This window comes from Dunckerocampus dactyliophorus, chromosome 7 (assembly GCF_027744805.1).
Source record: "Dunckerocampus dactyliophorus isolate RoL2022-P2 chromosome 7, RoL_Ddac_1.1, whole genome shotgun sequence".
NCBI lineage: Eukaryota > Metazoa > Chordata > Actinopteri > Syngnathiformes > Syngnathidae > Dunckerocampus > Dunckerocampus dactyliophorus.
The window spans coordinates 24672056-24937776 of NC_072825.1; the positions used below are offsets into that span (position 1 = coordinate 24672056).

At 40.8% G+C, this 265721-nt stretch overlaps 5 protein-coding genes across 10 annotated transcripts; 1 reads left to right on the forward strand and 4 right to left on the reverse strand.

Moving 5' to 3' along the window:
* Positions 1-23614: 23614 nt before the first annotated feature.
* LOC129185613 (transcriptional repressor scratch 1-like) lies at positions 23615-38037 on the reverse strand. Of its 2 annotated transcripts, none has more exons than XM_054782895.1 (2): positions 37453-38037; positions 23615-29547 (listed from the first exon to the last, which is right to left on the reverse strand). In XM_054782895.1, exons 1-2 carry the CDS (start codon positions 37565-37567, stop codon positions 28823-28825), a joined length of 840 nt encoding a protein of 279 aa, XP_054638870.1. In that variant the 5' UTR covers positions 37568-38037; the 3' UTR covers positions 23615-28822. The 2 variants fall into 2 exon arrangements, with proteins under 2 accessions (XP_054638870.1, XP_054638868.1); XM_054782893.1 differs by having other exon boundaries at positions 23617-29550.
* A 64835-nt stretch (positions 38038-102872) lies between these two features.
* ino80c (INO80 complex subunit C) lies at positions 102873-127963 on the reverse strand. Its single transcript, XM_054782158.1, has 5 exons — positions 127645-127963; positions 127291-127422; positions 127097-127208; positions 125802-125869; positions 102873-125726 (listed from the first exon to the last, which is right to left on the reverse strand). Exons 1-5 carry the CDS (start codon positions 127816-127818, stop codon positions 125595-125597), a joined length of 618 nt encoding a protein of 205 aa, XP_054638133.1. The 5' UTR covers positions 127819-127963; the 3' UTR covers positions 102873-125594.
* Positions 127964-148046: 20083 nt separating this feature from the next.
* Positions 148047-220073, forward strand: galnt1 (UDP-N-acetyl-alpha-D-galactosamine:polypeptide N-acetylgalactosaminyltransferase 1). Of its 3 annotated transcripts, none has more exons than XM_054780680.1 (15): positions 148047-148502; positions 182034-182146; positions 182826-183147; positions 193844-193983; positions 194055-194223; positions 198131-198297; positions 201782-201909; positions 202005-202084; positions 202338-202508; positions 207305-207422; positions 208519-208699; positions 209794-209933; positions 214867-214965; positions 215088-215222; positions 218742-220073. In XM_054780680.1, exons 3-15 carry the CDS (start codon positions 183125-183127, stop codon positions 218886-218888), a joined length of 1698 nt encoding a protein of 565 aa, XP_054636655.1. In that variant the 5' UTR covers positions 148047-148502; positions 182034-182146; positions 182826-183124; the 3' UTR covers positions 218889-220073. The 3 variants fall into 3 exon arrangements, with proteins under 3 accessions (XP_054636655.1, XP_054636657.1, XP_054636656.1); XM_054780682.1 differs by lacking the exon at positions 182826-183147 and adding an exon at positions 149019-149099 and having other exon boundaries at positions 148049-148502; XM_054780681.1 differs by lacking the exon at positions 182826-183147 and having other exon boundaries at positions 148049-148502.
* Positions 220074-221414: 1341 nt separating this feature from the next.
* tmem245 (transmembrane protein 245) lies at positions 221415-235372 on the reverse strand. 3 transcript variants are annotated; one of them, XM_054780677.1, is made up of 18 exons: positions 234753-235372; positions 234109-234226; positions 233797-233892; positions 232651-232758; positions 232279-232482; positions 232023-232192; positions 230264-230287; positions 228627-228731; positions 228470-228552; positions 228295-228385; positions 227199-227297; positions 226992-227123; positions 226685-226807; positions 226463-226608; positions 225147-225247; positions 224885-225059; positions 223409-223603; positions 221415-223326 (listed from the first exon to the last, which is right to left on the reverse strand). In XM_054780677.1, the coding sequence occupies exons 1-18, from the start codon at positions 235350-235352 to the stop codon at positions 223278-223280; spliced, it is 2619 nt and encodes an 872-aa protein (XP_054636652.1). In that variant the 5' UTR covers positions 235353-235372; the 3' UTR covers positions 221415-223277. The 3 variants fall into 3 exon arrangements, with proteins under 3 accessions (XP_054636652.1, XP_054636653.1, XP_054636654.1); XM_054780678.1 differs by lacking the exon at positions 230264-230287 and having other exon boundaries at positions 221416-223326; XM_054780679.1 differs by lacking the exon at positions 221415-223326 and having other exon boundaries at positions 223459-223603; positions 224853-225059.
* Positions 235373-237731: 2359 nt separating this feature from the next.
* LOC129185066 (DOMON domain-containing protein FRRS1L) lies at positions 237732-247846 on the reverse strand. The gene is made up of 5 exons (XM_054781742.1): positions 247484-247846; positions 245368-245452; positions 245155-245293; positions 238624-238870; positions 237732-238553 (listed from the first exon to the last, which is right to left on the reverse strand). Exons 1-5 carry the CDS (start codon positions 247674-247676, stop codon positions 238381-238383), a joined length of 837 nt encoding a protein of 278 aa, XP_054637717.1. The 5' UTR covers positions 247677-247846; the 3' UTR covers positions 237732-238380.
* Between the last annotated feature and the right edge of the window lie 17875 nt (positions 247847-265721).

Consider the following 265721-nt stretch of genomic DNA (forward strand, 5'->3'; position numbering starts at 1 on the left):
GACATCTTCTTGTCAATTACTTCAAAAAACATTGAAAATGCAGAAAAGAGTGTCCGACTGATCTCTTCTCGGGATAAACAAACTCATACATTTCAGAAGCAAGGCACAGCAAATTGGCAACAGTAATCTCTCCTGCTACGTCTTCTTGTTCTCTGGCAGACTAAGCGCATATGAGGTGTGCTAAGAAACAGCACAACAATGCCATCTACTGTACGGAGTTGTAACAACAAGCACAGACAGTCCCATCATAATGTGTTGATGAGCGAGGCCGAACAGGGAGTGCTACAGCAGTCTAAATGCATTTGTGGTGGCCGCAATGCCTGCATGGGATATTATTATACAGTATATAATGGAAAGAAGCAAGTAAAACAACTCTTCGGAACATGGACACCATTTAGTACAATAAAAAAAAATGTTTAGGAAATTTAATTAGTCTCTTCCATGGTCAAACAACCGTCATAAAACCTGTATTAACCATACAGGCAATGTTTTATGTAATATTTTAACTCCCACAACTTTTATACAAGTATCTCTGCTAGGTCAGCACTTGCTTTGACTTGGCAATGACATCCACACAGCCTCTTGATGGGGTGGCGTTCCAGGACCGTGATGTTCTTCATGAAACACATCATCACTTGTGTACCCCGACCATTTATCACAACACACCCTCGCTGGCTGATCAGACCAGGGTGTGTGTCGTGTGGTGGGAAAAGGTCAATCAGCAGCCCATACAGCGACCTTCAGCCACAGCCAGTGTCTGCTTCTTTGAGCAGTAGTAGTGAGATCCTTGAGGACCTATCGCTCGGACAAACTAGAACCTTCCATCCTCGTCCCTCTGCGTCAACTGCTAGGGGTCCAAACATTTTTCCACCGAGGGCCACATATTGAAAAGTCAAAGGATGCGGGGAGCCACTTTGATATTTGTTTTTTTTTTAACTATATTTCGTAAAAAGGTTAAACAACACATACAATATACCATAATTTCCGGTGTATAAGCCACACCCACGAAATTTGGAGAGAAAAACAGATTTGCACATACATAAGTCACACCGTACAATAAGCCTCACAACGAGCTCGTCAACCCATCGCTAATCGCAGGAGGTCATTACTCAACATAACAGTCTGACTCACTGTGTCATTGTCACGAGCTGGTAGCGGTTGTCGAGTGCTTGACCCCCACTATGCAGAGAAGGGGCGGACAGGAACAAAACAAAAAGCGACAGAGGAAAAAAAGGCTCTGTGAAACAAGGTACTGGTAGTTAAGGTGGGTATGCTTCTCAGGTGACAGCCCCGGGACGGAAACGAGGAACAAGGGTAACAATAGCGACAATGAACCAGCACCGCACATTCGACGGCGCTCGCCTTTTATCCGCCCCTAATCTTAATTGACCGCAGCTGCGCGGCCACCAGGCGTGAAGCGGCTGCCTCTTCCTCCCTGGAGAAAGCGCAGCCCGCCAAAATAAGAGCGCAGGACAGGAGACGCTCACTCCTGTCCTGCAGAGCGTGACAGTCATCTTCCAAAGAATGCTAAAATCATCACACAGCAACTTAAAACTCAAAAGGTAAGTAGTAAATGTACAAGACAAGTTTAAAATACAAACAACAGCTATTTTAACTTCTACCCATAATGCATTCATCCCATCAGAGCAGTTCATTGGCCAACGGCTGCCATGGCTGCCGTGTTAAGTTACTGTCTGATGATTTTAGCGTCCTTTGAAAGATGACACCGTGAGTCAGACTGTTATATTAAGTAAGCTGTGATTTCCGATGGATTGACAAGCTCATGGTGTGTTCCCTTATAACTTGTGATTGGCTCCTTTTAAAGACAGCGCTTCTGACTCGCTCACTGCAAAGTTCAAAGTTCAAGAAAAAAGTAGCAGCTTATACATTACGGTAATTAAAGACAAAGCTTTGTGTTATTTAACAATCTCAACATTCAAGCTTTTTCTCTTTACATAGTGCCTTTATCTTTAACCCATTTTTGCTGGGGGGTTTTCGGTTTAAATGTATTTCTGCCACGTGCCGCGGCCCAAGAAAAAGTCAGCCACAGGCTGCCAGTGGCCCCCAGACCGCACTTGGGACACCCCTAGTCTAAATGAAGAATGAAACGCGTTCTACTAAAAACTTTTTTAGTGCGTTGGTTTGTAACTATTAAGCATTGATGAACTGACTGCTTATCAAAGTACGAGTTATTGAATGAGTTGCACTTTACATAAAAAGGGAACGTGTTGCTTTTTTTCCCCAAAGCAAGCAACTTGTCAATGTGTGTCTGCTACTACTACTACTACTACTACTACTACTACTACTACTGTTACTACAGCAACAACTATGGTGCAAAACGTTAGCTCAGCTAATTAGGTCCAAGCCAAGCCAACATCAGGCACAAGAACACAAAAAAGACAAACAAAAAGCAAAGCACATACTCTCCTATGTTTTAATATATATCATATTCGTTTCTATAGGTTGTCATCACGTTTTCCCACAAAAAAAATGTATTACTTTCTTCTGTGCTTTTTCAAATAGCAGATGTCTCTCTTTGTCTGAGATAAAAATGAATCCCAACATTTCCTCGGTTACAGGGTCAAAGAGGGGACATAAATGTCAAGAAGGCGGCTGGTTTTCAAAGAGTAGACAGCGCCCCCCGCGGTTACAGATGGTCACCGCCATGGTTCAAGCGGAGACGGCGTCAGTAGGTGGCGGTCACACAAAGAGAGACGTTTTGCTAATTGCGTTCTGCCCCTGCTGTGGCTGGAAATGAGATCCAGAAATAATGACTTCCTGGTTCTATTTTCAGCTGAGGTCAGCGGCGGAGGAGTACGCCACACTGGAAAGGTGCGACGTGGCTCGGTGGGTTTGACCCTCCACCTGCTGCGTATACTCTTCACTCAAGCGTCGGCGTGTGTGTGTGTGTGTGTGTGTGTGTGTGTGTGTGTGTGCGTGTCCAAATACAGATTGCTGCGAGAATGCATCCATCAGGTGTGTGTGTGTAATGTATGCCTGTTGGTGACCTTGAGTAGGCAAACAAATACACAGTTACTCCTTTCCAACATACACTATACTTAATTCAAACTATTTTAGATGTACTTTAATAGAGGTTATGCGTCTTCTCTACACATACATTACTATATCATTAAGTCATCAAACTGCTTGTGCACAGCACATCATCTCGTTTCTGCCCTTGCTGCTGTGTCTGTACTATAAGTGTAAGGTGACACACACAGGTGGACCTTATATGCAAATGCATAGAAATATATGCATGCAGAAACACACCTGTTCTTACCATACTGTATTCTGTATTATATGTATGTGACAATAAATCTTTTTGATTTTGCTTCATTTATCTGACTGACACCAAATCTTCCTGTGTGTGCGTGCGTGTGTGTGTGTGTGTGTGTGTGTGTGTGTGTGTGTGCGTGTGTTGCTCTAAGGGGCCTGCTTTCTCCCCTGCAGGCTGGTTTGAATCAATAGAGCTGGAAAGTGCTGAAATAGCAGCCACGCAGACAGACACACACACACACACACACACGCACACACACAGGAGTGACTCACTGGAGCTGAAAACATGAACAAGTGCTGACTTCTGAAATGAGGCAAACAGAAGTAAGGAGAATCTGAATCATCTTTAATGGCCGCCGATATGTTTTCGGCATTAGGTGTGTACCATATAGACAATATATACATTTAGGCATACACAAACAGTGTGTAGCTACTATTCCTCAGGACAATATATTCAAATTAAATATACAGTTTAAGCTCAAAGGTCGCACACAATACGTTCTGGGATGGTAGTCAACAAAAAATAGATATAATCAGTTCCAGGGTCAAGCTGGCCCCATCATATAACCTTTACTAAGTCTACAGGAACTTTTTAAGGTAACATTTTAATATCTTCATTAGCCAGAAAAGTTTAAAAATGCAACATACAGAATGAAAAAAGCAAAGGTGATTCATGTCACAAATGCTCCACAAGAATCTCATTTTTAACGTGCTTACTTATCGCACAAGTGTTAAAAAAAAGTTAACTGGTGTAAATTTTTATCTTAATTATGTGTACAGGCAATTTTCTAAAGTAACATTTTGGCATCCTTGCTATTCTCAACTGTCATACAAGAGTTAAAGTAAGTTAACCTTTAAAATCAGTAAAATTAAAAAAAAAAGCGGCATCACAGATAATCTTTTTCTAAAGGCCCTGTCACACCTTGACGATTTAGCCAGTGCATGCCTGACGTGATCGTTTTGATGGCATACGTTGAACTGTCAACGTTTTTTTTTTTCAATTTCGGGCGTATACATAGCGTATTCATAATGAGTTTGACATATACATGACATATTAGTAACTTATATAGAACGTTTCTATAACTTATAGACAACTTATACCACCGAATGCGTAGCGTGTTGCTGGCGTTCACAACTTATGGTATCGGAAGCTGCTTCCCCAGTGGCTTGCATCTCCTCTCAGCCAACCCTTGCCAAGAAGAGAGCCAAGAAGACACAGTTTTGTCTCAAGGTATGTTGATGTATTACGACTTGTGCATAACTTTTAAATAACGTATGTGAACGGGCGTCAACGATCACATAATATTGCCCGCGTATGCGGGACGTATGAATCATACGTTGATATACGTCAAAAAGTTTTGTGCATGCACAAAATTTTTGGACGACTTGGACGGACTACGACGTATGCCGGCATGCTTCAGCGTGTTCTTAACTTAAACAAAACTTACCCATAACTTATTCGACGTACGCCAGCGTATTGGCCAAATTTTTCATACGTTGTCAAAGTGTGACAGGGCCTTAAAACATTTTTTACCCTCGCAAAAGTGCAAAAAGAAGTTGAGCGCTGTAAAACATAAAAAACAAAATATATATAGTGTGTTATTGTTGTAAAATTGAGTCCACTTCTCACTTACATTCTTCTGTTCTCATCGCCCTTCCTTTCTTGGAATATGCGTTGTTAAGAAAAAGCCAAAGAAAAGAAAAGAAAACAAAAAAAAATCACATGTAATCCTTTGAACATATACAATAGACATGTAAAATGTTGACAGGTACAGTCAGGGATGGACTGGGACAAAAATTTGGCCCTAGACTTTTTGGTCCAGACTGGCCCACTACAATCCGCGTGCATATACTGTGCCAATTCACCCCATTGCCACACAATTCCTTAATAACACCACTATACTAACATATATATATATATATATATATATATATATACTGTACATATATATATGAATAGCTCTGAACAAGATTGCGCACAAAAAAAAGTCTGCATGCAATCAGAACTTTGACTAGTTGACTAAAGTATGGAAAACAATAATATAACCATCTGATTTTATTGTATTACTATAACAGTCGTGTTTTAGTCATTGTATCTATCAAGGACCATAAACACTGACTCTTGAATCTCTTGAATCTTGACAAAATATGGAAAGAATAGATATTGTTTAAATTGGTACGTCAATGTCTTTCATGATGCAAATTTGACTGTGGGCACTGAAATATGAGCGTGTTGACACTGGAACTCTGCAGGTGACATGATTGGGGGGATGTCATTACAGGTAGAAATGATTGCAAAGTGTAAAAATAACAGATGCACATGCTCAAAACACACCATATTGCAACATGTGACTTGTAAGCTTGGAGTTGTGCAATGTTGCATCCTTTGATGAAAGCATCACTTAAGTGCTTCATAAAAGCAACTCATCCATGAATCAGCAGCAGCAGGCTTATAGTTTTCCAATACTTTCGATAACTAGATTTAGCGATAACATACCACACCATGTTTGCTATGTATTATGTCAAGCAAAGTTATAAGCAAGCGTTAGAACCATTTACAGTGGTAGCTCGGTTTTATCCCACCAAACACACGGATGCACACAGATTCAAATATTAATGTAAATAAAATGTTTGATATTAAGATCAGTTTAGTTTACGTGACCCAGGCAACATGTTATTAACTCGATGAGCTTGTTGGCGGTCTTCGACTTGAGCGACCGTTTTCCGCTTGGTCTTAGTGCCTGGCCTATATAAATTTCCATTTCATATAGCGTAACAGTAAAGCGCAGCGGTAAATAAGTAACTAAACGGCCGTTCATTGGCCCATTTTTGGTCAGCCCACTGGCAAACCTCCCAGTACTCCCGATGGCCAATCCACCCCTGGGTGCAATATATTAGATTTGCCTACAGCAGGAAGATAAAATTGTCCATAAAATGCACTCATGCAGTAAAATTGACACAGAATACTACAGAAACAAATAGGACAATTGTCACTCGGATTGTATACATTATTTGTGGTCACTATGCTAAAGTGCATAAGTAATACTCAAGTAATATACTCAAAGTAATATTACTAGCACAATAGATCATATTGATCTTAATATACACTACAGCGCATCCCCACACATTCGCAATTCAGCAAAAAAAAATGTTACGTTTTATTTTTATTTTTCCTCAGTAACCGCATCTCAATCACAGTTATTTGTTGATACTTTGCCATTTTATTTAATAATTTTTTTTTACATTACAAAAAAAAACATTCTCGTCACTTTTTTGTTTTTTGTTTCGAAGTGGCCCTAATGCTCCATTGTAATGTTCTGTGAGACAACTTGCTTATGTTTTTTTTTTTACTTTTTATATTCCATTGGTTATTACACTGAAAAAAACTAGATGTGGGCTTCAGAGTTTGGACACCGCTGGTACAGACGGGTTTCCTTGGTGATATTAATAAATGTATCTATAGTGATATTAGTAAACACAGAGGATCCCCACACAGTTCATCATTCACGGCCACGCAGACTTGTGGATTTTTGGTTTATTAAGAATGAAGAATTATTTCTTTTTTCTCCAACAATAGGCCGTCGTTTCTGCAGAAAACATATATTATTCACCATAAATTTGTAATAATTCATAAATACATGATAATACATGGAAAAATGTACAGCATACATGTACATGCACTGATAATGTTTGTTTGTCAAGGTTTGAGATTGTGAACTTTGTTGGCCGGTCCTTGAACGCCCCATAGTTAGCATCTCACAGAAAGTGAAACTTCTACACCGTGACTTCGATTCTATCTGTTCATTGATCGTCTTACGTTACCATTCATTAGAGATGATTACCTATCCATTTTATACTTCAAATGCGTATAATAATTGTGTGAGGCGTATTGGTGAGAGGCGGGGAGGGTTCCGGAATCGAATCTAATAATGACATCAGTGACGGTACTCTTATTGCAAATGTTGATCCGAAATCTCAGGAGAACGTCAACAGCAAAAGTCTAGTATTAGTATTAGTTCATCTCTTTGCGAGGGGATTGAAAAGATAATTGAATTACATTAAAAGAATGCAAAATATGCCAACTTAATTTACAGTGCCTCTCCTTGTTTCAAGTGGATGGTGCTTTTCTGGCTGGAGATTTCAATTGCAAAAATGTCACACTTTCACTGGAAAAGTACACTAAAATATTAAAAAACAGCTACAGTATGCATCCCGTGAGAGCGTACATACATATGATATTGTGTAAATGATTAATATTTTAATAATATTGCATCTTATTATGGCCTAGTGGTTAGCATGTTGGCCACACAGTCAGGAGATTGTGGGTTGGTATCCCTGTGAGGAGTATGCATGTTCTCCCCATGCGTGCATGGCTTCCTCCCACATCCCATAAATATGAATGCTAATTTAATTGGAAACTCTAAATCAGAGGTGTCCAAACTACGGCCTGGGGGTCATTTGCGGCCCACAGCTGGTTTTCTGTTGGCCTGTGGCACATTCTGGGAATTTACCCAAAGGAAAAAAAACAAAAACCCACAACAACAGCAACAATGGAGAAAAGCAGAGCTTTGTCACCTGTAACAGAAAGCTAACACAAAGTTTTGTCTTTAAATACACATAAATGTCTTTTTTAAGCCTTTTTAAAAAATAAAAAAGTACCAAAATGGCCCCCAGCATCCTTTGACTTTTCCATATGCGGCCCTCGGACACCCCTGCTCAAAATTGTTTATAGGTGTGAATGTGAGTGTCAGTGGTTGTTTGTCTGTATGTGTTCTGTGATTGGCCGGTGACCAGGCCAGGGTGTACCCCGCCTCTCGCCCCAAGACAGCTGGGATAGGCTCCAGCATACTCGAGAGCCTAATGAGGACAAATGCTATAGAAAATGTATGGATGCATCTCATTATTGTGTCCATGAGTCCCCGCCATGTTATTTCAGTGGAATTAGAGCGACAATCAACATCACCATTACAGCAGTTCAACAGGTCTGAACTGAACTCCAGCAACAAGAGTCCCAATCAACAGTGTGTGTGTCAGCATGTGTGTGTCAGCATGTGCGTGTGTGTATGTGTGTGTGTGTCGGAGCTATTAAACATTCACCGGCTCACTCGGCTGCTGCTGCTGCTGTTAGGCTTCCAATCTGGGTCAAGTCTCCTTCCTCTCCCCCCCCGAGCTACCTCCATCCCTCCATCCCTGTCCTCCTCTCGCCCGTTTCTGTCGTTCTCTTTCTGCTCAACTCCCCGAGTGCTCTCTCGCTCTCTTTCTCTATCTTTCTCTGTCGTTTGCCTTTTAATCTCATTTCCTTTTCTCCTCCCACCTCCTCTCCTTTCTTCCCTTCTGTCTCTCTCTCTCTCGCTCGCTCTCTCTCGGAGGGAGTATTTGCTTAGCTACACAGCTCGGAGGCAGATCCATGCTCCAATCCATTCTCCAAGTCAAATAAAGAGGCCTATAAATTTTTGAGCAACACGATGAATAATTTCTGTTATTTTTAAGGGTGTGTATTTGTGTGCGTGCCTAACTATCTCTGCCATAGCCGCTAATTGTTCACATTATGTTGCTTTCGTCTCTCATGGAACAAAGACAAACTATTGGCATCATATTTCAGAATTACAGGTTCATGAATATATCTCTGTCGATTCACTTGAAACTGATGCTGGCCTTAATGCAACAATATGCAGTATGTAATTGGACTGATGGCGCATTGGAAGAATAGTACATATAGGGCCACGGGCATCCTGGAGCCTATCCCAGGTGACTTTGGGTTGTTGACATGCACACCCTGGGGCACATATAGACTCACACTCACATGATGGACAAGTCTCCAAGTAACCTAACAACATGCAAACTCCACACAGAGATGCCCAAACGGAGATTCAAACCCAAGTTTTCCCGCTCTCCTGGCTGTGTGGCCACCATGCTAACCACTAGGCCACCATCTTTCAACCATTTTAAATAAATCTAAGAGGTGCCATCATAGTGTATTGGAAGAGCGTTGGACAAAAGCCTTGATGCTGGAATTTAGACGTAGATTTTGATTAAAGAAGCTGATGCGATTGAGCACTTGATGCACTTTTTGCATATACTGTACATGTACACAGTGACGCTGTACTTGGCCTATGCAATAGATGCCATGTGTCACATGCAACAACATAACATTAAGGAGTGGGGCAGGACGACACAAACTAGCACAGCTATATGAGCTAAAGTGCCAACATTACAGTCACATTTTAACAGCAGCATCAAGCTAGGTTAGCATATAACATGATCAAACTTAAAGCTCCTACATCTGTAGCTGACCGACGGATAGTTGGCAGAGATACAAGCTTTATTTTAAGATGTGCGGCGAAGCCTGCTTTTTTACAAAGCTGTCCTCTGTGAAGTGGTGGCCGTACACACGGGGCGGGCTGATACAGCTAGGGGTGGGTTACAGGTGGTATCATGTCAGTGACGTGAAGTGAGGGGAGGCAGGTGATGAAAAATAAAAAAACAAATACTTATAAAATAAATATGATTTGTCCATTAAACCTTATTATAAATGTATCTTCTGTATGATTCCAATCGTTATTAACATTTTCTCAAGTTGAAATCGCTGAATTTGCACATTTCCTGATCATCTGGGCAGAGACCTAAGATGAGGCTTAGTGCACAAGTCCTGCCTACCGTCTGAGTGCATAAACAGAATTTAGCATAACTACAGCACATAACAATCATCATGACTGTAGTTATTCATCATTATCTTGAATTTTTTTCTTTTCCCCTTTTTTAAATGTTTTCCCCCCGGTATTGAATAATTGTTTTTGTCAGTATACAGCCCACTTTTCCATCCATCCATTTTCTATACAGCTTCTCCTCATTAGGGTCACGGGGGCATGCTGGAGCCTATCCCAGCTGACTTCGGGTGACAGGCGGTACCACCCTGGACTGGTCGCCAGCCAATCACAGGGCACATATAGACAAACAAGCATTCACCCTCACATTCATACCTATGAACAATTTAGAGTCACCAATTAACCTAACATGCATGTTTTTGGAAGGTTAGAGGAAACCGGAGTACCCGGAGAAAACCCACACGCACACGGGGAGAACATGCAAACTCCACACAGAAATGCTCAAGGGAGAATCAAACCCAGGTCTTCCCGATCTCCTGGCTGTTACTGTGTTGGCCAACATGCTAACCACTGGGCCACCGTCCAGCCCACTTTTCATTTAGTGAGATATGTAGTGAGCCCACAACGCACAACGCTCCCTTCCTTTTTGTTGTTTCGTTGTTCCTTGTCATTTGTTCTATATTCTATGTATTGTGTTCCATGACTTCCTCACTTCTGTAAATATGCACTTTGTATGTCCATCACTGCTGGAAATACACACTCAGTGTTTGCAAATAAAAAAAAACAACATTATTCTTACCAATCAAACAATAGAATACATAGAAATACCTTGTGGAGGCGCTTGCAGTATCCGCCTTATCCTGACATTCGACATTCGTTCAAGAGGGACGGAAACAGCCTAAGCCTAACCACCCAGCTACCAAACCAGAAACAGGACAGCTGGCCATGGCCCGGGATTGGAAGATGCTAGTTGATATTGGCAAGCAACTAATCTTTCCCCCAGAGATTGCAAACACCACCCTCAGGCCAGACTTGGTGCTATGGTCCCCTTCACTAAAGGTGGTCTACATCATAGACTCACAGTCCCATGGGAGGATTCCTCCGAAGAGGCCTACAAATGAAAGTAACTGCGCTACACGGATCTGGCAGCAGATACACAACAATGAGGATGGAAGGCCAAGGTCTATCCAGCTGAAGTAGGATGCAGAGGTTTTGTGGCTTTTTCTACCTTCAGCCTTATGAAAGACTGGTTCTACGACAGACAATAAGATGAGTCTCTGAAGCGGCCGAAAGAAGCAGCCAGTGGCTGTGGATCAAGCGCAAGGACCCTTGCCGGGCTCAAAGCAGAGAGGGGTACACCTGGGACGCCAGGTGTTGCCGATGAGCTCACTGGAGGTTTCATGGGCCTATGAAGGAGGGTACCCACCTGTTTGAAACCCACCCTCTTCCTTCCTGCCCTTACCCAAGGAGAGGGTGTGGGGGGAAGGGGGGAGGCTGAGCGACGACTCGGTGGGCGGGGCAGTTTTTCGTCCCAGGTGGGGATGTATTGATTTATTAGTTATTTTGATTTTGATTTCCAAACAAGACTACTGCAGATGAGCATTGTTTTGGACAGCAGTAAATCAGTATTTTACATCTTTTTTTCAACCAACAATGTTCTTTTTTTCTGGTACTTGGCTAAAATGAATGGACCATTGTGTCCCGTCTTTGCCGCTGCTGGTAAGAAGAAACCAGTTGAATTAAAGCAGTTCTGAAATGTATCAGGCCTGTTGCCACCCAAACTAGATGTGTCTGCTATTTTTAAAGTGTGGCATAGCTCTTCGCCAAAGAAGCGATGCTACTGGGCTTGTGTTCAGCAATTATACGTAACTCCTGAAAATATTCACCTGTAAAGCCTTTCATGAGGAAATCTGTGCGCCCTTCTGACGAGTAAGGCTGGAATTAGCACGTGGATCTCCAAGGTGAGGGATGTAGGAAGAGATGTTTGAGAAATACTTCTACGACAGTAAGATGATGAAATCATCAGGCTGGCTGTTGTTCCACACCTTCCCCTAGCAGAGCTGTGAACAGCGCCTGACTTCAGCCTGTTGATGTTTCTGATGGCAGCAGCCGTCGCTACAAATAGACTGGAATGTGGTGAAAATGTTCACACAGCCTTGTCCTTTATACCTCATTGCTCCCACATCCTGCACAGGAGTGGGAGCTGAAGATGGAGGAATAATGATAATGCAGTAATGCTGAATGCTCTCAACAACTCATAGTGGTGCACTTCGTGGGTTCATCATCTGCATCGTAGCAAGACAGCCCCTGATTGGTGGAAACAGGATGGTGCCGCAGGGGTGTTTTGTTATTTAATTTTGGTTTTTTTTGTTATATTTATTTATTTATGTTTAAACTTGTAAATTTAACTAAGCTATTTATTTATTGTGACACATTCTTTACTTGTTCGGAAATGATAACGCGAATATGCCAATCACAGGAAGTAAACAAGCTATCAGTAATTGCTGAGATCCAGAAACCTTGCTTTCTCGACCTTTCCGATCGTTGTGCAAGTGTCAACGTGATGTTCCTAAATCAAAACAAATCAAACCTTTACCATCCTTCACCATTGTATCAAACTGCCGTTAAACCGCATCTAAAATTAGCCTTCCGCGTTTTCCACCTTCTCAGGGGTGTCTTCCTCTTCGTCAGCTGCTTCCATGCCTGGTTCTGCATGTTTTGTTTGTCTCCAATCTGTTGCTCTCTCCTCACCCTCCTCGGATTGTCATCTGTTGTCGTGTTTCGCAGCCTACATTTTTCTCTCTTGCTACGCTTCAATTCTCGGCAGACACAACAAGCTTCCACCCCAACGTGTCATGTCAGTTCCATAGAGCTCTCATGCTAACTACTAATCTATTAATAGCTGAAGCAGTCGCAAACAAAATTCATGTAAAGAAAATTAAGTACTGTATTGGCCAACATAGACCCTGACAAATATAAGACAAAACAAATACATGCAACAAGTAAGGATATCTTATTTAGCAGCTTGACATTTGTTTCAGTGATCCCTATTGTCATAAAATTAGCATCAACAGTTCCTCTGTTTGCTAGCTTGGTAACAAATTTGGAGGCTCTTTTTTCCAGCTGCATTTCTCCAGGTCTTGCAGGTGTGAGACTCATGATGTAGAAATAACAGAGTGCCCCGTCTTCCATGTGCTATGTCGGACTTCCTCTAAGCAGTAAGAATCACGGAAGTCAAACAGTAAGGTAAGCGAGGATGTCGTGGAATGTTCGGCGTAAAGAAAGGACAGGAACTACGGCTGCTGGGTGCAAGTTTATTCGTGCTTATTCAATTTATTCGCGTCTCTTTTAGCAAAAGTCAAGAGACCCAAACAAAATAAGGTTGTCGTAAAAAATAGCTTACACCAACATTGAGGCAGCAAAGTATAATAGCGCTAACTCATAGCTCATAGACAAACCTTTTACAAATTGTTTGATGTTCTGCACCCAAGTTAGCGCAAGTGCCTGCAGCGCCACACACTCACTAACACATAAACAACAGCAAAAGTATGTGGAAAGGTTTTTTCATGAGCTTTTCAAAAGTAAACATCTTTTGTGAAAGTGTACTCCTATGAAAGCAGATCAGCAAATTTACAGTAAAGTTGAGGAAGAGTTCATATCATTAAAACATTCATTGAGTGGTTCAGACATTTCATCCCAAAAGGACTCTGGTTAGGGCCCTCATTTCAACCATGCAAACTTTTATGACCATGCCTCTTCGGAATCGTTAGGAACCGGAATCAAAACAAGGAATTGGAACCGGAAACTTTCAAATTCAAACGATGTCTAACCCTGCTCATGAGTTACAGTTCACGGAGGGAAACATGAATGCTAATATGTAGTGTGACATACTGAAGCAGAGCATGCCCCCCTCCCTTTGAAAAATGACCAACGACCCCAAACACACCCCCAACATGACCACTGAGGGTGATGGACCGGCCAAGTGTGTCTCCAGACCAAAACCCTCAAACGAAAGGAGAAGCGCAAAGTCTTGAACTTTTGAACTTTTTCACCAGCTCTGTGATGTCATCATTGCGGAGTGGAAGTGGACTGTGAAGGCAACCTGTGGAGCTCTAGTGAACTCCATGCCCAATAAGAATAAGAGTCTGAAAAATAAACATAACCACACAAAATATTGCCACTTTAGGTCCAATTTGCATATTTTCACTTTCGGGTGTACACTAATATCTTATTTATCGCGGTTAATTGTTCCTAGACCCCAGTGTGATAAGTGAATTTCCGCTAAGGATGATTCCTTTTAGATAAATAGAATATTTTTGTGGTTCGAGCATAGAAAACCAGTTTATGACCTTCTAAATACAGTTTTTAACATTATTAGAGCCCTCTAGACATAAACTTACACCCCTAAAATCACCTTTACACTCGTATTACCCAATATAGCAGACATAATCAGAGTAAATAAGCCATTTAAGACATAAATAAGACTCATGCTAGTGTGTGTTACAATTAATGTGTTCCCTAGGGGAGTGGAATGGCTGGTGGACAGGAAGTCACAGTGGGCGTTCAGAGTTTAGTTTTACTTTGGCAGGGGTTACTGCAGCAACAGTAGTCCTTTTTTTATTTAGGGATTATTGTGCCTGTTGTGTGATCATTCAAACCTGCAATAAAAGCCTGTTGTTATGGTGATCAAGTCTGGTGTGTATGTCTCACCAAACATTACAGTAAAGTCACTGACACCTAGTGACCAGTGTAAAATACTACATATCATTCACAGCATCTTTGAATGCATCTTCTGAATGCCTTGTTTTTGTATGCTAATTCCTTTAGACATTTTTATGCTTGAAAATGATTAATTTAGGCAAAAAATATGTACAACGTGCCTCAATATGCATATTTTTTTATACTAATAATAGGTTGTATTCAACTGCAAAACAACATGATTTGTATATATTGCATATATTTTTGGAAAATTTGAAACACAAAGTGGTGAGGCATGACTGTACTCATTTTTGTGAGGTATACTTGTCCTTTGTTTTTAGCGGTTCCAGACCCGACCGCGATAAGTGAATTTCAAAGTAGTATTCAATATTAATAAACAGAATATTTTCTTGTTAGAACATAGATAAACTGTTTATGACTGTTTACCATTATTAGAGCACTCTGGACATGAAATAACACCCCTATAGTCACATTTACACTCACATTACTCAATATAGCAGATATAATCAGAGAAAATAAGCCATTTAAGACAAACATAAGACTTGTGCTCGTGTGTGTTTCAATAAATGTCTTACGGATGTGTGGACAGGAAGTGACGTCGGAGACGTCGGAGTTGCGTTTTAGCTGGAGCACGGCCACAACAGTAGCTTGTGTTATTATTATGATGATGTTGACTATTATTATTATTATGTTGTTATTGTGCATGTTGTGAGATAAATAGTTATAAAATAATAAAAGCCTGTCGTTGACGAGCAAGTGTGGTGCGTCGTACTAGTGACACCTTGTGTCACCAGTGTCATACAGTTCATCACTGTCTTGTATCGCCTTAAACTCTATTTGTATTTTAGTTCATTTAGAACATTTTTATGCTTGAAAATGCTTAATTTAGGCCAAGAATACATAACATTTGCTTAAATATGCATTTTTTTGGGCTAATAATAGGAAAAACACGTGATAGAGAGCGATGTTCGAACCGCGATGTAGCGAGGGACGATGGTACTGTAGATCAGTGGACCATGTGTTCAAGGAAAAGTTGTCCTATGTATGGATCGCCACATTTCCAAGAAACATAAGCTGAGCTACGGCAGTCTGATTCCCCACCGTGAGTGCTCTGTTTATCACACACAAGTGAAAGATGGTCATGAAGTCCTTGAAAGTAACACTGTGTAAGTGTTTAAACTCGGAGTGTGTTGTTCTCTGTCACGGATGAAAAATGAAAAGTGGGGTTGAGTGGACACGGGCTGACACCAGAAAAAAGAGAAAACGGGAAAAAGGTCATGTAGTCATTATATTGCTGCTCCCTCATCCTGCACTGATCACATACAAGTGGGAGGTCATCGGCGTGACATCACATTATTACACGTCTTTGCCTTTTCACGCCCCAAGTGACCCTGTATTAAGATCATTTTCTTATTTCACTTGAGTGGCCGCTTTTGCCTCGTGTCCTCTAGTTCGTAAGTGATATTGCAGCATGCTTATTAGGGGGCTGAGGTGTTTTTGGAGGGTGTGAAGGGAGATTTTGACTGCTGATGAGTCAGAGAAACATAAATAAAATCACCATAATGACACACCTGTGGACTCTTTGTGCCAGGAGCTGTTAAATGATACAGGTGTCCTCACTATTGTTCCTCAAGCATTACTTGTTGGATTTTATTTTTGCACCCTTGACGCTCCCTCTATCCTTGCTAATCACACACTTACACACACACACAAGCACAGTGTTAATTTGACTTGCAGGAAGGAAATGGTGTGATTCGCTCGACTGGGTCCCTGGACAGGAATCTAAAGACAGTAGGGAGAGTGCAGAGCAATCAAGCGATAAAGCTTATTATCAGAGGGGAGCTATATTCTAAGACTTATTATCTACCAGGAGTTAAATTACTTGCAGGTCCTCAAAGGCCCGATGGCCTGGTTTGGCTTGGCAGGAGAGGAGAGGTTGGAGGCAGATGGGTAAAAAGGAAGGAAGAGGTGATGGAGAGGGATGAAAAGATGCTCGTGCTTGGTGGTGGGGGTTGCTGAAGGTGATTCATAGGTGCGCACGGGCGCTGCTGTGAAACCAATTTTCTACTTGGAGTCGTGAGATGTACTCCACTTGATAAAGCTTCATAAAGTGCTGCATTGTGTCTTTTTTGGAAGCGGCTCAGCTCCCGTGAGATAGCGGAGATTGTTTTTAGCGTCAGATGCTACAAGTGATGACAGCGCCAACAACAGAGCATACTGGCCATGTTGGATTGTTATGTCACAACAGCATAGAACAGCAGCTCCTCAGGTACATAAGAACACCAATGAACATTCCCAAAAAGCAACAAGATCATGTCATTTCCTCCGAGCAGCATCTTTAATGAGAAAGGCACTTAGTAGTCTGGCATAGAACGCTTTAAAACAACTGTGACATGTGTATTCAGTAAGAATGATAACACTATGACATTATGCAACCACAAAAGGAAAGCAAATGATGATGAACTGATATGATGGCTGTCTGCCAAGCCTCAACGGAGGTCATGAAATAAGCAAAGAAGCCAAAAGCAAAATACCTGAACCTACCCATGCCAAGTAGTACGTGAAACTGAGATTGACTTTGCTGCATGTCGTGCAGAGTTCCTCGCTAGGCGGCCCATAGGCCACATTTGACCTGGCAAAGCCAAACAATGAAACTGTTCAGTGTCATTATAGAAGTGCTCTTCCATGCAGTACTTCTCTGCAGCGGGCAACAGTGACGCACAATTAAGCAGGAGTAGAAGTAGACGGCTTGCAAATATGGCACCATCAACTCTAAAAATATAAAAGTTGACACAAAAAATCAGACTTTTTTTTCTTTCTTTCTTTTTAAGCATTTAAAAAAAATAAAAAAAATATATAAAAATCTATAAAAAATATTTTAAAAAATAATAATAAAAAAAAGTTAAAAAATCAAATAAAATCTGAGTTTTAACACCAATTGGACTAGAAAATATCAATTTACTGAAAATACAGTGGCAAAGCCTTTGTGTTTACTTTCTAATGAAGTACAGTAAATGCTGTTTCAAAGGAATATAACCTGCAGAGGCACTTGGACACATATAATGACAACAAAATAGCTCGTAATAGTTTAATTTAAAAGCTGATAACGAGCCATTTCCACGGTTTTCTTCATAATAACCAAAGTTCTTGCATCAATACATATGGCATTGTACTGCCAAACAAATGATTATTTATCTACAAATAAATATATACAGGCCAACAGTTTGGACACACCTTCTCGTTCAATGCGTTTTATTCATTTTCACGGAAGGCATCAAAACTATGAATGAACGCATGTGGAATGATGTACACTAAAAGGTGTGAAATAACTCTAAGGTCTTATATTTTAGATTCCTCAAAGTAGCTTTTTTGATTTGCACTGCAAACTCTTGGTGTTCTCTCAATGAGCTTCACGAGGCAGTCACCTGAAATGCCTTTCACTTCACAGGTGTGCCTTGTCAGGCTTACTTGGTGGAATATCTTGCCTTATTGGGTTGGGACCATTGGGCTGTGTTGTGTGAGTCCAAACCTTTGCCCTTTACTGTATATATATGTATATATATATGATATTTGTCCAAACATATGTACCTTAATTGTACCGGCCATTAAAATTAAAACAAGGAACTGAAGCAACAAGGGTGGTGTAATATTTTTTCCATGACTGCATGTATGAAATTCAGGTGCTACTGTACTTAATTGATGGTTTTGTTCCATCCATGTTAATGGAATTTCATTATAGCGCTTTCCTACCTTCAAGGTTGCCCTAATTACAGAGTGCAGTTATTTTGCTTTTTTTTCCCATACACTACTAAAGCTTTTGGGTTTTTTTTTTTGTTTTTTTTTTCCTTTTCTGGGCTGGGATAAATAGGACAAATGCTGAGATAATCAAGTATGAAGTGGTTGGGTTTTGATTGCAGCAACCGAAACTGAACCACAAGCTTGTTCTTTCATCATTTTGGATTAACGTTCACAGGACAAATGCTGAGGTGATTAAATATAAAGGTTTGTTTGTTTCACCAAACCACTTAGAACCAGAAGTTTGTTGTTCCGTCAGTTTGGGTTAAATTTAAAAGGAACTTTTTTTATTATGAGATAAAAAGTCAGAATTATAAATTAAAAAGTCGAAACTATGAGATACAAACATGTGCATGCGCCGAGTGCCATGCGACGAAGGCTCCAAGTGAAAAAGCTGGCACGTGCGCAGGTTGTACCTAATTTCAATCTCATAATTATGACGTTTTATGTTTCTGACTTACCTTTGGGATATTTATTATAAACAGGCTTCCATGTGTCACCCCTTAAAATGCCTCCAGAAAGTTCTAAAGCTACAAAGATGGCGCACCGGTGCGCACATTCTCACGGCAGGTTGTGTTTTTACAAGGGCTGTCAAAAATAGCTTCATGGGGGTAATTAATTTATTTCATTAATCACGTTAAAATGTTTCCCGCCATTAAGTGTGTGCATCAAGTGTAACCGTGTTACTGAGTTCCTACAAACCAGCGTGCAGATTGTCAAACAAGTACAGTGAATGGTATAACACTTCACGGGGTCTGGTCAACTTCCTGGCATGAACGTCAGGTCGTTTGTCTATGAAAAAGTACACAGCCTTACGTTAGCTGGATATTTGAGTTGTCCACCCTATTCGCAGTGTAGAGTATAATTTGTGTCAATGTTGGCATAAGATCGACGTAATCGGAAGAAGTCCGGCGTAGCGGGTCAAAAACAGGGCACTGCGTGAATCCGGAGGTGTTCGGTCATGTTAGCGGCGCACGCTCCTTTGCATGATATGATGGCATTGCAATTGTTGCACTGCGCTGATCGTTCATTTTTCTGGCAGAATTTCAGCCAAACTTTCGACTGGCCATGGTTGAAATGGATGAACACAAATGCTTCCGGCTGCTTCTTCTTCTTCATTGGTGTTCGCCGGCTTCTTCTTCGTTGGTCTTATGCGGCCATTTCTTCCAGTCAGTGGGCAAAATTTACAAAAAAATTAACAATCCCGGGAGAATCGGAATGTTAGTCCCAATTCCCATCGATGTTCGATGCTCGGTGCCCAACCCTATTCAGAGGTCAAATTAATCACTTTGTGACAAAAGCAGCTTTCAGTCAGTCACAGCCTGACAACATCCTAAATGGCGTCCACAACCAACTTTTCTCCCCTTTTACAAGATGAATCAGTGAAGGTCAAGTTTCCAACTGAAGTAACCAGAAGCAAAATAGACATGAAAGTGGAGGGGGACTCTGCGACGCTCACAGTTAAACACCGCTAAATGTCCACATATTGATTTAGGAAAATGCTGTGTTTCTTTAAGCAAAGCAAAGCAGCCCATTACTGGCAGGCAGCCTCCAGCCTAAAGAGTGCTAATGAGCCCACTGTGCCCTCTCTCTATCTCATCTGTATCTCTTTAAACATACAATATTGACTCTACTAATACATGCATGTGTGCATAATCATCTATGTAAACCCAAGCCAGCACTGTGCTGGCCTATGTGAGATAGTTTAGCTTGCTTATCCTCTTTCTGACACATAATGTTTGCTCATGCAGTTTCGAAGTACATAATCAATACATTTAGGGTAGTTGTTGAAAACACTAGTATACTGTAAAACCTAATCAGTAATAGATGAAACATACTTTATAAGTGATGCATGCATTTGTTAACACAGTACTGTATAAGTCATCTTTAGGCTTGTAATAAGTACAGTGGAACCTTGGTTAGTGTCATTAAACCGTTCCAGAAGGTTAGACTCTAACCACATACATTTTTCCCATAAGAAATAATGAATCCATTCCACAAAAAACATTATTATAGTTGTATGATTATAGTTTTACGTGATTGTAACAATTGTAAATGCACATAAGTGACGAATGAAAGGGATAAATGAACATTCAAGGTCGGCGTGCCGATAAACACCTGTCAAAGCAGATCACAAAAACCGGCGGCAAATCCTACATGTCTGCTGTGTCACGTAAGGTTGCCAAGTATTACCATATCTAACTTCCATCCATCCATTTTTTTATGCCGCTTCTCCTCATTAGGGTCGCGGGGGTATGCTGGAGCCTATCCCAGCTGACTCTGGGCGACAGGCGGGGTACACCCTGGACTGGACGCCAGCCAGCACATATAGACAAACAATCATTCACACTCACATTCATACCTATGGACAATTTAGAGTCTCCAATTAACCTAACATGCATGTTTTTGGAATGTGGGAGGAAACCGGAGTACCCAGGGAAAACCCACGCACGCACGGGTAGAACATGCAAACTCCACACAGAAATGCCCAACGGAGATTTGAATCCAAGTCTTCCCGATCTCCTGACTGTGACTGTGTGGCCAACATGCTAACCATGAGATTATTGTTTGGTTATTGTGTGGAAATATTGGCCAATAATTATAAAAGCAATCGTTACTCACTCAATGTACTGCAAAAAAGATCTGTAAGGATAATTCATAATGCCGCGCATAGAGAACATACAAACCCTTTATTTTTAAAACCACAGATATTAAAACAGTGCGCAGGAATAACGGCAGGAGACAAATCTAACGCCGAGAAATTTGTGATTTTTTTTTTTTTTCGAGGAGACATTTGTGTGATGCAAATGTATTACTGTTTTGAACGCATGTCGTTTTGAAAAGCAAAACTCTTCACTTCAGTGGCCCCAGCAACTAAGCGGAACTACGTTCCTTGTCACGGAAATTCGACTAGAACCGGACTCACGGGACCAAGTGAGGGGGTACGTCACCCTTGATGTACTACACTGCTGATGGGATGTCATACAACTTCATGTCAAAAGATCCAAACTATCCCCTTAATCTGTTGCAAAAGATCTAAACGTACAAAAACCAAAGCATTTTCTTTCCATCTGAAATAATTTAAATTCAATGAATCACATATTAATAACATATTTTAAAGAGAATAATTCTAGTTTTAAATGCAGAAACAATAATATAAATGAACATTTAACATCACTTTTACCTTTATTGTAGACTGTTGTTGGGGAATGTGGTGATGTGTCTCTCCAACTGCTACTGCTAATACAAAAAAAGGCAGGGTTTTCCTCTCTATGGCATGATTGCAATGACAAGCACCTTCCAAATCACGCATGCCCCCACCCCTTGAGGATGACACAAGTACTGCAAGTGCCTCCCGCATGACTTTGCTGTGTATTTTATTGTCCGATTAGTAAGAAAAATGATGTCACACTTACATTAAAGACATTTCACAGGCTGCAGCAAGTCATGGTACGCAATAAATGTTTCTGCAACATTATACAGTCAAACTTGTCTATAGCGGCCACTAGAGGGAGTCTGCAAAAGTGGCCGCTATAGACAGGTGGCCTCTATAGACAGGTTGGCGTCCAGTTTGAATGTTGACCAGTAGAGGAAAAAAAAGGGAAAAAAATAATAATAATGTTGACCAGTAGAGGGCACTGCGGACTGCTGATAAAAGTTGTACAGCACTACTAGGCTTGTTATTATCATGGTTCATGGTTTTAATCCTGAACATGCATGAGTCAAACTGTAGCACATCACATAGTACAATTCACAATTTTGCATGTCCAAAAAGGAGTAGGAAGAAGCAAAGCTTATTTAATCCTACCCGTCATCAGTTTCACATCAGTTTCAATACATTTATTCACCTCTTGTTCTTCCAAGTGTACTTTGTAGGTCTACATGACAATGTAGTGCAATCATAGCCAAGGTTTTTACTTACTAAAAGGAAGCTAGAGGCTTAATAATAACTGATAACTGATAAAATACTTCAGTTAAGTAAAACCGAACTCAGTTTTGCTCCCGCTGCCGCATGCATGCTAGCGTATGTTTTTTTTTTATTGTAGCGTTGCTGGGAGCACGTCCTGTTCCCAGCCTTATTTGCGGTAATGTTTTGGTGCAAATGCTCTTAAAGTTACATGTTTGACCAGGAAATAGCAAGCTCAAAAGAAGACGGCTTTTTTATGTGGAACAACTGACAGTTTGTGTGGATCTTGTGAATGATTGTGACTGAGCTAGCACTCAGTAATTAAAGTCTACACACGACGGCTTCATTGATTGAAAAACAAAACATTTTCGTGCATGAAGCTTCTACTTGAGTTGGTAATTTGGCTGCTATATGCAGTCAGATATTGACCAAGGGAGACAAAATGGTTGGCTGCTGGCCGCGTTGGACAGGTGACTGCTATACACAGGGTCTATAACATGTAAATTTGCTGGGGGGGATTTTTCAGTGGCGGCTATAGGCAGGTGGCCCTTCTATAAAGGTGGCCGCTAAGACAGGTTTGAATGTATTATATTATTGGCGACATGCTGACAAACACTTGCTGAGTGTCCAAATTCAGCAATTTTTATGTTAAAAATGTTACAAAATCATACAGAAATCATACCAAAAATGTATAATCCAGTTCAATGGACACATATTAACGTTTGTTTTATATTATCATTATTCCTTTTTTTAATTTTACATCATGACCTCACCTGCCTCCCCTGACTGCACATCACTGGTGGAGGGGGGAGGGGAGGTCAGGGGAAGAGCCACACAGACTATGTTTCATTCTAGTCTGTTACGAATTTTAAAGGGTGGACAATTACATCGTTCCCCCTGCAACCTCTGTTAACTAACAAACCTTTACAAGGCTGTTGTGACAGATGCTATTTTTGGACTTTGCTGCAAGCTTTTTTCTTAACTCAACAGTATTTCTCAACTTCATTAACCAAGTTGCGGAAATGTTCATTCTATGAACAAATAAACTGCCCATAAACATGTAATAAAGATGATTAAAAGATACCCTGAATGGAATCTGTCTTTTTTGTCCCAACTCTAAAAGAAGCACTATTCATTCTTCACAGTCACCCACGCATGGATGCATTGCTTGGAATATTGTTAGCCATAACAAACCAAGACATATGTTTGGCAAAAAAAGCAAAAAAAAAACCTAATCTTACGAAAACTAGGGGGTACAAACACCGAGGTTCCACTGTTTTAAGTTGTATTTTTCACTGTTATTCTTATTTAAAGGCTGCACGGTGGTCTAGTGGTTAACATGTAGGCCACACAGTCACAGTCTGGAGGTCGGGAAGATCTGGGTTTGATTCTCCCTTGGGCATTTCTGTGTGGAGTTTGCATGTACTCCGGTTTCCTCCCACATTCCAAAAACATGCATGTTAGGTTAATTGGTGACTCTAAATTGTCCATAGGTATGAATGTTTGTTGGTCTGTGATTGGCTGGCGACCATTCCAGGGTGTACCCCACCTGTCAGCTGGGATAGGCTCCAGCATGCCCCCACGACCCTAATGAGGAGAAGCGGCATAGAAAATGGATGGGCGGATTCTTATTTAGCTGTATGCATCACCATCTTTTTGTTAAATGAAAAACATCATCACAAACAAATTAGCACCACTCGTTCTAAAAAAAAAAATAAAATAAACAAAGCCAAAACAAGACAAGAAAGCATCCGTAGGTTAAGATAGTTCTTTATTATGAAGTGCCACAAAATGCTTTGTGTTCATTGTGCTTACATTGTCTAAATACTGGCTCAAAAGACCCAGGAGATCCTCCCGAGATCTCCTGAGATAAAGTGTGTCAGATATCACTGTACAGCGGTAAAAATGCCTCAATCCTTTTTTTTTTTTTTTTTTTTACAAACCCTCGTCCAATAAACGATTATTTAAGTCGCCCTTCAGCTCGAAATACAAAAAAAGGGGGGGGAGAAAGGAAAAGCGAGGTCAAGCTAGTACAAGTTTTCAATTTACTTCTCTACCTGAATTTCTAGTTAGTTTCTTTGTGCTACTTCTTTTTGAGGTGGCGATGATTAGAATGGAAGTGCTTGAAGAGCAAGAGATGTGGAGCTCGCCTGGAGAGACACAATACGGCCGTGGCGATCGGATGCTCATCGAACACACGTACAATTGTATTGCTCAGCAAAGAGGTTATGTTGTTATCCGACACTCAACTTACACTCGTGTAATTGCGCAATTAACAGGCAAATAATTCAGTTCAGCGTGTTCACAAATTAGTGTTCAGGCATTTGTCGGATTTTTTTGACCTCTTCCAAGCATGAATTGCACAAGGTGGAAGGTTGATGTGTTCATTGTGCTGATAATTAGCAGGATTACGCAAAAACGGCTTTATGTTTCTGCGAAACTTCCAAGAAAGGTGATGCATGGGCCATTTTGATGCAGATCTGGATAAAGGTGACATTTGAGCTGGAGTGAATTTCACAGTGCAGGTGGTCCTCTGTTTACGGTGATCTGTGTTCTGATGTTTCGTGGTTACAGGCGCACTCCCATAACTGGATTAAAAGCTCAGTTTTGGTCAGGAAACACAAGACTCACTGGAGAACTAGCTACACTACGCTGCGGAGGAAGAATATGCGCTATGCACGGCACAAGAATGCAGTGCGTGCCTGCACAGCCACACAGAAGAAGAATAACATTGCTTATTAGTTAATATTTCATTATGTTCTCCCAGGCGGGATTGCGCCAAAGAAAAGGAAAGCCGTCACCATGGAAGTGAAAATGATCATCATAAAAGGTTCGGAGAGAAGAGACACGCCCACCAATATTAGTCTGAACCCCTTGACTGTCATGACCGTCTTTAAAAAGAATGAATGCTGGAGGGGTCATGGATTCTGTGCGCTGTTACAAGGAGATGTGGGAGGAGCTTGTCCTTCCAGAGTAGCCTGAGACAATATTTAAGTAGAGTAGGTCGGACAACCACAGGCATACAAGTTAAGATTTTTTTAGTTTTTCATTGAATTCTTGTATTTCATCCATTTATTACTGTATTTTATATGCCCTTCATGTGTTCCGAGTACAGTGTGAGGGAGTTAAGAGTTCATTTAGGTATAATTTAGGTATAAGGTCTGACTTACACTCAAACTTACATCACAGTCTAGGAATGGAAGTCATTTGTAACCCGAGGACCACCTGTACATGTAGGAATTCAAAGTTTCTCTCAATACAGCGCCCCCGTGCCGGCAGCACTCATGCAGCCACAGACCATGATGCTACCACCACCATGCTAGACTGGAGGCATTACATAATCTTGCTACTCACTTGTGCTGCCAGCTATTTTGATGTGTTGGCTCATTCTCAGGAGATATTGAATCTATACAGTCTTCCCTCATTTATAGCGGTCAATTGATTCCAGACTCGACTGCAATAAATACATTTCCGCAATATATGATTCAGTGTTAATAAATTTAATATTTTTGTAGTTAGCACTGACCAGCATAGACCAGCATAATTTCCATGTTGGTCTATGCTGTTTTCTTTCAGCAGGGAGAGCATAGAAAACCTGTTTATGACGTTTTAAATACGTTTTTTAACATTATTAGAGCCCTGTAGACATGAAATAACACACCTATAGTCACCTTTACACTCCTATTATTAATTATTTACATCACACTGCACAACTCTTATGCTGCAGGGACTCGAGACGGCCGCCAGCTAGCAAATTAGCGAGCTAACAAGCTAGCCAGCTAGCGAGCTAACCAGTTTGCCGCGAATTTATGTCTTCTAAACTTAAGAAGCCAAAAACTTACCACTTCCACACGGAATGGGAGGAGAGGTTTTAGTCGCGCTATCATGCCAGACATGCCATGGCTGACTTCATGCAGTGTTAAGGTAATGTAATGTAAGGTAATGTCTCAAATTGTGTCATTACTGCCACCTAGTGACCAGAGTATGACATATCACTTGTATATCAAGATGCTTTGACTAATAATAGACCATAGTCACCACGGTCAGCTTTAGTTATTAGTTTCTGAAAAACAGCGACATAGCAAGGGAGCGATAATCGAACAGCGATATTGCGAGGGACGACTGCACTGCTATACAAGCTGTACACTGACAACTGTAAAGTAGATCCAAGTTTATAGTATTGTCCCATGAGAACATACACTGTACTGGAATAAAAATGGTTGCAGAAATGTAAGGTGTACACAGCACCCTTTGTGAGCGACTGCATTCCACTCTGTTATTTTAGCCATGAATTTTGCAGTTGACAAACATTTCAAACTCGGCGGAAGGTCTACGCTCTCTGATCGCGCTTTTTGTCTTGGTCTCCAATATATTTGTGCTTTTACTCTATTTGTGTTCTTGTGCTTTTCACTGCTTGCTACATAACTTTGACAAGGTTTGAACAATTCCCGGATAAAAACGCTCGTACTCCGTTTGAGGCTCATTTTTCAAAGGCTTCAAGATTAGATCGACACCCGCAACATAACACCTCAATACAAAACTGCCGCCTTCAGAACATTCTCAGATGTGTTTGTCTTGGTTTTACTTTATGTCTGAGATGAAGGTGAAAGTAGGCCATCAGTGCATGTTCAGTGCAAGCCTTCCTTTTGTCCTTAGCACCCTCAAAACGTACTGAGTCACTAATTGAATCATCTCCCTATTAAAGTCTGGATCTTCATCTTTGATTAAATAAAGGTTAAATACGCCTGAGGAAGTCTGCAATTATCACAAGTCCTTTGTAAGAGAATCTCTTGTTCATATTAAATCCATTATTTCCAATTGTTGGACGCTTGGCTGGGATGTGTGGCGTATAATCAGACAGATGTTCCCTCTCGGAGTGTGCGGCTACGCGAGCTTACATAACATCCAATCGTCATTACCGAGCTCAATTTTTTTGTGTGCAATTGTGTGTGTCCTCCGTGTGTCTCCAGGGAAGCTCCAGGAATCTGCAGTGGATGTTTTTTTGGGAGGGTTAGAGAGCTGGCTTCAGCCGCACTGCTATCATCCATGTGGATCACACCATCCATTGTTCCGTATGGGTTCATCTACTGGTTCACTAGGAATGTACGGCTTCCTATTGCAGAATAAGCGGGACTAATGTATAGGGAAGAGCGCTGTAACCGTGAAGGTGCAAGACCATCCAGCTATATAATTGCACGCTTTTTCTCCGCGGCCTAAGAATGCACACTTTATGGTTTAAAAGGATGCGTGGTTGAATAATGCATTACATTTCAAGCTGACCACAGGGCATCATCCAACTTGCTGAATAGTCTGCCTTCACTTCAGCTTCATGCACCTGCAGATCACCGCAGGGGTGTTTTTCAAAAACATTTTTTTACCTCGACTGCTGTCCTTTAGCTTAAATGTTAGGATTTTACCGTATCTGTATGCAGTTGCCCTACAACAGGCCTCAAAGCCAGCAAAGCGGCTGATCCCAGCTCCCTTCCCTAAAATCCTACATTAGTTCTATTCACTAAGAGGCAGGCAGTGCATAACAAGAGAGGAAATCTTTTCTTTTTTCTTTCTCTAACACTACATTGGCATGTTCCCTGATGTCTGTAATATTTGCCTTTTTCTGTTTATTGACTATAGGTGAAGTAAAACATACCTGATTTTGAAAACTGCTATACAGTAGTAGGTAATACTTCGTAAAATACCATGCATTAGTGTGATTATTGCTTTGAAAAAAGTCCTACAGAGGCTCCAAGAGAAAAATATTGCCCTCAGGTTCTATTTATAGAATTTTGGCAAAGAAAAAAAAAAAAAGCTTTTTATGACGTTGGCATAGTTTTTTTGTTTGTGTTTTTGCATGCAATTCATAAAAAAGAGAACATAATTAGAAAAAATTGCACTAAAAAGTGACATATGCTTTGGCCTGTTGTGATTTTTGAAAAAAAAGTAAACAAAAAATAAATATAAAATCAAGCAAAGTGCAACCTAAAATTAAAAACATATTAAATAAATGAATAATAAATACGAAATAAATACATAGATAATATTTTTTTTACCTCAAAATATGGTCACTTGGTGCAGAAGAACATTGTTATTATTATTATTATCATTACTATAATGATTACTATTAAAAAAAAAAAAAAAAAGTGGTTGTAAGCGTTGTAGTGCAGAGAGGAAGCCAGGAGCCATTAGCTCACTGCCGGCATCATCCTCGTCATCATCCATGTGTAGATCTGCAGGATAGAAGCCATATTCCTATCGTTATTATTACTATTGTCTCTGTCCAGAGCAGGAAGAAGAGGTGAACAGTTTGTTTTTCTCAGGAAGTGCATGCGTAAAACAGTTCAATCCTTAAAGTCAAGGAGTACAAATTGTGCTATCTTCATCAGCGTTAATTGGCTCCGGGGGAAAGCGAGGTGCACACTGTGAGCAAGGAAGAGAAAGCCAGGTCGGAAACAAAAATATATCGTCTGTAAGAATAATGGCGATTTTGTTCGTATTTGCAAGAGACGGAGGGAGCGGAGTGGGGTCATGCATCCAGTGGCCCGAGAGGAGAGAAGGGACCTTTGAAGCAGGCCGACTCGTAGTGCTTGTTCAGGTAACTCTTGAGCGCGAAGGTCTTGTTGCAGCGTTTGCATTTGAAGTGTTTGAAGGCCGAGTGTGTCTGCATGTGAGCGCGCAGGTTCGAGCGGTCTGCGAAGGCCTTCCCGCAGTGGGCGCACCCGAAGGGCTTCTCGCCCGTATGGGAGCGCATGTGACCCTGTAAGAGCCACGGCCGGCTGAACGCTTTGCCGCACACGTCGCACTTGTGTTTGAGGTCGTGCGTGAGCAGGTGCATGGCCATGGCGGGCATGGATACGTACACCTTGCCGCAGGTGGGGCATTTTTTGGCCAGCTTGCTGTCCAGAGAGCGGTGCGTCTGTTTGTGTCGGCTCAAGTTGGACGAAGTGGCGTAGGTCTTGCCGCACTCGTTGCACGTGTGCCTCTGGATGCTGCGAGGGCTGCCCATGGCTTTCCTCCTTGAGCGGCCATCTGTGATGAAGAAGGCGTCCACTGTGTAGCCTTCGCTCACCGCCGCGTCGCCGTTGATGTAGCCGTCGGTTAGTTCCGAGCCCGGGCTGTCAGGAGACTCCGAATCCGGGGCGCCGTAGTCACTGTGAATGCCATCATAGAGGGGGTCCGGGGAGGGCACCTTGATCCCGCCGTCGCTCTCACCATCGTACACAGATGGGCTGATGTAGTCACTGATATAGCCTGCTGTTAGGAAAGAAGAAAACATGCAGATTAGCCATTTTGTTCAGTTCAGTTAAGTCCGCTTTATGACAATATTGACTTTTTGATATAACATGGTTGTCCATCCAACAAAAACATAGTTTATGACATTATTCTAATGGTTATCTCGATTGACTCCCTTCGATCTGCTGACAAGTGACGAGACTGACCCTGAGAAGACGAGAAACAGTTGTTACTTTCACCTCTTTTCCATTGCAGAGTACAGTGGAACTCGTTTACATCGACGCCCCTCGGACTGGCTCATAAAGGAATGTCGACATAACCGAAATTTAAACCAAAACTAGCTATAGCACATTTACTTGGGACTTTAAGGAGACGATAATAGAGGATTTTTGTGGCTGAAAATCTTTTTGAAAAATGTACTTGGCATTTTATTAGTTGCTGTGACAGAATCCATGTTAATATTGTCATGCTTTTATATTGAAGCTTACTTTGCACTGAACAGGAAGTCATTGTGTGCATGTTCCAGTGCTGTGTAACTAAACAGGAGTTATGTTGCTGTTGTTTCACGCTCTTTAGCGATAATGATGAAGTTAACAATACTACAACGCATGTCGACATAAACTTGACTTTCTTTATAGAAAAGACTCCTTCGGGTGTGAAATTTTATGTCGACAAAAGCGATCGACGATGTATGTCGACTTAAGTGGGTACTTTTTTGGTAATAAGAAGAACATGGTGGACTGGGACTTGATGCGTTGGTCGACGGGGTTGTTTACATAAGCTGTACTTACTGTATTTGCCTTGCCATGGCTGTAATGACACTATTCCACTGGCACAGTCATGGTAGACCACCGCTGGTCACTCATGGGTTGAGCACATTCATCATTACTGCAGTATTAGACTCCACAGTCCCGTCCTTGCCCTCAGTCTACTCTTAAATAACATGTGGTTAACATGTCGAGAACTACATTTCTTGATGTTTGTAAGTGTGTCTCATTCCGAATGATGCGTGCGATGCGGCGACGTTTTCCGTTACTAACCGGTCTGAGGTGAGTAGAGTGGAACCAGGCCAGTGCTGTGCAGTGAAAATGCAGCATTAGCGCCGACATCCTTGAATATAATATTCTTGAGTATTGTTTTAAACATACAGTATGACTTTAACAGTATACAATCCTGATCAACATTTTAAGATCAGTTGAAAAATTTTAATAATTTACATTTTGCACTGTTGGATCTTAAGGAGGTTCTACTGTAGGTAGAGCCTCAGAATGCAAAAGACAGAAATGGGAGTGAGACAAAAAACATTTCAGTAAGCCATTTATTGCAAACAACCATTCAATCGGCTGTTTGTCAAGACATGGGATGATCTAATCAAATGAAGATGAATGAAGGTTGTTACTGGTGTTGAGTGCAGTCCAATAACCATCAGATGCTTTTTCAGAGAAGGGTTTTAAAAACAAAGACCTTGTCTCCTACAATGTCACAAAAATGCCGGTTTGGAATTTGCACGAGAGCACCAAACCTGGGACATTGAAAGGTGGAAAAAAGTTTTATTCTCTGATGAGAAAAAATGTAACCTTGACGGTCCAGATGGCTTCCAACTTTACTGGCATGACAAGGAGATCCCACCTGAGATGTTTTCTACCTGGCACAGTGGAGTGGGGGGGGGTCCATCATGATCTGGGCTGCTTTTTCTTTTAGTAGAACAATGGAGCTTCAGGTTTTGCAGGGGCGTCAAACGGCGAGTGGCTATGTGGAGATGACTGAAGGCCCTCATCTGTGTGGTAATGACTGACAAGGGACTTCTTCCAGAGGAATAACCTCACTCTATTGGGCCATCCTGCGTTTTCCCATGATCTAAATCCAACTGAGAACATTTGGGGATGGATGGCAAGGGACGTTTAAAAAAAATGTGCATCAGTTCAAGACAGTGGATGCCCTCCGTGAAGCCGTCTTCACCACCAGACGCCACTCTGGCATCAAGCATGCCCAAACCAGCTATGGTCTTAAAGTGTTGATTCGCTGGTGAACATCCTATTTCAGTTGAATGGTTGTTTGCAATAAATTGCTTACTTTTTGAATCTAAGATACAACAGTTGCAATTTTTCACACTGGTCTTAAAATTTTGATCAGGAGTGTATTTGAAATCAAAAGAATCTGGTTCACGCATGCAGGTCAAATTTGCTTGCTAAAACAGCCAATCCACTCTGATTTGTGTGATTTTAACGTATCACGTCATGATAACATAGTGGTCATTTTGCCTTTCTACACGTTGGTACGCGCTCAAAAGTTACATTCATCATTGGATGCCATTATCAGAACAACGCATATGTCCGCAAAGTCTGCATAAAACTCACAACAGTACACGTTCTCTGCATGGTACTCATTTTCAAATGTACTAGCAGACACCCACCACCAGCACTTGTAGCATTCTGTTTAATGTTTTAAGCTGACTTGCAGGAATTTGTTGGAGTTGGAGGAAGTAGATATGTGTGTGTGTGTGTGTGTGTGTGTGTATTTGAATTGACATGAGCATTGCTGCCTTTCTGCTTGACATGTTAAGTGGCATGGTAACAAACACGTTACTCACAGCATTAGCATTTGTTTTTTTTTACTTTGAAATCAGAATCACTAGTTTAATAGCCATGGAAGACCTCCAAATTTTGATATGCCAATTAGACTTAGTTCAGCAAAACTAGGCTGATTGTAAATCAATCAGCTTAAAAGATTTTGTTTTTATCCAAAGTTGTCTGCTGTTGGTATATAGAAAAAAATCATCTGATTTTTAATCCTTTTAATGGTTGTTTTTAGACACAGTATTTAAAGCACACAGAGGAGAGTATGCATGTGAGGCGCATGAAAGCCCTCCAAACCTCAGATCATGTCCTCAATCATTCATATAAAGCCTCCTCTGGGTCAAGTTGAAATAGTTTGCTGCCGGTTTAGTGAAGTGAAGTTCAGACCGCCTGCGTTAAAGACCTGCACACTTAACATTACCAGCAAAATACAAAAAAAGCCACGTTTGCTCACATATATGCTCTTTTGGTATTCGCTTGACTCTCTACAAGTATACTGTAAATATACTGTACAATTAAATGTATAGGAGACACAGGATGCTAGACTTGGATACAGTTATTTGCAAAACTATTGGATTGGTTGTTTTAGTCAAGTAATATGAGTATATATTTAATTACTTATGTGGATGTAAATGGCTAAAAATTAGGGCTGTTAAATGATTAACATATTTAATCAGATTAATCACAGTTTTCAAAATAATTTTGATTAATCGTCGTCTGCAATATGACAGTTTTTACTGTATTTTATTTTAGATATGATTATATATTTGTATGCACTGACAGCACCAAATGAACTGAAATTTTCAATCAAGCTAAAAAGATACCACCCATACAGTATGCGAATGTCTGTTTGTCTAACACTTCTAACACTCTCTTGAATAGTAGCACACATCTGACTCACTCTTTAGGCGTGTTATTATGAGCAATGATGCGTTGCATTCAAAGACACATAATTTAAGTCGAATTAACATGTTCTGAGTGTATTTTCTGGGATTTACAAAAATACTCACATGCAGCAAATTGTACTTCCACATTAAGATTACGAAGTGAGTGATAAGAATATCCATTTGTTGTTTGTATTTGTCTTTCTGTTCATCCAGACGACACATACACGCATAACAGAGACGTTGTGATGTTAGAAGTTTGAGTGTCCGTGAATGCACCTCGAGCAAGTGTCAGAATAGAGAGACGTGTGTTGCAGAGTTGGAGATGCATACTGCTGTTGACGTGTTCAGGTCAGAATAAAGTGCAAAAAGAGAATCTGACTCTATGTGGGGACGATACAGTGTGTCTCTGTTTGGCCTCATAGCAGAGAGGTGTGGCTTGCCGTGATGTACATACGTTAATTACTTAAAACATTTTAACGTAGTTAACAAAATACTTCAGTTAAAGCGATATTTTTGACAGCAATATCATAAAATGTCCTTTTATTTATTGTTTCCTATATCAGAATGGGTCAGAAAGGGTCATTAAGGCACTCATTGAAATAATTGTAATGTCTAAATCTATCACAGAATTGTATTATTTTTTTAGTTGGTAGATTTTCAAGATGGTTGTGCGCTGGGACCACCAGCAATTGGCGAAAATCCGCGAGTAACTGACACGCCCGTAACGACTTATGATAGTATATTAATTTGTGGTCACCTGGCGGCAAATTTTGAGGCCATATTGACTGTTGAATGCAGTGCTTTCCATAGCCAACAAACTTTTGCATGTCACAGCACACAAATATGGTGTGTTCAAGGACCAGTGAACACAGTGCAAAATCGCAGAGCTTGACAAAAAGCATTATCAGTTAAGTATAAAGACGTAAACATGTAAAAATAGTGACGAGGGTGGGGGAGTCATGTATGCTGTACATTTTACAAGTATTATCACATATTTATAAATGATTACAGACCCAGGGTGAATAACGTGTGTTATCTGTTGAAAAAGTGTCCCATTTTTGGTGAAAAAAATTAAAATTCTGTAAATCACAAATGTGTGGGCATCCAAAAACTAGCATTTTTTAAAATTATTATTATCATTATATTTGTACTTATTTTTTAAGAAATAAACCGATACCTTTATTTCACTGTATTTAATTATAACTTTTCCATCACTGTCATTATCTTTGTTCACTGATTGGCTGGGAGTAATCACATGGTTCTACTGCCTATGTTACTACTACTCCTTATTTTATAAACAAAGCTAGTGGTGATGTTTGGACTGTACTGTCTTTATACCAACATACAGGTTATAGCTCTGATGCATTTAATGCAAGTATTTTATTGTTTTCACACAGCATGAAGTAGTAGTAGGCTTTGTGTTGCTCTTATCCACTTGAGGCAACAAGCTCTGCATGACTAGTTTGTGTCCGCAGGGCGCCCCTCCTATCCGAACAGTCCCATTACACACAAAGCAAAACAAGTGGGATATAAATTATTCCCAAGTCTGCTTCATTCGACCAGAAAGTTGCTGCTAACATGCAGTGGCTCAGAGAGGCTAAATCCTGCACTGCAGTGAGTCTTCGGACCGAGTGAAGCTGTGCAGGATGAAGGGAGGAGAAATAAAAAGGGAGCGGAGGACAAGGCGGTTGCAGGTCGCGTGTGAAGCCACGCAGGGCTTGTTAGCCTCGACATGATGCATACACCACTGACAGCTTTTTTTTGGAAAAAAACCTTTGCCAGTGAGGGTCGCGCGCACGGGAAACACATGCTGATGCAACAACGTGTCAGTGGCGCCCGGGTGGAAGCAGTGAGAGGATGCATGGAGACGTCTGTTCAAGGGTGGAGTGAAGTTCACAGCACACAACAATGAGTCACTCTGCTTGCTGCTGCGGATGCACCATTTAGAGCAATAAAGAGTACAACCAGAGCCGGCTGGCCCATTAGGCAATATAGGCAGATGGTAAGAGTGCTGTGGCCTTCAGGTGCCACCAAAAAATTGGGAAAATTCACCTTCAATATTATTAGTTATTGCTATGAACTCTCAAATGAAAAAGTTTAAATTGTTTCAAAATTAAAGCAATGAATGCTCAATTAACATTACGGCAAATGATAACAAATAAGTTTCCCCACACCCATCATCTTTTCTGCATATAGTTGTATAAAGTAATCCCTCATTTATTGCCTGTAATTCCTTCCAGACCCGATCGTGATAAGTGAATTTTCACCGAGTAGGATTCCTTATTCATAAATTTAATATTTAGTATATAATATTTAATATTTAGCATAAAAAACATGTTTGCAACCTTCTAATTACAAGTTTTAACATTATTAGAGCCATCTAGACATCACTATAGTCCCCTTTGCACTTGTATTACCCATTATAGTAGACATAATGTGCTCGTGTGTGTTGCTATAAATGTGTTCCCTAGGGGAGCAGACACTGTGGGTTCTAAGTTGAGTTTCATCTTGTCGTGGCCCCTTTTTTTATTATGGATGATTGTGCCTGTTGTGAGATAATTCAAACCTGCAATAAAAGCCTGTTGTTCCAGCAATCAAGTCTGGTGATTGCATGTCTCACCAAACGAGTGTGGAATACTATGTCAACGTCTTTGAATGCGTCTTTTGAATGCCTTGTATTTGTAGTTTAGTTCATTTAGCCATTTTTATGCTTGAAAATGCTTAAAATTTATTCATATTATTATTTAGTCACTTATTTATGGGATTTTTATTTTGTGGTCAGATTTTTTTGCATTTATTTGTAGTTTGTTTAGCATATAATTTGGTGGACCCCTTATCTTACAAACTAAACACAACTGGCTCTGAGTACAACAACTTAACATATACATTATATATATTCTTTGCCTTCAAGTGTCAGTCCAACACTTTCATTACTCACAAATTTTTCACTCCAAAAGGTCAGCTTGTAAGCATAATGCATTTATCTTGGATTGCATGGGGAGAAAAGCATTGTTACAAAAGGAATCTCTTTGCAGCTATACAGTGTAACCTCTCAGGTCAAAAACAATGCATGTTTTGTTCGCTGGTTCAGATTTTGGCTCTGTCAAATAAAAAATGATGGAAATAGAAATAATTGATTCCTGGGTCAAACAGTTACCATCAAATTAACATTTGCATCCATGCATCCTTGCATGTTTATACATGGGCATGGGCAAGATGGAGCCTATCCCAGCTGACTTTGGGTGGGACGTGGGGGTACACCCAGTGTCCAATTAATGCGTATGCATATTTTTGGAATGTGTGGAGGAAACCCACGCATTTTTAACAGTTTCAAACATTGGTAATAGTGAAATGTGAAAGCAATGAAACGCTCTATCTTAACTTAAATGAATTGAGTCACGGTTGCAAAAATGTCATTTTCTAAATATCCATAACCGGTTTTGTGAGGTACGCTGATGTCTCACTGAAGTCATGCAAGCGACAGTTCGAGGTTAAGCAAACTTTGGTGGAATTCAATTTGAGATGTTCCACTGCTTTGTATTGTAGTGTTATTTTCTTCTAGAAACACACACAGCATCTCGCACTTGTTTGAGTTTTTCTTTGCCTTTGTTTGCCAAAGTGCTCGCTCATGTGGGGTTCAGTTGCTTTGAAAAGGCTTGGACTTGCTCCATATGTGAAGTGCCTTCCGATAACTTTTGTTAAAAACTGACTTAAAGTGGTAAATGGTCAATGGACTTGCGCTTTTCTACCTTCAAGGTAACTCAAAGCTCTTTAAATCTGTTAACACATTTACCGACTGACGACAGCATCAGGAGCAACTGCCCAAGGTTACTTCGGCATAGTCACAGGAGGATCCAACCAGCAACCTTTAGGTTTGGAAATAACCACTCAACCACATGAGTCACGCCACCCTTCTTGCACTGCAAGAAGCCTGTAGAGTGGCGTTTTGCCCACACAACTGAGCGGAAAGGCTTCTTTTCGTACCTGTCACCTCTTTATCGCCTTTAACCTTACTTGGTCTGTGTGGGAGGAGGTGGATTGGTGAGGGGCTTGTCGCTTGCTGACTCTGAGCTAAAAGTCAACGAAACGCGGACTGTATGGAGTTGACTTGTCATGTGACCTTATCGCGAAGATGTACTTTTTTGTAAGCAATCTTGCCTTAAGTGTTCAAGCCCAATGACTGCACAATAGGGGGGACCTGAAAGCATCCCACTGCTCTAATGTGTGACGAATGGTGTGTTTTCAGAGGTCAGATTCCATGTAATGCATGTAAAAATGTCATAGTGACAAATTTTGGTCATAATGTTTGAGTTGCTTTTAAAGAAGTTGAGAGAATGCGTCCTTGTTGGAGTCCCTAAACTAGTTCTTTCAGAGGAGCACATTGCAGCATGCATGCAGTGCACATGGGCTGTCCCTCCTTGTCGTGGACCACACACCTGTTAAAGCTGATCCAGACCTACCTTTTTCATGGAGCCGCAAACTGAGCTCTGTCCTGGGCCGGTATGTATTCTCCAAATCAGCCCCGGTGGAGAAATCATCCAGTTTCACCTTTTTTACCAGGAAAGACCTCGGCATGGTGGTGCAAAACACACACACACACACACACACACTCACACTCAGACACACAAGTCCACACACACGCAAACACAGCGGACTGGCCTGTCCAGCGTGACCTCTGCTTTTAAATTTGGAAGATTGTAGAGAAATAGAGAAATTCCTCTGCTGCCTCCTCCGGAAGCAAGTTCAGCACCGGACAGCTCCCAGTGCTCCCTGCGCACCCGGCAGATGGAAGTCCTCTTGCAAACAAAAAAATCATGAATATAAATCTGCCTCTGAAAGAATAGGAGAGGAGAAAGAGGGAGGGAAGTAAGAATGGGACTAGGAAGCTTTGCCGAGAAGACCCCCAGTCCTTTTGTATGTAGTCCTCAAGTCCGCCCGTGGACAGCGACTATAGTCGGGGGCTCATTGCATCCCCTCCACCTCCTCTTCTCTTTTGCTGCTTCCCTCTCTCTTCTCTCCTCTCCCACTTTGTGCAGCGAGCTGCTCGGTGCGTGTGGCGTCTGGCGATCAGCTGACTGCACTGCATTTATATGAGAGCGAGAGAGAGAGCGAGAGAGAGAGAGAGAGAGAGAGAAAGAGAGAGAGAGGGGAGAGAGAGAGAGAGTCCAAGGAGTGCTTAATTTAATCCATCCCACCTCTCCAGGGAGAGCTGACTGGCCCGAATGATTTATTGAAGCTTTCCATCCTTCTGTTTTCTATCTTTATTTCATCCTTCTCTTTATTTTCTTAAATTAAATATCGTACTATCATCAGGTTTTTCTTTGGAAAGTAAACAAGTTAAGAATGAATCCACAGCACCTCTGCTGGTTGCAGCCAAGTAATGCACACTATTTTGCCTCCATCAACATCTTTAATCAAGAATAAATTCCATATAGTCGACAGGATTCTTAACCTCTTGAGACCAACTAGACTCGACGTCACTAGGTTTTAAGTACAGAGGAGGCTTAGCTTCCACGAGACGCACAGGATGGAAGCAAACAAACAACAAACACACATCTTCGGAGTAACAGTATGTTTAAAGCAACAAGTGCAAGCAAGGTCACAAGTAAAACGCTTGGACTGGATTTTCAGTAATGTGGGTTTTCTCTATTCAAACAAATGGAATGGACTGGGTAAGGATGCACTGAAAGGGCTCTCTCTACCTTACACTGCACCCTACTGACAGATTTATGATCATATTTAAGTGAATAATGACTGGTGATACAATTATTTATTTAATCTCATATTTTCAACAATTTATATTGAATTTGTCTGCACTTTTTGTCATATATATATATATATATATGACAAAAAGTGCAGACAAATTCTATCTATAAAATGCCGCACGGTGGCCAAGTGGTTAGCCTGTTGGCCACACAGTCAAGAGATCGGGAAGACCCGGGTTTGAATCTCCGCATGGGCATCTCTGTGTGGAGTTTGCATGTTCTTCACGTGCGTGCATTCCAAAAACATGCATTTTAGGTTAATTGGTGACTCGAAATTGTCCACAGCTCTGAATGAGTGAGTGTGAATGGTTGTTTGTCTATATGTGCCCTGTATATATACAGTATATATTTGTTAAATCAATTTCAGTCATAATCAAAAATACTAATTGTTTTTTTTTATTATTATTTTCACCATTCTAATGCAAACTTTATTTAATGGATGTTTTTTATTTAGAAAAATACACATAAAGTGATGATGAGTTGTTTTCCATATAATAAATATTGAATGGCTGGGGATTTTTTTTAAGGCGTAAAGGTAGAAATTGAGTGGGACTTTTTTTGTTGTTTATGCAAAAGTTTGAGGTGGTTTTGGTAATTATTGTTAACATAATCAAACATAATATAACAAACACCAAATGCTCCCATGTACTCTGTGGTGGAAATGAGGAAAGTGCTTGTGAAGTAGGTTGATGCAACAAATGCATCAAGATGCAGGAATGGATGTGTGTAACCAAGAGGGAAAATTGCTTCTTGCAGTATCATTCATGAGATGTGTGGCGTGAGAAACAAGAAAAGTTCATTTTCAAGTACAGGTTTTCCTTTTTTTATATTGCCAATGTTAACATAACCGTAATAATTTAATATAAAAAATGACTGGCAATAAACAACTTTACATTGTACTTTTTTTTAAATGTCTTGTTCCTAAGATCATGGGTGAAAGAAAATTACTGTCCACTGCCCACTGCAAAAAAAATAAAAATTCTGGGAAAAAAAAAATGCATACTGTTGTCATCCAAGGCAATTTAATGCAAAAGAGTTTATTTTTCAAGGTCTCAGCAGGTTAACCATCAGTTCATTGATTATTATGCCATTTTCTAATTAATACAAACGTATACATTCTCTAAATTATGAATGATTTTTTTGTTATATATCTGATGAAACAAATGTAGCTTCGACTAGAAAGTAGTCCGTAGCTCATAATTGCGGGCGGGGTGAAGTTGGTGGTCATCTGTTAAGGCTTCGATTCATTTCGGTGCATGTCTTTCATCTGCAGGGAAACCACTTAAAGATGAAGAATTTGCAGTAATGTGAAAGTTGGTGCATGCTGGACCAACTTTGGGTGAAAAGTTTGAGGCAGGCGTCCCTCACCTTACTGAGACTGTCTGTCATGATTAAATATGACCTATTTTTGGGCCGGGTGGGGGTGGCAAAGTCAAGTTCATACTAATCTTTGGAGAGACACTTTTGAGGGACATATAAAATCTTGCATCAATGATTGTGTATAGATTCATCAATAAGACAATCCAACAGAAAAAAAGGGGGGACAGCAGTGTGAAGATGAGGACGTTTTCTTCTAGTCAGTTATAATCAAGATTATGAAACTAGAAGGGGGTCTTTTAGCTGCTTGTGTCTGTGTCTAGGGGACAAAAGGGCCACAGGGTAAGTGCACAAAGCGCATGTAAAAGTTAAAGTAGATGTTAACAGAACAGACCATTTTGTTGTTATCATTAATAACTGGCGGGAGTAGCAATCACATTCATTATATTACATATACAATGTGCATGTCTGTGTGTCAGTGAACATATGGTGGGCTTTGACCTTGTGGCCTATTTCGATGTATTTTGCTTATGAAAGGTGGCAGTTATCATTAATAACTGGAGCAATCGCATTCATTATGTTATACGTACAATCTGAATGAGCGAATGTCAGAGAGCGTCTTGTGGACTTTGACCTTGTGGCTTATTTCTATGTACAGAGTTCCCTCGTTTATCGCGGGGGGTAGGTTCCCAAAATAGCCCGCAATAAGTGAAATCCGCAAAGTAGCCAACTTTATTTGTTTGCAAAACCCCTCACCATACACTTTATGCACTTTTCTCAGATAGGCATGAACATTTTCTCACATTTCTCTCTTGTTTAAACACTCTCGAAGTTCAATTTTAATCAGAATTTTAAGGATCAATCTACTAGATTGGACACAGAAATGATCAAATGACTCACATGTACATTCACTCCTCTGACCGTGCCTCATCCTTGCGCCATTTGACTGCCGTGTTTTTGTATCTTTGTTAAAACATATTGCTCCTGCCGTTGTCCTCGTCCTCGTCCTACTCCTTGACCCAAAGATTCATTTAGCCGGTTAGCTTCTTCTTCTTCTTCTATTGTTAATTGCCGGTTAGCAAACAGGTCACACAGTTATCTACTTTGCTAGTGACTATTGACCACAACAGGAAACGGCACAAAGGAGATTTATTGACAATGGTCCACAGCCAATCACGTTTTTAAAACAAATGGTGGGAGGAGCGATCGCATTAATCATATTATACGTACATTCTGTGTGCCCATGTGTCAGAGAGTATATTGTGGCTTATTTCTACATATTCTGTTAATGAAAGGTGGCAGTTATTGAACTGAGCAGCCAGGACATAGATGTGTGTAACACTTTGCTACGGCACAGTAACTTCCATTTTTAGTTCGATGGTTGTCATTAGGGGTGAGCCGATCGATCGGCCACCGATCGGTATCGGACGATTTCCATGGAAAAGGCATGGTGTCGACATACAGTATGCCGATACTTGCTTTTCAACACCTCCACCGATCAGCTCCACCCTCGATGCAGCAGCCAGCCTATAGCTACCGTCTTCACAAAGCCAAAACAAACATGTCTGCCGTGTGTTCATGTTCTGGTAAAAAAAAAATCTTTTTTGCTTTGTTGGCTTGACATAAGCTATGAAAATAACTGTTACAAAAATGAGTAGTGGCTCTCGGCCATTTTCATTTTCTAAAAGTAGCTCCCAGAAGAAAAAAATGTTGGTGACCCCTGATATAGCCATTAGTGAATTAAAAAATGTACACTTAATCTACGTGATGATCGGTATCGGCGGCATAAAAACCTGATCGGACCATCCCTACTTGTCATTACATTTTACCACTTCCAAATTGACGTTTCCTTTGTTTCTGGTGTTTGACATCACAAAAAAAATCCCCCAAAAAAGCCAAAGCAAAAGCACTCGTGGAGTTTATCCTTTAGATGATCACGCACCTTAAAATGTTAGGAGATTTGACTTCAGAAGCATATTATTCAGGAAAATTGTGGTTAAAATAGGAAACACTGATATGCAAAATACATTTTAACTAAGTTCAAGGTTTACTGCGTTTAGTGTATGTGTGTCCAAGCAAGTGTGTGTGTGCGTGTGTGTTGCTACCAGTCCATCTGTTGTCCTTAATCAGAGGAAGAGCAGATGAGTTCCATCACCTGGAGGATAACTCAGGGAGGTCCAATTAAACACACACACACACACACACACACACACACACGCACACACCTCTACAACAACTGTCAGCTGACTAAAATAACCTACAACATTAGCAACATATTTCATCATCATTAAAGTCAACTGTATGTGAACACATGTAAACATCCATACACCCTTGTTTCATCAGTTTCTTGTTCATTTTAATGCATGATACAACTAAAGGTACCTTTGTTTGGACAAATATAACGATGACAACAAAAAGAGTTACATTTTTTAGCAGTACAATGCTATAGCAATTCATGTAAGAACTTAAGGGATTTTGGTTATTATCAAGAAAACCATGGAAGTTGCTAGATATCAGCTCTTAAATTCAACTCTTATCAGCTATATTTGTTATCATCATTATATTTATCCAAACAAATGTACCTTTAGTTGTACGAGGCATTAAAATGGATCAATAAACTGAAGAAACAAGGGTGGTCTAATCATTTTCTCCATGTTGTACACCATGTATGTAGCTCTTTGTAAGACAGTGAGACAGTGATATTCGGATTTTGATGTCGTAGACCTACGGTCATGACTGTAAATGACATTTGTGGCGCCTCCTATAGGTTGTGTGCATATGGTTTGGAAAACATGCTAGCACACATGTAATACAGATATTATCATTAGACAACTGGTCAATGACTTATGGACATCTAGTTGCTAAGTCCCGCCATTGACCCTGCAAAGATGTTTTGCTCGCGGCCATGCTTGTCAACCAATCGTGCTCAAATTATACGCACGTCCTCATCAGTCCCCTTAAGGTGTGTACCTAATTTCATGGTGATTCCGGTAAACACCCCAAAAGTTGCAGTAGTTGTTTTGCAGAGAGCATTGAGCCGTGTGAGAAATTTCATGTCAGTAGCAGCGCCACCGTGTGGTGTATTTGCCAGAGAAATACTGTAATACCACAGGCAACACAGCTGAGGTGCATGGTTTGACTGATTTTCATTGTTTTTATTGTGCATCAGTTCAGAACGAGAAGAATTAGTCTACACAAACATACACATAGTCGAACATCAGCTGCAACACACATGACCACATGACTCGGACATGGAATGAGTCCCTGTAAACACATACTATCAAAGGGTGTTTTTATCATTTCTATCAAATGAAACAAAATCCATCTATCCATCCATTTTCTATACCGCTTCTCCACTTTAGGGTCGCGGGGGCATGCTGGAGCCTATCCCAGCTGACTTCGGGCGACAGGTGGGGTATACCCTGGACTGGTCGCCAGCCAATGGCAGGGCACATATAGACAAACAACCAAACAAAATACAACAAAAAATGTATTGTATGGTTTGTTGTGCCCGTGTAGCTCTTTGTAGCCCCATGAACCATATTTATTTACTTGTCCAAGGGTTCTGTTATCAACCTATCTGTCTACAGTCTGTCCCTTCGTCCATCTGTCCTTCCGTCCAACCACCCATACATCTATCTACCTATCTACCCACCTACCTATCATAGTGCAGCAAAGGTTTCTAAATAGTGATACATTTAAATTCACGTTAATACATTTTGCCGTTTTCTCATTGCGCCTTTTGCTCTGTTTTTACCATTTGTTCACCGTCTGTGGGCATCCTTTGTCGAGGTCCGGCGCATGGCGTCATCTCTGTGAGCAAACCACAACTCTATTTGGCTTGATGGCTTCATGTCGCGGGCTGGTTGATGGGTTACAACAGTCCGCCTTAACGAGCCAGGTTGTGGGCCGAGCGTGTGGCATGAGCTAGGACCTCAGGGTTTCGGGGCTTATATTTGAACTGCATTTTTGTTTTGCCTTTTGTTCACACACTGAGGCTCCAGTAGTCAAGTCCACTTCTGATCGCTAACAGCAGTCGTCATACACATTTGGCTGCAGTCAGTCCTTACGGGTCAAAATGTGTGCCTGTTGGTCACTGTCTGGGAGGGAGGGTAATAGGGCTGGGCGATATGGACCAAAACTCGTATCCTGATATATTTAGATTAAATATCGATATACAATATATATATATATCCCAAAATTTTTAAAGCAAAGTCAGTTTAGACAAAATCAAAGCCAAATATGCGTGTCAAGTTTTTTATTAAAATGAATACTTAATATGATGAAGGTTTTTAAAATTTTAAAACTTCATGCAAGATGCACATAAAAAAATCGTATCTAAAAATAGCCTCTAAAATAAAGTAGGCCATTCTCTTTTTGAAATAAACATAGAAAAACTCAAATAGAATCTTTTTTTATAACAAACTTTTAGCTATGCTCAAATCCTCAGCTAATAACAAAAGAACAAAATATGAAGGAGTGCCCGGTTTAAGAGGACATTTTAAAATGTCAGCAATTAAAAAATACTTTCAATTGAACATTATTATTTTTTAGGTAAACATTTTTAGAAGACACAAGCATGTCCTTATTTTGTGCCAGGAACACCAACCTGTCAAATGCATCAGGCTTAGCAACTGTCTGTCAGTCTTCCTTGTACATTTGTGGTTGAGCTTGTCGTGCTAAATAATCGTGACTGCCAAGCTCGCTGGACATCGCAAGTCCATCATTTTCAGCAGGTTTTTAAAGCCGTTTTTTCCACTGTTGCAACGGGGACCATATCTTAGCAATGTGATGGGCCACCTTTATAATAGCACACCACTTTGCTTTTCCTTTCATGAGGACAGCACGCAGCTTCACACAGTCCACGTTTTGGAGTTTTGTGCCAAGTTTTAAGGTGATGAAAACGTTTTTTTATGCTCTGAATTCGAAGTAGCTCCACAGTACTGAGCTACCGCTTACTTCCTTGCTGACTAATTCTGCCACCGCAGATGCTGTGGCTTCGACTGGAGCCTGGTCTTCCGCTCCACCGCTCCTCCCTCCTTCTGCATGCAGGGATGAGGGAGATACATCGCAAATCCAGTCTATATCAATGTCAACGATATGGTTGGTTTTGATATCGTGCTTGAAGTAAGTATCGATATTTTTGACATAGCCCTAGCCCTAGAGGGCACTGATCTGATAATGCGTTTATCTTTCCTAATTTTTGTTAGATTGAACGGCGAAGTTCCAAAGATCGACTGGTCGATTGCGATCAACAGGTTGTCGACCACTGATCTGCAGTGTCTGTCCGTTGATCCACCCATTCATCCAATCATCCGTCCATATATCGACAAGATCTGTCTGTCCATCCATCCATCAACATTGTATATCCCAAGGTACTCCGGTGAGTGTCTCATTAAGACCTCATGCATTTTCAATCCCTTCTTTAAAAAAATAAGGCATAATGATGACGCCACTTGCTGGCGCCTTCATCATGTTTAATTTGCCACGAGAGGGTGAGAGAAATCGTTTGACGTTTTCCCGGATGTTTTATTTATCCCGCAAAGAGAGACAGCTGATAAATAGTTCATGCAGAGTTATATTAATGATTAGAAGACGTGTGGGAGGAGAATGTTCTTCTGTGCCCTTTAGAGGTTATCCATGATGGATGCCGCACGCCACGTCAAAGGCCCACACATGTTGTATGCTGCCCAGCTGGTACGTGTGTGTGCATGTGTGTGTGTGTAGGTTGGTAAGGGTTTAATATGGCGTATAGTGCATATGACAGCTGCTGCAGGCCAGGTTGGGCACATATTGCAATGAAACACATCGGAGGTGATGTTGTATTGTCATGCATCAGCGCAAACACACACATCCATTGGCATCGCACAAAGCACAACATCAGGTCATTGAATTAATAATTCAAATTTTTTTCCCTCTGGAATATCAAAACAGGTAGTTGTTTCATGTAGAAGCATCAAAATATATTAATTTCTCTGCAGCTGATTTCTCTTATGTTTGTGGTTCTGTGTTCTTTCCTGCTAGGTTCTGCAGCAAAGCTAAATATCGCTGAACAGCGCTTCTCATCAGGCAACAACAACGTACATAGACAGATGCACATGCACGCTTGCAGACACACACACACACACACACACACACATACACACACAAAAGTGCTGGTCTAGGGGAGAAATGTGGCCTGTTTCTTTGCAGTTTTGATGACTCGCGCTGTACCCGTGAACCAGAATGTAGCGTACGTTAGCACAGCATACTGATGATGACTTCATAAAAAAACCTTGAGACGAAATATTTGGGGTGTGCAGCTGCTGTGGCATTTCTAGCTGACTTGTTATGCTTACAAAATACGTTTATTTCATATGACAAAGTGGAAATCGCGAGACAAACAATGAGTGAACCACGCCTAAACGGCCTTTGAACAAATGAATATGTTCATTTTCCGCATGGTGGAGTTTGTAATGACTGCCACCGCCTGACCCAGTGGACACGCCGCATTATTCACCATGTGATGATGAATTATAAGATTTATTGGTAATTTGGAGATCCACTCCGGTTAAGAGTGGATAATCTGAATGCATAATGTGCAAAATAAATCCTTGTGCAGAGGGAATTCATTTGCACACTTTCCACTAAATAGAACTGGGTGGTTCAGTCTGGTGCATCATGCATTGTTTTTTGTGGCATCTTTCATAATTGAGTGTGTCACCACCGTTATGCAAAACGTGCTTTGTACAGATGTTAACATCATCTTCCTCAGTTGTTTGCGCTACGTTTGAGAGAAGAGGCACTCAAAGGTTCGCCTTTGATGTTGTTTGTTGTTTGTTTTTATGTCATCGTGAAAAAAGAGCCTTCCTCATGGACATGACACCACCTCTGATCCACCTGTAGCTAAATGATGGAGAAAAGCAGGCTTCACTACACATCTTAAAATATAGCCTGATGTTGGTGTTAAAATGTGAGTGTAATGTTAGCACGGAATCTCACCTAGCTATGCTAGTGTCACTAACGTTTTTGTCCTCCTGTCCCAATCCTTTATGTTACATTGCTGTATGTATGTGGCGTCTGTTAAGTTCGACAAGTGTGGACAAACACAACTCATAGCACAACGTCTTCAAGACGTATAAACACCACCCTCAAATTGACGCCTCCTTTTGTCCTTCAGGGGAAAAAAACAGCCAGTAACTGTAAATACCTCAGTTTGTAGCCGCTGTTGTTGACACACAAACATAAAAGAGTATTTGAACTCCATTGCTAACCAAAACAGCAGCACCTGCCGAGGCAGTCTCTCAGATGGATTTAAGATTGGAGTCTTGCTGCACATTTTAAGCAATTTTCCTGTGCAGTATTAAAGATGAGCTTTCATTATGTGGAGACAACGTTTTTAACAGTGTTTTTCTTGACCCGGCGGTGTCCAAAGTGCCGCATAGGGGCCATTTGCGGCCCGCAACTCATTTTTTATTGGCATATTTTAAAAAAAACATTAAAAATGGAAACTAAAGCAAAAAGATGAGAAAATGTTGAAATGTGAAAGAACTAAAACTAATAATAGTACATTTCGTCACCAATAACTCAAAACTATGATGCAGGCTGTAAAGTAGAGTAAACTTTCACAGTAAACTTTTATACTCGAATCTGTGCTGACCACATTTTTATTCTTGGATAAAGGTGTCCAAGGTGCTGCCTGGGGCAACTATAAAAGTAAAAAAAAACAAAACAAAACAAAAACAGCAACAATGGAAAAAAGACCAAACAGGCAAGGAAACTCTGAAATGAGGATGATAGATAAAAATGAGCTGAATGCTAAATCAGGCGCAACCATGGGTTTTATATGAATAATGTAAAGTGCACACCGTCCATAACCTCATTTTGAAAAATGTTAATACAAATAATACTCATAATAATCACAAGTTTTGTCAAAGGCTGTTTTTTGTCAAAGTGGCCCCACGTCATTAGATTCATTTAGTGTGTGTCTTTTGGTGGGAAAAGTTAGTTGCAGTTGACTGTCATGTGATGGTGAGAATGAAGCGAACTGCGCTGTACCGCTTGGTGGAAAGAGCGGCCTATTGTCTTTAACTCTTATTTTTCTTGTAACTACAACATCCGTTGACACAAACAAAGCTGCCTGCCTAACCTTTCAGCAATGCACCGAGGTGTCTTTGTGTATTTCCCTAAACTCTTAGTGACCCACGGTGAAAGGGTTATTCCTCTTCCTCTCGCCATCTTGGGGTAATTGTGTGAATCAGGGCAGATTGCATTTAGTCAGACAGCTGAGTGGTGAGCTGGCAGGGTAATAAATGGCCCGATAAGCAGCACGGCTAGGATCCCCCCTTCAACGCCGAAATAAGAACAAAAAAAATCATTACCTGGCCCGGACAGGCCTATCCCAGCAATGTCACATGCAATAAAGACGGACATATTTCGTGAAAAAACGCAGGGAGAGGGGCGTGGGTTGCAAGCGAGGGTAGAGAAGAAAAATGAAGGAAGGGATAAAAGAGTGATGGAGTAAGTAAGAGACTTGTGGAAACATTCCAGGTGACATTTTTATTAGTTTTATGGATTGATTCATTTATTTGGCTTTCCTGGAAGATGGAGTAGAAAGAAGGCAGATAGGGTTGTGTTAAACAATACAATAGAATTGACAATAGAATTCCATCGGGGGGAGTGAGAAGGTTCATTGCATCATACAGAGAGAGAGATGTGTGTCATGTTTTGTATGGTAATCGGATACTACGGTGCTAACGGTGCTAACAAATGTGTACACGTGTTACTTGCTCTGCTCACTTCGGAAGGTGGTAAGATTACAACTTTGTACGCACAATACTTCACGGACTGCCTACATAATATTACAAGCCTTTATCTCAAAAACCTGATTTCATATTATTACAACAACATTTTTCTACCAGTCACAACTTTTTAAATTAGAATTGAACCACTTTATGCCTCTGACATTTTTTATGGTTTTGCAGTAATATTACGACTTGTTTCTGACTTTACTCTTGCAGTAAGAAAGCATTTCATTTCAGAAAAGCATTTTATGGAATAAAGTTTTAATAATAATATTACAGTTAAAATCTACAGTAGTTCCTGAGCCACCACCTTATCATGGTGGAGGAGTTTGCATGTCCCAATGATCCTCGGAGCTAAGTTGTCGGGGGCTTTCATGCCCCTGGTAGGGTCACCCATGGCAAACAGGTCCTCGGGGAGGGAGCAGACAAAGAGTGGATCACCTCGACGCCCAGCAAGGGCTCTGGACTCCTTTTTTTGTGCATTCCTGTGTCCACCTCCCATGGTGAGTATTATGTTTGCCTATGCTTTCCTTCCTAACCGTCTGTATTTTAGCACTTAGACTGTCTGTGTGTCGTGCTACTCTGTCAGCTTATCTTTGCCTAATTAAAGACTTTATTGAAGCGAGCTGCCACCATGTCCTTGCATCCTGAGCTAACTCAGAATCAATACATAACATGAGAGTGATCATTACAATTTAGAACATCTTTCTCTCCCCAAATTCTGAATTTCTCTCTATAATAGTACGCCTCGAATTTCCCTTTTAGAAAATTGGAAAAGTGTAAACATTTAATGCACTTTAGTGTGACTTTGGTTAGCATGTTCCAAATAAATCGAAGCATGACCAATTGATCCTTCCGTACCACACATACCATTTTCTTATAAAAGCCCAACCTTTTTTTTCCATGATTAGCACATAACTACTACTCTGATGTCCTTCTTCATAAAATTTGTAATAATGTACGACTTTGTCATTGAAAAGGTTAGTAGGGATGTCTGATATTGGCGATAATCAATATGCCGATATTGTCCAACTCTCAATTTCCAGTACCGATATCAGCCGATATATATGTGTAATATCACATACCCTCCTGTCCTGTGAAGCTAGTGGATCATCAGCAATTACATAGATACAGATGTTACTATTATACAGATAGATATTAAAGTGGATTTATATCCTACATACCTTTTATCTTGTCCTGAAGCTCCAATCCACGAGTTTGAAAGTCTTAAAGTTGGACTTAACTTTCAAAGCATGACGTAGAGGTGGTCCAACACTCAGTATAAATCCGATGCAAAATTGAAGAAGAAACATAATCTACCTAACATCTCATCTAATCTAATCATCTCCTAATCGAGCGCACACACGTACTGTCAGATTTTACCTTCGTGTACTTCCGGGAATTGTTACATTTCTACTAGTGAGGATACGCGGCATATTTAGAAAATGGATGGATGGAAGGAGTAAGCTAACTTGCTATTAGCCACACTCGTTTGTTTACAGACTTGGGAGGTGGTTTGATGAGGTCATCATTTGTGCGCCGGCAAATAGGAAAGCCCATAGGCCTGCAGTATATACAGCCTTATGTTTATTATGGGCTTCATTGCAGGGAAAAATCCCAAAACCCATATTGACCGATATTACATTTTTATGCCAGTTTCGGGCCAATAATATCGGTGGGGCGATATTATTGGACATCCGTAGTTATCAGCATTGATGACTTTTTTCTACAATAATTAAAAATGTATTTTTGTAATGTTTCCACCTTTTACCCCCACAAAAATGAAACTTTCTTCTCATAATATCTATTCATCCATCCATTTTCTATGCCGCTTGTTCTCGCTATCGTATGTTGGAGCCTATCCCAGCTGACTTTGGGCGAGAGGCGGGGTACACCCTGGACTGGTCGCCAGCCATCAGTATTTTCATCATATTACAATTAAAATGTGTAAATTTAGGGCTTTGTTTTCTTATTTTTCCCAAGTGTGGTTTACTGACAATAGAAGCCAGTGAAGCACACATTGCTTGCCAAGGTGAAAGAAAAAAAGGTATATGACTCTTCCTCTTCACCATCCTCTTCCTCAGCTCCGAGTGTATCCAATATTATCTGAGATTTCATTCTTTGATTCCATCCGCGTGTATTGCTGTGTTTCATCTCACGCGCAAGCAATCTGTCTTACATGCTCTTCTCTCTTTCACACGCACACACACACACACACACACACACACACACACACACATAGCTTCTTCCATCACTTCAGAGGACACCGTATTTATTTACATTAATTTCCTCAAGCTTAACTCTTCCCTACTTTTGAAACAACAAAGTCTTCATCATGAAAATGAATAACTTGCGTTTATAGAACACCGTTTTTGTCTCTAAAAGTGGTACAAACCCACAAATGGATTTATGTCCCCACAGTATGAGACACACACACATACACACACACGGGCTGAATGTATGTAACCCTGAGGCGGCGCTTTAGCACCAGTAGCGATGTTCCATCAACGGGACGACACATAACTATTCCATGACACCGCTGAGGAAATGTTCTCATGTTTTGTCAATACTGCTAAATCAGCTTTATTAAGCCCCAGAGGACAAAGAGCTTCTAAACACACTTGTGTTATGAAGCCATGGCATGAACCTCCAACGAACCCATTACTTCATCCTATATGTTTTTATGTTCATCCAATGTGATGCTTTTCAAATGTTTTTATTTTTATATAGTCTGCACTGTATAGAACACTTGACCCCCTTGAGGCATCATGTGTTGTTCTGTTTATCTATCTGTAAGATAAAAACATGAAATATTGATATAGAAATGTGTTGTTATTGAATGAAACCATTTTAGTGGAGTACATACCAGGAAAACTCTTTCTTAGTGTCGGGTCCAATGGAGTTTTTATAAGGGACATTCAACTGCACTTAAGTGAGAAGTTTCCGAGTCGTCAGGACTAATGGGGTCAGACCTCTCTTTTTTTGTTTTCAAATCGGGATCTTAAACAACACCACCATGCTGGCTTGTAAGCTTTGAATTGCACAGATTAATTTATTGGAATGATCACTGATCAGTTAAGCGGACTTGGCCCACGCCTAGATTTTGGTTAGCATGGTTTTCAAACGTCTACGTCACTGCAATTAAACTGCACCAAATTTGGTAAGTACATTTTTTTTTTTAAGCAGAAAAATGAGTTTTTCTGCTGCAAATATGCAAATCAATCGGCCACTTCAATGGCTGAAATGTAAGTCTTGTACAGGGCATGCAATATACAGTATACCATCACTGAATGGTGAAATCCGTAAGCAATTGAGACACCATAATGATGACTAGTCTAATTTCCCCCTCTCCCTCCAAAGCCTCCTGCTAGCTTGACAATGACATTCTCCTTCGATTTTGGATTTGCAAAAAGGGTGACTGTTTTTCTTTGACCTGCGGCCTACACAGTTTGAGGAAACACAGCAGTGTGGCAGCCACAAGCGGGAACAAATATTGAGCAGAAATGGACAAAGAAAAGGGGATTTTGATTGGTAAAAGATTCCAAAAGCCCCGGCAGATGGTTCTCTCGACAAAACCAAAGTTATTTGTATCTACTGTCGCTGTGAGTTGAGTTGTCACGGGGTACGTTGCCTCTCAAATGCCAGGGAGAAGAGAGAAGGTACTGGTGCACTGCAGGTATTTTTTATTGTCATTTATACTGTGGTACCTTGGCATACAAGTCTCCCAGGTAACCAGTGTTTTTTAGATGCGAGCCGTCTCTCGGCTGATTTTTTTTGTCTTTCAACTGAGACGTAAAATTTGGGTTACGAGCTTCTAGTTACCGCAAGTATAGCCGAGGAACAGATGTAACCGTTGAATTGCATCGAATCGAATTGTATCATTTGTACACTGTATATAATAGTTCTGTTTTTAAAATATATATATTTTTTAATCATATCTTAACTGCCACGGTTTGGCATGGAGGTAATGCTGGCGATGACCACATGACGTAAAGACGAGGCCCAGTGCAAGTAAAGTACATTTTTAATATTGGTTGCAGTGCAGCAACAGGGATCCAGCAGCCAACAGACTTACAAGCACACCGACCAACAAAGAGGTACTCGGCTGAAATAAATAGAAGGGAAATTCAAATACCAGCGGGTGCGAGTGATTAGGGAAAAGTAAACAGACCGAACACAGAACGTGGCAAAACAGGACGCAATACAAAATAAGAGCTTGAAACCGGAACTAAAGCATAAAAAAGGGAAAATAAGCAACCTGTCACGCAGGTCAACACACAGGGCGTGATCTTAACCCATGTATCTCGTATCGAATCGTTTATCACAAATAGATTTGCATTTTCTTATAGATAAAAAATGATTTTTATCTGTGATTAAATATGAGTTAACTATTGACAAAATGTAATTAATCGCAATGAAATATTTGAATCAATAGACAGCCTTAATATATAAATGACGAATGAAAAGGATCAATGGACATTTAAGGTTACTTTTACCTACATTGAAGACGTGATGATTGTTCAAGTTTCTGTTTCGCCACGAGTTATTTCTGGATTTCATTAGTGTTTCTTACCTTAATAACCCAAAATGGAGCCAAAGAAAGTTTCAAGTGCCAGCATTTTGATAAAGAAGGAGAAGAATTGGTGGTGTCCATGTTGTGTCTCGCTGCTTGGGAACACTCACATCAATAACCACGTCTCCAATTAAGGTAAGTAACCTTTAAATGCATAATTTATATGCATTTAGAATTGTTTTATGCATGTAAAACTATAAGAACGTGTTTTGTGTTAACATTTTTGAAAGTCAGCTGCTGATGACATCATGGACGGGGTATGTAGCTGACTTCCAGTTCTGGTTGCCATTTTGTTAGCATGATAGCTTCTTTCTTTCTAAGGATGTTTTGTGATAAAAATACATTAAGAACACAGTTGGACACACACAATATATTGATAACACGACAAAGCGTGTGCCGTACTATACGCTAAGTGGAAAAAGTAAGTAAACCGAGGAAAAATGTTGGCGTAAATTTTTGACATTAACTGAAAAACACACTATCCAGGGCAGACGCTAAGCGAGGTTCCACTGTACACTACAAACAGGGCAGAATTGTTCAGATTATTTTATTCCTGATGGTCAAGTCATAGAAATGCTTCACTTGCCGTTGCTAGGCAGAAACATCTTTCCTTAAATGAGGTGGAGAAAGTGTTGATAAAGTTGAGTGCGCTTTCTCATAGAGAGGCACAGACAGCGAGGTTTGTCTCCAGGGTTTCCGCTCGTGTTTGTTGTGCGAAAATGTTGCCGCCGTATGTTTCACTTGGCCGTGACCTTTTACAGATGTCGGGGAAGCGGGAGCTGCGCGGCACAAGGGAATATGCCTGTTGCAAGTAAATCATATTTAGGTTTAAGCCACCAGAAATGGCATGCTAACCTATGCAAAGGTCATTGGCTGTGTTTGCTCTTGAAAACAGCAGTAAAAATGATGTTAGTACCACTGAATGTCACTTGCCGTATAAATAGAGATGATAAATAAATGAAACAGAATACAAATCACATTACTTCTTGGTACTTGGGACTATGTGTAAAGACCTCTTGTTAATACACATACCATCAGTGATAACATAACGTAACTGTTAATGAACATGAATGTGTCATATAGACCAATGTGTTCATTTGATTGGTTTAACACCAGAATGCTAAATTCATGTGGTACAGCAGGGGTGTCCAAAGTGCGGTCCAGGGGCCAATTTTGGCCCGCAGCTTGTTTTTTAGAAATGCATTTTTAGAAATGTTGTTCGGAACTGTTAGACAGGAGGCCTAGAGCAAGACCAAAGAGGAGGTTTATGGATGTAGTGAAAGAGGACATGAAGGTAGTTGGTGTGAGAGAAGAAGATGCAGAAGACGGGGTTAGATGGAGGCAATTGATTCGCTGTGGTGACCCCTGAAGGGAAAAGCCGAAAGGAAAAGAAGAAGATTTTTAGAAATGTTGTGTAGGAATAAAATGAAACCAAAACACAGAGCAAGAAGGCAAAATGTAAAGAGAAGAAGCTGAAATGATCAAAATAACGAAAATAATAAAATGAAGTTCTGTCTTTAAATATACACTACCGGTCAAAAGAACACCCCAATTTTTCCAGTTATGTAGTTGCAATTCAAGTTGTTCATGTCCAATGAATAGCTTGAAATGGTACAAAGGTAAGTGGTGAAGTGCCAGAGGTTAAAAAAAAAAGGTAAGGTTACCCAAAACTGAAAAATAATGTCAGAATTATACACTAAGGCCTGTTTCAGGGACCACAGAATGGGTCAACAATTTAAAGCTGTCCTGCAGAAATGGAGGTTGATCAAGCCTTGGCAGTTGGTGCAACTAATTCCTACAGGTGTTCCACGTTCTGGAGTACTTACTACCTCCTCTGTCTGCATAAAAACAGTGTTCAGAACACACTGTGGTACTATACCCTCGTGAACATCAGTTGAACAGCATTGTAATGGAGAAGGTAATTTGTTGCGATAAAAATGGAAAGAAAAAAGGGAATTAACAATGGAAGAGAGGCAGACCATCTTAACGCTTAAAAATGTAGGTTTTTCCTCCAGAGAAATTGGAGTGTTCTAAAACTTTTGACCGCTAGTGTATATTTTTAGCCTTTTTACTAAATTAAAAAATACCTAAAAATATTAATGTGGCCCAGGGCATCCTTTGAATTTCAAAAATCGGGGGAAAAAGTTTGGACACACGTGTGTTAGAACACTGCGACATACAGTACAGACCAAAAGTTTGGACACACACAACACAACCCCATGGTTCCAACCCCATTAATTAGGCAAGCGATTTACATACTGTAGAATGCCATCCATCCATCTTCTATGCCGCTTATCCTCACTAGAGTCACGGGTATGCTGGAGCCTATCCTAGCTGACTTTGGGCAAGAGGCGGGGTACACCCTGGACTGGTCGCCAGCCAATCGCAGGGCACATATAGACAAACAACCATTCACACTCACATTCATACCTATGGACAATTTAGAGTCACCAGTTAACCTAACATGCATGTTTTTGGAAGGTGGGAGGAAACCGGAGTACCCGGAGAAAACCCACACACGCTCTGTGTGGAGTTTGCATGTTTTCCCCGTGCGTGTGTGGGTTTTCTCCGCCTCTCGCCTGAAGTCAGCTGGGATAGGCTGGGATACCCGTGACCCTAATAAGGATAAGCAGCATAGAAGATGGATGGATGGCATCTACAGTATGTAGATTTCCCCGCTGTGGGATAAATAAAGTACATACAATACAATACAGTAAATCTCTTTAATATCTGCCTGAGTCAGACTATTTTCTTTGCAGCTTTAGTAACATGTAAAAAATAGATCATGTTGAGGTTCATGGCCGGTGAGGCACTGAATACAATTTTATACAGGTTGCTCATTAAGAGGATAAGAAGAAAAACAAGAGAATAATTCACTTTTGTTAAAAAAAAATGTTATTTTTAACATTCGTGGTCTTACCTTTTGTATATGAAATACTTGCACGCTATTGTTCTCCAGGAAAAGCTCTGATACGTTGTTGTAAGAGTCTGATGACTTCCTGGTGAGTCTGAGTACATACTGTAATCCTCCATCTTAGCAGTCAAATTCATTCATTCATTCAGTAGAGCATAAAAATAACTCTAAAGCATTTGACCTGCTGCTCTCCAGCTTGAGCTGCTGCTGTCAATTTCTTTTCCTCTTTATGGAAGGACGGTGGTGACAAGTACCTTCCAGTTCACGCACACCCCCACCCCTTCAGGGTGAAGCAAGTAGTGCAAGTGTCTTCCGTATGACATTTTTCTGAATTTTATTGTCCAATTAGCAACAATAATGATGTCACACTTACATTAAAGACAATGTGGCTGGTTAAGGTAGCCATAGTGCCCAGTATGACACAGCATTGCACTGAACATATTTATAAACACACTGACAAAGTATTGTTGTCTTTTGTCAAGTTGCTGCACCTCCCCGATAACTGCTGTATAGAAGAAGGTAGAGGGAACGCCAAGTATGACACATGACATACACAGTGGCAAAATTGAAGTGGCTCTAGGACTTAGCCCAGTGGGACGCCACTAAGGTTTCTTAGGAACTGATTACAGTGCATTCTGTCTTGATCAGAAATGTCTTTTCTGTGCTGTGCAACAGATTGTATTCAGAGGAGGAAACAAAATATTTAAAGCTTAGAAAAGTCATTTGCATATCATACATATGATTAAAAGCAATCTCCTGAAGGCACAAGATTGAATTATTGAAGTTAATCATTGTTTACCACAACACGAGCTGATTGCATCGACTCTCTTTCTTCACTTTTCTTGTTTATTAACATATTCTTTGATAAACAGACGAGAGGCAGAGAAGAATAAAACACGACCAAACAACAGGGATTGTAATTGGAGTCATACTGCATATTCTATAACGCGCACGCATAAAATGTGTTAATTACATTTTTATTGCTACCTAAACACAACAGCGGCTCTTCATCTCAGTGGAGTCGGAATTACTTTTATTTCTGCAAACATTAACACAACAGCAGGTACGCAAGTATGAGCCATGCAGTTCAAGTTGTTTGCATTGCGGTGAAATAATCATTTACTTAAAATGGCAAATGAACGTATAGACGGAAACAATTAGATTAGGGAGTAATTAGATACAAACTGAAAGCTGCATTGTGAGTCGTTAATTTGTTTTTGTTTTTATCAGTTAAGTGATTTGTGAATCAGCTAACATTTTTAGACATCTATTCTCTGGTTTTATGCAAGTGCTCTATTTGAAAATGGTGCTAATTATAACATTACCATATGATCATCCATATGGCGCATTATAATTGCTTCTCATCTGTCATTCCACACTTGATAACAAGCTGTTTTTAGCCTTTTTTTTATTTGTCTCCACAGTCCACTTTGCCTGCTCAAACATTAATGAATGGAGCACTCTGACAAACAAAATAAAACAAATAAAAATATCACCTGGACTTATTCCATCGTCACACATATCCCCCCTTTTATCGTGTTTGCCAACTTATTCAGCGTGTCTCCTTTTAAGCCTTTTTGTTGACTTATTTTCCAGAAGATGCTATAGATAATCTGCCAAAACAACCTCAATGTATTCCGTAAAATGAATGCCAGGAATCTGTAAGGATCAATTGTGTTTTTACCTACAAGTAGTCATGAATGTTGGCACTAACTGCGCTGTAAACTTTTAGATGGCAGCATGTGGCATGGAGAAGCTTAGCAGAAATGGAAACGGTTATTCTAGCTTTGACAAAAGGTGATAAAATGTATACTACGTCTTACATATTTGATGTTCATTTTTTTTTTTTTTAAATGGAGCTGCTAATAAAATTTAAAGAAATACCGTAAATTCTGGTGTATAAGCCGCTACCTTTTTCTTAAACTTTGAACCCTGCGGCCTCTACAGCGGCGCAGCTAATTTATGGCTAAATTCTAATCTCATGACATCTCCTTTACTTCTCCTTTACCCAATCACAGGCTATCAGTGCATTTGTCAACCCACTGGAAATCACAGGAGGTAATTATATATACCAGTTACCACATAACAGTCTGACTCACTGTCATCTTTCAAAGAACACTTTACTACCGAGACTAAATTCATGACACGGCAACTTAACACTCAAAAAGTGTACCTGACAAATATACAAAAATGTCCCAATATGTCTTTAAAATGGAAAAAAAAACATTTTAAACTTTGGGGTGCTTCAATGATGTCAGCCTCCCTCTGAGCTTTGGGCTCTGGGTCCTCTGGTGGACAGAGGCAGCATTGCAGCGCCAACCACTATTTTCTATGCTTTCGATGCTCCTCCAGTGAAATGGTTTTCTCAAATGAAATGCATTATGGAAAAATGTTAAAATATCTGTTGTTTTTTTCATTTTAAACTCGTATTGGTACATGTTTCTGAGGTATAATGTTTGCGTGTTAAGTTGCTGTGTGATGAGTTTAATGTTGTTTGTAAGATGAAACCGTGAGTCAGACTGTTATGACCTCCTGCAATTTCCAATGGGTTGACAAGCTCGTTGTGAGTTTTTTCATAGCTCATGATTGACTTTTAAATAAAGAGCTTATTGGTCCTCACAGACTTGTGCACGACACAATATGCCATTTTGTGATGTGGACACGTGCGGTTTGTACACTGCTGCAGCTTATATATGTACAAATCTGTTTTTTCCTCTAAATTTAGTGGGTGCGGCTTATGCACCGTAATGTATGGTACTCTAGCCAAGTATTCCAAATCACACTACCACTTTTTTGCAGGAATTACAAATGATAAAATGCTTTATTTTACATACAGTATGCTTACATTTACATGTTTGTAGAATTTTTACTTGCAGTAATTTCATGACTTTATCATAGGACAAAACAGTGCACCCAACACACCAGTGGAGTGCTCAAAGTCATTGGTGACTCAGTCTCTGTGAAGAATGGATAGTGGCTGTTTTGGACTTGGAACACTATAGACAGATTTTGGGCAGGAATCCTTTAATCATCTTAATTATGTGCGTTTGGGTGCTTTGTTTGTTTATAGAACACAGACATAAACGACGATAAACAACTCTATCTGTCTCCTTCCTTCCTCTTTTCAAGCACTGTGCCGTGCCCTGATGAGGCGTTCAAGTGCACTGCGTATAGTGTTACATGAATCTGTATCTTTTTTAATATTTAGGACGGCTGCAAAAAAATGTTGCAAGTGGCAGAACTGTGATAAAGAACGTGAGAAGCACTACTGATTTTAAAAAAAGATGTCGGTAACAATGGGATTGTAATATGAAGGTTCCGAGTTAACACAGGTTGCAGGGTGAAATGGTTTAAGGGAGGCACATAACAGATAGTGAGCCGTGTAATAATGATCGTACCTGCTGCTGAAGTTTACAATGAAGCTCAAGCGACAAAGTACACAGCTCTGCTCTTTAGTTTGTAACAGACTAGGATGAAACAGCCTCCACGTGGCTCTTTGGTCCATCCTTCCTCCACTCATCTCTGTGTTTGCTAGTCTTCAATAAAGGTAAAAGTCATGTTTAATGTTTATTTATCCATTTCAATCGTCATTTATATGTATTTTGCTCTGTTTTCCACATGCAAAACTGTAATTAGTCTCTCAAAAATATTTTTGAGTGTCTGGAACAGATTAATTGGATTTATATTGCGTTTTATGGGAAAAACTGATTTGGTTTTCGTACATTTGGGTTGTTGTCGGGGCCGCACCGTGGTCTAGTGGTTAGCATGCTGGCCACACAGTCACAGTCAGGAGAACGGGTTCGAATCTCCGTTGGGCATTTCTGTGTGCAGTTTGCATGTTCTACCCATGCGTGCGTGGGTTTTCTCCGACATTCTCCCATTCGCCCACATTCCAAAAACATGCATGTTATTTTAATTGGTGACTCTAAATTGTCCATAGGTATGAATGTGAGAGTGAATGGTTGTTTGTCTATATGTGCCCTGCAATTGGCTGGCGAGCAGTCCACAGTGTACCCCGCCTGTCGCCCAAAGTCAGCTGGATAGGCTCCGGCATACCCCCGCTACCCTAATGAGGAGAAGCGGCATAGAAAATGGATGGATGGGCATTTGGGTTTTTGTCTGACTTTTAGGAACGGATTAATAACAAAAAACGCGGTTCCACTGTAATAGAAACTGCTCTCGGTATGTTGCAGTACAGTTCTACACCACTAGAAACAACAATAATAAATACGATATACGTATCATTAAATTATAAGCATTGTCAATCGAAACTGAGCATTATTATCTTTTTAAAGCCGTTTTTTTAATCCGGTTCTTGTATTGTATCTCTCTTGCTTGTGCAGGTGTGCCTAATGTTATGTGTCTACATTGAAGCACATTTACAGATCGATATTTGTTTACGACATATTCCCATATGTCAACCTGCCGCAGTTAAGCAGTGTCCTATTTGCAGTGTGCCAATAAAACTAAGCATCTTATATATAGAATATTTACATAGGTGAAGCTTGAGGCCACATTGTAATGCATTCACATGGTGTGTTATGTGAAATGTAACTGCAAAAGCGTCATCCTCTTCACGCCTCTTTACATGCACTCTAACTTTGTCCCTGCGTGTTGCCCTTCCCCTCTCACACTGTGTGCATACATACCTCTCTCGCTCCCCATCTGTCGCTCCCTCTAAGATGGATGGCTGTGTGTCCGTCACTAGTAGTATCTCACAATGAGAATGCATCGTCTGCTGTCGCCCATAATAAATGCTTCTATCTGCGCTACTGTTCCCAGTCATAATAGATGGCCCGTATCTACAGAGCTTCTGTTTATGAGATTATCACATCCCTCCGTCGTCCCCTACACGCCCCCCCAAACACACACACACACTTCCACCCTCAAAGGAGAGATGGAGAAATTACTTTATCGCCAGGGGGGCCTGAAAGTTATCATTTGTGGGGCGTTTGTGGAGTGGGAGCTGTGTGAGCCTTGTGTGTGAGGAGAGGTTAAATTGTTCACTGATTGCTCTTTTATGCTCTTTGAATGTCTGATGTGTTATTGAGCGAGGCCACCTGAAGGAAGGAGAACACGATAAGCATCAAACACATCTCCCTCGTCCTCATTCCGCATCGCCATTTATCATTTGTTTTATCTCCTTCTGATTTATGTGAGCATGCACAAGTCGGCACTTGTAGGCTTGTTTCGCACTGTAGGACAGGGGTCACCAACACGGTGCCCGCGGGCACCAGGTGGCCCCCCACGACCGCATGAGGCGCCCGCAAGCCTGCTTTTCATCCAGGTTTTCAGTTAATAATGTGAGAGCACTAGAAAGAAATACATTCTGAAATACAAAATATGAGCTGTGGATACCAACTCTTTGTTAATCTGGTAAAACAGGCATATTTAGTTTGTTTGGGTTAAAATAAGCCAATAAATGCCGATAACACAAAAATGAGTAGTTCTCTGCCATTTTCATTTTGTAAAAGTAGCTCTCACAAGGAAAAACGTTGGAGACCACTGCTGTCGGACATGTTGGCATGAGGGAATCTGCAACAAAGTCCGTGTTTTGGGACTTGGGGGAGAGCTCTGTACTGTGCTGAAACATGGTACACTTTTCCGCAAAAGGAGGATTTGAGAATGGTATACTTGCTCATGCATGGGCAGGCAATGAAGTGATGGAAAATCCTGCACATTTTGGTTTTGATCAGACATTACACTTCGTGTTATTTTTCGTTATTTTCCACAATTTTGGGGAAATTTGTTGGCAGTGGCCAGCACGTAGAGGAAGCAGGGTATCACAGGGGTTGCAAGTGTGTTGTACCTAGGGAGCAAGTGATTCGTGACACCCACGTGCTTGCCTCTCACCCTCCGTTGGTAGCTTGTCGATCATGAGTGCAGCGTGCGACTCGTGCATGTCAGGCTGTCGTATGTTTCACTCACTGGGGACGTACTGTGTGTGGGCATCGTACGAGGCTCGTGAATCCCACTCACTTTGATTGCAAAATGGGCATACTGGCTTCCTACGGCACCTACGGCTATCGTGACAGGGAGAACCAGAGTGAGCAGCAAGAAGAGCCGCCCACCATGTCTGAAAAGGCGCATTAATGTCGGATACAGTATGTGAGCAGCCGCCGTGCGTCCACGGAGGTCAGGAGAACCAGAATGTACAGCTGGAGGAGTCGCCCACCGCAGGAGGAGCCTCTGCCATGGCCGGGCAATGTACACAATGTACTTTTAAACTTGCGACACATGCACTCCTCATTTACCTTGCTCTTGCGACCTGGCTGCATGCGAGGTTTTCCTGCGTGCATGCAGGAAATAATTTGCATCCCAATTTTCTTCCTACGAGATTTGCCTGCAGGTTTGAAAATTCGTGAGGCCAATGTGCGCGTCTCTTGCCATTTTCCCCATTTACGCACATAGCCAGCACATAGGAACACGTACGTCGAGATGTAACTCCCCCTTTAGATTTCTGCCCAGGGCCTTCAGAATCAGGATTGCTGGCCCATATCACTTAAACACTATTAGCAATGGGGCTGTTTCTTTAACCAACCAGGTTTGCCTCACAAGGCCAGGCATATAGTAGCGTCAGCATTTTTCTGTCCTCTGAATGGTTGATATTTGGTAGCCTATGCCTGACACTCAAAGTCACTAGTGCACTTTAAAGCATCATCACATGAACAGCACAATGCTTAATTGATCCTGTTCCGACATGCAGAAAGGAGACCAACACAGTGTTGTTCATTGCTGTGTGTTATATGAACAATTATGTCATGTCATGTCATGTCATTATGTTTAAAATATATTTTACATGTAAGTCAGCCTGTGAGAGGGTTTGTTCGTCCAAATTTATATTTTACATGTACATTTTTTAATTTACATTTAACAATAAAACAGGACTCAACATCTCAACATGAAACAAAATTGTTTTTTTTCAATTTTTGACACCGAAACACATTTCCTGTCAATGAGACGAAATGTTGATGTAATTCACCAACTTCACCACTAGGTAGAGCGGCTACACTCTTATTGTGAGTAAATCTAGGTACTTTGTGGTTGTCTACTGTTGGTGGGCAGATCAATCCAAATAACAATCTTATTGATGCCTAGGGTGGTATCAGTATTTGATTGATACGGATGAGATTGATATTTTTCAGGTCTTTTCTGTGTTTCTTTTCACAAATATGTGTGTTTTTGTTGTGTTGTTCATATTGAAGTTCATATTGGACACAGGAGGACTTTGGGGGCAAAAAGCCAAAGAATTGTAATGACAGCCAATTGTAATTTTTGCTTTTGTTTACTTATTTTGCACTATTAACTTTAATTTTGCTCAAACTATTGTACAATAGGTAATAAAAGGGAATAGTTGTATTATTTTGTTGATATTGGTACATTGTGTTACAATTTGGTTGTTTGAACCCCGGAAGCAGAGACTAAAGGCCACGGTGCAGTTCTGAATAAAATACTTATGAAAACAAAAGTACAACAAAAAACAGCAGTGATGGAGAAAAGGCTTTTGACAAAAACAGCAAAAAAAGGGGGTAAAAACAAACAAACATAGAAAACGTCAAACTAAAGGTGCTGCTGGAACAAAAGCCACGAACAGGAAAAAAAACTAGCAACAATATGCAACGGTAACACTATGCAAAAAGGGACGCTTACCGACTAGCATGTGGTCAGGAACATAAAAAGTAGCAAACAAATACGGAGCGCATGAGAGGTAAAGGCAAGCAGGAAAATATTCAGATAGCCAAGAGCTAGAGCAGGGAGATTAAAGAGTGCCAGGGCTAATTGGTGAGTGGCACCAGCTGCAGCTGCTCGTGGCTCCGCCCCGTGCCAAGCTCCCGGAAGTCTGAGGACAGCGAGCACAGGAAGTACCAAGCAACACAACAAGGGCATGCAGCCTGGACTGTGACATATTGTCTTACTTTGTTGTTGTTCACAAATAAATGTGATGATTAAAAATAATTATTTTTGGCTAAAAAAAATATATAATATATAATATAAAATATTGGTAATACTGGCCATATACTGTGTTTACTCACCCATGCCTATTGTCTACAACCAGGCGTTTTAAATTGTGTTACCATACATAATATAATTTCTGTATCAAATACAAATGAATATACTGTAAGTACAAGTACACACTACCAGTGATGCATTACTTAATACTTAAGAGTAAGATACGTAAGGGTTAGGTGCCTTTTTGTGACAAAATGAAGACATTCATATCCAATGATAGCAGTGCTTGTCATGTGATAAATGAAGGTCTGTTCCAGCGGAGAGAATCAGTCACAGTCACTGCTCACTGCTGGACCGCCTTGCCAGTCATTAGGGGGTGTACGTGAGTCGCTGACATTTATTACTTCTGGTGACTGAGGGAGTCTGTTGACATTTGACCTCAGGCATGACCACCTGACCTTAGCATGACCTCACTGTCTGGCTCAGGCGGCGGAGCAGAGGGTCTCATTGGCTCGCGTGGCTGACTGATGGGCTTCCTCTGCTCCCTTGGCGAAAAGCCTCGACCTGAGTTGCTCCGAACAGGATGAGCCAACACGAGAGGCCCAACATGAACATGATGGTAAACACAGCTCTGTAATGTATAGCTCATTTCAGGTTTTAGGTTATTCTGTATAATTAAAAATAAAAAAACATGCTGCAGACGCATGATGATATATAACACAATGATTTGTTTTTAGAGCAGAAGGCTAGCAGCTGACCAACCGTCCATGCTTTATCCCGCAGTTTTCTGGCAAAAAAGCGCTGACCAATATCTCATACTTGTCCAGCGTTCTGCCCAATGGCTCTAATTGGCCCAAAACCTGAACACGGGCTTAAATTGGCTGTTGGCCTCGGCTGCATGAGCAGAAGGGACACTTGGCTCGAGGCCATGCCGCCTGCGCTGCAGCGCTTGTCTATTAATGTGAACTACTGTGCAGGTTTGCAGGAAATTCACGCAGAGAATCCAATGTTGAATCGGACACAATACTTGTGGAAAATTAATAATATGATGTCTGGAAGGCAGCACTGTCCTTTAGTTAGATTCATTTCTTTGTGTTATGTAAAGACTGGTTTTGCATAAATTTGTGCAGTTATTGGATTGCACTGGGATACATGTGTTTATAATTGGAATACAGCTCACAATAAAATATACCTGACACCACGCCATTTCATAAGACGATAATAGTACACACTGTGATGTATTGCAAAGGAGAACGCCACTCATGTTGCGTTCATGAGTGACGTGCTGAATGAGCCCAGTTCATGATGTCACTCATATTAATCCACAGTTTCATTCTTTGCAGTTTACTTTGTTCTTATGTGGATGTTTGCGCCATTTTTAATGACCTTTGTTGAGACAAAATTTTTAAAAATAATATGGCACTTTTTCTCTAACTTGTTTTGCATATAGCAGTATTTGTCTTATTTTGCACAAACAGTGTGTTTATTTGTGAAATGCATTCACGAGCATCACAGTAATAGAAGCATTATGTGTTCCTTCATAACAAAAGATGTCATCTGACATTAGTTCGAGGGAAGAGCTGCTAATGAAGGTAACGAAGTGCTTGAAAATATCAGTACACTAGGTTCCCAACTTACGAACACAATTGGTTCCAGACGACCGTTCGCAAGTCGATTTGTTCGTAAGTCCAACAAAAGGTAATATTACCAATGATATAGGTACTACATGTACGTGGACACATATACAGTATATGTGTATGTATGTAAATATGAATTTGGATGCAGTAGTAATATTAAACAAGGATAATTAATGAAAAAACCAATAATAAAAATGATATAATAATACGTAATGATAAATGTTATTTACCTTTGAAGAGGAGTGGTCGAGCATACGTAGTTGGTGGTAATGGTGGAGGAGGAGGAGGAGTTATTGAAAAAAGGACAAATCATCGTCGTCGTTAGACTCTTCTAAAAGAGGTAGTTCAGGGGAAACTACTGAGGTGGAAGGAATTGGCGACGAAGGTGCAGACGGAGGTGTAGGCACTGGTGTCGAGTCACTTGGTGACGACAGTGCAAGAGTAGCAGATCTACGTTTGAAGAAGCTTTTGATGGAAGTTTGTATGGTCTTCCTTTTCTTCTCCTTGTAGATGATACGGTAGCACTGTAGAGCGCCATTTTCGAACAAATTCAAATAACAAAATATTGCAATTTTCGACAAAATACATGAAAATATAGACCAGTCAATTTGTGTTCGTATCTCCGAATGTTTGCAAGTCGGATGTTCGTAAGTAGAGAACCCAGTGTATATTGTAACAAAACCAATATCAATTACAGTAATCCCTCACCATTTTGTACTCCGAATTTTGCGGCTTCACTCTATCATAGTTTTTCAAAAATATATAAATTAATAAATCATTGTTGGAGACAAAATTCGCCACAACCTACAAGAGGTGAAAGGACCACTTGAGAAAATCAATGAAGCCAATTTCACCTTCCCCCTTACGTGTTCGTTAATCTCCAGTTATGAGAAAGAAAGAAGACTCACATACCAGATTTAAGTTTAAGAATTGTATTGCGAATAAATCAGTTCCGGAGCTGCGTGCCCCGTCTCACCCACTGGTCCCCTGGTCCTCCATGCCTGCTGAATGAGAGAGGGTCCCAAACTTTCTCCTCTTCCTCCTTTTTATAATTGTTATGCTCAGACAATGGGTGCCAGTCTCTCCAAAGATAACTTTCTCCCGGATTCTTTGACGAAGTTGTGTGACGCCAGCAGGTGATAGTTGTTGAGTTGTTGACATTTATGGAGCTTAAACATCACATACTTGCCAGTCTATCTCAAGACTTAATGACTTGTTTGTGCCCGTATGTGGCTGCTGGTCCTGGCTGGCCTTCACTATGTGTGAGCACTCACTATTTGTATAACCTTTGACACACTTAAACAGTTGTTCATCTACTCAGCTAATTGTTTAATAAAGCATTATTTCTATGAACTACTTTTAATCACTCATTCAATTTTTAGATTAATTGCTAAAAAACCTGTTTACCACCTTCTATATATAAGTTTTTAACATTATTAGAGCTCTCAAGACATGAAATAACACCTCTATAGTCACCTTTACACTCATATTACCCAATATCGTAGACATAATAAGAGTAAATATGTCACGATCTGGCGACGGACTGGTTGCTGTCGGAAGCTTGACCCCCAGCATGCAGAGATGAGGCCGTGGTGTGCAAATAAAAATCTTTAATAATGCAGGTGCAGGTACTCACAGTTGTGCAATGATTAACAAAAGGCGACAGAGGAAAAAGGCTCTGCGACACAATACTCGTAGTTGCAGCAGGTAAGTATTCTCTCAAGTGACAGCGCATGCGAGATGACTAGAGGCAATGAGCCAGCGCCGTACTCGAGGCGGTGCTGGGCTTTTAAACCCCACAGATGTTAATGGCACACAGCTGCGTAGCAGCCACCAGGTGAAAAGCGGCTGCAGTTTCCTCCCAGCCGGATTTAAGGGCACAGGACAGGAAGTGCTCGCTCCTGAGTTTTAGCTTGGCTTGGGTCGGCCGCAACAGTAGCCCGTAACAGAAGGGATTGTTGTGCCTGTTGTGAGATCATTCAAACTTACAATAAAGGTGGGTAAAATGTAAAAGTGTCTAAAAGACTGAAACCATTAGTTTTGGGCATGCATATGCCTTGGAGGATAAATTCTTTTTTAATACTAACAACCCCTCAGACTAGAGGTGCCGTATCTAGTCTTTAAGCTTGAATTGATGAGAGGTAAAAAGTCTTCAAAAACAACCTGAATGGTCTGATTCAATACCCTGAGAATGCTAACAAATAATAACAGTGGAGGAGAACGAGTCTTCTGTATTTACTTATCGGCATTTCTTTTATTCTACAGGAGACTAAGGGCAGCAGCAAAATGGAGACTGCGGTGTATAATATTGCAGCATCCAGAGCTAGGACACCGCAAAAGGGTATTGTGGCCTGATTTTTTATTTTGTGCTGTGTCGTGTGTAGTCCAAATTTACATTCTGCTCAACCGGTGAGTGACCAGCACTGTTTTACATTGCCCATACTTGGAGTCCCAGATACTAGAAATACTGTAGTACCTTCTAGCTAGGCTGTTGAACAATTCATCGATGCGACCGGATATCTGGTTTGACGAGCGAACGATTGGGCTGTGCTGGTAGAAGCCTCCTGTATCGATAGGAATCAGCCATAAATGTTTAGATTAATCGATTGTGGAGGCATGCACCGGGTATGGCGAGAGAAGCAATCGGTTGACAGAGTGTTTTATAAACGACGCGAGAGCCGGAGCTGCCGGCGAAAGGTTTATCGCGCATGCTTTGTAACTTGCCATGGAGACGAGGATGGATGTAAATAGTAGCAGGTGCCCAGTCACCCCCTACCTGCAAAGATTTTCAACACATCACCAAAAAACAACCAAAAAAAAATACAGTTAAACCTGTCTTAGCGGCCACCTTTATAGAAGGGCCACCTGCCTATAGCAGCCACTGAAAAATCCCCCCCCAGCAAATGTACATGTTATAGACCCTGTGTATAGCAGTCACCTGTCCAACGCAGCCAGCAGCCACCCATTTTGTCTCCCTTGGTCAATATCTGACTGCATATAGCAACCAAATTACCGACTCAAGTAGAAGCTTCATGCACGAAAAAGTTTCGTTTTTCAATCAATGAAGGCGTTGTGTGTAGACTCTAATTACTGAGTCCTAGCTCAGTCACAATCATTCACAAGATCCACATAAACTGTCAGTTGTTCCACATAAAAAAGCCGTCTTCTTTTGAGCTTGCTATTTCCTGGTCAAACATGTAACTTTAAGAGCATTTGCACCAAAACATTACCGCAAAGTAGGCTGGGAACAGGACGTGCTCCCAGCAACACTACAATAAAAAAAAAAAAAACATACGCTAGCATGCATGCGGCAGCGGGAGCAAAACTGAGTTCGGTTGTACTTAACTGAAGTATTTTATCAGTTATCAGTTATTATTAAGCCTCTAGCTTCCTTTTAGTAAGTAAAAACCTTGGCTATGATTGCACTACATTGTCATGTAGACCTACAAAGTACACTTGGAAGAACAAGAGGTGAATAAATGTATTGCAACTGATGTGAAACTGATGAGGGGTAGGATTAAATAAGCTTTGCTTCTTCCTACTCCTTTTTGGACACGCAAAATTGTGAATTGTACTATGTGATGTGCTACTGTTTGACTCATGCATGTTCAGGATTAAAACTATGAACCATGAACCGTGATAATAACAAGCCTAGTAGTGTTGTACAACTTTTATCCGCAGTCCGCAGTGCCCTCTACTGGTCAACATTATTTTTTTTTTCCCTTTTTTTTTCTTTTTTTGCCTCTACTGGTCAACATTCAAACTGGACGCCAACCTGTCTATAGAGGCCACCTGTCTATAGCGGCCACTTTTGCAGACTCCCTCTAGTGGCCGCTATAGACATGTTTGACTGTATTTTCCTAACTAAGAGCATTTCCTTTGCACCCATGTGACAAATAGTTCAATTTACTTATCTGTGCTTGGAAGAGATGTGTCATTATTTATTTGTGTTAATTGAACTGAAGGCTAAGACTTCTGGTTTTTTCATTGTGATATTTTATATGGATGGATGGATAAATGGATGGATGGATGGATGGATGGATGGATGGATGGATGGATGGATGGATGGATGGATGGATGGATGGATGGATGGATAGATAGATAGATAGATAGATAGATAGATAGATAGATAGATAGATAGATAGATAGATAGATAGATAGATAGATAGATAGATTGATTGATTGATTGATTGATTGATTGATTGATTGATTGATTGATTGATGTTTATTGTCATTGTACGCAGTATACAGCAAAACTTAGTTTGGTGGCTCCACTTCCATTTCTAGCAACATTAAGATGTGTTAAAAGTTAAATGTTCCAAATACAACAGGTATAAAAACATAGATATAAAATATAGAATGTAAAATATTGATCTCATCAAAGAAAAAGACGGTCATTCAGCAAGTCTTGTTTAGTCTGTGTCTACAATATATACATTTCACATGTTATTCCAGTGACTTTTTTGCCAGTGCCTTATAGCATGTTTGGAGATATGATGTGCTCTTTTGCGCATTAGAAAATGCTGTAAGAATGCCACCTTCATATACAGTAATTAGCATCTTTATTTTATAATGCAAGATTACATTAATATTACATAGAAAACATTAACTGCAAAATCAAATTGCATCGTGTCGTTTGTACACTGCATTGAATCGGGTCAAATTGTTTTGAGTTTAAAATATATCCTTTTTGAATTGTATCGTAACTTGTGTGTCTAGATTTGAATCGAATCGTCTATTCAAAGAGATTTACATCCCTACTTCCAGCATCTGGTTTTTGCCAAATAGGTACCGTGCATAGAAAAAAAGAGGCGTAGCTGTGCTTTAACCACGTCCTTATGAGCATGCTGTGTTCTTTGGGATACATTCAAAAACCAAACCTTGCTGGCTGTGTACCTTAAAGTGGTTTGTTCTGGTCAAAGGGAAAAATAAATCTAAAAAGCAGTACCCAGCAGTGACTCTGGGAAAAAATGTTTTTCAAGTAGTCGTTTATCTTAAAGCTTTCCTCTTTGACTAAATCTAACGCACAGCTAACAACAACGTCTAAACTAATCCTTAATCTTACATCATTTTGCTACATATTATCCCAGTTGGTCTTTGCTTGTCCTTGACCTTAATGTCCCATCGTTTCCACTTGCTGGAGTGAAGCTGCCAGCTCCCCTCATAAATCCTATAACATGTCACACTGTTCTTTTTCTGTCTCAAAGTCTTTGCTAGCCTCCAGCCAGACAAGCTAAACTAACATGGTAGGCAGGCAGCAAGGCTCTTCTATTTGACGTCCCACACCTCTGAAAAAAAAAACAACATACTACTTATAGAAGTACGTTGGCAATCCTTACGCTATTCTGATGTGTGTTAATGTGTTTACTTGTGCTCGTCCAAAAAAAGTATACCAAAAAGCTGTATCAAAATCTGTTTGAAAGCCCCATCAGCAGTGTAGTACATCAATGGTGACTTAACCCCCCACTTAGTCCCGTGAGTCCAGCTTTGGTCGGATTTCCGTGACGAAAAACGTACTTCTGCTTAGTTGCTGGGGCCACTTAAGTAAAGAGTTTGTCTTCTCAAAACAATATGTGTTCAAAAGAGTAATACATTTGCATGACAAAAATGCCTCCTCGAAAAAATCAGTCCTCATAAAGACGAAGACGTTTGCATCTTCCTCTGCGACGGAACGCTGTCCATAAAATGCACTGTTAGTCTCTTGCAGCAAAAATTGCCTTTAAGTAAAAACCAAAAACAATTAAAAAATAGACCCTGTCTCTGTTAAAACAATAAATAAAATGGAGTATCAAGTCTCTGTAAACAAAATTGCACTTCAATAAAGAATGAACATTGGGTATTGTTCCTTAACAGGAAGGCTTAACATGACACCATCTGTGAGCATGCACCATTTTGCGCATTCCTCGCTAAAATACTCTCTTTGTCATAAATGCAGCATTTGGCAAATAGAAATAATTTTAATTATTGTAACTGACCTAAAACGGGAAGCGTTTATTAACTGCACCAAGCACAGTGCAAGCGCAACGCGGAGGTTGTGTTTATCTCTTTGTTTGTTTGTGTTCATAATAACTTGAAAAGTTTCAAATGGATTTGAATGAAATTTTCAGGTATTGTCGGAAATGGGATATGGAAGAACTGATTTCATTTTGGGGCTGATCCAGATCACCGTCTGGACTTTTTTTAACATTGCGAGATAGGACCATTTTTTGCCATTTGTGTATATAACTCCACAGAAAATGGTCAGAGCACTTGGGAAAAAAAATACAGGACAAGTTTTCAACAGGTTCTACAAAATATCAAACACAAATGTAGGATTATTATTTTGGTGTGAATCACAATATGGGGGGAACTACGGCCTGCGCTCTCCGAGTCCTCTCGTTTTCATTGTTTGTTTTTTTTTTACATTTAGAAAGTCTAGACCCTATTATTGGACTAAGACTCTTGGATAATTCCAAGATTCTGATCTAGAACAAACATGGGAAAATACAATCCAGACGGCGGGCCATGTACAGTCCATTCATCTTTTTTAATCAGGCCACCGGATGTTTCCAAATCATTATTTTTCTAACCTTTAACATCGAAGGTGTAGCTGGCAATGGGGTTTTCAATGCTTTTTTTCTTAAAGTACTGTAACTCTATAGCTAAGGATACAAATCAGTTTGGACATGGTGAGTATGATTAAGGATTTGTTTATTAATATCACTCTTACAAACATTTTTTTTGCATCACTTTCAGCTAAAAGATACCCATTTCCAATGTACAAGTCATTTTAACTCAGAGTATGAATCATTTTGGGTTAAACTGAATGCATTTAAATGGGCACAACTGGTGGGAGGTTAGTTCTTCTGAAAACAGCCCAGCTGCAGCTATTTTCCCTTTTTAAGATGCCGGTGAACGAGCATAATGAAAATGAGGCAGAAAAGTGTTCTAGGGAAGCCCTGCGTCTCTCTCTATGTGTGCATTGCATCCTTGAGCTCCCGTCCTCTGAATGACGCGCTTTGTGGCAGAAATCACTCTACCAAGCAGCCGTGGATTCTTAAGAGTTCCCATGATCAAGGTTATTGTGCTCCAGTGTGAACGGCGCCTCACTTCCACGAGCCTCCAGACGTCACTAAATGGAAGGCATGCTGGCGTGTCTTTTCAAAGCAAAGCAAACTTTTAGTCTCTGTTAACTGCTCATATTGAGTGTTAATGCTTTTTTATGCTCTGCCAGACTGCCACTAGCGTCTCATCTCATGCAGAGGTAATGCTGCCAGGGGACTCTCCACTGCCAGATGAACTAAAAAAAACCCAAAAAAAACAGCTTATGTGATGTCTTTTGATCTGTGGGAACTGAATGACTTTGTAAAGGCAGGTCAGCTGTCATCACTGGCCAACAAAATGCAGAGTTATGCAAACACCAGCCACTGCATTAGGTACCACTACACAATATCATCTGATACAATACCATATTCTACATCCACACCAATTACAGCAGACTTGGGACATGTGAATCACCTGTTGTGAGGAACACTTGTGCCTTGCAAAAGTATTCATTTATGTTTACAGATGCTCGATATTTGCTATACCGATAGACCGATATTGCCCAGCACTTTGTTACCAAAACTGACAACCACTAACAATATCATGGTTATGGTTTAATTTATTTCGAACATGCACACAGTTTACATTGAATGCTTCATGTTCCGATGTTACAACAACAGTGTTACAAATTGTAATATTGGCAGTATCCCTTAATCTAATGTTGCGTAATAAACAGATTTATGTTTCTTTTGCTGTGACGCATTTAACAAATAAACACTTTACCATCATTGCAAATTGTATAGAGACAATCCGAAGGAGAAATTTGTAAATAATTCCAGACAGCGGACTTACTGAGCTAGCAAGCTTGTTGTTGTTGCGTGGAGTACGATGTCATCAGTACGCGCTGACAGCGTCAATATCATCAACAGAAAAACTCATACCAATATGTGATTTTTATGCCAATACGAGCCGATAATATTCAGATTTATGTTGCGTCCTGGATTCAGTGTTGATTTTAAAGATCATATACTCGTAAATGTGCATCTTAGAAATGGCCCGCGACTCGTCTTGGCTGTAGAAATAAAATGAAATACTAAAAAAACAAATACTGGAAAAATAGGGCAAAAATACACAATGTAAAGGGAAAAAGCTTTTTAACAAAAAATTTAAAGCCCCTTTGCAAAATTATCCAGCCATCCATTTTCTATGCCCCTTGTCCTCACTAGGGTCGTGGGTATGCTGGAGCCTATCCCAGCTGACTTTGGGCGAGAGGCGAGGCACCAGGTCACCAGCCAATGGCAGGGCACATATAGACAAACAATCACACTCACATTCATACCTATGTACAATTTAGAGTCTCCAATTAACCTAAAATGCATGTTTTTGGAATGTCGGAGGAAACCGGAGTACCCGGAGAAAACCCACACATGTGCAAACTCCACACAGAGATGCCCAAACATAGATTCGAACCCAGATCTTTCCAATCTCCTGACTGTGTGGCCAACATGCTCACCACTCGTCCACCGTGCGGCCTATAGTATTTTTCAACAATTTCAAATAAGTCTCAGCGGTGCCGCAATAGTGTATTGGAAGTATGTTGGCCAAAATCTTACCTTGATGTTGGAAAAGTGCTTCTACTAAACCCTACTGGGAACACGCTGTTTTGTGTGTCTGCAGCTTTCATGATAATGAACTGTGTTATGATAATGAACGCCTATCCCCAATACAGTGTGTGTCTCCAAAAAGTGCTATTGTGTACTTCACCCACTTTTTACATGTACACTGTACCTCTGCGCACTTCTCATACACCAACGTAACATTAAGGAGTGGGACAGGAGGACACAAACGCTTGCATAACTATGTGAGCTACGGTGCTAACATTCCACTCACATTTTAACAGCAGCATCATGCTAGATTCGCCTATTCACTGAAGAAAAACAAAATGATCAACCTTACACTTCCCACGTCTGTAGCTGGCTGATGAATAGTTGGCAGAGCACCAGGCCTTATTTTAAGATGTGTAGCAAAGCCTGCTTTTTTTCCAAAGCTGTTCTCCATGAAGTGGTGGGCTCATCTAGCTATGGGCGGGTCAGAGGCGGTCCAGGTCCATGAGGCTTTTTCTTCATGATGTCACAGATCTTCAAAAGCGAGCGGTGAGGGCGGCGATAGATTTTTCTCACATTTGGTGCTCTAGGGACATATACAACTGTAAGAACATCATTCACCTTAAAGAAACTGTTTGGAAAAATGATTTGACAGAATCATAACTAAACACAAGGAAATGTTGTGTTTTGAACAGGACTTTATCGTGTTTCATAAACAATAACTGTGCAGACAATTTTCATGATGTTTCCCTGTCATTCAAAAGGCAATTAACAGAGTCATTCCACCTGACCTTATCCTTGGAACCCTGTTTATTTTGCCAAAAACGTTGATAGTACATATGTGCAGTATCATGAGCAATCGTAAGATGTCCACAGGGCTACATTGTGGTCATTTCCGCCTGTGCATTTGAGTTGTGCATCATAAAAAGTGTCCATATAATAATAGTAATACTACACGTGTTTGTGCTTGCAGCCACTTTGTATTGATAGATTACCTTTCTCGTGTGCACACAAACGCACCTCCGAGCGTGAAACAGAGACACAGGTGTGAGATGTAGGCTGTGATTATGTTTGTAATGAACACATAAACCCATGTGTGTGCGTGTGTGTGTGTGTGTGTTGAAGCATGCGGGGGATGTTCTTGTCTGTATGTTTTTAGAGAACCCCCTTTGCGTCTCAACATGCTCCTGCTCTCTCTCTCCTCTATACCCCAGATGGTGTGGGTGACTTATTGACACACAAACAAACACACACACACACACACATACTTTCCAACTGCCAGACAGACACCTCGTAAGCAGCACGCTGCAGAGATGTAAATGATTACAGATTGGTGACAGCATTTGATTAATTACGCCTGATGAGGGGTGCACTTTTGCATTGATGTTCAACTAAATGCATTATGGCAGAGCTTGAATGGAGGTTATTTTTGAACTCGTTAAAACGAGGGCGAATGTGAAAATGATTACTACTGTACGCTACGAGAAATTAGATTACATTTGCTGTCAAACTAATATAGCATTCAACTTCAGTGTGGACCTCCTCCAAGGTCAAACTGTTTATTTTTAGAGTGAGGATCTGTGTGTTTGTATTTTTGTACTACACCAACCAGGCGCTTTCTGCAATCAGCAGCATGCGCCCTGACGAGAACGGGCTAGTAAATGCGTTTATTGTGAAGTCACATACAAAAATAGAAAATAAAATGCCTACAGACAGCCAATTAATAATAATAATGGATTCGATTTTATAACCCCTTTCAAGGCACCCAGAGCGCTTCACAATGAAGTGAGCCCATTATTCATTCGCTCTTCAGTCACACACTGGTGGTGGTAACTTACATCCGTAGTCACAGCTGCCCTCAGGTAGCTTGACAGAAACATGGCTGCCAAGTCACGCCTACGGCCTCTCCGACCACCACCAAACATTCATACACGTTCATACACCAGTGTGGGCAGCACTGGAGGCAAGGTGGGTGAAGTGTCCTGCCCAGGGACGCAACAACAGTGACTGGGTGGAGGGAGCGAGGCTCGAACCACCTACCTTCCGGTTACTTACTCTCTTAGTGTGACTTTCACTTGGAGATTAATAAAGTATCTATCTACCTCTTAGGCCACTGCCGTCCAACTCTTAAAATAACACAAGATAAACATGATGGCATGTACGGTACTCCATTTTGACTCAATAGGAGAAAATAACATTACTATTAAAGCATGCATAATAAAACTAAAATAACCTAAACGGACTCAGCATTTCAAGATGCCTGACAGACATACTGTATAATGAAGAGGGAATAGGAAGGTGTTTGCTGACCAATACTGCCCCCTAGTGCTGTTTTATAGGTATTGCTGGTATACAAATTAGACAAGAAATTAAATTCACGTTTTCATGGTTCATTTGCATCTGTAAAAGCTAAGAACACTTCACTTGCTGAGTTCCTCTTTTTGGTGCTCACTTGCAAACTCACAAGGTTTGCTGATGTCACGTTTTGATGATGAGGTAGCAATGTGGTGGAAAAGGCTAATCGCTCTAATTTAACATTCATTTGTGTGTTTGGCATCAAGTGAAATCATTTGTTCTAGTTTTGAAATAATCATTAGTCATTGAAATGCACATAGAATTAAGTTAGAGAAATGTATTTAATATAGAAATTGGTCACACTTTACAATAAGGTACACAAAAATACAGTAGTTACTGAGGAACTAATGAAGAACTAATGAGGAACTAATAACTAAGTCACATAAACTTAGACTAGTTACTGAGGAACTAATGAAGAACTAATGAGGAACGAATGAATAGAGTAGTTACTGAGGAACTAAGGAACATAAATTGAGAGTAGTTACTGAAGAACTAATGAGGAACTAATGAATAGAGTAGTTACTGAGGAACTAAGGAACATAAATTGAGAGTAGTTACTGAAGAACTAATGAGGAACTAATGAGTAGTGGCTAGTGTTAGGGTTAGGTAGGTTCGTTCCTCATTAACTACTGTAATTTTGTGTACCTTATTGTAAAGTGTTACCTAGAAATGTATAGAAAAAAACAACAACAAAAAACACATAGCAGGTGGAGTTAAAAATGTCCGAGGATGTAATGAAGGTTTGAACTCCATTTTCTTTGACGTTTTAGGCATATTTTCTTGACAATGTGGGTGAAACTCCAGATTGTACCACTTCTTGGCCATCTGACTATGACGATTTTTTTTTCTAAAACAACCATAATACAGTGAAGCCTCGGTTCACATTCGCCCTGGTTAGCGTGGTTTTCGGTTAATGTTGAAAATTTGCGCCACAATTTTGCGTGCATCCTCCGATTAGCGTACAATATGGCACGCGTCTTGTCGTGTTATTGAAACACTGCAGGAGTCCAACTGTGTTCTTAATGTATTTTCTATGACATAACGTCCTTCCTTGTTAGCATCCTATTAGCTAGCTAACAAAATGGCGACTGGAACTGGAAATCAGACACGTTACGCTCAAAAATGTTAACACAAAACACGTTTCCACACGCTGAGATGTGCTGGTAGATGGCGTATGCTGTTTTTTCCAGCAGGGCAGGCACTAAAATGAAAAAGAAAATGAAGAAACAAGGGTGGTCTAATCATTTTTTCCATGACTGCATATACTATAGATATAGTGTGTCCATATACAGTATGTGTATATAGATTTCACAGTAATAAATGTGCTAAAGTCCGATGGTTGTGAACCAGCAGCACATTATTTTAAGATTCTGCTCTTAACAAGCTTTGAAGTCATTTTGATGTGCTGCTTATTTTACAGCACAGAGAGTGTGTGTGTCTGAAAATAACCAACGGGTTAACAAAGGTATCCTTTTAACAAGGCAGAAAACACTTCCTGTTCAGCAGACCATACAAAAGAGATTTTGGGGTATTACAGAGAGCAGGGACTCTTAACGGTGTTTCTCCTATAAAAAAAAGTTCATTCCTAGAAGTCCCTGCAATGCATTTGGCTGAAAATCCAAGCAATGTGCTCACAGTAAGAATTACTGCGGCCTCTGTTTGTTGGGCTGAGTGAGTAAATGGCTCCCTTAAGGCCCAACGATGCCACCGTGGAGACAATGGAGAATTTTACAACTCCCTCCAGTCGCTCAGACGGCTATTTCTGAAGCAGTGGCAGCCACTTTAGCCCACCGGGTCCCACATGGCGCTGTGGGCGGATATGGATGGACAGGCCAATTACAGTGCCATTTTTCCCCCCTTCTCTACACACACTTGCTGACATGCATTGTGGATATTCAAACACACAAACACACTTTTTGCCGCATCTTAATGTGTGTCAGGCCATAAAAACATGAACTCAAATTTTTGGAAAAACTTATTTCTATTTTGTTTCTATTATTAGAAAATACATCATTAAAATTAGCAGCTTTAACGTTGAAGAATGTAAGCCTTTTGATTGGTCAGCCACCATTCTTAGCACAAAACACCTCCAGAGCAGTTTAATATAAAACGGCATCTGATTGTCACAGGAGGAAAAGCTTAGATTTAAAAATGGCAACGGAAGATGACATTGTGGCTGTCGGGAGCCTTTCTGGGTGTGTATCTGTGGGTGGTTTTCGATGATCCCTCGGCCCCCTGCTGTTAAGAGGCGAACAGACCCCAGCCTGATAATGATTCTGTTGAATAGCTGCATGATTATACCTCTTTTTGGGATATGTTGGCCCCCCTCGCCTCCCCTCTGCTTTTTTCCCTCTGTAAAAGTCTCCTTGTTGACTGTTTCTTTCAGCTTTGTGCTACTGCTTCTTCTCACCAGTCACCACTTTCAGGCTGCATTTACATTGCAGGTTCCAACTCTGATTTAGTGGCTTCAATTATTGGGCAAGGCAGTCAGGATTTAGGTATACTTTTATTTATGCACATCTCCCAAATCCAACAATATAATAATGAATCCTTTTTATATTCAATCATTCTCTGATGATATGCAATTCTGTCACAAGAATGTGACCTGAAGCGATTACTACCCCATATTAAGGTGTGTATGATTATTAAGCAGCACCTTCATTTCAGTAACACACAAAAAAGAGGAGGTTTAACTGAAACCAGATGTAAAAAATGTAAAAAAAAAAAAGTAAAAATGCATTTCAGATGGCTGCAATACTCCTGAAGTAGCTCATCAAATGAGACGTGACCAATGTTGGGCAAATTACTTTGAAAAAGTAATTAGTTATAGTCAGTCATGTGCGGTGAGGTTCATGGCTGGTGAGGCACCGACTCCTTTAGAGTTTTTTTGTATTTTAATACAGGTTGTTCATTAAGGGGATAAACAAAAAAAAAGGAGAATAATTCACTTTGGGTAAAAAAAAAATAAAATGTTTTCAGGTCCTTCTTAGTATCATTTTTTTTTTATGCATGAAAAAAACATTGTGTTATTACCGTTTATTTGCATTTGAATTACATGCAGCCTTTTCTTCTCCAGGAAAAGTTCTGATACTTTGCTGCAAATGTGTGATCACCTCCTGGTGAGCTCGGGTATATAATCCTCCGTCTTGGCAGTCAAATTCATTCATTCATTCATTCAGCAGAGCATACAAATGTATTGAATGCATTTGTTTTGCTGCAAGCTAGTGTAGTGCACAAAAAACTAAAATGCTGACTTTTTCTCTGTGGAAGGGCGTCCCACTTAGATTAAAGACATTACACAGGCCGTAGAAAGTCATGGTGTGTCATTGTATTGTATTGTATTGCATTTGTACTTTATTTATCCCACAGCGGGGAAATTCACTTGTTACAGCAGCAAGCAAGATACGCAAGTAAAGAATACATAGTGAAAACAGCATGGTTCAGGTGATGCAGGTGTTGTAGAGCCTGACAGCGGTCGGTATGAAGGACCTGCGGAACCTCTCCTTCTTACACCGTGGGTGTAACAGTCTGCTATATATTCATGAGTCATGAATGTTTCTGCAACATTATATTACTGGCGAAATTAATAATAGTTCTTGACTTTTACATGAGATGTACTTCCATGACAGTTTTAACTTGGCTTGCCCTTCTTGCAACAAGTTCTTGTGTGTCTTAGAGACGTGATGTTCGTCAACGAGTCGAGTCTTGAAAGGCAATGAAAACCGATTCCCAGTTGCACATAAGACAGCTTGTTCTCAACCTGTAATCCCTTGTTCATCGCGGTCAATTGGCTCTAGACAGAGCAGTGATAAGTTAAATCCCGCGAAGTAGGAGTCCTTATTTATAAATTAAATATTTTTGTAGCCGCACGGTGGTCTAGTGGTTAGCACGTTGGCCAACACAGTAACAGCCTGGAGATTGGGAAGACCTGGGTTCAATTCTCCCTTGTGCATTTCTGTGTGGAGTTTGCATGTTCTCCCCGTGTGCGTGTGCGTTTTCTCCGGGTACTCCGGCTTCCAAAAACATGCATGTTAGGTTAATTGGAGACTCTAAATTGTCCATGAGTGTGAATGGTTGTTTGTCTATATGTGCCCTGCCATTGGCTGGCGACCAGTCCAGGGTGTACCCCGCCTGTCGCCCGAAGTCAGCTGGGATAGGCTCCAGCATGCCCCCGCGACCCTAATGAGGAGAAGCGGTCTAGAAAATGGATGGATGGATGGATATTTTTGTAGTTAGCATAGAAAACCTGTTTTCGACTCTCTAAATATGTTTTTTAACATTATTTGAGCCCCTCTAGACATGAACTGACACCCAGTCACCTTTGCACTCGTATACACCAATATAGTAGATATAATCAGAGAAAATAAGAGATATAAGGCATAAATAAGACATAATATAGACTCACACATGTCAGCATTGGGAAAGTTCCTTGTTGTTGTTTTTTTTTACTTCTGGTTTCTGTACAGTACTTCCTATGGTGGCGATTGTCTCATCAATGTAACATTACTGACACCAAGTGACCAGTGTAGAATACTATATGCCATCACGTCTTTTTTTTGACTGAAGGCACTAGTGAACTGTGTCAAAGAACATTCACTAAATGCCACCTGTGAACGGACACCTGAGCAATGCGTCAAGCTTGGGCCAAGAAATATCAAATGAGGCTTTATGGACCTATGAAATGAGAGTTACTCTTGATGGACCAGATTGATGGATCGCTAATCTTACAGTATATAGCCCAGTCATGTATGGGTAACTTTTGAATGGACACCTGAGCAAGTTCACACGTGGAGGACACGGCTACCACGGAATGAGACTCTCAAGTTGAAGCTGCGGCGTAAAGATTGACCCAAGAAACACCTCAAGACTGTTTTTTCAAAGGTTTTATGGACAGATGAAATGGGAGTTACCGTGGATGATGTTATGTTTCACTAAGATTGTGTGTGGCATTACCTCAGGATGTGAAAACATGGTAACTTCTATCATCAATAAAGTCTTTTTATTCAACAAAAGATTACATCACACTGAACTGCATGATACAGAAAAAATCAGTGTAGCTAAATAATGATAAAAGTCTATGAGGCACAGCTAGTTTTGACATAAAACTCACCATGGAAGGTGGAAACATGAATGACACCAAACAGAGAATAAATACAAGGAATAGTGCTTACGGAGATGCAAACGGGATTCTAGTTTCCATCGAGCACGTAGGTTGCAAGAGCCCAAGGGAATACACAAGTTCAAACAAACGTCCAACATATCCATAATCTCGTTCTTTTGGTCACGACCCAAAGCTCATCACCACAGGTGAAGGTAGGAACATAGATTGACAGGTAAGACCGTCATGGTGAAGAGAGCACTTTGCATTCCGGCTCAGCTCTCTCTTCACCGCGACGGTGCGGTACAGCCTTCCCTCGCTTGTGAACAAGACCCAAGATTTTTTAACTCCTCCATCTGGACTAAGCTCACTCCCAACCCAAAGGGTGCCATCCATCCTCTTCTGGCTGAGAACAATGGCCTCAGATTTTGATGTGCTGAGTCTCATCCCAGAAGCTTCACACTAAGTTGCAAACCGTCCCAGTTAACGCCAAATGTCATAGCCTGATGAGACCATCACATCATCTGCAAATAGCAGAGATGAGTTTCTAAACCCCCTAAACTGGACACCCTCAATGCCTTGGCTACACCGACAAATTCTGTCCATAAAAATTATGAACGGAATCAGACCAAGAACAGCCTCAGCAGAGGCCTACATTCATTGGGAACAGGCTCGACTTACTGCTGGCAATGCGGACCGGGCTCCTGCTCCAGTTGTACAAGGACCGAATGACACATAGTAGCGTGCCACCAACCCCTACAGGACACATACTCCCCCCTACAGGACACTGTGAGGTACACAGTCAAATGCCTTTTCCACGTCCACAAAATACATGTGCAAACTCCCAGGTGCCCTCCAGTACCCTTGCAAAGATGTAGAGCTGATCCAGTGCTCCACAAACACGACAAAAACCACCTTGCAACTCCTGCAGCTGAGGTTTGACTAATGGTCATACCCTTCTCTCCAGCACTCTGGAATAGACTTTCCCAGGGATGCTGAGGACTGCCATCCCATTTGGAATACCTGCACGATCAAATGGCTGTCATAGTCATGGTCCGCGTACCGTCCGTTCATCAATCTTCAATTTCAATCTGTTGAGTTCCCTCTTTGTTTCCCTCAAGTTGACCTTCTTACAGGACAAAGACATATCCTTTCAGTTGATCTGTGCTCTAACAAAAGCACGTTGCTGCGCACTCTGCTAAAGCTCACACCTGATACGACCTTCCCTGTCCTTTGTCTAATGTCTCCTGTAACCTTGTAGTGTGGCTTTGTGTACATGATCTAACCTCTCTCGCAGTAGTGATCACAGGTTTAACACTATGTATACCTCTAGCTGCATTGTACTTGGCGTCCTGCATAATGCATGCTATTAAAATAAGGCAACACTAATCTCACAGCATCGCATTATTAGCTGTTAATGTATTCGGGGACACTATGAGCTGCTAACACTAATGCCCAGCCACTATTAATGCTTAATGCTAATGCAGTAACAGTGACAATCCTGAGCCAGCCCGCCCATCCAGGATTATGTGAAGCTTTATAATCCCTTGTTAGCAAGCGGCGGAGGCATACATCACACCTCCGAGATAATCTGTGTGACAGTTACACACCTCGACTTGTCCTCATCTACTCCTGTAATCTACTCCTTCAGGGGTAGATGCACAGTCAGCTACTTTGCAGGACGATCTATCTTAAATTTAAACTACCGCACGGGTCGTACTGCTGGATGCAGTATTGGAAGTTTTTGCTGGAAGGCAACATGGACTTGACGTTCGGGTGGTGATTACTGTGAATTCTTCTTCACAGTTTTAGTGTGCTTCAGATAAATGTAGCCTCCTATTACATGGCTCATTTATGTCGTTACACCATGTTCTTTCTTATTGTACCAGACAATAACAAAAAACATCTAGAATGTCACTCAGTAGAGTGCAGACTATTAACAAGAATCTATAGCACTGTATATGTGTTTACATTAGCTAACAGGCTACTGCGTGGCTCATGGAAGATAACAAGAGTGACAGGATTGTACCATTTGTTTTGACAGGGGATGTGTTCTACAATGACTGAAAGCGCAAAAAATGAAAAGAAATTCCTCTAACAAAAGTGAAATAAAACGTGTTTGTTTAGTCGCCCGTAGATTAGCAGCCAGGCTACTTAAAGAGATGGCGTAAGACACCAAGACTGTACCATGTTAATTAATATTGCCAGCCGGCCCATGGTGTACTACAGAAGAACAAGTCAAGCAGCAGTGTGGCACTTGTACTTTAACGTCTTTGGTTCACAGTACACAGAGATGACATGGCCATACCATTTTTGGCTCTGAGGCAGGGGATTCCACTGTGACTAGAACGGGAAAAAGTCAACATAAGTTTGTTGTGCAAAAGGGAAAATTATGGAACACCGTATTTGTTTGTATTTGTCTAACTGTGTATTAATCAGCAAGCTTGTTCCTGGACGATGACATACAGTGACAAGACTCTACCATTATTGATTTTAGTGCAGGGGAAATATTTCCATTGAGATTCAAATAGTAAAAAAAAGAAAATAAGTTCCTCTAATGAAACACATGAAACACCATATTTGTCCCTTTATTTCTTAGTTAACAGGCTGCTTTGACTGGTCCAAAGATGATGATGTAAGATGACAGGACTGTAGTATGTTTTGATTGTGGAGCAGATGGAGTGGCTGTCAGCGTTTTACTTGAAAAATTAAAAATTTAAAGTGAAAATGCTGCTACTTCTTGTGCTTCTACTTCCTGGGGTCAACCAATAGCATAGGCATTCAAATTGAGATCAAATTTGTGATAAAATTATTTACACCAAAATTGAACTGGCTCTCTTCTCTACCACAAAGTTTCATGAAAACCAAAATTGCCATTTTTGCCTTATCCTGCTTGCTAACACAACAACTCTAGCAATAATCATTAATCATTTCTTAGGCTAAGAAATAAATACATACTTTATTGATCCTTTGCAGGAAATGACTTGCCACTTTTACAGACAGTGTAGTCCAAACAAGGCCGCACGGTGGCCTAGTGGTTAGCATGTTGGTCACACAGTCAGAAGAGTTGAAAGATCTGTGTTTCTATCTCCATTTCTCCGAGCTTACATGTTCTCTGCTTGTGCGGGTTTTCTACGGGCACTCCGTCTTCCTCCCACGTTGCCCTTAGGTGTTAATGTAAGAGTGAATGGTTGTTTGTCTGTACGTGCCCAGCGATTAGCCGGCGACCAGTCCAGGCTGTACCCCACCTCCTGCTCGAACACAGCTGGGAAGGCTCCAGCATACCTCTGCAACCAACGTTCCCTCTAAGGTGCGCACGTGTGCAATCTCGCACTGATCTTGCAGCGCAACAAAATAAAATCCAACCTGAACTGTAAATAAAATAAACAGATCATTTATTCCGTACCATTTTGCAATGCAACACCGTGGGTGACAGGCGGTAACAACACAATGACGAACACTGTCCAGCCAATGATGAGATCCTGTTGGTACGTATTTACTTACGCCGTCAATCAATTTGTAGGTTAGCGTAAAGCTACTGGTGCAGCGGAGTTAAGGGAGCATGAAATGATAAAATCCAGATCAATCCAGATGAGATAGTTCCATGCCTTGTTTTGTCTGACGTGGACAGAAAAGAAAGCTACATTGTGAAATACGCCTTGTAGACATTTGAACCCACTCATACCACAGAATGGAAGTTGGACTACCTGAAGTTGTCAGGTTTTAGACAGGTGTGATACTACAGTGTGCACATCTGATGGCGCTCACAGAGGCCCAAGCAATACTCAGACACGTAGACACTCAGACACTTGAAAAATTAGAGGGGACATTGCCCGCACCCCGGTGAGGACAAGCGGTACAGAAAATGGATGGATGGGTAGTACAAACAACAATATAATAAGAATAAGAATACAATTTTAAAGTAAAGAAAAATGGAAAAAACAAAAATTTAAAAAAATATATTATTTACAGTAGTGTGAAAAAGTGTTTGTCTCCTTCATGTTTTTTTTTGCATGACTGTCACACTTAAATGTTTCAGATCATCAAACTAATTTAAATATTAGTCAATGACAACACGATTGAACACAAAATGCTGTTTTTACATGAAACTTTGTATTACTAAGAAAGAAAGAAAATCCAAACCTACATGGTCTTGTGTGGAAAAGTGATTTCCTCCCCCTTTTAAAACATAACTGAGATTAATTCAGATCTATGAAGCCATTTCTAAAGCTTTGGGACTCCAGCGAACCACAGCGAGAGCCATTATGCACAAATGGCAAAAACATGGAACAGTGGTGAACGTTCACAGGAGTGCCCGGCCAAATAAAATGATCCCAAGAGCGCGGCGACGACTCATCCAAGAGGATACGAAAGACCCCACAACAACATCCAAACAACTGCAGGCCTCACTTGCCTCAGTTAAGGTCAGTGTTCATGACTCCACCATAACAAAGACACCGGGCAACAACGGCCTGCATGGCAGAGTTACAAGACGAAAACCACTGCTGAACAAAAAGAACATTAAAGGTAAACTGCACTTTTTTGGGGGAATTTTGCCCATCATCCACAATCCTTATGTGAAACATGAACATATATTTTGTACCCTTTTCTGTGCGTTCTAACCAGAGAAAAGGAGTTAGTATGAGTCAGCTAACATTGCACATCACTGCAACTATTTTGACTATTAAGCCCTTTAAAAAAAATCTCTAACGTTTTATACAGTACAGTATACAGTACATACTGTGATCATGCATTAACAATACATTGATGATAACATGTAACACTGACAGTATCTTGCCGTATTTTGATGATTTAAAACATAACCGAAACTTCTTTCCTAGACGCATTGATTTGACATAGGAGCTAACACGACTTCTGTCAGCAACAGCAGCATAGAAACAGCAATGACACTTACAATGTCCGCTCTCATAGGGATGGCTGCAACTTCCAGTGCCAAGACTTGTGCTCCGATCCTCAGGTAAAAAATGCTGACAGCAAACAAGCATCTTGTTGAAATTGAGAGCCAGTAGTATCCACTCTTCCTTCTGTCCCGTTGCAGTGGCTTGAGGCGTTGAGAGTGACGATGAGACTAGCGGCTAGCGAGGCGTCGTGTTACTCTGCCAGATAATTACAGTGTTAGCGGCTACAATAACAATATTGCTGTAGCTTGGTTAATATACAGGTCAGTTATGGAAATGAAACACTATTGGCATTTTTGGGGGGTTTTTTGCAAGTGCTCGTACTAACTTGTTTTCTCTTGATAGAACGCACAGAAAAGGAAAAGAAATACGTGTTCAGTAAAAAAAATATGTATAAAAAAATAAAAAAAAATAATATTTTTTTTAATTAAAAAAAATGTAAAAAAATAAAATAATTTAAAAAAATAAAAAAATAAAATAAAAAAAGAAATACGTGTTCATGTTTCACATGAAAATAGTGAATTATTTTTCCCAAAACAATCAATCAGAAAATTCCCCAAAAAGTCCTGTTTTCCTTTTAAGGCTTATCTCAATTTTGCCAGAAAACATTAACCTCTGAAAGGCTGAAAGAAAAATAATGAAGACTTTGGAGTGGCCTAGTCAAAGTCCTGACCTGAATCCTATTGAGATGCTGTGGCATGACCTTAAAAAGGCGCTTCATGCTGGAAAACCCTCCAATGTGGCTGAATGACAACAATTCTGCAAAGATGAGTGGGCCAAAATTCCTCCACAGCGCTGTAAGAGACTCATTGCAAGTTATCACAAACTCTTGATTGCAGTTGTTGCTGCTAAGGGTGGCCCAACCACTTATTAGATTTAGGGGGCAATCACTTTTTCACACAGGGCCACGTAGGTTTGGATTTTTTTTCTCTCTTAATAATAAAAAGATTAATTCAAAAACTGCATTTTGTGCTAAGTTGTGTTGTGTTGTGTTGTGTTTGATGATCTGAAACATTTAAGTGTGACAAACATGCAAAAAAATAAGAAATCAGGAAGGAGGCAAACACTTTTTCACACCACTGTACATTGTTAAAGAGATGCAGTATACCATTTATCACAGGTATGTCTACATATAACACACGCTCACACATGTATACAATACTGTAAATACGTATTTTATAAGGCACTGCGCCGTTCCCCTTGGTTTATTTACGTGTTTGTACTGTTCACAGAACCCAATTAAATGTAAAATACATGATTGTACAAAGTCATTTCATTTGATGACTTCTTGGCTGACAATGTGCCGTAAAGAGCTGTAAACTCCTCTCTCTATTTTATAAACTGTGTAAAAACAGAAAAAGATGATTACTTTTTTTAGAGTCTCCTGGTTTATTATTATTGCAGGCTCAGATGACCTTGCCGCATTAAGCAGTTTTAACTAACAGTATGAGAATAGACGCATAAACGTGCAGGTTTTTCTTGTGGTTATCACCTGTGATAAGAAATCAGTGGTTGGAAAGCTGAGCAGGGTGATAGGAAGCGGAGGGGAGGTGAAAGAGAGGTGATGATGAGGATGCAGGAGGTAAAACGGAGGGAGGGGGTTCAGGAGAGAGGCGATAATGTACTGTAGGCTGATTAATGTCAAAGGCGCTGAGTCCTGAATACTTATGAAGCAGATGTCAATGGAGCTTTACCCCGCAAGGTTACACCAGGGGAGTCTTGTAAGGGAGGCATGGTGGGTCACAACTAGGGATGAGCGAGTACACCACTATCTGTATCTGCATCTGTATCTGTTCACCTAGCTAAATTATCTCTATCCGTAGCTGGACTACGAATGGGTGTGGCATAAACCTGGAAGTGGGCGTGGTCTAACCAAAAATGGGTGGATCTTAAATCAGTACATTATTTTAAGACTGAAATTGACATGGATTGATCAGAAGTTGCAATATTTGTTGTTTATTATTCAGCTATATGTGTGCTGAGTGGAAGTGATCTATAAGTCTTATTATTTTTTAGCAGGGCTGTCAAGAATAGCGCGTTAACGGCGGTCACTAATTTATTTCATTAATTACATTACATATTTTTACGTATTTAAAGCATAGGCATAATTTTTTTTACGCATACGCATCATGGCTCATCCCTAGTGATTCTTGACGTGACTGTCCCCAAAGACACGATGCGGCAGCAAGATCAACCACCACCACCTTCCTGTTTTGACATGAGTTGTTTCTTGAATTCAGTAGTGTTTCTCACCTCAATCCTATAACCCAAAATGGAGCCACGAAAGTTACAAGTGCTAGTATTTTGATAAAGGAGGTGAGAAACACGATTGAATTCAAGGAATAACTCATGACAAAACAGGAAGATGGTGTCCGTGTGGTGTCTTGACCGTCACATTGTGTCTTTGGCAACAGTAGTCTTCAGTGAAGGTAAAACTAACCTGAAATGTTCATTTATGCTTCTCATATGTTATTTCTATGCATTTAGAATTGTGTAATGCGTGTAAAACTATAATATATAACTAATATTTTTGTTACATACACTTGCCCATAAAAATCGGTTGCTCTATAAAATATTGCATTGCATCTGAAGTGGTCCAATAATATCGGGCCAACTACTATCACTGGCCAAGATTGGTTCACATCGGTATTGTTTTTTTCTACCAATGCTATCTCAGTATTTCTGCGGTCTGGAGTTACTTCTAAGTTTGGCCTTTGGATTGTAAATATGCAATTTGTGATGAAAGTACTGGTTATGTGAGGGGGGGGCAAGGCGTCTTCCTTCAATACTTCTATTCTAATATGTTTCCTTCATGCTTGACATGCTGAATGATATCAGTTTATAATTTCACAGTGATAGAAAAAAAAAAAAAACGTAACAATGTTCTATTTACATAACTGACCTGCATATAAACCAAGCTACGGCGACACCGTTATTGCAGCAGCTAGCATAAAGAACTATTTTTCTGGCGTAGTTGTGCAGCGCCTCACGCCACTGCCGAGCGCTGTTCAAAACAATGCGATAGGACACCAATCTGTACTGACTGGGAAACAAAAACAAGCATATGAACAACTACGAATAGACAACCAAAATATCTTTAAAGTATAAGACGACATTCCATGTTTTGTTTATACCCGCCTAGATGGACTGTGTTGTGATATCATGTGCTATGTGCTCCATGTATCACGATCAATATCATGGTGACTTACTTGATGGACAGTTGTCCGTCTGCTCCAGGTGGACTGAGGTGTCTTTTCCAGTTTATTTTGGGTTTCTATCACTGCAGGGTCTGTTAGTGCTAACAATTCTTAGTTTGTTCTGATGCAATCTCTTGGAGCAATGTCCACCTCGCCATACACACGAAGCGTTTCCATCGATGGTAACCACTCAGTGCAGCAGAAAAGTAGTCATCGGCAGCTGTCACAGAGTCTGCCATGGTTAGTAGTACCAAACAGACACACGCTTGACACGCTGCTGTTGTTGGCAGAAGTAGCACTGAATGTGAATCAATCAATGCCCCCAGAAAAGAAGTTCTGGTAATGTTTAAAATGATCAAAATACGGCAAAATACCGTAAATATTTCACGTTATCATGAATGTACCTGTCACAGTGCAGTGCATGGTCACAGCATGTATATAAAATGATAAAATGTTGTTAGAGGTTTAAATAGGTGTGTCCAATGATGTGCTTTGTTAGCTCCCTCATGCTAACTCTTTTTCTCTCTTTAAAAACACACAGAAAAGGGAACGATGTATGCTCATTTCATTTCTGTATTTGGAGCGTTTGGACATTGCTGTGCGTTTGCTCCCGTTGGCCACCGTAGAAAATAGTGCATTTCTTCTACAGTCATGGCCCAACGTTTTGAGAATGACACCATTGTTCATTTTCACAAAGTTTGCTGCCTCGGTTTTTATGATGGCAATTTGCATATACTCCCAAATGTTATGAAGAGTGTTAAGATGGATGGCAAGGAATTGCAAAGTCCTTCTTTGTCATGAAAATGAACTTAATCCCAAAAAAACATTTCTCCTGCATTTCAGCCCTGCCACAATAGGACCAGCTGACATCATGTTAGTGATTCTCTGCTTAACATATGTGAGACTGTTGAAAAGGACAAAGGCTGGAGATGACTCTGTCATCCTGATTGAGTGAGAATAACAGATTGGAAGCTTGAAAATGGAGGGTGGTGCTTGAAATCTTTGTTTTTCCTCTGTTAACCATGGTTAGCTGCAAGGAAACGTGCAGTCAACATTGCTTAGCACAAAAAGGGCTTCATAGACAAGGATATTCCTGCTAGTAAGATTGCACCTAAACCAGCCATTTATCAGAGAACACAGGTGCTGGATCCATAAAGACTGGAGTAAAACTGTTTTCTCTTTCTGATTGTCTGGGGCACCCAGAATAAAGCTTGTCAAGAGAAGAAAAGGTGAGCACTACCATTAGTCCGGTGTCATGCCATCAGTGAAGCATCCTGAAATGATTCATGTGTGGGGTTGCCTCTCAGCCAAGGGAGTGGGATCACTCACAATTTTGCCTAAGAACACAGCCATGAATAAAGGATGGTACCAAAACAACCTCCGAAAGCAACTTCTCCCAACCAGCCAAGAAAAGTTTGGTGACAACCAACGCCTTTTCCAAGTACATCGCTGACATGTTAGAGCAAAATAAACCATCTCCAGCTCCAAGAAGCTCAGGGAGTGGTCTCCTGCGGGTGCCCAGAGTCAGGACATGGTGAAGCTGCATTTCAGTTTTATGCTGCCAAAATCTGGAACACATGTTCAAATCCTGAAAACACTTCTATTCAACTGTGCATATGACAACTGAAAGTATTTTATCTGCACTCTTCATGTTTAATCTTTTTTTGGTTTGTTTTGTTTTATGGAATGATTTATGGTATTTGATAAAGTGATTTTACCCTTCTTTTCTGTAAAGCACTTTGAATTACCTTGCGTACGAATTGTGCTCTATAAATAAGCTTGCTTGCTTGCGTGTTACTGCTGCGCAATCTTGCGCAGTGGTGGACAATAGAACACACATATTTTCATTTTACGTACTTTATTCTTTCTATTTATAGTACTAAGGTTTCATATTATGCTGGACAGTGGTTCAACATATTTGCAAATACGGTACAGTACATATAATTAACAAGCATTAACAAACAACTAAATCAGAAATCGAACCTTGCATTATTTGATGCTGCCTGTGCTGCCTTTGGTTTGTTTTTTTATGCAAGTTTTACGTCTTCACAGCAACTCATGTGTCTTTTTTGGAGCACAGGCAGGACAGCATAGCCCAAGGCTGTACAACACTGTATGCAGCTTTGTGCTGCTTCTGAAGCTTTTGTGCTTTACACAGAGTGAGCAGGAATAGCAAACTGTGCCAGCTAGACGTTTTGGATGTTTGACTGAACCCTGGATCACCTGAGATCAAACGGTACCCATGTGTCAGCACTTTTAAAAAAGCTCTGTTGCTCCATCCAAATAAAGTGCATAAAAAAATAAAAACATAAAACCTGTGGACTGAGTCAGTGCATGGCTGAAAAAACAAACACAGCGGCGCACAAGGTGAACATTTATCATAAGTGAGTGCATTCAACACCGAAAGGGCATCGCATAGTGCAGCTGGCGTGCTTTGTGTCTTTTGAATTAAAAAAAAGTCCCATCACGTCAGGTTAAACAAAAGCAGGCCTTGCTGATTTACTCCACTGGGACCAGACTCCTCTGTCCGAGCCTATCACGACTTGTAGACAACAAAAGACCTTACACACGCTTTTTGTTATTGATGACAGAGCAGCGACCTTTCACCCCGGACCTCTAGGAGCAGCTATGACCTCTCATTTAATGACCCCACACCATTGATGGAAGGTCAAGAGCAGATGTTGCACAGACACACTGACCTCAGAAAAGAATCTTCTGATGAACTCACTGGAGAGTCCATTTGCAGAGGAGATATGATGAGATTGTTAATGCTGTGCTTCATCTTTCATTCAAGAGCAATGACTTGTCATTTGACAGCATAATTGGTTAATTTCACTTTCTGTCACAGATCCTCTATAGACTTCTTTATATATATATATATGTATACCACCATGGATGACCTCATCTTTGCAAACAGGCTGCCTTCATGAGCCACCCAAGCACACACATATTTATTTTACATGAAATGCTATGGAAGACATGCTAGCATACATGAAATACAGTTTTGGTATCATTAGACAAATGCTCAATGACCTTTGGACAATTAATTGATAAGTCCTGCCCGTGTCCCTGCAAGGATGTGTCTCATTTTGAGTATTATATATATTTCTATTGTACAGGGTCAGGCAAAATGATCTGGCACATTTGTAGGTTAAATAAAAGGCAAATAAAGTAAAGAAACAAGAAAGTGTTTACATTTTCAAAAAGTACATATAATGCCATTTTTTTCATATAGTGCCATTTTGCTTTGTTTCTTTATAATGCCATTGTTTTTCGTTTCTTTTTCAGTTGCTGCCATGAATTGGACTGGTGAGCATCGTGCTTTCATTGTGGAAACGTTTATCAAAACAAACAAATCTGTAACCGCAACACAACGAGCATTCCGTTTGCACTTCAATCTTGGTAGACATGATCCCGTACCACGAAACACCATCTTGTTATGGGTTACCAACTTCAGAGCTACTGGATCTGCATTGAGTGTGTGGACAGTAATGGATCCCATTTGAATGATTTAGTTTTTAAAACATAATGAAACAGAATGGCATTATATGTACTTTTGGAAAATAAAAACACTTTCTTGTTTCTTTACTTTATTTGCCTTTTATTTAACCTACAAATGTGACAGATCATTTTGCCTGACCCTGTATAAGGTGGCAGTTATCATTGTTAACCAGTGGGAGGAGTGATCACATTAATTATGACGTGACTATGTTGCATTTGCATGGGTCAGCTCATGAGCAAGTGTATAGCAGACATTGATATTATGGCTTATTTTGAGTCTATATATATTTCTGTTGTGTAAAGTGGCAGTTACCATTAATAACTGGTGGGAGGATAGGTATCACATTAATCAGGACTCCATTATGTTGTATTTGCGTATAGAAGGCTTTGATTTTGTAGCTTATTTAGAGTCTTTCTATACGTTTCTAACATCTAAGGTGGCAGTTATCATTAATAACTGATGGCAGGATAGGTATCACATTAATTATATGACTCGACTGTGTTGCATTTGCATGTGTCTGCACATGAGCAAGAGTATAGTAGGCTTTGATATTGTGTCTTATTTTGAGTCTTAGTAAATATTTCTATTCGGAACTGATGGGAGGAGCTATTTGCTATATGATTTGACTGCATTACGCACGCACATGTGCTCATGAATGACCTATCGTGCCGGTCCCGGGCCCATCTCTTAAGCAACCTAGTCCAGTACAATGTTTGGTGCACCCAGATGTGTCTTTGTGACGATGACATTCTATGATAAACCTTGGCTCGGGTGACATTACTAGTCATCTCGCATCTTCTCTTCGGAATCTCTCCTCTACTGTCCTCTTCTCCACTTCCTCTAATCTCTGGCTCTATTAGTAGTCTATTTACAGCGTATTCAGTCTGGAGCCTGTCAACACTTTACTCCTCTCCAGAGCTTTATCAAGCCACTGATAAACTACACACACACGCATATTTACATGCAGGCACACTCATATGAAGATGCTGTATTTTAAAGGAGTGTGTGTGTGTGTGTGTGTGTGTATTGGTTGGTAAATGTATATACTTGGATATATGTGTGTTTTTGTGCACACGGGTATATGTTATCAGCGGTGTCCCAGTGTGCTCGCCGAGGGCCAGTCTATTTAGTGTTCATAACAAAGCCTTTTACTCAGGCTCCAATCAGGATTAAACCCTTATCAGCGCTCACAGACCACAGGACACAGCCAGCCAGCGCACGTGTGTGCGCGTGTGTGTGTGTGTGTGTGTGTGTGTGTGGCCAAGAGGCACATCCTTGCGGGTGTATACAGGATTATTTTGCACATTTGGCTTGTATTGTTTTTTTGTGCACAGTTGTTTGTGATGTATTTCTTAATTTGCTGCATATGTGCACACATGCAGGTAGAGGTAGACAAAGGTGTGTGTTTGTGTGTGCGTGTACGTGCGTGCGTGTGTGTGTGTGTCATTGTAGCAGTATTAAATGCAGATCCAAAGCTGTAAACCCCCCTGTGGGTTAGATAATTATCATCACTGTATGTGAGATTGTTTGCTGGAGTGTGCTATGAATCATATCGTAGCCTAATTGAACCTTTACACTGGGGGGGGGAGAAGATGGGCAAAGATGTATGGTTGAAAGAAAGACTGGAAGATGAAAATTAACCCGAGATGGAAGACGGGGATGAAAACTGCAAGGTTGAGTTAAGTAAGCTATGAAAAGTAATAAACAAGAAAGGATGAATGTGGGGAAGAAAGGAAGTAAACATCACTTCATCGTTCTTCATTCTTTGTGTATTGAACATCTTCTATGTCTTTGTCCAGTTGATGTCTTTGACAGCAAGTACTTAACTTAATGTAGATTTTATAGTTGGCATTCCTTGGGCCATGAACTTTCCCCTGCTTGTCTCTGTAATAACAGCATTGCGATTTGTCGGATACTCTTTCATGTAGACCAGGGGTCTCAAAGTCGCAACCATATTTTATTGCCCCCGCCTTGAAATCAAACATTAGTGTAAATGCTGCCCATCGACCCTGGGTGACACGGAACTCTCAGTTATCTTGTCACACAATTAAAAGAATAGGCTGTTCACTACACAGAACACTATCTACAAGCACAGGGCCAACACAAAAATGACAGCACAACATGTAACAGGTAATAGGGGTGTTAACGACTCATCCACTACATCGATGCATCGATTTATAGTCCTACGATCCAACTACACAGATCTGTGTTCAGCAAGTTTCCATTCCGGACGACATACTGTATATCGATCTAACATTGTTTAAAAGGTAATCACTCAATTGAACGGATACTAGAAAATAAAGCATTGGATTTAAGCATGGCAGGGCTTATATGGATGTGTGTGTTTTTTTTAGCACTTGTAATGATGAAGATGTTAAATGTTACCCGATTCAGTATGCCCGTCTGTAATCGTCATCGTCTTCCAGGTATGTAGTGGTCATGGGAGTTGCAGTGGACCTGTCAAATACAGTTGAGTCGCTTCTTCTTTTGGTCAGTTGATTCACTTGATTCAGTATTCATATTTAACTCATCCTGTAATTAATCATGGCAAGCTATACCACCCTCTGTTCATCCTGATTTTGTATTGCATTTTTAACTCGTATTTTGCACTCATTGATAATTTATTCTTAAGTATGTCAGAATTATTAATAATTTATACCTGATTCCCTTACAAAAAACAATGGGAATCTAGGAAACTTCATCTGCACTGTCCAGTATCCAGGTATTTATTTCACAGTCACACTGGTTGAATTTTTGGCTAGAAAGTTCCTGAATCGATTTAAAGTTACTGAATTGTTTCGGACCATATCGTTGTAAATGAACCATAATGTCCTTGAATTGTGATACGTCGAATACGAATCAAATCGTTATTAAAACGAATCGTTACACCTCCAACAGGTAAGTAAACACACATAGGGCCACTACTACTATTATAGGGAATAATAAACAGCAATTATGTAAACTCGAAACATGTAACTTTTTACAAATCAAGTACCTCTAACCATGCTGGCATCATTGCCGGCTTCCTAGCATGCTTTACGTGTTTTGTGAATAAAATAAGAAAGATCTATCAACTACTTTCCCTACGCATGAGTGAAAGACAATATTCATAAAATTTCATTAGTAGTAGTAGTAGAAGTACAGTACTGCCATTGGCTGGCGACCAATCCAGAATGTATCCCGCCTCTTGCCCAAAGACAGCTGGGATAGGCCCCAGCATACCTGCAACCGTAGTGAGGACAAAAGGTATACAAAATGGATGGATAGTACAATATAACCTCATTTATTGCAGTTATTTGTTACAGACCTGACTGTGATAAGTGAGTATCTACAAAGTAGGATTCCTTATGTCAGGATTTGCTCTACAGTCAATGTGCTGGATCCCCAATAAGCAGAGTGGAGAAAAGGGTCTGTGCAAAAAAGTTTAATAACAAAAAGAGACTCACAAGGAGTGTAATACAAAAACACAAAAGGTCAAAAGTACAACAGAAAATCCTCCGGGCAAGCCACGGGAAAAATACACAAACGAAAAGCGCTGTTAGCACACATAGCAGGATACTGAGATACAATACAACAAAAAAACTACACGGCTGGAGGTAACCAAGCAGGAACACGAGACACAAGATGACCAGAAGGTTTGGCAAACACAGAGAGCAGGAGAAGCCGTTAGGAACATGAAACTAGCAAGTAGCATGAGACAATCTGGCGACCAAGAACAGGTGTGTGCTGCTTATGAAGCCGACAGGAATTAGCCGCAGGTGTGCGCGCATGCCGGTCTTGCACTGCAACCAAAACACAAGCAGGGGGCAGCAGAGCAGCACCACAGATCATGACAGTGATAGTACCCCCCCCCCCCCCCCCCCCCCCCCCCCATATGGCGCCCCCTGGCGTGGAGCGGGAGACTCATGACCGTTCCTCTGGTCCGTATCCCTCCCAGTCGACCAAAAACTGCACCCTCTCCCCCTTCTCCTGGAGTCCAATATGGCTCTCACCGTGTATGCTGGGGAACCATCGACCATGCATGTGGGGGGTGGAGCCTCGGCAGGAGGGCACAGCGGGCTGGAACATACTGGTTTCAGCTGTGAAACATGAAACACGGGGTGTACCTTGTGAGCGGGTGGTAGCTTGAGTTTGATGGCGGACGGGCTGATTATAGAGTCAATGGTGTAGGGTCACACGAATCTCAGTGCCAGTTTCCTATTGGTCCCCGCCAGGGGTAGGTCCTGGGAGGCAAGCCAGAACTTCTGGCCTGGCTGATAGGCGGGGGCAGGAGTCCGATGGCGATCAGCTAGCCAACAGTTGCTTGCAGCAGTCCTGGTCAAGGCTGTGCGGGCCTTGCGCCAAACTCTATGCCCTCGTCGCAGCTGGGTCTGAACCGCAGGCAATGCTATCTCGGACTCCTGCGATGGAAAGAGTGGAGGTTGGAACCCATAAGCAATCTTGAAAGGAGACAGACAGCGAGGAGTCGCCCATTAAGTGATTGTACCTCCTTAGCGCTAGGCAATTCAATACAAGCGAACCCGTGCTCCTCCACAAAACTAGAGTCTAGGAAGCTGTCGTCCGCACCTGAATCAATAAGAGCAACAATCTTTACATTTTTACCCCCCCAGAGAGAGTCCCAGTTACTTGTAGTCTCCTTATATCACCCCTTGTGGCGACTGCCTCTAATCCTTTGCGGGTGTACTCACAGTTAGAAGAAAAAGATCGATCCCCGGGACGAGGTCGATCCTCAGTGGATAGCGGCACGCTGGCCTTGATGATGTTGGGTGGTGATCTCGGCCGACAGACAGGACGGATACTGCATTTGGTGAAAAGGTGATCCGCTGAACCACAGTGGAGGGAAAGGTGGAGGCGAGGACGCCGGGCTCTCTTGACCAATGTCAGCCGTTGACCCCCCAGCTGCATCGGCGTCTCGTCCGACTGCTCCTTAGTAGTAGTACTCCTGAGGTCGTCCTCGCCATTGCGTGGGGGTGAGATCAAGCTCGACCTCGGGATCGGTCAATGGGAGTGGTCTCCCACCTTTTCCTCTGCATGCTCCCGGTCCCGCTCACAAAGCTGGTTATCCAGGCGAATGGCCAAGCTGATCAGCTCGTCCAGGGTACTGGTGTCATCCCAGGCCGCCAAATCGTATTTAATACGGCCATTAAGAGTTTTGGGGACGATATCTCTCAGTACCACCTCAGCATAGCCGCTCCCTGCCGCTAAAACCCGGAAGTCAATGGAAAAGTCCGCCGCCGAGCGTCCCCTCTGGAGAATATCAAGCAATCGGCTACTGGCTTCTCTGCCCCGAACGGGGTGATCAAAGACCTTCCTCATCTCGGTTAAAAAAAGAGGTAAGGATGAGCGTATGGTGGGCAAAGCCTTGCTTATGGCGATAGACCATGCCGCTGCTTTTTCGGTAAGTAAGCTCATTATAAATGCCACTTTCACTGAGTCAGATGTATACGAGCTAGGCTGTTGGTCAAACAGGAGCAAACATTTGTGGAGGAACTGTTCGCAAGAGGTGGTTTCCCCCGAGTAGCGTGGCGGGGAAGGGATACAAGGTTTGTTAGGGATAAGACTCGTGCCCGTGTGTGTTACAATAAATTCATTCTGGATGTGTGGACAGGAAGTGACATCGAGGGTCCAGAGGTTAGTTTTAACAGTTGTTATGGCCACAACACTAACCTGTGTTATTATTTTTGTTGTTGTTGTTATTACTACTACTGTGAGATCATTCATACCTGCAATAATAGTCTGTTGTTCCAAAAATCAAGTCTGGTACGTGTGTCTCACTGAACATTATAGTAACATTACTACTGACACCTAGTGACCAGGGTAGAATACTACATTTCATCAACATCTTTGTGCATGTTTTGAATTTTTTATATTTTAGTTGATTTAGCCATTTTTATGCTTGAAAATGCTTCATTTAGGCAAAAACTACATCAAATTTGCTGAAATATGTTTTTTCTGAATAGCACGAAAACAGCATGATTCATTAATTCATTGATTTTTGAAAAACAACGATAGAGTGAAGCCGTGAAATTTGAACCACGATGCGGCGAGGGACAACTGTAGTAGGAGGAGCAGCATGTGCTACATCGGCGTTAACGATGAATTTTAGTGTCTAATGATGGCCTCTGTGCATAGCCTCACAGACTGCACAGTGTCTTTGTTGTTGCATATTCAATGATGTGATTGGCCGTTGAGGATGCTTTAAGTGATACAATATACAGTAGGGTCTTTGTTGTTATGATAACAGAACATCTAATTATGCAAATCTGCCCTTCATTCATATTAATGAGGGAGGAGTCTGCGACAGACACAACAATGAGCTGGCAAAATGAGGCGACACGGACTCTATGAATAAAAAGCAAAGAGGCCACAGAGGATTATTTACACCCATCTGTCTATGGTACCCCAAAAAAGACACAAATTATTGCATTTTAGTCTCTTTCTTTGCATTGAAATAATGTCTGCTTATTAAATTTGCAGAAAATGGGCGACATTCTGTTCAGATTTTTCTGCAAGGGATATAAGTTTTGTCGTAATAATGCTTTAGGATACGTTTCTTAGGGTTTGGGTACCTTATTGTCATAACCTTCATTAGTTAAAATAGAATTCAGCAGATCACAGACCTCCTCCAAGGCCAAACAATCGTGATCAACCTTTTATGGTTACCCACCCTTGTTGTCAGCGAGATTGGTGTATTTAAAATATATCCAAGTTTCATTTCTATAGTGACTCAAGTCACGCAACTTGGACTCGAGTCACGATTGTGATGACTTGACAATATCATCAAAGACTTGCAACTTGACTTGGACTTTGACATCAATGGCAGGACTTGAATTGAACTTTTGTCTTAGTGAATGTGTTGAGTAAAATGTGTCTCCATTCAAAGTATTCAACTAACCTGATCGTTATTACGTCATTTCCAGCAAGACAGCATATTTTCCCTTTGTATGTGCTCCATTCAATGCATCTGTCAATGTCCAATCAGGTTTAAGAACAAACAAAAATGTGTGGATTACACTTCTGTGCACTGATTAAATTCTGAATGCTGTGTCAGCACTCTTGTTCTGTGACTGGTCACACTGGTCTTATTTAAAAAAAAAAAAATCTATTCAAAATGCATTCATTTTTAAAATTATATTTTATTTTAGAGACACTAAACATTGCTTATGACTTGTAAGGACTCGAAAATTTCAAGCCTATGACTTCAGACTTGGCTCGACCTGTCTTGTCATGACTTGGACTTGCCCATCTTTACTTGAGACATGACTCGAGACTTAGAATTAAAGACGTGAGACTTGCAAAACACCGACTTTCTCCCACCTCTGGGATTGTCCCTTGAGACGACATAATAGAATGGCTGCTGAAAACATGAGATATGCAGTCACTTTTTTCTGGCGAGCAACCTTGACTATCAAACGGCATCATTCACAAATCACAAGTGAGTCCTACTTAACTACGAGGCGCCTCTGCATCCATTTTAAAACACGTGAAAAAAACACTGGATCAGTGACGAACTACAAGTAAATCTACCAGCAGACAGACCAAAAAGGCAGGAGCCTCCTCGTGTGAAACGATGATGAAGATTTCACATGACACGTGTCTGCTCACGCTGCTTGACGTACAGTAAAGCTACATCAAAACTGAGCGGTGCCATCACGATACATTTGGATGGAGGGAAGAAATTAGGCTGAAGTGAATCCATGAATAAATATGTGAGTCCTTGGAGGATCATTAACACCTGTCTGCCTGCTTACAACCACTACTGTATGCTAATGCGGCCAGCAGTGGGGACCTGCTGCTAGCTATTATACCCACTATAAACTCACTAGAATGTATTGTCAAGATACACAGGATGGACCATAGTCAGAAAAAAATCATAACTTCGTAATTTACTCAAAACGTTTTGTCGTTGTTGTGTATCAATGTACTTGTTGTTCCTATCCAATGGAAAACATGTTCTCCACTACGTTTTGCATTAAACTATTCAATTGGTATTGTGAAAAAATGAAAAACATCCTGTATATGTGTGGTTTGTGGAAGCTAACTCTTCTACTCCTGAACCAAATTTGGCAAAACATGCACCCCTGCTGTGTTGACCTGTGCTGTTACATTTCTACCAAATACATCACATGGTGGCGCTATTGTTAAACAAAAAAAAAAATTATTGTTATTAAAGTTTGACCCCATAAGTCAAATCGAATGACTGGAATTTCGCACACAGCTCAATGCACTCCCCAAAACACCCACTGTAACTCGGGGGCATTTAGCCAAATCACGGCAAAACTTTGTACGCACCTTTAGCGGCCTGACAAGCACATGTGTTTATAGTTTGAGCAAGATTGCTTGAAAAACATGGCCGCCATCAAGAAAAAGAAGAAGTCCAGTTGCCTTTAATCATCTTTAGCGGTTTAAGCAAAACATCTTTGCAAGGGCATAGGTGAGACTCAGCAGCTAGTTGTCCATGAGTAATTGACCATTTGTCTAATGATTATACAACTTTGAGGATATCTACAGTATATGACACGTATGCTAGCATGTCTTCTGAAGCATTTTGAACACAACACATAGGGGGCGCCACAAATGTCACTTACAAATGAATGAAGGACTATAATGTTTATACATTGTACATCATAGGCATACTGTACATATCATGCAAGTGTGCCCCCTAGTAGCGGTAAGCAGTTTAGGGATTGGAAGTGCTATGATCTTCTGAGGTCATGACATCTTTACTTTCCTGTCTTTGATCTTTTTGATTATACCGTGGTGTGAAAATGGCTACGAGAACATGTGAAATTCTCTTTTCATTGTGTAAATGGTCATTTTGATGATGATGCCAACATGGCACACACATATAGGCAAATAACATCACAATGGAATGTTTGGAGAATTGAATAGAATTGCTTGAAAAATGAGAAAGCCACTATATTTCTATTATGATTGGAATATATTACCTGACATGGTTGTGGTAGGTTGGATTGATACCAACGCCGTTCTTCTTGTGCAGTGTGATAAGTGGCCATTAGTAATTGAATTGCATGAGACGCTATGCCAGTCATGTTATGTGACTGTATGTGTAGCTTAGTACACGTGTGTACAGGTTGTAGTACGCCAGGGTATTTACGATACATTCATATTTGTGGGCCGCAGAGATTTATCTTGGGTTCCACAAAGATGAAAAGAACACGAAATGCAAAGTGAGTATGAAAATTGTCATAACCACCCAAAGCACATTATGTAAATGGGGCGTTGTTGGCACTTTTTAGAGGTTTTTTCAGAAGGCTTTCTAGGCGGAATAGGTGTGTCGCATTACGTGCATTATGTTTAATTGAAAGTAATGTGTGCCAGTTGGTCAATAAATCAACAAAAAGCAGTACATTTGCATTTCCTGAAATTATTTTCAGGCGGCAAAGATACAGGTATATAGTGGTCGGGGATTTATCGAGCATATACTGTTATCATGGTAAAACTGCCCATTTTATCATGATAAACCTAATGGGTTTATGGGACGATCACAATGGGCCACCCTTAGCAGCAACAACTGCAATCAAGCGTTTGTGATAACTTGCAATGAGTCTCTTAAAGCGCTGTGGAGGAATTTTGGCCCACTCATCTTTGCAGAATTGTTGTAATTCAGCCACATTGGAGGGTTTTCCAGCATGAAGCGCCTTTTTAAGGTCATGCCACAGCATCTCAATAGGATTCAGGTCAGGACTTTGACTAGGCCACTCCAAAGTCTTCATTTTGTTTTTCTTCAGCCATTCAGAGGTGGACTTGCTGGTGTGTTTTGGATCATTGTCCTGCTGCAGAACCCAAGTTGGTTTCAGCTTGAGGTCACCAACAGATGGCCGGACATTCTCATTCAGGATTTTTTGGCAGAATTCATGGTTCCATTTATCACAGCAAGTCTTCCAGTTCCTGAAGCAGCAAAACAGCCCCAGGCCATCACACTACCACCACCATATTTTACTGTTGGTATGATGCTCTTTTTCTGAAATGCTGTGTTATTTTTACACCAGATGTTATTGGAAACACACCTTCCAAATAGTTAAACTTTTGATTGTCAGACCACCAGGTATTTTTCCAAAGGTTTGGGGATCATCGAGATGTTTTCTGGCAAAACTGGGATGAGCTAAAGGGTGGCCCAACCAGTTATTAGGTTTAGGGGGCAATCACTTTTTCACACAGGGCCATGTCAGTTTGGATTTTTTTTCTCCCTTAATAATAAAAAGTTAGTAAAAACTGCATTTTGTGTTCAGTTGTGTTGTCGCTAACTAATATTTACATATGTTTGATGATCTGAAACATTTAAGTGTGACAAACATGCAAGAAAGTAAGAAATCAGGAAGGGGGATAACACTTTTTCACACCACTATTTGTTTAAATTGAGAAAATTCTGTGCTGTGATTAAAAAAAGAAGAGACTAAAAATTCCCACCGCTATCAATTCTGGACCCACAGAGTTGCTATTTTTACACTCATTTGTTGGTGTTTTTTGTTGTAGTAAACTGAGTGTAAACATTTGATTTGATTAAACAAACAAACACATTTATTTTTGCATCCATTTATTTTTAAAACATAAGTGTCCACTTCATACTGTTAAAGAAGAGCACTGCACATTTCGCAGAGCCAACAGGATACGGAAATCTTTTATAGATCTAAGCGAAGCTGAACTTTTCCTCCGAGAAGAAGCTATTATCAGCCGTGAACGTGTGTGTTTGTGTGCCTGTTTGTTCTAATGAGCATCTGTCAGTACAGACCTGATAGCTGTGGTGTAACACCCTGGGCTTATTTTCAGCTGTAAGGCTGTTCAGCCAGGTCAACATCTGGACTTAAAGAACTACGCTCACACCCGGCAACACTTTCATCTCCTTGGTCATTAAAGTGTTAGATGTGTAGCGCCGGAACCAGCAACACACAATTTGCAGCTTTCTGATAAAAGGGTGGTCAATTGCACTGAGCAGTGAATGCGCTTTGGGAAAGTCAAGAGTTACTTTGGTTGTTTAGCACCAGCCTGTCAAAATGTGAATGGCAGACCTCCACTGAGGCCTAACAATAAGGCCAGGAAGCATCAGACTCCTCTTTCACTGCTTACCAAATACTGGAGTATGAAATACATGCAATATACACACACCAAATTTTGAGATGAGTTGAGCAATTGCCCATCATCCACAATCCTTATGTGAGACATGAGCATACATGTCTTTCTCTTTTCTGTGCGTTCTAAAGATATAAAAACAGCTAAAAAGAGGCAGCTTATAATGGGACACAACTATGCCGCATATAAAGCCTTCAGAAAAAAACCTCCACAAACACCCAAAGCTAAATTTACATATAATGTGACGTGCATATGAACCAAGTTACAGTGACGTTGTTATTATTATTACTTTGTTACGCCGATCGAATTAGGTTACTGGCATGGTGACACCTTGCCACGCCACACCAGCTAGCTACTAGCCGGCTAGCGACTAGCTTCACCACACACTCACACACTCACAGTGCAGTTTTCCTTTAAGGAGGTTCTAAGAAGAGCTTCAAATTGCAAAAAGAAGAAATAGAAGAGTGACTCTACCAAATTATTGAAGTACTCTAACCAAATAGTTTTTTCCCGTAAGAAATCATGCAAATCCAATTAATCCGTTCCAGACGCACACAGTTGGCGTCATGCAGTGTATTAACAAGCCTATAAGACGCACACCACATGATAACAGGAAAATGCACGAGGAGAGGGGCAAAATTTTTGTGAGAATTTTCAACCGAAAAATACGCTAACCAGGGCATACGCTAACCACAAGGTTCCACTATGCACTGTAACGCTGCACTTATCTCATGTAATAGATGCCAAGTGTCACATACAACAATGTAACATTCAGGAGTGGGACAGGAGAACACAAACGTTAGCAACACGAGCATAGCTATGTGAGCTAGAATGCTAAAAACTAAAAAACAGTTCCAATGTTTGTAGCTGACTGACTGATAGTTAGCGGTATCATGTCCGTGAGGAAGGAGGTTTTACAACACCGAAACTTCAAAAGCAACCCTTTGAGTGCCTCGTCTCTTAAAAGTGTCACAAACAAGTGAGGAAGATTATTTTTATCACGTTTGGTGCTCATAAACAGTCTCCGGGGACACATTACTGCTATAACATCTTTAAAAAGTCAAAAGTCCAAACCTGGTAATACATTTGCAACATTTGATCAACTTTACTTAAGATTTGCCAGATCAACCCACATAGTTGTTCGGTTCCGTTTCATAACACACCTCATACATAGACGAGATCCGTGTTGACAATTTAGCAACATGGTCGATATATTTAGGGAGCAAGGGTGCACATTTAAGTGTTTCTTGCGTCATGCATTTATTCGGGAATTAAATACAAGCCATCAACAAAGGTGAAGTATTAAGTACCCACCGAGTAGGCGCGCAGGAGTGAGCTTCACCTCCATACCGCTGTGCAATGCACGTCTGTTCTCCGTCGCCTCGCAGCACCTCGCCTTCCTGGTGAAAATCGCATGGGTGTCCAAAGTGTGGTGCCGAGGCCATCTGTGGAAAGAGGCTTACTGCAGAAATAAAATACGCAAAAACTAAAAAAAAAAAAAAGGCACAATATCTTCAATATCTTGGAGCGTCAATGTGTGGAACGACAAACATTTCAAAACACACTGCATTGTTTTGTGAATCAGTGAAATAAAAAAACATTCATATTTTTTCTTTGTAATTTTATTAAAATCTCGTTTTTATCTCATCTCGTTCTCATGGACCCAATCTCGTCTTGTGAGTTGGGGGTCTCGTGACACCGGTAATGTTCCACCGCAGTCCTATAGGTGGCAGAGAGGGTATCCTATCCCTTTAAGAACAGGCATGTTGTTGAAACTCACTTTCAGGACAGAAATAGGGTCCTGGTAATCTTCCTATAACCATTTTTAAGGTGGTGTCCTCTGAAGTGATGGCGATGCGGTGTGTATGTTTGTGGTAGCAGTTTTGCACAGGGTGTTCGTGTGTGTAACTGTGCTAGTTTACGGTTATAGTGGCACATTAAAGTGAACAACACGGGACATCTGTCAGTTGGAGACATCACAGGGGACACTGCATGTGTGTGTGGGTGTGTTATCCTGCAGCCCCAGAGGTACGTCATTTGGTATGTGTGTGTGTGTGTGTGTGTGCTTGTTCGTTCGGAGGCAGGGGAAGGTCACCTCACATGCACGGCTCAGTGTAACAGCAGCTAGCCAGCGTGCACAAGCAGCCAAGCACCAGCAGTCTCCCAAGGACAACAAAGTGCTTATCCATCAGAAAAAAAGGTGGCTTTTCAATTCTGTGAGCAGACACACACTCACACACCTCAGTGACACACTGACACATGGTCATAAAGAGTAAAACGAACCTTTTAGGTCTACCGCTTATGTTTGGATGGCATGGCTTTGTTTGGTGTCTCACTAGCTGGTATTTGTTACTATTTGTTGGGTTTGTTTGCAGGAACCAGCCGCCCAAGTCCCACTAAACCTTGTGAACCAACTGATCCGTATACATAGTTGCAGGTCAAGTTCCAGGATTCACTGTTTTTTTCACTATTTAAATGTCGTCAAGGCTCTCACAGCCCTCGGCAAACCTCATGTTTAGTGTGAATTTATACAAAGCACGTCATGGCAGAGGTGACACAACATGTCCTGAAGAACTGCTGTTAGTTTGGCTACTTTTTGGATTCATAAAGAAAGGAAGAAATTTGGACAAGACCAATATAGTGTGTGTATATAGTAGGGGTGTCACGAGACACTCACAAGATTGGATGTACGAGATGAGACAAAATATTTTTAAGAAAAGTACAATGAGAAAATATATGACAATATAGTGCAGTATACTAATTTTATTTGTACTACGTTACAACCTTCTGTGCTCTGTGTGTATGCCAGCGGCCCGCCTCCACCCCCAGGGACAAAGAGATATATGACTGACAAAAGGGTTCACAATTAATCATACAGTACTACAGTGAATCGTACCGCATTGTGTTTGGAATGAGCCATTTCGGATTGTATCACACCGTAGTCGTGTTATATCGCAACCTAACTGGGATTCATCGTATCGCAGCGTAAGTGTAGTGAATCGCATCACACTGCAATTGCATTGCTTTGTTGCTGGAATGAACCATTCTGTATCTTATTACAGTGTAATTGTCTTATATAACTGTCGCAAATCGCATCGCAACTGTAGTGAATCGGTATGCCTTGTAGCAGTAGTGAATCGCATCGCATTGTACCTGTCATGAATCGTTGCAATGAACCATTCTGTATTCTATCACACTGTAAGTGTGTTGTACAACTGTAATGAATCGTATCGCACTGTAACCATAATGAATCATGTCTTTATATGTATCGTACATGGAGTTACAAACCTCAGCGATGGAGGTGCACGGCCCACATACCCATCATCCAATGCACCTCACTCTGTGTCAGGGATGCATTAAACACGTCCATCTGTGAATTTTTTCATGCAGTATAAGTATCATATAACGACGTTGTATTTCAATGCGGTGCCTTGTTTGGTACAGTAAGTGGATCTCTCCATTGCCTGCAACCCTCCTCGTTCTCTCCGCCGCCATCGGTGCTTCAGCTGTTGTTTCTCATTAGAAAAACTGTGTGTTTCTTATTATCCCGAGATGCTCCAAGCAACTTGTGTGTGCACGCAGGTTTGTGTGTGTTTACAGTAGCTGCCAAATGCACCCTTTGTCTCTGCAGTTTCTCTGCTGTTTGTCTCTTCTGTCCCCTCATTATAAAAGACACCTTACCTTGCTCTTTCCTCCCCCATTCCCGCTATGCCTCCTCTCTCCCTTTTACCTTGCTGTCACTCATTATCCAACAGCTTGAAGCAACCAGTCAGCCATATGAGAATGAAACCTGACGCCTCACACACTGTTAGCTTGCATTATATCGGGCTGGTTCCCTGCGCCTTAAACTTTGCCCTAAACCTTTGGCTAGTTTGCTTCTTTGCGACAGTCAAACTAATTAAACCAGCAGCTTGCAGCCAGCCATATGTGAACACTATCGCACTTTTTTCTGGCTTTATATTTGGACTTTATATTGAAAGTTCCTCAAATCAACAAAGGAGTTCATCAGCTTACTCTTCTGCTCCTGAACCGCTGCGCACGACGGCATGAAAATCTGTCAAAACATGCACCCCTCCTGTGTTGCATGTGCTATTATTTTTCTGACAAATACGGCACATGGTGGCACTGTTATTATACCCCAAAGTTTGACCCCTCAAGACAGTGATGGGCCACAAGCGCCCCCTAGAGGGCCTCCAAAAATGATCTGTTTTGAACCTTTGTGCCGCGAGGGTCACGACAAGTTCACTTGCAGACATGCCAACATGTACATTTTTCATACTTGGCACGCGTTTTTACCCTTAATTACCGTTTTGTTGCTCTCTAGGTACACATTTGTTCAATGGAAATCTGCATGTAGGTGGCGTGACGAAGAGCGCCCTTTCATAATTGCCTCGTGCAGCTGCACTCCTAGCAAGCTACATGGAGCTCACTTCAATTCAGTCAATGCCACAAAACGTGCATTAGTGATGTGTGATACCACTGATTTCGTTTTCGATCCAATACTGTGTAAAATTATGGCTGGTATCAGCGGTACCGATCAGATACCGATACTCTGTGCTGCGCAAATACACCTAGCGTGTATGGTGGATTTTAAAAAGTAGTGTATTTCACAGCATAGCGTAAAGAATATAGGACATCAGAATTATTTATTTATTTTAAACGCTTAAGTACACAAGGGAGTGCAGAATTATTAGGCAAGTTGCATTTTTGAGGATTCATTTTATTATAGAGCAACAACCATGTTCTTAATGAACCCAAAAGACTCAATGTCAAAGCTGAATATTTTTGGAAGTTGGAGTGGGGCTTTTTTACTTTTAGCTATTTTAGAAGGATATCTGTGTGTGCAGGCGACTATTACTGTGCATACTGTAATTATTAGGCAACTTAACAAAAAACAAATATATACCCATTTCAGTTATTTATTTTCACCAGGGAAACCAATATACTGTAACAGCTCAACATTTCTGACATTCAAAAACAAAACAAAAACCAATCAGTGACCAATATAGCCACCTTTCTTTGCAAGGACACTCAAAAGCCTGCCATCCATGGATTCTGTCAGTGTTTTGATCTGTTCACGATCAACCTTGCGTGCGGCAGCAACCACAGCCTCCCAGACACTGTTCACAGAGGTGTACTGTTTTCCCTCCTTGTAAATCTCACATTTGATGAGGGACCCACAGGTTCTCTATGGGGTTCAGATCAGGTGAACAAGGAGGCCATGTCATTAGTTTTTCTTGTTTTAGACCCTTCCTTGCCAGCCACGCTGTGGAGTACTTGGATGCGTGTGATGGAGCATCGTCCTGCATGAAAATCATGTTTTTCGTGAAGGTTGCGGACTTCCTCCTGTACCACTGCTTGAAGAAGGTGTCTTCCAGAAACTGGCAGTCAGACTGGGAGTTGAGCTTGTCTCCATCCTCAACTTGAAAAGGCCCCACCAGCTCATCTTTGACGATACCAGCCCATACCAGTACCCCACCTCCACCTTGCTGGCGTTTGAGTCGGACTGGAGCTCTCTGCCCTTTACCGATCCAGCCACAGGCCCATCCATCTGGCCCATCAAGACTCACTCTCATTTGAGCAGTCCATAAAACCTTAGAAAAATCAGTCTAGAGATATTTCTTGGCCCAGTCTTGACGTTTCAGCTTGTGTGTCTTGTTCAGTGGTGGTCGTTTTTCAGCCTCTCTTACCTTGGCCATGTCTCTGAGTATTGCACACCTTGTGCTTTTGGGCACTCCAGTGATGTTGCAGCTCTGAAATATGGCAAAACTGGTGGCGAGTGGCATCTTGGCAGCTGCACGCTTGACTTTTCTCAGTTCATGGGCAGTTATTTTGCGCCTTTGCGGTTTTTCCACACGCTTCTTGCGAGCCTGTTGACTATTTTGAATGAAACGCTCGATTGTTCGATGATCACGCTTCAGAAGCTTGGCAATTTTAAGAGTGCTGCATCCCTCTGCATGATATCTCACTATTTGAATCTTGAATCTTGAATCTTGAATCTATTTTTGACTTTTCGAAGCCTGTCAAGTCCCTCTTCTCACCCATTTTGCCAAAGGAAAGGAAGTTGCCTAATAATTATGCACACCTGATATAGGGTGTTGATGTCATTAGACCACACCCCTTCTCATTACAGAGATGCACATCACCTGATATGCTTAATTGGCAGTAGGCTTTCGAGCCTATAGAGCTTGGAATAAGACAACATGCATAAAGAGGATGATGTGGTCAAAATACTCATTTTCCTAATAATCCTGCACTCCCTCGTATTGAGGTAGTGGCATGATTGACAATATAGCCAAGCTACAACAACAGAATAAAACAGAGGACAAAATCATGTAAAATGTGAAAATGGTATTTTGAACAATGAAAGAGAAAATAAGTAAAATAATAAAACCATTAAAATAAATGATCAATTACTAAGAACTACTATAAGAATCAAAACTTCATCACAATTCACACATGACTTTGTTTACAATCGGCCATCGTTTCAACAGACTGAGACTGACTGATGGATAGAGTCGGGTACCGTTTGAATTTGAACTTCCACATCAGCTAGCATCCTGAAACCCTGGGTTACACTGGCATGAAACAGGCGTCATTTATCGTTTGACTTCCCCGATTCTGAGTGCTTAGAGAAAGTCCCACGTAACGCATGAAAGACGAGGTACTGCGTTATTTGTACACCATGAATGTGTGAACATGAATCATGTTGCTCGTGAACCCTCCTTTGCATGATATCATTGTGTTGCAAATGTTGCACTGAGCCGACCGCTCTTTTTTATGAAGGTAAGCCAAACTTTTCCGACGCTTCTTCTTCGCTGGTGCTCACCGGGCGGCTTCTCCTTCGTTGGTGTTCGCGGCTATTTATTCCAGTCGGCGAAGTGAGCACCGGAACTAGGAATAGAAATAAAAACTTTTTAACGATCCTGGGAGAATCGGAATGTTAGTCCTGGTTCCCACCCATGCTCACGACGATGCCCAACCCCACTGATGGAGCAGTGTGCCGATGCGCTTACGCATTACACACTTACCCAGGCCGAAGAAAAAGTAGTTCCCACCAACCGCGTGTCATGTAGACAAGATATCAATAATGTATTTACTTTCCACTGTGTGACTGTTAATGGTGTTACCTTAAATGACTGAAGTATCAAAAGTATTGATATTTTGATTGGAGAATCGATTTTAGAGCATGAAGAGTTGGTATTGGAAGCATTGCTATTTCACTATCCCTTCGCCCATCACTAATTACTAGGGGTGGCACATACACTTAGCTCACGAGGCGAGACGATACACGATATTGGGTTCATAAGTTGATATTACTTTTAATAAAACTACACTGACAAGATATCACTGGACAAACACACTTTTTTATTTGAGTCAAAACAATGCAGGCACATTTTGAAATGTTTGTTAACTTTGCATGCATGACCTAAGCATGATACTTTTAACTTCAAACGTCTTTCCACAAATTGAAACAAAAAGTAAAAATTATAGAAGTTACAATTATGACGGAAATGATGCTGCTACTAATCATTTATGTCGATGTGTACTTGTGTAAAGACACATGTAAAATTGACCGCGGTAGATTAGCTTTTACGTGACATGAACTACAGTTCCCATGATGCTTAGAGTGCGGAAGCAGGAAGTGGGTCCTGATTAGACTCTACTTTCACGTGTTGATGGAAGTCGTATGCAGCAATCATGTTTTGATCTGACAAATCTTAAGTAGTTTTGATGAACTGTATTACTACAGTTTCGGTTTGGACATTAACACAGCGGCAGTTGTTCAACACCGACGAAAAAAACAGTCACTTAATCTGCCGTTCCAATCCTGTCCAAGCACTGTCATCTCCATATTACGTGTATTGTCACTCACAGTAGCGATGCCATAGCTCACAGTCTGATAGACTTCTGGCTACTTTCTTCCCGCAAGATAGCTTTTCTCTAAATGAGAAATATAGTCACGTTTTAATCTCGCGAGATCTCACCCCTACTGATTACCATCACCTCTGCTGCCGCATAACTTTGTTCATCACTGCAAGCATCATTTGAAAGGTAAAATTAAGATGTTGACTTCACCTGACAGATTTGTTAGCCTTTCATCAAAGTCCCATTTGATATTCTTGTTGTAAATACTGTAGGGTCTTAATAGTCACAGACAGACTGACGGCTGATGCGCTTTTTATGTTATATTACAGTTTTTCTCCGTTGGTTTGGTTCAATTCTTGAAACAGAAATTACATTCTCAAAACTCTGAGATCCTTTGACCAAACAGTCTTACAGTTGAGCACAACAGGAAGCAAGGACGGTGTCCAGGAGAGGGAGGGTGAGGGCAGTGACCAGTGAAGAAGTGTCAGTTGTGAAACTCCAGCTTTATTTACAGTACTTTAGTTTGTATACAATTTTACTAGATTTTTGTTTATGTGCTTATATTACAGTACTTTATGCTAAACACATTTTTTTTTACATTTTGACTTGCAGTGCTGACATAATGCCAAAGGGACGATGCAATGTGGGGCCACTGACAATTTATATGTGAAAGAAATTTTGTTTTCACACATGAGTAAAGTGTTTTGGGAAAGATATGATCTTTTGCAGGTGAACCATGGTGTTGTGCTGAACCATCCACCCATCCATCCATTTTCTATGCCGCTTCTCCTCATTAGGGTCGCAGGGGTATGCTGGAGCCTATCCCAGCTGACTTTGGGCAACAGGCGGGGTACACCCTGGACTGATCGCCAGGCAATCGCAGGGCAACCATTCACACTCACATTCATACCTATGGACAATTTAGAGTCACCAATTAACTTTGCATGCATATTTTTGGAGTGTGGGAGGAAACTGGAGTACCCGGAGAAAACCCACACACGCACACGGGGAGAACATGCAAACTCCACACAGAAATGCCCAACGGAGATTTGAACCCAGGTCTTCCTGATTTCCTGACTGTGACTGTGTGGCCAACATGCTAACCACTGGACCACCGTACGACCGTTGTGCTGAACCGTCCAAGTTTATTTTGTTAAAAGAGCCAACAGTGTTGAGAAAGTCCAGTCTTTTTCAGGAAATGAGCCAAAGCAATTGAGAAGGATCTTTGCATTTTGGTGGCACTGACTATTCAAACGTAAGGAATTAGCTTTGAAGCACCAATGAACAGTTTTGGGAGAGATATGTGCTTTTGCAAGTGAGCCAAACTAATGGAGAAAAACTGTAATAAAGTTGGAGTTTCACAACTGACACTTCTTCACTGGTCACTGTCCTCACCCTCCCTCTCCTGGACACCGTCCTTGCTTCCTGTGTGTCTACACGCTGCTATCTGTCTGGGCAAATATTCTCATCCACCATCATAGCGCAAGTTCTAGTTTCACCTGACTGTCAAATAATCAATTTAGCCAATGTTCCAAGAGATTCATATATGGTACTTGTGGTATGACAGTATATAATCTTGGCTGATTTTGACAAATAAACAGACTATTGTGCGTGTGATGACTTACACAATGAAATGATGCCGACATGTTTTGGAGAGAACATCCATTAGACCTGAGAATAGACAATCAGTTTAGATCAACAAGATCTATTCAACTGGAAATCGTGCTAAATGTAGCGACCTCTACTCAATCATTCGCAAAGATGGTCTTAGACGTTGAGACATGTACTAAGACGTTTGCAATTTGAACAAATCAATGTGAAATTCAATTCTGTTGTGAACAACTTCCAAGTTGTTTGGAGGTTTGTCCGTGTTATTTTGAGAATGTCATTTCTGTTTCAAGAAATGAGCCAAACCAATGGAGAAAAACTGTAACAGTACTTTAGACTGCATATAATTTTCCCATTTTTTTCCCCAAACTTTCTCCTTATCCACCAATAAGATTTACAGCAAGGTGCACTCATGTACAACACAATTCAGAACATCAATGTTACAACACCAACAGGTCGTTAACAGTACACGGTTACGTGTTTAATGCCATGGCAAGAAATGGTCTTGCCTCGTCGTTTCCAGGCTGCCGAATGATGCCTTCTGCATGTGTACATGATTTTTAAAATAAGCGCTGGCTTCAATGTAGCCCAGGAACTTCCGTGAATGTTTTTTTTTATCACTCGTCCATGTCTACTGCACAAAATGAAACCAACACCCTTCGGCAATAACTTAATGTCCTGCTGTTAAATAAAGTTAACAAACACGGGATAACGTCGCACATTTCATATGACACAAACCAACAAGCTCTGTTTGCGGCACATGGCTTGTTTTTTTGTTTTTTTTGTCCTACTTCACATTGTAGAAGTAAACTTAAAAATAGAGCAAAAGGCACACTGTGCAAAATTAGAAAAATGCTTACAAGCTCGAACAAGTGGAAGACGACAAGCGCAAGTCTAGAGCAGAAGTTCTTCGTACGTTTGTTAGCAGTGGAACATACAAAGGGAGTTCTAACAGGTAATAACACTGAGTTGTGCCTGCACTGGCTCTGATGTGCAAAAGTCAAAACTGCTTTTCAATTAATTTGCGGATTGTAAGGCTGTATTTTCATTTGCACTTTACTTACATTTTATTGACAGTTTATTTAGGGAAATATAGTATCAATTCATTTATTATTATTATTATTTTTATTTTATTGTATCACCCCATTCATCATTTTCTTGAATCCCTCCTTTTTGGTGCACTAAATTTGATTCATATTTTTATTTTCGTGTTAATCAGCCTGACTTGAGTCTTGTTCTTTTAGAAGCTTTATCAATTCCATGAATTGATGGTCTGTTCGGCATGATGTTGTACATATGTGCATTTTCAAGCTAATAAACTTTATACAGCCCCTTTGCTCTGTGACGTCATCCCAGGAAGACATCCTGCAAGGACGCCTCTCGGCATATTGACTACCACGTAATCGCCTGTAAACATTACGAGAGTTTTAAGCTAATTTTTTTAAGTTTATGGAGAGAATGCCAAGACTTTGTGTCGTGTAGGGTGCAGTCATGGCACGGCTCACGGTGTTTGTCTTTTTAATTGGAAAAAAGACGAAATAGTTGCGAGAGCGGGACAACATTCGTCACGAACACGCACGTATGGAAAGGGCCATCGAAGTGATCGTTATGCTCAGCTTATTTCAACGATGATTGCGTTGAGGAAGTTTGCAGTGTTGCCAGAGATTTGGGATAGTATCCATCTATGACTTGTTCGTCTGACAAGGGAAACCGGCCACGTCACCTTTCTCATCTTGAGAGAGCGAGTCCTACAGCCAGCACACCGGAACCTTTGACATAAACGCTAAACCAAACTGAGGCGGTTGTTGAAAAGCGAAACAGATCTAGAATGAGTAAAGCAGTGTCAATCTGGGTTTCAAATCTTACGCGTTGTTTTTGTAATTGGCAGTTGCATAGAAATGTAACTGTTTACATTTTTGACAAAATAGTTACTCAAGAACGTACCTGTACCTCGCATAAAAATCAATATTTTTAACATGCATCTTTCAAATGCTATGCCAGTGGCATTTAGGAGGAACTATAGTTGGTTAAATGTAAACAGTTACGGACACATAAGTGAACTGTTGGTTCTATAACATGTTCATTGGCAATATTATTGATTGGGAACAAATACAAATAATATTATTAACATTTTAACCGCACGGTGGTCTAGTGGTTAGCATGTTGGTCACACGGACAGAGTCAGGAGATCGGGAAGACGTGGATTCAAATCTGTCTTTCAAAACATTTTAAACACAACCCACAGGAGGCGCCACAAATATCATTTACCGTCACGTCATAGGTTGTCATAGTTTTTAACTGTGACTGTGACCGTACCGTTACCCGAACTGCCATACATATATTCATTTATCTTGTATTTACATGGAGTCATTTAACTAAGTGGCTGTCAAAAGCATATCCAAAGATGTTGCCATTAATTTAACCGCAAAGGGGCTCTCGTGCTGTCATCTGAGGTCCAAACGCCGGTTCTTCTTTAATTCAGTTTGTCCTCTGACAGAATCACTTGAGCAAAACAGTGATTCAATTTACTGCCGCGCGGGTTAACGAGATGATACGTTTTATTAAACAAGCAAGTCAGCATTCCTCTTAAACGTCCTTCCTACAACGATGACAAGGCAATAATTCACCTCCTCCGCTCCCAGAGGTCCCAGTTCAGAAAGCGTGCCAATTAGACGCCTCGACTGGCACTTAATTGCCACTCGGAAGAGGCTGATGGGCCATTCATTAGCAGGACATTAACGAGACTGATTATTCATTAACAGCAGAGCATATTAGAGCAGATAAGAGGCGATTGTAATGGACTCTGTTGGAGGAGAGAAAGGCAGCGGCTGTCTTCAATAGGATTAGGTGACCTGCTATGGCAATCAAGAGCAGGATAATAATGTTAGGAGTGGTCATTAAAGGGAAAAAAACACCTCCTTGTAGTGTTCCTTACTGTTCAGTCCATACTACTTCTCCAAACATGCACATTATCATCATTAGCGCTCTTTTAGTGTTGTAAAGTCTCCTAATTACACCACTTATAAAACAACTGACTGTAAAACCACAGGTAGGACCTGAAAGTGAAAGATGGATTTTATCTTCTGTGAATGAATAGTGAGCACCTTTGCTTTTATAAAATAAATTACTGGAAGCGGTAAAGACGCAGACATGGTGGTTTCCACTGATACACTTTTGATAAGTCCATCCATCCATCCTTTTTCTATGCCGTTTATCCTCATTTCGGTCACGGGGGTATGCTGGAGCTTATTCCAGCTGACTTCGGGCGAGAGGCGGGGTACACCCTGGACTGGTCGCCAGCCAATCGCAGGGCACATACAGACAAACAATCATTCACACTCACATTCATACCTATGGACAATTCAGAGTCGCCAATTGACCTAACCTTTGATAAGTTAAATATGTAAAGTTTGCATGGAACAGCCAGGACAGAGTGTGTGATGTGTGGTTGATGAAACAGGAGCCGAAGACTAGTTGATTTAACAGTTTACTCTCCACTTAACGAGAAAACATTATCAATGGCTGAATCGTCCGAGAAACAGGAACCCAGAAACAGAAACCCAGAACAGGAAGCCACTATTGTCCACCCAAAACCCGAAGTCTCTAGGTTCCTCTGCTCTCCACCCGGAACCAGAAGCCACAACTCCCTACTCGCACCCATAACCTGTCCGGAACCTAACCACTTGGAACCTCTTCACTCTGAACCAGAATCCACGACACTCCACTCGGACTTGGAAGTCACGACTCTCCACCCGGAACCGGAAGACTCTACTCTCCATCTGGAACCTCTCCACCCGGAACCGGAAGAATCTACTCTCCATCCTGAACCTCTCCACTCGGAACCAGAAGTCTCTAGGTTCCTCTACTCTCTACCCGGAACGAGAAGCCACGACTCTCCATCCGGAACCTCTCTACCGGAAGCGGAAGCCACAACTTTCCACCCACAACCAGAAGGCTCTACTCTCCATCCTGAACCTGTCCACCCGGAACTAGAAGCAACTACTCTCCATCCGGAACCGGAAGCCTCTAGGTTAATCTACTCTCCACCTGGAACCGGAAGCCTCTACTATCCACCCAGAACCTGAAGCCATTATTCTTCACCTCGAAATGGAAACCTCTACTCTCGATCCGGAACCTCTCCACCCAGAACCTCTAGGTTAATCAACTCTCCAAACAGAACCAGAAGCCACACCTCTCCACCCGCTACCAGAAGGCTCTACTATCCATCCACAACCTCTCCACCCAGAACCGGAAGCCACTACTCTCCACTTGGAATCGGAAGCCTCTACTTTCCACCCGGAACCGTAAGCCACTACTCTCCTCCGGGTACCGGAACTCAAGCCCTACTCGGTGAATGTCTCCCAATGCAAAATGCCACAAAAACTGCAGGATCTTGCATGCAGGATCTACTGCTAATAGCTCTGATTTGCAGGATATCTTTGTAAAAGAGGCTTGTGGTACACCACAAGGCACCTTTATCTGCCGCTTGCAGTTGTTAGAATGCTTGTCAGGAATGGAACAAATTGGGACCTCTCCTGTGTGTAAGGGTATTCCACAAAGCTGGGAACAGGTGTAATGTTTATCACCCACTTCTACCGCCGTATTGTGTTGAAAGCACCATCAAAATACAGCCAGGTGTCGACACTGATGTTGTCGTTGCAAGCTGTGTGTGAAAGCACACAGTGGCGGCAATATCCCACTTCACTGGGTTCTGTGTGAACGAAAGAGGCAAAACCACGGTTTGACCTCTGAGGCTTGTGACACACCACAGGGCAACCTTATCTATTCCTTGCAGTTTGTTTGTCAAAGATGGTACAAGTTGAGAAACCTTTTTTCCCCCACCAGGGGGCGCTCAATGTTGTGAGCGTTGTTACTGATTGTCCTGATCTATGTTGACCTGCATGGCCACTGTCAGTCTGCTGCGGAGGTTCCCTAGTGATGGTATGTTCTAACACCTCTGACTCTTCATTTCACGCTTCATTTAACATCACTCTCTCGCTAAACATTGTGTGTGTGTGCGCGCGTGTGCGCGCGTGCGTGTTTGAGGTTGTTCTTTTCCTCTCCACTCAGCGTTATTACTTGGCCAAAGCAAATCACCAACTCATGCTTATGTAATGTATCTTGTATCTGCTCAGTGTTGATCTGCAAGGACAATGATCATGGTGTCCCTGCCCAGGGAATACTGTCACACTGACAAACTCGCAAAGCCAATGCAATTATCTCTGCAATGCAATGAGCATTATACAATGTATTAGGATGGATAGTCATAGTTACTGGCAATACAGTAACTCATGAAGCCTCTGCAGTGTCAATATACTGTAAACATTCTCTACGACTGCATAATTGATTTTTACTGTAAGGCTTTTTTCGTATTTTCATAGTTCAAATCAACTTATTTCTGCAATACAGTCGTAAAAACTTGACTTTGGATGAAATGTTATGGTTTCTTCTCCTAATCCGGAACTGGAATTGACATTTATAGCTACATCAGATACCAAACTGGTTGAGTCGGTGGTGAAATATCAGGTGAGATACCAACACACACACATACACACATACACACACACACATCTGATAGCACATAAATCCACTTGTGACATGTAATAGCTTTTAAGCACAGAGAGGCATTGAGTTGCATCTGCAGCAGCAGCAGCTATCATTACACACACGCACGCACACGCACACACACATCATGGTGGTAGGTAAGTATGAATAGATGGTGTGTCTGGGATTGGCGAGATTGGTTCCATCTGTCGTGGAGAAGGTCGCTAGGTCACATCCTTCCTGCTACCTCACTCGCTGGCCAATGACACTTTATTATTCACCGCATACTATAGACTTTGATAGTTTGCTGAAATGAGTAAAAGCCCATAAATAACAGTTACCATTTATTTGTAACACAGGGTGCCCCTTAACTAACAATCACGTTAATAATGACCTGTATTTGTTCTGACATTATTTGTGAGTAATTAAATAACCGTACCCTAAAATAATATCTCTGAACGTTGCAATCAAAAATGAGCGTCATGCTTGTAAAGGATGATATAACATTTTTTTTGGACATTTCACGCTGCTGCCTTTGGTCCAGACAAGGATGGATTCGATTCCCGGCCAGGGCCCCAGCACTCGCCCATTGGAAATGTCCAGTGCTGGCCCCAAGCCCTGATTAATGGGAGGGTTGCTGTCACGTTTCACTATGAGCGTTACCCCAGGATGCAAGAACATGGTGGCTGGTCGTTTCGATAGTCTTTAATTGGCAAAAGATAGCTCACACTGAGGCAAAATACCAAAATGACAAAGAAGGCGAGGATGTACAGCAAAGGCAAACTCACCATGAAACAGGAGCACGCGAGAAAATGAGAACTGTATCAGGAAACAACAGGTAACCCTTGTCCAAGACAAAGTAATGAATTGCTGACAATAGCAGAAGCCTCAGCCGAGCTAAATAGAATCCTAATTACAAATTAAAGACAGGTGCGCCCCCCAGCTCCCTCTAACCAGAGTAAAGGTAATGCATTCAGTCCAAACAGGAAGCAAACGTAACAAAATAAAACAACTGAATCGGAAATAATGTCAGAAAAAGAGATTACCCAACCAAAAGTCCAAGCTATCATGTTGCGTCAGAAAGTAAAAAAATTAAAAGATGTTTATGATAATAATAATAATGTTTTATGTTGGCATTGAAGCGCAGCTCAAATGTCAAAGCATCTGTACATAAAATCTCCAATTTGTTAAGTAATTTTTAAATTGTATTTGTTTTTACAGAACATTTTCAAATGTTCCTGTTTTTATGACTGTATTATTTTATTATTTATGAATTTTATTTTAATTGTATTTTAGATTTTATGTGGTATTGATTTTGTTTTTGTTTTTGTACTAAGGACTCAGTGTGTCCCACGTAGCCTGTCCCAGCTGACAACTCGGTTTTATTTTTAACTTGATAGGGATTTTTTTAAGTTCATATTTTCCTAAGTCATTCAAGTGTAAAAAAAAATAGTAATAATTAATAGTAAAGCATAAAAACAATCCAAAACACATACAAGGAGGAAGACGGATGAACCTGAAGGGACAAATTGACAGTAGTGTTATCAATCAAAGCCCAAAGCAGAGTGCTAATCCTCAAGCCAGCAGAGATGGCAGGCAGTGGGGAGAGGACTCTTTCACAGGAGCGAGAGAGGACGACAAAGGAGAGGAGATAGGAGAGGACAGTGCGGGAAAATGAAGAGAAGGACAGAGAGGAGACGCCAAATGTGGTCATGTGGTTGAAGGACAGTCGGTGTCTATCAACATGAAGGATTACTTTTCTCGCCTGTCCATATGCCCACATGTGCACACACACACACACACACACACACACACACGTAAAGAGGAACAAGCTGACCTGTGTGAGAGGACACTTATTGGATCTTCAGCAGGATTAACGGGGATTTAGCCTCGCAAGTGTAATGATATGTGAACGAGTTGATTAGCTATCTGATGACACCTTGCTGTTTGACCTCTAAAGCCCAACAACGACGACGACTGGTCACTCGCCCCATCGACTCACAGCTTTATTAAATGTACATCACAGTCAGTCACTCGATGTAGAATACATTACTTGCACAATTGATGCCATTGCAAAGACAATAATGCTCATTTTTGTTCACTATTTATTTCATGATATTTTTATTTTGGGGGTGTTAGTTTGCAGCGGTGCACAGTTGCACCGCATCATACTGAGAACCTCAAAAAGCAAAGTTTTATCTTTATAGTACGTACATAACTATTCTATCATGTTGTTGTTATCACATTGTGCTAGTGTACATACAATAATATTCTGCCTGTTGAGTTGAGAATATTTTCCACACTTTAGCACCAGATGCATTATACTAAAAAAAGGTTTTTTTTTTAATTCAATAACATTTACTCGGTATTTAGGATGTACCTAAATTACCTTGGTACTCACTCACTTGAGGTGCACAATAAAAAGGTAATGGTTATTATAATTGACTTTAAGCAATTATAACCTTAAAATAAATCCAGTGTTTAATATTATTGTACATTTGTTTTTTTAAATGAGTTTTTAAGTATTGACTTTAAATTATTCATTGTATTATTTCATTTTATTTTACTTTGGTAGTATATTTAGTTAGTTTCACTGTCATGACCCACTTATTTAATGATGGGTTTATTCATTTTTATTTCATGATTGTATAAAATGTTTATTTCATTTTATTTCAGTTGTTTACTTAATTCCCCTTTACTGGATGAATTTCATGCGTCATTTTTTTTTGTTTTATACTTACTCAAAGAAGACTCCTTGTGCAATTTTATATTTTTAATACATATATTGAATCTTTATTTTATTAAATTCTTATTTAATTTTATTATTATATTACGCATAATTATATTATTGTAGTTAGGTAGTATCTTCACTTTTGTTTCATTGTCATGACTTATTTAATTATGGATTTATTCATTTCCATTTAGTAATAATTGAATATTTATTCAAAGAAGATTCCTTGTACAAATTTATGTTTGTAATTCTTTATTCTTATTTTGGTTTGTTTTTTTTGTGGTAGTGGTAGTTATAGACTTAGCAAGACGACAGATAAGTTATAAATTTCAATAAATTCTGTATTTAATACTTATTTTAAAAAGATTTGAGTTCTCATGTATTTGTTTTTAATTATTCATTTTATGATTATTTGATTTATTGATTTGTATTTTAGGTAGTAGCTTTATTTTAGTTTCATTGTCATGACTTATTTATGGATTTATTCATTGTAATTTCATAATTCTAAATAATAATTAATTGTAACATTTTTATTTTCTTTTTAGTTAGTGTCTTGTCAGCATCAGTACTCAATTTTGAAGTTTTAGGCTTATTCGAAGAACAAAGAACACACAACCTCATCAAGGACAGCACACATCCACAACACTCATTATTCACACTCCTGCCGTCAGGCAGACGCTACAGGAGTTTGAAGTCCAGGACCACAAGGCTGGCGAACAGCTTTTACCTGCAGGCCATCAGGCTTCTCAACGAAGCACTCACACACGCCGCACACAACACACACTCGTAGCACTTTATTATTTATTTATTTGTATTATTTATCTGTATTCAGTCTCTTCTGTTGTTGTTGCTTAATTTATTGGTATTTAGGTTTCTGATGTTCTTATTCTTTTTCTTGTGCTTTTCTTTCTTTTTTTTGGGAGAATGAACAGAACAAGACTTTCATTGCATAGCAGAACCACCTGTTTTACTGTGCATATGAAAATAAATCTCTTGAATCTTATTCAAACATTATTCCTTTTTTTACATTTAACATTTTTTATTCATTTTATTTGAGTTTTATTGTCGCGCCCTCAACAATTACTTACTTATTATCCTACAATAAGATTCATTTTATTGTTTTCTATTTATTCCGGGAAGATTCATTGTCAAACTTTAAAAAATTGTATTTGATTTGATTTCTTTTAATTTTTTCATTTTGTTTTTGTTAATTTGTTTTATTGTCATTGCTTGAAGGGTGAATTTATTTATTCGGATTCCTTTTTTCCCTTTTGATTCCTTGTGTATTCATTCTCACATGTAATTGTATGTTTTTGTGTTTTATTTTCATTAACATTAACACTAATTACAGGACTGACTGAAGCAGAGCGGGAATACTTGCAGTGCTAAAACAGACAATTCTAAGAATAACGTGTCGATATCATTTCACATAAAACTATCTTTGCACCAACTTGTTGTGTGCTGTCGTGTGTCGTTGAACCTAATGTCAGTAGTACAAGGAGATCAATTGCATCGCTAATACTTGCAGCTGTAATTAATAACAGTATGTCCAGCTACATATTACAGCAGTCTGCTGCATGCTGTACAAAGTGAGAAAAGCAGTCCAACACTTTGTCAGCATTAGACAGCGTCTTCTCCCTCATTAGGCAGTCTAACAGTGACAAAGAATAGAGGAAGACGAGCGCCCAAATGAGCACCACAATTGCCGTTTGCGTCCCGAGACACACGTTCTGTACAATACAATAAGCGTCAAAACCTCCAGGAAAAGATGATGGGACACAATTAGCTTCCTAATGATGCTAGTCCTACGAAATGACAGTATTTCATGCATGTCCTAAGTCAAGGTAGCACTGCTTGGTAATGGTGTTATGTGCCGTTACATACTATACGTACCTTTAACTGTACAATTAATATGGATGACGTCACTACCAGTGATGGATGACATAACTGACAGCTTTAACATATGCCTCCTGACCTTTGTGGGTGCAGAATAAGCAGGTCTCTAGCACACCCTGCTGGTGATGAAGTACGATTGCAAGTAATTTATGAACACTGCATGCACGCGCATTCTACATTAGCTACATCTGCTTGCTTTTTAAGATGATATTGCTAATAGGTGACCAAATTCATACATCCGCAATAATTTGCGAGATGGAAACCCAAGCATAGCACTCCTAAAATGTGCAAGCAGACAGCACACTATTGGGTGGCGTGCTGTGTTGGCACAAAGACCACCAACATCATTAATCACAACGTTGAGGTTCTGATGCCACAGCAGGAATGAAAGTGCTGCTCTAACGTGAACAGATGTACTAAAGAGCTGCCGCCATCAGCTTCACTCTCGGACACGGAGCACAGCGAGACAGCGGCCACTCTGCTGCTGACGCCCCACCTGGTCATTCATTAAGAATGTGCCAAGTAAGACGCTCAAATCTTATCAAATGTACGTATAAATCAATCGAGTGAGCTATTGCAAAAAACAAGTAGAATACAGAATCATGTGTTCAAGACATTTCAGACAACAAGGTTGGCTGAGCCATTTTCATGCAAAGAATCAACGTTAAATAAGCAAGCATCGTTTTTTTTCAGGCTGATATGCTATTATTTAGCAACTCAACAGGTTACGATTTCACCTCATTCAGCAAGATCATGAAATAAAGTGGGAAAATAATACTGCTAATTGTAACTAATGAGAGTCTCACTGAAGTATATGCGTACAACAGCATACATACAAATTAATACAGTCTTGCAATTAAAACCATGTGGAACTACTGACAAGAACATGTACTATAATTTAAAATGTCTCCTGGTTTATGGTAAGTGAGGCTTGTTTTGCATCACATGCCTGGATGTGAGCTACATGTTGTATTTTCATTGAAAACAGAGCCTGCACTTTAAAATGACTACCACGAGGGGGCACTGTCCATACCCTCAACGATGGTAACCCCCTGATTAGCTCTCATTTCCCAGAAAAATGAGCTCACTGTGCCTTAAACCAGTCTTCCAGCGCTCATGACGTCACACGCGCTGTGACCTGAGTAACCCATTGTCTCCTCGCCACTTTACAGACGAAAACTGCTACGAGTCTTACAAAAATGATGCTTTACAACGGCGGTTAGCTGTCAGGGTACGATGCAGGTTGCCTTCCGCAGGGCCAGGTAGCCCGTGACGACGTCAGTGGGGAGGAGGCGGATGTACGAGAACTCCTCTGTGGATGTGAAGCGTAGTTTGGTCTGTGGGTCTGTGTAACTGGCCTGAGGGAATATGAGAAATAATAATAGCTTATTTTGTTCACGTCATGAAATACAGTAAGCCCTGAAGTCACTCACAGGTAATCCGGAGATGTCGGAGTATTTTTTGGCTGGTTTCAGTGAGGGCGGCGCATCAATGTTGTAGTCTGTGAATGCACAAAATAAAGACATGGACAATAAAGACATTGCATGTGCATTGGAAGTATTCACGACGCAGCTGATAGTATTTTGTTTTTTTTAATCTGACAATCAGTGAAAACTCAAAATGTAATTTGATAAGTATCTATCTTTACTGTACTTTAAATAAGACATTGTTTTGGAAATGGACTTGGGAAATTGACCTCAGTGAGCGTCTAAAGTAGGGGTCCACAACCACCGGGCCGTGGGAAACATTCAAGCACAATGACTCATTCATTCATTCATTCATTCATGAATACATCAAATTTTATGTAAATGCATATACATTTTGGAAATATGGGTTATTACTTTCTTCAAAAAATAATATACTGTACAATCCTACAGTTTTTGCATGTTTATGTTGTTTTGTTTCGGCACAGACTTGTCTCCTTGCTGTATTTGTCCTCTTCCTTAGCCTTGCATCTTTATCTTATCGCACCCTTTGCTCACACTCGGTATCCACCGGCTAGAACCAGCTAGGACCACTGGGCCACACACAGAGAAATACAGCAGGAAGGCCCCCCCTCCTGCGCGGGAGGAGGCTCAGCTGGGTAAAAGGATATTGACCAGAAGTGCCTTGGACTTGCTCCTGCACCCATGTAGAACAAGAGTCCCTGCGGCTGTGTACCATTCTTCCTGGTACATTAAACTGTTCAAATTGAGCTTTCGTTTCCAAGACGAAGCATCAGATAATGAACCAACAGCGACAAAACTTTTCACTCTTATTTTGTGCTTTTAATTTCATGTTGTTCCTGTCTTAGTTTTACACAATATATCATCAATAAATACTGTAGCATTAGATGGTTACAATGTACGACCGCCCCCTAAAGTTACCTCAACCTAATTACCTACCAGCGATGGCACAGGGGGAAATTACGTTGACGTCTTGATCTATAAATGTAACACATTGCAACACAGAACCGTCTTTGTCCTGGCCGCTCGGTACGATATGGCTAGGCTGACGATAACTCACTAAGATGAATCCAGTGTCCCATGTGTTTAGCCTTTTTGTGAGAGACTAACCCCTCAGACCCACTCTTAGCGGTTAACTTCTTTTTACACTTTTTGGCAACGTTAAAACGCTACTTACTGTAGCTGTTAATAAAAGTTTTATATTGGGAATCATTAAAATTTTTCAAATTGTATTGAAGGTTGAACAAATAGGATGCTAATTGGCGCTTACGAGTGTAACTCACAATTAGGGTCGTTCAGCTTCCAAGGTAGAGTTCGTTCCAAAGACAGGATTTGCTTGAGGTTCTTCCAGGTTCTGTTCTTTTTGCCTGCTGCCGCTCCGCCAATGCCAGAATGCTGTGATGATGCAGAGTAAAGGTGTAAATTTGATGAAGACGCCACAGAATCACAGTAATGTCAATTATCCAGAGGCAGCCACCGTGAAGGAAGGGTCCTTGAACGGTGGGGGCTTGACTTGAATGGATTCTGTGGCGGTGGTGATGTTGGATGTTGGTGTGTTGTCCAGTGATCCAACTGTCTTCATATCACACACTGCTTCTACTGCTGCTATCTGAAAGGAACACAATGAATGTTTCACATGTCAACAAGAAATGGCGACTATAATTAAAGCAAGTAACCTGAAGCCCAAAGTCACATGTTGTCAACAAACAAAAATGGCGTCAACAGCAGTCTTTTCTTTACGGTTTTCAATACGAAAGAAGGAATAAAATGTATATACAAGATGACGTAAAGTGGTAGTGTACCCTTACAATGCGAGTCATTTGGTTTATACCTGATTCTGTGGTCCTGGTGTCGTCATTAGTTGAGTTTTCTTCTTCTTGTTGCCCCCACCGTGAGCAGCGGCAGCAGACACCGCCGGACTACCGGGACGTTTCTTCCCCCGTAAACCAGCAGGGTTGACGGCCACCTGCTGGCTCTTGATCGTTACAGGTAGTTGGGATGCCATATGTTGCTGTATTGTTCCACTGTGAAACGTCTATCTTAATGAAGCCTTTTCACGACCGATTAGCATTAGCATTAGCATTAGCATTAGCATTAGCGGCACTCCACAGCCCCCACAGGTCCCGTCAGACGGATGTTGATGTATTTCACTTCCTGTTTATTGTGACACGTGTCCCGGAAGCGCAGCAAACAGTATTAGAATGTATATCAATAACGCTATAGCCATACTATTGATGTTTTACAAAAATGTGAAAGAAAAAAAAAGAGTTCAGTATCTTGTAAAATGACACCATCATACAAAGTGAGTTATAGTTTCATTTATTTTTATTTTCATCTCAACATTAGATCATTAGAACAAAATGTAAAAACTTCATGGCCACACTATTGACAGTAACCTTTAACCGGCAGTGTCTGTTTAGTTTATTTTTGTCCCAAATGATTAATGTCCAGAACCCTCCCCTTCTCTCTTCAATATGCCTCACACACTCATTAAACACATTTAAAGTATAAAATTAATAGGTATACAACACTAATGAATGATGGAACTGGAGTTACGGTATAGAAGTTTCACCTTTGCATCTCACGGCAACTATGGTGTGTTCAAGAGCCGCCGAACAAAGTGGGAAATCTCAATGCTTCACGAAAAAACATTATCAGTGAAGCATAAAGACATAAACATGTCAAATTTAGCAGTTATGCATGTATGCTGCATATTTAACCTCTATTATCAGGTATATTATTACCAACTTCACTCATTGGTGAATGAGATGTGTTTTCTGCGGGCAAAACTTTTTCAGAAAAAAAATTTTTAAAAAACAAAATGTTTTTAACCAAAAATCCACAAATGTGTGGGGCCGTGATTTCTGAATCACAAATGTGTGGAGATCCTATAAATCCTGTAATGTTATTTTTATTTTTTAATCTGGCTGGTGGAGTAGGTTTTAGCAAGCTGGTGACATTCTCCTTGACCTGCTCTCTCTTAAAGCAAACTTTGCAGATACAATCAAAAAAGCCATACAGGACCTGTTAGTACAACTTTGCAGGATGAGACTCCCTCACAGGAATGTTCTGATGGGTTAGAGTACAATGCTACACCTCAGGAGCCAAAAGTGGGTCTTCTCTTGTCAATCCAACAACGTTTCACACAAACACCTTTGATGGGAAAGTGCCTATAGCGTATCTTTATAAGCCTGCACCGGGGGAAAGGGTCTATCAAGGAATCAGACACCTCCACACTACAAGGAAGCACCAAATCCAAATTCAACACAGCACAGAGCTTGATTAAGTGAGGGCTGCTGGTGTCATTTGAGCGACTTAGTGTGTGTGAGTGGAAAACACAAGAACAACCCTACTTGTCTTTTGCCTCTTTCCCACAGAGATCCTGTAGAATTGCTGTGTCAGAGCCGCAATAGGAGAGAAGGCATTTACCCACCTGTGCCTTCCATACAGATCCCAGTGAAGCACAAGTGCATGCGCTTTAACCATGGAATATTTCTACCTTTGGAGGTAGTATCAGAGGCATGAAGTTATCAGGATAATACACAGATACTATTGTGAAGGGTATGATGTATAATACCTGCCACTCACTTCTCATAGCTGGGTTCTTTGTAAAAGTTGGGTTTACGTTCCAGGACTACTCCTAAATGGTAAATAAATTTTAAAAAAAACGTAAATAATTAATACCACCCATAAAAATGTCTATTTTCTACACACCGCACTGTGGTACAGTGGAACTTTGGCTACCGTCATTAATTCGTTCCAGAAGGTCCAACTCCAACCGAAACAGATGCTAACCTAATCAGTTTTTACCGTAAGAAATAATGTAAATCCCACTAACTTGTTCCAGAAAGCCAAAAATCTTAACACAAAACACATTTTTAGTTTTTTACAATTATAGAGCTACATGCATTAAACAATTCCAAATGCATATAAATACACATAGTAAATGATGAATAAAAGGGATAAAAAATTTTGGGTTACTTTTACCTTCATTGAAGATGTGATTCTTTACGTGGCTCTTCCCAGAGATGTGGCAGCAAGACACCGCACGCACACCACCTTCCTGTTTTGCCATGAGTTATTTCTTGAATTCAATAGTGTTTCTCACCACAATAACCAAAAATCGAGCCAGGGAAAGTTTCAAGTCCCAGCATTTTGATAAAGTAGGTGAAAAACGCTATTGAATTGATTTGAATTCAAGAAGTAACTCATGACAAAACAGGAAGATGGTGTCCGTGTTGTGTCTCGCTGCCACATCATGTCTTTGGGAACACTCACATCTACAATCACGTCTTCAGTGAAGGTAAAAGTAAGCTTAAATGTTCATGTATATCTTTCATTCATCATTTGTATGCATTTACAATTGTTTTATGCTTGTGAATCTACAAAAATGTACTTTGTTTTAACATTTTTGAGAGTCAACCGCTAATGATATCATATACTGGCTACGTATATCAGTTACGTAAGCGAGCTTCTTTCTTAGAAGGATGTTTTGTAAGAAAAACACAATATGAATAATATATATATAATATACAATAATATATTAATAGTATTAATAACACGACAAGAAGCACGCCGTATTTTGCAGTAACCAGAAAATGTATGTCAACCGAGGCTAAATTTTGGTGTAAATTTAGGATGTTAACTGAAAAACACAATCGAGGCAGACGCTAACCGAGGTTCCACTGTATTATCTTAGATTAAGCTCCACGAACCTCAGCTTGTCTCCTCAGTTGTTCACTCGCTACTCAATCCAGGTTTAAGACCTAAATATGCCTCACACATTTAAAGTATAAAATGTACTAACCACTAATGAATGATAATGTAAGATGATCCATGAACACATGGAATCGGAGTCAACCTGGCTGAACGCTTGACGAAAAAACATTATCAGTGAAGCAAAAAGTGTGATTCATTTTAGCAGTATTATAATGTATTTACAAATTATATGGTGAAAAAAACGGCCTATTTTCGTAAACAAAAATGTATTTAACCAAAAATCTGCTAATTTGCGGGGATGCGAATGTTGAATCGCGAATGCACGGGGATGTGATGTTGCACCGCAAATACTGAAATTCTGATTTCTGTCTACCACGTGATGCTACTTCCAAAGGCAACAATTTGCCAGATGTATTTTGTCGTGATGTGCTTGTCATGAGCTATATGCTGCTTTGCTCCCCTCTGGTGTTTCTCTTTTGCAGCACATCTGCCGACCCAGGGGAGGAGCTCAAGCACACCTGTGGTTTAACAGGCTGGGACTATTTCGTACCTGCTGTGTTGTCTGTGCTTTGCCAGTTTGTCTTCTCATGTTCACCCATGCTACCTTGTATTCCTTGTTCTCTGGTCTACCTTGCCTCTCGTCTAGTTGTAAGTATTTTGCTTACCTCCTGCGTATTTAGTACTGCAGTGATTTTTGTTAGTTGTTAGTTCTTGTGCTACTAGTTCTTTCAGTAGTGATTTTTTGTTGATACCGTTTTTTACTTTTTCCTGCGATCCGTGTGCGCGGCGCTTTTTGTTCTTTGTGACTTTTTATTTTTTTTTCCCGTGGCCAGGCCCGGAGTTTTGTGTTGAGTTTTACCTTGTGGACTTTTTGTATCTTTTGGCTGTTTTTGTTAATACATTTTTATACACAGACTTTCTGAGTCTCTCTGCGTTCTGGGATTCTGCCACCGGCTACACGCCGCCCGTGACAGTGCTGTTTATACAGCTCAGCTGAACTGAAAAAAAGGTGAGGAAATGTCGGGTATGCAGGCAATATAAAAGAGCCCAAAAGTGGCAAAGGAAAGCCTGATTGCGCTTTTGTAAAATGTCTTATTCATTTTTTAGTGTGCTTCTGCCATCTACGTGAATAATAAATGATAGTTGGGCTCCAGTTGAAAAACAAATACTAATCACCTGATGATGCAGCTTCCTTGTGAAAGCAAAGCAGCAGGCAAAAAGGAGCATGTTAGGATCAGTGAAAACAGACTGATGTTTTACAGCAAACTAACAGTCTTAACTCACCGGGTGTCATACTGAGCTTTCCTGCTAAAACGACTTAAGTGTTGTCTTGTTCCAACAAAAAGAAAAAAAAAAATCTGCTTTGGTTTGACATACATTCATGCTGCTGGGTATGTCATTTTAAAAGCACATTATGTAAAAGGGTTAGTAGAGTTTTCTGCTCCAGTGACTCTGGAGGCAAACATGCAAGCTGGTGCCCCAAGCTACTTATTGATCTCGACTGGTGCTCGTACAGCATGTGTCAATGTTTATAATGGCAATGGATAGCTTGTGCGCATGTGTGTGCACAAGTGTGTGTGGGCAGATTTGAAATGCATATCAACATTTTGACCAGCACAAAGGCTATAATGAAATGTGAAGAGGTGGTTTTAAATCTCTACCACCCACCTCTATTTACAGGTAGGAGGCCTCTGTCTGTGTTTGTTCATCTATGACAGCCAAATACTGACTATATACCAGTGGTGTGCAGTCAGGGCCAGCAAGGCCTTCTCTGCTGGCCTAAACAACTTAAATTCTAGTATTTCTTCCATGAAATTGTATTAATTTATTCCAAACAGTCTAATCCTTCATTTTACTGGGGGTACTGGGGGGTACTGTTAAGGTCCTTGTAACAGGCTTACAGTTGTTTTTTCCTGTGTTTCCAATACTTCAGTTCCTATTAGGCTTTTATTTTGTAATTTATTCTGTTTTGGTCTGCCTTGTTTTCTGCCGCCTTTACTTTCCTGTTCTTATGCACGTGCCGCTAATTTTAGTTCTTCTATTTGGTTCAGCTGGTGGCATCTCCCTTGGTTGGCGGGTTGCGCAAGTTTTCGCATGTTTGTCAATTTCTCATGCCTTCGGTGTCTGTTTTTGCCACGAGCTCTGCAAGTTTCCCTTTTTCTGCTCTGCTTTGGAGTAAAATAAAAAACCTACCCTTCTCTGCATCTTGGGGTAATCGCCAACACCATAACGTGACATATAAACTGTATACTGCCAATAAACGTGTTATTGAATCAAGCTTCAATCACTGAGTAATAGCTCTGTTTGTCTCTGTTTTTGCCACATAATTAAAGTTCCCAAGTCAATACAATTTTTTCCAATAGTGCTGTATATTGTACTGCAACGAACACATTTAATGTTACACTGCAAATCCAGAGCAAGATTTAATATCCTTCTGCATAGGGATGACACCAGTGGTCTCCTATGGATAAAATGATCTCAGTGGTGTAAGCAGAAGCTTTAGTTAGAAAGAACGTGCACAGTCCCAAGAGCTGTTTTTGCTCTGGTAATAAAATGTGGTGACAAAAAGGCTACGCCTGAAGTGGAGATGTTTAAACACTCCCCCGATGAAAGTGCTTTAGCGCTGAGATGCTTGCCATTAACTTGTTGGTGGCAGAGCCAATTTCCTTCTCACATCTCTTTTATTATGTTTTTCTCCCTGGTAACAACATATCTAAACCCATTGCAGCAACACAGGTTACATTTTTAGCTCAATCTTGTGTGTTTTTTTTTAATGTTGGAAAGTTTTTTTCTTGAACTAGATAATATACAAACAAAGCAAGGCACTTTCAAAGTTAGCCCAGTCAACAAATTGCTATGGCTGTCAAAAATAGCATGTTTACGCTGGTAACAAATTTATTTAATCAATTAAGTTAAAATTTTTAGCGTCACTAACGCGTGCGCAAAATCTCAAGCCAAGACGGCAGATGGAGCCACAATAGTGTCCCCACACAGTCTGCCCCTCTTTAATAACTTTATACCGATCTGAACACATCAACAGCAGTACAATTCCAACACCATATATGTATCTCTAACTCACAAACACGTCTCCGGTCAGCTCATCCTGGGAATGACACTTCCTCAATGTCACTAGACAACAGCAAGTTGCATTCACTGACACTAGATGCCTGAGCCACCTCAACTGGCTCCTCTCGATGTGAAGGAGCAGCAGCTCTACTCTGAGCTCCTCCCGGATGACCAAGCTCCTCACCCTATCTCTTAGGGTGACTACAGCTACCCTACGGAGGAAACAAATTTCAGCCGGTTGTATCCGCAATGTCTTTCTTTCGGTCACAACCCAAAGCTCATGACTATAAGTGAGGGTGTGAACATAGATCTAAATTGAGAGCTTTGCCTTCCGGCTCACCTCTCTCTTCGCCACGGTGGTCCGCCTATCAAACTCACGCTCCAACCTTCCCTCACTCGTGAACAAGACCCCGAGACACTTGAACTCCTCCACCTGGGGCAGGACCTCATTCCCAACCCGGAGGGAGCAATCCACCCTTTTCCAACTGAGAAGGTGCTGAGTGTCATCCCAGAAGCTTCACACTTCTCCCCAGTAAACGCTGAAGGTCACAGCCCTATGACGCCATCAGGACCCAATCTTCTGCAAATAGCAGAGACAAGATCCTAAGGCCACAGAACTGGATTCCCTTGACACCTTGGCTGCGCCTAGAAATTCTGTCCATGAAAATTATGAACAGAATCGGTGACAAAGGGCAGCCATGGCAGAGGCCAACGTTCACCGGAAACAGGCTTGACTTACTGCTGGCAATGCAAACCAGGCTCCTGCTACGGTTGTACAAAGACCAAATGGCACGTAGTAGCGCACCATCAATCCCGTACTCCGGGAGCACCCCCCACAGGACACCGCGAAGGACATGGTCGAATGCCTTTTCCAAGTCCACAAAGCACATGTAGACCAGTTGGGAAAACTCCCAAGTACCCTCGAGTACCCTTGCAAGGGTGTAGAGCTGGTCCAGTGTTCCGCGACCAGGACGAAAACCACATTGCACTTCCTGTAGCCGAGGTTCGACTAACAGACGTACCCTTCACTCCAGCACCCTTGAATAGACTTTCCCAGGGAGGCTGAGGAGTGTGATCCCCCTATAGTTGGAACAAACCCTCCGGTCACCCTTCTTGAAAAGGGGGACCACCACCCGGGTCTGCAGATCCAGAGGTACTGTTCCTGACTTCCACGTGATGTTGAAGAGACGTGTCAGCCAACACAGCCCCTCAACATTCAGAGCCTTGAGGAATTCAGAGCGAAGCTTTGCAACTGGGGAGCGTTTTGACTACCCCAGATACCTCAGCCACGGTGATGGAACTGTCCTCGTTTGTGCCCTCAGACTCGGCTTCCTCAGAGGTATGTCAGTGGGATTGAGAAGGGCCTCAAAGTATTCCTTCCACCGTCCGACTATATGCTCAGTCGAGGTCAGCAGGCAATGCTTCACCTTTCTAAGGCGCCAGACGGTTTGCCAGAACCTCTTCGAGGCCAACCGAAAGTCGTGCTCCATGGCCTCACCGAACTCCTACCACAACCAAGTTTTTGCCTCGACCACCATCGAAGCCGCGTACCGCTTGGCCTGCCGGTACCTATCAGCTGCTTCAGGAGACCCACAAGCCATCCATGCTCAACAGGACTCCTTTTCAGCTTGACGGTAGCCCTGACCTCTGGTGTCCACCATCGGGTTGCCTCTCTGCACCTCTTCTCCTCTCCGCTCTTTTCCTTCCCGCCACTCCACTCTCCCCGCCCCGCAAGCCAATTATAAGATAGTTGCGATAACATGACACATAAACCTCCAATCACAATAGCAGAACATTGACAGCAGCATAGATTGTGATCTATTGATTCACAGGATGATCAATATAAGTGGAAAACACACACCAAATGTACACCAAATTAACATACAAATGTTAATTTCTAAGTCTGTTCAGAACCCATTACAAATATAATAATATTATAAGTAATAATATGAACACATTTAGAAGATAATTAAGCCATATCTCTCACGCATAGGCATGGTAAGCTAATTCGAACACTGTAATGCAGAGGACACAACAGCAGAAGGAACAAAAATATTTAATACAAAAGGCGCTCTCTAAGGATAGGAAAAAAGGTATCACAAGCACAATGCTAGGGAAAAAAGGGTAACAAAAAAATCACTGCGAGCAGAGGGCTGCAGGAAACACACGATCGAAAAAGGCAAAACAGAAAACGCTGCCGAAAGTCGATCGGGAAGTAAGATACACTACGCTGAGTGGAAATAATACTCACGACGTAGGAGAAACACTAGTAAGCAATATAAATGGCTGTGCCACCTGACGAGGCAGGTGGCACAGGTTGCGTGGAAGTCCCAAGCAACAATCTGCGACGAGCAACAGTCTTCCAACGACTTATCAACAATGCGGGCCTGATAGCTTGCAGGTGTGCACCGACAGCTCCGCCGATGCAGGTCAGCATGCACTGCAGCGGAAAGCAGATAGGCGGCAGCAGAGCAACAACACAGAACATGACAGTATCCCCCCCATAACGCTTGTTGGGATGGAGAGAGTGGAAGTCGCTGATGAGTGACAGGTCAAGGATACAGGAGCGGGAGACCCAGGAGTGTTCCTCCGGTCCGTATCCCTCCCAGTCGATGAGATACTGCACCCCCCTACCCCTTCTTCTCACGTCCAAAATAGCTTTCACTGTATAGCCTGACTGACCATCAATCATGCGCGGAAGAGGCCCCGCCTCTTCCGGAGGGCACAGCGGGCTAGTGGTGACGAGCTTCAGGCAGGAGACATGGAAGACTGGGTGAGTCCTGAGTATGGGTGGCAGCTTGAGCTTGGCGGATGATGCGTTCACAATGGCCTCGACGATGAAGTTTCTTGCAGGTCCCTGCCAAAGGTAAGTCCTTCGATGACAGCTATACCTCCTGCCCTTGCTGGTACTCTGGAGCCGGAATCCTGCGTAGATCCGCTAGCCTTGGGTTTGTTCCGCCGTGCGGAAGAGTGCTGCTTGGGTTTCACGCCACACCCTATGGGCCCAAAGGAGGTGGAGGTGGACAGCTGGCAAACGCCCTCCATACTTTAGAAGCGACCTGGGGTCCCCTGTCGCAAACAAGATCAGTAGGTATACCATGCAGTCGAAAAACGTGTTGTACTAGAAGTCGGGCAGTCTCTAATGATGATGGCAGTCTTGTTAGCGCTAAGAAGTGAGCCATCTTGGAGAATCGGTCGACGACATTGAGGATGTCAGTGTTCCCTTTAGATGGAGGAAATCCATTGATGAAGTCCAGTGAAATATGTCACCAGGGGAGAGTGGGGATGGGTAACAGTTAAAGTAAACCAGCCGCAGGCGATGAGACGACTTGTTCCTGCCACAGACAGAGCAGGCCGCCACAAACTCTTTCACGTCCGCAGCCATAGAGGGCCACCAGAACCTCTGCACAGTGACAAAGTGGGTGCATCTAACTCCTGGATGGCAAGCCACTTTAGACGAGCGTCCCCACTGCTTAATTTGCCTTTCTCCACGATGTAGCCTAGGAATGAGACAGAGCTCATCAGAGGCAGGTGCGCCCAGTAGTCCCGCCTTCAGCCAGAGAAAGGGCTCCTGCAAAAAAGAGAATACACCCAGGAGAAGGCAGGGAAGTGCAGAGGGCAATGACAGGAAGTGAACCATGACGGTATTTCCGCTCATAGCGATGGCCACCGGAATCGCTGAGTCAGGAGGAAGATCGTGCAAGAAACCTCTGGGTGACAGGCCATCTTAGAAGTATGTGCCCAAAACAGGACATCTGAGCGAAGCCTTGGAGCGACAAACAACCGGTCAGCTGGACAGCCCTTGGGTGGGGGGTTGTCCTTGAGCGCATCCGCCACCCGCTTCTCAATGTCCCACTGGAGGGTGCCCAGGATCCGGGATTGGGGAACGATGGTCTCCAGATGGGTGTCCTCTGTCGGCGGGGAGTTCAGCCGGGAGAGGGCATCCGGCTTGCCATTTTGGGAGCCTGGGCGAAAAGTCAGAGTGAAATGAATCGCGTGAGGAAGAGTGCCCACTGTGCCTGTCTCGGGTTGAGCCTTTGGGCTGTGCAGAGGTACGCCAGGCTCTTATGGTCTGTGAGAACCACGAAGGGGAGTTCCGAGCCCTCCAGTGCCTCCATTCCTGCAGCGCCAGGACCACGGCGAATAACTTCCTGTTGCTAATGTCGTAGCTGCGTTCTGCTGTAGTAGGCACAGGGGTGCAGTTTCTGGTCGGCGGTGGCGCGCTGAGAAAGGACCGCCCCCACGGCGGTGTCAGATGCGTCCACCTCGACAAAAACATTGAGAAGAAGGGTCAGGGTGAATGAGTACTGGAGCGCTGGTGAATAAAGATTTGAGTTTGGAGAATGCGGCGTTAGCATTAGATGTCCAAGTAAACGGCGCCTTCGCAGATGTGAGCTTAGTCAGGGTTTCCGCTACTAAAATTCCGCCTCTAAAATCCTGGATGAAACCACGGTAGAAGTTATCAAAACCTAGGAACCTCTGAAGGAGCCATTCGACCACAGCCTGAATCTTGCCAGGGTTGGCTTTAAGTTGCCCTTCTTCCACTATAAAACCGAGGAAGGACAGAGGTGGTGTGAAAAGCGCATAAGAGCCTATTTTCTTGGAGCCTTTACAGCACCAACCAGACGTGCTGGACGTGCTCCTCTAGTGTGCGGGAATAGATGAGTATATCGTCCAGATATACAAACATAAAGCGACCAAGAATGTCGCGAAGGATGTCATTGAGAAAATTCTGGAAGACGGCGGGGGCGCTAGTGAGCCCGAAGGGCAAGACCAAGTACTCAAAATGCCCAAGGAGGGTGTTAAAAGCGGTCTTCGATTTATCCCCCTAATGAATCCGGACAGGGTGGTAAGCGTTGCGGAGGTCAAGTTTGGAAAAAAGTTAGCAGAATGGAGCGATTTGAAAGCGGAGTCTAGTAAGGGCAAAGGATATTTATTTTTAACAGTTAACATGTCATTAAGGCCCCGATAATCTATGCAGGGGTGCAGCGAATGGTCCTTTTTCTTAATAAAAAAAAACCCTGCCGCTAAGTGTGAGGACGAAGGACAGATGAGACCTGAAGCGAGAGAGGAAGAAATGCACTTCTCAAGCGCCTCTCTCTCCGGTCGAGAGATGTTATACAAGCGCGAGGTGGGGAGCACTGCGCCCGGCAGGCGGTCAATGCAACAGTCGTAGGAGCAATGAGGCGGAAGGGAGCGAGCCCTATCCTTACTAGAGACCTCTCGGAGGTCGTGGTAGATGAAGGGGACGATGAAAGGTCTATTTCCTCGGGAGTAGTGCAGCGAGCGGAGGGGGAGAGAGGACACGCCGACCTAAGACAATGCGAATGACAAAACACGCTCCAATTTATAATAGAAGATTTGGTCCAATTAATGTGGGGGTTATGTGTGTGAAGCCAAGTAAGCCCTAAAACGATGGGAGCGGAGCATGAGGGAATAACAAAAAATGTCAGAGAAAGACAGTGAGTCTGGTGCATGACACACGCCAGAGGGTGCCCATCCAAGGAGCAAACTATTTTGGAGTTAGATAACTTAGCAACAGGTATAGCAAAACGTTTAACTAGCGTTTCATCAATGAAACAATCGTAAACAGCAGCGGGCAACCAGTGGAAAGACGATCACCGAGGTTGCTGGGGTTGTAACTGACGGGGACACGCCTACGATGTAGGCTGCAATCCACCTCACAATCATGTAGTCACTTCTCGATGAGCACGGCGAGCTCGATGAGGTCATCAAGTGTCTCTAGAGTTGCCAGAGGGATCATGTGGTGCCTGATGCGGTCCGATAGCCCCAAGAAGAAGACATCCACCTGCGCCAAGGAACTCCAGTCGGTCTCTGACGAGAAGGTGTGGAACTCGATGGCGTAATCTGAAATGCTGCGCAGCCTCAAAAGTGTGCGCGCAGCCTCTCGTCCGGGGGGGAGTCCGTTGGAAGATTTGCTCCAAAGCCTTGGCAAAGGCAGGGTAGGAGGAGCAGATATCCGAGCAGCAGTTCCACTCCGCCATGGCCCATGTCACCGCCTTCCTGGTCAGGTGTGAGTTAGCAAACGCCACCCGGGCTCGCTCAGAGCGAAAGGCCACAGCCTAGAGTTCCAAATGTAGTTCGCACTGGCTGAGGAAGGACCGCACGTCACCCGAGTTGCCGGAAAATTTTTCTGTCCGGGACAGCTGTGGGCAGGCTGCCGGAGCGCTGTCCTCTAATGGGACAGGGGTCCGTTTGGTCCGGCGGAGCGACAGGCAGGTGAGCAAGTAAGTAAGTCTTTTAATAGAGTCTTAAGTGAACAAAAGGCGATGGTGCGTGTGGATAAGGCAACAGAAAAGAAAAAAGCACCATGGACACCAAGGCTTGGTGGAAGGCAGAGGAGGTACCAGACTGGAGAGCTAGGAGCACTGGGCGCACACTCACGCTGGGAAGAGCTTAGTCCTCAGGAGGAGAAAATAAGTCAGTAATGCCACAAATGTGGATAAGGCCCAAGGAGCGAGAATACAGCTGTCCATACTTGTGGCACAAACCGAGAGAAATAATCCAGCGTCTCCCAGGTGCAGTCATCTTAAGAGTGGTAGGAGCTCATCAGAGGCAGGTGCGCCCAGTGGTCCCACCTCCAGCCGTAGAAAGGGCTCCTGCAACAGAGAGAATACACCCAGGAGAAGGCAGGGAAGTGCAGAGGTCAATGACAGGAAATCTTCTTTTCCTTTCGGCTTTTCCCTTCCGGGGTCACCACAGTAAATCAATTGCCTCCATCTAACCCTGTCTTCTGCAACCTCTTCTCTCACACCAACTATCTTCATGTCCTCTTTCACTACATCCATAAACCTCCCCTTTGGTCTTCCTCTTGGCCTCCTGGCTGACAGTTCAAAACTCACCATCCTTCGACCTATATATTCCCTATCTCTCCTCTGGACATGTCCAAACCATCTCAGTATGTCCTCTCTGACTTTATCTCCAAAACCTCTAACATGTGCTGTCCCTCTGATGTACTCATTCCTGATCCTGTCCTTCCTGGTCACTCCCAGAGAGAACCTCACCATCTTCATCTCTGCTACCTCCAGCTCTGTCTTTTCCTCATTGACACTGTCTCTAGACCAAACAACATCGCTGGTCTCACCACAGTTTTGTACACCTTTCCTTTTATTGCTCACTTCTCCTCTGTTGACTTGTTCAGATTGTGACACCTCCTGAGCTGGGCGGAGCTACTGGATCCCTGCAGCTGTTTTCAATCAGCATCCTTTTTTGTCTCCTCACCTGCAGCCAGCCAGCACTGGATTATTCTCCATGGTTGCACTTACAGACCATGTGTATTTCTCCTGCTACCACTTACCTTTATCCTCCTATTGTAGTTCATCTCGCCACTCCAACCAGCTCAGTCGTCCTGCTGCACCGGATCTCCTTCCAGCTCACGTGGTAGTTCCAGTACCTTTTTGTTTAGTGCTGTCCTTGTTTTTTGCCCACGGTGCCCTCCTTAGTTTTTGCGCCATCACCCTGAGTTTCTGTTTTTTGCCTCCTCTGTTCTACATTAAATATATTTTGAACTTTTGGACTCATTCCTGTGTCTGCATTTCGGCATCCAAGAAACATGGCTCCCTGAGCCTGATAATTAACACCTTAATAACTAAACTGCATAGCGCTACAAAAGAGAAAACATTAAATGAAGAAAATACATTTTTTTTTCAAAAAGAAAAAAGTGTTAATAAGTAAAATAAGAAGAAGAATACAAAGAGGCCTTGTCTATCCATCCATCCATCCATCCATTTTCTATAGCGCTTCTCATTAGGGTCGCGGGGGCATGCTGGAGCCTATCCCAGCTGACTTCGGGCCTACACCTTCGACTGGTCGCCAGCCAATCGCAGGGCACATATAGAATCATTCACACTCACATTCATACCTATGGGTAATTTAGAGTCACCAGTTAACCTCACCTGCATGTTTTTGGAATGTGGGAGGAAGCCGGAGTACCCGGAGAAAACCCACGCGCACACGGAACATGCAAACTCCACACAGAAATGCCCAAGGGAGAATCGAACCCAGGTCTTCCCGATGTCCAGGCTGTTACTGTGTTGGCCAACGTGCTAACCACTAGATCACCGTGCGGCCCGGGCCTTGTCTAAATTAAGTCAAATCATTACTGAAGATATTCACGTTTGTAACTTGTGGGCAGCAGTATTCAATTCAAACGGAGAAACAGGCCTCCTCTGGGGAGCACCAGAGGACTTCAAGGGAGGCACAGCAGCTTGAGAAAAACAAAAAAAAACGATCATATTTTAAAACCTTCTAAAATATCTTGAGGTAGTTGCTATAGTGAGAGATGAGACAAAGGGTTAATGAATAGCCTCATACCTCTACATTTTTATAATTGTTTGCAATTATGAAATTTTGTTTGATTATCATGCACATTTTTATCCCTGAAGGAAAATGTAATTTTCACACTGCTAGGCTGTTTTCAATTTTATCCATGGTTTCAGTTTGAATGTGGAAAAATGTTGGGTTTACTGTAAGTACAGTCAGTGTAAGTACAGTCAGTTTTTACTCAGTCCGTCTAAGTCAGGGGTGTCCAAACTTTTTCCATCAAGGGCAACATTCAGGAAAAATTTTAAAGTGTGGGTGGCAACTTTCATGGATTTTCATACCTGTCATCATTTGTGCTTGTGGAAAATTTCCTGGCAAAATAGGACAAAATAAGGGATTTTTGTTTTCACACCCTCCCTAACTACTGGCATCTTAGCTTTGTGTTCTACTGTAGGTGACAAAGCAAATTAGTCAAATATTTCTCATTAATCATTAACTTATTTTGAGGGCCAACAACAAAAACAAAACAGCTGCCAGTCAAAAATGGCCCTGTGGCCTCACTTTGGACAGTGAAGTTGTGTTTCTAGGTTTTAGTTGGGGATGCCCCAGGAATATGCTTACATGCAGCAGACCAAGAGCAACAATAATTCCGCATGTGTTCTGCGCTGTCCAGATAAAATAAGTTTAGGTTTAGGTTCTTCATCAACAATTGATGAATGCGATCAGAAAAAGTGCTTAAGTTGAAGCTTCAGTGCTTCATACCTTGTGTTTCTGCAGCCAGGCAAAAACTGTGCACAGGCGTCTTTGTTTCACACATTGTTTGCCCTGGGAGTGTTTTTTTTTGTCAAAGAAAGAGGAGGAGTTGCAATGACCATAAGTAAATGTACTAAAACACTGCTTAGCATTTCAAAGAGACACCCTGGTGTTCCACTGCCCAGCATTCAAGGTAGGAAGATATGCCTTAAGAATGTTAAGCCTCTGTGTATTCTAGCTTTCTCTGCTTTGGAATGTTCAAACAAAATTCCCATTTTGTGCACAAACTTTTTCAGCAAGGGCCACATAGTGAAAAATGCAGGGCCACTTTGATATTTTGTAAAGCAACACATGTACTGTAGATTTGCTAATAAGTTATCCATTCATCCATCTATCATGTTGATGCAGCTTGTCGTCACCAGAGTCGTGGGCGGGGGTAAGCTGGACCCTATCCCAGCTGACTTTGGGCGAGAGGCAGGGTACTACCTGGACTATTTCACAGCCAATAGCAGAAGCTATATATACTATATATAACTATATATTATATTATATATTATATATCTATACAGTATATATTTGAAGAAACTGCATCTCAGCTTTGTGAAAAAGCCTCGTATTAGTACAAACTTAGCTCTTTGCTCTTTTTTTGCTGATGTTTTTTGATTTTCCAAATATTTCAACTTTCCTCTTAAATAATCTTCGTAAATTTTCTTCTCATAATATTATGATTTTATGACTTTATTATCATGATATAACTTTTTCCCTAACCTAATTTCCTTTATTTTGTTTTGTTTGTTTTTATATTACGACTTCAAAAATATACATATTTCTGTATTACTTCAACTCTATGCTACTAAAATAGCATTATATCCCTCATAATATTACGTGTTTATTCTCTTAAAAGTGCAACTTTTTTTCCTCATTAGAATACAAATTTTTATCTTAATATTTTTACTTTATTTTCACAAAATTCCAGCTGTGTTTTTTGTTTCTGCTATTTGTTTTTTTTTTTTTAAACCAAACCCCTTCCTTCTTACCATATACGCTCCTTGATGACTATGTACATTGGATGTACATTTTCACCAGGATACACATGCTTGCAACATTTTGTACATTTTGGAGCCCTTAGAAAAGTGATTTAGTTGCCAAAATAGTAAAAATAATAATGTTAAAGAATAAAGTAGGAAGAAGTAAACAATTTCAAGAGGGTTCCACAATTATAAGTTATGAATGAAATGGACAAATGAACATTTAACATAATTTTTACCTTTATTGAAAACTCTTGTTGGTGAAGACAGCCAGGAGCGGAGAAGGAGTGTGCGGGCACGGCATCTTTATACTTTGCGATGAGTCCTTAATCAAATTGCTGCCACTTGCAATGGCGGGTTATTTGGCAATCAAGCTCAATAAAAAAATGCACGGACAGTCAGGCCCTGTCTACACGGGAACACTCTGAGATTTTTTTTTTCCGTCCACACTGTTCCACATTAGTAAATAGTTGCATCCAGACGAAAATGCATCACTGAGTGAAAATGATACACAAGGCACACGTGTGGTGCTGTGAACAAACATGCATACGAAACCACATGACACACCATACTATAGAACCTAGATTCCCAAAGTGGCGTACTTTGAAAAACAATTAGCACCTGACACTCACAAGTACGAGTGCACCTGAATGCCTCACGGCGTGAGGAGAACAGAACGTTTATGGTGTTCCAATCCGTTTGTCACACTCAGATGTTTCAGATCATCAAACAATTGTAAAAACAGTATTAGTCAATGAGAACACCACTGAACAATAAATGCAGTTTTTAAATGAAACTTTTTATTATTAAGGGACAAAAAAAATTGAAACCTACATGGCTCCCAAAATAAGAAATCAGGAAGGGGGCAAACACTTTTTCACACCAATGTATATAGACACAACTGGAATCATTGTCTGTGGCCCACATAAACAAAGAGAGTGTTATTAGTCACCTTGAGACTCTCTCTCTAAAACCTAATCATCAGGTTCGAAATCTAGGGGTAATAATGGTCTCAGTGTCAGGATTGTGTGCTGTGTTACTGCCATCTACTTGTCCTCTGTTGCAGCACACTCCTGAGCACCCTGATGAGCTGATTGTCATCACCTGCGACTGATTAGAAGAGCTATTTAAGCTGTGTGTAAACTCATGTCCAGTGCCAGATTGTTACCCTTTGCTACACCTTGTTATGCTCACTCCAGCATTCTCGTTGCACTGTGTTTTTGGCTTTCTGACCCACGCTCTTCTAGCCGTCGTAAGTACCACCCTGCCCGCTAGACGTTCTTCAGCAGTAGCTTTACTCTTGGTACCTCTGCTAGTTTTGTTAGCAGCTCTTTTTGTTATTCACTACTGTTTTTTCCCTGCTTAGTTTCCGTGCTAGCAGTGTTTTCAGTTATTTATTCCTGTGACTATGTCCAGAGGTATTTTAGTTGTCATTTGCTCCCTGTGTTTGTTTTGTACTTTTGTTGCTCTTTTTTTGTATTAAAATACTTTGTTACACGGCTTTTGACTCTGCATTCTGGATTCCTGAATCACGGCCGGGGCCGTACATAACACTCAGACCTGAACTTTAACAGCCACATTAAATCAACAACTTCAGCAACTTTTTACCACCTAAAAACATTGAAAAATTAAGGGAATAGTGTCTAAACCAGATTTAGAGAGACTAATCCATGCCTTTGTCTCCAGCAGGCGTGACTACTATAACGGCCTTCTCACCGGGCTCTCGAAACAAGCTGTAAAATAGCTGTAGTACATCCAGAATGCTGCTGCTCGAGTCCTGACGAGAAGCAGGAAATATGACCATATTAGTCCAGTGGTCAGGTCTCTGCACTGGTTTCCTGTCGCTCAAAGTATAGACTTTAAAACAGCTCTGCTTGTGTACAAGCACTTTCATGGTCTTGCGTCAAGTACATCTCTGACATGTCAGAGCCATATCAACCATCTCGGGCTCTGAGAAGCTCAGGGAGTGGTCTCCTGCGGGTGCCCAGAGTCAAGACTAAACACGATGAGGCTGCGTTTCAGTTTTATGCTGCCGAAATCTGGAACAGTCTTCCAGAAGATGTGCGACAATCCTCAACTTTGGCAATGTTCAAATCCAGGATGAAAACACTTCTATTCAGCTGTGTATATGCAGGGGCGTATTTAGTCATTTGGGGGCAGAAGACATGACGCCCAAGTTCTTGTTACGCCCAAGAACTAGTTGCTGGTGTAGTGACACCTCGCCACACCACACCAGCTAGCTGCTAGCCCGCTAGTGACTGTCTTCACCACACACTCGCTCACAATGCCTCAGGCCACTACTGAAAGGAAACGCTACATATTAGAGCTCCCGCCACTGCTGCTGTGTTTTTGAGTTTGGAAAAGTTAATGCTAGGTGTAGGCGTTCATTTCTATGTTATGTGAAATCAATGCGCCTAGGAAGGAAGTTCCGCTAACGCTTAAAATGACCAAAATAGGGCAAAATACTGTACATATTACATGCTATCATGAATGTACCTGTTACTACATGCTCACAGCATGGATATAAAACCATAAAACCTTGTTGGAGGTTTTTGGAGGTGCGGGCTTTGTAGGCGGAATAGGTGTGTCCCATTATGTGCAGTAATGAGCTGCCTCTTTGTAAGTGTTTTTATGTCTTTAGAACGCTCATGCTCATGTTTCCCATAAGGATTGTGGATGATGGGCAACATTCCCAAACAAGAGCACTTTACCTCTAAGAATTTTTTTTCATATTCACACTCGTTAGTAGCACTACCAAGTGTGAATATGAAAACATTTTCCTGTTTCCAGAGCAAGATAAAGTCCGCAGAACTACCTCCGCAGCTGACGCTGACAGCCGTGCTACTGTCAAGAGTGTCTGGTTCTTGTTGTCGTGTGTCTATGTTTGTATTTAGGACTATGGAAAAGGTTGACACCTTTGTTAGTTTTGATAAAAACTATTTACTTACCTCTCTCTTTCTAGGATTTCAGTATCATAAATGTTCATAATTTTCATAAATGTTTCAATGACATTCATGGATTGCATTGTGTCTTGGGGCTCTTTATATTACTGATATCAATCTCGGACAAATACCATAATTAGTTTGCCAGGTGAGCCCAATTAAAAGAAAACTACTTTAAAATTATGTTCCACATTATTAAGCATGCCACAAATTTCAGGCATTATGGGAAAGAAAAAGGACAAAAAAAGCCTCAAATATTGCAATGCCTTGGATAAGGCCCGAAAACGTTCAATAATTCACAAAACCTTTTGTAAGGCAAAGAAATTTTGTGCCTGATTCAGATGGCAACCGGGATTGTGCTGATAAAGGCATAATGAGAAATTAAACACATTTTTCGAATCAAGAGAGCACCTACTAAAGCAGCAAACAGGTATTTAAAGCTGCTGGTGCCTCTGAAGTCCCATGAGTCTCATGGTGTAAGAATCTCCAGAGGCTTGCAGTTATGCATAAACCTACTATTTGGCACCCTTAACCAATACTCACAAGCAGAAACAGTTGCAGTGGGCCAACAAACACATAAAGATTCATTTTCAAACAATCCTGTTTACTGATGAGGAACGTCCAACCTTGTGTGGTCCCGATGGATGAAGTAGAGTCTGGCCAACATATCTCAACAAGGCTGTGATGTCAGCAAGGAGGTGGCTGAGTCATGTTTTGGATCGGAATCATTGGGAGAGAGCTGGGAGGCCCTTTTTGGTCATTGAAGGTGTGAAAATGAAGAACCGTACCTTCTGTCGAAAAATTACCGCATGATGCAAACAATACCTACCTCTCAGTCATTGTCATTTTTGGACATGCGAAACTATGAATTGTGCAATGTGATGTGCTCCAGTGTAACTTGTATGCATGTTCAGGATGAATTAAACCATTACCATTACCATTAGCGTTGGCTGTTATGGGCATAAAAGGAAAGCAACTCATGGTTTAGCCCCTTTTTTTCCCCTGACTTCAACCCAATTGAGAACCTATGGAGGATCGTCACAGCAAAACAGCAGCTGTAGGAGGCTATTCTGACATCTTGCAAAGGAATTGCTCCAAAAACGAATAAGTTCAATACAAGGATTGTGAAGGTTATATCAAAGATGTGAGCTTATGTTAACTTGGCCTGTTAAAATGTTAGTGATTGAAATAGCTTTTGCTTTCAGTAACCATGACCTCCTTGTGCTGCAAATTCAGCAAATGACCATTATTGGTTCTTAACAAGATGAATGCAAAATGCTTTTATAGCCCTTGTTTGCTGTGAATGGATTGTACTTGAAATGTCTCCATATTTTTTATATGGACAAGAAGATGGGCTCAACGTGGTGGTATTCCTTCCGGGTTGAGGCAGTGAAGGGAGGGATGAGCAGTGATGCTGACTGCCTGTGCTTTCCCTCCGTGCATCAGCAGCCAAACTCTCCCCTCCTCCCTGCTCTCTCACATAAGGACCCGGCCAGCCAGAGGCAGCACGTCCGCCCCGGCAGCCGCGAGGGACGGAGCCCAGTCAGTCAGTCAGCCAGCCAGCCAGTAGCGCACTCCTTTCCCCCAACCGTGCGTTCAGCCGTCGTGTCCACCCAACACCCCTCATGGATGTCCCAGCTTACAACGGCTGTAGACGTCGGACCACGGCCGCATAGGTGTGCTTGTCGGCCTTACGATAAGCTCCTTTTTTCCATGCCGTAAACGGTTGGTGTTCGACGGCAGAGAGACAGAGAGGAGGCTCGCCCCCCCTAGTCGTTAGCCGGAGAAGCTAACGTAGCTAGCTAACTTTAGCTGCGACACTTGGTACCAGAGCCGGGGGAGTTTTGTGGATAGTCTGGGGCGGACTCGGGGCTGCCGTGTCACTCTTTTAAATCAAGGTAAGCAAGATTTAAACATTTTCTTCAAAATAATCAACCATGTCGTTGTCATATTGTCCCAGTGCCAGGTTGTTTGTCCCCGGTGACATGTTAGTAGCCGCGATCCGGCGCTATGGCATAGTTCTTGTTGACAGAAGCAGGGAAGTTAACGGAATAGGATGTGCAAATAATCTAATTTCATCACTTTTAATTTGCTACAGTAACAGAAATAACAGGCTTGCTTGGATCTTTAATAGATTTTTTAGCAATTTCTTAGCTTATTATAACGCGGATTCAGATTTGTAATGGGACATTTATCCAGCACTAAAATTAATGCATGTTGCCCTGTCTGGACCTATTTTGTTGTTATTGTCTGTGCAAATGTGTGTACCATAAATTGGGAGTAGTGTAACATTAATGAGAAAACATCTTATTGTTTCTTGGCCTTCTTACCACATTTAGTAACACGGCATGCAGTGACATCCCCATAGAGTCCTTTTTACATCCATCCGTCCGGTTTCCCCCTGTCCTTATTAGGGTCTCTGGTGAGCTGGAGGATGAACCCAGAGCACCTGGAAAAACCCGTGCAAGCACAGAGAACCATGCATTAAGAGGAATGTAAGAATCTATGGTGGTAGGGAAATTGATTCACTGTCATCATGAAGCAGAGTTGATGAAGATGTGACAAGTATACAGTCAAATGAATCTGTCATGTCCCTGAAAGAGAAGAGCATCTATTATTTATTGTGTGTGTGTGTGTGTGTGTGTGTTGCCGGAAGGATGCAACCTGTAGCTTTGACAGCTTTGATTATATTCTCAGCATCAGGTTAGCTATAAATAATAATAATAACGGTTGTCTCGAGATTCTGATATAGCTTGGTTTGGTTTGGTTTGGTTTAATTTTATTTGAACATGCATGCAGGTTACAGTGGAAAACATCTCATGAATCATTTCACAGTTCCACAAGTCCAAAAGGAGTAGGAAGAAGCAAAGCTTATTTAATCCTACCCCCCCCTCCGTTCCACATTTTGTGCAGTACATATTATTCACTTCCTGCATTCCATGTAATATTATATCCTTTCTGCTATTTCCAAATATAATTATTTTAGTTTTACTTAAGTTCAAGGATAAACTGTTTTTTTAAAACCAAACCATGACTTTAATATGACCATTTCATCCTTGACCTTTTTAATTAGTTCTTGTGTTTTTTCCCCAGAACAAAAGGCAGTGGTATCATCCGCAAATAATACCAACTTTAAGTACTTTGTCACTTCACAAATGTCGTTGACATACAAATTGAGCAGTTTTGGTCCCAACATTGACCCCAGGGGTACTCCACACGTGATATTTAAACTTGCAGATGTGTATTCTCCTAGTCTTACAAATTGCTTTGTGTTAGCAAGGTAGCTTTTAACCCAATTCAAAACTAATCCTCTGATTCCATAACTTTCAAATTTTGTTGTTAAAATATTGTGATTAATTGTATCGAAGGCTTTTGTAAGATCCATGAATACTGCAACTGCACACTTTCTGTGGTCTATACCATTAGTAATTTCCTGATTTCAATCAGTGCCATAGAAGTTGAAATGTTAGCTTTATATCCGTATTGGCTACTTGCTAGTAATTCATTTTAATTAATAAATTTGTCCAACCTGTTATTACTTGATAATTTTGGAAAATTGGGGTAACAAGGAAACTTGTTGGTAATTTGTAAATTGCTGTTTATCTCCATTTTTGAAAATTGGAACCACTTCAGCTATTTTCATTTTCTTAGGAAATTTTCCAGTCTGAAATGATAAGTTACTAATGTATGTCAACGGTTCCACTATGTCATTGATAACCCTTTCAATTGTTTCCATTTCGATTCCATTACAACCAGTTGATGTTTTGCTTTAAATTGTTGACAATGTCAGTGATCCAGTTAAGTTTAAGCAAGTTTGTTGTGTGTGTGTGTGTGTGTGTGTGTGTGTGTCATGTTCTTCACACCTCAAACTTGCGTTAATGCAACATAAGGAGGAAATGAATCAAGTTCCTCATTTCAAGGCTGTGGAGTTGATATGATGCGTTTCCTGTGCGGTGTGCGCGTCCGTTGACAGTGTGGTCTGGCCTCAGCACATTTTACCTGCTCGTGTGTGTATTTTAGTTTCCCTCAGACAGGGGTCGGCAACACGCGGCTCTGCTGTCTCCTTGTTGTGGCTCCCTCTGCAATGCTCACATTTATGTATTTATTTATTTATTACACCCAAGTGGGGAAAATGCACATTTCTGAAGAGAGTTAAAAATATCCAACTTTCTGTGAGACCGTGAATACATCATTGATGAGTTCTGACTGGTGATTGGATGAGCGCAAGTAAGTGAGGGGAGACATTACAGAGATGTCTTTGCCGAACCCAGATCTTCCCAATCTCCTGACTGTGTGGCTAAAAAGCTAACAACTAGGCTAATAAAACTTCTACTATGTTACCTTGCATTGCTCCTCACAAGACTGCACTCTTCTGCACTCTTCTGCACTCGGAGCCCCGCCTCCACCCACCGAGACAAAAACTGTATGACAGACAAAAGGGCTAACTCCATTCATGCCGTTGTTTTACGGAACAAACATGCCAAGGTGCTGAAACCATTGCACAGAGTGAACTCTCTTCCTACCTGTTTGGAGGCTAGAGACAAGGAAAACAGACATGCATGCACATGACAATATATGAGAACTCTTCTCACGTTTTAATCTCGTGAGATCTTGTAAAACAAGATCTTGTGACAGCCCTAGTCATCGGAGCTATTTTTTAATGTTCTCGGTTTTATCGGTATGATGTCATAATTCCTCATATTAATAGCAGTGTAGAACATTAATGGGTTCTTCAGAACATATGCTTCTCTTGTGTACTCCCACTTGTTTTGTTCATGTTTAGAGTTAACATAGTTATTCTTTATTGTTCCCCATAGTAGTAGTCGCTGCCTAATGTGTGTTGACTTACCTGTTACATGTAGTGCTGTCATTTTTGTGTCAAACATCTTGCGACACTTGCCATGCCTGATGATGATTCCACCTTCCAAGTTTTTGGGCATCAGACAGTATTTTCCTTTGGTGTTGGAATTGTAAGGTTCCGCCGCATGTTGAAGTACTTCTTAGCATTTTTATAGACATGTTTAACAGTGTACTTTGGAATGTTATTAGTGTTTTTTGTTTTTTTTCCCACTTTAAAACTGTGAGACTTTTTCCTGTCTGAATATCAAGTAGAGTGGTAACGGTTTATGTATTGGTGAGACACATTTTTTTGGGTAACGTACTGAAACCGTAGCCCAAATACCGAGGTACAGAACATACCGTGGGTTACCTGTACCGTAGCATCCTTACTAGGGCTGCAGCTATTTAATATTTTAGTCATCGAGTATTCTACTGATTTTTTTTTTTTGATTAATCAAGTAATTGGAAAAAACATATTTTTGCTTGGTTAAAGAGCAATTATAAATACACGAGGAAATAAAGCATTTCACAAAATAAATAAAGAAATAAATAATGGACAACCAATTGGTTTAATTTTTAAGATAATCAACCATTTTATTTCTGAAATTTACATTGTGCATAGGAGCAAACTGTATCTTCTTGGGTCTGATGGACTACATGATGGTGCTTTTGTAAATGAATTTATCCATCCCAGGCTTTAACTATTTACTGGAAAAGGAGAACAATAGCAATTACTTTACTTTGACTAAATTACATGTTACATTATGTTGATGGCTGTGCATTTATAAATCCTAAACTAAGACTGGCTGACTAGAAATACGACAAATATTCTTTATAAGATATTGACTTTTTGTTCTTTTTTGTGTTCAAAAGTAAGATGAAGACACCTGTAGTGGAACACATTACTCTCAACTAAGTGAGTGAGACATGCACTTCCTTGTTCCATTACACAGTATTTTCTGCTAGAAAAGAGCAGCTACTAATTAGTGAGCTAAAATGTTTTGGTTTTCCATCTTCTTAACTCACAGCGTTGTGTTTTTGCCGATGACGTAAATCCTGTATGAAGTCACGTTACCATCGTAATAAGTGAAATACTCTCCGCTTCGAGCTTCCATTCCATCCGGGAGGAGATGATGTAACATATAAGATGTGCTGTTGTGGTATGTAAGTGCCGCGTTACAATGGCATGGTGTTCAACTTGCTCTTTACTCACATTTTCTGTCTGTTTTTTACATTTTGTTTTCCTTCTCTTTCGTTGCCTTGTCGCTTTCTCTCACCTCTTCAATGTTCCCGCGCCTTCAATCATCCGCTTCGTCCTCCATCCTCTGCATGGGTGTAAGCGCGTTGGTGACGTAAGCCAGTGGTCCCCAACCTTTTTTGTCCCACGGAATGGCTTGTGTTCCCACAAATGTCCCGTGGGACGGGGTGGGAGGGTGGAGGTGGATGGTTGGTTGTTTGGTTCGTACGTTATAGCGATCTAATTTATCTTATTTATTATGTATTGCGTAAAACTAAGACATGAATAACATCAAATTAAAAGTACAAAATGAATGCCGACCCACCATCCACCAGTTCAAGTTCCAGCCAAGTATTTCCAGAGACATTATTACATCGCTGTTTGACGTGGGTGGTAAAAAGACAGTACGCTAGCATGAATTCACTTGAGGCAAATGTACATATTAGCACTCAATAAGTCATCAAAACTTACCTTTATGCATTCCCACATAGTATCAGCATTTGACACCAAATATGAGGTGAAAGAAAAATGGTAAAAATACAGTAGTAGTCTATCTGTACAGCATGAGAGAAAGTTAGCACACGCACAATGGAGAAGCGTCAAGTGAGACGGATGTAACAGAGGGAAGCCGGCCACTTTTCAAAATAAAACATTAAAAAATGAAATAATGGAAATTATTTTTTCTTTCTGTGCGGCCCGGCACCGGGCCGCGGTCCGGGGGTTGGGGACCACTGATGTAAGCGATTTCGCAAGGCAGGAACAAATCCTCGATTATTTTTTGTAATCGACATACTCAAATTATTAGAGGAATCGTTGCACCCCTAATCCCTAGTAGAAATTAGGGTCGGGGCCACAAACTGGAAATATTAATGCTGCACTTAAGTCTGTAAGGACCTTTTTAATTTTCTAATAATAAAATAATAATTCAGTCTGCTCAAACTGTTATTGTTGAACTTCAAAAATAAACCTAATTGGGACCTTAAAATCAAGGTACGCACTGAACCGTGATTATGGCGCACTGTTACACCCCTAATATCGAGGTGTAAATCTGTGAAGCGTTTGTTTGTCATCTGTGGTAGTGTTGGTGAATTTATTATTGCTCTTAGCTTGCCAGGAACAATAGCGCCATTCTGGCACATGTCTCCGGTGGGAGGCAGCAGCATTCCCGGCACTCCGTGTGCCAGCGAGGCTTGCTTTAGTTGAGGATTGGGTTTCCACAGCCACCTGGAGCTTGCAGCACAGGAATGCCATTGTTCCCACCGGGGACTATAGCAGGATCAGAACCACTTGCATGCTCACAACCCAGCAGACAGACGCAAGAACACACACATTGTTGCCGCTGTGCAAAATCTGGAAGTTTTGATGGAAGCTTCGCCGTGCTTGAGATGAAAGCAAACCGAGTAAGAAGTGGTTGAAAATGAAACTCGGCTGATCATTGGTTGTGTGATAGTCTGCGGTAAATGTGACAAGCTGCTAAGTGGTTTCATTTATCAAAAAATGAAAGGCAAAAATTTTCCATTTTGACTCTCTATTCATAAATACTTTGGGGATTTTCTTATCTTATGCTGTCTGCGACTAAACAAACTGTTTTTATGTTATTCCCTTAGACTCAGGAGAAATAAATTAAGTATTGTTTCTCATTTCTAGACGTTTTGTTGAACAAGCCACCCATTAATCAGTGTTGGAATAAATCAGCGGATCATTTAATAGTGAAAATATGACTCCTGCCAATTTGCTTTAGCGGACTACTTCACTCAGTTTAATTAATGTTGACTGATCCCCCACATATCTGACTGACAGTGACTGTGTTTATCTCAGTGTTTGCCACATCATTAATTTGTGTTTGTTGCTGCTGCTGGGAGGAGAGGATACTCGTCACAGCCCTCCGCTCATGGGAGGCGGGGTGAGGCGGAGTTGGAATCACTCTTTCACGAGGATGCTTCTCCACTTTGTATATCCTGTTCTGTGCTTTAACAATGTGGCAATGGAGAAGGATGGGGGATGTTTGTACCCTTGTCGTAACCTTCCTTGAAGATTAACGATCATCATGAATCTGTTTTATAGGTTTGGTTAGATGAATGTAAAGTTGTGTGCTTAAACAGACAATATGATTAGGTTGTCAGTGTCATAATTGTTTGGCTCAGGAGTTCCCCATTTGTCATCTTGTAGCAGTATGACAGTACATGATTAATTAGGTACTTTTTGCTCTTTTGACTATTCCTTTTCCTCATATAGTGGTGGCTGCAGAAAGTACATTTTTATGACAATATGCAGTATGGGTGGGCCGAATAGCCCCAAAATTATATTGCACTGTTTTTTAAGAAATAATGCAGTATGTATCCTGTCAAAGATTAACGGAATGCACTGCGTTTCACTGCTAGATCAGATAGTAGGACCACAAAGGACCGATCTTCTGATGATGTCAAAAGAAAACAGAAGGATGAAGCAAGATATCCATCAGCAGCATTTAAGAGTTGTTTCCTTCTAGTCGGTCAGCTTCTGTCGTGTGTGTGTGTGTGTGTGTGTGTGTGTGTGTGTGCCCGTATGTAGTTGTGTGTGTATGTGTTTTTTGTGTGGTTTTCCTCTGGGTCATGTCAGGGATAGAGTTGCATCAAAGTGGGTCAGCCAGTGCCACCAGGGAGCCTTTCTAGCTCCCTCTTTGGCTTGAGCCCACTAAAAGCCTATGTAAACGTTTACATCCCAAGTTATTAGTGCACATAGGTTCCCCACTGCAATATGTTGATTAGTTTGTCTGTACTGGGTTGTGTTGGTTATTTCTTTCTCATGTGCCCTTTGTTTAGACGCCTCAATGTGTTATCCCTGTAAAGCAGTGAATCATTGTAAAGCTATCATGGTAAAAGTTATGTTTGGACTCACTCAGGACTCATTGTGTCAGACTGTCTCAAGTAGATGGACACAGTGCTCCTGCTGGCTAAATAATAAGAACGCAAGATGAAGATGCTGCCTCAATGTTTCTTGATCTACTTCTGTTTCAGTTTGCTTGCCTTCACTTTTCTTTGTTAAATTGGGACAATTTGATGTGAATAAGAGATAAGCAATCTTCAGCAATACAAACACAGTCTGAGGCTCAAAATGCCGTAGACCAGAAGTTTTCATTCTTAGACACAGTCACAACGTTTACCTGCACAAAAAAAAATCAGAATTATTGTATTAATTTGGTTGAAATCAGCTTTTTAAAGTGTATGTAAACACCTTTTCATTAGATCATGTTTTGACTGTTCAAGGATCGTAATAACACACGGACCAGATCCCTCTTGCATGTACAGTCGTTCCTCACTAAATCACTCTATCGCTGTTTGTCAAAATTCATTAATTAATGAATGATCACTGTTTCGTGGTTGAATATGGCCTATTGCTAGTCAAATATATGCATATTTAAGCAAATTGTAAGTATTCTTGGCCTCAATTAAGCATTTTCAAGCGTAAAAATGGCTGAATGACGGAAAATACAAATATAAGGCATTCAGCAGACTTGATACGTAGTGTTATATCTGTGACTTGTATGTGCCTTTTAAGTGACGTGTGTTACGTCAGCTAGCTAGAGTTGACTGTGTTTAGCAGTGTTAGCAGTGTGGAGAGTACAGTGACTGGCATAGGTTGTGGCTGGCAGCAGCTCCTGTGAATGTTCACATAATATGTGTTCTTTGCTTGTTAATAAAGCAATTGAAGTGTGTTGTGCGTCTCTCCTTAACCACAAACAGTATTTTACACTAGTTGTCAGTAACGTTACATTGTTGAGACAATAGCCACCACAGGAAGTACACTGTCAATGCTAACGTGTGAGTCTATGTTATGTCTTATTTTCTATTAATATGTCTGCTATATTGGGTAATACGAGTGTAAAAGTTACTATAGGGGTTTTATTTCATGTCTAGAGAGCTGTAATAATGTTAAAAACTGTATTTAGAAGGTCGTAAACAGGTTTTCTATGCTCTATGAAAATATTCCATTTATATATAAGTAATCCTACTTAGTGGAAATTCACTTATCACGGTCAGGTGTAGAACCAATTAACCGCGATAAAAAAAAGGATGTTCTAAGGGACTACTAAGGGATTACTGATATACACTTTCATTGATTAATCATTGCCATGGGCTTTTTACGCATGCGCCTGTCACCATTAGATCCAGATGAGAAGAATAGAGGGGATTGGGGGTTTACACCAACAAGGAGACAAATTTAAAGCAACATAAGATGGAATAAGTCAATATTTTTACAGTATATGGATAAAATAAAAAAAAAAAACCCATCCTTTAGGTAGAAATGTATTATTTTTGTAGTATTTGCTCATCTACCTTGACAAGCATATTAATTTATGTGGCATCGCATTCTTAGTCCATAGGGTTTAATATGACATCGGCCCACCTGTTGCAGCTATAACAGCAGCTTTAACTCTTCTTTTTAGGATGTGTACTGTAGTATGTGTTTATGGGAATTTTTGGCCATTCTTAAAGTCAGATATTGATGTTGGACAAGTAGGCCTGGTTTGCAGTCTCTGCTCTAATTCATCTCAGAGGTGTTCTACCGGGTTGAGGTCAGGACGATGGATGTATGGTACAGCCCTATTAAGAATGGGATGTCGTATTGTTAATATACGTATAAAAAAGGGTAGATTGGTAATTCAGTGAGTGAGAAGAACATAGGCTTACAGTACACAAGAGGTACAATTGTATGCTTAATCAAACTTTTATTTAGTGAAGTAAAATTGGAATGCCGATATACAAGAATTTCTAAGACATCATTGACATGTAATCCATCCATCCATTTTCTATGCCACTTCTCCTCTTGAGGGTCGCGGGGGCATGCTGAAGCCTATCCCAGCTGACTTCGGGCGACAGGTGGGGTACACCCTGGACTGGTCTAGCATTGTTTTCCTTTAACCACACAGCTAAATTTGAGCCCTCTGAAATCCCTATGCATTTTTTCCTCAAATTCTGTTTTTTCCAAAATTTTATTTTTTCTGTATTCTGTAAGTTTTTACTTTTTACACTTCTTTTATGACTGTAGATTGTGTGTTTTTTGTGCCAGTGACTAAAATGACAGTTAAATAAATGCAAAAATCCTTCCAGTTATTGATGCAATACATCTTTGGACAATTTTGCCCAGTATTTCAGAAATGGATGTAGCTTCGCTAACGTATTCTAGCTGTTCATTGCAACAAAATCCTCACCAAACAATCATATCCGTGCTTGTGGTTTAAGAAGAGGTAGTTGGAGATGCAATTGTAACAGCTTCATTATGACACACTTATTTTATTACTACTATTAGACACTATTATTACTACTATGTGACACCCTTATTTTGAAGGCCGCAAGTGTGATGTGTGTTGAAAATGTGTTTTGACAGTTGCTAAGTGAGATAGCTATCTGAGTGCCTCATGTAGCCTCAGCTGTCGTCCCTATTTCACAAACAACTTGCACAAAGTCAGCGGCCAACCTAAAACGCTGAGTTACATTAATAAGTATTAAAGCACAGCTCATACAGCCTGAGCGGCACACACACACACACACACAGCTGGATTAGCATGCGCCGCTAAACTAAGCTAACCCAGCTAGCTTACACTGGCTATTGCTGTACGGTGACAAGCAAGAGTGTCCGGTTGCCGTCTCGACATGTTTAGTTCAGGGGCTGGTTAGTGTTTGTGAGGACATGCCACTATGAATGAGAGGTCCGCTGGGGCCAATTACGTGATTTCATCCGCGATTCCGTTAATACAGAAATCATAAGAACCCTGAAAATGTCATTTTATTAGCATTGATATTTGATATTTTTTGATATTTTAAAGTCATAATATTATGAGAAACAAAACAAAGTTGTAATTTTTTCAAAATTAGGTTGGAGAAAATGTTATACTATTGGAATAAAGCCAAAATATTATGCAAATATGGAAACTTAAAAAAAACAACAGAGTTTCTTTAAAAATGTATAACATCTTAGCACATCAACATGTGGTGCTTTACAAAATATCTTACGTAAAATGTGGCCCTTGCTGGCAAATGTGTGGACACTCCTGCTTTACTGCATCTGATGCTAAAACAAGCTGCTTGTTTTCACATGTGTTTGTCCCCCTGGGCATATAGCCTTCTGTATCCCACTGTCTGGTGCGAGGCCAGATGGAGGGCTCAAAGTGCACTTGTGTTTATTATTTACAGTCACTTCCTCCATGGTGTTGACTGCACAGCTACTTCCTGTGAAAATCTCAAATGCTCGAACTGTCATCATACCAATAAAGAGTTGTGTTTTGTCTCCTTTATACAGCGAAATGCTCTCTTCACAGAAGATGACTCTGCAGGCGGAACATTTGCAGAAAGAGCGAGCTAATGTCAGTTACTCAGCGAGGTCGCGCCGACTGACCCTTTCCAGTTGGGTCCAGTTTCCTGCGTGGTGTGACAGTGTGTGGCTTTCATCTGTATGTTGCTCACAGCATCTGTTTTGCTCCCGAGATACGAGCCGACAGGAAAAGACATAGTTTCCATGGTGACAGCTCTGCTCCACTCCTTGCCCATCCCCCTCTTTTTACCCGCCGTTGTAAAGTAGAATACGTATCACTTCTGCTGACTCGAGGAGAAACTGCTGTGTGACGCACACTTTGCCACAGATGTCTTTCTTTACTCTGTTACGAATGACAGCGTGCTTATTTTTATATTGCACACTGACACTTAAGATCATGATTTATCGTCATGGTCCTTAGGTACGCCAATTAGCAGCTAAGCTGTCCTTGTTCAGAGTAAGAAATATGGTTCTCATAAAAGTAATTGAAGCAGTGTGAATATCAAGAGGCTGACATTTCTTGCCTTATTATTGAAAATTGACTTTTTAAAGGTGTTCTAACAGTAATATGTGTACCTAGAACCTGTTTATGAGCACCAACCGTGAGAAAAATCTTATCTCTCACTTTTTTTGCTCCACTTTTAAGAGAAGAGGCTCGAAAATGGTCACTTCTGAAATTCCGGGTTTTCATGAAGGATAAACCCATTTCAATTAGGGTTGGGCATCGTTTGAATTTGAGAGATTCCGGTTCCAATTCCAATTCCAATTCCTCATTTCAATTCCAGTTCCTAACGATTCAATTTTTTTTTTAGCATTATAAAAGTTTGCATGATTTTAATGAGGGCGCTAACCAACGTTCTTGGATGAAATGTCTGAATGTGTCCCAAAACATTATATGAAAATGAATTAAAATCAGAACTATCCCTTTTAAAGTTAAAAAGTTCACTGAAAAGAACGAGGGACGACTGTAAATGCTTTAAACTTACCTTAAAGGGTTTTTTGACATGAAGTTGTATGACACAGCCTTTGTTCTGACAGTCAATACTCAGAGACGTTTTGTCGGCAAAGTAAATACAAACAAAACAGCGCAAAATGGTGTCCGTTCACAGAAAGTCTTAAAATTCTGCTCTTACAGTACAGTACAATACAGTTGAAAAACCAGTATTTGAAGTAATGCTGCCAATATCAGACAGTAGGAAAGGCAAACGCAAATTCCACAACTTTACAGAGTGAAAGATGGCATATTAAAGGAAATATTGCATTATTATTATTCATATTATAACATTGGTGGTGGCCACACAGTGGCCGAGTGGTTAGCATGTTGGCCACACTGTCATGAGATCGGGAAGATCTGAGTTCGAATCTCTGTGTGGAGTTTGCATGTTCTCCCCGTGCGTGTGTGGGTTTTCTCCGGGTACTCCGGTTTCCTCCCACATTCCAAAAACATGCGTGTTAGGTTAATTGGAGACTCTAAATTGTCCATAGGTATGAATGTGAGTGTGAATGGTTGTTTGTTTATATAGCGGTATAGAAAATGGATGGCTGGATGGTTTATTTGGTCTCAAAAAATGTTGACAGCAATGTTTTTTAACGTCAGTTTGTTGGAAAATGAACATTTCAAAACACACTTGCACTGTTTTGTGACGCGGTTTAATAAAAAACGTTTGTTCAGTCTTATGTTGTCATGGTACTTTTCTTAAAATGTCAATCTCATCTTGTCTCGTCTCGTGGACACAATCTCGTGCATCGTCTCGCATCGTGAGTTGGGTTTCTCGTGACAGTCCTAGTATGCAACAATGCTTATTTGTCAGTGTAGCCTGTACTATCATGGTATGATGTCAGAGAGATTCTACTTTGTTCTGCTCAGATGTTTTGCAGAAGTGAATAACACAATTCCACTGCAATTGGACAACCTGTCCAATAAAGAGGGCTATATTAAAAACACAGAGGGGATTTTGAAGTCAGACTGGCTGTTTTGGGTGCAGAGGGGCAGCCGTAGCGCAGTAGGGGTGATTAACTCCAACTTCTAAAGCCAATGCCTTGGTCAAGGGCAATGGCAAGAGTGCCACTTGGGGCTCTAATGAGGCTCACTTGTCAGCGGCAGCAGCAAGGATGACTTGTAATGCGGCGACACTGAGGATTTATTGAGACTTGGCTCTCAACTCTCACTTTCATCCTGAAAGAATCCTGTTTGGACCTGGGTTGGCAGCTACTAAACATTCTTCTTATTACCACCCTTGTGCCATCTCTGCTAGGCCACATCACAAAATCATTAAATCTATACCCCTTGTTGAGTTTTCACAGTGGAAATCAATGTCCCTACCAGCCAGCTAAAGAAAGCCTGGCACAAGTCTATAGGCTTTTGTTTTATTACATCCCACCGGGAGCGCCTGGGACAATACAATAGAAATGAAACTTGGATATACAGTACTTCATAGCATTGAACAGCTTAAAAAGCAACATAGAATTATGTCCTTTGAACATAACAGTCAAAACAACCATTACAGTGGAACCTCGGTCAACGTTGAAAATTTATGCCACAATTTTGCCTTGGTTTGCGTGCATTCTCCGGTTAGCGTACAATATGACACACATGTTGTTGTGTTATTAACACACTGCATCAGTCCATCTGCGCTCTTAATTTTTTTTTTTTTTATCAGAAAACGTCCTTCTTTGTTAGCATCCTATTAGCTAGCGATCAAAATGGCCACTGGAACCGGAAGTTACGTATCTTCATTGAAGACTACTGTTCTCAAAGACACAATGTGGTAGCGAGACACCACATGCACACATGCACCACATGTTCCTGTTTTGTCATAAGTTATTTCTTGAATTCAATAGTGTTTTTCACCTTCTTTATCAAAATGCTGACACTTGCAAATTTCTTTGGCTCAATTTTGGGTTACAGTGTTTAAGTGAGAAACACTATTGAATTCAGCTCATGTCAAAACAGAAAGGTGGTGGTGGTGGATCTCACTGCCACGTTGTGTCTTTTGGGACAGTCGTCAAGAATCATGTCTTCAGTTCAAATTGTCTTCTGCATGTAAAACTATCATTGTGGAACTATAAAAACATGTTTAGCGTTAATATTTTTGGCTTTTACATTATTTTCTGTGTTGGAAAAATTGATTCGGTTACCGTCCGTTTCGTTTGGGAGTCTGACCTTCTGGAACGAATTAATGATGCTAACCAAGGTGCCACTCTATTGTCTAATTATCTGGCAATGCAAGTAAGTACACCTTGTAGTGAACATGGCCAAACTGTGTCTCAGTGGGTTCAGGTCTGGAGACATATTTGGGCCATTCCATCACTTTCACCATCAGCTTCCTCAAGGCCCTTGTTCTTGGACATGTGTCCTATTTGTGTGTTTTAAATTTGGTCCATTTAGTTTATCATTGTGATTGTCAATTTTCTTTTCTGATGACAAAATTTTTTACCTCACCGGTCCTGATGGCTTCCAACATTACTGGCATGACAAGGAGACATCAAAAAGATGTTTTCCACACGGCACAGTGGAGGGGGCGCCATCATGATCTGGGGAGCTTTTTCTTTCAATGGAACAACGGAGCTTCAGGTTGTGCAGGGGCGTCAAATGGCAACTGGCTACATGGAGATGTTTCAGGGGACATCCCTCATGACTGAAGGCCCTCGTCTCTGTGGTAATGACTGGCTTTTTCAACAGGACAACGCTGAAGTTCACAATGCCCGCCTGACTAAGAACGTCTTTCAGAGGAATAAGCTCACTCTTATGGACCATCCAGCGTGTTCCCCTAATCTAAATCCAATTGAGAACATTTCGGGATGGATGGCAAGGGATGTTTACAAAAATGGACATCACTTCCAGACAGTGGATGCCCTCCGTGAAGCCATCTTCACAACCTGCATTTCCTTGGCCTCGTGGAAGCACTGGCATCAAGCATGCCCAAACTAGTTTTTGAGGTGATTAACAAGAGTAGTGGAGCTACTCATTACTGAGTCCTTTTGTGAAAATTACGTTTTTATTATGGCGGGTTTCAGATTTTTTAAATTCTATTTTTAAATTATGGACTTAAACTTTTTATCAACTGATCAACAACCTCTTTTACTTTCAGTTTTATGGTTGTTTGTAATTGTTTACTCTCACTCCCATTTCTTCTTTTTGCATTTATAAACTCTATTTAGAACCACCTTAAGAGCCAACAGTGCAAAATGTACATTACATTACTACATTCAACTTATTAAAATTTCGATCAGGAATGTATTTGCATTTCCCATGGTACAGGTAGCATTTTAAGTTCTGGCTCTTGAGTTGCATTCAAAACAAAAAGTCAACGAAATAACATACTGAATTAAAAAATAAAAAAATAATTCTTTAGATTAGTAGACTATTAGAAGTATTACTCAAAAGATGAGGCATTAGAAAATGATTTGTTAGTGGCAGCACTAATATAGATGTTGCTGAAAGATGAGGGGTATATTGACTTTTGTGAGATCCTGTGTATTTATCATCTATAACTGGAGGATTGTGGTTGTCTTGGAAGCTTTGTTCATTGTGCCTTTCAGTTGTCCCCCTCAGCACCTATTTTACCAAACAAAACACATGACATGTGTTTAAAACACTCACAAATAAAACAGAGCATGTGGCACATACCAAAATCCTCTTGAATTAGCTGTGCAAGGAGCAAGTTTGTTCCCTTTGTTTACCTCTCCTGGGTTTTAATTAAGCTTGTGTGAGCCCAAAACAAACACTTTCCGTTGTGTAACTGCTGTCCTCAAAGGTGCACTTTTGAGGTTGTTTAGATCCTCAAGTGTCTTTTTTGTATCCTTAATAGCTTCCATGTACGTGGACCTTAAACAGTGTATGTCAGCAGGAGTCACACAGAGAGTAAAGCAAGAAGTGGAGAGGATGACAGCAGAGGAAAGACCCCCGCTGTGGCAGTTGTGTGCTTTAAGTCACTGGTGTTGTCCAAAATTCAGTTTTCTTTGTCGGGCCCACATGGATACCACCATTCATCTGTGGCTCTTATCTGCAACCGGGCAGCTTCCTTGGGTGTGTGAGACTATGGACCCTTTGAGTGGAGCAGTTGTAGCCCAGTCACACTGATAGCCGTATCAACTGTTACTCCAGGCTGATGGCTTACTGAACAGCAGCAGCATTGTTGTCGTGTGTGTTCATGTGTGGATGAGTGTGCACTGAGCCATCAAACACCACAAATACACTCTTTGCTTTGTAATTAAAAAACACCATAGCATTTCTTATATACTTTCCATGTGCAACAGGACCTGTTTTATCAAATGAAGTGTGCTGGAAAGTCATGCCATGATTAAATTGAATCTCACCCATTGTCATTGAATTAGTTATATGTTCAGTAAATGCTGAACAACGGCATTGTAAAGCTTATCAGTGTTTATGTGGTGTGCAGGGCTGATATTGACCTAATGACGGAACTGCTTAAATGGAATATTGATAGCTCGAGCTCTTTTGGAGATGTGCTGGTGCGAAAGGGAAGTTGCATGTGGATATATTTAGAGCTTGGCCCTGTGATTGATTGTGCATTTTGCAGCCGCTAATAGGCTATTGAGTGTCTGTTTTTTTTTTTTTTTTTTAAGTACAGTCTCATAGATCAGATCACTTCAACTGGCCCGGTGGTGTTAAATGATAGCAAGCATGCATGCCGCCATCCAGGTTACATAATGATGCTGACTGCCATAGACAGGCAGAGAGGATTTGTGCATAAGATTCGATAAGATCAGAAATGATCAGATCTGAAAGAACAAATATGCCTTTTGTAGGAATCTGAAGTTGATGTTACACAACCTTGCAGTGACTCAGCAGTTAACCATCCGATTACCTTAAATGGGCTCTCCAGATCTCTGCTGCTCATGTAACCGATTGCCTTCAGTCACGATTTAGTAGTATTTTAGCAAGTGTTTTTCTATTTAAACATACAGCAGATATATGCATGTGTCAGACTGGTGTTTAGGTATTGTCTATTATTACTGTATTTTCCATACTTTAAGTTGCTCCGGGGTGTAAGTCACATCAGTCAAAACACGGGGGAAAAAAAAAACATAAGCCGCATTGCACTATAAGTCGCATTCACCGGTATTGATGATTGAGCTTTCATCATACTGAGCTGTGAGCGCCGTTCCTAACAACATGAAATTCACAAGAGAAGAAGACGAAGCCAGACGGAAGGGGAAATTTCTCCAACAAGGAGACAAGGACAATAGCTACAGAAGCTAAATGAGTAAATTTTTTTTCAAGTATATGGATTCATTAAAAACGTTTAATAAATGTCAGAATGTTCTCGAAGAAAACACTTTCAGTACGAGACATGATGCCTGGACACATCCCAGTGTTTAGAGGCTTTAAAGGCTTTACTATCACGGTTTTTCTAAACATATCCATTAATAAATCATTTCTGTTCTGTTGTTGACTAAGGCCTATTATTACTCAAAAAATATGAACGTTTATGCAAAATGTACATATATTTGGCCTAAATTAAACATTTTCAAGCATACAAATGAGTAAATGAACTGCAGTAAACTACAAATATAAGGCATTCAGAAAACTTATTGAAAAACACATTGTGGTATGTAGTATTCTATACTGGTCACTAGGTGTCAGTAAGGATACATTATGTTGCATTGATGAGACAACATCCACCACAGGAAGCACTGGAAGTAAAAAACAAACAAACAAAAAACCCCCCCGCACTCTCCCAATGCTAACATGTAAGTTCATTATTTATACTCTGTATACTCTGTGTGCGGCCACTAGTTGTCTCCAAAAAAACAACCACCACCTCACTTTAATTTAATGTTTGGATGTTAACCAAAAAACGTTCTAACCGGGGCGGACGTTAACCGAGGTACCACTGTACAATTTGCTTTCAAGCAATCTTGAATAACAATAGAAACAAGTACATTCACAGTACATCTATTACCAGAAAAAGACATAATCAGAAGCTACAGAAGCCAAGTTAGTGCTCAAGTGCTGCTAGCCTTAGAATTGGCACACTGAGTAGGAGGTGAAAAATGAAGTAAAAGTAAACTTTTCTGCCACATCAGGGAGCAGCACTACTAAACTAAGTTGGGCTCTTCTGCGTCACACCTTTGTCTCAATGAATATTTCCAGCCTGCATGTTATCTTGTGTCGCTTTATCCTTTCTGCTTCTTCCCTTACAAGCTGTCTGCAGACAAGCACAGAGATGGGTTGATTTGCACTTTTTAATGGAACGTCAAACAAGTTCATCATCAAGTTACTGTAAGAATTCACAGTGACAGGTGATGTAACATGCTCATAGCAGCATTTTTCATTGCAACGAGCGAGCTTATCGTCCTGATGGAGTCACAAAGTGAAATTTAAAATTGTGACGACAGGAAGTAATTATTTGATCTTGCATAGCAGCCGTGGAAGATTTGTATCTTCTTCTATTAAACTCCCTTTGTATGCATTTATTGTTAGGGATGACCTGGAAAACCTTAGGAAAAATAAAATGTTTAGGTTCATTAATGTCACTGCAGCTTATGCAGCTAAAAATACATTCTATTGCACTGAATTGCATGTAATGCTGCTTTGAATCATGAGGGAATCTGTTCTGGATTGGAAATGTTGCTGGGAGCGCTTGAGCTCTCACAGCTCGGGGCAACGCAAACTCTTGTGCCTATTAACACAACAGGAGTGGATAGGAGGAGATATGGAAGCGTGAATACATTACAAATGAACAGTTAACATCAGTGCTGACACTATTGTAGAGGTGTCCGGGCTGGTCCATCAACAGACCATTAAGTCTGTGATCCAGAGGGCGATACTATTCTTTTTGCCTACCAGTGTGTACCATCAAAATGATCTTGAAGATTTTTTTTTAAGGCAAACCCCTAATACATTTGCACCCAGATTTAATGTACAATTAATAGGGATGCTCTGATCAGCATTTTATGCTGCCGATGCCGATACCGACCATCCAGGACTGAACCAATCCCGCTGATACCAATCCCATGGATTAATCGTACATTCTTCAATGTAGTTATGATTTCTGTTGGCCGGGGTTGGGCACTTCCAAGGTCCCTTGACTGCCAGGGGGGGCAAAAATAGGTATTTTTTAATCAAATTAGTGATTAATAAAGGGGGGGCATGCAATGTGATTTTTTTCCCCCCATGATATCCAGAATTTCTGGCTGCACCCCTGCTACTGGCTACATGATATGGAAAAAAAAAAGGAACCGTAAAATCACCTTAATTTGGACAAAAAAATATTTTACTTACTTTTTGAAGACATCTCCTGAAACTTTGAAAGGTTGAGACGCCTTCTTTAAGGAGACTTTGACGAACTTCCACCACTACTCTTGTCCGATGAATACAATTATTTTTCGGGTTAGTAGCTTAGCCGTCTGACCGTCATACACATACGGGTGAGTGACTGCGTTAGCTGTCGTTTGACATGAGCCTCCAAAATCACCATACTCCATCAAGTGTTGTTCTTTAAATGCCGCATGAAAGCTTTTTAGCCCCGCGAGATAGTTTTCGTGGTATGTGTTAGCAGTTAGGATCCACACGACAGACATTATTGCTTTTATTTTGAGGGAAAGTGGGAGGAAGACACTGCCCAAGATGTTAGAGAAAAAATAACGCTGAGCGACTGAGAGGTCTGACTTTTTTCTTAGCAACATTTTTGTGATGTATTACTCTTTTGAACACATTGTTTTGAGAAGCCAAACTCTTTACTTAAGTGACCCCAACAACGAACCAAAACTATGTTCCTCTTCACCGAAATCCAGAACTCTGCTCACGGAACAAAGTAGAGGGTAGCTCACTGTTAATAGACTACACTGCTGATGGGGGATGTCATACAACTTAATGTAAAAAAAAAAAAATCCAAACTATCCCTTTGAAGAAATTTGTAACCATGTGGACATTTATGTGCATGGCTCAGATCAAGGGTACCCAAGTGTTACATTTTGGGTAAAATTCAAAAACATTTCGAGGATAGACCTAGGTAATGTTATCAACACAAACTTCAAACATTGCAAAACACACACCCAACATACCAGAGCTCAAGACATCTTCCATTTCCCATAGCAACCCTCTGAAGTTCACTCTTTCTCAAATGTAATGTGCATAACTCGGTGTCCACTTTATGCTGTTATCTCTGCATAGATTTGACTTTTGTTAGAAAAGTAACTTATATTTGAGAGAGTATCATAAAGTAAATAAAAAACAGTGACAAATCTTGATCTTGAGTTAAAGCTCTGAAAATATGGTAAAAATCAAATGCGGACACAGAGTTATGTACATTACATCTTCCATAGTGGCACACAAACTTTCTTACCATTCTGTAATCTGTGAACACATTACAACACGGGGTGCTGAGGGACACGCCGATCGCTTCCGGGTTATGTACAGAGCAATTTATCAACGAACACGCTAGAATTTATTTGGTTCGGATAAATGTCAACGACATATAATATGACGGATAAAAGTAAGTAAAATCCGACTAGTAATGATAATTTTGCCCACTTCGCGTGTTTTTTTTCGCCGCTTCGTGCACGTATATAACTAGGACACGAACGGCTACCTACGAGAGGTCAAAACAACGGCTGTCAAAACAAGTTACACTGCTCGATAAACACAAAATTTGTAACTCACCCGACGAAAAAAATCATTTCAAAGTGCATAAATATCTTCTCCAATATATATAAAAATGAAAAAAAATCTTACCTTAGACTTGACAATGGTTGTTAAACCGCCGATTGCTCGTCGAATTCAATGATACTGCTTATCCGAAATCGTGACTGAACGTACATAACGCTGACACAAAATGGTGGACACGAAGACACATTCCCCTGCTGAACGCGTATTCGGCGAATAACCGACGAAAGAATTTTCTAATTCAATATTTACTAGCAATACGCAATTTACACTGTGAGCTCGAAGTGTACGTACGTAACAGGCCAGACACGAAATTTGGGTGTGTTAGACTTTTGTTCAAATAATCTTACTTTACTCTATTATACACAAAAAATAATTTTAGTTGCAGAGTTGAGTAATTATTCCATGAATATATACCATTTTAATCATCATGGGGTTTGTTTTTCCATGGAATTATGTTCTTCAAAATTTTCATCGGCAGCCGGACACAAAGGTGATTTTTGTATTACAATATTGTGTTCGGGAAAAGCAGTTAGAATTAATCACGTGTCATTACTGTATTAGTTATGTGGTGTTGATAAGAAATTATTTTTAAATAGCGACAGGATTTGGCAGGCACTATCTTTTTCTTTTGTCTGTCATTGTAAGTACAGTGGACCCTTGGTTTTCTTACGCCCAGGCTTTTGTAGGATTCAGTATTTGCTGAAAGTTATTACGACAAACGTGTCTTTTTTTGTACGGTCAAACAATGCGCCAAACAAACTAGTCGACTGCCCAAACAAAGCATTCACACATTGGTGACTCAGTCTCTGTCAAGAATAGATAGTAGTTCTTTTAGAGTTGGGACACAACAGACAGATTCTGGTCAGGGAGTCCTTTAATCGTCTTTATTATATGTGTTTGTGGGTGGTGTTTTTCGCACACAGAACTGTAATTGAGTCGGGTTTGATTCTGTTTTTGGTTTCCGTCTGACCTTTTAGAGTGTATTAAAGACGATAACTGAGGTTCCGCTGTACCTATTTGTGTGTTTTAAATTTGGTCCATTTAGTTTATCATTGTGGTTGTCAGTTATCTTCTGCCATGCCAAGTCGAGACGAAATGATAGTGAAACTCCTCCCTGCCCCTTGCGCCCACCCTCGCCTTGCCCCACCGGGGGGGCCACACACCACAATTGGGGAGGCAATGGCTTAGCAGTGGTTCTCTATTTTCTGTCATGCCCCCCCCCAGTGTCAAGTTCTTTGACTTACGCCAGCCTGCACTTGAAAATGGCGAGAAGATCGCAGAGGACGCTTTATCAACTCAACTCCAGTAGATTTTGAGTTTTATTTCACACTTCAACTATATAGAGGAGCACAGGTTACGTTGATAACCTTTTGATTCAAAGAGGAATAGGATCAAATTACTACTCAAGCCTAAACACAGTTGTAACTTAGGAACAATAATTGTTGTTACATACCAGTGGTCTCTCCGGTCTTCTTGATACATTCATTTCAATAGTCGTGACAATGATATTTGAATTAGTAGTACTTTGTGTTTTCTGCTAGATTTACTTATTGACTTTGTACAACCACCTAGTATTATCTAATGCGTGTCATAGTTATGTCACATGGGTAGTAAAAAAGTCATCATAATTGCCGTCATGTATCAAGGGTTTGAAAGACACACACTTTTTGCATCACACTCGTCAAATAATTTTCATACTCTTTTTAAAATTGTTTTAATACACATACAGTCATGTGCAGCCATTTTTTAACAATATATTCTCAAATAAGCCAGATTTGACAGGAACCCCACCCCCACACTTGTGTTGTTTTCTCCCTTAATAATAAAAGGTTCCTGAAGCATTTAAGTGTGGCAAACATGCAAAAAAAATAAGAAATCAGGAAGGGGGCAAATTTTGGTCAATTTAGATATTTAACTGTCACTGACAAATAAAAAGACATTGTTTTAATCATTTTCCGACTATATATATATATATATAAAAATTGCAAACAGACAGCAAAATTATTGTACCCATATACTGGGGGCCCTCTCAGTCAGGGGCCCTTACAATTGTCCTAACTTTCTCCCCTTTATGGCGCCCCTGGGTACAGCTCTCCTCAATGAACTAGTCTGTCCATTCATGGCGTCCCGTTTCCATTGCCATGCTGTTGTAATGCATGGTATTTTAACATTTTTGTTTTCAAACAGACATGCTCCATCCATTTTATTTGATTACTAAGATGTCGACACAAGGTATTGTGTCACAAAAATGACAGATGTCTGTTGATTATTCAACAGTATCAATGCATCCGGCAACCCAACAAAGCAGCTTTGTAAAAAAATAAATAAAAAAAAGTCTTTGCTGCACATCTTAAAATAAAGCTGCCAGCTATCAGTCAACTATGTGGGGGCTTTAGATTTTATCATATTGTTTTTCTCTGGCAAATAGTTAAAACGTGACTAACTCTAGCACTGTATCTAAAAAAAAAAAGTATCATATGGGACCTTTAGCAGCATACGCTAGTTTGCCAACACCATGATGTGTGTACACTTGGTTTGTATCCAAGATTTTTCCATGTGTTACATGACACTGATTGTAACATATGTTGTAACAGAGGGTGCCATACTCGGTCGTGGCAACTACAAACTGCCTACGCCTTTGCCTCCTTCCAGGCCTCCATTCAAGGTCTGTCTGCCCTACGTCTCCAGTGGCATGAGAAAGGAAGACCACGCTATGCCGGTAGCACATTATGAACACACGAAATCCATGCAAAAACACACTAGATTGCATGCAAGCGTTGCTATAGCTGGACTGTTCTGAAAATGTTCAGCGGAAACTCGGGGAGTAAAAACAGGAATGCCAGGAATAGAGCAAGGATAAAATAGGTACGGAGGAGCAGGTCCACCCTCCTTTGACGTACCTCTGTGTCTCGCTTATTCTGGATGAAACGTCTCTCACCGTGGCCTATTGTGCTTCCATGAAGGGGCCATGCTTCGGGAAGCAAGGGAAGCTGTCACTTTGTGGACGTACTGTATGTAATCACGGGGGGGAGGGAGGGCCGGGGTAGGAAGAGGAACAAACAGTGACCGAGAGAGACTGACAGGGACAGACGCAGGGAAAGAGTTACCGCTAGAAAGATAACTGCTTCCTGTTTACGGAGGGTAGAAAGTACAGGACAAAGAGCAGCAGGCCACTTGACCACATCAACTCTCTAGGCTCTGACTGCTTGCACACAACAGATTTGGCCCCCATTCTGAACTCTGTTGTTAGCCTCTTTTTTTTAATGAGGAAATACTCTATTTGTATGATGCTTTGCACACATTTAATTTCTTAGGAGTAGGGATGGGCGTCATAATCAATTAAAGGATTAGAATTATCTTGATTATATGGAACTGATTGTCGATGAAGAGGAGGACAGATATTCATTTGACAACGACTGTATTGTAACATAATGGTCACTCTACTTAGAATTAACCTACACATTCTTTTGCTTATCACAATATACTGTAGGTTCAGCTCAAATGGGCAATAAACATGAATTAATGATGGGTGTTGCCCCAAATTTTCTACCGATACGATACACTAAGTAAAACAGAGGTATTGCAGATACCAATACTAATGCAGATGCTTCCACAAAGCCACAGCTTGGGAAATAAATAATACACTATTAAATTACTTTATGCTAAAATACATTTTTATAACTACTCTTTTTAACTAATCAGTTATGCTACATTATACAATTAAATTATACCTATTGGAAAATACTTAGCCAACAAGTACACTGATACAGTTGGCGTGAATTTTTTTTTTTGCCCCCTTCTTGATTTCTTATTTTTTTGCCTGTTTGTCACACTTAAATGTTTCAGATCATCAAACAAATTTACATTTTAGTCCATGATAACACAACGTAACACAATGCAGTTTTTACACAAAACGTTTTATTATTAAGAGATAAAAAAAATCCAAACCTACATGGCTCTGTGGAAAAAGTATTTGCCCCATACCTTTCTCACCATTGTCCGATATTAAACACAAACTACTCAGCTGGGAAAACATGGTCAAATGATCATATCTATGTTTTATTTATAAAATCATTAACAGTTTCTCATATCCTGCTCTTCAACAGTTTGTCAACATCGGAACAGCTGTTGATATCAGAACTACAGGCGCTAAGAGGGGAGATTGCGCTATTCCATTTAGAAAAAGTGTATTTGGAGAAACGGCTTTCTCCATCCGAGCTGCCACTGAGTGGAACCTCACACCCATAGCCGTTAGAAATCAAAACACATATCATACATTCAGGATCCAGTTACAGAAATGGCTTACTGACTGCTAGAACTGCCAGCACTAACTACAGACTGACTGGTACTGTTGTTGCTGGTATCCTGGCACGTATGTGTTTGTGTCTTGGTATGATGTTGTTGATTGGCTCATTGTGTTCCCGCTTTTAGATTTTATACAAGTATATACTTTTAGTAACTGGGATTAGGATGAGGGACTACAGATGAAAAATAGCTATGAAAACACTTTTTCACACAGGGCCATGTGGGTTTGGATTTTTTTTTCCTCTCTTAATAAAAGGTTTCATTTAAAACTGCATTTTGTGTTCATTTGTGTTGTCATTGACCAATATTTAAATTTGAGTGTGACAAAAATGCCCCCAAAAAAGAAAAGAAATCAGGAAGGGGGCAAACACTTTTTCACACCACTGTGTACTTTCCTTAGAACAGGTGTACGTGTACCACTGACTAACAGCCCACTATTTGTGGCATATACGTGTATAAGATTTTAATCATATGTCAATGCATGTCTGTTCAACTTGAGAGATGCACTTTCACTCAGATTCAGTCTGCAGAGAGCATTCTGTGTACTTTCCCTGGTACAGAGAAATTATTGATATCAGACAAGATTAAAAACTGTTTGCGTTGCTTTATGTCCGGATATTGTTAACACACTGGTAGACGGTGTTGTGTCGTGTCTTTGTTTAATCCATTGGCAAGTTACACGCTGTGCTGCTGCTTCATTTGTCACACTTTATGTATCCCGCCAACTCTCCCTGTGGTCAAAACACAACACTAATCGGCCTTAAGCGATATGAAGTGTATTGAACTACATACAGCTTTAGTGGCCTTCTCAGCCATATTTTCCAGTTTTCCAGCCTTCCTTTCTGTCTCTAAAGACACAGTGGAACTGTTGATTTTAACGCTTGGCCATGGATAGCTGGTCATTCGATTGCAGAGTTGTCGTCAAGGCTGGGTGGTACAACTTGACTCACGCTCCCTCCTTTTTTTCCCACTTAACCTTTATTGACCATGGCTTGAGTCATCCATCTTAATCAGGCTAATTTTACTTTCCAATGTATTGTGCAGACATACTGTAATTACACCCCATCACCTATCAACTCATTTTTTTGACTTTCCTTTATGAGACACATTTTTGAGCATCAAATGATTTCATGTACCGATCAAGTTCATTCTGCAGTTGCATGTAATAGTTTTTGATTGAGAAATGCGTTTATTTATTTGTATTGATTTTCTATGTATTCATCAAATGTGTAACTGAAGTAGCACACCATACTGCATCAACGAATGATATCAGTGCCTTTGTAGGATTTCATACAAAATAATGCACGGGTAGCATGCATATTGTGTAATTACCTGCCCCTTGAATGCGATGTTCTAACTGTAATAAAAAGAAAAAATGAAGAAAGAAATAAAAGATATGTCAAAATGATTAGTACACTTAAGTACTAATTAACTGTGATTAAAAAGGACACAATGAAAATAATAAATAGAACTAATACAAAACATCATATCCGGACAGCTCTGTACAACTAGACAATGAATAATAATAATAACGGCCTCTAACCAATCTCTCAGGGTGCATTAAAAGACATGACGGTAACAATTAAACTGTGAAAAACTACATTTTGGACAATGTAAAAACGCTACATTTGGACAATAAAAGTACATAATAACAAATCTGGTCTTCTAAAAACAGTAAATATTGAAGGTATTTTTTTAAGTACGTATGAAATTAGATTGACATAGAATACATGGAAGCAGTTAAGAGACACTCCCGCTCACACTCGCTGAGATACGTCCAGATAGGCTGGAAGCGGAGGAGGCGCCGTGGGGGATATTCGCCCCAAAGAAATGGGTGGAGTTGTGGGGGAAAAGCCCCCCGGAAGAGTATAGAATATTGTACATTCTTTTATTTGAACACTTGCAGTGTACTGGCCCTGTGTTTGGAAATAAATAAAAAATAGAATATAGTACATTCTTGTATTTGAGCACTTGCAGTGTACTGGCACTGCGTTTGTAAATAAATAAATAAAAAATAGAATATAGCACATTCTTGTATTGGAGCACTTGCAGTATACTGACACTGTGTTTGGAAATAAATAAATAAATAACGACGTAAAAACAAGGAATACAAATAAAACATTATCCTCACTGGGTGGAATGTACATTGGGATTATTTACAAGACTTGATCAACATTAAAGCAGACATGTTGGGGAACGTGGACATGCCTTCAACATCCGAGGTAATTACCGTTATACATTTTTCTTATGTAGTATGCACTTTAAAGCAGATATGTCTTAAATGATGAAAATTACATTAAAAATGTATGCTTTCATTGCCTCTCAATAAATAGAACATTCATAAAAGGTACAATAAATAACAAAAACAATAATAAAAAACAAATGATAGTTTTGTAAGTATCACTTTATTACACACAGGATAAAATTATGGCTGTCCGCGGCAATTAAGTTTTATGACATGAGCCTGTCTGTCATATGTTCAAACAGTCTGCAGGCTAGACTATTGTCTCGATCCGCAATTTACAGCTTTATCTGGTTGTTTTAAAAAAACATAAGATCAAACAGTCTGCGGACGCCCCCAGGGTTGGGCTGACTATTGTACTGATCCACAATTGATAAGTTTTATGACTTAGTCATGGAGTTGGTAAGGCTATGGCAGCAGAATCACTCTGTGGACACCATACTGCACAATGAATGAATGAATGAATGAATGAACGATATCTCTGATATTCTCACGGGTCCACTTTGTTAGTCTGTCTCAGTTGTTGGCCTTTTGGATGCAAGACAGAAATTACGTGGACCCAGACGAAATGGAAAGAGGCCTGTTTGGGAGAATAGTTTGTGTTCTGTAGCCACAGAGAGCTAGGATGGGTGGTCACACAGCCGCACCTTCTTTCTGGGTAAGAGTGAGTTAGGCATCATTCAGTTAAAGGTACTTTATTTGTCACATGTGCAATGTGCATTTAACGGGTATTTGAGGACCAGTGGGCTGCAACCATGTAGGATCTGAGGACCAAAAGCAGATCTTGTGCTACCGTAAATTCCGGACTATTAAGCACACCTAAATGTAAGCCGCATCCACCATATTTAAAGAGAAAAAATATTTTGCACAAAAATAGGCCGCACTTATCTGTCAGCCACAGGTGTCCACGTGGTAACATGGGCTATTTACACCGAAAGACAAACTGTAAACCTTGCAATCCTACCTCCACTCGGTTGGACAGTTGCCATGGTCCAAGCAGAAGCTGTAGTATAATGCTACACTTAAGATTTGTCTGATCAAAACATGAAAACACTGCACAAAGCTTCAAAACGTGATATTAACGTCCACTTAGTAGTCCAATTCACTACTTCCTGACAAGCATCATGGGAACTGTAGTTTCTTTAGCCATAAAATAGCCACATCGTTTAAACTTCAAGGTTCAAAGCGTGTGAAAAAGTAACAGTTTATAGTCTGGAATTTACAGTACTTGCGCAGGGGAAATAGCTGGGAATTATTCTAAAAAAAACAATAGAAAACCTGTGTAGGCATGGGGAGAAGCACAAGAGAAGCCATAAAGTTGGGTATCCAACTGCATAAGTCAGTACTCTTTTCTAATAATATCAATCTTTGTCAAATCTTGATTTAAAAAAACAAAAACAAAAACAACTTACACTTACTAACATTCTGCACACAACCTGTTCTGTGGAGCGCTTTGCAGAATAGTTTGGATAAACATCAGAGAAATAGTCCCACCCCCTCCCATCTCAATCCCAGATGCTTAGGCCTGCTTGGCAGCCCTCCTAAACCAGATGGGCTGCTTAGGTTTCATTACACTGGTGGAAACCCTCTGGTATGTCAATATGTTTTTGCATTATTGCCATATCATATGTACAGAGGTTGTGTGCTCATCCTCAATGTTTCGGTCTCATTTTTTGCCTTTGTGATTGATTATTTCTTTGCTTCACACACAACGCTGCAGCATTGGACTGGCTGGGAGCAGACCGTTTGATCTGCAGACTGTGATAGAGCTGCATTGCTGTTTGCTCTACAGTGTGTGTGCGTGCGCGTGTGTGTGTATGTCTGATGGTTATTTATAGAGGCTCTTGCTTGTCCGATTTGCAGTTGGTTTATAATTCTTACGCTCGAGCTGTGTGGAGGTGTGTAAACAGGAAAAAAAGAGTAATGGACAGTGAATAAAGATGGAGATGGAGCAAAAGGTAGGAGGAAGATGGGTGGATCGTGACTCAGCTGAGAGGGGACAGGCAGACACCCTTGGTGGCATTCTGAAACACACCTGCACTGCAGCACAACCATCACTAATGCAGTGAGTGTGTGGGCTGGCAGGAAGAGATTTATGATATCATGCGTCTTGTAATACAACACACACAGAGGCTGGCAATATAAAGCCCCAATAGGCCAAAATGATGACTTGGATTTAAAGTAGGCCAAGGACTAGATTGAAGACACACACACACACACACACACACACACACACACACACACGCTTATGCCCACTCTGAGTCACATTCCCTCTCATCTTCATTCTCTGTGGATTTTTCAAAAATAGCAGATTAATCCTGTGAAATGAGCAGCTCTGACTTGTCAATCTCTCCACCCTTTCATCCCGCATCAGTCTGGGTATGTTATGTTTGACTTTAGAGTGTGCTTAAAGGACAGAAGACAGATTGATTTCCAACACCGTACAGATGAACACATGCTGTAAATAATTGACAACTGTAGACTTTCCAAGGTCCACGTTTTATTCACTGAATGATGATGCCTTTCCACTGATAAGAGAAGTGTCGGTGGACTGGAAATATGGATTGTGACACTGACTGTGCTGAGTGTTCTGCATACTTTATGAGCACAACCAGGAAGTCTGTTTCAGGTCGTGGAGTAGGGCATTTCTGCTCTGGTCTTCCTGTGTATGCATTTTGCCTCGCCGAGGTGAAAATGAAACAACTTGGACTCTTTCGGGATCACGCAAGGCGCGGTTTTCCACATCCGCATGACGCCGTTTGGTTTTATGGTAATGGTGTTAATTTATTTCGAACATGCATACAGGTTACATTGGAATACTTCACTTTGCATTTTACAATTCCACATGTTCGAAAAGGAGTAGGAAGAAGGAGTTGCAAGCAATGTTTTACAGTAGAGTTAATTTATAGATCAACATATAATTTAACATCCCGTGTTGACGTAATCGCAGAATTGGCCAAAAAACCCTGAATCTACTGTTAAACGCAAAATCTCTTGAAATTAACAAATTGTGAAATGAAATGCTGTCATTTTGAGGGGAAGGAACGTTTGTGTGGGGAAGTATTTCCTCGGTGGACTGCTCAATCGTAGGGAAATCTAATCGCAAACACTAACTCGCCTCCTCCCGAATTAAACATATTGAAAAGGTAACCTGAAAACTTCCAAAGCTCCTCTCTTACGGAGCGTGAATGGAAGCCAGCAGGATTATCTTATTTTAGCAGAGCATGCTAGTGCAGCTGTGTGTGTGTAGCTCAGGCTGTATGAGTGTGTTTACATTGTGTTGTGTTTTACCGTTTGTTAATGTAAGTGAACGTTTTACAATGCCCACTAATGTCGTGCAAGTTCTAAGTGAAATAAGGAAAGGCACGTTTATTCTTGCACCCGGCTTGTCTTAACCATTAACGGACATTCTCAACACATACAACACACTTCCAGCCTTCAAAACAAGAGCGCTGTTTGCCACATCCTGTAAAAAGGCTGTCATAAAAAATATCTTACGTTAATAATGCAGTTGGAATTGCATTGGTAACTACATCTTCCTTGACCACAAGCACGGGCATTTCAGTTTGTTGAGGATTTTGGTGTGCAGAGGCTGACATCCCATTAGAAAAGTTATCCAAGCTACATCCGTTTCTGTAATTATCACAATATTTAATCCTAAAATGGATTGTCATCGCTGTGTGTATTATTGCTGTGTATAGTTTTTTTGTTGTTGTTATTCTTATTAAAATACAGCTGCTATAAACGTCTTCTACCGTTTCTCATCAGTGAGTCGCCATTTTACATGTCATCTAGGAGGAGCTCCCCGTGAGAGCGACAGGAAATTGAGCGGAAGTCACAGAAGAAGAAGAAAAGAAAGCAGGAGTGTATAGTGTCACTGTCTGTCAGACACCTAAAATAAAAGTCATGTTAACACCCATGCTGTTTTAATCCTAGTAAAAATATGCTGCACATTTTCTTACCGCTTATAGTGTCATTAGTGTCACAGGTGAGCTGGAATTTACACCAGCTGAAGGCTGCAAAATATCCATTCATTATCTATGCCGCTTATCCTCTCTAGAGTCACAAGTGTGCTGGAGCCTGTCCCAGCTGACTTTGGGTGAGAGGTGGGGTACACCCTGGACACCCTGGACTGGTTTCCAGTCAGTCGGAGGGCACATATAGACAAACAACCATTCACACTCACATTCATACCTATGGACAATTTAGAGTCACCAGTTAACCTAACATGCATGTTTTTGGAATGTGGGAGGAAGCCAGAGTACCCGGAGAAAACCCACACATGCACGGGGAGAAAATGTAAACTCCACACAGAGATGTCCAACGGAGATTCCACTCTGTGGCCAACAGGCTAACCACTAGGCCACCGTGCGGCTCGGCTGCAAAATATAAACTATGGAATTATTTTTTTGTTGTGTTTCACCCCATCACTGTATTCAGATATTACTGGTATTGTCAGTCATATATCACAAATTGTCATACTGTATATCACAAATTGTCGTATCACGAGGTACCTTGAGATTTCCAGCCCTAACACTAAGGTGTGAAAAATAGAGATACCAAGTTATTTCAGTAATCTGACAAATTTAATGCATGGAAACCTAGTGAGTGATAACATTATGCTCGCATTATAACACCATGCTAGGTTAGCCTATTGCTGGGTTTCACGTGACGTCACATCTGGTTGCCATCATCACTGGCTCAAACAGATGGGGGTCCAACAAATTTATTTGTATCCAGAAGTCCTGTAAAGTCAGTGCAAATATATGCACCAAAAGTTCAATCTGAATAAAAAGTTATCAGTTATCGGTCTTGAGAAGCAGGAAGTTATTGGTTTCTACTTGAAAAAAAAAATTGTACATCCCTTGTCTCCATACGTTTTCCTTCATGACGTCATGAAAATCCAGAGCTTCAAAAGTGACCGTTTGAGTGCCTCCTGTCAAAGATGTATCAGAGACATATGGGAGATCATAGATTTTTCTTACGTTTGATGCTCTTAAACAGGCTCTAAGGTCGTATTACTTTTATAACAACATTTCAACGTCAATTTGGCATTATACAGGACCTTTCATATCCTCATAAAAATTCACTTGCAGGCTGTCAAGCGCATTTCAAAAATCTAATTAGCTAAATACATCTTTCTAATCTTTTGGCTTTTGTACATTTTGTAAGTATTTTGACCAATCCATGCATGACAAGCTCCAAAAGTTGACTCGACTGGTCTGCATTAAGTGCCTTAATTTTCTCACGGCCCCAAAACTAGTTTTACAGGTGCAGCACTTAAGGTGGGAATACTTCAAAAGATCCAGTCTGACAGCATCTGTGTTACACTTTCAGAAAATTGTTCACCATTAGGCTCTTCTTGTAGTAAGACTGGGATAGAAACTAGGGGCAGAGCATCAGTGTTTGATAGTAAGTTGCCAACATTATGCCTTTTTGTTGTATTTTTCCATTTTTGCATTTTTTCCACAAATGGCCCCCGGCTTGGACTTTGGACACCCTTGGTTTACGTGTCTCACCTGGAAAGCGAAGTGTTACCATACAACGGAAGGGTGTCTCCACGCTCTGTCTTCTTTGCACTACTGCTAATGCTTGTCAAGGTGTTTCCACACCTCACCTGTCACGGCGGTGGTAATGCACACTACCCGGACTTGTGGAGGTGCCCTACATGTATGGATCGCCGCTCCCATGGCAAATACTTGGCCTTTCGTGACCGTTTGTATTTGATTACCAAGTAAATGCACAATGAAAGAGACACTTTTGGGGCAGCAGCTAATTGTTATTTTAATAACCATTTTAATATTTATGACATTTATTTATTTAACTTTTTTATTTGACGTTTTTCAACAACCAGCAGAACATGAATGGAGAACATTGCACAACTGTTAATTTCATGCCAAAGATGCCTTTTTTACCTGACTGATTTAGTCCGATAGCACTATAGTAGTATTAATACAAAAGTACAACATTTTGTACTATTTGACAAACCTAAAGTTAATTTGATGCCTGTTTTAGAGTAATATAAATACATGGGAAATGAATTGCTCAATCATATATTTTTTAGTTCAAAATAACATCCATCCATCCATTTTCTATACTGCTTGTAGTATACTAGTAAAGCTACTTTGACAATTACTTAACCTAATTACTTAACATCGTTTTCAAGTTTTAAAAAATCATGTTAACGGTGTGACTGCTTTTATTTTGTAGTGGCGCGCTGCCATGATCGGTTACATGTAGCGGAAACCCTGGGAATAATCGGTTTAGAATCGGTAATCGGTATTTTGACCGCCGAACGCGCCCATACGCCTCTCAGCCCTCCAGGCACGCAACCCACAAGCTCCAGTCAGGACCCCAGTCCCCAAAACCCAGCCAACAACAGCACACTCACACCTGAACGCCTCAACCCGCAACAACAACCCTGGACGCTTTACGACAAGCTATCCAGCCGCTGTATATACTGTATATGTGTGTATATGTATATATATGCGTGTGTATATGTGTATATATGTATATGTATATGTATATGTGTATATATATATATATATATATATATATATATATATATATACACACACACACACACACACACACACACACACACACACACACTATATTGATTACCAAAATAGTTGACGATTAATTGGGTAATTGATTAACCATTGACCTCCAGACACTTCCTGTCTTTCAATTTTAATGCGTACCCTGTAGAAATTTGGAGCGGAGTTACGATACATACCGCTACCTAACAGCTAGCTCCAAAACCATTCCTGGTGACTCAAATTCATCACAAATGAATAAAATGCATGGGACACACATTGAGCATGAGCATACTGCCTCTGATTCATCTGCATCTTTCTCTATCTTGTCTCATCCAGGAGCATGTTTGAGTGACAAGCAAAGGAGGACGTGGGATCTCCGACGCTCTGCCCTCTTTGCTGGTGGAGCCCCCTGTACGTCTAACCAGAGACTCCCCTTGTCACCTGGACAGGTATGAGCGTAGGGATGACTCAGTAATGTGAAATGGAACATCACGTCATGTCATTTGCACTAGTTGATCAGCCACATAAAGTTTTGTTTACTTTTCTGGTACGGGCATTAAATTTGTAACCATGTTCATATTTGTTCTTAATGGAACTCTAAGGCTACGTTCACACTGCACGGTATCATGCACGATTTTTTGTTTAATTTGATTTTTCACAAACAAATGCAACTTGTTAATGTGCACGCAAAGCGGGAGTAAAGATTGCAACAGTGTGTTCTCTAGTGATGTACGATACCATTGATTTCATTTATGATCCGATAACTATGATGTCTTGTATTCTTTATGCTATGATTTGAAATATTGTACACTACTTTTTAAAATTTACCAGACACATTAGGTGAATTTGCACATAGTATCGAATTGGTATCGCCGATACCGGCCTACATTTTTACCCAGTATGTCATTTATTGATTTATTTAATCATATAGCTGATGTATCAAAAGTATCACGATTTTGATTTCAGAATAGAATTTAGAACATGAAGGAGCTGGTGTCGAAGTATCAATATATTTCAGTATCGATCCGCACATTGCTAGCGTGCTCTCCTTAACGCGTTTGTGGCAGTTTCAAGGATTTTGTGCAACAGGAGTCAGTATTTTCTCAACCAAATGATTCCGTGTCGCAGATTAAGAAGAAAGAAGGCAAGAATTTTGACTAAGGCAGTTTGACTGCCGTGCCTTTTCCAAGGTGCGTGTGGGGGGCAGGAGTGGTGAGACATTGACGAGAGCTGCTTTGCTAACACCTTTTAAAATAATTTTCGGATGAGAAGAACTTTTGCCAGTGAATGGTTTTTTGTCTATATGTGCCCTGCGATTGGCTGGCGACCAGTCCAGCGTGTACCCCGCCTCTAGCCTGAAGTCAGCTGGGATAGGCTCCAGCAAACGCGCGACCCTAGTGAGGATAAGCAGCATAGAAGATGGATGGATGAAAGAACCTTTGCCTATATCGTGAGTACCTGTATCCAAGTTTTTCACGATAAACCACACCTTTCGATGGCTACCTACATCCTTGAGTACCTATAGAGCCGCGGTAAGCACGGCGATACACATCTTTCGATGACGTATAGGCCGTATATATGTGATCTGACCGTTCATACTGCAGTCGCATCGCAAACATAGCGGATTTATATCCACATACGAATGAGGCCAGAGTCGCATTGGAAAAAATCACACTGACATGACAAAAATCAGATACAGCTCACATTTGAGCAAAAAAATGGGAATTGACCTGCAATATGAACATAGCCTAAGACTATTAGGACAAAACATGTCGTCTCATTGGTTCCAGGTCTAGTAAGAACCAAGTGTAACAGAAAAGTACATTGGGAAACCTCACTCCCTGAAGCCTTACGAATTGCGCTGGACATTGAGTCGACAGCGTGGGCTTTTAGCTCGAGGGCTAGTGCCATTCTCCTGACCCCGGTTTGAGCCCCGGGCGTGCACGGGCCAGGTTGGGGTTAGACAGCCGGGTTAGACAAGTTAAGTACAGCAGAAGGAGCATTTTCACACTTTGGTGATCAGTATATACAGTATACTGAGTAGACTACTTAAGTGCTTAGCGGGCAGGGCAAGCTCGGCTGTGATGCCACACAGCCATTTAAATCCTGCCGGCACAGCCTGATTGCGAATGAGGAGGCGTAGGAGTAGCAGGCTGGGAACAGCTGACACCCTGACACAAACCTGCTGCTTCCAACATCGCACTCGCATAGTGTTATCACTTGATACGAACGTGTATTCATAAGAGTGTGTGTTTACACAAATTAGCACATTATTGTGTCATTTGTTATAATGATGGATTTTTTTCTCTCTTCTAATAATGACTTGCAGTGTTGGAGGAGCAATTACAGTACAGTGGAGCTTTGGATTGTGACATTTGTTGTTCTGTGTGTGTGTTCTGGTGCAACCTTGTGACAGTAATATGTATTGATTTTGGCTGAGAAGGTTTGACTGATTGGAGTGTTTAATTCCACTTTGTGCCTGTGCCAGGCTTTAAATTGGTAATCAATTTTAGCTGGTACTTTTTCGCTTGTGGGCACTTTCCTGCTTTGTTTTTTTCTTGTCTCCACTATTCTCCCTCTCTCTTTCTCACTACCTGGTGGATGTAAATTTGAATAATAATTACTCTTTTTAGCTCTTGCCCTCTATCATGGTTTTAGTACTGTGGGTTTATAAACTATATAGGCATAAATAGTGTGGTTTTGTGCCCCCGCAATCTCATTTGTGCCGCCAAGTGCCAATAAAAGTGACTAAGCTGTTTATGAACACAGTATTCCTTATGCCACTCTGATGTAAAGTATTTCATAATAATGTACTGACTCACACTTAAAACCGTCTCCTTACATATTATGGGAACAGAGTAACATTTTCCATTTCTGGTTTTGTGTTGTATCATCAATTGTGTACCCTAATCCCGAATCCCTAATCCTAAACCCCTTAATTAAGGTTCCTTTGAAGAACTGCTCAGGTGAGAGTCCTGAGCTGTTATTTATGGTATACGCTGCAGAAGGCAGTAATGTAAAGCTCGGTTGGAGCCAGTCGGTGGGTGAAGAAGGCTTATAGAGGAAGTTTGTTTATTCAGGAAGTGTTTGCAACATTTACATATGGACTGTATATTGTTCCCTATATAAAAAAATAAATGCTCAACTCATTTGGAACGCTGTAGTAGTCTGTGGCGTATGGTGTGAGAGGCTCTCTTGATCCTTTGATCGGCTCCACAAAACTCAGCCTCTAGCCAGGTGAAAGCAGTGATCAAACTATTCAACAGGTTTCCTGTTCAACACAGTAGAACAATGACCTTTAGGAAATGTTGGCGGTCTTTACATATGGATTGTATATTCTTCCCTCGCTAAAGGACATTACAGGGAATAGACAGGCCTACCTCACTAGTTGACTTCACTTCTAACATAATACAGTGGGCGGTGCCTTTGATGATGGTGTTCTGTGTAGTGACCAAGCCTGCCACTTGCTGTATTAGGCTAATTGTGATTGGTGCTAGCATGCTAATAGTTAGTGTGTTAGTATTGCTAGCATGCTAACAGTTAGCATGTTAGCATTTTACCTATTTTCATAGATGTGAACTGACAGATACTTGTCCTGCCAGGTGCAAGCATGCTAACAGTTAGCATGTTAACCTTTCAAGATAGTGTTCTGTGTAGTGATCCTGTGTAGCTAATTGTGTTAGGTGCTAAAAAGCATCGAAAAAAAAGTTTGTGTGTTATTTTTACCTATTTTCATATTATAAACTTACATGTACACTTGGCGCTGTCCTGCCAAATGCATGCATGCTAACAGTTAGAATGCTAGCTACAGCATTTCAGTCCAGCGTCAGCTCATCAAGGTTTGGGCGCAGCATTCGGCAATGAGTGCAGCACTGCATTTCAGCATCAACTTCGCCAACATTCACACGCAATTTCTCCCAAAATTGCACATTTGTAGTTTATAATAATTATAACAATAAATCATTTTAATTATTTGCAAATAATATACAAGATGAGATTGGACGTTTTTGTCTAATTGAGATCTACAAAGTCTTTCATAACAACACACCACAATTTTTTGTTATCAGACAGAAATGTAAATCTATCTAATGTTTGTACATTTAATGCAGGAATGGCCATTTGACAAAATGCCCTACATCGGTTATAGAGGAAAATTAATTATCGATAAATCAATTCATTATTTTTTTTTGCATGGAAAAATATTCCCTTGGTTATTCTGAACTCCAGTTTTCAATGCCATTGTTGTATAGCTCAAGTCAAAATCTTCATACAAGAACAGCGATGTTATACAAAGGCGCATATCTCTCTCTTGGTTGCTCTCTCCTGGTTCTTGGTTTCCTTCCTCGGTGGGGGTGCAGTGTGTTGTGCTGTCAAAGTCAGAACCTGGATATGTAGTGACCCCAACCTCTTTGCCCTGACCGTCTTCATTGCCAAGCTACTGTACTTCACACAGCGGCGATGGAGACGAGGCTCAAGGCCACTTTGTTCTGTTTCACTTCCCTAGTATTAGCCTGCACGGCCTTCTGCTCCAGTAGAGGCTTTACGACAGTTCAATCAGGACTCGCATCAGTGTTGTCTTGGAAACTGTCGAGCTTATGGAGCCCACATGACCCGGGGACAGCTTGTTGCCCTGGCTTGTTCCGTACAGCAAATGGCAAACATGTCAGGAGTGTATAACAACAGCATGCATCTCATCCTCTATTCAATGCCACTCATGCATACGAATGGTATCTTTCTCATTTTTCATTTTCATTTACTTGTATGAATATTGCATCTTCTGAAAGACAGCTTCCTCCCTCGCAGTCGAATAATTGTGTAGCGCTCTGTATCCTCTGATTGTGCAACATCTGAGGGAGGGTTAAGCCTGTTGAGTAGAGTAGAGGAGGGGATTGAAAGAGACAGAGAAGGTTGCAATGGGGGAAATTGTGTACTCGTAGGGGAGTAACGATGGCAACCTCTCTCTTGGAATGATTGAGGTGGCTGAGGGGAGAGAAAAATAAAGAGATATGGAGATGGGGGCGTGATGGCGATGATATAACAAGGAAGCTTGTCTGTTTAAAAGAGACTTCAAAAGGGACAAGGGCCCTGTGATTCCCCGGAATCGCAGACAGCCAATGAATATGGAATCTACTGTTAAATACAGACTCTTGCGGAAATTGACATAATGCGAATGAAATGCTGTCATCTTTTGTCTGGGGAAGTATTCCCCCGGCAGACTGCTCACTTGTGGCGGAATCTCATCACAAACACTAGCATGCTGCTAGTGCAGCTGTGTGTGTGTGCTGTATGAGTGTGTTTACACCGTGTTGCGTTTTACTGCTTGTTAATGTAACAGAGCATTTTAGAATGCCTGTGTAAAAGTCAAGTGAAGTGAAAGTAGGCATCGTAAAATGCTCAGTGAAAAAGTGGAGAAGCCAACATTGGCTGCGTGCCTGGTCCAATCTGCTCAAACGACGCAACCATCATCAAGGATAAAAATACCTCAGAGTTAAATTTTTTGGCAGTACAATGCTAGAGCTATCCATGGAAAAACTTCAGTGATTTTGGTTATCATCGAGAAAACCATGGAAGTTGGTAGATATCAGCTCTTAAATTCAACTCTTAGCTATATTTGTTATCATCATTATATTTGTCCAAACAAATGTACCTTTAGTTGTACCAGGAATTAATGAAATGATTATATGAAAGGATAACGCTAAGGGCAATGATAAAGACAATAGAGGATGCTGCGCAAGAGCACATACTAAGCCGAAAGTGCATGCAATATAGCAGGCCCACCGAGCGTCTTAATCCGGCCCATTGGGCATTTCCAAATTATTATTTTTTTAAACCTTTAACATTGAAACTGTACCTGGCAACATGATTTGCAGTGCTATTGTGGCATGCTTGAGCTGCCAAAATAGTCTGAAGCAATCTTTAGCTTGTACGAAAAAGTAGTGGTTGACGGATTATCAGCCAGGCCCATATTTGAAATTTTGACGTATATCGGTATCGGCCTTTATTTGAATCCGACGGGCCGATATCAAGAAATCAATTTAAAACTGGGTTATTTCCGCTCAGATGCAGCCGTGCCTCTCTCTCGCTCTCTGCTGCCAGCTGCAACTTCTGCTTCTAGGATTGCTGCAACCATGGCCATCTGATTAGCCACAGCACGCATTGGAGGCAGAGCCAATGTGAAGCGGACGCTGTCCACACACACACACACACACACACACACACACACACACACACACACACACACACACATGGTTGAGAGGGAAGTTTTCTCGTGTGGAGAACATCCTGGGAGCAAACACACGTGTCAAGGTAAACGCAGTAAACTCTCTTGAAATTGTAATAAACATCCGAGTGCTCTACATCTCACAACTACTACTAATGTTACAGTGACCAGTAGAATAACGTAAGAGCGGAGTAAACATTAGCGGCAGCTCTGCTAGCTCGTAGTACCTCCCGACATGTCTGTGAATTACTTGAAAGAAGGCTGTTGGCAATATCAATGTGGAAACAGTCCGTGATTGTAGAAGCCTGCGTGTGTGATTGTGAGAGAGAGAGAGAGTAAGAAATTCAATTCGGTCTTGTTTTGTTGCAGGGATGTATGCTAAGATGAAGGCTGACAAAATTTAGGGAGCTATTAAACTGCAAAAACGGCCATACTTGAAAGAAGCCCAAATTATTTTAAAATGAGACAACTTTTCTTATTTCAAGCAAAAATTCTGCTAATGGGGTTAGCAAAAGTTGCTTGGCTAGAATTCTTATAACGAGAATATTTTTCTTGTGACTTTTAAGAATATAATGAGTCTGAAAATAAGCAAGTTGTTTTTAGTCACTTTATTTAAGTAAAATGTTCTTATTAGAAGGTAAGAAGTAAGCCAAATGCTCGTATAAGATTATGAAATTGACATAAAATTTTTTTTTTATGAGGCTAGATTTAAGCAAAAATGTTTTTTTTTATATATTCTAGATGTAGGAGTATTATGCAATTTTCTTACAATTTCTGGAGTCTGCAATTAACCTATCATGCATATGGAAGGAAGCCAGTACACGGGTAAGCATGTGCACATTTGGATCTTAATGAGGTTTTAAGCGGAGCTACAATATGCGAAAGCAATAAGGGGGGGTGAGACAAAAACATTTGGAACTTGTAATTTAAACAAAAAAAATGAAATAGGTTATTTATCACCTGATCAAAAGTTTAAGACCACAGGCTATAAAAGCCAAAATCTGCTCAAAATGTTCATTTTCTGTCAGGCATTCACACTGTCATGCCGTCCTGATGGCTAAAGCTAAGAAGCTTTCTCATTTTGAACGTGGTCGGATTGTGGAGCTGCGTAAGCAAGGCCTCTCGCAGCGTGCCATTGCTGCTAAGGTTGGGTGCAGTAAATCACTCATTCTACATTTTATGAAAGATCCTGAGCATTATGGAACAAAAAAGTCAAGTGGTAGACCCAAAAAAATCACACCTGCGATGAGCCGGAGGATCCGATTGGCTGTCCATCAAGACACAGGGCAGTCTTCCACCCACATTAAGGCCATTACTGTTGCCGACTGCAGCGCAATAACCATCAGACGGCATCTGCGGGAAAAGGTTTAAAAAAACAAATTCAAAGACCTCTTCTCTTTCAATGCCACAAAATTGCCCATTTAGACTTTGCTGGGGAGCATCAAACATGGGACGCCTGATGAGGAAAAAAATGTAACCTTGACGGTCCAGATGGTTTCCAACGTTACTGGCATGACAAGGAGATCCCACCTGAGATGTTTTCTATCCGGCACAGTGGAGGGGGGTCCATCAAGGTCTGGGGTGCTTTTTCATTCAGTGGAACACTGGAGCTTCAGGTGGTGCAGGGTCATCAAATGGCGGTTGCTTACGTGCAGATGTTGCAGCGGGCATCCCTCATGACTAAGGGCCCTCGTCTGTGTGGTAACAGCTGGTTGTTCAACAGGACAACGCTGCAGTTCACAATGCTCGCTTGACCAAGGACAAGAATAACATCACTCTTTTGGACCATCTTCTTTTTTGGCACGGCTTCCGGAGTGGGAAAATCTGAAAATGCCAGCTTGTAGTTGTCGTGTATACAGGCAATACGAAAACGAGGACGTTACCGACCCAGTGCCGCCTCGTCGACGTCACATGACCAGAAGGGAGCTTTGACGATAGCCCAACATAATATCTGAATATTTCGAAGGACATTGCTCACCTCAGTTGACATTATCCTGATATTTAGTTGCCGTGTACTCCATAATGACTCGCAGAAGTAATTCCACTTCTCGAAAGACGCATCCGTTCTTTCTTCTTCTATGGTTTGTAGTATCAGGTGGTTCCGTCTGCGTGCCTGTTTGCAGCGCCACACGTATGTAGGTGTGCCTTGTGTAGTACATCGTTTTCACTCACTGATGCGTTCCCGTCTTGATGCTACTATACTAATCCAGCATGCATGGACGCAACTTTTTTCCAACCTGCCAAAAAAAAAAAATCCCAAGAACGTTTCTGTGTGGACAGGGCCTAAAATGGCTATATTCAACCTTCAAAAACTTTTTGCCGTCTCAATCACTTTCGATGTCTTAAAAACATTTGTTTTAGCATAGTAGTTTGTACGTTGAGTCAGAAAAGACTATTTGTATCTCCTTATCTTGTACCACCGAATATAGTCTATAGTCCACTGCAATCCATTTCTGTAGTGTGTTATTTTGCCACGTGTGCTTACTTATCTTGGCTCTGGAACCCCTCTTCTGGTGACACCGTGTGCTAGAACGGTTGACGCTAACATTAGCACTATGCTTGCTGCAACATGTTTTATATTAAGGTGATAGCGTAGGCTTGAAGTGCTTCGGTGTTGTGGCAGAATTTGCACACAACCATGTTCTTCACCGCACTTCCACTGAACTGTGGCCTTAGTCTAACTGGTGCACTGACATCACTCAATGCATCTTTGCATCAAAATGAGCATGTCAAAGTTGTGTCCCAATATTATTTTAAAGCAGCAGTATGTTGTCATGTGACTTAAAGCTAAATCAGTGGGATGGTACGCTAGCTCTGTCTGGACTATAACATTGGTGGACAAGCCTGGCCACCCCTCATGTTGTTTAGTGCTCTCTTTGGGGGAGTTGTTGCTTTTTAAATTTGTAAACAAACATGATTAGCCAATTTGTATTTAACTTGGGATCTTCATACTGTTTAATATTTATAACTGTAAATAAATCCCAATAATTTTTCACTACAGTTTTGAATAGCACAAATCATTCTGTTGATACACACACACACACACACACACACACACACACACACACACACACACACGCTGTGTCTATCTTGTGAATCTGCCAATAATGTGCGTCAGAGGTGTGTTGTTTATTGCAGAATAAATAGATTCTTGCCATTTTGGATCATGTGTCACGACATGATGGCCAGTTCACTGTAACTACGCCTTTGTTGGTGTTTTTACTGATTATTTGTATGTAATTCTGAATCAGGACAGCCAACATATGGTACACTTTGTTTTAACCTTGTAGAACTGCTGCATAGACAAGACCGTGCCGCGAGAACAAACACATCTTCCCTCTATCATTCTGCTTTGCATGGCACTTTGTGGCACTGCAATCCTATCAGGTGGAATTTAGAAACGCTGCGGTGCACTTCTGCATCCGTCCACAGCTAAACTAAGCGAGGCCGAAGCCAAGTTAGCAATGCATAAACACCTTTTTGTCTCCCAGCGACATGAGGGAGAAATCGCCGTGGCCAAATTAATTTTATTCCTTCTGCTTGTGCTGCTGTAACCTGAGGGATGACTGAAGCATCGAGTCAGTCAAAGTGGAGGAGATGGTGCTGCAGGAGAGGCGGAAAGGAGAGCAGAGGAATTTTAATGTGGCTCTGTCTGTCTGTCTGTCGCTGCCTGCCAAAGAAAAGCAATTACTGTCACAGCTTCTCTCTCACCGCCGTGAGAGAGAGAGAGAGTGAGTGTGTGTGTGTGTTCACGATGTCGCTTTAGTGTGCAGGGATTTGCCGTGTTGCATGTACGAATGGCAAATTGGCTTATACACTGCAGGTTATTTAGGAGCTCTGATGGAGATCTCTTTCTCCCCCCTCCATGTATCTAAAGCACTGCTTTGTTGCTGTAAAACATTCATTCCATTACACAAGTGGCTCTGAGTGCGGAACGCTGCATGCACAAGGCTCAGTTAGCATTTGAGTTTTAAACATCTTTAAATTGGTTTAGAAAATAGGTCAAATGTAGCGTTATCTTAAATGAAACCTGTAGCGACTCTGTCACAGGCTGTATTCATAACTGGTCCTCCTAAGCTTCTGTATAATTTGTTAAATATAAATTTTAAAAAAGTCATTTGAAGCTGCATGTCAATGCATTGATTAAATGAATGTGAATTTATTCTAAACTGATGTGCAGTAGCTCGCTTAGCTTTAAACATACGGCAGCTGTGGGCCACAACACAGACAACTTCAGTTGTTTGGTTGGGATTTGATGTGCAAACTGCCCTGGAGATTGTTTATCTTTATGTGCGTTACACAAATGTTGGATTCTTGACACAAATGTTATGGTTTTGTTGATCAGCTCTGATATTAACTGTAATTGCATCCTGTAAAATGATTTGCAGCTGAAAACATTATTGCTGTGCTGTTTGCAAGATACACACACAATTTCTGCTACACATATTGTATTGCCAAAGTACAGGAACTTTGGGAATCCAATAAGAATTGTTACTTTTGATAATAAGAGGTGTCGGCTCAGTGCAACATTTGCAACACAATTATACCATGCAAAGGAGGGTGCACAATCAACATGATTCATGTTCACTGTGTACTTCAATGTGTAGAAATAGCAGAGTACCTCATCTTTGCTGCGCTATGTCGTATTTCCTCAAAGAAGTCAGAATCAGGGAAATCAAACAATAAATGACGTCTGTCCCATGCCAGTGTAAGCTAGGGTTTCAGGATGCTAGCTGATGTGGAAGTTGGGTGTAAATAAACGACAGGAGCTACAGCTACGGCTAGGCAAGTTTATTATTGGCACAGTCCATCTTTGTTAGCAACAGTCATGGGGCCTACTCAACTCACACGACACATTTCCGGCCTTCAAATTAAGAGTGCTTTGGGCTATATTGAGTTTAGTTATGTTAACAAAATAAGAGTGTCATAAAAATAGCTTACACCATTGAGGCAGCAAACAAAGTATACTACTTTTCAAAAGTAAACATCTTTTGTGAAAATGTACTCCTGTAAAAAGAAACCATATTCTAGTTGAATGGTTTGATAATTACAGTACATACTATTTGGAAAATAGCCCTGCAAGGAATTCATAGTAACGTTGATAAAAAGTTTATATCATTAAACAATTCAACATTTCATCCAAAAAGACCTCTCATTTAAACTGTGCAAACTTTTGTGACCCTGCCTCTAAAAAGCATCGGAATCGAGACTTGTTTGGAACCGGAATCGAAACAAGGAATTGGAAATGGAACCGAAATCGTTCAAATTCAAACGATGCCCAACCCTAGGGTGATGATACATTTTTCTCACTTGTGGTGCTCATAAAAACTTAACTTTGTTAGTGTAATTCTGTGATTTTATTATGCAGCATATCTACAATATGTTGCCCGCTTACCCCCTCAGGTACTCATGCATACCATGCCCAAGTCCACCTCTTTTAACTGCTGTGGTGTATCGTGCTGGAGTACGGCAGGGAGCGCTTACACTCATCGAACAGTCAGCACTTTAGGGACCAAGTGTGCTTGAGCTCAGTACTGATTGCCTGGTGCGAGCGCACTGTCGGTCACATGCTTCCTGGCAGAAACATAGCCATTGTTTCCAGCGGTAAGAAATTGTTATAGCTACAGCTCGATAGGCAGAAACAAAGTTCTATTGATTTTACAAAGTAACAGCAATGCAATAATCCTCAAATTCCAAATGTGACTATAACCAACCAGCAGATAAGAGGGCGACTCAGACAGACAGAAGGACAGACGGAGGTGCTTAGAAGATGAACTGCAGGAGGGCTTGGCAGTTGAGGGGGAATGAGGAGAAAATGCACGCACAATGGAGAGGAAATGGGATGAGGGACCGCTTCATCAGGCTTGCCCACTCCCCTTGTCGTAAAGTGAGCTTGAACTAATCTTTGTTTATGTCTCTATCTCAGGATGCGGAGGTTCGCCTACTGCAAGGTGGTTCTGGCCACCTCTTTGGTGTGGGTGATGCTGGACATGTTCATCCTGCTCTACTTCAGCGAGTGCAACAAGTGCGATGACAAGAAGGAGAGAGGACTGCCTGGTAGAGATGGTGAGTATTTATTTTTATGGATGCATGAGCATGGAGACGGCTCAACATTTGTTTGTGTCTCTATACCGCAGACTCCCTGGCGAGGCCGCGGGACGGGCCCGGGGAAGGGGGTAAGCCTGTGGTGATCCCAAAGGAGAACCAGGAGAAGATGAAGGAGATGTTTAAGATCAACCAGTTCAACCTCATGGCCTCTGAGATGATTGCGCTCAATCGGTCATTACCCGATGTCCGGCTAGAAGGGTGAGTATCCGGAATCAACCAGCCTCTCATGTTCCATTATTCATCTTGGGTTCCCCTTTGAATAACTGTCCATTGTTGGGATAGGCCACCTGTTACTGTGTTGGAGTCGAAATACAACACATACTGACAGATGTCTGATGTACTGAAATAAGCTATCCAAACTACTGTAGGATTCAGTGCAATCAAAGTTATTAAAGATACTTTATTTATTAGACTATATACCATATTTTCTGGACTATTAAGTCACAATTTTTGTCATAGTTTGGTTGGCTTAGTTGACTTAGTCAGCTTATAGCGGACATCTTATAGCTAAATAACTGTTAATGTGTTACGATGCCAATATTGCAGCCTTGAATATCGGCTGATGCCGATATTGACCCGATATCAACACGAATCATACATACTTTTATTATTTATTTCTCAGTGTGGAATATTGGAAAAGCACAAATCACACGTAATTTTATTACAGTCGTCCCTCTCAATGTCGCGGTTCAATTATCGCTCCCTCGCTCTATTGCTGTTTTTCAAAAAATAATTAATAAGTGATTGCAGTTTTGTGGTTGACTATGCAGTGTTATTAGTCAAACAATATTGAAAGTCAAAAGTATGTGTAGTATTCTGGCCACAAGGCGGTGAAGAGGGAGCTGAGCCGAAAGGCAAAGTTTTCAATTTACCGGTCGATCTACGTTGTTACATAATGTTGTGTTGTTGATTAACTTGCCTTTCCAGATTGCATGTCTGCTCTTAGTCTTGAATTTTGTGAAATAATTTTCAAAATAAATTCAATTTATAGTCCAGTGCGACATTTGTTTTTCTTCCTCTTCATGACACATTTTTTAACTGAAATGACATATAGTCCGGCACCGCTTATGGTCCAGAAAATACGGTGAAATTGATAAAACTCATCATTACTATTGCTCTTAATAGATGGTAGAGATTTTCTGTCTGTACAACAGCTACTACATATTGGATGCAGTTACAACCCCCTCTGTCCCCTTTGGGCCTTGTGCTCTTCTCACTAGAGAAATATGCATGTACAAATAATGAGGGTTTTCAAAAAATATTGACTGACAGGCAAGGACACACACACACAGGCACTCGACGCACTGGAAAAAAAGAAGACATTGATCCGTGAAATGTGTTTTAGTCTTTGAACAAGAGTTGATTACTAGGTGTGTTTTCCCTCAGCCGCCTCACCGTCTATCTACTTTTCCAATTAGGAGATAAGACCGAGTCAATATCGGCACTGTGCTTGTGTATCTGTGTGTCAGGTTGACGGAAGCCGGTGAATGAATTCGGCGTAGGTCACCATTAGCTCAAACTGCAGAGCGTGAACACACTGGCAGTTTATTTCCATTATTGTCAGCAGGCCATTCAGACTGAAATAAATGAGAGGGGATAGGTCATTTTGACATTACAGTCCAGCCTCTGTGTGCGTGTGTGTGTTTAACGCGCTAGTGTGTGGTAGTGCACATGTGCCTTGGGTGGATCTGCAGCATGTGAACATTTTCCATGATGACAACACATGACAAGTTTGCCCTTTTTACATTCTGACTGCATCATTTTTATTGGTATGATGTTGCGCTGTTGACCGTGCCCACAATTCCTTGGTGGGCCAGACAACCTGTAACTCATTATGCAGCCTGCCTTTTGCCAAATGCTGCTCCACCTTCCCTGTCTATTAAAACACACAGCACACAAAATCAACACCCGGTGACACCCTGAAGTGTGTCAAAACAGGTCTGCTTGGTGCAGACGCACAAAGTCTTTCAGTTTTCCAACAGTTGATGTCAGAGTGTCTGATGTGCATACAAATGAAAGGACTTGGAAGGTATGAGTTTTTACGTGGAGAGAAATTGTGCCATATGTCAACCTCCCTGCTGGTTGCACATGCACACACAGGTGCATTTTTGTTGAACATGCAACTTTCAGCATGCAAAAGGGAGAGGTAGCGTTCAAGAGGTGGGGTAGAGCAGGGATTCTCCAGCTGGAGCACGTGAGCCACTGGGGCTCCACAACTTGTGTGTAAATGCATGACTATGAAAAGGAACCACTCACTTAACATTAGGGTAATTAATTATTAATTACTTTACTATGACGCACCAGGTCCATCCACTTCATCAAGGGATACAAAGGCCAAAGCAGCCAGGCTTATGAGGGCAGTTACATGGGGTTTGGTTTTATTGAAAACAAAGACGTAAGGTGACAATGTGTCGTGTTGTTTTTTTGGCCACCCTATTCGTGACTTCTTTATTGTTGCACCCATCATTCAAAAATACAGTGCAAACAGGGAGGGAATACACTGTAATCTTTAAAAATAATTATATATTGTCATTTTTAATATATTATCATTTACATTTTGATGATTAAATTCAGAGTAAAGACCTAGGTTCGAATCTCCGCTTGGGCATCTCTGTGTGGAGTTTGCATGTTCTCCCCGTGCGTGGTGGGTTTTGTCCGGGTACTCCGATTTCCTCCAACATTCCAAAAACATGCATGTTAGGTTAATTGGTGACTCGAAATTGTCCATTAGTATGAATGTGAGGGTGAATGATTGATACCAGGGGTCACCAACGTGGTGCCCGCGGGCACCAGGTAGCCCCCCACGACCACATGAGGTGCCCGCAAGTCTGCTTTTCATTCAGGTTTTCAGTTATTAATGAAAGAACAGTAGAAAGAAATGCATTCTGAAATACAAAATGTGAGTTGTGGACACCAGCATTTTGTTCATTTTCTGGTAAAACAAGCATATTCGCTTTGTTTGGGTTTAAAATAAGCTCTGAAAAGAAATGTTACAAAAATGAGTAGCTCTTGGCCATTTTCATTTTGTAAAAGTAGCTCTCACAAGGAAAAACGTTGGTGACCCCTGGTCTATACAGTATGTACCCTGTGATTGGCTGGCGACCAGTCCAGGGTGTACCCGGCCTCTCGCCCGAAGTCAGCTGGGATAGGCTCCAGCATACCCGGCGACCCTAACTAGGATAGGTGGCATAGAAAATTGATGGAAATTCAGGGTAGGAAATTAAAGATAGATATTGTAATTTTATTATTTGTATTTTTTGGTTAAAATATAAAGTAATAATAGATTATTATATCTAAACAGCAAACGTCATTGGACGCGCTACGGATGTCAGTAAGTGTTACACTGCTACTTTTGAGCTTTCCACAGGCTTTGTTGGATGATTACAAAAAAAATGTAGAAAATTTGCAGACTTATCCTTTAATATCAGAGAGCGTGCATGTTGGCTTCCTGGCAGCGGCTGCGGCGGCCCTCTGCTTTGGTTTTTGACCTAGATTGTGTGCCAAATGCGTGCCCACACTGGTCTGTCTCTGTGACTGCGTGACCCAACCAAATATGGTTTTGCCGCTCCTTGGCTGCAGTCTACATTTTGTGTTACATGTTAATCAGTCATACTATTCACTCTTATCTACTGTAAGATTATGACATGGAACTAAAATAATTAAGGTGATTCTTAATCCGTTAAGCTTAGGCAAGAGGCCTTGCACTTTCTTGCACCGTGATTTCAACAGATAGCTTTCCATTGTTAGTCATTGTAACAGTTACAAAAGACACTTTCCCACCGTGTTTTGACGGTGAAAAGAAGACGTGAATGAGGAGAGAAATCAATTTGCAACGTAAGTCAACTGTCATCATGCTACCTCACATTTTTGCACGTCTCTAAATTTGGATTCATGCGCCTGTTTGCTTCCCTATTATTCACCCACAGTTTGTATTGTTTGGGCATGCTTTGAGGCACTGTTGATTACCATGTTTCCCAAGGCATTAAAAGGTGTACTGATTGGTGCACTGATCCCATTAATGACAACATTGTGTTGGTGTTGAAGTGCCTCCTATGTCCTCTTACTCTGCAGCCTCATAAATATAGGTTGTGTGTTGTGTCTATAGGTGCAAGAACAAGTTATACCCTGACAATCTGCCCAGAACCAGCGTGGTGATTGTATTTCACAACGAGGCGTGGAGCACGCTGCTGCGCACCGTCCACTCTGTCATCGACCGCTCTCCCCACACACTGTTGGAGGAGATTGTTCTGGTGGACGACGCCAGTGAACGAGGTATATATACACACACACGCACACACACACACACACACACACACACACACACACACACACACACACACACACACACACGCCTTGGATCTTTCCTGGTCTATTTCTGTTTGAGCCTCATTGAGGTTTTTCAAGCGACTGTGGGATTTTTATCATGGTTCTGATGTCCAAGAGAGAGATCCAGCATCTCTGGGCAGGGTGTGCCACTCTACCCTTTGCAATACTGTAAATCCCTGTTAGTGTGGGGGTGTGGGGGGTTGCGGGGATTAGGTCTTTAATTCGTCAGTCCCAGGGATTACACTCTTGTTATTACACCCAAGCCACCGCTGTCACTGCACAGCACCGTTTCATCGTGTGGGACTGCAGGTGTGATTGTGTGAATCAAAGGTGTGTGTGTGGGGTGGGGGTGGGGGTGGGGTGGGGGTGGGGGGGGTTGTCAGCAGATTTAAGACACACTAAGTCGAACTCACGTGTACGGTTTGATCTGTGTGCACCATAAAAGGAAGCACTGATGGACTCTAATTCAGCCACTGTAGTGTGTGTGTGTGTGTGTGTGTGTGTGTGCGTGTGTGTGTGTATGCACATGCGTGTTAGCACGTGTGTGTGCATTGTGGTTTTTCTTTTTTTTATAACTTCAGTAAAAATTTCATGTGGATTTGTGATATCAACCTGGATTTATTTTATTATAAGAAAAATTCTGTAACATATATATATACACTTTTTTTTAGGGCTGTTGATCAATTCAAATATTTAATCGTGATTAATCACATTGGTTGATAGTTAACTCATAGTTAATCGCAGATGGAAAGAAGTGTTTATCTATAATAAGTAGGGATGTAAATCTCTTTGTGGTAAATGATTCCATAAACATCTAGATACACGGTTAAGGTACAATTACAAAACGATATACCGTAAAGCACTGTGTATAAACCGCACCTGTGTATTAAGCGCAACCCCATTTTCAGGCTCACGGCGGGGGGAAAATTTTTTTTTGTTTATAAATGCTTGCCAACTCTTTCATCTCAAATCAACATGGGTAAAGGTACTAAGCAATTTCAAAACGAAGAATAAAGGAGAAATCTGAACTTCGGCATCTAGATCTTTAATATTATGGCTAAGCACAGATTAATAATAATAATAATAATAATAATAAAAAATCTAAATAAAGAAATTTGCAGTTTTCAGAGATGTTTTGATATCTTTCACTGCTTCTCTTTTTCTCTATTATTATTTTATTGCATTGCTTCAGTGTGAATTTGAATAAACTCCAACGTTGTATTGTATTTTACAACTGCAGTGTTTTAATGGAAGCTTAGGTTAGCTTCAGTGTATATAGAGATCGTTTCACTGTGTGAAAATACAGACAGCCGTCAGATAAGTTAGTTGCATACTCAAGCATTTTCAGCAACTGTACAGCAGAGGGCGCTAAAGTCAAAGCAACTGTCTGACCCACAGACGGCTATTTTAAAATGGACTTCTCGTCAATTTCTGGGTCTGGTCACAGACCTGTCATCGTGTATAAACGGCACCTCGATTTTTTGCTTCTTACTAGTGGAAAAAAAGGGCGGTTTATACACGGTGCTTTATGGTATTTTAAAAACAGAACAATTCTATACAGTGTACAAAATGTGTAAAAGAGGGTCCTCAACCACCGGGCATGCAGGAAACATTCAGGTGCAACGATTAAAAAAAGAAAACAAATACTAATAATTTTTATGTAAATGTACAGTATATACGTTTTGGAAATATGGGCCATTATTGTATTAAAAAAATAATATACAGTTAAAAATCCTACAGTTTTTGCATGTTTAATGCGAGTGGCGACTTGTCCCACTTTGTTTGACGGTCCTTGAATGCACCATCTAACTTTCTCCCACGCTGCACGGATAGACTACTATACTGTATTTTTCCCGTCTTGTTTCACTCATATTTGGTCCCAAATGCTGACACTATGTAGGAGTGTGCATATTTGTGTGGTGCACCTCTCTGAAAAAACAAACTCCAGGTTTGTACTGGTGGATGATGGGTCTGTATTCATTTTAGTTTGATGTTGTTCCTGTCATAGTTTTATACAATAAATAATAAATAAGATAAATTAGATCGTTATAATGTACGGATGTTTTACTGACAAGCTAACATGCTGCTACTGCTATTTAGAGTCATGGTCACATTGACACATGCACCCAAATAGCTGTCCTCAGCTATGCCTGCCAGTAACCAGCAGCTCGTAACCCAAATTTTAGCTCGCAGTTCAAAGCAAAAAAATCAGCCGAGAGACGCCTAGCATCTAAAAAACACTTGTTAGTTAGGACACTCATATGCCAAAGTACCACTATATAAATGACAATAAAAAATACCGGCAGTATCGTCTCACTTCTCTCTGGCAGTCGACGTACTCTGTGACAACTCAACTCACAGTGGCAGTAGATACAAATAACTTGTTGAGAGAACCATCTGCCAGGGCTTTGAAGCTAAACTTACCAAAATACAATTTTCTTGGTCTATTTCTGCTCAATATATTCTGCCCTGCCCACAGACCGGTACCGAGCAGTGTGGCCCAGTGGTTGGGGTCTCTGCCATAAAGGATTATTGGTGAGCGGATATTTCCAATAAATAATGATGATAAATTATCTGGCGATATAAATAAAATGTGCTGTGTTTGATTGATTTGTAATGTCTACACACAAATAGAAAATGTGAAAAATACAGTGTGGTCAAATCATATCCAATTTTAATTATTTTGTGTGTGTGTAGGTAGTTAGAATCTGGCAAATTGAGGCTAATTGTTGTTATTTAATAATTTTAATAATATTTTGAATGTAGAATAATGGTTTAGAACAAAAAAAACTTATATTTGTAAAATAATATCCAAATTAATTTTAATTAGACGGAAATTGTAATCTCAAAGTTAAATCCCGATCAGATCCAGATTGTGCGAGCATCCATCCATCCATCCATTTTCTTCTGCTAATGCGGGTGTGGGTCGCGGGGGCAGCAGTCTCAGTAGGGAAGTCCGGTCCCCGGCCACCTCTTTCAGTTCTACCGGGAGGACACATCAAGGCATTCCCAGGCCAGCTGTGAGACATAATCCCTCCAGCGTGTCCTAGGTCTGCCCTGAGGCCTTCTCTCGGCCTGGCATGCCTGGAACACCTCACCAGTGAGTCATCCGGGAGGCATCCGGACTAGATGCCCGAGCCACCTCAACTGGCTCCTCTCGATGTGAAGGGGCAGCGGCTCTACTTTGAGCCCCTCCCGGATGATCCAGCTCCTCACCCAATCTCTTAGGGTGAGTGGGCAATGTAAACAAAATCCCACTTTCTTTGTCATATCTCATCAAGTTGATAGTAGAATATGATTGTATATGAAGATGATTTGAATTTAATTATAATATGATTATATTTTCTTCAAATGAAACTATTAAGATGGTAGATGGTAATTTTGCAAGGTCTGCCCCCCCCCTTTTTTTTCTTACACCGATGTGTGTTAGATTTTCTAAAGCGGCCATTGGAGCAATATGTGCGGAGGCTGGAGGTCCCTGTCAGGGTAGTGAGGATGGATCAAAGGTCTGGACTCATTCGAGCTCGCCTCAAGGGGGCTTCCATCTCTACAGGCCAGGTTAGTGAACTCGGTGCTCGCACATGCAACCTGCACTACCAATGGCCTGACACACTCTGGGCATGTGTTTTATGTCTTTTTCTCATTCTTTGTAGGTCATTACCTTTCTGGATGCACATTGCGAATGCACGACAGGCTGGCTGGAGCCGCTGCTCGCTCGCATCAAGCAAGACAAGTAAGACCTCAAGCAACCAATGGGAAAGGGACGCACCAAATTGGCGAGCTAGTGTGCAAAGGCTTTGCCCTTATGTTAATTTGTAGGCTAATTAGTCATGCTGTGTTTACCGCGTCACGCAAGCACTCACAAAAGAGGGCAATGAGCGTTAGTATATTAGTAATGGCTTTTACGGCACAGTCAATCGTACGGCCATGTTTGATGACCACAGCAGCAGAAATGTAAGCCAGGTGTTGATCTCTGTATGGACTAGGAGAACAGTTGTGTGTCCCATCATTGACGTGATCAGCGACGACACCTTCGAGTACATGGCAGGATCAGACATGACGTACGGAGGGTTTAACTGGAAGCTCAACTTCAGATGGTACCCAGTGCCCCAGAGAGAAATGGACCGCCGCAAGGGAGACCGCACACTTCCTGTCAGGTGGGTTTGTTTTTATTGTGCACAGTTTACATACTGTGAGCTCTCAGTAGTCTTTTTTTTTTTCACCAATTTAAGACGACCCCTCTTTTTTAAAGACCCACTTTTGGAATACCATTAAAGACAAAATCAAAAGGAAAAACCTTTTAAAAGCAGCTTCTATCATACAGTACAATGTCTGTACATATGCGTACACATATACCATATTAACTTGGATAAAAGACAACCCCACTTTATCAAGACACAGTTTTGGGAAGACAAAATTAAAAACAAAAGAAAACAAAATTAAAGGGACCCTGAGATGATTTATCAACTTTACTTAAATATGTTTTACATTGTTTGTGATTATGTTGTATATTGTTACATTTTTTTAAAGCGAACGGTGAATTTGCAAAAATTACCTTTATAGTTCATGGCGCCAGCCACAACGAACAACGTCTCGCTGTTCAGTCTCATTTACGGAATTCACGCCGTCTGAGTACTATCACTCAAGTAAACAAAGATAGCGGTGTACGAGACAGAGGATGTTTACAGTGATTATAGCGAAGATTTGAATGATGTGTCAATAGTTTTCAAGGAGGAAAGAAGGGAGTAGCATTTGGAGATGAAAGAGAGAACTTGCAGAACATGGACTTAAGCCTTAAGTCATGAAGATGAAGATTGGTCAACTTCAAAACACAGAGTGTAAATTACTCTAGAGTTGCTTATCCTTCAATTATTATTTTAAATCTGCTTCTTAATGACCGTAAAAGGGGTTTTTATTGCCTGATTTTTTTAATATTTCGTCACCATTGCAGCCACCCCGCTCCCCACAGCAAACATAATGTACATATTGCTGTGACAAAAATGTTTATATAACATGTATACTGCTTTACAGCCTTATTGCTATCATGGAATAGTGTTGAGAAGACATGGAAACAAGGCATGACATATTCTGTTCTGTGGCAACTCGTCGTTGTGTGCCGGTGGAAGAGCATCGTTTTGTCAAAATGTGTTTATCCCGTACTTTCAAGCCAAATGCTTCTTGTAAAGGTGTTCCTTCATAGCAGTCATCAGTGAAATTATCACTGCAAAGAACAAAATTCGAGGTGGGCGTCCATCTGTCTCTTGTTCTCTGCACTTTGTTTGTCCATTTTTGTCTTAAACCTTTCACTTTTGGAAAAGAAAACAAACTTACAGTATCATTCGGATATTGTAAACATCCAGCAGCAACACAACATTTTGGCGTGACTATTTTGATGAAATATATACTGAATCAATCTACAATCTATGGCAAGAAGTGTTTTTTTACTCTGCTTTAGCTGAGAGGTGTCATGAGGTAGCTCGTTCTGGGTGGTGCCATCAGCTATAAATGTAATTTTTGCAAATTTAGCGTTAGCTGTCAAAAATCAAACAACAAACAATATATTGGGTGTTCCCTCGTTTACCGCAGGGGATAGGTTCCCAAAATAGCCCGCAATCAGTGAAATCCGCGAAGTAGGCAACTTATTTTAGTCCTTCACGTGTATTTTACTCCTGGGACCATGCCTTTTCATCCTGACGCCGTTCCACTGTACTGTAGCATTTTATCCTTGTTAAAACATATTGCAGCAGTACGTCTCCTGTTGCAGTCCTCCTCCCTTGAACCGAAGATTCATTTACAAGCTCGCAAGCAAGCAAGCTAGCAATGACACAGGAGACATGGCAGGGCGGCACAAAGAGATTGATTGACAATGGTCTACAGCCAATCAGGATGCAGAAAACAATGGGCGGTGTAGACAGACGAGAGAGGGAAGAGAGAGACACTGAACTTCCCACAATGCAATTCTTCTTAAAGGGGCGAGGCTCGGCCTGTAACAGCGTTCATACGCTGTAATAAAAAAAAAAACAAGCACAAAAAAAATTCTGCTAAACAGCGAATCCGTGAAAGGTGAACTGCGATAGAACGAGGGAGCACTGTAATATATTTAAGCAAAGTTGATGAATTATGTCAGGGACCTTTAAGCTTTTCAGTTTAAAAAAAAAATCATGTTTTTTATATCCGTGACAAAAGGACATGATATATCTTAGGTGCTGGACAACTGTTTGATCAAATTAGCATCATAATCTCTCTTGTTTGCTAACGTGCTAACAAACTTTAAGACGCTTTTTTTTCAGTGGGTACTCTGTGCTGCATCTCTCCAAGTTGCATGGTGTGTGTCAGTGACAGGAAGAAACCTGCCACCTGCTGGTTTGCATGGATACATTTTTAGACTCCAAGTATAAGATGACCTGTCTTTATTAGACTTCTTTTTGGGAAAAATACTTAGAGTAAATCTTGTTCTTTGTCTTATATTTTGGTTAATACGGTCATTTGTCACGTCTAATCATCATGGAATGGTATCAAGGTAGGGGAAAAAAATGAATAGCGAAACTTGTGAAACTTCATATTGTGCAAGCACAACATGAATTGGCCTTGGTTGGAAGGTCTTTTTGTATTTCAGCCTGTCTATCATCTCTTCTTCCTGCTCTTGTTTCCAAAGCTGACTCCATTCCTCAAGGTCACACACATATTATAACCACTTATGTAACACACATTACTACACCGCGCCGCATTTCACTTGTTTTTCAGCCTTCCGCAAGGCACCGTTTTCCCAAGTCCCTCACAAAATGGGGCTTTTCATTGTCAGGGCAGGAAATGAATGAGTCCTGTCAGAATCATTGCAAATATTAAAAAGATACCGCAAGGACTAAACTATTTGCTGCTACGAATTGCAGGTGAGCGTTATTGCCCGCTCATGCATGATTTAAGTATTTCAACTCAAAAGGTATTATTGGCTCACATGCACTTTGTATTACATGATGTTAGGGGCCAGTGAATGCTAAGTCACACCCCTCAACCTTTAGACACATATCGGTGACAATATTGCAGAAAGGCTCGGCCCCCAAACTGGTTGTTACTGCTTCTCCGACAGTACTGCACTGTGAAAAAAGCTTTTGTCACTAGAAGATTTTTTCAGTATCAAAGTGCTACAAAGACATGACGGGGGCGAAAGTGTAAGCTTATTCAACGGAAAGACAAGTTTTCAACAACTAAACAACAACTAATAATGATCACATTGAAATAAATCGGTTTTCCTTTTATGTGTCAGTCAACGTCACGGTCGATTAAAGGAGTCTTAAGGAACTATTTGATTATTTTGATTTTGATTTTTTTTTTTTTTTTGCTTTTGTCTCCCTGGCTTCCACTACAGTTGTGTGGTGTCAGTTACTTACCTATTTTATTATTATTGTGTAATTGTTAACTGTCTGGAGCTTAAAAAATAACACAGTTATCGGTGCTATAGCATCATGCCTTGAAATAATCATGATATTATTGTCAAGGTGTGTAGTAAAGAGCTAGCACTGGGGTGTCCAAACGTTTTCCACCGAGGGCTGCCTACTGACAAATGAAAGGATGAGGGGGGCCACTTTTACATTCTTTAAACCAACCTATGTAGATACTGTGTACTGAGACTTTATTTTTATATTCAAAGAAAAAAAACAGGCGGTATCCAAGCTTTGTGTTTGACAAAGTGTATTATTAGTATGAACTTTTTCTCCTTATATTATACTTACAAATATTTTAACGTTGTTCTTATACTTTGTTTTCTCTTGTAAATTATGACTTTATTCTTGACTTTATTATCACAATATTATAACTTTTTCCCAAATCTAATTTGCCAAAAATTACAACTTTATTCTTTGTTTTGTTCTTTACTGATTTTATGACTTTTGCAATAATATTTTAATTTCATGCTATTTTTTTTCTCTTAATATTATGACTTTACTGAGTAATATTTCATCTTTATTTTTGTAAAACTACTGCTTTGTTCTATTTTTGCATTTTTTTTTCTTGTTTAATGGTGTTTTTAGAATGTGCTGAAAAAAAACCCACAACAAAACTAGCGACGTTTTATGGTCTTATTGGACACTTTTGGAGACTTTAACATGAAAGCACGAATGGCTCTTCGCAACAAGCACATGCCTCATCGCCAATTATAGAAATTAGAGGATGATGTAATCTAGACCCCGACCCCATCCCCCAAAAGATAGTCCTATGGGAAACACTGATGGCTGACTGCACTCCATTGAACAATAACATTAGAGGCAATGCTGGAGGTAACACAACAATAGCTGCTGTTATTGAGTACTAAAGTAGGCGTTGCATGTCAGAAATGTTTGCATTTGTTCAGTTGTTATCCTCACTTTAACAGGTGAATATAAACGAGTGCGATAGGAACATTTCATGAAATTTTTTCATGTGGTTGCATCATAGTTGTGTACACATAGCCCAACCTACTGAAGAAAACCAAAACCTCACTTTTACTTCCTTAAATATTCAACTTTTACGTTGAGCCACATTGCGGATTGACCAAAATCACTGTGGTGGTTCAATAACAAAATGAATCCTAAAAAAAAAAAAAAAAAAAAGACTCCCATGTTTTCTAACACTTCTATGTTGTTCAGCAAGCTAGTGTTTGTTCGCCTACTGTACATCTAAGCCACTTATTAATTTCTCCTCAGCTAAACGGCTACAAGATGTTTGTGGATTTTTTTTTTTTACAAAACATACCGTCGTGTGCTGTGTGTGAACCTGGCAAACCAGGAAAATAAGCCTCTTTGACAAAGAAATTATTTTTAGATGTGGAAAGCGGGCTGTCGTCTTGAAGCTATTAAAGGCTGAGCGGGAGGGGGGGGAAACAGGAAAACAACATGAAACGTGGGACTGATGTATCTATTATGTGACCTTTTTAAAGAAAATAGAACAGTGGGAATGAACCACCCGCTTCTCTTTCCAGGACTCCCACGATGGCAGGCGGCTTGTTCTCCATCGACAGAGATTATTTCCAGGAGATTGGCACGTATGACGCAGGCATGGACATCTGGGGAGGAGAGAACCTGGAAATCTCTTTCAGAGTGAGTGTGCACACCCACAGAGGACCACGTTTCACTAACACATGACACAATGAGGGTAGTGAGCTCGACTTATGTAGTATACAGTATGTCACAAAAGGGAGTACACCCCTCACATTTCTGCAAATATTTGAATATATATTTTCACAGGACAACACGAAAGAAATGACACTTTGATACAATGTAAAGTAGTCAGTGTACAGCTTGGATAACTGCAAATTTGCTGTCCCCTCAAAATAACTCAACACACAGCCATTAATGTCTAAACCGCTGACAACAAAAGTGAGTACACCCCTATGTTAAACTGTATAGACTAGGTCGGATTGGTCATTTTTTGTCTGGATTACTCATTAGTCTTACAATGTCTCAGGTGTGAATGGGGAGCTGGTGTGTTAAATTTGATTCTGCTGCTCTCACACGCTCTCATACGTGTCACTGGAGGTTCAACATGGCACTCCATGGCAAAGAACTCTCTGAGGATGTGAAAAAAAGAATCGTTGGTCTACATAAAAATGTTCTAGGCTAATAGAGCAACACGCTGAAACGGAGCTGTAGCAGGGTAGCCGAGACCATACGGCGACACCAAACTTAACACAACTGCTCACAACCTTTTCCTCTGTTTAGAGAGGGCCTTTCTAGTTTGACATACATTGCTTTCAAATCAGTGGTCCTCTCTATCCAGAATTTGGACATTATCGTTCTCCAATGTGCCTTCTTTTTGAGATGCAAATGAACTCCTCTGAGTCTGAGACCGAAATAAACTGTTCTTCTATGTTGTGCCATGCGTTTGTCTGTATAAGGTTTGCTTGGTCTCGCCGATATAGAGGTCATTGCACTCCTCATTACACTGCGCTGAATCAAAAACATTGCTGAGTTTGATGCGCAGGATTTTGTCCTTGAGGTGAACAGGCTTGAAAAATCCACCAGCCCCCTCAGACAAAAGCTGTTCACCCCAAGGACAAAATTAACCCCAAGGACATAAACAAGGAAACTTCACACCTAAAATTTTAGAACTGAAGAAACCTTTTGGACGAAAGGTGAAATGTCGTAAGAGTCAGCAACCTGTGTTCACACCCGTGTGTGTGTGTGTTCCTCACAGATATGGCAGTGCGGTGGAACCCTTGAGATCGTCACATGCTCACACGTGGGTCACGTGTTCAGAAAGGCCACGCCATACACATTTCCTGGAGGAACGGGGCAGATCATCAACAAAAACAACAGACGGCTGGCAGAAGTCTGGATGGATGAATTCAAGAACTTCTTCTACATAATCTCCCCTGGTGAGTGCTTCTGTGCGTGCGTGCGTGTGTGTGATCAGGTGTGATCTATCAATTAACCTTGTGTGTGATGACCCAACAGTGCGGGACTGGGGGGTAGAGAGTAATTTCACGCTAAGGAGCGTCACTTACCGTATGCACACACTCACAGGCTGGCAAAGGAGATATTGGAAAGTAGTGTTTAAGAAAACTTATCATAATAATAATAATAATAATAATGATACTACTACTACTACTACTACTACTACTACTACTACTACTACTACTACTACTACTACTACTACTACTACTACTACTACTACTACTACTACTACTACTACTAATAATAATAATAATAATAATGGATTGATTTTATGTAGCACATTTTTACAAGGTACACAAAGCGCTTCACGGTGAAGTGAACCAATTATTCATTCCCTCCTTAGTCACATACTGGTGGTGGTAAACTGCATCTGTAGCCACAGCTGTCCTGGGGTAGACTGACAGAAACGTGGCTGCCAATTTGCACCTACGGTCTCTATGACACAACAACAGTGACTGGGTGGAGGGAGCGAGGATCGAACTGCCAAACTTCTGGACAACCTGCTCTACGTCCTGAGCCACTGCTGCCCCACCTTAACCACTGTATAATAACCACTTAAACACATCATAGTAAAACGACAATAAAGTAAAACTACTCACCCTCTTAATGGACATTATGCACTAAGCAACATTGATATTTACGGTAGCATCTCTGTGGCAACTTGAATTAGTGTACTGTATGTATTTCACAGATATTTAACAATTGTTGCTCCTTACGTACTGAGCAGCCAAACCTTTCCCTATTTGCAATAATTTCTGGTTCTATGGTTATTAGCACATACAGTACATACCCTTTTGTGTCTGTATCACAAAGCACAAAAAAGCCAAAGGAAAAGCAAAATGCAGTCAATCTTTTAGATGACCACTGAACTGACAAGATCTCACAAAATTGTCTAGCTTGACAGCACACGTGATGATGGTTTCAATTGCAAGTTTTGTTCCACTTTTGAGGTATATTTCCCTACCCCTCCTCAACCTGTGTGTGTGTGTGTGTGTGTGTGTGTGTGTGTGTTCAGGTGTGACCAAAGTGGACTACGGTGACATCACGTCTCGCTCAGCTCTCAGACAGAAGCTTCAATGTAAACCTTTCAGTTGGTACTTGGAAAACGTCTATCCCGACTCGCAGATTCCCCGCCACTATTACTCTCTAGGAGAGGTATATATACACACACACGCACACACACCACACAAAGAAGCCTGAGATGTTTACTGCCTTTGGGAATGTTTCATGGTCTCCGTGTATATTGCAGATTAGATTAGATAGAACTTTATTGATCCCTTGGGCATGTGGCCTTAGGGAAATTATGGTTCCAGTAGCAGCAACACCGTATGCAGTATACAAGCCAGTAATAATAGCAGTACAGCATGCAGAGTAAAATGTAAGAATAAATACATAATACTACAATTTCAAAAATATAGCGCAAAAGCCAAACTATTGCATATTGTCCTTTTTTTAACATACAGTACATATCTGCATAAAGTAATCCCTTATTGATACCAGTTAGTTGGTTCCAGACCCGACCGTTATACGTGAATTTCCATGAAGTGGGATTCCTTGTTTATAAATTGACTAATTTTGGAGTTAAAGCATAGAAAATCTGTTTACAATAGGGATGCTCCGATTAGGGTTTTATCCATGAGTGAAATTGTGTAAATTTTGAAACGTACTATTGGCTATATCAGGGGTCACCAACATTTTTTCGTGTGTGAGCTACTTTTACAAAATGAAAATGGCCAAGAGCTACTCACTTTTGTAACATTTATTTGTTCATTTATTTATTATAACCTGAATGAAAAGCTGGCTTGCAGGCGCCTATTTAACTTACTTTTTCAAAATCACTGGTGAAACTTAGAGGATCAGGCGCCCACTTTAAGGAGAATTTGGATGCAAGATCAGCTTGATTGCGTTCCAGCAGGACCCCCAGGCAGTCCGACTAATCCAATCACTTTTCGGGCTGTGTTGCTTATGGGTGCCACACACGGGAGGCGACGGGCAGCTGCGGTTGGCGGGGCTCGTCGCCGGTGCGTGGTCGGCCGTGCGCGCGGGAGGCGGCTGTGGGCGACTCATTGACATCCAGACCGAATTGTCAACACCGGCTGCTTTTCCTCCTCTGAAATACTTTGATATCCCCAAATTCCACATAGAATACATCTGACAGCCAGTCTAAACCGTGGGAGACTCGTACAATTCACGCTGGATGTGGGTGCGTTGCTCGTCGCCTTCCATGTGCGTGGTTTGCTGTGCGTTGGCAGTGGGTTTGGCCGGTTGCGTTTTTTGCCGCATCCCGCACGCCGCCCGACCGATGATCACATTGCGAGCCTCGATAACTCACCACACCCTGCCAAGTGCCTGACCCCCAAATGCCACGCAAAGCGCCACGCCGGTGAGACATTTTCTGTGGTATGTTTTGCTGGCTGCAAAACTTACATCATTCTCGCAACGACAGGTAAGTCCTTTGTGTGGCTTTGTGAAGGGAAAGTGGGCGGGAGACATTCGCTATAGGCTGGATGCTGCAATGGGGACAGAGCTGATCGGCGGATGTGACAAAGCAAGTAACGGCATATGCCCATACCGTGCTTTTTCACGGAAATTGGCCGATACTGATCAGTGGCCGATCGATCGGAGCACCCCTAGTTTACAACATTCTAAATATGTTTTTTTTAGCATTATTAGAGCCATTTAGACATGAAATAACACCCCTATAGTCACTTTTACACTCTTTTGTACCCAATATAGTAGACATAATAATAGAAAATGAGACATCTTAGACATAAATAAGACATAACATGCACTCACACGTCAGCATTGACAGCGTACTTGCCGCGGTGGCTGTTGTCTCATTAATGTAACATTACTGAGGCCTAGTGGACAATGTAGAATACTACTGTAATGCTGCTGTTTACGATTAAGAAGAGACCCACAATGCACTTCAATTGCTTTATTAACAAGCAGAGAACACAACTCACGCCCGTCTCCACACTGCTAACACTCAGCTAAACACAGTCAACTCTAGCTAGCTGACGTCACACACGTCACTTCCCAGGCCCTGCAAAACAACAAGTCTGCGGCCCCTTACTGGTCTTCCCGGGTGGGAGGGCTCTCTGGGCTGGCTCTTGGGGGGCTGATCTTTGTGCTGCCTGCCCCTGTGGGCCCGGTGGCTTTCTGGCGGTGGGGGGTCTGCCTGGCTATTTGGGCCGGGCTTTCCAGGCGGTGGAGGGGGGCCCCTCTCCTTTCATGTATTCTCAGTGACAATTTCACGCTCACCCACTCACGCACCTTTATACTGTATACATGAAGACTTGCACACATACAGAGATACCTGCACACACACGTACATATGCACACTCACAATACATACTGTACGTACTTCTCCACATTACTCACTGAGTTAACCAGGGTGTTATTATGTTGTTGGTTTTATTACAGCGAAGGTGATGTCAGCAATATGATTATAGTTTTTACAATGATGTGCATTACGGTTATTGTCATTGTGATCACTATCATAGTTCATCATTTCATGACTACTATTATGTGTGACTGTTTCAATGCAGTATTGTCATTGTGATCACTATCATAGTTCATCATTTCATTACTACAATTATGTGTGACTGTTTCAATGCAGTATTGTCATTGTGGTTGTTGATATTATTTTGTCCTTTCGTCAGGGTCTTCATAGTCATCACAGACATTTGCTGATGTAGTTCTGTATGTTTCTGTTGTTCTGTTATTGTTGTCACAATTGTTGCTGCTTGTTTGTCCCCGTCTTATCCCCCACAAAACCCCCACCCTCTGTTTTATTTTCTCTTCTTCTCTATCCCCTCCTGCTCCGGCCCGGCAGATCCAAATTTGCGTAATAACAAAATATCAAAGCCAAATCAATTCTGTATAACAGGGGGAGTGTATCTCACACTTTTCCCTGGCAGAGTAAATCTGTTGAGCACTTGACGGCTTTTAGATCTACACTTCTATCTGCTTTAAAGGCTGGACAGGACAGGACAGGGGGGGAAAAAAACAACAAAAAAAACAATAAGTCAGATATTACACTACATATAACGTCTTCTGAATACCTTATATTTCTATTTTTGTTAATTCAGCCATTTTTATGCTAATTTAGGCCAAGCTTCTTAAATAGTTTAATTTTTTTTTAAACTGATAATAGGCCATATTCAACAACGATACAGCCATCATTGAGGTCCAAGCAGTTCAAACAGAAACTGTAGTAATTCTACATTTGATCAAACACACTTAAGATTTGTCAGATCAAAACACGATCGCTGCATAAGACTTCAAAATGTGATATTAAAAACAAAAAACTCCAAATCACTGCTTCTGAATCTGCACTTTAAGCATCATGGGAACTGTAGTTATTTTAGCCATAAATGAACCGCATCACTGTATAAGCCACAGGGTTCAAAGCGTGTGGGGGAAAAGTAGCGGCTTATAGACCAGAATTTACGGTACTTAGAATTATATAGGTGTACACGTTGAATAGTGTGTTCACAAATACATCTGTGCACATCTAATAGCATCTGAACACATTTTGTGTATAAGAAATATGTCAAAAAATGTAATGAGCAGGTTTTAATACTTAGCACCTACCACTTAAGCACTGAAATATTTGATGTCTCCCCAAATTCATGGTTAAGTCAAGTGCACACAGTTTTATGCTCTTTGTTTTACTGTTTTTATTTATTCTTTGCTCCTATTTTATGTCGAATGTTATTGTTACTGGGCTGAACATCCACCTTCCCTCAAGGATTGAAGCTGGAAATTAGCCACTGGCTATGATCTTTCACATTTAAATGGTAATGTTGATTAATATGCACTAGTACTTGTCTTTCTTAAGTAAATAAATACAAAGCTACAAATCATCAACAGAATTAGCACAGCAGCTCTGTTAGATAAGAATTTAAAATATCATATGAAGAATCGAAATGAAAATATTCACAAATGGAGAAAAACCATGTCAACAAACTGCCGTAGGTTGAAAAATACCTCATTATCTCTGATTCTGCTTATGTTTTTGGACCATGTCTGAAATAAATGTCCAAGCAATAGCTAGTTTCAGTTGCATTTATGTTGTCAACCACTTATGTCAGCATAAACGGGTTCCACTGTATACAGTATGCTTTATACAGTATAGACCAGGGGGCCCAAAGTGCGGCTCTAACCATGGATGGTTTATTGGCCCGCGGCACATTGTAAAAGTATAATTTAACAAGAAAAAGAAAGAGCATCAAAAATGTAAAACTCAGCGGTAATTTTAAAAGACTAAAGTCAAAATATAAAAAGAAAAAAGTCGTAATCTAACGAGAAAAGTTGTATTTTTTACGAGAATAATGTCATAATATTATGAGGAAGAATAACGTACCATAAAGTTGAAATATGAAAGGAAAAAAAACAAATTAAGTTGTAATATGACAAACAGAACAAAATAACATAATATTTGGAAAATTAGGTTGGAGAAAAAGGTATTATTAATAAAGTAATAAACTATCTAAATATTTTTGGAATTAAGTCATAATATTACAAAAAGAAAATTTGCTAGAAGAAGTTGAAATAGTTGCAAATTTAAAAAAAAAAACAGCAGAAAAGGAAAAAAAAACAGCTGTGATTTTACGAGAATAAAGTCTAAATATTAAAAGAAAAAAAAGTATTTCAACGGGAAAAAAGTATAAGTAAAAGTAAAGTAAAAATATTATGGTAATAATGTCATAATATTATGAGAAGAAAATGTACAAAAATTGTTTCAGAACATATTTGAAATATTTGGAAAATTAAAGCAAAAAATAACCCAGCAACAATGGGGGGGAAAAAGAGCGAAGTTGATCCTAATTATTGGCTTTTTCGCCTTTATCACAAAGCTGAGATGCAGTTTTTTCGTGAAATATATATAACTTCTGAGCATAGCTACACGTGTTGCTTTACAAAATATCAACGTGGCCCTTGCATTCTTTCATTTTTAACTATGTGGCCCTCGCTGGAAAAAGTTTGGACACCCCTGTTGTAGACAACATATAATACAAAAGTGTGTGTGTGTGTGTGTGTCTGTGTGTGCGTGCGTGTGTGTATGCGTGTTCATTTAAAGATCCGAAATGTGGAGACCAATCAGTGCTTGGACAACATGGCCCGGAAAGAGAACGAGAAGGTCGGCATTTTCAACTGCCATGGCATGGGGGGCAACCAGGTACGACAAAAACCCCCATAAGATATATTCCTTATATATATTCCTTTTATAATGAATGAATGAATGACTCTGCTCATACTGTTGCAGTAAGCGGCTTTTGTTTTGTTTGTGCACCTTGCAAGGTTTTCTCCTACACGGCCAATAAGGAGATCAGGACGGATGACTTGTGTCTGGACGTGTCCAAATTAAACGGACCTGTCATGATGCTCAAGTGTCATCACCTCAAAGGCAACCAGCTGTGGGAGTACGACCCTGTGGTGAGTCAAGTGTCCACGCGGCAAAGTCATGACCGTTACGCAGGTCTCAAGACATCCATTGTCTCATGCTGAATGAGTAGCTGTCTCCAGACTTTTGACTCATACCAACTCTGATTAATACAATATTTCATCTAAAAAGTCAACTGCATTTTTAAAAGAAGTAATGCATTTTTTGTGCTAGTCGATTGCAGTCAATACTGTTCCAGTCCCAAAGGAGACGCATGTGCTGCTTTAAATATTGCTCTGTGAGAGCAGACAGGAAGCGACATTGGCGTGTGTGTCTGTGTGTGTCTGTGTGTGTGTGTGTTTGCGCGATGAGTGTACTTTTGTGTTTTACCGCTTTAGTGTAAGGAGCATTTTAAAAAGTAAAGAGCATTTTACAATGCCCACTGACAGGTCAGGCAGGTTCTGAGTGAAAAAAGACGGGAGGCACGTTTATTCTTGCACCCACCTCGTACCAACGTCACATTTCCGGCCTTCAAAATAAGAGCGCTCTTTGTCACATTTGTCTTACCTGGGTAGACAAAGTAAGGGTGTCATAAAAATATCTTACATGAATAGATTTTGTAGCAGTATGTGCTGAGGCTAACGTCCCATTAGAAAGGTTAGCTAAGCTGCATCCATTTCTCAATTACTGGACAAAAGGGGCCAATGATGTACTACATCAATAAATGTAAGGATTTTTGCATTTCAGTCATGGACATTTTATTCACTAACTCAAATAGCACACACTCTATCCTGGTAAAATATGTATAAAAGGGAAAAAACACAATTCTAAAAAATTAAAATGGAAAAAATGGAATTTGGGGAAAAAAATAAAAAGGCCCTAACAGAGTTTGTTAAAAAATGTCATATATTTTAAATCACACCACAAATTGATCTATAACCATGTCAATTGATGAGTCCTATCCTAAAAGTATTTTTGCACGCCCGTTTTTTCCAATTTTGTCTTTTATTGGATGGACTTTTATTGGATCTTTTATTGGATTAGGGACCTGACTCACAGAGGTTTGTTACAAAAACCAAAACAAAATTGTTGGCAATGCTGTGTAATAAAAAAGAAAATTCAGCAATACTTTGGTTGCATTATTTTTAATGCTTTGAAGAGCTATTTTTATAACCATATTTAATTCCACAAATTCATGTTTGTAACAAAAGCTTATTATTATTATTATTATTATTATTATTATTATTATTATTATTATTATTATTAAAGAAAAAAAAGGATTGGATCAGCAAGACTATAAGAAAAATCTTAATTTTTTTAAATTATTATTTTATTTATTATTTATTTTATTTATTCATGTATACATTTTTTGGACCAGAAGCCAAAAAATGTGGATCGGGACGTCCCTACTACTGTGTCTTCTGAATGCCTTGTATTTGTATTTTAGTTCATTTAGCCATTTCTTTGCTTAAAAATGGTTACTTTAGGAAAAAATACATACAATTTGCTTCACAATGCATATTGTTTGACTAATAGGCCATATTCAACCATAAAACAGCATGACTTATTAATTAGTATATTTTTGAAAAGCTGTGATAGATTGAATCCTGAAATTTGAAGCGTGAAGTGGTAAGGGATGACTGTATTACAATGTGCATCGACCTTCTTGTTAGCAGAATTGTATCTTGTAGAAAAAAGTAAAAACATTTTTTTTTTTTAATATTTAAGGAAATTTTACTTATCTTTTGCCTAAATGAAGCATTTTCAGGTATAAAATTGGCTAAACGAACTAACATACAAATTCAAGACATTAAGAAGACGGCTGTCAGTAGGTGAAACACAAGTACCAGACTTGATTGCTGGAACAACAGGCTTTTATTGCAGGTTTGAATCATCTCACAACAGACACAATAATAATAACATAAAAATCATAGTAATAATAATCCATCCTTCCATCTTCTATGCCGCTTATTGTCACTAGGGTCGCAGGGGTATGCTAGAGCCTATCCCAGCTGACTTCAGGCGAGAGGCGGGTCGGCAGCTGATCACACATACAAACAATCATTCACACTGACATTCATACCTGACATGCATGTTTTTGGAATGTGGGAGGTACCCGGATAAAACCCACACACAAACTCCACACAAGGATTCAAACCTGACTGTGTTGCCGACACGCTAACCACTCGGTCACCGTGCGGCCAGTAGTAATAATAACAATAATAATCATCATAATAATAATCATAGTAATAACACAGGCTACTGTTGCGACCTTAATCCAGCTAAAACCCAACTCTGAACCCCCAATGTCCGGAACACATTCACTGTAAGACACACAAGCACAGGTCTTATTTATGTCTTAAATGCCTTATTTTCTCTGATATCAACTATACAGTAGGACCTCGCATAACGTAAACCTCCTTTTACGTAAATTCCACTGAACGTAAAGAACTTATGTAAAGTTTTCGCATCGTATTACGTAAGGAATTCCATATAACGTAAAGCATCAAGGATTGTTTTTGTTTTTCAGTTTTATTTATTTACAGTAATCTTATTTATTACCTTATTTTATATTGGAATGTTACGCTACTATGTTTATGCTAACGTTTTCTTATATTTTCACTTTGAATATTTTGAAGGGCCAAAGGGGTGAGTGTGGGAATATCTTGGAACGGATTAGGCTATTTACATGTATTTTACGCTTCGTATAACATAAAATCCTTATAACATAAAGGTTCTCATAACGGATTATTTACCTTGTAGGGGCGTCTACTGTATTTGGTAATACAAGTGTAAAGGTGACTATAGGGGTGTTATTTCATGTCTAGAGGGCTCTAACAAAGTTAAAAACTGTATTTAGGAGATCATAAACAGGTTTTCTGTGCTCGAACTACAAAAATATTTGATTTATAAATAAGGACTCCTACTTTGCGGAAATTCACTTGCGTTAAAATTTCCCTACCTTCTGCAGCCACACTCTCTCACTTCCTGCTTCCTGTCGTGTGTGTGTGTGTGTTTTTTTTTCCCATCCACATGATCTCTCTGCCCAGCTCTTATCAAATGCACTTCTGCCACCTTGTGGCCGTTTTTATAGCTTGAAATTGCTCTGCGGTGAAATCGGTAAGTGGAGTAGTTGCGTCATCACCTCTTTTTGCCTCTCGCGCAAACGTAAAAGACGTATAAATACGTTTGAATGAGTTAACAATGGTCGCGACCATCGGTCGGTACCAAGGGAGCGTCCATTATTGGTGGGCTGTGAGATGTCCATTTTCACTTCCGTGGTGTTGGCTTTCCTTTTCTTTGGCGCACTGCCGCTTGGGAAACACAATGAAGCGCACAAAATGAACTCTCCCTCAGGTCTCGAGTTAGTGTTGTGTTTGCAGACCAAAATTACATTTTTTATTCATTTATGGGAGCGCGTTTGCAACCACGGAACGCGGTAACCTGGGGACCACCCGTACCTCCATGGTGTTGGTCTACCAGCAGTGCTGGTGATTTATTGTCACGGATGTCGTAGTTTGCATGTGCAGGCTCCAACGTGAATGTTGTTCAATGTGTTTGCGGTGTTGCAGAAGCTGAGCCTGGTGCACGTCAACAGTAACCAGTGTTTGGACAAGGCCAGCGAGGAGGACAGTCAGGTTCCCAGCGTCAGAGACTGCACACACTCACGCTCCCAGCAGTGGCTGCTCCGTAACGTCACACTACCTGAGGTCTTCTGAGCACAGGACGCCACCCCTCCCCCTCTCTCCCAATCAACGGACACACACATACTCTCACACACACGCACACACATACATACAGCGGCCGCCCCACGGGAAGCCATCATGTCCAGAAAGAAAGTGGGGGGGGAAAAAGGGCTCCAGGGAGGTCCCGTGAGAGGGATGCGGGAGGACGGCTGGGACGGTACGACCTCTGCCTGCCTTCCATCATGATGGGGAGGAGTTTTGGATGAGAGGAAAGGACTCCCAACTAGGAGGAGACGCTGGATGTTTGACTTTTTCTTTGTTTTTTGGAGAGTCGGCGAGTGATTCCACCTTTTGTGTGCAAACGTCGTCCACGTGGTCATCATGTAACGTTTACTGACTGCCTCTTATTACAGAGTGTGTGCACTTAAGTTGTGTGTGACATGAATGTTTGTTTTTCTTTTCTTTTTTTAATTTAATTTTCTAATGGGCTGGGGAAATGAACTCTTAAAAAGCGTGCCTGTGTTCTCTCCTTGCAAGTGTTTGTCTCCCTCTGGTGTCCACTCCGTGTCATTACACTCAGACTGAAGCCTAATACATTTATGACCGAGAAGGAGCTTATTTCTGATGGGCGGCACACACACAAAAACGAGAGGACCAAACGTGACATTGAGATTTAGGACAAGTAACATGTTTGTCGTATCTTTTTTTTTTTAATGTCCTGTGTTGATCACTGCTATTCACACGCGTCCTGTGGGACTCCACTGGATCAGAACCTCTCTTCCATTCATGCGTCACTCCAGTGTGTAAACAAGCTTCTTCTTGTAGCATCAACGGACAGCAGCTTGTTAGCTTCCAATTTTTTTTTTTTTTTTTACAATGCTGCTTTTGAACTCTCCGCAGAGCGTGTGAGGCATTCAGGGACAAAGATTGGAACATCGTTTAGGACATATCTCACTTTGTCAGCTCATATTTTACTCCGCCCATATCCGATAAGGCACCAACATCGATCATGTTTTAGTTTTTATTTTTTTTACGTGTCATGAGAGCGACGTGGCCAGGGAGTGTTTACACGTGACGCGTCATTTCTAGTGGGAATGAGAGGTGTTGTTGTGGTATTGTTTGGGTTGTGTTGGGACGGACACGTCCAGGTTTCCACTCTGAGGGCGTCCAAGTGTGGTGAATAAAAGTGAAGGCATTTACACAAGCTGACAAGGACAACGACCACGTGTCTCTTTTGTTGCTTCTCACACTCACTTGCCTTTAGAAGAACGACAGTTTGAAGATGTGGGTTGGGTTTGGGGTTATGGTTTACGTCACGGTTACGTTAGTGTTTTGCCTTACCTCCACTCTAACCCAAACCCGACTACGAACCCCTAACCATATCAGCCCCAGCCCTCATAGAAACCCTGAAAGTGACCCAAATACCAACCCTAATACAAAGCCTAACCCTGACTCAAACCATAAACCCAGCTCGAACCTTAACCTTGACCCAAACCCTGATTCAACCCCCACCCAAAAAAAAAATCATACCATTTTAATTTTTTTTAGCGGTGGCCTTTCAAAATAATTCCAAGATCACACTTTTTATAGAACATAATTTAAAAAAATCAGTAAGAACCCTGGAAAATAAAAATGAAGAGAATTTGAAAAAAAAAACACTTGATACATTTTGGCTAAACGATATATGTAATATAATGTCTACTTAACAGACACAATTTGAAATATACTCACGTGTTCACTTTGTCATCTTCTCTAAGGCCCAAATAAGGATTTCCAATCAGATCTGATCAATAATTCATCCCCAAGAAATTCCAGACATTGTTTTTGCATCCACATTTTAAATATTGGATGATTGTATCTTTGTTTCCTGTGCAATCAATTATGGATTGCTATATTTTTAACCTCCTACAATTTTTCTCGACGTTTCACTTTTCATTCATTCCACTTTAAATAGTAAGCAAGTAGAATAATAAGAAAAAAAACACATTCATAAGAAATACATGAAAACTATTTTTAAAAAATGGCTAATTTGCAATGACAGTATAGTAAAAAAAAATGGAATTCAAATGGCCTTAGGTCATACTTATTTCATCATACCGTATATTCCTCTCTTATAAAGTATTTATATTAAACATTTCATTTATAGTATTACTATATGTTTATATATTTCATAGATGCATCTGCTTAGCAGTTAGTCACGCAGCAGTGATGACATACATTTAATAGTCTATATTTAAAATGAATTACATGCGCAAACATTTCTAAATTGCTTAAATATATACAAATCAATATATTTTATGAAATTGTATAAATATTAACTGATTATGAATTAAATTATTTTTTTCATTAATTTTATTTTAATATTTATTTTTTAAAAATTTTTTAATGTATATTTAATGAATTAAATTACATTTGGGTTTCCAGATTATGTTATTATACAACTGTATACATGAATTACTTGTTTCACATAAAAAAATATGTTTAGATTGTTAGTTGTAGTTGTTACATTAAATAAGTTAGACAATTACTTGTGTGCGTATTCATATGATTTTTAAACATAATTGAAAAATAGGAATAATGATTAAATTGTGATTTTTTTTAAATGCATTACAGTACTTAAATTAATTCCATAATTATTATTATTGTTTTGATTCTGCAATGTGTTATTTAACTGGCGAATGATGAATAAAAGTTGGCTACCAATGAAAGTGAATTGTAATGGATGGACTAGAATGAGACAGACTTATTTAAATGGTGGTGTTTACTTATCAGTGCATACATAAGCAGTGATGCAGAAATAACAGCAGCAGTAGCAAAAAAAAAAAAAAAAAAAAAGATAAACCATGATAAACACTGATGATGTCTGTCCAAAAAACAAACCAAAGAACACTTCCTTTTCATGTCAGTTACACTTTTTACACACAATTATGACTGAAAACGACATGTTTTTCATGAAAGCTTTGAGCTGTGAACAAAGTGCTGGTGTAGTCAAACAAGTAAACAAACAGCTGCATTATATTCTATTTCATATTTGGTACAACAAGAGTGCTTAATTTAGCAAACCGGTGGACCGGCCAGGACACGTCTTGTCTTTTGCTGGTGTTAGCATCCACACTAACTTCACTGTTCAGAGTTGTAAACTGGAATTGTAAACACTAAAATCATCAAAACACTCGAACTGTAATGAATGGTCATATTCATTTTTAGTATCTACAGTGTCATGAAATATTTGATCAATTATGGAGTCTTAAGTTCCTTATTTGTTTGTTAAGAAAACCAATGAAAGTGCGGTAACTGAGCGTGGCTGTGCTGCAGCACAAAGGGGCAAACTCAGCACAACATTTAGTCTCACTTGAGTTGGAAAGTTGCAAGAAGTTGGAAGCATTCCACGGGAATAAATGAAAATTAAGAGGATTTAAACTGGAAATTTACCAAATTCAAAGTCTGTCTATAAATGGAACTTAAATCATGAAGAATTAAACTAATCAGCATAATGAAGATATACTGTACTTACGGTGTATATGGTAATACACATATACAGTATATACAGTATATATAAATATGATCATCACTGTGCAGCAACGTTTGTGTGGACTTTTTAAGCCATTTAAAAAAAAATAAAGAATTTTTTATGGGAAAAAAAAGAATAAAATTGTACAACTGGAGATGCAGATAAAGTTGAACATGTACACAATTAATCAGCCAACAAATGAACCATTATTGAAAAGAATATATTATGTGTTATTTTATTATATATTGTATCCATTTAATAATAGTATATAGTGACATTAAAAAAATATTTTACATTTTGAGACATTTTTCCTTTCAATATTTATTTTTATATATTTATATTATATGTTTACTATTTCTATTATTTTAAAATAATTTATATACCTATTTCCTTAACCCAAATATGATGAGTCTGGTTTTAGAAAAAAAAAACAATAAAATATACGTGTCTGTATATATGTTTTGTTTAAAAAAAAAAAAATAATAATAATAATAATAATGAATAAAAACCCCTCAATTTCCAGTTAATTCTCATTAATTTCCCATGGAAAGTTTTGCTTTGTGACTTGAATCTCTCTGTGTGTGTGTGTGTGTGCGTGTGTGTGTGTGTGTGTGCGTGTGTGAGAGAGATGATATGAACTAGGGTGAATATGAAATATTAGTGTCCAGATAGCCCATGTGAGTGTAGAAGAGCGTGACGATGTGGTTAGTACCAGTGTTGGGATTGAGCTTGTCAACTCACGTCTTGTTGATTGACAGCAGCAGGCAAGCGTACTGCTCAGGGCGACCGTGCAGCGGAGCAGTGTGGGTAAACAGCCGTGACGCCGCCTTCCTCGGGCGCCGTCTTGTTGCTGGACCCCCGGCACACGGAGGGGTCTTTTTGGGTCACATGATGTTCTACCTGTGTCACTCTCAGTCGCTGCTCTTCCTCAGAACAGAAGGGGTGGAGTCAGGGAAGGGCCTTAAAGGGGACAAGCAAAAACAGAAAACGTGCTAAGAGTGGAACATTTTGCACAGCGGTGGTTGGCGGGCAGGATTTCAACCTGATGCCTTGCTGAGGCCAGCTCGCCTGCACCGGCGTTGGCGCCGCAGAGTTGGGGCTCATCAGCATGGCGCTGTAGATGTTGGCCGCCACCACCAGGATGCACAGGAGGATGGGCCCGATGATGGCGCCCTCCAGGCCCAGGTAGTAGGCTCCACCCGCCACTGCCAACCCTGTCAGGTAGGGGTGACCACCCCTGAACACACACACACACACACACACACACGCACACAAATGACAACCCCGATTACTGTAACTCAACTGCAGAGAGGGCTTGGCATATTTTCAGGCTAAGAAAATTATTAGGGGAAGGCCTTCAGCTGTACAACTGATTTTTGTAATTAAATCATAGCATATATAATATTTATGCTATGATATACTGTAAATATGAATATGTTATATACAGTACTACACTATGATAGACAGTGGTGGGAAAAAGTGTTGCTCCCTTCCTGGTTTCTTATTTTTTCATGCCACAGCATCTCAATAGGATTCAGGTCAGGACTTTGACTAGGCCACTCCAAGGTCTTCATTTTGTTGTTCTTCAGCCATTCAGAGGTGGACTTGCTGGTGTGTTTTGGATCATTGTCCTGCTGCAGAATCCAAGTTGGTTTCAGCTTGAGGTCACCAACAGATGGCCGGACATTCTCCTTCAGGATTTTTTGGTAGCCAGCAGAATTCATGGTTCCATTTATCACAGCAAGTCTTCCAGGTCCTGAAGCAGCAAAACAGCCCCAGACCATCACACTACCACCACCATATTTTACTGTTGGTATGATGTTCTTTTTCTGAAATGCGGCATTACTTTTACACCACATGTAATGCGACACACCTTCCAAAAAGTTTAACTTTTGTCTCGTCAGACCACAGAGTATTTTCCCAAAGGTCTTGGGGATCATCAAGATGTTTTCTGTCAAAATTAAGACAAGCCTTAATGTTCTTTTTGTTCAGCAGTGGTTTTGGTCTTGGAACTCTGCCATGCAGGTTGTTTTTGCCCAGTGGCTTTCGTATGGTGAACACTGACCTTAACTGAGGCAAGTGAGGCCTGCAGTTCTTTGGATGTTTTTGTGGGGTCTTTTGGGACCTATTGGACAAGTCGTTGCTGCGCTCTTGGGGTAATTTTGGTTGGCCGGCCACTCCTGGGAAGGTTCACCACTGTTCCATGTTTTGGCCATTTGTGGATAATGGCTCTCACTGTGGTTTGCTGCAGTCCCAAAGCTTTAAAAATGGCTTTATAACCTTTACCACACTGGTAGATCTCAATTCATCTCCATTATATTTTAACTGGGGGGGCAATCACATTTTCACACAGGACCATGTAGGTTTGGATTTTTTCCTTTCCTTAATAATAAAAAGATTCATTTAAAAACTGCATTTTGTGTTCAGCTGTGTCGTCATGAGCGGTGTACAAGTGCATCACGCTGAGAAGTGTATAGAACGTGTACCTAATCAAGTGTCCAGTGTTTCAGACGCTCACCCAGAGATATCAGAGTAGATGGCGGTGTCAACAAAGTAGGTGGGCAGCAGGTGGCAGACGAGGAGCAGTACGGCCTTCACGCCTTCGCCCTGAGCCAACCAAAGGTCGCACACGGCGGGCACGGCCGCCCAGTACGTCCCCAGAAAGGGCACCGCCCCCAGGATGGCAGCAAGAGCTTTTTGGAAGAAGAGAGAGAGAGGAGAGTGAGGAAAGGAACGATGACAGAGGTCTGCACCTGCGGGACTGACAGGGAGACTCTCACCTGAAGGAATGAAGACAATGTTGATCCCAAAGATGGTGTGTGTGAGCCATGTGTACAGGCCGTAGAAGCCCGCCATCTTCAGAGAGGCATCGAACACACCTCTAGCAAACAAACACAATACCATAGCGCCAACACTTTCTTTATAAAGAAAACACAATTATTCTTATTTTATTATTTTTTGTAAACATGTTGTTTCAAATAATTGTTAATAAAAAAACCTTAACAATAATATTGTGATATTATAATTAATGGTGATGTGATATATACAGTAGAATGATAATAATAATAATAATAGTAAAGATAATTATTATTGTTGTTTATATATACCTGTACACATGTATTATTATTATTATTATTATTATTATTATTACTACACTGCTATTAATTACAGTAGCACAAATTGTTTTTTCTCTTCTTTGTCCTTAATCAATATAGTAATCAATATAAAACCAAGTTAAACATTTACATTCTTTATTCTTCATTCAATTATTGTTTGAATTATTGTTAGGTATTTATTTTTGCAATATTCCATATTTTGTATGATTTTCATATTAATTCTTACTGCTGTATTAGACCACTCCTGTATTACTATACAATTACAGCACTATTCTTCTTCTTATATTATTATTGTCACTATTAAATTTCTATTAATTATAGTAGCACAGAATTATTTTTTTAAGATATCCTTAAGATATCTAGTAATCCATACAGAATGAATCATTTATTATTATTAATAATAATATATCTAATTATACTACTACTACTACTACTACTACTACTACTACTACTACTACTACTACTACTACTACTACTACTAATAATAATAATAATAATAATAATAATAATATTGTAATTTTATCCTAATTAAATATTCCATTTGGTCTAAAACAGCAGTAAAAATGAATATGAAAACTATGAAAATAATATAAAAGATGTAATATGGCAAAATACATAGCTAACCATAAACAAATGTAGTGTTGGAATTGTATCGTAATGAATACAGCAGTAAGAAATATGTGAATACAAAATAAAAACATACCTAGCAATACAACTGATGATAGAAATGACATAAATATCATTCAAATAGGCTTGTAATATAAATTGTGACAAATAATAATAATAATAATAATAATAATAATAATAATAATAATAAATGTATCATGAAATAGTTATTCTTTGCCAGATAGTAGCTTGATGATGACAATGATCCTTACAATTGATAGAAATAAGAAAAAGTGTGTGCAAATGAGACCGTGGTAACAGTAAGAAGATACATCCTGTACACATATTTTCTTGTTGACAGGTGTGAGCGGTACCTGATGGCCTCCTCCACAGACTGTCCGATGATGTTGGATGAAGGTCCCGGCTGTGAGAGGGGCGTCAGGCTGATGACCCACTTGACAGGTTTGTAAGACTCTCCGCTGGAGCTCAGCAGGTAGAAGAGGGTGGTCAAGAAGATCACCTGCACCAAAACAGCGCATCACTAAAGACTTTATTCCCCACCAGCAAAAGACAGAAGGCAGCAGGAGTCTTCTCACCAGGCTGAGGGCAAAGTTGAGCAGAGCAGTGCCGCTGTGAAACAACACAGTGAGGAGTGTGGTCGTTGTGGAGATGAGGAGGCCAACGTTTCTGCTCATCACCACCCAAAGAGACTCCACGATCTGAGAGACAACATCATCAACCCTACAACTACTACAAAGGAACCCCTTAATGTCCACGGCCCTCGACTTGAGCGGTAGACCGGGACTTGATGAGTTGGTCGACATAAATGGGTTGTCCACTTAAGCTGATTCCACTGTGCTTTTACAGGAAAAGTGTATTGTGTGTAAAAAAAACAACACTTACAGACCACAGTGTCTCAATATTCTCCTGCAGAAAAGAGGCAATGTCCTTCCAGTCCAGGATGTCCCCCAACCAACTGTTTTGTCTGTGGACATTCATCTTCTGACTTCGAGGGCGACCAGAGTGGGTCACGTTCTACAAAGAAATACACCTGAATAAGGTGGACGCTGTCTTGAAAGGGATAGAGGAACCACCCCGCTTCATTGCTACCTTGACAAACCAGGATTGGTAGAGTCTGTCCCAAAGTTCCAACACTTGCTTCTCAATTACCGCTGTGTGGTTGGCCTTGTCTCCTAGCATCTTGTGAAGCTGCACACAAATAAAAGAGGAGATGAATGACGGACTATATGGTAATGCTGATAAACACGTCATAGAAATGTGCCCCCTAGTGGCTGGCTGTGAACAGAACAGGGATGACATCAGAGGAGTCTTACTGGACCTAGTAAGAGCTCTGATATATCGATATATCCCATCTATTAAATGCCTCCTCCTAGAAACAATAAATGAATATTGACAATATTGACATATAACAGTGGAAAAAATTATTATTCTATCTAAAATTAAAATCTATTATCCATCCATCCATTTTCTATGCTGCTTCTCCTCATTAGGGTCGCGGGTAAAATCTATTATTAGTCAAAATAATTTGAAATACAAGTGATATGTAGTATTCTGGTCACTAGGCGGCAGTAATGACACAAAACATTGAGACATTACCTTACATTGCATTACCGCATGAAGTCATGATGTCAAGCCACGGCATGTCCGACATGAGAGTGAAAAAAAAAAGTTCTCCTCCTATTCCATGTGGAAGTGGTTTGGCTTCACAAGTTTAGAAGAAATAAATTCAAGGCTAATTGGTTAGCTAACTAGCTTGCTACCTAACGACCATCTCGAGTCCCTGCAGCATAAAAGTTGTGCAATGTGATGTAAATAATGAATACTAGGACTGTAAAGGTGACTATAGGGGTGTTATTTCATACCTAGAGGGCTCTAATAATGGTAAAAAACTTATTTTGAAAGTCCTTTACAGGGTTTCTATGCTTTAAAGTGATTTTTTACATCACTGTTGATGCACTACACTGTTGATGGGCATGACATACAGCTTCATGTAAAAAAAAAAAATCCAAACTGTCGCTTTAATTAAAAAAAATATTCCATTTAAGAACATCGAATCCTATATCGCAGAAATTCATTGATTGCGGTCGGGTCTGGAACCAATTAACGGCTATAAACAAGGGACGACTGTATCACACATTCACACAATTACTCCAAAAAAATTACAAAAAATAAACGTAATGCCAACTTTTTGTGTTATCCATTCTCTGCCGTGCTGATAGACGTTTGTGACGGCTGAATTCAAGGCCTTCTGGACCACACGAGCCTCTGGAAGCAAGCTGGAGAGGATGAGGATGAGGTTTTTACAGCATGCAGCTCACAGATTTTGGAGATGATGAGAAATAACAAGACGGCTGGCCTACTTTGCCCATTCTGGGTGGTTGGAGACAGTCTCGTTGATGAGATTACTGGTGACCTCAATGATGTGAACGCTCTCGTGATGAACCTGGAAACATCCGAGCGAGGCGAGGTCACTGATACAGCAGGGATGGAAGTGCTTCCCGAACAAGGAACACGTACCATGGCAGTGAGCAGCAGCGCCATGAGGAGGGTCCCTGTGACCAGGATGATGATGATGAAGATGCTGATGATTTTATCCAGGGAGCGCTCCAACCACACCACCATCTGCATGGAGCAGACAGAAGAAGGGGAGGCAGGTAGGGAAAGGGTTGAAAACACGGACAAAGGGACAAAGCAAAGTCCGTCTAATGTGGAGAAGCTGCTTGCATCGAAAAAAGAAAAGAACCCTGGACTCACAGCCTGAAGGAGCTAAAAGCAATAAGACAAGTACATAGACACACACACACACACACACACTCATCCTTGTGCTTCAGCATCATGGAGACATGCAAAAAACAAAGTCAAGCTGTGTACAGCGTTCCCTCGCTCCATCGCAGTTCACCTTTCGCAGATTTTGCTTTTTTTGTGTGCAATTTTAGTGCTTTTTTTTGCAGCGTATGGACGCTGTTACAGGCCGAGCCTGGCTCTTTAAGAAGAACTGCATTGTGCGAAGCGAGTGCGAGTGTTGTAGTTCTGTGCTTTGGGTGGCTGTGGCTCGCTCTCTTCCCTGTCTTCTGTCTGCACCGCCCACTGTCTTCTGCGTCCTCATTGACTGATTAGCAATGGTCTACAGCCAATCTCCTCTGTGTTGTACTGGGGGGGTTGGGGTGCGGGGGTGCTTTGATTTTCTTCAAATTTGTGTTTATTAAAACACGCTAAAACGAATCAATTGTAAGTCAAAATACGCTAAAAAGTTATATTTATCTAAAAAAATTGCATCTAAAATTTGTATAAATAAATTTCTTGATTATACAAATATAAAAATATTATATGAAGCAGTACATTTTGTAATCATTTTTATATTTTGTAGACAGGTTAATATAAAATTGATAGTGGATTGCACACAATGTAAAAAAAAAAAAAAAAAGCCAAAAAAAACGGATAATCACTGACTAATTTCATGATTATTTTTAATTAAATTGTTTAATTTCCAAATTTTATTCAAATTATTCTAGAATATGGGCCACTTCTTTGCATTTGATGACCTCTGGATATTTGTCACATCATGTCAATTCTATTTCTAAAGCAATCTCAAGGCACTTTACATATGGAGCATCGCACACAGTAAAGAAAACCAACTGAACCCAAATGAGGAAGCACTTTGGCGACAAAGGTAAAGAAAAAAAACCCTGGAAGTAAAAACCTTTCACTTTTTGTGTGCCTTACGCACAATTTGAATGTCAAAAAAATGTAACTTCTTACTGCACCATTGCATAACCTGCAGTGTCCTCCCTCATCTGTTTTGATTTTTTAAAAACTGTATTTTTTTTGTATGTGTTGCCCTAAAACACAGCCCTCTGCTACCTGATGACTTGCAGTGTATGTAAGTCACACACAGTCAAGCCAAACCAGCACAGCAAAGACAAAGAAGCAGCAATGGGACCTGCTGATTCCTGTGAGGAAAAACTCAAATCTAAGTGGGCAATCAAGAGGACAAAACACCATGTAGGCAGCACGAGAAGGTGATGGATGGGTTAAAGCCAGTCCAAGCGTGTTCCTTCTCTGTCTCTCGCTCACACATCAACATCCTTTTTCGTCTTTGACTGTGTCACTCACACACACTTCGTCAACAGTCTCTCTCATCACTACATCATTACCTGCTTGTTAAGCCAATGCCACAGCTTGGATAGAAGACACAAAGAGACATTGGGAAAGTTATTATGGGAAAGGTTTGTGCAGCAGTCAGCACATTCCCCTGTGCAACAAAGCGACAACGCCTGTGTTCTGGTGCAGACAACAAAAGGAGTGTGGGCAAGCAAAGGGTTTCTACAAGGGATGCTCAGACCAGGGTTTTATGCTGCCGATTCTGATACCGACGATCCAAGATTGAAATCGGCGGATACAGATACCTATCACATGGATAATTTATACATTTTAGAATTTATTTACGTATGATAAGTGCTATTGGCCATATGGTATGAAAAAATGAACCATACAATCACCTTAATTTAGACTAAAAACTTATTTGACTTTGTTTTTCCAAGAGAACATAAATCACTGGTGAAACTTACAGAGGATGAAACGCCTTCTTTAAGGACATTTTGGATGTGAGAGTACATTGGTGGAGCTCTAGCAGGACTTCCAGGTACGTGAGAGAGTACTCGGAAAACTTGGTGTCTTCCACCGCTGAGAAAGGCTGGTCATCTCGTCCAGTCAATTCAACTATTTTTCGGGGTTATTAGCTTAGCCTTCTGACTGTCACGCACATATGGGCGAGTGTCCACATGGCTGCGTTAGCTGCCGTTTGACTGATGATCACACCGTGAGCCTCGTAAACTCACCCTGCTCCAAAATCAAATGTTTGTTGTTCAAATCCGATCACATGATTTTTCACGGAAATCAGCCGATACTGACCGGTGGCCGACCGATCGGAGCATCCCTGACAGTCAGACACCACATGGACACCACATGGACACCATCTTCCTGTTTTGTCATGAGTTATTTCTTAAATTCAATAGTTTTTCTCACCTTCTTTATCAAAGTGCTGGCACCCGCAACTTTTGTTTGGCTCCATTTTGGGTTACAGTATTGAGGTGAGAAACACTATTGAATTCAAGAAACAACTCGTGTGAAAACAGGAAGGTGGTGGTGGTTGAGGTCGCTGCCACATCGTGTCTTTGGGGACAGTCATGTCAACAATCACGTCTTCAGTGAAGGTAAGAGTAACCTGAAACGTTCATTCACCCCTTTCATTCATCTTTTATATGCTTTTCCAATTGTTTTCTGCATGTCAAACTATAATTAAAACTATAAAAATGTGTTTTGTATTAACATTTTTTGCTTTCTGGGACTGATTAATTGGATTTCCTATGGGAAAAAATTATTTGGTTAGCGTCCGTTTCAGTTAGAGGCAGACCTCCTGGAACAAATTAATGACACTAACCAAGGTTCCACTGTACTCCTTATCAAAAAGTGACTAGCGATAAATCTAGTGAGGAGACTTTTGTAAACTAACCTGAAAGCATGTATTGTTCTGGGCCCCTACCCCATCTAAAACCACTCACAGGTGGCTCTGTCTTTTTTGTGACATTAAAAAACACGGCAAAGCTAAGTGACAGGAGAATCAGTTGCAGTAGTTCAGTTGTAGTTGTAAACATTGTTTTTCATGTTTTTATTTACTCACTATTTGTCTCCCACACCGTTATTCCTCTCTCCTACAGCATTCATTACAATTACATGCTAATGTGTCATGGTCAGTTATGCATATTAGATGATAACATCATTACGTCAAAGCCCCTCCCGCCAACCCACCACCACCACAAATAGATTGCACTCCTGTGTGAAACACATCCACAAACGCGTGTGTGAAACACCAACCCTAAATATAAGACATGCGCTCATGTGGACCAGAATTACCTTAGTGTCAATACGCAGTAAGAACTGAGCCAAGCCTTTAATAGGACCCGGCAGCAGGGCCTCCTCTCGTTCCCGACCGAACCGTTCCAGCACCGCCCACCATGAGGTCAGAGTCCGCTCTGCAAAGCTCTTCAGTCCAAAATGGACCACCAGCTTCTTCATCACCCACACTAAAGCATCAACACAGCTGTGAGGAGTACATCTTGTACTGGAAGCATGTCGGAAAAGATGTCATGCCCGAGTATGTGTATGTTACCAGCCACAGGGATGGGAAGGAGCTGGAGGATCCAAAGGTTGAGCCATACCTGGACCAGGACTATGGCCCAGACCAGCAGGATGAAGTAGATGTCACTGGCCTTGTGGGAGGCCTTCTCTTTCTGGAAGAGGCCGGTTGGTACTGGTCGAGAGGCCTGAGGGAAGCCAGGGGTGGCTGGGATGTGGTCCACTGAATCGTCACCATCTTAGGGGTCAAACATATGCACAAAGATGGTATAAGATGGAATAAGTTCTGCTTCTTCACTATTTGCTATAGATTTCTTGAAGCATAATTACAGATTTTCTTCAAGGTACTGCACACCCATGCAGTCTAAGTCAACACTTTTACAAAAAACAAGCACAAATTGCTCACCTGTTGCACGTACTTTGCTGGGCTGCGACTTCGGCTGAAGTTTACCACAGGAAACGGCCATGTAAAATGTGTTAGCGGCAAACGACAACACCTGCCCCGATAGCTCTCCTGAAGAGTTGGTATAAAGAGAAAGAGAAATCCTCAAAACGATCATGCTGAGAGCTGTGTCTAATATTTTGACTGTCTCATATAGATAAATAATAGCTTTCAGTGGTAAACTCAATAATAAACATTGTTAAATTGATACCTATCCAATAGTGTCAAAGAATCACAATACTACACCTAATATATAAAAAAAACATCACGTCTTCACTCTATCCCGGTTTTTCAAACATCAATTAGTTCATAAATGGCCGCTGTTTCATGGTTGAATATGAGCTATCATTCAGCATATTTAATTAAGCAAATTGCATTTATTTGTGGCTTAAATTAAGCATTTCCAAGAATAAAAATGGCTAAGTGAACTAACTAAATGAATTGGAATTCTACCTTGGCCACTAGATGTCAGTAACTGTTCGGTAAGACAAGCACCAGACGTGATCGCCAGAACAGGCATTTACTGCAGGTTTAAATTATCTCACAAAAGGCACAACATAATAATCATAATAATAACCCACGACAAGCTAAAACTCAACTCTGAACCTCTGACGTTACTTCCTGTCCTCCACACATCTGTCCACCCGGCAGTAAGGTCCCCTAAGGAACACATTTACTGTGACACACACGAGCAGGAGTTTTATTTGCATCTTAAATGGCTTATTTACTCTTATTATGTCTACTATATTGGGTGATACCATTTAAAGCTACAATTACAATACATTGATGAGACAATAGCCACTGCAGGAAGTAAGCTGTCCAGAAAAAAACAGTCTATGAGTCTATGTTATCTTATTTATTCCTTATTTTCTCTGATTATATCTACTATATTGGGTAATATAAACAGAAAGGTGACTATATGGGTGTTATTTCATGTGTAAAGGGCTCTAATAATGTTATTGTCAACAGGTTTTCTACGTCATAACTACAAAAATATTCCATTTATTAATATGGAATCGTACTTCGAGAAAAATCAATTATCACAGTTTGGTCTGGAACCAATTAACCGCAATAACCGAGGGACGACTGTATTAAATGACCAAGTCTTACCTCTGCCAGGGACAGGTGATTTCTCTTGGGAGCCCACAACGAGCAGCACGAGCACCACCACAAATAGGGGAACTTTCCACGAGCCAGTCAGAGACACTAAATGAATATCAAATACTATTAATTCATCTGCAAAACATTTTTGACAACGTATCTTGTATTGCACGCTTGCCGTTTTTAACAATTCAAAGTCCTCAAAAGGTCAAAACCTCATTGCAGAATTCCCCCAGTGTGCTAAATATAAAAGGGAGGGGGGCTTTCTCATGTTACACAGCATTTGTCTGCATGTGTTCTGTTGAATAGAATCTCACTCACCAATGTAGAAAAGCAGGGTGGTCCACACAGGCAGTGCAGCAGCTCTCAAGTAGCCTTCAGTGTAAGGACTCCACTTAAAGCCCACTGCCAACAAATAGCCCACAACCACTGTGCACACCTGACAATAAAAAAAAAAGTGACTGGAATTTATAAAACTGCGTGGAACAAAACAGGCAAATGCCATAGTTTGCCTGCTTAACTTACTTTATCTACTGTTAGTTCAAATTAGTTGTTGAGACAATGTGTTTTATGCATTAGAATCATTTTAAGCATATTAGTCAAGAACCAGATGAATACAGTGTTTTGCAGACATTCATTTATTTGTGGCAGCCTGTCACGAATACTTTTGGACCACCACAGATAGAGTTAGTGCTATGTTTTTTGGCACTACCCATTCACCCTCTGCCCTATACAGTAGATGGCATCGTATCTCGGCTTCTGAACACACCTCATGCACATCTACCATAACAGACTTGGTGGCACATTATAACGATGTGGGGAGTGGAGTTGTACACCACAGTAAACTGCAAAAATATCAAAAATATTGTTGCTGTATTTACTACTTACTGGCAGTGTCAGTCAGACTATATAAATATAATATATATTCTGAATGGGCAGAAGTTTTTACTGTCAATGCAACTCACCCACACTACGTGAAAACAGTCCAGCACGGCCGAGATGATCCCACAGAGGTAGCCCAGTAGCACCTGCATACCGATAAAGCTCCAGGACAGGTAGAGGAGGTAGAGCAGCGGCGCCCCGGCTCCGATCACCAGCAGCAGGGTGAGCTGCTGCACTACCTGCCTACCCATGGCGTCCACCACATAGTTGACACACCACACTGGCACCAGCAGAGTGCCAACCACGATGGGCGTCCCCGTGTCCTGTAGACCGCTGAGCCAGGAACGCCCAAGCCGGGCTAGGGAGTGCTTGAAGGGGTGGAGGAAGGTGCCGCACAGCACAGCCCAGAGCAGCGGCCGGAGGAAGGCTTCCAGGATGAAGTAGACCAGGACCGCCGCCCCGCAGCAGATAGCCACAAATATCATCGCCCCGGTGTTGTAGAAGGCCTGCTTGATGTTTTTGTCGAACTTGAGCGACGACGGCTGGGTTAGAAGCTGGCTAACCATTCCGACGGCCGGCTGGACGCTCTCGGAGAAGGAGACAGAGTGAGGCCGCCCTGTGCCAGGGCTCTCCGGGGGAGACCCAGCGGTAGGATCGGGTGGCGAGTCCTCCTCGTCCGCCATGTTTCCCTAACCTCTTTTGCCGCGTGAGAAAGGAAAACATGTGACGTAGCGCTGACGGCGTGCACCATGGGAAATGTAGTCGTAAACGCACCCTTTTCCATTCAGTTTACTCCTTTTAACCGGTTTAACAATTTTATTGCAAATAAACGTTTATTGTAAGACCTCTAACTACCACACGAAACATACACATCTACTATTATTTAATCTTTATTATTTACGGGAGTTTGTATCTAAACAGTTTAGGCACATACTTCCTGCACTAAGTAACTTATTTGCTGCAGTATTAGGCAAAACTACTGTAGCAAATATATATATATTTTTATAAATAAATAATTAAAAATACAACAAATAAATTGCGTCACATCTTGTTGATGGCCCGCTGCACAAATATAATTAAAAAAGTTTAAATGTTGATACTAACAATACAAAGTCAATTTGTCACCTGTGTCAAAAATACACTGCTCACAAAAATTAAAGGAACACTTTTTTTATTGGGCCTGGCATGAATTGAATTAAACCTGTCTGATAATTTTCTGGTTGGTTAAGCAGCTGAGGGCCTCGTTGATAAATTTCAGCTGTATTGGTGTTCATGGAATTAACGACAGCTGCACTTCAGTGGCAACAATTAGAAAATCCTCATAACAGGACTGGTTTTACATGTGGAGGTCATTTCAAGTTTCTCCCTCTTGATCTTTTTTGGCTGGTTTTCCACTCGTGCTGATTTTGGCTTGCGTAATTATCTCTACTGGTAGTATGAGGTGATTCCTTAACCCTACAGAAGTTGCACGGGTTGTCCAACTTCTACAGGATGGCACATCCACATGTGCTGCAGCAAGAAGGTTTAATGTGTCTCCCAGCGCAATCTCCAGAACATGGAGGAGATTTCAGGAGACTGGTGGTTATTCTCAGAGAGCTGGACAGGGCCGTAGAAGGTCCTCAACCCCTCAGCAGGACCGATACCTGCTCGTTTGTGCAAGGCGGAACAGGCTGACCACTGCTCGTGCCCTACAGAATGACCTCCAGAGGGCCACTGGTGTGAATGTCTCTACCCAAACAATCAGGAACAGACTTCATGAAGGTGGCCTGAGGGCCCGACGTCCTGTAGTGGGCTCTGTGCTCACTGCCCAGCACCGTGGAGCTCGATTGGCATTTGCTCAAGAACACCAAAATTGGCAAGTCCGCCACTGGCGCCCTGTACTTTTCACAGACGAGAGCAGGTTCACCCTGAGCACCTGTGATAGACGTGAAAGAGTCTGGAGAAGACAAGGAGAACGTTATGCTGCCTGCAACGTCGTTCAACATGACAGGTTTGGTGGTGGGTCAGTGATGGTCTGGGGAGGCATATCCATGGAGGGACGCACAGACCTCTATTGCCTAGGAAATGGTGCTCTGACTGCCATAAGGTATCGAGATGAAATCCTTGAACCCACTGTCAGACCCTACGCTGGTGCAGTAGGTCCTGGTTTCCTCCTAATGCACGACAATGCCCGGCCTCACGTGGCAAGAGTATGCAGGCAGTACCTGGAGGATGAAGGAATTGAAACAATTGAATGGCCTTCACGACCCCCTGACTTAAACCCAATAGAACATCTCTGGGCCATTATGTTTCGGTCCATTAGGCGCCGCCAGGTTGCTCTCAGACTGTCCAACAAATCAGGGATGCCCTCACACAGATCTGGGAGGAAATGCCACAAGACACCATCCGTCGTCTCATTAGGAGCATCCTGCGATGTTGTCAAGCATGCATACAAGCTCGTGGGGGCCACACAAGATACTGAAAAGCATTTTGAGTTGCAGAAATTAAGTTTTGGAAAAAATGGACTAGCCTGCCACATCTTCATTTCACTCTGATTTGATGGTGTCTACACAATTGAGCCCTCTGTAGGCTGAAAACTTTTATTTCCATTAAAAGACTTGGCATCCTTTTGTTCCTAAGACACTGCCCTGTCGTTATTTGTATAGATATCCAACTTCATATTGAGATCTGATGTTTCTAATGTGTTTCTTTAAAGTGCTCCTTTCATTTTTGTGAGCAGTATATTTTGCTTTGCAAATAGTACCGTTTTTGCTCCCTCCGCTTACCATCCTAGTTTAGCCGCAGGTATGTGGCTTGGCGCATATAAAGCTTGTTAACTAATATTTTGGCAAAAAAAAAATTTGCACATTTTTGGTTCATCGATGGTTGTACAGTTATTTTATAAGTATGTCTTTAATGAAATTCTATCTATCTATCTATCTATCTATCTATCTATCTATCTATCTATCTATCTATCTATTAAACTCTCATACCACTAAGTGAAGCCTGCGTACCAACAGTTTGAGAACGGATGACTGAAACAATTCATGATGTCCATGGGGTGATGAACAGGACACATTGCAGACTATCTAGACATTTTTATTGTAATATTCTAATGGTATTATATAGGCATCATGTATACTGTTTTAATGTGAGTTATTGCAGTTAGTATCTCAGCTAGCAGTCTCTCTCATTGTAAAACACAGTCAACATACTGTCTAACAAACCCAACATCTGGCAATGTGTAGAAATAAAAATGTAAAAAATAAGCATGATGTGCATATAAATTAGTTGTGCCATACACAAGTGGAATAATTGAGGGTTATCGCAAAGTAAATGTACATTGATATTCCATACAAATATGGCAAATCAGAGACAATGGGTGATGAAGTCATAAAAAAGGATACAGGCTGTTACTGGTTCATTTTTGTCCTCAGTCAAGTTCATCACGAGCCAGTGAGCATTGGCCATCTGCTCTTTTTTGCTTCTCAGTGGGGATTTCCGAGCCCATGCAGCGATTCTATTTACTCGTCCTCGCTTTTTGAATAAAGCCTCAAAATAACTGGCCTTTTTAACGTGAAGTTAGCATATGGCACCCATAAATATACTCTAGTGTCGATATATTTAGTTTCAAGTATCTAATACAGTGTCTCTCGACAAAAACAAAATGGCAACTAGTTTTTATTGCTGCTACATCTTCTCCTCCTCCTGGTGTTTTGTCTGCCTCCGTTTTCACGGTGTTCCCATCAGCAAGTAGAAGGTGAGGGCTACTATGAGCAGTAAGCAGAGGGGAGAGTTGAAGGTCTGGTAGGCAGTGGAAGGCATGAAGATGTCCTCGTATTTGTAAATACTGATCATGCGGTCGCTCACTGGAGGACTGTCGATGTCGTGTCGAGTGATGGAGCCTGCAAGACAAATGAGCTGATGTTACAGGGGACGAAAAAGGCAACAAGCACCATCATGCCTGACACTGACCTTGTATGGCAGGCCCCCATGCAAACAGATAGTACCACGACAGGTGGAGGTCCACAAGCGTTTCCTCTCGGGGGACGTACAGAGGACGCTTAAAGCGACAGGTGACGCGGTTGTTCTCAAAGATGCCCTCCTCGTCTCTGGCAGGGTTCCTCTTGATCTCCTTTGCCCACTGGCCTACGTTGTAGAAGTGATGGATGCGTACGCGTCCATTATCATCATGGACGCAGCCCATGACGTCGTCGCCGCCCTGTGGAAATAAGCAAGGAACATAAAACCTCCAAAACCATCTGTCCCCTGCAAAGTTATCTTCATTTCCTTTAAAGTGATCACTATCCTACTCAGCCAGTTTGCATTTTGCAGCAGTTGGTTCAACACGTAAACTAATGCCCGCTCCATCCATCTGTTCTTACGAGAACTACAACTAGAGTAGATGGTTGCTCTTTAAACTTCATTCCGCGTGCACAATGACAGGATTTATGCCATCACACCTCCAACTCAAACTGAGAATTTCAATTTAACAGCAATAAGGCAACACAAGAATAACTAAATATTAGGGGTGTCACAAGATCTCGCAAGATTAAAACGTGACAATATTTCTCGTTTACAGAAACGCTAGTGACAGTCAACATTTTCCATAGAAATGACATATTCCTCGAATTCTATGTGCGCAAAGCGGTCGACAATGTATGTTGATGTCGGCTTAAGCAGGCACTTCTTAGTAAAACGGACAACACGGTGGACCAGGACTTGATGAGTTGGTCGAGATAGGCAGGTTGACAACACAAACGGGGTCCGTGGTTAGCGAACGCCAGGGTTAACGTCGAAAATTTCTGCCACAATTTTGTCTCGGCCTGCGTGCATTCTCAGGTTAGCATACAATATGGTGCACGTCTTGTCGTGTTGTTAATAGACTGCGTGAGTCCGACTGTGTTCTTAATGTATTTTTTTGAATTACAAAACATCCTATTAGCTTGCCACCACATGGAAACCGGAACAGGAAGTCAGCTAAGTCGCTCGTTTGTGATGGTGTCAGCGGTTGACTCTCAAAAATGTTGACACACAACACGTTTCAGTAATTTTGCAATTATAGTTTAAATGCATAAACCAATTCCAAATGCATATAAATGACGACTGCAAGGGATAAATAACCATTTAAGGTTACTTTTACCTTCACTGAGGACGTGACTGTTCCCAAAGACACGATGTGACAACGAGATCAACATGGACTGCACCTTCCTGTTTTGTCATGAGTTATTTCTTGAATTTCTTGAATAGTGTTTCTCACCTTCTTTATCAAATGCTGGCACTTGCAGCTTTCTTTCGCTCCATTTTTTAAAATCACTGTGTATAAACCGCACTTTTTTCCACCGGTAAGAAGCAAAAAATCAGGGTGCGGTTTATACACAATGACAGGTGTGTGACCAGACTTGGTACGGGGAGAAATTGACCAGAAGCCCATTTTAGAATAGCCGTCTGTGGGTCAGACAGTTGCTTTGACTTTAGCGCCCTCTGCTGTACAGTTGCTGAAAATGCTTGTGTATGCAGTTTCTTTCTAACTTATCTGACTGCTGTGTGTCTTTATTTTCACACAGTGAAACGATCTCTATATACACTGAAGCTAACCTAAGCTTCCATTAAAACATTGCAGATGATGTAAAATACAATACAACGTTGGAGTTTATTCAAATTCACACTGAAGCAATGCAGCATTATGTGTGTACAATACATGGATAACTGATCCGCATGCGCAGAACGCCGCTCTATCACCACTCGCGTCACCGCTAAACCAACATTCGCTACTGTTAAATCAAGGCTAAAGCAACACTGGCTTCAGCGGTGCACCGCTAGGACAACGCCCGTGTTTTCAATTTTTTTTTCACATCGAGCGTTGTCGAAATTCGGCCCCCTCTTCCTACCGTTCAAGGGACGTTACAGCAAAGTTTGGGCGGTGTGACCGGGCCTGTATCCTCTCAAAATGCCACGTCTGCCGGTATGCAGAAGAGTTTGGGAACCGGGCAGCAGGACGGCAGCACGGTGTGGACGAGTCAGTCATCCGGCGTTGGAGAGCGGACGTCATCAGCAAGTTGATAGCAAACTTTTCTTACATGAATTCCATTGCAGATGAATTGATGGACGGCAGATTTCTCCTTTCTTCTTCTTTTTGAAATTGCTTAGTACCTTTACGCATGTTGATTTGAGATGAAAGAGTTGGCAAGCATTTATGAACTAAAATTTTTTTTTTTCCCCGCCATGAGCCTGAAAATGGGGGTGCGGTTAATACACGGGTGCGGTTTATACACCGTGATTTACGGTACTGAGGTGAGAAACACTATTGATGGCAAAACAGGAAAATGGTTATCCGCTGATCCGCTGATCTCACTTCCTCATCGTGTCTTTGGGAACAGGCACGCCAAGAATCACGTCATTAACTCATTGAATCCCAGTCATTTTTGAAAAGACAGCCACTTCAGTACCAGCCATTTAAGATGATTTTGACTTCTCTTTGAAGGCACACAGGATATTGTGTTCTATGGCTATATAAACATGGAACCTACCAAAAGAAAAGATTTGGAAAAAAAAAGTTTGTTTCTACCTTTTTCTGTTCTTTAATAATCAGCAGTCCACCATTAACACCACCATTAACTATTTACCATTTTCACATTTTGAACGATGTGTGTGCATGCGTTAAAATTTCTCTACAATGCGTATCCTTCTGTACACTACACCCCTGCACGCCCTCCTTCCTGTCATGTGTGATTTTTCCACTCACATGATACCTGACGAGCTTTTGTTAAATGCACTTCTGCCATATACTTCTGCCGTTTTTATTGCTTAAAATTGCTCTGCAGTGAAATGCATTAGTGGAGAGTTGTTTCATCAGCTCTTTTTGCCTCTCGCGCAAAAAAACGTAAAAGACGTATAAACACGTTGGTGGGATCGGCCATTCGGGTTTATAAAAACGTATAACTACGTCTTTGGTATTGAATGAGTTAAGTGGATTTACATGATTTCTTATGGGAAAATGTATTTGGTTAATGTATGTTTCAGTTCAAATTGGACCTTCTGGAACAAATTAATGACACTATCCAAGGTTCCACTGTATTGTGTTAGAGCGGTTGTCACGTTTCGCAGGACAGGAGCTAGCGCTTCCTGTCTTGCGCTGTTATTTTGGCAAGCTGTGCTTCCGGCTCGGTGGAAGAGGCAGGTGCTTCACTTCTGGTGCCCGCGCAGCTGTCGCCAATTAGTAGCTGTTAAAAGGCCAGCGTCGTCATACGTACGGCGCTGGCTCATTGAGTTTGTCACTCGTGCGATAACTTAGACTACCTACTTACCTGTGCCTTGGAATGTACCTGTCAGTTTTTTCCCCACAGAGCTTCCTCTCTGTCGCGTTTTGTTCCCATGTCTGATTTGTGAGTATCTGAACGATTAAAAACGTTTTATTTTTTGGCACACCGTCGCCTCATCTCTGCATACTGGGGGTCAAGCACTTGACAGCCGCCACGTAGTCTTGACAGCGGTACCTCGGTTTTCGTTATTAATTTGTTTCAAAAGGTTTGACAAAAAACACAAGCGTGAGAAAACTGTAAAGTAAACTCAATTAATCCATTCCTGACACCCAAAAACATGAAAAAAATACATTTTATAGAGAATAATTTTAGCTGTACAGGCAGAAAACAATGTGAAATAATTATAAATGCTGAATGCATGGAACTATTATTGTTCACATCCCGTACATCCTGACAAGATCGAATTCAATAGTGTTTCTCTCCTTCTTTATCAAATTGCTGGCAGTTGCAGTCGCACCTTTTTTTGTCCTATGGCGGGGTTATTTAGCGCCCATGTAAAAAAATAGAAAAATATAATAAAAAATAGACGGACAGCGAGTCAGCAACGCATAGGGTGTTTTGTTTGGGCACACGGAACGATACACTACAAGGTAAACAAAGTAGTTGGTTACATGCAGTACTGTACAAAATTTTCAACAAAAAAACTGGGTCGTATGAAAACTGAGGTTTGACTGTATGCTGATGATGTCCAGTCACTTGTTTGTGAGCTGTCACAAATAAATGACAATAATTTTTCACCAAAGTCACAAAAAACACAATAATTCAGTAATAATATAATTATTATTATTATTATTATTAATAATAATAATAATAATAATAACAGCGTTTGCCTGACGGTAGGAGTGTGAATAATGAGTGTTGTGGATGTGTGCTGTCCTTGATGAGGTTGTGTTTTCTTCGTAGGACTCTAGTTTTATAAATGTCTTGCAGTGAGGGGAGGGCTGCCCCAACAATGTTCTGTGAGGTCTTGATCACCCGCTGGAGTGCCTTCCCATCACGTGTTGTACAGTTACCGTACCAAACAGTGATGGAGGCGGTAAGGACACTTTCGATAGTGCATCTGCAGAAGCAACTCAGGATTTTGGTGGACATGCCAAATTTCCTCATTCTTCTCAGGAAGTACAGTCTCCTTTGGGACTTCTTCAGAATTTGTTGGGTGTTGTGAGACCAGGTGAGGTCCTTGCTGATGTGTGTGCCAAGGAACTTGAAGGTTTTCACCCTCTCCACCTCAGTCTCATCAATAAACAGGGGTCTATGTGGCTCCTTTTCCCTTGTTCTTGGGTCAATGATCATCTCTTTAGTCTTATCTGTATTGAGAAGGAGATTGTTATCATGACACCAAGCTATGAGGTCCGCCACCTCTCTTCTGTATGATGTTTCAACACCACCAGTGATCAGTCTGATGAGTGTAGTGTCATCCGCAAATTTAATGATGCTGGTGTTGTTCTGGGAGGCCACGCAATCATAGGTGAAGAGCGTGTAGAGGAGCGGACTCAGCACACACCCCTGTGGGGTCCCATTGCTCACAATTCTTGAGCTGGATGTGCGATTGTGGACTCTGACTGACTGGGGCCTGCCTGTTAGAAAGTTAAACACCCAGTTACAGAGGGAGGGTGACAGACCAAGTGTGAGGAGCTTATTTGTGAGTTTGTGGGGGCTGACTGTATTAAAAGCAGAGCTATAGTCTATAAATAGCATTCTGACATATGTGTCCTGGCCCTGTAGGTGAGAAAGGGCTGTGTGGATGGCAGTGTTGACTGCATCATCCGTGGACCGGTTCTGGCGATATGCAAACTGTAGAGGGTCCACAGTTGCCGAGATGCTCTTTTTGATGTGGGTCATGACTATTCTTTCAAAGCACTTCATTACAATAGGAGTGAGTGCTATAGGGCGATAGTCATTCAAGCAGGTCACGTTGCTCTTCTTGGGTACGGGCACTATGGTGGTGGACTTAAAGCAGGTCGGTACAGATGCTTGTGCAAGTGACAGGTTAAATATGTCAGCAAGCACATCAGCTAGCTCTGATGAGCAAACTCAAAGTGCACGGCCTGAGATGTTGTCTGGGCCTGCTGCTTTTCGCGGGTTTGTTTTGTTCAGAAAATCTATATCGGCAGTCTGGATGTCACACAGGAAACTAAATAGGCAGTCAGTGAGAGTTGTGATTTCTCACGCTCAGGAAAACACTACCCCCCCCCCCCCCCCCCCCCCCCCCCCCGTAGTGTTTTGGTAGAGAATTTCAAGTCACAAGCTCAGCCCTCAGCTCTAACCTCATGAAACATCTCTCAACGGCATTTCAGGTTGTCATAGAAGATGTTTCGCCAAGCTTCATCAGTTCATGCTCAATGACTAGGTGGGACAAACTCTAGTCAGACTAGACTAGATAGGACAGCACTCGTGTGAGACTAGACTAGAGCTATCCCATCAACACACCCACTCCAAAGGTAAATCCCAGATTTGAAGGTTTCTCAAAAAAAGTAATGTAATAATTAATTTCCTGGGTAACTAATTACATTTATTAAGGAGTAATATTAATTCAATTCCTTTTTTTAGAAAAGCAACTATAACTATTTACTTTTTAAAGTAATTTGCCCAGCACTGGTGTTGAAACTGTTGCTGTATTGCCAAAAAAGCAAAAGCAACACTGCTCCCGTGAGATCCACCAATGATAAGTTAATTTATTAATTTAAAAAGTGCATTTATTGTTTAAAAAGTGAACCAAAAAAAACACTTTCTAATTGACTGCTTCAAGTATCTTGGGTTATAGATCCTGTAAAGGAGCATTCTTGTTGGGACTTCAAACAACAAACACGGGCAAATTTGGGCAAACGGGTTAAAAATGTTGACAGCACAATTATGCCATAAAACGTAATCAGCCATATTGTGTTGGATATTATTCAAAACCTGGATAAAATAGGCAGCTCATTTCGTTCGGACAGTCAATCTATCACTCAATCAGTCAGTCTTGCCCATATACAAGCTGCACACTGACTACTCTAAAGCACACCCAAGTATACCGGCCTCTGAGGATAAGTGGCATAGAAGATGGATGGATGGATGTTCCTTGAGAAGATATGCTGTACTGTAATAACAATGCTTGCTGACATGTGAGAGGTGTAGGTGCTCCTGTATCTATTGACAATGTACTGTATTTCCAAAGAGAGCTGACCTCAGAACAGTTGCTCACCATTTTCTTGTCAGAGGAGAAACCTACAGCCACCCAGCCGTCAGTATCTGCACTCATCTCATATTCCACATCTGTCCCGATGCGACGGTAACTCAGGAAGTAGTCACATGTCTCAGCGTCGCAGCCAGGTTTTCCATACCTGAACACACACACACACACACACGTCTGTGCAACAGAACAGTGGATGTGTGACACTTGCTGCTTTGCTCTTACCTGATGCATCCTTTGGTTACTCCGCAGTCGCTCACTTTGATTTTGGCAAACGGGTCCACTGGTGGGGCGGTGGGAAACGGATAACCTGCAACAATGCAACAGAAAGCATGAAAATATGAAAAAGTACTGATGAGACCACAATGTCCTATTCTGCACTGCTCTATTAATATTAACATTTACTCCCTGGTTCACGGAGGATGTCAAACAGACAGGGGTGCCGTTATATTCCTTTAATGCCAGAGTGACTAAAACTGTAATAATAAATTCTGGTATTTGCTCCTGTATCCCGATCCTCACCAAAATGTAATGGATTCTTCGTTGGTCCATGTGCCATTTCTTTACAAAGCTTGGTGGAAATCTGTTTTGTTTTAATCCTGCTACGTGTGTCCTTCTATTCACTGTGCCAAAATGATATATACAAAAAATATAATATAAATACTAGGGCTGTCAAAAAATAGCACGTTAACGGCGGTAACTAATTTATTTAATTAATTACGTTCAAATCTTTTGCGTAACTAACCCCTCTCTTTTATGACGGCACACAGAGGCACAATAGTGTCCCCACAGAGTCTAACGCGCTTTTATAAGTTTATTCTGACCTGAACACATCAGCAGCAGTGCAATTCCAACACCATATAGTATGTATGTATCTTCCCCTCACAAACACAGCTCATTTTCATTGTCACAAGACAACAGTGAGGTGCACTCAGGGGCATATATATATATATATATATATGCTCATATTTCCTGGTTCTAGTCAGGACTCGGGCAGCAGCATTCTGGATGTACTGCAGCTGGAGACAAAGGCATGGATTAGTCTCTCTAAAGAGTCTTAAGGTGACTGATAACACTTTCTCTTATATTTTAGAGTATATATTTTGTTCTTTTTCTCCCAATACTTGCAGTTTTCTTCAGGTTTTGCTTTTTTCTGCTATGGCAAACTTTTCTAGTATTACCTTAAAATATATTTTTCTACAAAAGTGTTTGGCAGTGGAGAGATTTAAAAATGCATTCCTCCAAATAAAACTAGATACTTATTGTGTGCATTTAAAATGAAAACAGTAAGACAAAGCTGGAGTATTTTTACATCATGTTTTATATCATTTTTAATATGAACCTGAGATGCAGAATGTGCACTGTAAATCAGATGCTCATGTTGTCTTTATTTCAGGTACATCAGGGGTGTCCATTTGCAGCTTGGGGCAAATTCTAAAAATACAATTTAACAAGAAAAATAAACAACAAAAAACAACAACAAAAATAAAAATGAGCATATTATGATGAAAAATAACATCATTGTAGGAACATAAAGAAGTAATATCAAGGATAAATTATGGGAATAAAGTCATCATTACAAGAAGAAAGTTGAAATAGTTGGATTTTTTTTTTAACAGCAGAAATGAAAAAAAACAACTGTAATTTTATGAGAATAAAGTAAAAATCTTCGAATGATAAAACAGTCGCAATTTTATGACCATAAACGTGTAATATCATGAGGAAAAATAATGCCATTTTATTAGCATGGAGTTGAACTAATTTAAAAAAATAAATAAAATAATAATTTTTTTTCATTCCTACTATAATAAGAGATAAACAATTATTGCAAAATTAGGTTGGAGACCAAAAAAAATGTAATATTATGAGAATAAAGTCCAAATATTATGGGAATAAAGTCATTATATTACAAGAGCAAAATGTACGAAGATTATTTGAGAAGAAAGTTGCAATATTTGGACAATTTTTGTTTTAAATGCCAAAATGGGGTAAAAAGAGCAAAGACCTAAGTTCATACTAGTAATATGCTTTTTCACCTACAGTATGTCACAAAGCTGAGATGCAGTTTTCCTGAAACATATATATTGTAACTTCTTAGCATGTCTATATGTCGTGTTGCTTTACAAAATATCACAGTGGCCTTTGCATGCTTTCATTTCTCAGTATGTGGTCCTCGGTGGAAAAAGTTTGGACACCCCTGGTGTACATCCATGCAGAGAAGGGGGTTGAGGTATAGCCAGCCACCCGCGGGGAGCTGGCCTGGGTGCTGAAAGACCCTCGCATGCAGGATATACTGTACTACTAAACGATTGCTCTACTATTATAAGAGAGTACTACTCACCATCATCAGACAGATATCTGGACTCTAAGAACTCAGAGGCGAAGGTGCTGTAAGAGTCTTTATGGTGCTCCTGGTGGCCCGGCTCTCCGTGATCTCCATGGCCGGCCCGCAGTGTTCCCTCGTCGGTAGGGCTCGGCGCGACCTCCCGCCATCCACTACCGTGGATCAGCAGCGTCCACAGAACAAAAATCATGACCTCTTTATTGTTTTAAAAAAAGAAAGTCGAGAACAAAATTGGTCATAAATCTAAGTGAATCCTCATTTTTCTCCCATTCCCTCCGCAGGTGCACATCTTCACCGTTTCGTCATCCTCGATGGCTGTTTATTAGCAGGATCATTATGGGGGAGAAAATGGGGGTCCCTCAGTGTTAACGTTGTGATTTTCACGCTAATCGAAACGTAAATTAGCCGGATTTGTAATCTGGCCTACTAAATTACACACACACAATTGTAATCCTCTTTGGAATCACAATCATGATACACACTGAAGATGGCTAATCATGACGTGTTTTTTTAAACTGGGATGGAATGGTTTCGTCCATCCTGTCGTCCCCATGATCTGCCTGTCAAACATGGCCGCCAATGAAGAGGAGATACGTCATCAGAGACTGGTGCATTGATTTTTCAACGGTCCCGTGCGCACTATTAATTGAACAATAGGTTAATTATCATTGCTAATATAATAATAAATATAAAGTTGTACACCACTGGGAACTACAACCACAATAAACGTATTTGTCTGTGAACAACAATCCAATACAATGCAAAAGTGTCTCAATTTAAATGGCTGCTGCATCCAAATTAGAGGAGACAACAAAACAATTGCAAATGCCTTTGTTATTTGGCAACATGGCAAAAATACAACAATAAAATAAATATAATAATAATAATGGCAATGCATCATATTTACACATTAATAATTACTGCATTTTTCTTTTGTGTGATTAGTTAGTCAATTATGTAATATTATTATTACTCTTTATCGAATAAATATATCAATACTAAGAACAATGGGTCTTAATAATAACAATGCATAATAATGCATTTACACCTTAATTTATTAATACATTACACACAACCTCATCAAGGACAGCACACATCCACAACACTCATTATTCACACTCCTACCGTCAGGCAGACGCTACAGGAGTTTGAAGTCCAGGACCACAAGGCTGGCAAACAGCTTTTACCCACAGGCCATCAGGCTCCTCAACGAAGCACTCGCACACGCCGCACGCAACACACGCACACACTCATAGCACTTTATTTATTTATTTATTTGTATTATTTACTTGTATTAATGTCTCTTCTGTTGTTGTTGCTTAATTTATTGGTATTTATGTTCATGTGTTTATGTTTCTTATGTTCTTATTCTTTCATTTGTTTTCTTTCTTTTCTTGGGAGAATGAACAGAATAAGATTTTCATTGCATGGTATAACTGCTGTTTTACTATGCACATGACAATAAAACTCTCTTGACATTTAATATTTGTTTTCATTATTATACTGCAAAAGTTATACACTATAATTATAACTACGAAATATTTCTTAGAGTATTAAATCATTACTAAAAACAATGGGGTTTGAATGGGAGTTAATAATAATTATACAATGATGCATTATATAATTATTATTAATAATTAATGCGTGATGTAATTTAATTAACATTGTATGTTGTACTATTTATTATTTGAATGTATTAATTATGATATCATATTTGTAATGATTAGTTGGAATTATTTCTAAAATAAAGAATTCAATCAATACCAAGAACAATGGGGTTTGAACGGGAGTTAAGGATAATAATGCATTATATTTACGTTTATTTAATAATTAATACGTTCTATATACTGTATTTAATCGTTAATGTTATTATTTATTATTTGAGTTGATGGATTATTTTATAATATTACATTATTAATTATTAGTTTTATTCTTCCTAAAATGAGGGATTCAGCGGCAACTGACTGCTTTGCACTTCTGTCTGTCGGAGTTGTTGTTCTAAATTCAGCCACACGATGGCGATACAAATCCATAATCTTTAATACTGAGCGTGACAAGCGAGGCCTTACCGGTTGTGCTTTTAATTCTTGTGTTGAAAAGAAAACGTTAGGAACGGTGACGTCTAAGAATATTTGAAAATACTGTGTCGAAGGACATGCCATTTGTGATAATCACGTGCCATGTGGATGCTCTATTAATGAGTTAGGAGCCAACTTTGGCATAACCTCCATAGTCTTACTATAACTCATCAAAACTCACGTTTTTCTGTTTTCCAACAATGAAGGGTGATTAAAATGCAGAATTACCGTAGGTTAAAATAATAATAATAATAAAAACTCTTAGTTTAGATGTCTATGCAGTTCCATTAACACCCTGGAGGTGGTGCTAAAGCCACGCAGTGTGGTAGAGACTAAACTGTTGCAATTAAAGACAATCAGGGGTGTGTTCTTGTCTTTAACGTGCATGTATATATCTATATATATTTATTTTTTTTTTTACCATACCCTGCATGTCTGCTTAGCAAATACATAGACAACACTCAGGACCTTTGACCTTGCCATCATATGACTCCGCAGACACAAATGAGCCAGATCAATGACTCCTCCTGTTCTTTCTATTACTATTTTTACATATACCACCTAACCACCCACCCCCGACACTCGCAATCCCCCCCTTTAAACACCATCCACCCAATTAACATTCTGTATAGGGGCAATGCTTATAATGAGGAACTCTGGGCGTACCAATCTTATCTTAATAGCCTTAAAGGGCCGCTCATTAACACATACACACACACTCCCTTGCACATCACGCCACAGACACGGTGAAGGAGTGACAGGAAAAGAGAGTGAGCAAGGAGCTTGATGGAAGCAGCAGGAGAGGGAGGCGATGAGGAAGAGGGGGTGGTGTTGATGGGGTGGGCCGGCCTGCTAAATGTCAGCAGTGTGTCTCCTGGGCCTGAGAGACGACTCGGTGACAGCAGAACAATGGCCACCGGGTCCATTCACACACACAACTGCTTTGAGTACACGCGGCCGGCAGTCTTCATACACACTACGCACGCAACACAAACATGCACAGATGCGTCAGGTCAAAAGGCTTTATCAAGCATTAGGAGTAAGCGAGAGTTCAAACATTATCATTGACCTTCAAATTCACATAACGCTCTCTTCCTTACAAACATAAAAACCTTCAATACTACAGTAGTGATGCCACCAATGCATATTGCCTTTGGAGCCAAACAAAGTTTTGCCACGGCTGTAACAGTGGAGAGATGTTGTTAAAAAAAAAAGTATTCCCAGAATAAGTTCCGAAAAAAGCTGCAATTTTACAAGGAAAAAAATAATGTGAGAAAAAAAAGTTGTAGTTTTATGAGGAAAAATAAGCCCTAGTTTAATGAGAAAAAAAAAGTCAAAAAGTTGTGATTTTTTTCTAAAAGCAAATTTAGAAAAACAAGAAAGATCAAATATTAAAAGAGAAAAAAGTCTAAATTGTACAAGAAAACCATGCAATTTTATGAGAAAAATACATGTAATTTTAAGAGAAAAATTTGAATGTTGTAATAAAAAAAAGGAATCACATTACAAGAAGTGTGTAAAATGTGAAAACTATATTTTACAAGAAAAAAACAAGTGTAGACACTAAAATAAGTTTATGAGAAATAAGTCATTGTCAGAGGAAAAACATTTTATAAACGATTTAAAAAAAACACCTGATGGGGAAAACAAAACAGAATTTTCCAAGAAAACCATGCCATATTAAAAACTATTTAAAATTGTAATTTTATGAAAAAAAAAGTTTCAATTTAACAAGAAAAAAGGTGTGCTATTATAACAAAAAGTCAAAGTGTTACAAGAAAGTAGACCGAAGTTGTGTTCATGAGAAAAAAAATAAATGTTCCAAAAAAAATAAGTATTGGGAGAAGAACTAGGGGGAAAAAAACTTTATTATAAAAAAAGCTGATGAGAAAGAAGTATATTAACATGTACATGTAATATAAACCAGAAAAAAGATAACATGAAAAAAGACAACATTTTGCAAGAATACCGTCAAATATTACGAGAAAAAAAAGACACATTTTATGAGGAAAAACATTTTGTCAATTTTAGAAGACAGAAAAAATAACTTACAAGAAAAATACGTTTTGCTACGAGAAAAAAAAGCTTTGTTTTGGGGAGAAAAAGCCGTCATTTTAGTTAAAAAAAAAAATAAAAATCACAAAACTGTACTAAGAGAAAACATATATGCATGTAAATATGCGTCACAAGAAACAAGTCGTAATAGTCAGCATAAAAACAAAGAAAAACACATCATATTATTTATTATTAATAAAGAAATAAAGAAAAAAGAAAATTACCCAAAAAAATAATTGTTTAACCTCAGGGGATTGAATGGATTGCAAGTGGACTGCTCAGGTTGTCCTAGAAGACGTTTCGCCTCGACGAGGTGGTACACACACCGGTCAGACTAGATAGGACAGCTCCAGTCCGAAAACCTGGTGCAAGAGCCAGTGTATTTATCCTCTAAAGGAGCAGGCATGGCCAGACAGGAATGGTTTGGCTCTCTAACAATCGTTTGGATCGGATACAATGGAGTGGGGCCTCTGCCCACTAACAATGGTCGTTTGGGTGGTGTCACCTTTGTTAGCATCCCATTCCGATGTAATGATGGTCATGCACCCACCTGAAACCAAGGTGGCTGTGCCTTGTTTAATTGTTAGAAGCTAAATGATTGAATCTTTCAGGAAGGGATGAAAGGACAGCATTGTTTGTGGGACAAAGGTGGTGTTTGTCTATATGTGCCCTGTGATTGACTGGTGACCAGTCCAGGGTGTACCCCGCCTCTCGCCCGAAGTCAGCTGGGGTAGGCTCCAGCATAGCCGCGACCCTAATGAGGATAAGCGGCATCAAAGTGGCTGCTTGGTTTCCCCAACGTAAAAATGGGTACATTCCTCACTGTACTGGATACCAGTTTTTCTGGGTATAGGGTGTCCTGTCTTTGCGGGGTACCAAACTCTGTCTCAAAGTGTTCGCAGGTTTGAAGTGTACTGGTATGTTGCGTTTGTGAGTTTCTCAGATAGACTGGAGACATACGGGATGACAGTGTTGTGGCATCTGCCGTTCTTTCCCTCCTCATCACCCCGCTTTTGTTCTTTCTGGAATGAGATGCACTTTTTATATCTTTAGAACACACATTCCAAAAAAAAGTGCAGTTTTCCTTTAAAAGGTTGTAATTCTAGATGTAATATTAGGAGTAAAAAGTCACGAGAAATCATGAGGAAAAAAGCATGGTATTACGGGGGGGAAAAAAATTATTTTACACGGACATGGACAGAATTTTCCCAGGGAAGGGGGTTTTTATCTGATGTGTAAAAGGCCTCCTGAATTGTATTTGTATGGGCACATTTGTGAAGTACTTCTTTTCTTTTTTTGTGCGTTTAAGTCAGAGAAGTGTTCTCTCGAGCCACCATTCACGTTTTCTCAGGGAAGAATCAGGCCTTTATGTATCATCTCCATGCCACAAATCAATGTGAGCCCACTACTTTGTAGTCTTAGAGATACACAGCCTTATGGGGATGAAGAACCGAACCTTTGTTTCTCTCTCGTTCTGGTAAATCTGACGTTGGACCCCCCTCCCTCGTCTTTGAACATCAGACAGGAGCTAGATCACTTATTGACTCCACTTGGAGCTATTTCCTCTTGTCTAACGCCCTCCAATAGTCACGAGGCGGGCCTGTGATCCAGCCGCCAGTCCTCCTCCCCCCACCAAGCCTGAGGGCTTCATTTAGGATGTGTCAGTGCCAACTTTCATCACGGGGGACAATGAGCACTATTGGCATGCTCCTGAGTCCCACCTTCAATCCACACGGGCAGATGAAAGAGTGGCACCTACAGTACACAGGCGTATGCTCACCACCACCACAACGGCTGGCATGTCTTTGGCTGCTTTGCATACATCATTACGGTTTGCCTGCGTTTCTACGTATGAAGGACTGAAAGCTTCCATCATCAGTCAAATGTTTGCTTTGGAGATAAGGACGGCACTGATGACATATCAATCAGCACACGGTAAACTCACTCAAATGTGCTGGCCTTCCCATGCACGTGTACTTTTGACTACAACACCTCAATGCAGCCTTTCATGCAACATCCTACTACAGCACAGCACAAAACATTTTAGGGGGGGTTCTTGGTTTTATTGCATTTCCATTTACCCCCTGCAAGAAAAAAAAAAGATGTTTCTCCTATTAGCATGCATGTTTTTTGGACTGTGAGAGTATACCTACAGTCAGGGTGTCCAAAGTGTGATCACGGGACCATTTGAGGGCAGAAGCTTGATTTTTATTGGCCCTCAGTGAGTATTACGTGCACCAGAAGATGGTGCTGTTTCTTAGTTGCATTTCAATATGTGTTTATTATTTCACGGGATTCATGGGTTTCAGTCTGGACACACTCGTTTAAGGACTGGCAAGGCTGTTGCACAGTGCGGCAGCTGCCACTGAAAAGGCTACATCGCCTCTACTTTGGAGCACAGCCAACAGGAGCTGCTCTGCAGAGCAAGAGCAATAAGGCCAGTAAGGGAGTGATGTGTTCACAACGCTGGGTATTATGAAACGATCAATAAACCACAATGGTGATCAATAAAGAGTCAGCAAATAAAAAACATATCCTTTTTTATTGCAGTCTATCAGTAGTTATTTCACTGTGTATGCAATGTCTTTCATAGTGCCTGGATAGGCTGCATCAGTATCATCAGTATCAGTCGCAATAGAGGCGGGACACCTGTGTCCAAACGGCAGGGGTGTCCAAACATTTTGCCACCGAGGGCCACGTAGTGAAAAATGGAAGGATGCAAGTGTCACTTTGATATTGTGCAAAGCAACACATGTAGATATGCTAAGAAGTTTGATATAGAAAAAATACCGCATCTCAGCTTTGTGATGTACTGTAGTTGATAAAGTGTATTATTTGCATGAACTTTGTTCTTTGCTCTTTTTTCCCTCCATTTTTACTGTTTTTTTTTTATTTGTTAATTTAGTTTAATAATTTTTGCCTTGTAATGTTCTGAGTTTATTCTGATAATATTTTGGACTATTACTATACTATACTATATTTTGATTCGCATAATAATGTAACATTTTCCAAAAATTACAACTTTATTTAGTTTTTCTCATAAAATTGCTTGCTTTAAAAAAAATAATGCATTTTTTCTTTAATATTTCCACTCTATGCTCCTAAAAATGAAACATTTCCTCATAATAGCACAAGGTTACGCTTGTCAAACTGCGCCTTTTTTTCCTTCTTAGAATACCACTTTATTCACTTCATATTTTCATTTTATTCTTGTAAAATTACACCTGGATTTTTTTCATTTATGCTGGGTTTTTTTAAATTTTCCAAATATTTCAACTTCCCATAATATTTTGACTGTATTCCCATAATCTTTCATATTTCAACTGTATGCTCCTAAAACTACAGCTTACAAATGACAAAATCTCGTTAGATGAATGAATCTCGTTATGAACTTTTTCTCTTCATATTTTGACTTTATTCTTGTAAAATTACAGCTTTTTAAAAATTTTCCAACTAGTTCAACTTTCTTCTTGTGAATTTCCTTCTCATAATTTTTTACTTTATTCATATTTTGACTGACATTATAACTTCCCCCATCCTAATTTTCTACAAATGTCAACATTATTGTATTGTTTACGCTCGTAAAGTTACAACAGTTTGTATGTACTTTATTTATCCCACAGCGGGGAAATTTACTGTCATTAGAGTTCAACTTTCTTCTCTTAATAGTTTGGCTTTATTCTTGTAAAATCAGTGCAGATTTTTCCATTTTTTATGGTGTTTTGTGTTTTTGTTACTTTTCTTGGTAAATTATATTTCCGAATGTGTCGTGCCGCATTTGGCCCCCGGGCCGCAATTTGGACACCCCTGGTGTAAGGGTATTTCGCAATTCAAGGACCAGGGTGCGAAGTGTAACACCTGACCCGCACTTCTCCCACCCAGTTGAGCCGAAAGCAATTGTTTCTGTCCAACAAGTATTTTATACGCCACACGAGCGCTAATATCATCTTGTTGTGTGACAGTGCGTGTGACAGTGGCTATGAAACCACATTTTTTATTTAGTTTTAATTCGTAAGTAAAGCCGCACATGGTAAATGGTAAGTGGTCTTTCACTTGTATAACGCACATACAGTATGTAACGGATGCCAGCCAGTGTGGCTGCCCAAGTGTGTGTTGGTAAAACCTCACTCCCTCGGCCTTAAGAGCTGCGCTGCACGCTCAGGCGAGAGTCCGGGCTTGTGGCCGAGCGATCAGTGCTCTCGTCTCCCATTCTGAAGGTCCTGTGTTTGAGCTCTGGTGTGGGCAGTGCGAAGCAAACGGGTACACATAGACTATTTAATGATATAAAAAAAAAAGCATGCTTTACAGTAAGGGACAGTAGACAGTGATAACCGTTTAGGTGAGTTGTCGACATAAATGAGGTCAAATTAAACAGGTTCAGCAAATAAAAACCCCATTGGAGTCCATCACGGAGGAGGTTGTACGCATGCACACAGGCGTACGCAATATAGCGCAACATTTTGTACAATTTCTGACTAAATTCTAATGAGAAAATGTCACTGGCTTGCTAAGCCACCTTCAAATGAATGTTGTCCATAGACTTCTCCTTCTCTCCCTCTACATATAGACACGCCAACTGGCCGGGGGCCTTAAGCAGTGATTATAGTGTTGAGGAGTGGGAGCTGGGGGCCGCAGCGTCATTAGTCTGGTTAATCAGAGCCTTGCTCCAGGTTAAGCCTCCGCAGCCTCCAGAGACAGGATGATGAGCAGATAGCCGTGCCCAGCCTACAGTGCTCAGGTCTGGGCCCCGGCAGCTCCCTTGGCCCCCTGCCTGCTCCAGCCAGTAATCTATAACTCTCTCCCCCTGGAGCACAGTGTCAAGGCTCAGCCGGCTGGACAACACTGACACATGATGCATGGTAATAAGACACACACACACACACACACACACACACACACCTCCCTCTACAGCAGCAATTCCAGGTGGAATGCGAGGTGGCAGATCAATCCAAATATGGATAGGATTAATATGGATCGGCTCAATGCTAGCATGATGAGATTGATATTTTTCAGTTTTCTTCTACGCTCACAAATACCAGTTTTTGTTGATATTGTTGCCTTATGCCTTATATAGTGTTTATATCCAGTAGATCCCTGCTATTTGCGGTCCAAGACCCCCCAGGAATGACAAACAACTGCAAATAATGGCACTCATAAACAGCCCTAACTTTGTGTACTTTTGATACTACAACAGGGGCGTCCAAAAAAGGGCCACATAGTGGAAAATGAAAGGATGCAACTTTGCCACTTTGATATTTTGTAAAGCAACGAATGTAGATATGCGAAGAATTATATATAATTCAAGAAAAAAATGCATCTCAGCTTTTTGATGTAGGTGGAAAAAGTGTATTATTAGTATGAACTTCGGTCTTTGCTCCTTTTTCCCCATTTTTGCTGGTGTTTTTTAATTTTTCCCAAATATTTCAACTTTCTGCTTGAATATTCATCCATCTATTTTCTATGCCGCGTATCCTCATTGAGGTAGCGGGGTATGCTGGAGCCTATCCCAGCTGCCTTTGGGTACACCCTGGACTGGTCGCCAGCCAATGGCAGGGCACATATAGACAAACAACCATTCACACTCACATTCATACCTATGGACAATTTAGAGTCTCCAATTAACCTAACATGCATGTTTTTGGAATGTGGACAGAAACCGCAGTTCCCGGAGAAAACCCACGCACAAACGGGGACAACATGCTCACAGAGAACGGAGATTCAAACCCAGGTATTCCCATTCTCCTGACTGTGTGGCCAACATGCTAACCACTCGGCCACCGTGCGACCCCTTGTACTTAAATAATCTTCATACGTTTTCTTTCTGTAATATTCTGACTTTATTCCCATAATATTCTGACTTTATTCTAGAGATGCTCCGATAGATCAGTATCGGCCGATTTCCGTGAAAAAATGGCGTGATGGGCATATGCCGATAAATACCTTTCAACGCTGATCACCTGTGGCTAGCACTATTGCAGGCGCAGCGACCGTTTTGTGCAGTGTCTTGCCCTAGCTAGCTTCTTGGGCAGCTTCCTTCAAAACAAAAGCAATCACGTGTGGAACCTAACTGCTAACACATGCCACAAAAACTATCTTGCGGAGGTAGCATGTAGCATGTAGCATGAAGAACAACAATTGACGGCAAGTTTTGGAGGCTCACGGTCACGGCAGCTAACACAGCCAGAAGGCGTCTCATCCTCTGGAAGTTTCAGAGTGATACAGTGTTCCCTCACTCTATCGCGGTTCACCTTTTGCAGATTCGCAGATTTTTAAAAATGCTTCTTTTGTAAGAATTGCATTGTTGGAAGAGCTCATCTGTCTGCACCGTCAATTGTTTTCTGCGTCCTGATTGACTCTAGACAATTGTCAATCAATCTCCTTCATGCCGTCCTGCCATGTCTCCTGTGTCATCGCTAGCTTGCTTGCTTACTAGCTTGTAAATGAATCTTTGCTTCGTCTGCAGCAATATGTTTTAACAAGGGTACAAAAACGCTACAGTACAGCGGAGCGGCGCCAGGACAAAAAGGCACAGGAGTGAAATATGCGTGAGTGACTTGATAATTTCTTGTTGATCATTAAAATTCAAACTAAGGTTTGAACTTTTTTGAGAGTGTTTAAACAAGAGAGAAATGTGAGGAAAAGTGTATAAAATGTATGGTGACGGGGTTTTACGGCCTTAAAACATACAGTATGTATAATAAGGGTAACAAAATGAAGTTGGCTACTTCATGGATTTCACTTATTGCGGGCTATTTTGGGAACCAGTCCCCCGCGATAAAGGAGGGAACACTGAATATGCTGTCTTCAAAAAGTAAGTAAAATATGTTTTGTCTAAATTAAGGTGATTTTATGGTTCCTTTTTTCATATTATACTGTATAGCCAGGAGCAGGGGTGCAGCCAGGAATTCCGGGTCCCATGAAAAAAAAAGAAATCACATTGCCCCCAGCCCCATTAATGACTGATTTTATTAGTAATTACCTATTTTTTGGGCCCCCTGGAATTGTCTTGACTTTTAGGGTCATTTAGGGTGTCCGATGATTTTGGAGCAAAGTCTGGTGATGCTGAATAAGCATGTCCGAAGATGATGATGATGTCCTGAAGATGAACTGAATAACACCGGAAGATCAATGAAAACGCTCTCAATAAAGGAGCGGTAGAAAGGCAGCAAAACTTCTTTGTTCGCTCCAAACAAACTCACCTTCCTCAGAACGTTCTGTCTCTGGGGGCACGTCTTGTGGATCTCCTGTGAGTTGGGGGAAAACCTCAGAAGGCTGTCAAATATGATGCACGGGGGTCACGCGACCCCCGTGTACCCCCCCCCACACACACACACAACCCGCACTGCTCGCAGGATCCTACATGACCCCTCACACGCACTTGACTTTGTGTTTGACTGGCTCCCATCAGGTCGTAGGTTAAGATGTCCACGCTGTAGAACACAAAGGAGGAGGGCAACCTTTGTCTCCACAGTCCGGCTTCTGAACGCTGACCCCTCCCTGTCCAGATATTGTATAACCCCTATTTAATTTGTATATATATTAAGGCTGTCAAAAATAATAATAATAATAATAATAATAATAATAATAATACATTTAATTTATAAGCGACTTTCTAAAAACCCGAGGACACTGCACATGATACAGATAAAGAAAACAAAGGAGAAAACAACAGACAGGTCAAAATGAGTATGCAATCTTGAACGGATGAGTTTTGATGTGAAGATGGGGAGTGAGTCGGATGTGGGAAAGTAATGAGTTCCAGAGTTTGGGAGCAGCGCGGCTGAAAGCTCTGCTCCCTGCGGTGCTGAGGTGAGCAGAGGGCACAGTGAGGTGAATGGAGAAGGAGGATCTGAGGGAACGACCTGCATTTAAGTATGCTGGAAAATACACTGAAAACAAGTAAATTAACCTTAAATTACGTGATGTCTTTGAACGCACCCCCTCATTGCTCATAATATCACAGTTTAAAGTGTGATTCAAAAACTGCTACTATTATCTCTGAGGCCATGTGTGTGTCTCTGAGCTTGATTGACATATTCAGTTGATTTGGAGCTGTCAAAACAAACAAATATACCGCATATAATGCTGTCCTGTCATTTATCTTTCTGTTAATTAGACACAGTCAAAAATGGGCATATTTCACACTTGGTTGTTAATGGTGATTAATCATGATTAATTAATTTTAAAACTGTGATTAATCTGATTGAAAGTTTCATCATTTGACAGCCGCAATATAGACATATATATATATTTTTCATTTTAAATTGCATAACTTTTTTTTAATTGTCTGATGTCCCATTTGTTCTTGTCCTTTTTTTGTGTTTGAAGTGTTTGAAATTGAAATGATAACATAATGAGAATAAAGTCAAAATATTACGGGAATAAAATCATAATTACAAAAAGAAAATTCCCAAGAAGAAAGTTCAACAAGTCGAAATAATGAAAAAAAAACCAACAACAGCAGAAATGAAAAGAGCAGCTGTAATGTACAAGAACCAAGTCAAACTATTACAAGTGAAAAGTTGTGTTCTAACGAGAAAAAAGGCGCAATTTTCCAAGAATAAACTTGTAATATGACGAGGAAAAATAATGTCATTTTAGCAGCATAGAGTTGAAACATTAAAGAAAAGGTACACAAGTAAAGTCGTTTAACGATGAGGAAAAACAAAACCAAATGAAGTCATTGACTGCCGGCCTTGTTCAGAGCAGAGAGCTCCATACTGCCAGAGTTTTGGGGGCATTTTTGCTGAACTTTCAAGACCCACAGAATATTGAGTTTTATGTAAATATTGAAACTATCTAAAGAAACTTTAGACTCTTTTCCTTCATCAGAAAAAAAAGTTTGTTTCTAGCCTTTTTGGGTGTTTAGATATTGGCGGTAGAACATAAGCTAGTTTCAGTAAAAAGATGATTTTGACCCCCAAAAAAGGAGAAAACAAGCTTTTTCTGCAGAGAAGCAAATTCAAGCAGAGTGACTGTGGGGTCTGCTGGATGTGGGGATGAATCCCTGCTGCTGACCGATCCTGATGGAAGCCACTCGTCAGAAGAATCAGGGTCGGCTTCTGAGTCACCCGACTCTGAACGGCTTCCGGTGTGGCTCCACATGGCTCAGCAACGCTAACCACTAGCTTGTTGCTTCGGCTGCCATCGTCAACTGCATGTGTGTACGTCACCTACATCACCCATGTCACCTCTATCTTTCTCGATCGCGTCGCTACTAAAGGCAGATCCACGGCCAGACAAGCTTGTGAAAGTGTTAGCTGCCTGTATTTTTTGTCTACGCTCGATTTCTGCATGTGTTTCGCCATTTTCCTCAACCCACAATCCGTCTTCTTCATAGACAGACAATCTGTCGCTGCCGGTTGGAGGAAAAGAGAACTGTTGCCCCCTGCTGGGACAGAAATTCATTGCCTACAACTCAGAAATTCAAACACAAGATGAATAAGACTTTGATCTGTAGCTCCCGCAAAAAAAAGCAAAAGACGTCAATAGATGTCTTCGGCAGTCAATGTTACTTTTTGAAAAGACGTCAATAGACGGCAGTGAAATAGTTAAGTTGTAATTTTTTTGAAACCTAAGTTGGGGAAAAAGGTTATTTATTAATGGAATAAATATTATGGGAATAAAGTTATGAGAATAAATTGTATGACGATTATTTGAGAAGAAAGTTGAAATTATTTGGAAAAAAAACGCTAAAATGCGGGGAAAAACAGAGGAAAGACCAAAGTTAGGAGTTATCCGAATAGTACACTTTTTCACTTATATCACAAAGCTGAGATGCAGTTTTTTTCTTGAATTATATTTAAGTTTTTAGCAAACCTACACGTGTTGCTTTAGTAAATATCTTTAGTAAATATAAATACCCTTGCATCCCTTCATTTTTCACTGTTGGAAAATGTTTAGACAGCCCTGAATTAAACTCTTAAATTTGATAGTAAAGTTTAATTTTAGGAATTGGGGACAGTTGAAATTTTATATTTATATTTTTTATTTATATTACACATTTTTTTATTTATATTACATATTTGAATTGTATTTATTAAATATGCATGCTTAATCAATAACTGCTTTTTACGGTTAATTTTATTGTGCATTTATTCATTTTATTTCCAGGGACACAAATGGCACCGACTGAGTGGAATAGCCCATGCGTTCGTGTCTCCATTTTGTGCCCTAGTAGAGCGTTTAATGCTCCAAAGCCAAGTGACCTTGACTCCGTGTGATGTAATTCAACATCCAAGTGTTTAAGTACCGCTGTCCAAGCACTGCAGCGCTAACCAGCTCAGCAGAATGAGTGTATAATGACCACTGGGACTCACTCACAAACAAACTCCCAAGACGCGAGGGCCTCAGCTCAGTGGGGAGTCGCATTCCAGCGGCCGCCGCCATTGGCCGGCTCCCTCGCTGCACCGCGTCCCCTGTGAGCTCATTAGCGCCAATCATAACCGCTTCCTTGCACTGCTTTACATGCGCCATCCATTGCCACAAAATGACTCTCTCCATCAGGATACGGGGAAGAAGGGGAGGGGTGGGGACGGCGGCGGCACTTTAAGTGCAGGTGTGCGGAAGTGCGTTTAAAGGACGGGGAAGGTCAGAGAGCCCCCCCCTCCTTAAATGTTTCCCCAGGGGCACAAGAGTGTATTCAGGTGATGGAGTGGGCGGCCAGGGAAAGGGGTGACCCAGATGGGTGGGAGTAAAAATGAGCGGGACGTGAGGAGAGAGCATTTTTTTTAAATGGCTGCAAACACAGGAAGTACCCCTGAGAACCAGCAAAATGGGACAAGACAACAAAGGAGTCCCCCTCCAATGGTCCTCTCAGTGAATAGATCTGCTTTTTTTTCATAATCAGCCTCTCATTACATGAACCTGGCAACACACACATTTTAATACACTCGCTCATGTACACTAAACCTGTCCATCACCCTGCTTTTTTAGGTGTGTCCCCCAGGAGAACCTGCGTCACCGCCTATAACGCAAACACACACACACACACACACACACATGCACACCGTGCATGTCAGGGAGTGTGTTGGCCAATTAGCATATTCATGATCATTGCCAGCCTCTTATTGTTTGCTCGCTCCATTAATCTTCATCTGCTGCCTGCCGACGTGACAGCTCAATCTAACAGGCGCGCACACACACACGCACACACACACGCACACATTAAGACAGATAATGCAGCGTTAACATAACGCCAAGAATCAAAGAGGCATTGTTTCTCGACACACACATCAAAGTGATGATTGACATCCAGCGATGTGGTGTCACACCTGTGGTCTGTTTGACTACCTCCTGGGCCACAGGTGCGTGGGATGTGAATCTATGTGACACACACATGGCCACGCACACACACACATACCTCAGACTGTAACTTGTATAAAGAAACTCCCCAATGAGAGGTTGATCAGAAAGATGCAGCAGCAGGACAGAAAGAATGAAAAAAAAAAAGCTTGAGCGGTGTTTGTCTCTAAAATGTTAATGTGTTTGTTTAAAGCCGCCGTGACCGACTCATTTGCAGCAGATTAACGAGTGAAATGAGCGCTGGAAGACAGCCAAGTTCAACGGGAGGTCTGTTCTCCTGTCGCCGACCCGCTCCTCCACCACCACCCACAAGGGATGGATCCGTCCAAATATCGATATTTATTTACTGTTTATTTGTACCAATATCTACGTTTTTGTGCTGTTTGGCCTTCTTTTTGGGTATTTTATCTTGCTTCAATTTACATTTTTGCTGTGGTTTTGGTTGTGGTAATCCACATTACACCTGTGCTACTAGCGCTGCAGACCAATGCAGTGTGAAAGCTGAAGCAATTCATTAGCTTTTGACCCTTTCAGCTAACCACATCTTTTTCAAGCACACATAACAAGCAGTATATACAAAATAATACAACAAAATTGGAGAATGCCCAGTGTGATACACTGTGGTTGTCTACGGCCATGCATTTCCATTTAGCGCAGAATAAAGATGCTTTAAGTAAATGCAGGAATTGTATCCGGCTTGTGTGGGGTGCTGTTTCTGAGTGTAGATTTAGCATGATGTTTTCTTACGAGTCTAAAAGTAGTTTTGAATGAATTAATGTTTTGCACAAGGGGACGCATTCTCGACAAGCCTTGACAGGTAGGAGAGAAAAATCTAATTCTGCTTAAGCCCCCAATTTGGCCTGGGGCACCTCTGATTTTTTTCCACCCCAATTTGTGAGCGACAACAAGCAGCGTGCCAAATAATGAAGTGAACTTTGAGACCTGACGGCTGACAAAGCAAATGCATGTCAATGAAAGGAGCAACAACGTGATAGATACAGTAATATCAGATGATCAATATATTTAAAATAAATGCTTTGCATATTTTACATGTAAGGTAAACAATGCATACAGGAAGCACGGCTTGCTCTGGCAAATGTCTGCATTCTGTTGCCTTATTTTGTGTTTTTGCTTGTAAAATAAATAGTCTTATTAATAAAGCTACTGTGAGTTAAATATTGGAGCTTTACGATGGTTTAAACCGCAACATACGAGGCAGAACAAGTCGTAAGGCGTCTCCTTCTCGGGCTATAAAGTTATTTTTGTCGAGGCTCCGGTGTGTAAAATATTCCACTATCAGAGATAATAAATGTTTTATTGTGATCTTCCACAGAGCACGGACTTTTATTTGGCGTGAGTAAATCATTCCTTGGCTGCCACATATCTGAGATTGTTTGTCTTTGCGAGTGTGGGAGATGCACAGTTTTCACATTTATGGTGAGGAATTTAGTGTATTTGGATAGTTAACGGGGACAGTAAAGAATGAAATACAAACATTCTGCATTTAAAAGCGCTCTAAAATGATGAGCTGTGAATACAAATAAGGATCGTCTTTTACTTGAGCACAGGTGCTGTCATCCTCATGATGTTGGAAACTCCTGTCAGATGCACGGAAAGTTAAAGTTGTTCATGTTTTCCTGCATTTGTGTCATTTTAATATACAGTATACTGTATGTATGTCATACTTCATAAAAACTAAGACATTTCTTATGGATTTGTTCTATTTTATAGCATTTTAATGGTTTAAAACTATACCTACTATATTATGAGACAAACTATTATTAACATAATTGCATTGGTCCAACAATGTACTTTCCATATGGATTATATATGGATTCCCAACAATAGGGTATCACACGAGGCACCCACTTAAGCAAAACACATGAATCTTATGATTTTTGCAGTGTAAAATAACATTGAAGGCGTATTTCCTGGGTTAGATGTGTGCTCGAAGGTCAAAATATTTATAGATTTTTAGGCTTTTCGAAGGAGGAAGAGCAAGTGACATTTACACCAGAAGTTCCACCTGGAAGTTCTCGTTCACTCGAATGCTTTCTCAGTTGTTATGGTCCAGTTCTGGATCAATTTCTGTTGTTTTTTGTTGCATATTTTTTATAGTATGCTTTTGTTGGAACACTCGAGTGGACACTGGAGATGGAATAAGCTTGTTCACATTTCCAGGAGACTTCATTGTGTCACATGCATTGGCATTTCCGCAAACTTCAAGGAACAATTATTCCGATACTGCCCCGCAAATGGAAATAAAAAGTCAAAAACCCACAAGAAGCGTGCCAAGGTGGCAGTTAGTCAATCCACATTTATATATATATACACACACACACACACACACACACACACACACACACACACACACACACAGTCAAACCTGTCTAGAGCGGCCACTGAAGGGAAACGACAAAAGTGGCCGCTATAGACAGGTTGGCGGCCATTTTAAGTTTGTGTGCACACATATTAACATGTATTCACAAAAAGACTGGAGCAAAACCAAGAGACATAGGGGAAAACGCTCTGTTGACACATAAACAGGTAGGTAAATCTAGGTAACAGCTCCGGTGAGGAAACTAGTAATGGTTAAGTTCAGCCGTGGCCGTGGTCAAGGAATCCAAAAATGCAGAGTCAAATAATCCATGTAACAAAAAGGGTTTTAATACAAAAGGGTAACAAAAGTACAAAAACAACACAAGAATCAAAGTACAACGGAAATACCTCCGGACCTAGTCACGGGAATAGCAAAAAACAGAAAACACTGCTTGCACGGACACTGAACAGGAAAAAAA

What these genes read in the sequence shown, in the direction of transcription:
- LOC129185066 (XM_054781742.1), bottom strand. Translation starts at nt 247,676, where the DNA reads ATGATTTTTGTTCTGTGGACGCTGCTGATCCACGGTAGTGGATGGCGG. An exon ending in GTAACCAAAGGATGCATCAG is followed by an intron (nt 245,294 to 245,367) that starts GTAAGAGCAAAG and finishes GTGTGTGTTCAG; the next exon opens with GTATGGAAAACCTGGCTGCG. An exon ending in TCTCCTCTGACAAGAAAATG is followed by an intron (nt 238,871 to 245,154) that starts GTGAGCAACTGT and finishes TTATTTCCACAG; the next exon opens with GGCGGCGACGACGTCATGGG.
- tmem245 (XM_054780677.1), bottom strand. Translation starts at nt 235,352, where the DNA reads ATGGCGGACGAGGAGGACTCGCCACCCGATCCTACCGCTGGGTCTCCC. An exon ending in CACCCTGCTTTTCTACATTG is followed by an intron (nt 233,893 to 234,108) that starts GTGAGTGAGATT and finishes ATATTCATTTAG; the next exon opens with TGTCTCTGACTGGCTCGTGG. An exon ending in ATCACCTGTCCCTGGCAGAG is followed by an intron (nt 232,759 to 233,796) that starts GTAAGACTTGGT and finishes CCAACTCTTCAG; the next exon opens with GAGAGCTATCGGGGCAGGTG.
- LOC129185613 (XM_054782893.1), bottom strand. Translation starts at nt 37,567, where the DNA reads ATGCCGAGGTCTTTCCTGGTAAAAAAGGTGAAACTGGATGATTTCTCC. An exon ending in TTTGCGGCTCCATGAAAAAG is followed by an intron (nt 29,551 to 37,452) that starts GTAGGTCTGGAT and finishes CTTTCCTAACAG; the next exon opens with CAGGCTATATCAGTGACTAC.
- galnt1 (XM_054780680.1), top strand. Translation starts at nt 183,125, where the DNA reads ATGAAAGAACCTTTGCCTATATC. An exon ending in AGGACTGCCTGGTAGAGATG is followed by an intron (nt 193,984 to 194,054) that starts GTGAGTATTTAT and finishes TCTATACCGCAG; the next exon opens with ACTCCCTGGCGAGGCCGCGG. An exon ending in CTTCTACATAATCTCCCCTG is followed by an intron (nt 208,700 to 209,793) that starts GTGAGTGCTTCT and finishes GTGTGTGTTCAG; the next exon opens with GTGTGACCAAAGTGGACTAC.
- ino80c (XM_054782158.1), bottom strand. Translation starts at nt 127,818, where the DNA reads ATGGCATCCCAACTACCTGTAACGATCAAGAGCCAGCAGGTGGCCGTC. An exon ending in CACCAGGACCACAGAATCAG is followed by an intron (nt 127,423 to 127,644) that starts GTATAAACCAAA and finishes TGTTCCTTTCAG; the next exon opens with ATAGCAGCAGTAGAAGCAGT. An exon ending in GAAGCTGAACGACCCTAATT is followed by an intron (nt 125,870 to 127,096) that starts GTGAGTTACACT and finishes GTGCATTCACAG; the next exon opens with ACTACAACATTGATGCGCCG.